The sequence below is a fragment of the Corythoichthys intestinalis genome, chromosome 12 (genome assembly GCF_030265065.1).
Source record: "Corythoichthys intestinalis isolate RoL2023-P3 chromosome 12, ASM3026506v1, whole genome shotgun sequence".
Taxonomy (NCBI): domain Eukaryota; kingdom Metazoa; phylum Chordata; class Actinopteri; order Syngnathiformes; family Syngnathidae; genus Corythoichthys; species Corythoichthys intestinalis.
Window position 1 is genome coordinate 41229897 of NC_080406.1, and position 288358 is coordinate 41518254.

The 288358-nt window shown below is 38.2% G+C and overlaps 1 protein-coding gene across 5 annotated transcripts; it reads right to left on the reverse strand.

Annotated features, from left to right (window-relative positions):
* Positions 1-8856: 8856 nt before the first annotated feature.
* LOC130927216 (ephrin type-A receptor 3-like) lies at positions 8857-173216 on the reverse strand. 5 transcript variants are annotated; one of them, XM_057852878.1, is made up of 18 exons: positions 173019-173216; positions 163526-163590; positions 151851-152511; positions 89522-89677; positions 84092-84451; positions 72328-72452; positions 61594-61756; positions 61355-61460; positions 58572-58636; positions 54879-55004; positions 51522-51707; positions 42071-42132; positions 32151-32360; positions 28147-28296; positions 27848-28041; positions 20697-20843; positions 15687-15808; positions 8857-12756 (listed from the first exon to the last, which is right to left on the reverse strand). In XM_057852878.1, the coding sequence occupies exons 1-17, from the start codon at positions 173110-173112 to the stop codon at positions 15727-15729; spliced, it is 2952 nt and encodes a 983-aa protein (XP_057708861.1). In that variant the 5' UTR covers positions 173113-173216; the 3' UTR covers positions 8857-12756; positions 15687-15726. The 5 variants fall into 5 exon arrangements, with proteins under 5 accessions (XP_057708861.1, XP_057708859.1, XP_057708860.1 ...); XM_057852879.1 differs by lacking the exon at positions 15687-15808 and adding an exon at positions 153163-153198 and having other exon boundaries at positions 8858-12756; positions 173019-173077; XM_057852876.1 differs by lacking the exon at positions 15687-15808 and having other exon boundaries at positions 61355-61457.
* Between the last annotated feature and the right edge of the window lie 115142 nt (positions 173217-288358).

The following is a 288358-nucleotide window of genomic DNA, read 5'->3' on the forward strand; positions in this document are numbered from 1 at the left end:
TGTGTATGTTAGTGTTAGGCGACTGATTGACATTAGCATCGGTTGGGCCCCCACACCCTAAAAAAAAAATTACGAAGTACGGAAGTACTAAAAGGAAAAAAGGGGGTCAACAGAAGGTTTTTTTTAACAGGTTTTTTTTTTTTGCGGCTTTTGATTTCTTTTCAAAAATGCAACTTTGCAAATTATATGAAGAATGAAGCCAAACACTTTGGTAGTGATCCAAATTAGGATATCTTTGCCTAATTATTATCGTTACAGCGAATAATAATTACTAATAACAATACAATTTGCTTTTGAAAGATTTCAAAGTCGGGTGGTGTGGTGGGCAATGGGTTAGCACGTCAGCCTCAAGGATCTGAGATCATGGGTTCAATCCAGGGCTTCATTCTACCTGTGTGGAGGTGCATGTTCTCCCGTGCTTGCGTGGGTTTTCACCAGGTACTCAGGTTTCCTCCTACATTGTAGGCTGATTGAACACTCTGAATTGTCCTGAGGTATGAGTGTGTGCGTGAATGGTTGTTCGTTTCCTTATGCCCTGCGATGGCTGACAACCGATTCAGGCTGTACACCCCCTACTGCCCACAGTTAGCTGGGTTGGCTCCAGCACCCCACGCAACCCTTGTGAACATAAGCGGTTCAAAAAACGAAAGAAATGAAGATTTCAAATCCCAAACAAGTGAGTGGCTAACAAATGATGAGCTGAAATTGTATAGATCTTCAAATATATATTTGCAGTGTCATGTTTATGTGCCTTCTCAGTTCTTTTCTTTCCTTTCCAGCACATTATGCAGCTGGATGGGCGGGGCTGTGCTGCACACCTGTGGCACATTTGGAGCGCTCATTATTTAAGGACTCCTGTCACCGTCTGCGAGTGTCGGACTATTGCATTTGCTTGTTACCTGCTTTGCTTACCGCTGTGTGCTCATCGTCACCCTTGGTGCTTCCCGACATTCTTCGATCGTGTTCTGGTTTGATCTCATTTACCTTTGTGTTTTATTGGGATTTTGTAATTATAATTTTGTACTGTTATATTCACGCCATTTTGGCGTGCTCTCTCAGTTGTATTTTCTTACTCGCGTTTTCTAGCGTGCTCTCTCAGTTGTATTTTCTGACCCGCGTTTTCTAGCGTGCTCTCTGTTGTATTTTCTTACCCGCGTTACTTAGCGTGCTCTCTCAGTTGTATTTTCTTACTCGCGTTACTTTGGCGTGCTCCCTTTGTTCTCGTTTTTTGTAATAAATACTTCTAATTTCAAAGTCTGTGTTTGGATCCATATTGTAACATAACAGAATAGTCCGACCATGGATCCCACAGATTCTGAAAGTACTCGTCGTGTAATCGCCTGTCACGGTCACGTGATCAGCCAGCACGAACAGTCACTGCGTGAACTAGCAAACGCGATCGGCTCGCTAATTACACGAGTAGAAAAGATGACGTCACCTTCACAGTCTTGTGGCATAGTTGACGCTGCGGTGGCGCCCGATCAGCTCCCTCCCTCTTCGATGGGTCCGCCGGCGTCCTTTCGGGAGCCGGTGTTGCCACACCCCCATCGATATGAGGGAGAACCCGGTGCTTGCCGACAATTTTTGCACCAGTGCTCCCTTGTTTTTGACCAACAGCCATACACATTTGCGAGTGATAGCTCCCGTGTAGCATATGCCATGAGTCTCCTCGCCGGTAAAGCTGCTACGTGGGCCATGGCGGTAAGCAACTCTACACCCACGATCCGTCAGTCATACGAGACTTTTAAGACTGAGTTTATGAGGGTTTTTGACCATCCGGTTAAAGGCAAGGAGGCAGGCAGCCGCCTGCTGGATTTTTTTCAAGGCGATCTGTCTGTGGCGGACTACTCCATTCAGTTCCGCATTTTGGCCGCGGAGTGCGGTTATGGCGAAACGGCTCTGTGTGGTATTTTTCGGCGGGGGCTGTCGCCTGCTGTCAAAGATGAGTTGGCGGCCCGGGATGATTCATCGGGTCTGGAGGACCTGATTTCTCTGTCCGTGCTTTTGGACAATCGTCTGAAGGAGCGCGAGAGGGAACGAGCCATGGAGACTCGGGGACGTCGTTGGCCTTCGCCGCGGGGCGGCCCGACAGCGGACCGTGCAGATGGCTTCGTCGAGCCGTCATTTGTCTCCACGCCGACGCGGGGTCCAGGCTCGACAGGAGTGGAGCCTATGCGACTCGGTGGCGGTCGTCTTTCTGCAGCGGAGCGACGGAGACGGATGACAACGGGTTTGTGTCTGTACTGCGGCTTGCCGGGGCACCATGTCGCCGCCTGTGACGCGATCCCTTCAGGTCGCCTCGGATCTTCGGCCGCTGGGGCTCCCCTCGCCCGAGGGGGAACGAGATTCAGGCATGACCGCAGTCCATCGAACGAGTTGCCTCGCGACAAATTAAATGAACCAATACACCCTCGAGGTGATTTGAGACTGCAACTGCCGGGAGAGGTGTCATATAGTGGGATTAATTTTAGGTTTACTGCTTTAGTTGATTCGGGGGCGGATGACTGCTTTATAGACCGAAGTGTTGTTGACGCTCTTAAATGTCCGTTGATAAAACTAGCTCGGCCTAAAAAGGTTTTAGATCTCGATGGGCGACCCCTGGCGGACGTGAGATTTATTACGCCTCCGCTCAAAACAAAGCTTTCCGGTAATCATTTTGAGATCCGTAGTTTTTTAGTGATGCCGTGCAAGTCGGCTCCAGTTGTACTTGGGCTCCCCTGGTTAAAAGTGCATAACCCTAATATTGATTGGGCCAAGACACAAGTAGTGACGTGGAGCTCATTTTGTTATGCGCACTGCTTACGTTCTGCATGTTTACTTCCTGGTCAAACGCAGGCGGCCATCGAGCCGGTCAATTTGGAGAATGTTCCGGCCGAATATCATGACCTCCAGCACGTTTTTAGCGAAGAGCGTGCCAAGACCCTGCCACCGCACCGTCCGTACGACTGTGCAATTGAATTATTGCCTAATGCCGCGTTGCCTAGCTCTAGATTATACCAGGTCTCTAAACCGGAACAAGAGGCAATGAGGGAATACATCTCCTCTTCCTTGGCTGCTGGCCTTATTCGCCCGTCATCTTCTCCTTTGGGGGCGGGGTTTTTCTTCGTCGGCAAAAAAGATGGGGGTCTTAGGCCGTGTATCGACTATCGGGGTCTCAACGAGATCACTATCAAAAATAAATATCCGCTGCCGTTGTTGGATTCGGCTTTTGCTCCGTTGAAATCAGCCACAGTATTCACCAAATTAGACTTGCGCAGCGCTTACCACTTAGTCAGGATTCGTGAGGGAGACGAGTGGAAAACCGCTTTCAAAACCCCGCTCGGGCATTTCGAGTACCTGGTCATGCCTTTCGGCCTAACTAACGCACCTGCTGTTTTTCAGAGCCTCATAAATGATATATTGCGTGACATGCTAAATGTGTTCTGTTTTGTTTATTTAGATGACATTCTGATATTTTCTAGAAGCCTGCAGGAACATCACCAACATGTCCGCATGGTTCTGCAAAGACTACTAGAAAATAAACTGTTTGTCAAAGCTGAAAAGTGTGAGTTCCACCAAGGGTCAATCCAGTTTCTTGGTTTTATTGTGGAAAAAGGGCAGCTACGACCTGACCCAGCTAAAATTAAGGCAGTAGCAGAATGGCCGACTCCCACTTCACGTAAGCAATTACAAAGATTCCTTGGGTTTGCCAATTTTTATAGGCGTTTTATCCAAAATTATAGTATGAGGGCTGAGCCCCTGACCAGGCTGACCTCTAACAAACGCCCCTTTGTGTGGTCTCCAGTGGCAGAGGCCGCATTCGTAAGTCTTAAACGGTCATTCACGAGCTCGCCCGTCCTTGTCCATGCTGACCCAGATCTTCCTTTTGTGGTCGAGGTTGACGCGTCGAGTTCCGGAGTGGGGGCAATCCTGTCCCAGAGGTCTTCAGTCGACCAGAAACTGCACCCCTGTGCCTTCTACTCCCGCCGCCTCACCCCTGCCGAGGCGAATTACGATGTGGGCAACAGGGAGCTGCTCGCTATAGTCCAGGCTTTGCAGGAATGGAGGCACTGGTTGGAGGGCACAGAGGTACCGTTCCAAATACTTACCGACCACAAGAACCTGCAATACCTTCGGGCCGCCAAGCGTCTCAACTCACGCCAGGCCCGTTGGGCATTACTCCTGACGCGATTCAACTACGTGATCACTTACCGTCCAGGTTCAAGAAACGGGAAGCCCGATGCACTTTCAAGGCTTCATGAGCCAGCGGGGGAGGAGCCTTCGGAGGAGCCTGTTGTTCCTGGAAACCTGATAGTCGGCGCGCTACGCTGGGAGGTCGAACGGCTTGTGGAAGAGGCCCTGCAAGGCGTTAAGGTGCCTGGAGGCTGTCCTGCTGGCAGGCTATTTGTTCCGGTTGCTCAGCGTGCAGCAGTGCTGAAGTGGAGTCACACTTCAAAGTTCGCCTGCCACCCGGGTGTGTCCCGCACATTCTTCCTACTTTTCCAAAAATTTTGGTGGCCAGGTATGAGAAAGGACGTCATGGACTATGTTTCTGCTTGCTCCGTCTGCGCTCGGGGCAAGGCAGTCCACCGTGCTCCAGCAGGACTCTTGCGTCCCTTGCCTGTTCCATCTCGCCCTTGGTCCCATGTTGCACTTGACTTCATCACTGGCCTTCCACGCTCCAGGGGTCATTCCGTCATCTTGACAGTGGTGGACAGATTCTCCAAGATGGTACACTTCGTCGCTCTCCCAAAGTTGCCTTCGGCTCTGGAAACCGCTGACTTGCTGGTAACGCACGTGTTTCGGACTCATGGCATCCCGTGTGACCTCGTCTCCGACAGGGGCCCCCAGTTTGTCTCCCGGGTTTGGGCAGCGTTCTGCAAAGCCTTGGGGGCCACGTCAAGTTTGTCTTCTGGTTACCACCCACAGTCCAACGGGCAGACTGAACGGGTCAACCAGGAGCTGGAGGCCGCCCTCCGTTGCGTCTGTCACCTGCACCCAGCTTCCTGGTCTTCACACCTCCCTTGGGTGGAGTACGCTCACAACACCCTCGTTTGCTCAGCCACCGGGAGGTCACCTTTCATGACCGCATATGGGTTCCAGCCGCCGCTATTCCCGTCTCAGGAGGCCGAGGTCGTTGTGCCATCTGTCCAGGTGCACCTGCGGAGAGCCCATAGGGTCTGGAGAGACACTAGGGCGGCACTTGTCCGCACGGCAGCCCGCAACCGTCTGATTGCTGATCGCCATAGGAGACCCGCTCCAGCTTATCGTCCGGGCCAGATGGTCTGGCTGTCGGCGCGGGATTTACGCCTTGCTGGGACTTCTAAGAAGCTAGGCCCTAGATTCGTGGGCCCTTTCGCGGTGGACTTTGTGGTGAACCCTGTCGCAGTCAGGCTGAAGCTTCCCAGCTCGATGAAGATTCACCCCGTTTTCCACGTCTCGCTGCTCAAGCCTGTCTCCACCTGTCCTCTGAACCCTCCGCCAGTGCCTCCTCCTGCTCCTCGCATAGTCGACGGTGGACCAGTGTACACGGTGCGTGTCATTCTCGATTCCAGGAAGAGGGGTAGGGGGGTGCAGTACCTGGTCGACTGGGAAGGTTACGGCCCTGAGGAACGTTCCTGGGTACCCCGCTCCTGGATTCTCGACCCGTCACTTCTGCGGGATTTCCACTCCCTCCATCCGTTGAAACCAGGTGGTCCGCCAGGGGGCGTCCGTTGAGGGGGGGGTTCTGTCATGTTTATGTGCCTTCTCAGTTCTTTTCTTTCCTTTCCAGCACATTATGCAGCTGGATGGGCGGGGCTGTGCTGCACACCTGTGGCACATTTGGAGCGCTCATTATTTAAGGACTCCTGTCACCGTCTGCGAGTGTCGGACTATTGCATTTGCTTGTTACCTGCTTTGCTTACCGCTGTGTGCTCATCGTCACCCTTGGTGCTTCCCGACATTCTTCGATCGTGTTCTGGTTTGATCTCATTTACCTTTGTGTTTTATTGGGATTTTGTAATTATAATTTTGTACTGTTATATTCACGCCATTTTGGCGTGCTCTCTCAGTTGTATTTTCTTACTCGCGTTTTCTAGCGTGCTCTCTCAGTTGTATTTTCTGACCCGCGTTTTCTAGCGTGCTCTCTGTTGTATTTTCTTACCCGCGTTACTTAGCGTGCTCTCTCAGTTGTATTTTCTTACTCGCGTTACTTTGGCGTGCTCCCTTTGTTCTCGTTTTTTGTAATAAATACTTCTAATTTCAAAGTCTGTGTTTGGATCCATATTGTAACATAACATGCAGTTCCCAAGCCGTCCCTTTTCAGGGAACCGAACAAATAAACAAAGGAAGAAAAAGCAGGTTTGTTGAACCTTGAATATTGCATAATCAAAGAGACCAAGACATTTTCAACACTTTAAATACGATCTGTCCAAAGTCCGGCCCGGGGGCCAAATGTGGCCCGCGGTCAAATTTCATCCAGCCCCCAGCCTCTGTCATAAAATCAATTACGTCTGGCGCACACAGACTTAATAAATTGGTCAGCAGTGCTGCAACCAGCATACGAAGTAGCTTACACACTAAATGCTGCTCCTCATTTACCCACTAAAAGACAGCAGCACTCTAAACAACATTGCCCCATGTGACCTTTCCAATTTTCTAAAATGGCGAAAATCAACAACAAAAAAGAAAGTTGACTACGACGGTCAACGCTTCAAGGATAGGTGGAAATTGGACTATTTCTTCACTAAAATACGCAACAACTCGCTCTGCCTCATTTGCAAAGAGACAGTAGCTGTTTTTAAAAAGTTCAATGTGAGGCGATAATACCAAACAAGACACTCTGACATGTACGACAAGATGATAGGGAAGATACGCAGCGAGAAATTTAGAAATCTGGCCCCCTTTGCAAAAAGTTTGGACACCCCTGCTTTAAATTGTTCAATTATTTTTAAGATAACAGACCCATGTTGGAACGGAACAACTGTATGGATTTGTGGGGGGATACGAAATTGAGGTTTTTGCCTGACGTGTATGTATGTGCACATGTATGTGCAGCTGTACCAAGAACACATTATAACGGTGAAATGATGAATGGTACTGGTTAACCTTGGCCCGTGATACTGCAACGTTGCATACAATTGTTCACAAAGTTTTCCAGACTTGGATACAAGTGACATCCAGCACACCTGCCCCATATTTTATTCTCTCTAGCACTATCTCTTCTCAATATTCTTCCTGCCTCTTTCACTTCCACCGTGGTTCTGTTTTTCCCCCCACATCAGCGTGATGGGTTGAGCACCAGGGAGGTTTTATAGATAAAAACAGGACGAAATTGGTGGTGGTGTCAGGCACACTGTGTTCATTGTTTCTTGACATAGAGAGCCCAGGATCCTGTTTTCTATCCTTGTACATCTGCCTTGAAACATCTGGACAGTGTCAACCTTACAACACTTAGCAGACCAACCATTACTCTTTCTCCTCTCGTCCCTTCAGAACTCATAAAAAGGGAAAAAAAAAAAAAATCATCTTTATTAACATATTTCACCGTAGAGGAACCTGGAAGATAAAAGAGAGCGAGAGAGAGAGAGAGAGAGAGAGAGAGAGAGAGAGAGAGAGAGAGAGAGAGAGAGAGAGTGAGAGGGAAAGAGAAAAGAAACTTCATTCTCTGTGATAGGGTTGTTAGGGTTATTACATGGCAGAAGAGTTATTGGGATTAGGGACAGGTGTTCAACTTGGAGCCACAAAAAAGTAACATTTCATAAATAGTGACAATGGAATACATTAGTGATGTTGGACTTCAGATAAGGCCTGACTCACAATCTGTATTCACATCACAAAGGTGAATGAGGTTGTGGTTAGGGCTTTAAAGCTAACCATGCTTTTATATGCCTTACTTCGTTCATGCAGAAAATGGCTTGAGCCTAACTGTTCCCACAAAGACTGTAACATAAATGTCAAAAATGCCTACTACAGATAAGTGTTTGGTAAATAAAATTGACTGAAACTTTTGCTCTAACAGTGTATCAAAGCATATTGTGTATGTATAATCATTAGTAATGTTTGGTGTTTAGTAGTGTAGTGTTTGCACTATACTACAATATTTCTCAAATCCAATACCTTTGATTATCTACACCATAACTCATTTTTTTTGTTGGCGTGTAATAACTTGTAAAGCATTCTTTGATAGTAAACGTTGATTAAATGATTACATTTTATAACTTAATTTACTTAATATTACATACTTGTGGCAAATTCTGTAAACCACTTAATATTTGATGTCATTATCAAATAAAAATTCAATTTGCAACATTGTAATACAATTTCCACAATCAACATATAGCCACATACAGTGGCATGAAAGTATCTGAACCTTTTGAAATTTCTCACATATCTGCAGAAAATCACTATCAAATGTCATCTGATCTTTGACAAAATCACACAGATGTAAAAACAGTGTCTGCTTTAACTAAAACAACCCCAAACATTTATAGGATTGAATATTTTAATGAGGATAGCATGCAAACAATGACAGAAGGGGGGTAAAATAGGTACGTGAACACTCTGCCTAAGGTGACTTAAAGAAACCAATTTTTACCAAAAAAATTAAGTCAGGCGTGTGCCCAATCACTGATGAGTGGTTTAAAGCTGCCCTGCCCATTATAAAATACACACCTGGTAAGAAATGTCTTGATGAGAAGAATTGTCTGATGTGCATCTAGGCTGGCTCAAAAGAGTTGTCTGACGACCTGCAATCAAGGATTGTTGATTTGTATAAAGCTGAGAGAGGATACAAAAGTCTGATGTTCATCAATCGACAATCAGAGAAGTTGTCTACAAATGGGAGACGGCACACTTCTCTCCAAGGAGTGGCCATCCACCAAAGATAACGCCAATAGTTCAGCGCAGAATACTCAGAGAGGTTAAAAAGAACCCTCGAGTATCTGCTAAAAACTTACAGAAATCACTGGCACAGTCCAGTATATCTGCGCACCCATCAACTATATGTAAAACTATGGCCAAGAACGGTGTTCATGGGACAACTCCATGGAGGAAGCCACTGCTGTCTAAAAAAAAACATTGTTGCTTGTGTAATGTTCGCAATAAGGCACTTGGACACTCCACAGAAGTTTTGGCAAAATATGTTGTGGACTGATGAAACCAAAGTTGAATTGTTTGGGAGTAAAACACAACGTCATGTGTGGAGGAAAAATGGAACAGCTCACCAACATGGGGGGTGGAGGGCACATAATATTAAATGTGATGGTTCACTTATTTTTCCCCCTTCTGACATTTTTTGCATACTACATCCTATACTGATTAAAATATGAACACTTATAAATGACACTTATAAATACATTTTAAGTCAGTCATTTTAGTTTTTTCATCAGTGTGATTTTGACGAAGATAGGATCACATTTGATGGTGATTTTATGCAGACATGTTAGAAATTCCAAAAGCTTCAGATACTTTTTCATGCCACTGTATACAGCTTGTTTTGCATACTCAATCCACAACAAACTCATAAAAATGCAGAGAAATACCTTGTGCTCAAACAAAATCCTTAGTTGTATCAATTTTACATATTAAGTCACTTGTTGGATCACAGTCTGACCAATCATCTATATCTAGAATTTGCACACAGAAAGATGTTCAATGCTGGCACCAAGGAGTACTGTATTTTCCACTGTTTGAAATGTTAACACTGCATATTAATCATTCACATGCTTATTGTGAATAGTAAAATTCTTGTCTTTGGCACCGGTAGGAACAATTGTTGGCTGCCAACCCTGAATGTGCAATATACATTCTTTCAACACTTACATTCTCCATGTAATTTATATGGGTTCATTCTCTTTGTGTCAAGTCATGTCCAGTTTATTTACATAGCCCTTAATCAAAAATGAGCCTCAAAGGATTTCACAGGCCCGCAGTTGACAAAGATCAACGACATTCCCTGATCAAGAAAATCCATATCAAGGAGGAAAAAATGTTCAAAATAAACCAAAGAACCACGTCCGCCATCATTACTTTTTTGGAAAATATTTTGAGAATATTTATTATAAAAATATAAATGTTTCCACTACAAATCCTTTTACATTAGTTGACAAGGCCTTCTACGTTTGAACACGTAAACTCTCACACAAACACAAGGATCAGTCTTGAGACAGAAACGAAGTTCTGGATATGGGGTGCATAACAGTATTGCTCTTTCGGATGTCCCAGGTTGATAAAATATGTCAAAAAAAAGCAAAAAACATGTAACAATGACACATAATTTACCGTACGCTTTAAAACAAACTAACAAACGAAGCAACAACAACAAAAGAACATGTGCTGTGTAATGTTAACAAATAAATAATTATGTAATCACAACTGCGTTTTATTGTAGAAAACAAAAACAGGCTGACAAATATAATTCAAAACAAGATAAAGTATAATACAGATGCTTTTTGTCCTTTTTTTTAATTAAAATTGTTGCACAATTTGTAATCTTTTTATACATACAAAAATTTGTACAAAGAAGGATGGCATGTACATATTGCAGGATCTGTTGGGCTAGTTGCTATATCGTTATGATGGTTTACATTATGTACATGCTAATCAGATCACATAGCAGCAACAGCAGCATCCACAGGTAGAACACTGGATTTTCCCATACCATGAACAGAAATGGGTTTTCCCAAAAGCACTCACGTCATCTGTCCATTGGGTAAATTTCATCTCTAGCTAAGCCGATAAATTCCCACGTAAAGGAAAGTGCTCACACATTTGTGTAATAAGTGCATTAAGAGTGCACCTTTGTAAATTGAATGTTTCTAATCTGAAAGTATAGAGTGGTACCAGTTTATATTACTGGTCATATGTGTGATTGACCAGAATCCATGCAGATATACCTCTATTCTGTAGACCATCCAAATCTAAAGGTGCATTCAGAGAATCCCTTTCTGGACATGTGTATTTGGATATCATTTTTGCAGTTCAAAAGAAAACTTCAAACTTTGTATATGGAAACGGTGCTAAATCCTATTCAGTTCAACAAAAACAAGAGTGTTTGCATGGTGATTCCAAAAATGACCCAACCTAACCACGAGGCACTCAACATTTTGCCATTAACGGTTTCTTCACGAAAATAGAAAATGTGTATTTCCTTGGCTGTTAAACATCAACAGTTCATTCAAGAAAATATAATAGTTGTATATTTCCCTTGTTTCTGTTAATCATACTATCATTCATATTTCACCGTCAGTTTCTGTGTTTCTCAACTTAACCTGGGCATACTCTGTAGAGTTTAGTAATTTTGGGTCATTGCTGTTCCATTTTAATCCTATAGATGTCAGTAGTGTGCATTTGAAGTGTTGCTGACTGTTTAAAAGAATAAAAAAGAAGAGGTTTATTTCCAGTCATCGGAATGCTAATGCTAAAAACAAATCTAACAATGATGTAGCTGTTTTTCTCATCATTTGGCCTTTGTGATGTTTTATTCCGTTTATTATTATTTTAAAAATATATATATTATTAATTGAGTCGAGATAAGGTTCAGAAAAGGAATTCATTTTCATTGTTTGCAGTGTATGCCCAGCTTTATTGAGTAAAGAAAGTGAGTGTGATTGCTGATGAAAACTTTTCTTTCACAAAAAAATAAACTCGAGTACAAGTACACCACGAGTAAGAAAACTAATCTGTTGCACAATATGACTATCCGAAGGAGATGTGTGGAAAACCACAACTTCATCTTATACGTCTCATTTCCAACTTTACAGAATCTCACTCTCATCTCTCTTACCGTGTGCCCTCAATTCCCCGCACCGATTCGCACTGTTCACTCCATCTGTTTCTGCTTGTTAGAGGAAAATATAGATCAAATAATGTGTGCATCCTGAGATTTCACACAAAGATTGCTTGCTGGATTGCCGGAACACCACTATAAAGGTACAATATCTGCTTTTATCACATTTAACTTACATTTGTCATATAAAGATTGTGAAGTATGTTATTGCCCCTGTACCTTCAAAGCTTACTGTTCGCTCCACTGTGAGTGTAGCATGGTCATGGCTTCAGAACAATGCAATCTCATATCTGATTTCCACAGTTATTGCTTTTCGTGACAAGTCTACAGAATCCTAAAGATTAGAACTGATTGAGTTAACGTGTAGGTAGTTGTAAAAGAATATCAAGACTTCATTAGTCCATGTTGGGTCCACACCGGATCAGCTGCTGCTGCTGTTTCCCATGAAGTGTCACACAGGGCATTTTGGCTATGCAACCATCATTTCCGCACAGGTCACTGACCAGGTGTAGTGGGAGTAGCCACTAAGCACCCAAGGCTGGCAGTATAATGGAGAGAAACGCCGTCGTCCACTTACACTGGGGCGGAAAGCTTTGGCCTTTGTTCCAACTGCATCCCAGTCCAGCCAACTTGTCTCTATCCCTGGCTAGTTATGTTCGCCTGTGTTAGTTCTCGTGTGCGTCTTTATATCCCAATGTGTCTGTAAGGCATCTCAACTTGAGCGTGGATCAATGGAGGGTTCAAGAGTCGATCAGTTAATGGACTTGCTATTCTGGACTCTTCCCGTTCCATATATGTTTAATTTCCTATCAGTCATCTGCCATCATCACTATGTATACACACTGTGTATTAGCAAGCAATTAGCTCCCAAGCGGTGATCTCCCTCTGTTGGCCACATCTTTTAAACAGGTACTGGTCCGTTCTTGGTGTGAGATTCAAGGGCTTTGAGGCTGCTCACGATCTTCTTTTGTGGTCCTGCAATTGTCACGCCAACCTTTTTCAAATCCCTAGTGAGGAGAAAATGCAAGAGCAGGGAAAGATATAGGGAAGAAGGACGGAGGGGGAGGTCATTTACCAGACACAGTGACGGAGAGGGACATGACAGAGGGACAGATTGGGAGAAAAAGAGATAGAAAGTGTGCATTAGTGATGAAGGATGTGACATCCTTGTGACATTTAATGACATGCTCCCAGCACGGCTCCCTTCACTTTCCCATGCAGCTGCCATTCACACCGGACTGCATTTCCCAGAAGGCCTGTGAGCTGCCACTGCTCTGAATGAGGATATGCCTCTACTCTCCATCACTAATAATCAACAATATAGGCCTGGGGCAATACACTGACAGTTGCAGTTATGACCTGTCAGTGGAAGAAACAATCACATGCAATGGTCTGGTTTCCGACACTGAATTGAATTGGATTCGATCAAACGGGCAGGTAGGGACATGGGGAAAGGAGCACAACTGGTACATGATATATAATTAATCATGCAATTAATGAGTATTAATTTAGGAAGAAATATTATTCGATTAGAGCCACTATTTCACTCCGACTTTAAGTTTGAATCTGCAACTCAAATACAAAGTGGGCTGTGTAATTAGAAACTCATTTAAGATCTCACTAATCTGGTGAGTACATTTAAATACAATATTAGTACAAGCAGATAAATTGCAATCCAAGTGGTGAAATTACAAGATTTTGGTTTTATGCGTTTTTTTTTAGTTTGTTATGTGTAAATCGGTCATTAAGCAGGGCATTGGGTGGGCAAAGCAGCACACTGTAAGATAGACATTGCTTCAATCCGTGCTTTAACACAAAGGGACAGGTTACATGTAATGGAATGTATCTGGTTTGCAGTAAAAACAGACAAACAAACAATACAAATAAAAGACTTGCAGGAACAAGCAGCATTAGTTTGCAAAAAGGAGATGATAGCTTGGTTTCCATCCACACTTTAGAAATATATTTGCATTTATGTACATTTTAAAATATGTACATTTATGGGCAATCGTGCTCACTTTTTAAAATTGCCATATCCAGCAAACATGCATATACAAACCCAGAATAAATGAGTGTTATTTACAGCAGGTTAACATTTTTTTTTCCAATTGAACACATATTAACTCATTATCTGGTGTTGACGTTGATAAACGAACGAGAGTTGCTTTAAAAATGAGCTGTTTTTACATTCACCATGCATTCGCTTAATCAAATTACTACTTTTAGCACTGAAATTAAAGGGAACCACGGATAAAAAGACATGTAGTTCTTAAAAGATAAACGTTAGTACGAGTAATTATATTTTGATATTAAAACCCCTCCTAATGTTTTCATTTTAGTAAATTTTGTAAAATTTTGAATCAATAAATAAACTAGTAGCTCGCCATTGTTGTTGACGTCGCAGGGCTGTGATGTCATAGGGCCACGCTGCCGTACCTCACAGTCACTCGAACTATATAAGGTAATGATTTAAATACACCACAAGGTGTCAATGGTGAGTTTTACATTAATAAGCCATCAAGCGTTTTGTCCCTCGACTGACGCCGTAGCTCCGTTTTTTTTTTTTTTTTTTTTTAGACTAGGTCTATTGTGATTCGCGTTCATTTGAGTGTTATCTCCACAAAACTCCTGAAAATGGCTCCCAGCATCATAGTTTGTGTATTGTGACTAAATATTGCCATCCAGTGTGTTTGTTGAGCTAAAGGAGTTACTAAAATGTTTAAATATAGTTTGACCAAAGTCTGAGTAAGTTTTATGTTTATTTTGCGCTTCTATTTTGATTGTGAATGCCAGATCTCATTGCATTGTTGTGTTAACTGTGTGAGAATATGGCTTAGGTAATACAGATTGAAGCACTTTTCTTCTTGGTGACATTTTTTGAGAGCTATGAGTATTAGTTTTGTAGTATTTTCACAATATGATACTTATGTGTGTTGTGAAAGAGTTGCCGAAGCTTATGCCTATAAACGGCGTGGTCCAAGCTATGAATCTGTATGCCTGTGTCCACTCTCCTTTCTCTCTACCACTGTGGATTAAAGCAACCACAGCATCAGTCAAGGGAAAAAACACACTCATTGGCTTGATCCCTAATTAACGTAAAACTCGCCACTGACACCTTGTTGTGTATTTAAATCACTACCTTAGATAATTAGAGACACTTTTTTTTTTTTTTTTTTAAGAGTGACAGGTGGAATGGCCCTGTGACGTCAACAATGGCACTCTACTAGTTAAAAATGTTTTACAAATTGTTTAAAAACATCAAGAGGGGTTTCAATATCGAATTATAATAAGTTGTACTAACATTTATCTTTTAAAAACTACAAGTCTTTCTGTCCTCGAATCCCTTTAAGAAAACACATCAACCACCTTCCTACTGTTTTAATGGCAAGAAAGTTATTTCATAATTTAACATTCACTGCCATTGATGGCGATAGATGTCCAATCCGTTTTGACTGGGAGGAGCTGGCAGCAATCATTCGATCACTGCCAGACCACCCCCTCAAAATCTCTGCCAATAGCACTGAAACGTTATCAGTCAGTCCAGCCATCCTAGTTTCATGTGATGTTTATTACTCTCAATAGCAGTGAATGAAACTAATCACAGTTATGTGCGTAGTTTCATAATTACATCTCATAATTGTATTTATAGTACAATGCTACTTTACATTTACATTTCGCTAAAAGCTAGCAAATGTAGCTAGCAAATTTTTGCATCAATCACACTCAGTAATGGAAAATGTCTCATGTTGTAAGCTTGTTGTTCAAACATTGTTATAAAATGTACGTGCATGTTTTTTTTATTGGAAGGCTATTTCATTTTGTATTGTGGGATGGAAACTTAGCCATCAAGTTATTACTATTCCCTTAAAACTCAGATATGAAGACCAATCATAACGTTCTGCTCCAGAGGAGGGCCTTGCTGTGCTGCACCACCCACCATCCAGAGTCCGAGGAATCGAAAGGAGAGGAACTGCATGTTAGAGAGTGGTGATCCCCATGGACGGCTCCCATTCTGGGCAAGTTGCTGGTGTGACGTGGACCTCTGTCAGAATCACTCTACTGAGAAACAGCCATGCCCAGCAATGTTAACAAATGGAATCCCAACACGAGTCCCGTCCCGGCTGATATCTTTTTATTGTTTTGTTTGAAGGGCATTTCGACAAACATAAGCTATAATGTGACACCCAAATAATTTAACTAAAAATCTGAAACCACAAACAATTCTTACATTGACATAAAACATCTTAAATGGAAAACTCTACCACTAAAGCTCATCTGTTGCCTTATGAGTTCATGTATGTGTTGTCATTTTTTCTTTACATCAGAAACTTCTTGAATGATCTCATGTGCCACGTGTTACCTCCCCCGCACCTCATTTTAATTAACCAGGCCTGTTTGTTATTTTCTCATCAGTATAGCCAAGAGGAATGATCTCAAAAACAGGACGCATTGCCAAAACAATACGACGATCTACAAATGTATAGACCTAAGGGGTAGGATTACTGTATACTACACCCAGAGATAGGTATCTAAAAAAAATGCTGTCAAATTTAACTTTCTGCTGTGTCTGTGCAGACTTTCCCATGACCCCAGTAAAATAACTCTGTAGGGTATTTTTATTTGGAATAATTAAATGTGACAACAGCACAGTGTGTGCTCTACGGGTGCTGTCTATTAACCTGATAACACATTCTGGATGAGAAGCTAAATTCTACATGAGATGGACATATTATTATTATTTTTTTTTTTTGTATAAAGGGGTAAGAAGTCCATCTCTTATCCGAAGACATGAACTAAAGCAGCGGATAAATTAGAGCTATGATCATTTTCTATGTCCTTGGAGGGTTTAAAGGCTTTTCCAGATTTGCAAAAGAGCACAAAGCATGTGTGGGAAGAAACTTGGAGATAAGGTCATGTCCACATGTTTACAGGTATTTTTCCCCTCTCCATTGTCCAAAAAGATCTATCTAAATGCATGTGATCATAGAAAAAGATTCTCAGGCTGTCAACAATTTTCACTTTTCAGTAGACTATAGAGTTGGGTTATTTCAAGATTATAATCGTTGATTGGGAAAAAAAATGTAGCTCAATTACAGTGATCAGACGTGACTTATTTAATCAATCAAACATAGTGGGAATGCAAATTGACTATAGTATGGCAGATTTTGAGCGATCTTTCAAAAGTCATTTTTTAAATTCCGTTAGCAAAATGCCAATCTAAAGCCCTTTTCACACAAATATCCAGGAAAACTCCTGTGTAAAGTGACGCGGGATTTACTTGTGTCATTGCTTTCACGCATGTAGAGATGTCACGAGAATGACATGGGTTGGACACTTCCACAGACTTGTCCTGTGTTGCCCACTGGTGCTTACTGTGCGGGGAGGGCTGTTGGCGCGATTTTATAACCTGGACATTAAGTCATTTTTGGTAAGCATCGGCTGTCACCAGTGTTGTTAATAACGGCGTTAGAATATAACGGCGCTACTAACGGCGTTATTTTCTTCAGTAGTGAGTAATCTGATTAATCACTTTCCTCATCTTGGCAACGCCATTACCGTTACTGAGGCGGGAAAGGCGTGCGTTACTATGCGTTACGATGTTGGTTGACTAACGCGAGAAAAGTCTGAAAAAGACGGACTCGCGGAGACGAGAGAGCAGAGCAGAAGTAGGAAGGATGCAAGGGAGTGTGACGCCATTGCAAACGCAATGCTACTATGCTTGGTGGCTCCAATAATACCTGACTGTAGCCGATAGCCTACAAACTACGCCCACATAATGCTTCAGTAGATATCACATATATACAGAACTAGATGCAAATGACAGACACGGCGGCATTAGCAATATGTATAATAAAAAACTAGATGCGTTAGTAAACAGCCGCCATCTTAAAGCAGTAGACTTCTCAGGAAGGCTCTGTTGTAGAGAACCTTCCTAGCGAACCTAAGTAACTTTTTATCTAAAATGCTCCTAAATCGGCAAAACTTAACTTAAATGTAAAACTTAAATTTATCTTTAAATGTTTTAAAACGTACAATTGGTGAAAATAGACAGAAGGGAACTAATGCAATAACGGGAGCAATTTCAACAACTTAAACGGTTAATTCACAACATTAAATGACTTCCACACATAGCAAAGGTTACTATCTAGTCATCGCAATATCTGCAATACCCCTGTGTTACCCCTAATTAAGTTTAGGGTAAAGAATTGGGCTAAGGCCAATTGTCCCAAAAACCCTTTAAATTTCACATAGTGTGACCTGTTTTGTTTTTTTTTTAATTGAGAAAAAAAAAAAAATTGAAACTTATCACCAGTTACTTTGCCAAGTAACTAATTACTCTTACATTCAGGTAACTGAGTTACTAATGCAGTTACTTTTTGGGAGAAGTAATTAGTAACTGTAATGAATTACTTTTTTTAAATGAAGATTAACAACACGGGCTGTCACAATGTTGGTCAAATCGTGTTTTGCATTCCCGACGTCTTAACTGCAGCCAATTCAAGCTCACCAAGAATGTATTTAAGCCCAGGCGAGCCAAGAAAAGGGTGTCATGATATTAACTTGCTGGGCACCATTCGACACCACTGCTGCCCTTGTTTTGAAATCCCCTACATTGTGCTGGTATTTAATACGGTGGCTTCTAACCGCTGGAGAGCCAGCCCGAAAGCCACTTTCTTTTGTCTTATCAGCGCTCCGCCTACGGCTTAGTTCAGTATTATTAATCCCTGTCAATCTACTGACGAGGACCCATTGTGTTATTCCCCTGTCCCGCGATCACGTGTATTTTTGTTTGTATTTAATAAACCCCTTGAACGCATCCCTCCATTGTTTTTTGCTTTGAAGTACAACCTTGTTTCCGCAGTAGCAGACCCCAACATTGGCAGCAAAATAAACCACACATTTCCAAAGATGACGATGGACTCTCTTCCTCGGCTCTACGATCCCGTAGCAATTTTATTTTGTTATGTTTTCAGGTTAATTTAGATATTTCCGGCTTGCGATGTTGATAATAGCGATATTTGTTTACTGCTTTTCATCTTACTGGGAAGACAGAGGAAGTGACGATCGGCCCGCCATGATATTTACGTCATCAGCCATCGTGCTGTGACCCCTGTATTTAACACCTGCTTTCACGCACACCGCTTCCCGGGAAAGTCCCGGACATTATACTAAGACGCGACGCGTGAACTGTCTGCGTAATCTCCGTGTCAGTCGACCCTGGAAAGTGGTATCACACATGAGGGCTACCCGTTTAAATCCTGCGATTTTTCCCGGTTTTTCGGCGTGTGTGAAAGGGGCTTTAGATGGACAACACTATTCACGTTATCATCTCTTGGCAGTAAAACAATTGATATTTGCATTAGTAAATGATTTTATTTGTTATATTTTTTCACATTTATTTTATTTCATTGTTTTTGTTAAGTATTATGACATTGTATTTTTGTAATTTTTGGTCTGTTATTTCAAATATTGAAATATCGCCTGAGAAGTGTTGCTGGCTAGTGTATATTTGCATTGCAGAATTAAAAAAAAAACTACTTGTTGAAAACAAAATCAAATACCAAGTTTAAAAATAAATAAATAAATAAATATTGGATGAATTTTTGGTCATATCACCCAGCCCTGTTACAGTTTATATTCTACTTAAGTTAAGAGCAGTAAAATATTGATGAATGCACCAAAATGTACCTTTTTAAACTATAAAATACTCATTTCGGTGTAGATTTGTATTCAAATTAAGTGAATGCTACCTCGTTAAGATTTGTCATGAATTGTATGTGCATTTAATTCCCCAGAATCCACTAAATCAAACAACCAACCCCTCCAAACTGGACATACATTTACACCAGCAGATGAGTCAGCACGCCGCAGCCAAGTATGATTACTGTTTGTCGGAGGTCAGAGCACTGCCAACACTTGTGCTGACTATCAAGGACTAGATTAAGTTTGTACGAATCAATAGAATAATCTATATAGAGCAATGCATAGTCCCAGTCAAGGCTGCTCGTCCTGTAGCCGCGGTGCTGTTGGCCTTGGTTGCAATAGCCTCATCTTTCAGAGGATTAATACTGAAATGATCCAATTTAGTATCTAGCCACAGGGGGAAAAAGTGTAAGGCAATGGGATTTCTTTCGTACAAGATTAGTCTTGTGTGGTGTGTTCTGTCATCCGCGAGTCTGCAGAGTAAGCTTTTTTTATGGGTTGTTGACTAGAGATAACTATTCATTGATTAAACATACGTACTAATAGAAAAGGCATGATAAATATGCAGATATTATTTGTTTTTCTAGTCAAAATTGTTACTTTGGCTTTTTAAAATGGAATTTGTTTGTTATTGAGAAAGTACTTGACCATAAAGGAATAAAAATTCAGTAAGAAAATCCCAAAATGTCTGATCTAGTTTCGTCTCCAAATAACTTTCAGACAATAATTACTTGGGGTTTAATTAGCATTTTTCCACAATCCAGATTTTAGAGAATGCGGCATTTTTGCATACCAATCTGACAAGCATGCCTGCGTTTTCTCTAGTAAAGGCCTCCCTTGCTGCTCTTTTCACTTGTCAAATTTACCCTCTCATTCCATCCATGAATAGTTTCTCTTTTATTCCAATCTCCCCAGTGGAGCTCACAATTCCCCAAGACTGTATCTCCCTCAATCTCGATTTCTGTTTCTTCATTTATCGCTTCTTTTCACGCCCTCACCTTCTACCTTCATAGTCGTACTGGAGCTATCGAGAGCATGGCGAAATGCCTGTCATGATGAGTTAAAATGAGACCTTTAGTAATGGCTCCATAGCTTTTTTAGCTTCTGATGAACAAGAGAGAAGGATTGTGTGTTCTTTATGAAAAGACTTTATAAATTCCCAGTAACGCTTGCCTCACAATTTGGGCCCTGTAAAGGCTGTTGACGTGAATAGGCAGAGTAGCCTTGTGTGTTTGTGTCTTACTCTGTGGAAGACTTGGCCAGGGTATCGCAGGAGCTGTAGCTGACCCCAGAAAAGGCCTCATTGCAGGGCAAGGTCCTCATTCCATCCATCCAGTCCCCCATTGAAGGAACCTCTGAACTACTTCTATCCAACAACAAGTTGGCCGGCCTGTGAAAGAGAGTGGGAGATAGGAAAATGTACTTAAGGATCTTTATATACACAAATAAGTCCAACAGATGTCATTTTTTTGTTCCAAGTTTATCCATTGCATCTTAACAAAGTTCAAAGAGAAGAACGGACTTTATGGGGAAAACAGGGTCTAAGTACAGCAAAGCGCCAATGCTGGAACTTGAACTAAGCTTTCCACGTTCACCGACCATTCCCAATAAAATTGGCAGATCTCCAAGCACACACAAACGGTGCTCTTACAATCAATAATGATCATAAATAGAATGACACTAAGTAGAGCACATAGACCTTTGCCAACGTAAAAATCTATACTTGGATTGGCGTCAAGTTTTTAACGATGATAAATGCCAGCATCATAAACTTGCCAAACATATGTTTTAAGACGAATACAATATTAACTGAGAAATGCCCCGTGTGCTATGTTATACATATTTTGTGATACAAGATACCCATTTCGAGATCAAGTAACAAACTGATAACGTGTGGGGACTTTTTTTCTTTACTCATGCGTATTCTACACAAAAATTTATATTCGAAGCTTGCCTCTTACCTAACAGTTCCAAACAAATACTTCCCTTTTTTCAGACACTAAAAGGAAAAGAACAGTGATACTAAAAGAGTATGCCGTCTCGAGAGTTTTGGCAAGTGTTATGAAACTTCTAACGCACAGTTTTATGCACAATTCCTAATATTTTTGAGAAGCTATCGTGCTTGAACTTTTTGAAAAGCCTTGATTTATAGTTATATGTGGGTAATCATTATGTAAAGCATTGGCTGTTTAACTTTTGAAATATGTCAACTAAACATCATCTACACATATCCACAAGGAATGATTAAGATTCTAGCCAGCAGTATTGATTTGTCAAAAATAAAAAAATGAAATGAAAAAGTAAAAAGCCAAACAGGATGATAAACTGAAAGGACAGAGGAAATGACATCTCAGACAGAGAAAGGAAAACGTGTTTAAGGTTGTGAGTGGGTGGCACATTGACAGAATCTTTGCCTGCCAGATCAGAGGGATGTCAAACAGCGAAGGGCCCAAAGGAACAACTTGGAAGACTGATTTGTGAAAAACATGATCTAGAGTCATACTAGAGCTACACAGAGGTAGATCAGGTCACTTTTAACCAAGTGTTTTATAGAAAAAAATTCAAAAACGTCAAAAAATTAAAACTACTTCTTTGTTTGGACATGTTTGTTCTAAAGGTTTATTGATCATCTCTGTGTATTTGCACTTGTTTCAGCTGTTCTCCTAAGATCTCTTTCCCCCTTTTTCATCTGCTTTCTCCTTGACTTTCCTCTGAGATATAAACTGCGAACGACCTTGTTTTCCCTGCCTTATCATTCTCTTTGTTTGCTCCGTTGTTGCATTTTCACACAAACCCAAGGCAGGATCATGAGTAAAGAAGCAGGGAGAGTTGAGCAAGATGGCAAAGGGAATTTTAAAGCCCCTTGCAGACCTTAACACCGTCAGAGTAAAGAAAATACAAGACAAGTAAAACAACAATTGTTAGACAATAAACATGATGTGCCCTTCACATTTTTATTTTCCTCCCTTCCTCACTATTTGTCATTCTTTTGACCTCCAGATAACCGGAGCTGTGTTACTCTTGTTTTCAGATCTTAAGGGAGGAGATGAGGCAAGGAGAAGAACTTGTGCAGACACATGAGAGCAGGACAGCAGGAGAGCAATTCATCTCTGGCTGTGCGACTGGGACAATTCCCACGAAGTCCCTCAGAGAGGAGAGGTTGATACATAGCGCTGGCGTTGGCCCTTTAAATTGAATTTCTGATCTGCCTCTGTTGGATATGATGGATGTGTTGTAGCGTTAATCAGTACTACTCAGGTGGTCCAGGGGAAGCTATTAACACGAAATACTTCAGGTGTGACATTTTGATTTTATGTCACTCATGCATGCAAGTTTGCTACGCTAAATATTTGATTAATATTATGTGCTATAATTGAAATGGATGTCGACGATGTTTTTACTTAAGAAGCATTGATGTCTTTAATAATGTGACTTTTAATTGAGCCCCGTTGCAATGTATAATAGTTTTGCCTTTGTTTTACATTGCTCTTAACAGAGTCATTTCACAGTTTCATTATTTAGTAAATGATCTATAGCAGTGTTTTTCAACCTTTTCTGTGTCACAGCACGTTGTTACATTGGAAATAATCTCGCTGCACACCACAAACCAAAAATTTTCCAAAATTACTTCCTGTACAGTATATTTAATTTTGAAATAATTTCTCAATATAAATATTGAGTAAGTATAAATTTATACTTACTCAGTGTGAAACTTGAGCCTGTATGGATGAACACAAAGCCAATATCATTGCAGTAATCTTCATCAACAGCTCTTAGTCTCTCTCTGTTTTTATTTTTTATAGCAGTTAGGCTTGAAAAGCACAGAATTGTCAGACCGGGACTTTAGAAATGTCTTTAGTCGCAAGCATCACTGACAATGGCTTTGCAGGCAGGTAGTATTGCCTCTTTTTGGATTCAGCAACAAGTTTAGCAACAAGGTAACTGGCTTTGTGGGCTTTCTCATTTACCTTTGTAGTGTTTCTCAAAAAAGTTGCCTTTTTTTCTCTGTGTTTTCATGGAGGCGAACAAAATAGTCAATCGACTTGGTTTGAAACAAGAGCAAATGCAACTGCTCGCGTCACGTTCAAGAACTGCTCGGATTTTTAGCCATCAGCTACCTTGCTGTCATCAACAATGTGTTGGAATAAAACACAGGGGGAGGATTGACCGTCTCAAATATGGATGAAATGGAAAGGACACTTCTGTGTATATATTGACACTTGACGACTCTAATCAAATGATGTACAGTAGACGTGCTGGGTTCCACATTTTCGCAGACAGCAAGGTAGCTGATGGCTAAAAATCTGAGCAGTTCTTGAACGCGACACGAGCAATACATTGCTCATTTGCACACGATCGCAACCTTCTACCTACTCCTTTCCTACTGCAACTTGTAACGCGTGGTAAGTAGGATGCGTGCATAAAAGTAACAAAAAGGGGAAAAGCTTCGACTTATGCACATTTATTCACAAAAATATAATAATAAATCCACCTTGACCACTCGTCACTCAGGAGCTCAGCGGTTCGCACACACGCATTCGCAGAACTCCCAACATTAAAGTAAGCAGCAACAGAAGAACATAGTCAATGTAAATAAAGCAGCGCCACCACGTGGTGGATGTCGGGAGGAACACCATTTAAGGAGGTGACTGTTACAAACTCTGCCCGATGTAAAAAAAAAACAAAAAACTGCGATATTGGATAACTTCTCACGGCTCACCTGACTATCTCTCATGGCACACTAGTGTGCCGCGGCACACCGGTTGAAAAACAGTGATCTACTGACTTTTTTTTTTTTAAAACATATTATCACAATATTGTCAACTCACTAGGTATTTTCTCTCCATCTTTACTCGTTAGCCCGTTCTACTAATTAGCTCAATCCAGCTACCGCATTGTCTCATCAGTTTATTTTTATTTAGTGCAGTGGTTTCTTTCTTTCTTTCTTTGGGGCCGTTTACATGGTGACGCTGCAACACCAGAGCCCCTTTCACACATATATGAACTCTGGTTAATTCCCGGGATTTAGATGGGTAGCCCTTAGCCCCCAATATCCCGGGTCGACTGACACGGAGATGACACGGAAATTTACCGGATCGTGTCCTAAATTAATGTCGACTTACCCGGGATGGGGCATGTGTGAAAGCAGGCGTTTAATTCCAGGGTCACAGCACGAAGGCTGGTGATGTAAATATCATGGCGGGTCGATCATCACCCGGGCATGTGTGAAAGCAGGCGTTTAATTCCTGGGTCACAGCACGAAGGCTGGTGATGTAAATATCATGGCAGGTCGATCGTCATTTCTCCTTTCTTCGCAGTAAGACGAAAAGTGGTAAACAAACATCGCAATTATCAACTGGAAACATACGGAATTTAATTGCTACTGGATCGTACAGTCAAGTAAGAGACAGTCTATCGTCCATCTTTGTAAATGAGTGGTTTATTTTGCTGCAGATGCCGACCAAAAATGACGTAATGTCCGGGTTATAAAATTCCGCCAGCCACCCTCCCCGCAAAGAGAGCGTCAAGTCGCCAACACTGGTTAAGTCTGAAAGTGTCAAACCTGGGTTATTCCACTTGCTCCGTAACCATATGAATGGAACGCTCTTGTGCCGATGACGTCATCACTCGCACACGTCACTTTGGGTATGCAAAGTCACTGCTACTAACATTCAAAACAGCAAATATGGTGGAAGGTCGGCTTTAATTTACTGTTTTCATATTTTTTTAAAAATACATTTTATCTTGACATTTTTAGGCCTTTTGAAGCACTTTTTTTTTTGCTTGCTTCGAGTGGGCGGGTATGTTGTCTTCCGGGCTAAGGAGGTTGTTGGCAAGGAAGTGCATCTTTGGCTGTCACCTTATAATACTGCACTTCCTCCTTGGGCCTGGCATGAATACTTCATTTTTTTTAAGCAAAATTGTGACATTGTTCAAATGGAGAAGGAACCAAGACGGAACCATGTACCGGTAAATGAAAACATGAAATGTGGCGTATTTTTGGAGCGTCACCATGTAAACTGCTTCTGTTGCATGTCTCTATTTTGAATATTGAACTTTAATGAGTCTGTATTTTTATCCGCGCACACACGATTCCTCACTGTTTTAAAATTATTATCATTATTATTATTTTTAAAGATCAACGCTGCCCTCTTCTGTCTATACATGGATTTTTTTTCCCCCAAAACACCTTACATACATATTTAATTGCCATTATGATTAAATTTATTTAGTTTTAGTTTTATAACTGTATAATGTATGAAACATTAAAAAAACGCTTAACTCTTTGACTGCCATTACTGACAATACACGTCCAATCCATTTAAAGTAGGAGGCCTGGCAGCGAATAAACGTACTGTATGTACATTCATTCATTCACTCACTCCTTTTTAATTCATAGCAGAAGGTTGGAAAGAACCACATGATTGAACGTCTAACATTGTCAATGACATTGAGACAAGAGTTAAAACACATTTCATTAGCTGTTTCATTCACGATTTTGGCATTTCTTATGTAAAATTCCAAATACTACAGCGTCTTGAAAGCTCCCACTGATTGACAAAGTAGTTTGGTACACTAATTAACATAATTTGTAGAGCACAAGAATCCATTATTCAACGTGGCCATTCTGGAATCTCTGGTGCGACTGTACAGCTAGCATGATAGACAGTGCCCTCAAGCCCTGTTTGGACTGTCGTTGGCCCATAATTAGTCTCTGACAGCCAACCTTGACCCACCGACCCTAGAACCTCTCCGTGCAGAGACAGTAAACTCTGACTGGGTCCCACCCCTGAACCCTCCAGATGCTATACTTTGGTCCCAGACTCCATTCTGGGTATGGGTAGGAGGGGGTGCTCCATTAGCCAGCCAGGACAGCTCTGTGACAAACGAGGTGTGCAGAGTTGAGTGCAGCTGCTCCCACTGCGCAACTGCCGCCACACACACGCACACACACACACAAACTTCCCATAAATCAGCACGCTAGACTCTGTCGGCCAGCCGGTGCTCACCCAGTGTTAAAAGCCAATCAGGAAAATTACATGCAAACTCCAAGGGACCTATTTTCACTTTCTTAAGAAATCATTAGTCAATGTTATGAGCTTTGACGTCTCCATAATACCACATGCGGCTGCTGCAGACCCCAATGCCTGTCCTCCTTCCTGCCTAAACTGACAATTGTACAAGGACTGCCCTCTTCCATCATGGACCTCCAGGACAGAATGGTGGGGCCATGAAAGGAACAATGCAGAAAAACTGCAACCAACATTTTTGCTGGTTATTAATAGAAATGCATAATAGGAGTAAATATAGCAAAGAAAGCCGGCTGTAAAGAGCAATCAGGAACCCAGTTTAGTTTGATGTCTAAACACACTTTTCAACCTTCCTTGTCCTTATCGGGAAAAAATGTTGAATTTTTTTATAAGAAGCTTAGTAGGTCATTAGTCCCCTAGGGCTGAGAAATTGCTAACAAACAAAAAAGCATTTACTCTACACCATTAGAGTTCACGTTTAAACTTAAACTAGTAAATGGCATTTCTAGAGAATTTGCATGGGGATGCGTTCCTCTGCTGGTCGCTAAACTTGATTTTGTGGCATTTACGGGACACTTCCTTTTTAGTTGGGGGTATTTATCCCCAACTAATATATTTAGTATTTATTGGGGGTCACTTCCTGATCATTTTGGGGCAATTCATGCTTTTTTTTTTTTTTTTTTTTTTTTTTATGTTAAAAATAATGACCGCCAACAGAGATTTTTTGTAGGTCCATGTGAATATACACTAGTATATATTAACTTTTTGTATGAGTCACTTCCTGTACATTTTAGGGCATTCCTGGGATACTTCCTGTTTATTATGCGTCACTTCCAGATGGGACAATTCGTGGAAGTTTTTTTAGGTAAAAAATAATAAATGCCAAAGGAGATTTTTTTTGCCGGTCCAAGTGAATGGAAACATTTTTGTGGAGCGTTGAATGGCGGCATTAGAAATGAATTGAGTCATTAAAAAAATATATATCGGGGCGCTTTTTTTTTTTTTTTTTTTCTAATTTTGGCATAGTCTTCATTTGGGCTCAAAACTGGCTGACAACTTTTGTGCGCCTTTATTTTTTTAATGTATTGATGTGTGAAATGCTGCATGAGAAAGTATTTTGAGGATTTTACATTTTTTTGCCTTTTTTGGGGCGGTATAAAAACTCGATGTTTTTGGTACAACCATGATCATTAAAATGTCAAAAGCGTTTTTGGAACGTTTTGACTCTGGAAAAGTCCAAACCAGTGGCTGTGCGGCACGACGAAAAAGTGGACAGGAAAAAAAAAAAGAAAACTTCTTTGTGTGGAGCAGGAGAAAACCAAATAAAACAAACATAAATTAAAACGCTTGTGTATATCCTTACCTCGACGTTGTGTTGGCAGTAATTTTAAGACTACCAGGGTTGCGAATGAGTTTATCAAGGATGCTGACTATCTGTTCAAACTTGGGCCGGTTGTTCCTTTCTTTCTGCCAGCAGTCTAGCATCAGCTGGTAAAGTGTAGCAGGGCAGTCCATGGGTGGGGGAAGGCGGTAACCCTCATCTACAGCCTTTATTACCTTCATAGAGAAAGGAAAATGAAAGTATTGATTAAAGCTTGACATTACGTTTGTTTGTTGGCAGTTGAATGTCTTTGTGTCAGCAAAACCCATTTATATACTCACATCTTGATTGGACATCTCCCAGTAAGGCCGTTCTCCATACGACATTACTTCCCAGAGCACGATGCCATAACTCCAAGCATCACTCGATGATGTAAACTTCCTGTAAGCAATTGCCTCTGGTGCTGTCCACCGGATAGGGATCTTTCCTCCCTGAGAGACCAGTAGTAAAGGGAAAAATAAATCAGACTGACAAAGGTTTTTCAACTGAGTTTGCGCCAAAACCATTGGAATATAATAGCTAAGTAAACCTAAAATGGGCAACTATTATAATTAAATTCACGAGGACGTTACAGCTGACTTGTGTCTAGTTGGACTAGCTCGACCGCAAACACACAAAATATTGCACTTGGCCTTCAAGCATCCTACAGGAACTTAAAATGCAATAAATTTGATGATTTGAGGGGTCTGTAAGGGCCAGTCAAGCTCTATCACACGCACATGTGACTCGTTTAACAGTTGAAAGGCTCAAACTTTAATTTATTTATTCTTTAGACTACAGTGTCTACATATTCATTTATTCATCTTCTGAGCTGATTATCGTCTCGAGGGTTGCAGGGTGCTGGAGTCTATCCTGGCTAACTATGGGAAGTAGGCAGGGTACACCTTTAATCGGTTACTTTGTAATTTCAGGGCACAAGGAGACGAAGGACCACTCATAAAGACACTCACACCTAGGGCCAATTTGGATTGATCAATCAGCCTACCATGCATCTTTTTGGGATGTGGGAGGAGAAAACCCACCCAGACATGGTGACAACATGCAAACTCCACACAGGAGGGCCGGAGCCCAGGATCGAACCCTTGATCTTAGAACTGTGATGTGGACATGTTTACCACCTATAACATGTCCAAAATAGTTTTTTTGAATCTATTAGTAGGATTTTATTTTACTTGGTTTACATTTTTATTTCTTTATATAAAATAAAATAATAAAAATACCCCCCCCCCCCCCCCAAAAAAAAAAAAAAAAAAAAAAAAAAAAAAAAAAAAAAAAAAAAAATTGATTGAGTCTTCGGTGTCGCATGTTGACTACAGAAATTTTATTTTAGCAAGAAACATGAAGTCGATGCACATGATTTACTTTCGCGGGCCACATAAAAGACGTAGTGGGCAGAGTCAGGCCCAAGTTTGACACTTATGATAAAGATATACACTAAAGGTAAGATTAGCGGTGAAACCACTGTGGGACCCCAAAGCTGCTGAGTCACATATGTTCAACTTTAAAAGAACATTATAGATTGATTGGATTTCCCACGTTGGCATGTGTTGGTTAGAAAAATAAATGAAACATTTTCCAAAAATAACATATCTTTCAAATGTAATCCAAAATGTCCTGTAACATTTCTTATTGTAGCATCTGCATCATTCGTCATTTTAGCTGAGAAACAGGACAAATGAGGGACATGGAGCTGAGGGGGAAGGCGGAATGCAGCCAAAACTAACAAATGTCATCGGCCAAGTCTAGTCAGTTCATGCATGGTGGTGTGCAGTCACACACACTCTTCTACAACAACACGGACTCCCGGCGCACCAAGGAATCACAGTGAGATGTATATGACAGAAAGAAAAAAAATGGAAAAACTAAATTGCACACACGTGTGCATTATAATATTTGATGGTATGACTTGAGGTGCAGACAGAACCGCAATGCAAACAAACATAATAACTACTCATCTACATGAGGGTGACAATCTGCTTCCATTGTTCAAATTCTATGTACTTTTTTACTGTGTATTACATTGTGCAATTTGTGTCTATATTTTTCTTTTATTTGCTTTGTTCGACACTTCTTTCTGCAGCTAAGTCGGCATTGCAAATATAAATCTGTTCTTAACTCATTCGCTGCTAGTGTTGTTTTCGTCAGTGAAGGCTAGAACGACGATGAGATGATAACGAACTTAAAACGTGTTTTGCGAGACTAAAACATAACGAAACTAATGCCAGTTTTCGTCTGATGAGACGACAACGAGACGAACACAAAAGTTTCCGTCAGATGTTTACAATGTGTGACATTTTATATGTTGTTAGCCTGCATCATAGCAGTGTCTGGTTGTGTCACTCATGTTACGTGTTGCTGCTTTCCGGTCGCCAGGCTTGCACACACGGTAAGATTTGTTTATTTTGGCCAGAGAGAATATGCAATGTTTCTTTAGCCTTTAAAGGTCTGTGCTAAGTGACCATAACACATTAAATGTAACTTTTAGCATTAGCATAGCATTTGTGTTTGAGTTAGCATTCGGCTAATGCTAATGGCAAGCATCCTTTTAAACTCTGGGACTTTTATTTCCATACAGCTTCTGGCGTCCACATGGGTATAACTAATTGAATTCATTGTCCTTATAGATGCTACAATATGTCAATGTTCATTCAAAATAGTTAGAAACCATTGTTTATTTATTTTTGGAATAACATTTTTTACAGACAAAAACATTTTGACTAAACGTCGACTAAAACTAGGCGAAAATAGTGTTGAGTTTTGAGTGTTGAGACGAAGACCATTACATTTTGAGATGACTAAAATATGACTAAGACTAATAGGTATTATTGTCCAAAATACTAAAGACTAAAACGAAAATTATAAGGGCTGCCAAAAACAACACTGTTCACTGCTTTTGACAGTGATCAATGTCAAATTCATTTCAACTAATGGATGGTTGACAGTGAATGATCATGTTTTGGGTGCTCCGACAAAAACAACAGAGCACGACCCCATTACATGTTCGCATTTACATGGTTGTTTTGGTTCCCTCTCTGTTCGAACGATGTCGTATTTCTGCGTGCAGATGATTTAGTATTTATGCCAGGCCCTAGGGGGCAGTACAGTTTTACAAGGCGACAGCCAATGATGCACTTTGTTGACAACAACCTCCTCAAAACAGAAGACAACATAACTGCCATTGCCATTGGTGTCCATTTCAAATGATTGGAAGTCCACAAGTGGCAAACTAATTTCCTCTGAATTTGCATTTTGCAGGTGTTTGATTTTTCGTTTGTTGTTTTTGTGTGTTTTTTTTTTTTTTTTTTTTTTCACCACAGGTTTTCAATCCAGATTTGGATCCGACTGTAAAAAAAAAAAAAAAAAAAAAAAAAAAAAAAAAAAAAGTGAAAATGTAAATAATGAAAAAAAATGCATAATAACCCAGGGGAAATGGAAAAACTGAAAACTGAAAAAAGAAAACGTGACAAAATCACGAAAAAAAAAAAAAAAAAAAAAAAAAAAAAAAAATACCGCACAAACTGCCAAAGATTCTGAAAAACTGAGGAAAACTGAAAAAAAAAAAAAAAACGAAACATAAAAATGAAAAACGGGTTTTGTTACGAGTAGTGGATGTCGAATCCATTAGAAGCGGGAGGGCTGCCACGCTCCCATTTCAAATGGATCACTGTCACTAGCAGCCAATGAGTTAATTACAGTATCTGGATGAATAAAGATGAATAAATAAACTAAAATTGAACATTGAAAATTGTATGGACTACAGTTCTGCATAATTTGCCTAACAAATCAGAAAAATACATTCCGGCGAGAAGCATTGTCAGTTCCTGTAACATGAGTGTTTATTTTCTTTTATCATTCCACATTTCATACTGTATTTCTAAAAGGAAGCCAAATGCCACCCTAGCTGTTTATTTGACAAGCAATCATTTGGTCTGCAAATTGTAGCATATTTAAAAGGGACTGTTTGCACAGTCTAGACTATATTATGCTGTGATGCAAAATAACACAGCTGTAAGTCTGCAGCATGCCAGGCCGGCTGGTACTTTAAGTGGAATGCCAGTCAAATGTTGGCAGAGAATTGATTCTTGTTCCATTATAAATATTAATAAATCCTTCACTTTTTACAGCATACATTATTCATCTCAAATTATGATCTTATTAAATAGCAGGTGGTAAAAATGATGGGTACCTTCAATTCATATTCTACATGAAGTACTCAGAAGAGTAACAAATTCTTCATTCACTAGTTCCTGTCAGAAAGTTTTATGGCACGTGTATTTCAGCTCACCCTTGTGGTGTAAGCCGCCTCGGGGTCATCTTCCAGGACCCTTGACAAGCCGAAGTCTGACACTTTACACACCAGGTTGCTGTTGACTAAGATGTTTCGTGCAGCAAGGTCTCTGTGAACGTAGCCCATGTCTGACAGATACTTCATGCCTGAGGCGATGCCACGCAGCATGCCAACCAACTGAATTCCAGTGAACTGGGCATCGTGCTTCTGAAAAAGAAGAGAAATTAATGTCTTACTCTAAAATTGTTCTTACAGGTAGCACAACGCTGACCTCTCAAGTCATTTGCATGAAACCAAAGCAAAAAAAAAAAAAAAAATGACCACGTCATTGTCATTAATAACCCATTATCATCTCTAATTTAAGTAATAGGATACCATTGACGCAGCTGTATGTCCTAACCATTTTGACTGGGAGAGGCTGGCTGCTGCCAGTCAAAGTAGACTGGATTCCTAACGCTGTCAATGAAAGCTAAAATATTATTGTATTAATTTATTATACTATTATTATTAAAGTATTAATGTGTCCATCCCTAACATGTAAAAGACCATGCACATTTAAACATTGGCTGTTTTGATTGCCACAGTTTAAATGTAATGGACGTCTGTGGTTTTCAATAGCAGGCTCTCCGTTTAAATTATAAAGTAAAACTTTATCGTGATTTGAGGTGATAACTATAGTGTATTTCTGAGTTCATTCATTTTTAAGGTTCTAATTTTGTTTTAATTAACATTTGATTAATTTATGATTTTATTTATTAATAATTGAGACCTACCATCTACATACAATACAGGACAAAAGTTTAGACACACCGTTCAAATCTCATGGCTATTTACATTGTAAATTCTCACTGAAGATAATAATATGAAAGAACACATGTGGAATTACAGTGGGGCAAATAAGTATTTAGTCAAGCACTAATTGTGGTGTGTGGCGTGTCAAATCAGCTGAACAAGAAAGGTTAAAAAATAAAAAAATTTAAAAAAAAATAAACTCTACCCCTTTCACCCCTGGGTACACCCTGAACTGCCAGCCAATTGCAGACAATATACAGTGGGGCAAATAAATATTTAGTCAACCACTAATTGTGCAAGTTCTCCCACTTGAAAATATTAGAGGCCTGTAATTGTCAACATGGATAAACCTCAACCATGAGAGACAGAATGTGGGAGAAAAAAAAAAAATCCCATTGTTTGATTTTTAAAGAATTTATTTGCAAATCGTGGTGGAAAATAAGTATTTGGTCAATATCAAAAGTTAATCTCAATACTTTGTTATGTACCCTATGTTGGCAATAACGGAGGCCAAACGTTTTCTGTAAGTCTTCACAAGCTTTTCACACACTGCTGCTGGTATTTTGGCCCATTCCTCATTGCAGATCTCCTCTAGAGCAGTGATATTTTGGGCTGTTGTTGGGCAACACTGCCTTTCAACTCCCTCCACAGATGTTCTATGGGGCTGAGATCTGGAGACTGGCTAGGCCACTCCAGTACCTTGAAATGCTTCTTAAGAAGCCACTCCTTTGTTGCCCTGGCTGTGTGTTTAGGATCATTGTTATTCTGAAAGACCCAGCCATGTCTCATCTTCAATGCCGTTGCTGTTAGAAGAAGATTTGCACTCAAAATCTCTTGATACATGGCCCCATTCATTCTTTCCTTTAAACAGATCAGTTGTCCTGGTCCCTTTGCAGAAAAACAGCCCCAAAGCATGATGTTTCCACCCCCACGCTTCACAGTGGGTATGGTGTTCTTCGGATGCAATTCAGCATTCTTTCTCCTCCAAACATGAGAACCTGTGTTTCTACCAAAAAGTTCTATTTTGGTTTCATCTGACCATAACACATTCTCCCAGTCCTCTTCTGGATCATCCAAATGCTCTCTAGCAAACCGCAGATGGGCTTGGACGTGTACTGGCTTCAGCAGGGGGACACGTCTGGCAGTGCAGGATTTGAGTCCTTGGCGGTGCATTGTGTTACTGATAGTAGCCTTTGTTACTGTGGTCCCAGCTGTCTGTAGGTCATTCACTAGTGCAGGTCTACAATTTTGTTTCTGGTGTCCTTCGACAGCTCTTTGGTCTTGGCCATTGTGGAGTTTGGCGTGTGACTGACTGAGATTGTGGACAGGTGTCTTTTATACAGATAATGAGTTAAAACAGGTGCCATTAATATAGGTAACGAGTGGAGCCTCGTTAGAAGAAGTTGGACGGCTTTGACAGCCAGAAATCTTGCTTGTTTGTAGGTGACCAAATACTTATTTTCCACTCTACTTTGGGAAATACATTCTTTAAAAATCAAACAATGTGATTTTCTGTTTTTTTCCTCACATTCTGTCTCTCATGGTTGAGGTTTACCAATGTTGACAGTTACAAGCCTCTCTAATCTTTTCAAGTAGGAGAACTTGCACAATTGGTGGTTGACTAAATATGTATTTGCCCCACTGTATGGACTTTGCAATAAAGGTGAAAGCACTAAAAACATGCATACTCATACATATTCAAGCATCTTCAAAGTAGTACGCTTTGCTCTGATTATTTTTTGCACACTTTTGCCATTTTATTGATGAGCTTAAAGAGACAGTCACCTAAAATGTTTTTTGACTTTACAGGTATGCCTTTTCAGGGTTGATTAGTGGAATGTATTGCTTTACCAATGGGGTTGAGGCCTCCATTTGTGTTGCATTGAATGAGGTATGTCCAAACTTTTGGCCTGTACTGTATGTAGACATCTCATTTTGTGTCATGTACGCCACACTGTGATTCCAAATGTTACTATTGTGGCTTAAAGAACACAAAATGTTACATGTCGTCACATGTGCAAGAAGTAATGTTAATTCCCCTCTCCCCCGCCCAATTACCAAAAATAGTCAGTTACCCTCAAGGGTGTGGGTTTGGTCTAAACATTGGTCGGGACGATATAACAGCACAGCCTCCATGTACACTTTTTGCTGGGGCCCGACATTACAGTTTTTCTTAATTGCTTAGGTACATTTCTCAGATCAGAATTGAAATTTTCAAAACTACTTGTTCAATCCTCGCAACATCGTATCACTAGTGCACATCAAAAAAGCAGTTTCTCATTTCATGGGTCTGTATTGAATAGTCTCACCACCCACGACATTTAGTCATTACTTCATTGCATGCATGAACATGTCAGAATATGTCAACATGTGTGTGCTTATTTCTAAATATTATCGTTACTTATTTTACGTAACTTAATTTAACCTGACAAAATTTGTGATAATTTGGGCCAATGTGGGTTTCCACCACTCCAACATAATCAGGGAATGGTTTGCAACCCACAACAGAATAGTAATGGAGTTCCTCCCACTATACTCCAATTTCCTCAATCCCATAGAATAATTTTTCTTCACATGGAGATGGCAAGTGTATGATCGCCAGCCTCACACTCAGATGACTCTTCTGGATGCCAGCATGCAGTCACATCGCAGCAGATGCCTACACAGGCTGGATAAGGCATTCAAGAAGATTCTTTCCACGCTGTATAGTAAAATAGGGCATCCATTGTGACGTGAATGAAAATTTGTGGCCCAACAGGGAGGAATGTCAAGACGTGTAGAAAGAATGGGGGGAAAATCCCGACATGTAGCACTCAAAGTTTAGTTGTGCTGAATGGCTGATGTTCATATTTCTAATTTTGCTTTTGTTTTTTGTTTTTCTTTGTAAAACTCAGTGCTGTCTTTTGCTTTCTAAATCGCAGTGACATGGTCCGTCAAGAAATTGTAAAAACAGTGCAATAATATGACTGTATTAGAAATATCTTTAAATAAATAATGTAGAAAATAAATCAATAAATTTTAATAATTGCAAGTCATCAGCCAATCAAACGTGCGTTTGAGGGGATAAAATGGACATGCACAAAAATGCTAATTCAGCAAGTGAAAAAGGGTAAATGAAAATAATTCACTTAATCAAGGTAGGTTGAATTCTATCCTTACAATCAAATTGACCTATATAACTGATTATATAATGCAAATAAAGTTGCTTATAAGTTGGTGGGGACAATTTGAGCATCCTGAAAGGTTGATAGTGTTATGTCCCTACCGTCCCTGTGCAAACCTATACCCTTGGTTACCCTGTGAAGGGTCATCTTAGGAAGCACTTGTGACAAATTGTTCCAAATCTAAGGTAAAACTCCTACTGTGCTCAACAGAGAACTAAAGAGGTAGCCAGTTACAGTTCACTTTGTGCAATCCAAAAAGTTCTTTATCCTGGTGACTCCTGCTCTTTGTGCATAAAATACAAACATTTAATTCAGAAACAATACAATTTTCAAGGCACACTAAAGTATCGGTACTCCTTGTTGCACCAAAAGTAAAATTGAAGACTTCATACAATAAATTGTGTGACTGGAGGGAATTTTAATGTAAGATTTGTTCTGATTTGCTCTGTTCTAGTTCAACCTGGCAGTGTCAATAAACAGTATAAACAGGGGTGAAAGTGAGCCAGAACGGTCAGGAACGCAGTTCCGGTATAAGACTCAGGGCCAGAACGCAGTTCCGGTATACGGTGCTTTGATTCCGAAAATATGACAACAACTGTCAAAATGCCATGTAAATTTTTATTTTTTTTAAATGCCAAGCTACCAACATCAGATTTACATACACAAGTGTTAAAAACAAGCATAATAAAGTGCTTGTGTAGCGTAACCCGTTTCCACAAATATTTATTGCTGATTTTATTACACGGACGGCATGGAGGTTTCCCCAGCTGCTGCAGTTATCTGAGTCTGACGATGATGAGGCACGTCTATGTGCGAATGCACGCAGCAAAGCAAAACGCCTGGACTCATTTATCCGTTCAATTGGCTGACATACTGACATGTGATCAGCAGAGATGGTTAGCTATGATTGGTTCAAATGTGCATGTTTTCTGGAACAGCAACGAAAAAAAATGCTTGTTGAATTGATGCGACAAAAAAAGGGCAATGCAACATAAAATGGATCAAATGTTTAATAGGACGAAAGAGTTGAGGAGGCTTATTTATCATATTTAGTTTTATTAACTCTGATGGGGAGCTGTCAATGTGCACTTTGGACTTATATTTGTTCATTTCTGTTAGGCTACTTATTCATTTCCTTACGATTTAAAAAAAGTCAATGTTTGCGCGGTCTTCAAAATATATTCCATTTCACTCTGCATTATATAAGTCATTTGTACTTATTTTTCTGAATGCACTGTATGTTACTTATATCTTTATTATTTAAAAAAAAAAAGTAAATGTTTACATTAACTTCAATTTTAATATATATCCTATGTTCTTAAGAAGTTAAAACTGAGATTTGGCATTTAGTATGTGAGGAAATGAGGGAAAATAAAAATTAGGAGATAGAGGTGGATTTTATTGCTGTTTTTGTTAACTTTTATTTTGCAAATCATTGAAAAAATACAATTTTGAATGCAAATCAGTTTTTGTATGCGTTATACAAATAACTGTGCTAAAACAGCTTTCTTTGAATTTCAGTAGTTTAAGAGGTTTGACCCCCCCCCCCCCCCAAAAAAAAAAAAAAAATAAAAAAAAAAAAATGAAATAAATAAATAAATAACATTTCTGGCTCCGTGGCGACCTTCAAGTCGGGGAGTTCCTGCAAGAAATTCTAGCCACTTTCACCCCTGAGGATAAATAGTCAATAAACAGTAAAAGTGTGAACTGAATATTGTCTAGTCTCTTGCAATCAATCTCCTACACACAAAGGCGTAATTTGCTATTTTTATTAAATTGTACGTACACCATCTTCAGCATCAGAACCTTCCACCAGAGTAACTGTTCAATTGAGAGCATCACCAAGCAATTTGACTGTCTTGTCTCTACACAATAAAACAAGGACTTGTCATTCTGACAGCACTGACATGTTCATTGACACAGAAATTTAATTTTGAGCAATAGACAAAGTATTTTGCCCAAAAAAATGGCTTTTGAAGGTTATCCATGTTGTTTTGCTACTTGTGCGACATGTGAGGTTTGAACAAGTAGTTTTTAGAATTTCATTTCTGATCTGAGAAACGTACCAAAGCAATTGAGAAAAACTGTATTAAGACCAAACAGTTTGGGTAAACGGGGATCAGGGCAGTTCGATTTTAACCTTTGTTATCAAAAACTACTAAATAAACATTTTGAAGACTTCCAGAATAAATGTCTGGATTTTAGTAGCAAATTGAAATTGCAATATTTGAACACAAATTATATTAACGTACACAATAAATACACAATTGTTAATAATCTCTTAACCATCCAGGAATTTATATAAATAAACATTTGTCTTAAGACCACTCAACATTGTCTGTCTAAATAAGTAATATAATAGAAAAAAAAAACTTCTCAGTGAGTAGTTAACAAAAATAAATAAAAATGGAGCCTTCCTTCAGGTAAAACACGACTGCTTTTGTCCACAAGCACAGCTAAACGTAACAAAAAATGAAAACTTTTTAACTCGACTTTGAATGAAGTATGATTATCTGAAGAAAATGTCTGCATAGACTAGAAATAATCTTAGATATATCAAGATAATCTCAGCCAAAAAGATTCCTGACCCCTGCTACACGGGTCATTTTAAGAAGGACTTTTGACATATTGTTCCAAATCTAAGGTCAAAATTGACATCCATTAAGTCCCGCTGTGCTCAGCAGAGAACTAAGGAGGAAGCCAGTTACAGTTCACTCAGTGCCATCTAAAAAGTTCTTTATGCTGGTGGCTCCTGCTCTTTGTGTATAAAATACAAACATTTAATTTAGAAACAATACATTTTATAGACACACTAAAGTATCGGGACTTCTTGTTGCACCAAAAGTAAAATTGAAGACTTCATACAACATAGTGTGTGTCTGGTGGGAATTCTGATTTGTAATTTCAGCTGTCACTAATGTTGTCCTGTTGGCTCTGTTCTAGTTCACCCTGGCAGTGTGCGATGAGCTGAGGCCTCTTCAGTTCTTTTACACTTAACTCACCCAACCACATTTTATTGGACTTTTTTTGTGTGTTCCCAGAAAGACAGATTTGTCCAAATTGTCTTTGTATCCTCTCATGAGATTCAGTGGAAATGAAAGTGAGCATGTGTCTCTCTACACAACAATTGCAAAGAGGTATAAAAATAAATAGACAGTATAAATAAACTTTCATTGGTCTGTAATGCCAGAGAAAAGTCTGTAAAATTGTTTATGAGCACTTTCATAGTTCTCTTTCATTTGTTACTGATAGGAGGGGAATACGGGTACCGAGTAAGAAGCAGTTGGTGAGTCACTTTTCAGCATGTTAGTGACTAAAGTGACATTATGTCAGTGGAAATGCGATGTCTTCACATCACATCATTTTTAAGATGAGTATAAAATGAATCATTTTTGTTGTGTTAGTTTGTTTATAAGCATGAATTGACCATCTCATTTTGACAGCAGAAGTTTTTGGCCAGACCACCTGGAATTGTCACTTCAAAAGCCTTCTCGAATCAGACATATGCTATAATGCATAAGCTATGAGTTGGTGTGTGTGTTTGTGTGTGCGCATATGACACATCTACAGAGATGAAGTGCAGGCCTCGGGCAACATGCCAACAAACAGCTACTCCTCCAGGATGAACTATGATGCTGTGCAGACGTGGAAAAGGGCTAAAACATGAGTCTGCATGCTTTGATGTCAATGTTATGACTTGGCTCTCATGCTTTGACTAATTTTAGTGAGGCGGGTCACCTTTTTTTTAAGCAGCACAGACATGGTCAAAATTTTAAAAAAAAATGAAAGCCCCTCCCTACATGATGAATGTGTGTATCTAATGGGTACATAATCTAAAGAGAACTGAATCTGAACCTTAACAGTACAAACCCATTGGAAGTAAATGGACATTGACGATTGCAAGCAAGTGCCATCTGACATATTTATGATGAAATTAAAATGAATGCAAACAGAAATACTCTAGTTATTCACTCCAATAACACTGTACTTTTCTTTTTTTTTTTTCTTAATAGTAATTAACTAATTGCCTGCCATTGACATAATCTTTTTTTAATTAAAAAATGAAAATATAAAAATGAAAAATAGGAAACTATTAGCTCTTATGACTCTCAAAGTTTTTTTTACCATTTATGAAGTTAAATATCTAAACTATTCAAATATAGCATTCAAAAAATACAAAAATACCTACAATATCTGCCTTTAACCTCTGACTTTAAGACTTGTAGGCTCTAATAAACCACAATCTCTTTTACTAAAATATGTTTTTAGAAACACAGAAAATATTGCCACTGATTTAAAGATGTATAATATTTAGTACATGTAAAACATGGCGCCTACGGAGGGCGCCATGTTTTATGGACGCTTGGGGTGATGACATAGATGGTTACTGTTACTCGACGAATACTATTGCCTCAAAATACTTTTTGCATGTCATTCCCTCTCATACTTTTAAGCATTATGTTTTTTGTGGTAGCTGTAAAGCAGGTTGTTGATCTGTTGTCCACATTAGTCATGTAGCATATTTAAACCACCCTTATTTGATATTACTACGTTTAAGTATTTTTCTTCAGGCATCTTTAGTATGTTCTGTCTATATGCATCGAAACAAAACAAGGTGAAAACGCACCGTAGTATTTTGGTTGTCAAATTCACCCCTTGTAGCAGGTTTCGCGGTGTAGCATATTTTGGCAGAACACCGTTTATTTTTCCCTACTCTCGTCTCATCCCGTCTTTCCTGTTCTTTTTTCTTTTGCTGCTCATTTTATCAAATATTGACAGTGCTGTCATGCTCATTAATGTTCCTCTTGCGTTGTAATTGAAAGGGTTGAACAGTTGACATGTTTAAGTTGCTTGACTCATACTCTGGAAGTCCGGCAGCGTAACAATGTGACGTCACTGCCCTGCAATGTCAATAACAATGGCAACCTACTAGTAAAACTAATTTTACAAATTGCATGAAAATGAAAACATCAAGAGGGGTTTCAATACCATATTATTTTAACTTATAATAACGTTATCTTTAAAGACTACAAGTCTTTTTATCCGCGGATCCCTTTGACATTTTGGCCTAATACACTAATGTTTTTTAACTCTTTTCCAGCCACTGAGCACATAAACGTCCAATCCATTTTGACTGGGAGGGTTAGCAGCGATCAGCCCCCTTATTGGATGTCTAGCACCGTCAATGATGGCCAGTGAGTTAAATGAGTGCCCTTTAAAGGGTTAAATGTCATTGTGCAACTAAATATTTTTGTCTTGTTTTTAGCACAATGACAAGGTGGCTATTTCTGGAAAAGGGATAATAAAGACAGAATCACTACTTGTGCATGCTCCCTGAATTAGAAAAGGTAGCTGACTAATGAGCCGTGCCGTAAGCAAAGTCACCGCTGTCTGGAGAGGTTGTGATTGTGGTGCGGTTGTTGTCATTATGCTTTATTATGACACCATGACTGCAATTGTTATCATCGCGCACTGACCATTTGACATCGACTAAAAAAAGGCCTGACTCATAGGAGGTATGGTCACATGACCTTGTTTAAGGTCTCCTCCAGTTCTCAAACTGAGCAGGAAAACACATTTTTATCATCAACTGTAGACACATTTGGATATTTCAGAAGCTATGAACATAAAGTATTTGCTTAACACAGAACTTGCTGAGATTATTCACTTACTTATCATGGGAGTATTTCTTTTTTAACTTCCTAATCTTGATATTTAACATGAGTTCATGCCTGTATATAAACACTTAAAAATATTTATGGCTGAAGGGAGTTACTGCAAAGCATATTAGTAACAAACGCATTCAATCAAAACACCCACAACACTGTAGCTCCATAACACCACAAACGTTTCAATAATTTAATGCTTAAATTGTGGTATTTCCTTTTTTCTTGAGATTTATGACATTAAGAATAATTTAAAGACATGAGGTCATATTTAAGAAATTCCATGGATACTCACCCTTAAAAAGCTGTCCAGTGAGCCATTCTCCATATATTCTGTGACAATCATGACAGGCTTACCTACAAAAGAGATTTGCAATATTTTACAATATAATTTATATTTGTTTACAACACAGCTAAGCTACAGGTGTCAAACTTGCGGTCCTGGCATAAGTTCCCGTGACATAAATGAGCTTGATACTCTTGTGCTAACCAAATTCAAACCATTTAAAGTTTTCAGTTCTCCAAACTTTTGGTAGCTCCAGAAGGTCAACATCTTTGTTTCAAACTGCAGTCAGCATGAGGTTTATTATAAGCAAGGAAAAAACCCACTTTATGCATCTTTAAACCAGTCATCGTTAAACCAACAGGCTTGATGTCAAGACTTGTTGTGTCCCAGATGGCTTTGTTGTCAGTGCTTCACTCTTGACTTGCCATCAGCCATATGCTCCATCTCCATTTTATCCTGATGAATATGCCCCTCCTCCCCAGCCAAATCATGTGTGAACTGTTCTCACATCTGGATTGGATGTGGCACCAGTGATGGAACTGCGTGTTAAATGTAACAAATCTATCATCACCGATGAAAGAAATAACATTCCCATTCCAGTCATGATTGATCACTTTAATCAAATCAAAGCAGGCTGCAACTGAATACATATCAATTACTCTTTGAGGAATATGCCAGCTAGTATTTCATTCTGAATTGTATAAGCCACACAAGTTAGCTGGTTCCAATGTTATAATGTGGTGTTTTCAAATATATATTGTATGTACTTCTCTACGTATCTATCCATCTATCCATCCATCCATCCATCCATCCATCCATCCATCCATCCATCCATCCATCCATCCATCCATCCATCCATCCATCCATCCATCCATCCATCCATCCATCCATCCATCCATCCATCCATCCATCCATCCATCCATCCATCAATGCATGCATGTATATATAAAAATAAATATAATATTATTTTATATAATAAAAATATACACATAAAAATAAGGTTTTTTTTTGTTTATGTTTTTAAAAAAAATTTAAAATTATATTTTGGGGGAAAAAAGGGGGGAAAAAACACATATGATATGTACAGTGCCCTCAATAATTATTGGCACCCCTGGTTAAGATGTGTTTTTTTAGCTTCTAATATTTTCTTTTATTATTTAAAAAATATGGGACCTTAATGGAAAAAAAGAAAAATCCAACCTTCAATACAAGTGCATTTATTCAGTGGGGAAAAAAATCCACATAAAGAAATAATTATTTGACATCAAATAATGTGTGTCTCAATTATTAGCACCCCTGGTGTTAATACGTTGTACAACCCCCTTTTGCCAACAAAACAGCACTTAATCTTCTATAATGTTTCACAAACTTAATTTTGTGTCTGGTGAACCATTTCTGTGTAGATTTGGCCATATGTTTAGGGTCATTGTCTTGCTGAAAGACCCAGTGACGACCCTTCTTCAGCTTTCGGGCAGAGGGCAACATATTTTGATTTAAAATGTCCTGGTATTTCAAAGCATTCATGATGCCATGCACCCTAACAAGATTCCCAGGGCCTTTGGAAGCGAAACAGCCCCACAGCATCACTGACCCACCCCCTTACTTCACAGTGGGTATGAGGTGCTTTACAGCATGCGCATCTTTCGTGGCACGCCAGACCCACTTAGAGTGTTTGTTGCCAAAAAGCTCAATCTCATCTGACCAAAGCACACGGTCATCTAAGTGGGTCTGGCGTGCCACATATATACAGTATATAAAATCATCGGCTCACCCACTCGGGCGGTATGGTCCCTCCTTTCAAGCTCGGGTCCTCTACCAGAGGCCTGGGAGCTTGAAGGTTCTGCGCAGGATCTTAGCTGTCCCTAAGCTTGTGCTCTTCTGAACGGAGGCGTAGGACGTTGTTCCTAGTATCTGTTGGAGCCATGCACCCAGCTTGGGGGTTACTGCCCCTAGTGTCCCGATCACTACTGGCAACACTATTGCCTTCACTCCCCATATTTTCACCAACTCTTCCTTCAACCCTTGATATTTTTCTAGATTTTCTTGTACTTTTTTCTTGATGTTGCTGTCACTCGGGATTGCTACATCTATCACTACTGCTGTCCTCTGATTTTTATCCACCATTTATAGTGGCTGGATAGCTCAGTGGTAATATCGCTGACTTTGATAGAACAATATGTCTACTAGGAGTGGGAACCTCTTGGTACCTCATGATACGATACGATTTGCGATACAAAGCTGACGATAACGATGATCTGACTATATGGCGATACAACAATTATCGATACATTGGTCAGGAAATCATTCTAGTTAATTAGTTGTTCTACAAACAACTAATGAACAGAAAAACAAGCTTCTAGTGTGAATTGGAATTAGTTTATCACTAGTAGAAGTCCAATCCGTTTGAAGTCGTCTATGGCTGTCAGTGACAGTCAATGCCAGGCAATTAGGTAATTTTGGGCCATTTAACGTCTCACTGAAACAAGGTGATGATGCTGGAACTTTTGTTTGGTGCCTTTCCAGTGAGATTTACAAAGATGATTGCCTGAAGAAGACATCAAAATTCCCTCAATCCTTGATTATATGGGGCTGCATGTCAGGCAAAGGCACTGGGGAGATGGCTGTGGTTAAATCTTCAATAAATGCACAAGTTTACATTGAAATTTCAGACAGCTTTCTTGTTTGTTTGTTTTCCATTTTCCAAGATGACAGTGCATACAACAGAGCTAAAACTGTTAAAGCATTCCTTGGAGAAAGACTCAACCAGTCGATGTCATGGCCTGCAAATAGCCCAGATCCCAGAAACGATATCTCAATTCTTGGCAGGAGCATATCGATAACCTTTCGGGATACAAAATATCACGATACATCACCATTTTGATATTTTGTCATGCCCCTAATGTCTATATGCTGCAATAGCAGATTCATGGCTTATTAAGCCCCCGCACTATTTTTAATTTGCCCGTTTTACCCTGGAAAGCCCCGTTTACAGGTGTCGCGCAAACGTTTTTTTTCCAACCCAGCCATAAAATAGAAGCTCAGTAATTATATTTATTATTTGAAATGTCAGTCATTTTTAGCTCAGAATCATTAATTGATGTCTAATATTTAGTTTAAAAAAAAAAAAAAAAAAAAAGACTTTAAAATAATATTCACTTGCATATTTTAAACTTTTAAACAAATTATGTCACAATGAAAAAAATCGGGTTTGCAAAAAGGTCATGGATATCTACCTCATAACTATCGCGTAATTGTATTTTCTTGTTACTGTCGCATTTTGCCCAATATTTTAGATGATAAATAATCGATCCAAACAAACAAAAACTGAAAAAAAAAAAAAAAAAAAAAAAAAAAAAAAAAAACTTTTGAAAGGGTAAATACATGAAAAAGAAAATCTTGACCACTCCTTAATGTCTGCAATTTCTGCATTGCAACCCTTGTTATATGACCATGTGTCACCCATAAAATCCCCCAAAAACCCAGCTGTGGCCATTCACAGCTGTGTCTTGACATTCGGTGATACATGCTACATGGAGTTTTTGGATCGAAAAGAGGTAAGTGCGCGATAATATCTCGTTAAAATCGTGGTGTCTTTAATTATGCTATCTCATGTGCTCACCTACAGGTAGGGTTTTGTTGTTTAAAAAGATTTTGAAGGGCAAATTAGCAAGGGATCACTGTATATATTTAAAAAAAAAAAAAAAAAAAAAAGTCTGTAGCATACAAATTGTACGTAGATATTTACTTGGCACTGACATGCATTGTTTAAATTCTTGTTATAAGCTTACTTTTATAATCATGGTTTATATATCTGTGTTTTAACTCCTACAACATGGTGACGGATGGTTACATTTATTAGAGAACAGTTTTATAGTAACAAAAGTGGAACACACACACACACACACACACATCCAGGTCCCTCCTTTGTGTCTTCAAGGCTCTTCCTTTCCATCATTCTCTCTGTTCGCATTGGCAGAAAAAATAAAGGTCCTACAGCCCCTTCGTTGTGTGTGTGTGCGTGTACAGGGGTGTGCGTGCATGATCATCAAACATGTGCATGAGTGTCTCTGAAAATATGCAGCCAGTTGATCCCCCCAAAACAGCAAGGTAAATGGAGTGTGAAAGTCTCAGGATTAAGAATTAACAGGAGCAGTTTAATAAATCACCCACAACGGTGTGTGTATGTGCGTTTGTGTGTTATGTGCTGAGCAAATAACCCCCAAATTGTGCCTTGCTTCCGGGCTGCTTCAACCCATGCACATATGGTTGGGTTATCCCTCCAAATGTTCACGGTCTCCCACGCAGACATGCCACACACACATGCTTGGGCACACACAGCCCATAAATACACAGAGGTAGAAGAAACGATTTCTATATTGATATATACATTTACATTTTATACTGTCTAGACAACAGGGAGAAGTGACTGTGAATGTTCATGTTTCACTGCGACTAGTGGCAATCCATTTGGAGTGGGAGAGGCCAAATGAACCAAATGAGATACTTACATTTGTGCTTGTGTGGGGATGCACATTTACAGTGATGTGAAAAAATTAGGACACTCAATTAAATAATAAGTTCTTTATGAAGAAATATTCAAATATCAATGCCTGATCTTGTTTTTCTTATCACTTGAAAAAAAAAGTGATTTAATTGCAGGTAAAAAAACAAAACAAAAAAACAACAACATTGTTTTACTCATTAAACCAAATATATCAACAAAAATGCATGTTCTATCTGAGGAAAAAGTTAGGACACCCTACCACCTAATAGGTAGTGTTAACTCCTTTGGCTGAAATAACTTCAGTGAGACACTTTTTGTAGCCATCTAGCAATCTTTGACATCGGTCTGAAGAAAGTTTGCCCCACTCCTCAACGCAAAATGCGTTCAACAGTGAGATGTTTGAGGGGTTTCTTGCATATACAGCCCATTTCAAGTCACCCCAAAGCATCTCAATTGATTAAGATCTGGGCTTTGACTCAACCATTCCAGGACTCTCCATTTCTTTTCAGCCAGTCCTTGGTGGATTTACTGGTATGTTTTGGGTCATTGTCATGTTGCAGGGTCCAGTTTCGCTTGAGCTTTAATTTTTTCACAGCTGATCTCACATGTTTATTAAGCATCCTCTGATACACCATAGAATTAACGGTGGATTCTATGATGGTGAGCTGGCCAGGTCCTGCCGTAGCAAAGCATCCCCATACCACGACTCTTTCAGCTCAATGCTTCACAGTTGGTAGGAGGTTCTTTTCCTGAAATTCTGTTCTGGTGTCCAAATAATTCAATTTTAGATTCATCTGTCCAAAGAACATTATTCCAGAAGTCCTTGTCTTTGTCTACATTCACTCTGGCAAACTTCAGTCTGGCCTTCATGTCCTTGTTGGAGAGCAAAGGTTTCCTCCTTGCACACCTCCCATGAATGTTAAATATGTATCGTCTCTTTCTGAATGTAGAGGCATGCACTTTCACATCAACAGTAGCAAGAGCCTGCTGTAGGTCTCGTGATGGTATCTTAGGGTTTTTGGAGACTTAGCATCTTACGGTCTGCTCTCGGGGTGAACTTGCTTGGACGGCCAGACCTGGGCATGTTGGAAGTTGTTTTGAATTTCCTCCACTTGTAGACAATTTTCCAGACAGTGGAATGGCGGATTTTATATTCTTTTGAGATCTTTTGAAATCCCTTACCAGACTCATAGCATCTAAAATATGTTTTCTGAAGGCCTCAGACAGCTCCTTTGATCTCACCATGCTGTTTTCTCTCACTTCAACAGTCAGTTACTGTTGAAAGTATCCTCCATTGAGGAGTGGGGCAAACTTTCTTCAGACCGATGTCAGAGACTGGTAAATGGCTACAAAAAGCGTCTCACTGAAGTTATTTCAACCAAAGGGGGTAGCACAAGATATTAGGTGGTAGGGTGTCCCAACTTTTTCCTCAGTTAGAATATGCATTATATATATATATATATATATATATATATATATATATATATATATATATATATATATATATATATATATATATATATATATATATATATATATATATATATATTAGGGCTGTCAAACGATTAAAATTTTTAATCGAGTTAATTACAGCTTAAAAATTAATTAATCGTAATTAATCGCAATTCAAACCATCTATAAAATATGCCATATTTTTCTGTAAATTATTGTTGGAATGGAAAGATAAGACAAAAGATGGATATATACATTCAACATACGGTACATAAGGACTATTTGTTTATTATAACAATAAATCAACAAGATGGCATTAACATTATTAACATTCTGTTAAAGCGATCCATGGATAGAAAGACTTGTAGTTCTTAATAGAAAAATGTTGTACAAGTTAGAGAAACTTTATATTAAAACCCCTCTTAATGTTTTCATTTTAATAAATTTTTCAATCAAAAAATAAACTAGTAACCCGCCATTGCTGATGTCAATAATTACAGTACTTACTCAATGCTCATGGATGCCTATAAAATCAGTCGCACCCAAGCGCCAGCAGAGGGCGGCAAAACTCCATAAAACACAACAAGTGAGCGTTTCAGTGTGTACTGTCATTTAAAACTCTCTGAGCGGGGCATCTGCGTTAATTGCGTCAAATATTTTAACGTGATTAATTTAAAAAATTAATTAACGCCCGTTAACGCGATAATTTTGACAGCCCTAGGACTTGGTTTAATGAGTAAAACAATGTTAATTTTTGTTGTTTACCAGCAATTAAGTCACTTTTCTAGAGATAAAGAAAAACAAGATCAAACATTGATATGTGAAAATTTCCTAATAAAGATTTAAGATTTATTTAATGGGGTGTCATAATTTTTTTCAAATGACTGTATGTCTGACTGGCTAAGCTTGGCAGCTTATGTCATACAACATTCATTCACTCAATCATTCATTTTCCATGCCGCTTTCTCCTCATTCTCTACTGAAAGCTAACATAAGCGGTTAACATCGTACAACGCTCTCTGCTAGATTTTAAACGGCCTAAAACTGATTCATCATAAAGCTTCATCATAAAGCGATACCGTAATTTCCCGAATATAACGCGCACTTTTTTCCCCCAAAATCAACTTGTAAACTCATGGTGCGCATTATAAACGGGTACATGGATGGAGACAGAAATATATATGTATTACATATATATATAAACCGATTTTTTTCATTGACACGGCCACGTTGTGTTGAAGAAACGTATGCGGCGACCCGTTGCCGACCATTACGGTACGTGACGTCACCGTTTTGTTTCTGTAATACTTCACTCTAATCGGCCAAATGATTTCGTCTGTGTTAAATTCTGCTTTTTTCACTCTTCATAAAGCACATAATTTACTTTCTTGAACTCATTTGAGTCGACGTTTATTGCAGCTCCGCAATTCGGACCATTACAAATGTAAGTACACACACTTCCTGTGTCCGTCAACTATATCGGTCCCTCGGGAAACTCAAACTCAAATAACAATAGTTCCTTTTACTGTCGTGTTGACAGCTATGAGCTCTCACGGATTTCCGATTTACGTTCTCACTTTCATTTTACCGTATCAATCCATGGAAGAAACATTTATTCTTCATGAGGAAACGAGCAAGTTATACAGCAGCCTTTAAAAGAAAAGTCACATCTGTTTTGTTTTCTCCTAGATTCTGGTAAGTTGGAGAAGTTGTCAAATCATATTATTACCGTAAATATTGTCAGTTTACGGTAATGTTTTGAACTACCAATGTGCTATGCTTGTGCTGTGTTTCACCAGTCAGTAAAATGACATCTCTGTATCTGTATACAAGCTCTGTTTTCTTCTAAAATTAGGGTGCGCGTTATAAACGGGTACAATAATTTTCCCTAGATTTTACAAGTAAATTTGGGGTGCGCATTATACACGGGTGCGCCTTATATTCGGGAAATTACGGTATATACCAAAGCTTATCCACCATTGTAACTTCTAAAGGCTGATTTATGCCTCTTCATAGTGGTGAAGACAGACCTACGCTGTTAACGCAGATCCAATTTACGGCCCCACGCCATAGCCTGACGTGCACCTTCCAAAAATCCTGACTAGACGCGCGTGACGTGAACGTCGAAGGATTGTTATTGGTCCGCTCGGAACGTTGTTTCCGGTTCAGCACAACAACATCACCGTTTTCAAACATTCGCAAACTTCTTCTGTGTCGATTATGCTTTAGCATTTCTATTAATATTTGTTGTTCAATATTGATTAGCTGCAGCTGCAAATACAAACATTCCATCTCCGTTTCCATTACTGTCAATGACCGGAGGAAAACTAAAGACATTTGACAAAACCGTACAAAGAAAAATATACACCCCTCTAGTGGCATGGTGGTGAATTACAGAGCAATGCGTTCCTTTGCGCAACTTCAAATGCGCAATGACAGCATAGGGTCTACACCGTCGCTCCGCCATCACCGGAACACAGAAGCATAAATCAGCTTTAAGTTTACTAAGGCAACTGACAACGTAAAGGACTACCCTGATTAACCCTTTAACTGCCGCTGACGGTGGTAGACATCCAATCCATCATGATTGGAAGGGTTAGAAGCGCGATAACTGCAAGCCCCCCAGTGATATTGGATTGGACGTCTATCGCCTGTTATGGCAGTGAGACCTTATCACTCAATGCCAGCCATTCCAGTTCAAAGTTATTCGATGTCACTGTCATTGCTAGTGAAAATCCATCCCTAACCTTGATCATGTGTCTTTAAACTAATGAACATTTGCATGTTCCTTTTTAGGTTGAGGCCTAGCATTGACTTCATGAGAAAAAAAAAGTATTTTCTGCAAAGTCAAACCATCCATCTGAAATGAATTAAAAAGGGGCACGGAGCCATTTAGACACTGAGATCACACAAGAGAATAAGAGAATTAGAATGAGGGAGATTAAACAAGGGAAAGCAAAAATTGAGGACAATTAAGTGAGGATAGGCTCTTGGTGTTTTAGTCACTATTGCAGTGCTTCTTAACAAGGCTGGTGCCTCGGGGAAAGATAGAAGGCCAGGCATGTTTCTCAGCGACAAAGTTCAGACTCATTATTTTGTTTTTTTGCAGCCATTCCTTTTTAAAGACTCCTTCTGTGCACCGATGATAGTCCTATAAGGAGACCCAGAGGGGAGCAAGCAAGAGATATGGATTTATGCCTGCTAAGGACACAGCTTTGATCACAGTGCATTGATCTGCAGAGATTTACACCACGGCAACTCGATAAAACTGCTGCGATTTTCACTAAAGTGTCAGCCACTTTAGGGCCATTTGTCAAAGACGTTTTCAGATCAAAATCAGTAAAAAGACTCCCACGAGAAGGGATCTGTCATGGAATGTGGATACAAATAATATAGCTGATATTTCCTGCTGCATTGCACTTCATTATTAGATTTAAATGTGAACATTTCAACAAGTAAACTTTGTAAAATAAATCTACACGTCATCGAATAATTTTTACTTACTGCGTGTAACGACACCTTCCAGCCTGATGATGTTGGGGTGGTCAAACTGTCCCATGATTGATGCTTCAGCAAGGAAGTCCCTCCTCTGTTTGTCTGTGTATCCACCTTTTAGAGTCTTGATAGCCACACAGATCTCCTTTTTACTAGGCAGCTTCAGGCGACCGCTGCACACCTCACCAAACTCACCTAAAGGTCATGACAGTTTAAAAACATTTCACAGGTTTAACAAATTACACTTTGCTTGTTCACAATATTGTATGCTGACAGTTGTGATTAAACATATGAAAGTGGATGTGTGCTTATTAGATACATGTGGTCTAATAGTCTTTAGATCAAAGGTGTCAAACTCACGGCCCAGAGGCCAGCTCCGGCCTGCCACATAAGTTGTGTGGCTTGCACATGAAAGTAAATCATGTGATTCATCTCCATGTTTTTACACCAAAACGGAATATAAATACAATTTCTGTAGTCCACAATGAAAAATCAAGAACTCCAGGAATCGGAGAATATTCACTTTTTTCCCAATAGTGTGATAAGTGTTTTTATTGAACAAAAACAAAAAAATATTAAACTGTACGTTCCTTTAATTCGTTTTGACACCTGTGCCTTAGATAAATCCAATAATGCTTAGGGTGAGGTAAAAACAGACAGTTGCGTAGTGATCTAATCTACATCTTGATTAAGGCAAATAAAAAGACTAATTGACAAAATTCCAGTTATTGACACAGCCTTCATTGTGTGTTAGTACAACTGGATGCAAGGTGACTCAATATGCCCTGATTAGAATTCCTTGCTGGTGAGGGGATGCGTGCGTGTTTACTTCATCCTATGCCAGTGTGTGTGTTTTGCACAATATACAGTAAGTGGTGCAGGCAGACTGCATGCCTGAAATGCAACCATCAATGCTGCAGCTGGCTACAGGGATTTGGCCCAGCTTTAGACAAGTGGATCAAGAATGTGTGCTCGACAATGTATATGCATATGGAGCGCATAGTGATGTCAGAGCTGAGACATTTGTAGATCTCGCGCTTCCCTGGCTCACACTATAATTTCCAAGAGCAACTCTGGAACACAGAGCATGGGTCAAAATCTGGACGTGAGGCAATGGGGTCTGGAAGAATTTAGGCCAAAATAATTACAACCTGTCTAAATACCAACATCATGCCTGTTCTTTCCTGCTCTGCTCTGTCCAGCAGTGAAAAGACCAGACAGGGTAAAGGAGCTCTTTTTGTGGTCACCCCCAGAGAGTGGAGATCTCGTTTTAATAAGGCTTGATTAGGGACACTCATTCACTTCCTGTTTTAAGTGGAGCCGGGTATATGACTTTGAAGTGAAAGTCCCATGTCAAAAAACAAACTGAAAAAACTGTGTTCTGTCTTTTAACACACAATCACTAATTTGCAAGAAGATGAAAGTCTGGTTAACCTGACTTAAGATGAAAATTGAAAGGGATACTCTATATGAGAGTTCATTTAAGAATTTGACTTTTTTATGATACATATATTTATAATCTATCAATTATTATGCAAAACACAGAATTACGATGGGTTTTAACAGTGTGTTCAACACATTATAAAACATAATAAGTGCACCATTTCCAATACGATAAAATTTGCTAGCTTCATGTCCCTTTTGTCTTTTACATTTATAAGAGTGGCACATCCCATTTAGGTATGGTGTATAATGCTAAACCTCAAACTGAAATGTAACTATCTGCATGTGTTATATACTTTGGCTTTTTCATGCCACTGCAGCTGTTAAAAGTTTTAAAACAATTTTTGAATAGCTGTCCTCTGAAAGGGTTAAAAAATATATAAATGAATAAAAAAAAGAAATATCTTCGGTAACATATTTTTGGTTATTTTGGGGAATTGCATAAACAAGTCATTACATTAAAATTTTATCAAGAATACAAATTTAAATGACTAAAAACAGTAATAAAAATGGTTATGGCCCCTAATATATATAATGTTATCTTTTTAGTAATGGACTTTTTGCTATTTATATGAAGGAAGAGAAAGCGAGGAAGAAGTCTAATTCGCCATGATATACTTGAAAAAAAAAACAAAAAAGCAATAATAATAATAATATATATACATGTATATTAGGGATGCACCGAAACCGAAAACCAAATATTGGAAGCACTTGACCGAAAAACCGAAAGGCCAAATAATACACATGTACAGTATACAATTTATATATATATAATTTTATTTCGTTACTTTCCAATAATGGCGGGATAAAATATGGTACCTTTTCACAAGTACGCGAACGTCAACCAAAATGTTGTCCGACCATGAGGCTCGAGAAATTTTGTTGAAAAGGTGCAGTTTCTGAAGCCCCTTGGGAGGGTGCATTCCCGGTGACAGTGAGCATTTTCTGGCAAACTCTGAACTCGTATTATAGCAGAGGTGCAGGCGTCGTTGTAGCATTCTGTTCCGTGGACGTCATGGCTAATGAGCCCTTGATAAATGCGCTTTCTTAGAAGTTTGGGACACTCAAAAAATGGGTCTCACGCCTCCATTTGCTATGCTAAATGAGATCTTGATGTACGTTTGTGTGGAACTGTAGTTCACAACAACAAACGATTATTCCATATTCGCCGAAACTAGTAAAGCTCTTTACAAGGCTATTACAATCTGTCATACTCATTAATTAGAAGTCACTGTTTTCTTGTGCAACAAGTGGAATCGATCGAGAGCCAGGCGAGTTTTTGCAGCGACGAAGCCGAGCGAAGTCGCTCTCAGCCGGATAAAACGGCAACTGGCAGTCGGTGTGGAAGTCGCGTAAAAAAAAAAAAGAAAGTGACAAAAAGAGGAGGTGGTCATGCTATAAACGTATTCTACTTAACCACAGCAAATGCACATGTAGGCATTTAAATACTACGTTATTTGTATACTATTTGCTTGATGAAACTCCAAACAACACACGCACAGGCTCAAAAGCACTTTACCTAATTCCTAATCAATGGAAATTTACTTTGTGTGTAGCAGCAATGACGCAAATTTATTTTATTTTCCTTCATTTAATATTTTTTTTTTATCTCTTCGAAACCTCAAAATACTTGAAAACTGCAGACATGTTGGCTGTGAGCCAGTAGTTTTGCTTCTCGTCGTGTTTTGATGATGTCATCACAAAGACGACAACGGTTCTCCACACTTTTGGGCGACAAATTTTTGGTGTTTTAACCGAAAACCGAAAATGCAATTTTAACTATTTTCCGCCAAAAGTTTTCGGTGTCGAATTTCCTGTCACATCTCTAATACATAAATATGCATGTGTGTGTTTGTGTATTAGTATATAATATGGCGTACAGCGTTTTTTTTTTTTTTTGTTTTTTAATCTTTTGGTTCTTACCTGCTCCCACCACTTTATCGATGGCAATGCAGGAAGCATCTAGCTCCTTAGCAAACTCATGCACAGCTTGGCTTGGGTCCTCATAAGTGTGGGGGTCAACGTAGGTCTTAATACCTGGCAGACGCACTAGAACAGGAAAGAGCAGGCCCCAACACATGGTCATTCAAAAGCTGTCACTTGTTGAATAAATACTCACAATGTTTAAACATTTAATCATTGCAGTGATGTGATTTAATCAAAACAAACCACCCAACAGATGATGAGTTGCTTTCTACTTTTACGATGATCTCATCTCCTTTTGTCTCACTGAGTTTGTAACATGTCAGGATACATGAGGATATTCTGCAGAAGCCAGTTAATACACGCTAACATATCTTACAACAGGCTTACAGATGTTCTAAAATGATTATAAGAATGGTACATCTCCAAGTATGTAAATGGAAAACTAAGTTGATCAGTTTAGGGGAAAATCCGGACACAAATAATGTGTTGCTGCTGTTCATTTGTGTTAAATTGTGTCAGCTTGGCTTGAGTAAAGGAGAAAGAGGAAAGAGTTGACAGATAATTGCCAGTTTTTCACATTGCAAAACCTTCCTATTAAATTCAGCATTACCTCAGCGCCCAGTTGTTTTCATTCTTTTGAAATTTTAGTACTTTAACTGGAACCAAAATTCAAGTGTTGCTATAAGACTTACAAAAATGTCAAGAAAGAAAAGAAAACCGTCTTTTAAATTGGACTTCCCTCTTGGATCGTTTACGGTCATAACTTGACCCATATAAATAATTCATGGGTCGAGTTCCTGCTACTGTCTCGGGGTGTTTGGGGGCTCTTACCTTTGAAGGTTAGAGGTTACAGTAAACGAAGGAAAATGCAAACACTATAATTGAAGTATTTTTCAGTGCTTCAGGCAGTGGCAATACTTCTTAACTCAATAGCTGCCGTTGATGGTGTAGACCAGTGCTTCTTAATTATTTTCTGTTACGCCCCCCCAACTCTCTGCTGCCACATTTCTCTCTAAAACTATTATTATAAGTACACCTCTGCATAACATTGTCCTTTTTTTGTATTAAAGGACAAAAAGTAATATAAATCAACTTGGAATAAAGTATAACATTGTTTTGTCTGTAACAGAAAAGAATTAAGGCACATCAATATTCTGGAATAAATAAAAAAGTCACATCCAAACTGTAAAAATACATTCAAGTTACATTTTTTGACCACTTGATACTGAAAAATAAAACGATAAAATCAATCAATATTAATAAATTCAAATTAAACGACAGTGTCATTGGACAGAGGGACAGTTTTTATTTTTGCTGCAGGCAGTATCAGCTTCTTTGCTATGGTGTGGGTTTATTTTGCATTGAGCATGCTAACAGTACATGCTGGTTTACTGCTGTGACATTGACAAAGAGGAAAGATTGTTGGCAATATCCGGCACGTTTTCGCTGAAAAAATAGTCAAGCGGCTTATCAATGTGGTCGGGGTCTAATGTCTTTAAGTGAGGTCTTAATTGATTTGGTTTCACACTGTCCGCAGCAAATATTTTTAGGCACAATAAACAGACTGGTCTTTCCTCATCTCATACTGTATTCTTTGCTGTGTGCTCTTGTTCTGTTCAAAAATCCTTCGCACACTCTAAAAATGAGAGCGCCACTGCCACCTACTGAGTGGGTGTGCAAGTACACTTTATGCCGAAAAAGTATGTTTCCCGGAGGTCACATGCGCCACCCCCGGCATGGCTCAGCACCCCACTATTTGAAAAGTACTGGTGTAGACGAACCAGTGTTGCTCTAAAAATTGACTATTTTTAACATTGACGATACAGTGATGTCGCAATATTACGATTTACATTTACTGAAACACATCAACAAGCTTTCTACTGTCCGAATGTTTTAATGTTACTTCAGAAATTTGCTCCTTGGCTGACATTGACAGTGACACATGTCCAATCCATCAGGACAGAGAGGGTTGGCAGTCATCAATAGCTGCCAACCCTCCCATTTCATAAGGTTGGCCATCTAGCACTTACAATGGCAGTGGAAGCGTTATTAGTAAATATCCTCTCATAGTTTTTACTTATAATTTTTAAAATGTTTTTTTTTTTTTTTTTTTTTTTTTTAAATGTAAGAAATTAAAATAAGTAGTCCTTTTATTTTTTTTTTTATTTTTAATATGTTTAATTTTTTTTTTTTTTTACATAAAAAAGAAAATACCAGTATAAGGTGTTGTTTTTTTTAGTATTTAAAAAAACTAAAAAAAAAAAAAAAAAAAAAAAAAAAAAAAAACAGTAAATGCATGTTAGGTTGTATGATAACGTTATTATTTTGATTAAAAAAAGAAAACATAAAAAAGAGAAAAAAAATATATTTAAATTTTTAATGTTTTTTTTTTTTTACTTATTTATTTAAAAAATGTATAGGGAATACCTGGAAGTATTATGATTTTTTTAATGTTTCATTTTTATTTGAAAATACAATAAAAAGGGGAAAAATTTACATATTCTTACTTGTACTTATATATATATATATATATATATATATATATATATATATATATAAACAACAAAAAACCAAAAAACAAAATAAATATAATACCTATTTTTACTTTTCATTTTTTTAAAACCCTATATTGCCAAATGCATCACATTTGATACAAGCATTTCTGGACGTTTTTGCAGTATAAAACTTTGTTTAAAATCTTATTGTTTTCAATCTCACTTTAGTTATATTTGTTTTACCACGAGAACTGCATGTAATGCTTAATGTATCATGTATGATGCAAATTAGAGTGCATATGCACATGCTGCTTTCAAATTAAAAAAAAAAAAAAAATCTGTTCATTATTTCTGGGGTCAGGCATTATAATGAAATAAAAGCAGCCCCAGTCCAAATGAATTTGACGTCTATTGCCCTCAATGGCACAGAAACATGACCATCAAATGCCAGCCATCCCAATGCAAATAGATTTGATGTCTATCACTTTCAATGACAGTAAATGACTTCATGGTTTTTAAATGGACGATACATATCCTTCCTTTTTATTAGCATGTCTGTTATTTTCCTCTCCATTGGGTTTTAAAAACTAGTTACATCACTGTGAAGCAATGAGAAAACTTAATCATTGAAGAATACAAATGGAAACGAGCTGGCAAGAAAACATGCAATGAGAAGTAATTTATTGTTTATTCCTGAAATGCTGGAGATGTTCACCGTATTATCCACTGAAATGACATAAAGTTATTTCCATTTTCACCAACTGGCATGAAAGATCATCAGGTCCAGGTGTGCTAATTTCATTAATATATATTTTTAAGTATTTATGCCATTCATGTATGATGACAGACTGAATAATAATAAAAAAATACCTTTCCATTACAACCACATTTTATCCTTATTTCAGTATAATGAATTTATGAACTTTTTCTTAGATTTTTGTTTGGCAATGAGATTTTTCAAGTGTACCTTAGCCAAATAATAGTTGAGAAACACTGCATTCCAAAATATAACAAGGTCAAGCGTTGGTAACGTTTCCCATCAAACTATTGTTTGTTTAGAAGTGTGAAAATATTTGAGAAAGAAACATCCACAGGAATGAAACATTCAAGCAATTTATAACGCAACCAGCTAATTGGATGTCAGTGAACTGTAACGTGGAGACAGGAAAGATTGAAGAAGAAAAACAGTACTTACGGTGTCCGTTGCCAAAGTGCAGTCTTTTCTCATCAGGATGTTTTGATTTGCTGTGGCAACAAAACCTGCCAATCCAAATAAAGAAGGTCAGAAGCTGTGCCATGCTCATAAGGCTTCACCCATTGGTCCTCTGTAGAGTGTGTAAGTGCGCGTGCATCTAGTAGTAAGGGTGAGTGCAAAATCCCAACTCTTAAAGGGTACCACTGATAGAAACACATGTAGTTCTTAAAAGATAAATGTTAGTACAAGCTATAATAATTTGACATTAAAACCCCTCCTAATGTTTTCGTTTTAATAACATTTGTAAACTTGTAAAAAACACCAAAAAAAAAAAAATATATATATATATATATACATACATATATATATATATATATATATATATATATATATATATATATATATATATATATATATATATATATATATATATATATAATTAAGTTGTAGCTCGCCATTGTTGGTGATGTTGCATGAATACCCTGCCGTACTTCCACAGTGTCACGCTTTAACTATGTAAGGTAGTGATTTAAATACACTACAAGGTGTCAATGGCGGGTTTTTAGTTAATTAGAGCTCAAGCCAACGAGTCCGTTTTGTCCCTCGACTGACACCTTTTTAGTTTCCTTTTTAGTGCGGGTCCATTGTGCCTTGTGCCTCATTTGCATGTTGTCTTCACAACATACTGTACAAGACTCCTGATAATGGCTCATAGCACCATATTGTGATTAAATATTGCCATCCAGTTTATTTGTTGAGTTAAACAAGTTGCTAAAATGTTTAAATATAGTCTGACCAAAATCTGAGTAAGTTTTATATGTATTTTGCATATCTATTTTGATTGTGAACGCCAGTTCTCTTTGTATTGTTGTTTAACTGTGTGAAAATAGGGCCTCATTAGTACAGATTGAAGCACTTTTCTTTCTGTGAACATCATTTTTTGAGAGATATGCATATTATTTTTGTTGTATTTTCACTACATGATACTTATGTTCGTTGTGAGGGAGTTGCTGAAGCTTATGCCAATAAACGGCACGGTCCGAGCTATGAATGTGAACGTCTTCTTTCTCTGCCTCTTAGATCTCAATGTGCAAAATAAGACATCATTATAATATGTTGGGCAGAAAATTATACGAATAGCCAGCAACCAAACTAAGTTTAATACATTTATTCGTTTTCTGTGTCGCTTATTCACCGGGAAGCAACAAGCATGATGATCAACTGTCTGGACATCTGCTTTTATGTGACAAAAATTAGGTAACAAAAATTAGGTAAGTCATTAGATGGCATGTTTTCGTGTGTTGTGATGCATGGCCCCGGGCTGTCAGCAAAAATAATCAAATTGCCATGTTTCACTGTATACCTTAATCATATGTAAAGCACACGACCGCTCTGGATGCTAACAATCTTCATCATAATATTGGAATACGTTGGATGACACAATAGTTTACCGTGAAGATCTGCAAACAGTTTTTGACATCAAAAACTCTCCTGCTCTCGTCACTAGAGCAGGGGAGTGCTGTCACTAGCGAACTTGACACATGAACAATACTCGTCTCATCTCATCTTTCCTGTTCAGTTTTCTTTTGCTGTCCTTCTCATTAATGTTCCACTCGGTTTAAAATTGGAAGGGCAGAACCGATGACATGTTAATGTAGTTAAAGAAACCGTGGAAACCGGCAGCGTACCCATGTGACGTAAGCAACAATGGGGACCTACTAGTTAAAATATTTTTTAAAAATGTTATTAAAACAAAAACATTAAGAGGGGTTTAAATATCAAATTATTATAACTTGAACTAACATTTTTCTTTTAAGAACTACATCTTTCTATCCGTGGTACCCTTTAAGAACTACAGGAACATCTGAAAACCTATGACTAGAAATTACTTTATCAAGCAGTTATAATTATCAATACATTGTTTGTCCAGGTAGCATGTACATTGGGTATGGAGATAATTATTTATTTGTTTTTCAACAAGATAAAATTTAATCTTTTGTTGGGCAAGTGGCTATTTACGGTAATTAATAACCATCTTGCATCCACATACATGGACATTATCATATTTTGGGTCATTGTAGACCACAAAATTGGTCTACAATTGGCAATGGCATTTGGCAAAAAATTGGCAATGCGCTTAATGCATAAAGGGTTTTATGTCTGGTTGTGCTTAATGACCTCGAACCTATTTTGTTGGAGGATAAGTGTATACTACTACAACAAGGTGCTCAAGACACACATTCATAATTCATCACCTATAAATAAAACAATAAATCAAATAACGAATGAATGTTGAATGTAGAAGCAATCAATTACAATGTGAAAAGATAAACAAGCAAATGACAAATGCAGTCCACTGATGCACCGTCATTCCTAATGAGGTATGCCTTATGAATGAAAATAAACTTGTTCATTGGTGTTGCGCCTTTATAATGAATATTACCGGGTGCTCCTAACAGTCAAAAAATGAGGAATACATTTATCAAATAATAAAATGTTAATTAAAAAAAAAAAAAAAAACAAGTAAAAAATTAATTTAAAAAACAGAAATACACACTGATTATGGCCCCAATAATAGTCGAAAGATGATTTTTCATTTTCATTTTCATTTTGTTAAATGAGTGCCCTATAAAGGGTTCGTTTCTCTAAATGTTTATATGAAAAACAATAGTCAGTTGTTTTCACAAGGATTATTCGGGCTATTTCGCGCATGCCTAATCTACTCGAATCTACAATCCGCCTGTGCCAAAAAGTGTACATAAAGATAATGCAAGTAGACAGACCTGCCAATCAAGACGTAAAGCAGCACAGTGAGCAGGATGATAGCCACTGCCGAGGAAATGGCGATTAAAACAACCTGGCTACTCTCACTAGAGATGGAGAAGGCTGCTGAAAGACACACAGCAAGGTTTTAGTGAGCGCTTCGTTGCCAGAAATACATACAGTACAATACAAAAATTATCTACAAAGTATGGTCAGACATTCTGACATCATACTTTTTTGTATTACGGACACCACTTACAGTCAGGACTTGTCTCAAACTGGAAACTAGGGCTGCTGGCTCCATAACCAGCTGCTGTGCGGGCTCTGATCTGCAGCAGGTAGGCAGTGTTGGGCTTAAGACCATTCAGAGTCACATTACAACCCCGAGCCCGAAGAATTGTGTAGCTGGTCTCCTGCTCCTCCTAACAGACAGAAACAGAGAAATTAAATACATAGCCTTGGGTGTAAATATTAATGAATACAACATGTGCAGTGTGTCATCTGAGAGTGTGGACGGTCATCAGTGCGCGCACCCAAACAATGAAGACAGTTTGACAGCTTTCCTTTATCTGATGAATTATGGCCTCTCTACTTTACGGCTTCTCTCCTGCTGATCGCGGCTGATAAAACAATGCAAGAACACTGAGCTTTCACCTTGCAACCAGATGTGGAATCTTGTATGAAAGATGAAAATCGCACTTTAAATTTAGTTCTATTCCGTGACATTTTTAGATGATAGCATAGATTGACTCGTATATTAACATGTCTATTAAATTGAGGGGCAGGCTTCTTATTTTTCAACATGTTATGACTTTTGGCTTGTCCCATCAAGGAGTCACTATGCTTTTATTAAGTTTTATCATGTACTAAAATGGCAGCACATCGAGCGAGTGGTTAACACGTCCCACTTCTGAGATCAAGGGTTCAATCCCGGGCTTCAGCATTCCTGTATGGCGATTGCATGTTCTCCCTGTGCTTGCTTGTTTTTTTTCCGGGTACTCCACTTTCTTCCTTTATCCCCAAAACATGCATGGTAGGGTGATTGATAAATCCAAATTGGCCCTACATATGAGTTTGTGCGCTGCGATGAGGTGGAAACCGGTTCAGGGTGTACCCTGCCAACTGCACACAGTTAGCTGGGATGGGCCGCAGCACCGCTGTGACCCTCGTGAAGATAAGTGGCTCGGAAAATCATCGAATGAATAAAAGTTAACAAAATGTGTTTAAACTTGTATTTATCCCTCAGTCCAGGTATCATGTGGACAAAAACGTGTTCTTCAAGGTACTATTACCGTGACTGAATATTAACCCATTATAAGGCACTCATTTAACTTCTTTGCTGCCATTGACGGTGCGAGACCTCCAATCCATTTTGAGTCCATTCAAAATGGATTGGCTGTCAAGTGCCGTTAATTGGACTTATAGATGATCACAGTTTAAAGGAATTTGAAATGTATTGTTGTCAATTACAGGAAATGAATTACATCCTGAGTGTTATTCTATAGCCAGAGTGTATTTCGGTTTATGTTCATTTTATTAATCATTTTTAATTAACATTTAACTAATTCATCATCGTATTTATTCATTTAAAATACATAAAAATGTTTTAAAAAAATAAATAAATAATTAATAATAATTGAACGAAATAACATATAAGTGGGTACGAAATGTTAATTTTGCGGCCTACTTGATCCAAAATGTGATGTCACATAAATGAGTAAGTTTTTCTAAATTGCTCAAAAAAATGCCACTTGCCCTGTGAAGGGTTAAAATACACTAGCACAAGTGTTGTTTTTGGCAGCCCTTTTAATTTTCGTCTTAGTCTTACACTTTTGGATGATAATACTTAATAGTCTTAAGTCATATTTTAGTCCTTCCAAAAAGTTTTTTTTTTTTCCTATTTTCATCTAGTTTTAGTCGACACTTACTCAAAATGTTTTCGTCTGCAAAATTCAAGTTTTACTCCAGAAATAAATAACTTAAGGTTTCCAAACTATGCCGAAAGAATATTGACAGACGTGCACATATCGTAGCGTCTACAACAGAGGTGTCCAAACTATTCCACATAGGGCCGCAGTGGGTGCTGGATTTCATTCCTACAAAACAAGACGACATCTTTTCACCAATCTGGTGTTTTATAAGTCTAATCAGTTGATTGCAGTCAGGTGCTGCTGGTTTTAGCACAAACTTCATTGGCTAAACTGTCTGTGCTCGACTGGTAAGAACAAAAACCAGGACCCACAGCGGCCCTTGAGGACAGGTTTGGACATCCATGGTCTACAAGGACAACGTCACCTTGGTGATGATACACACTCAGCAGGAAAACAGTACATTATTTTCAATTCATTAACTCACCAGGATGCCATGAACAGTACGTAAAAAAATGTTGTCAGAGAGTTTAAGAGGATGTTCGCCTTTAGAATTAGCCTAATGTTAACGCGAACTGAAATGCTATGCCAATGCTAGATCACTCAGCACAGACCCTTAAAGGCCAAAGCAAATTCTCTCTTTCCAAGATAAATAAACCAATCTTAATGTGGGTGCTTTAAAACAAGCAAGCCTGGAGACTGGAGAGGACACTGGTGAGTTGGGGGTGGGGGGGTGCAGCACGTCACATGAGTGAAACACCTACACACTGTTACGATGCAGGTTTACTACACATAAAATGCCACACATTGTGAACATGTGGCAAACTTTCGGCGCATTTTCATCTCGTTCTCATCTCGTCAGAAGAAAACTGGCATTTGTCTCGTTATGTGTTAGTCTCCCAAGACCCATTTTTAGCTCATTATTGTCTCGTTATCACCATGAAAATTTGTTTGTCAACAAAATATATTTGTTATAATTGTGGTTGACGAAAACAACACTGACTAGCATATAAATGTTCCAAATTGAGAAACAAACTTTGCTAAAAAGGATGTTCAACATTAGCCACTGTAACATTAGACACACTTTGAAATAACATTTAAATCTGAGAAATCAAAATCACAGATGAACTCTACTGGACTTGACCAACATATAGGTTGTACCTTAATACTTGTTAAAAACCAACATTTCCTAAAGATTAAAACGACATGTTATTTTAATTAAAAAGGTAAATACAACGTACAATGTATTTGGACAACATTCATTTGAATACGAGTAAACAGTACTTGTACCACATTTCTTGAATTTCTTGTTTAGAACAGTCCCTCATGCACCAATAAAATCACTGTATATTGTTTTTAGGACACCACTGATAAAGGTCATGGCTGTAAATGTTTTATTTTTTATTCTATCATTAAGTATTTTCATCAGTAATTTGGGATTTACATTTTGAATGCAGCGCATCCTCATCTACCAAGCTCTAGTAAAATGCCATTTGAAGTAATTACTACTGAGCCATTATAATGATCCCGTATTAAATATTTTGCCTCATGCACTGGTCTCATCTTGAAATTGTCTCATTCTCAGTCTAAGACCAGTTCACTACAAAGAAATAAATAGCTGAAGATGAACTACAGAGATAAAACAAGGTTAACAACCAATAAGGGATTAATTTAACAATCCTGAAAATTAGCCTTGTGTTTCGCAACTAAGGCAAGCACATAAAAATCCAAACCATGTCAAGACAAAGCTGAATCCTCATTCTACATAGTGGTTTATTTACAGGCCCTCATTGTGAAAGGCACAGGGCAATATGAAAGGACTTCACGCACAGTAATGGGGGGATTAGAGTTTTATAGTGCACAAAGCTTTTTAAACTGGTATGTGTGTGAGGAGGTAACTGATACAGCAGGCCTGCATCAGGATAACTCTTCATCGCGACTATAAATCGACTCGCGGCTTGTCACCATTCAATGGTCAGGCCAGCATGGGATCCCTTTTAAAATCACACACAGGTGTGGTAAGATGACCTGTGTGTAAGAGAGCAAAACACAGCGATGGCAAGCTGTGTGATTATGGGCTATCCATGTGTGCCTCTCACCAGAGCACTATGTAGATCACCGCTATAGCCTTAATGCCGCTTTGGCAATCCAAACAAAGCTGAAGAAAATTATTGCCTGCATAAACATACACACAAAAATGCTAAACAGGATTCCTTCCATGTAAAACCAAATAAACACACGAAACTTGTGCATGTGAAGGACTCTGTGCTCAAGAGACTGCATTGATAACACATGCAAGAAGTGCAGTGTTTGGCACTAACGAGTTTCAACAGAATTTGAAAGAAACAAATCACAGAATGCATATCTTAATATACATTTAAATCTGTTGTACAAATAGCTTAAAGACATTAATCAGGGTATCAATTTGGCGTCGTGCGGCCAGCGAAAGTACAATCACGGACATCAACTTCATGTTTTCACCCAAAAAAAAAAAAAAAAAAAAAAAAAATGTGCAAAATTTCCGTAGAATCAGAGAATATTGTTGTTTATGTTTTATTTCTATTTTTACAAACATAACAGTATTTAGAGTTTTTTCCCCTCTGTTTTTTTAATCAAAAAAAGTTCATTTTTTAAACTTTTTTTTCTTTATTAAAAAAAAAAAAAAATAACATTAAAAAAAAAATGTTATTCAGAGACTTAAAAAACTAACCTAATATTTGCAAAGTTTTGCAGTCATTTTTTAAAATGTTTTATTAACTATCCAAATAAAAGACAATCAAAATTATTGTGCTAGCCTTAGTTTACCTGCCGTTGACGGCGCTAGGCTAAATACGTTCATTCGCCCATCCCAGTCAGAATGGATTGGACATCTAGTGCCATCAATAGCAGCCAAATAAGTTCAATATTTATATGGGTTGGCCAACATAAAGGCCCTTGGAAAGAAATCTAACTACAATTAAAACCGCGACAATGATGAGTTTGATACCCCTGACAAAAATGACAAAAATTCATGAAAACAATAATATCAAGTCACACTGGACACAACGGGTACACAAACCAAACAAAGCCACTGTTATTTTCCACACAAAAAAACTAAGCAATTCACAAGTATAACAACCATTTGGCCAGATATGAATCCCTGTCACAATGATGATAAATGTTCTCTTTCAAGGTTTGTGCTACACAAGTTGCATCTTTGGGGTATTCTATTCATAAATCTGCAGAAAGCTTTATCTCTGATAAAGTGCATCTGCTTAAAAGATAGCGATTAAACTATTTCAAGAGTGATCCATCACAGTAGTAGAAACTATCATTAAATGTGCTGATGTGTAATGAGTCTTCATTCCACACTCCCTTTGAACATCATGGACAATTGTGTCCTCCAGGCTAAGAGGAAAAGGACATCCAGATTTTCACCAGCTTGAAGCTGAAAATCTTTGATGATACATTTAGTGTCTTAGTGCTCGTGGCATCTTGGGTAACTTGCACATCTGTGAAAGTACCATTAATGCTGAAAAGCACTTCCAGGTTTCCCAGCAACATGTGCTGCCACCTAGAAAACATCTTTTAATGGCTAGCCCTGCTTATTTCAGCGAATACCACCAAGCCTTTCTGTGGTTCTTTTCAAACTAGTGTCACTATTTGACCATCCTTTCTTCTATTGAAATTGTGCATCATATTGTCACGTCTTGAAATAAACATGTTTTAAAATCAGTTTATTTATGAAAAGTTGTTGATTTAAGTACAATTAGTTAAAAAGAAAAGTTTAATGTATTAGCGTGTAACTTCCCCCTTTGTAGGATTGTAGACCTCAAAATGCTCAAAATCCTCTTTTGGAGCCTTCATAAAGCAAATATTTGGTAATACTTCATAATAACTATCCGTTATAACTAGTTAATACATGTATTGCTCAACTGTTAATAAATGTTTTATTGTTGAATCGTTAAGCGTTTGCTAACAGTTTGTTGTGATGTATGGACATTAAATGCCCCTCATAAATTCAGTTTATTCTGTGTTTAGCAAAAAAAAAAAAAAAGGGGTTTGAACAATACTGTTGCATTTTGTTGTTCTGTGATGCCTCAGTATGTATGTTTCATTAAACAAAATGTTCAACATTTGATCTGTGGTGTTTCTTTGGTAATGTACAGCACACAGAAAGGCCTATGGGCAGATCTATAAGGCATCATTATAAATGCTAAACAAACTGTTAAAAAACACTTAATAAAGCAACAATAAATCATTTATTAACAATTTACTAATGATCTATTAACTAGTTGTAACTGATAGTTATTATAAAGTGTTACCAAATATTTTCTTATTTATTTTTCATTTTTATTTTACATTTAAAAAACACAAAGGAGACAAATTAAATGTTCTATTTTTGTTTTTGATTAAAAAAAAAAAAAAAGGTAGAAACAGGAAATATTATTTTACTTATTATTACTAATATTTTTAAAAGTGCTTTTATTTGTCATTTTTTAATATATATTTCAATTATAAAACAGATAAAATATTTTTGTTTGTTTTTTAATTAGAAAAATGGATAAATAATAAAAAAAATCACAACAATATATATTCTCTTTATCTTTTCATCAAAAAATATTTTATATTTTACAAACTGTAAATACAGTGACGCCTCGTTTGTCGCGGTTAATGCGGACCAGAACCCGCCCCGGTAATTGAGAAACTCCAAAGTAGCACACACACTCCAGAAAATGTTTTTTTTTTTTTGTGTGTGTGTTTGTTCAATGTATTTATTCAGATTTAGCATTGGAAAGATACATAAAAGACATGCTTTTCCCCAAAGTATAATTCCCCCCCAAAAAATATTGTAATAAGTTGTTTTTAAGCACTTCAAATGTAATAATTATGTTAAGTTTTAAACATATTGCAGTCCCACCGAATTATTTTTAAACAATAATATAGTACTGTAGTAGAATAAATGCTTGGCTTTATTAAATGCTTCATTGAGTGAGTCCATCCACTCCACTCCATTGCTCACTTACACACAATGAGTTGCCACAGCAAGTGTTTAACTAGTTAAACAATGATTGCAGCAAGTGGCGCGATTGAAGTTCGTGACTCAGGCAAGATCAGACACAAACATCTGTCAACATTGTTAACTTCAAAAAGAAATTCAAGTGCACGGCCTGACGAACAAAGAGCAGGGAGGGAGGTAACGAGAGTGAGACTACAAGATCGGCTCGGGACAGCTCATCTGTATTTCTTTTTTTTTTGTAATTGAAAAAAAATCTGCGATGGACTGAGGGTGCGAAGTAGCGAGGGATCACTGTACATATTGTAACTATCAATACAGAGAAAAAAAACCAAAACAAACAAAAAAAAAAAACAACTGTAACATTCTCTGCCTAAACTTTAAATTTTATTTTAGCAAGAACATTATCCTATGCACATGATTTACTGGTGCAGGCCACACAAAATTATACTGTGGGCAGTAGATGGTCCCCTGGCCTTGAGTTTGACACCTGTGTCCTAGACAGTCTGTCTGTCTGTTTCATCATCCTTTTTTATTGTGTAGCTTTGTAGTTGTGTCTTTAAAATTTTTGTATGCCCCTATGCGGTCTTTAGCATTGGCATGCAATTTCACCTCAACCAGCCAATCAAAACAGACCAAACCTGGTGTCCTTGTTCGCCCATCTGCATGGAAGAACCCTTTGTCTGAAGTTTAAAATCGCTGGTCGCTGTGGAGAATCCTGTAGAAAGTGTGTTAGCATTTGTGTGCGTGTCCTTATGTGTCCCTAGATGTGACTAACAAGGATTTATGCAAAGGCACTGCGCTATACACCATTTTAAAACCCTCCTTCTCATTCCTTCGTCATCTGGTAATGAATTAGCATTTTGTGGTTTGGTGGTGCGCGCGCAAGTGTGTGTGAATGAAAAAAAACAGTATCAGTCATTAACTTTTCCCCTTGCTGTTTTCCAGCCGTGTATTAGCATCTTAGGTAAGGGTGGCTGAGCAGGGAACGGAGTTTAGAGAGGAGACTGCTTCTGTCTGCCTACTAATCAAGAGATTAGGGGCCAGGGTTGGCACTGAAGCAAGCTGTGATCTGGGAACACACGCATTTTATTCCTTCGCTTTTGCTCACACACATACACACACTGTTCTCACACACAGTGAATCTGCTCGAGTGACTAAACTCGCATCAACGGCTAATTTCACCATCAAATGTCAGCTATGGAGCAGCATTGGTGCTGAAAGCCAGCGTAATTCGTTCTGTGCTAATTTCCCTTACAGAGGAATGAACGACCCCGTTTACAGTCTGCCATAAAACATAAAACTCCATTAAGGAGAGGGGAGGACAAGATGAGAGGCAGAACATGAAATGGAGAAAAAAGGTGGGAATAAGTAAAGGGGAGCGATATATCCAAGTTGGAGTGAAAAGGCAAAGACAAACTTAAGAAAGATAACAAGATGAGGAAAGGTTCCGTGGTAACAAAAGCAGGTGGGGATGGTAAAGAAGTTTGAGACTGATTTTAATTGGCTATCCTTGATAACATCATGCAATTTTCTGAAACACAAGAATCGTTTAAATGTGTATTAATGCTTTACATTAAGATATAATCTTACTTCACTATATTTCCTTATCACATTTAACCTTCATCCTCCTTTCTCGGATACACAAGAAGCTTACTTTTTAGTTGCACTACATAGGTGTTTTTAAGTCCCTTCTGCTTTATTAGGATTAATGATGTTTCTGAAGGACCAGACTCCTTAGAGGGTCCTGTCAAAAACAACACATTTTGCCTAAGCACTTCTAATAGATGAAACAATTTAGTGAGTTCATGTTGTGTGTCTCACATTGTCAAGGGAGGGAGAAGGCGGGGAGTCACTGTCACTCACAAAAACAAACAGTTATCCCCAATTGTTCTGTCAACAAACCAAACACTACTATCCATCCCCATGCTGAACTATACAAGTAGAACATAGCTCCTTCTATGACAATATTCAAATCCAAATTTCTATAGGTACTTTACCATTACAAAAAAAAAAAAAAAAAAAAAATCACAATCATTATCTAACAATATTACAAAAGCATACCATTTTTTTTGTTTTTATGGATCGAATTCATCCTCTTTTGATGCTAATAGGTTTTTTGGCTAACTTACTGATTACTTTTTTTTTTTATCAAAGTAACTAATTACTTTAAAAGTTATTCATCAGTTACTTTTTACCAATTTTCCTCCCTTAACCACCTCAACAAAAGAATGACAACAGAAAAATGTCATCACATGTAATTGACTTCCCAATAATTTAATTTAAAGGGGAAGAACAGAGTTTTTCAAATAAGGGTTGATCTTTAAATTAGCGGAGGTTTAATTAAATGATGGAGTTGATTTCAACCACCATTGACTCATGCTAGCTTAGCCACCCCGGAACCCTGAAACTAATAAATAACTGACAAACTGCATGGAATTTGTTGAAATCAACTCCACCGACAAATTACACCCCGCTTACTCGAAGATTAAGTCTCGTGTCAAAAATTTTGAATTTTGGGTGAGGGATTAGGTTTAACAGCATATCAGTGCCAATATAAAAACAATGGAAATTTGAAATCACAACACACAAATGAATTGCACAGTGCAATAAACACAAAGGTGGGGGCGGGTGCAGATGCGTCCGCACAACCTGGAAGTACGCCGTACACACACGTGGTCAATTTGGCCACAAAATGTGGCGGCGACTAAGCACTTCACACTCAACCGGACTTACAACACATCCTAAAGATGCTTAACGAACATGTCACCTCACGGTATGAATGTGCAACACGAATATGATATAAAAAATGGTCGCCGACATTGCGAAGACGAGCGGGAGCGACGACTACCCGCCGTTGCAATGGCAAACAACGAAACGGCCGCGCATGTACCGGCTCTAACGGAACCTTCCAGAACTCGGCTCGAATATGCATTCGCAAACGTCAGTCCCAAAACACTTAGCTTGTGTGACTCGAGACCAAAATAGGAAGAGTAATGAGCGGTTTTCATGGAAATAAACATTTTCTATTCAAAATGCTCTTCATACGTGACTACATTCTTCATTCTACATACATTATGCGGCAATAACAAAATAGTAATGCACAGACTCTAAGGAAACTAACTTTAATCAGATTACCAGTTTGGAAAAATGAAATAGATTACTCGTTACTGAGGAAGGTACCGTATTTTCGGACTATAAATCGCACCTGAGTATAAGTCACTCTAGCCATAAAATGCCCAACGAAGAAAAAAAAAAAAAAACATATATAAGTCGCACCGGAGTATAAGTCGCATTTTGGGGGGAAATTTATTTGATAAAATCCCACACATAGAACAGATATGTCATCTTGAAAGGCAATTTAAAATAAAAATACAACAGAGAACAACATGCTGAATAACTGTACAGTATGGTAATGTTACATGATGCATGAACAACGAAATGCGAACGTGGCCGGTATGTTAAAGTAACATACAGTAGCTACAAGAGCAACTATAGCATAAAGAACATACACGTTCACCAAACCATCAGTGTCACTCCAAAACACCAAAATAACATGTGAAATTATATAATAATGTGTTAATAATTTCACACATAAGTTGCTCCAGAGTATAAGTCGCACCCCCAGCCAAACTATGTAAAAAACTGCGATTTATAGTCCGAAAAATGCGGTAATCAGATTCCAGAAAATAACGTGTTACTGACAACATTGTTTATTTTCATGGTGAATGGGGCGGGAAGAGGATCTTGTGATTCTGAAGACTCTTGGAAAATTACAAAACATCATAGAAGCTGAAATCTGATTGGTCAGAACCATTGAGCCACAGTCAGGCTATGTGATGAAAATATTAGTATGTTGGAAAAAAATAAATACATGTTCATCAAAATTGTAAACAGTAGTGCTTTTGATAATGTCATAGAGTTGGCTAGCCGAAAAATCTTGGCGCCAGTGCCATACAGAAACTTAAAGTGTTCCAAAATGTCTGTATTACAAAGATGTGTGAGATCTAGCAAATCTTAATACAGTCATACTTCAAAATCCTTTCGCTTCAATTTAAGTTTTTGCTTTAACATTGAAATAACACTTGCACCCAAGTCTAAATCAGGAAACGTAACATATAGAACCAACCTTTTCATAGTATTTGATCTCGTAGTCTAGGATAATGCCATTCGGTCTCTCTGGCTCCAACCAGGACAAGGAAACACTATTCCGTGATGTCTTCTCCTTTTTGATCACTATTACTGGAGAGGGAGCTGGATAAGAAAAACACATAGAAAAAAATTGAGCATGTGAGACTGTGAGATCTCCTATATAGAGGTTCAGTTGAAGTTCAGTTGCTGGTGTTGCATCCTGGCAATTGTCTATGGTTCCTGTTAGGCTAATTCAGTTTTCTGCCCAGTGGGGCCACATAAAAGGATATGGCCTTGGATTGGGGGTTGTATATAGATGATTTATACAAAGTAGCAAATGCAAACAACACGCACACAGTTCTCATGCAAAGGCAGAGACGTACTCACTAGAGAAGAGTGCTTGGATATCATAATTCAGTCTAACTTGTGTATATAACTAACATGTCCCCCTACCTAAACAAATATGTCTCCTACAATCTCTTAAGCATAGTTCATGTTTGCCTGAACACACTATAGGATCATGGGTTTTTGAAGCATCTCATAACTGGGAATAGAAGCTGGCAAGATTTCTCTTTCCAAAGGTTAAATTCTATATGTACGAACTTAAAAGTCATCAATTGGCTGGTGAAAAAGAATTGCAGATAATAATTGTATATACTATACTGTATACATATTCCTGAAGAGATTATTTTTAATCCTGCTCCTCTTCTTTACCACTTGTGTGTTTCTTTGGTCTGTACAAATAAGGCATCACTTAATTGAAATAGGCAAATATATGTGCAGTACTTGTTTGCCGTTGAATGTCTCTACTTCGACTCTTTAAAGGGAAAGTGACTATTTTTGCTAATTCCCTCATACAGAATGTGGACATCATATTTTGGGTAATTTAGGCCACCGTATTAACAGTTGGTATACAAGTTTGTCTCAATTATAATTATAGAACTTATAAAAAATAATTATTTTTTATTAATTATTTTTTTAATTAATTCTTTTAGAACAAACACAATTATAAATTAGTTAAAAAAAAAAAATATATATATATATATATATATATATATATATATATATATATATATATATATATATATATATATATATAGTATAGTATATGTTGGAAAACACAGACAAGGCTGAAAAAGCAGTTTCTGGTCTTGCACCCCTCTTTAAAATAAACTGCTGTATTTTAAGACAAAAGAAATGTTGTGTTTGATAGAACTATATGTTTATATGCTGCCATAGCAGTTTCATGGCGTATTAAGCCCAAAACTATTATAAATTTGTCCATTTTACCCCGGAGACCCCCATTTAAAGACATTGCACAACCACTTTTGTTTCAACCCAGCCATAAAAAGAAGGTAAGTAATTATATTTATTATTCAAACTGTCTATCATTTTTAGCTTGGAATCATTATTGATCTCTAATATTTAGTTTAAAAAAAAAACGACTTTAACATTTTTTACTCGCATATTTTAAACAAATTATGTCACAATGAAAAAAAATGTGTCTGAAATAGGACACGGATATCTACCTCATAACTACCGCTTAATTGTATTTTTTGTTACTGTCGCATTTTCCCTGATATTTTAGATGATAAATAATCACTCCAAATAAAGAAAAATTTGAAATTGAAATTTAAAAAGAAAATCTTGACCACTCCTTGATGTCTGCGTTTTCTGCATCGTGACCCTTTTGATATTACCATGTTTCACCCATAAAGTCCCTAAAATGTCCGGCTCTGGCCATTCAGAGCTGTGTCTTGACAGTCGGTGATACATGCTACATGGAGTTTTTGGATCGAAATAATTTAAGTACGGTATAATATCTCGTTAAAATCATGGTGTCTTTAATTATGCTCTCTCATGCTCTCACCTCGAGTTCTGGTTTAGGGGTTTAATTTTTTTCTTTCTTTTAAATCCCCTCCTGTTCAAACTTTTGCTTCCACCAGAAAATCGAGACTTTAAGCTTTCCAATGATATATCACACATGCCTATAGGACAATTTTGAAATTTGGCCAAATTGGGGGTCTCAAAGGGGACCTTCAAGTCACCTGAGTGTTTTCCGCCATATATACCGTATATTAATAAAATGATAACAACAATTAAAAATGAAAAATAACAGAAAAAAAACTGTGGTCTCAATATCACTCAAAATATTTTTGGGTGTAATTTCATGGTATTTAACTTGTTTCCTGCCATTAACAACAATATATATCTAATTCATTTAAACTGAGAGGACTGAATAAGAATGCATATCTCTCAATGCCATTGGAGGTGCTAAACGTCAGACCCATTTTGACTGGGAGGGTGTGCTTTGAATTACCCTCCCAGTCAAAATGATTTGAACATCAAGTGCCCTTAATGGCAGCAAATCAGTTAAATGAGTGCACTATAAAAAGTTATCAGATACTTGTGGCTTGCTGTACAACATGGAAAAAGATATTGAGACCCTTGGTTATAAAAACAACATAAATCTAGAATAGAAAATAATGTGGAGTAGACTCAACATTAATTTGTCAAAATGTGTGCGAGACCTTATTTTGAATAAAGTGCAAATCCAGAAAACTTTCGAGCTATAATTTTAAAATAATGTGGCTACATTTGATGATTTTTCTGCATTAGTAATTTGAAAAACAATGAATCAGTTTTCTGTATCATTTACTGCAACTTTTTTTTTTAAATTCTGGCTTTACCCTCAAGTTTTCCTGACTAATCATCCAACACAGGATGTTCACATGGTCCAACTCAAAGTAATGTTCTGCCTGCCATCCGTCCTTTTGAGTCGTTCTACTTCACATTCTCATTTCCCTTTTGTTTTTACTGCTCTTTACTGTAATTGCCAGGCGGCTCCAGGGCCCGTTCTCCATCTTAAGCATTGACTTTTAATTTTATTAGACCACAGGAAAAAACAAGTTTGTCTTTGAAATGTTCGAGCTTTGGTTGATTGGTATTGTAAAGCCACAGTGTGGGCCTTTGTGGGCATGGGTGTGTGTTTTTGTCTTCTCATGCATATAGGCCATGTGTATTTCTGGGGGTAGTTTTTTTTTTTTTTTCTCGAACAAATCCAGATGGGGAGAATCTGTTTCCATACCGCTCACTCCTCCTTGCTCCTTTCTTCTGATAGTGGGGTGAAGCCATGCCTTTTATTGGTACTGTGGTTTATGTAATGATTTAGTGTGTGTGAGCAGCTTTAGGGCAACTTCAAGTTCTTGTACTTTCTCTCTTTAGGTGTTTTATCTTTTGCAAAATGCTAAATTTGTTGTCTGTTTCATTTGTTTTAGGTATAACTTTATGACTTAGGCCAGTAATGATTTAAAAACTGGCATGTAGTGCCATTATTAAGTTTTTTAAGTAGCACTTATGGGAATATATGTCATACATAAGGACCATGAGCCAAAGGAACACACTGTAACTCAAAAATACCAAAAGCCTTGAGGTCATTACTTAATAGTAAATTAAGCTTCATATAAAATAAAATACAGAAAAAAATAATTAAACTGAGTATGTATACCACTTTCATTCCCCTTGTAATCATGTAAATATTATATTGTTGATATCCGGCTGAAACCTTCTATGTCCAAATTCATTTTATTCTTGGTTGGTTTTTCACAGTTTCAGCAATAATAGTGTTTTTTTTTTTAGTTTGCTGTAAAGTAATGATTCACCAGGTCACCAGATATGTGTTGTCTTGGTGTAAATTTGATATTGCAAATTTGGATATTTTTGCATTTTCCTTGTTAACTCTTTGATTACCATTGGTGGCACAAGACGTCCAATCCATTTGGAGTGCGAGGGCAGTCAGCAAATGCTCACCAGCTGCCACCCAGTTCAAATTAGTAGTCTACTGGTGAAAAACCAATTTAAAGAGTTTTTAAATATAGTTTAATTTAAGAGGCACCTGATTGGACGTCTATCATCGTCAATGACACTGACATGTAATATAAAAAAAAATGTAATAACATTTAAAAAATGGGTTTAATATACAGGTAGACCCCCGGTTACGAACTAGTTCTGTTCGTACGCTGGCGACATAACCTGAATTTCCGCGCAAATCAGAATTAATCCTTTAAGTACCCCTATATACCCCCTAAATCTCAAAATAATTATCCCAAAACATGTATTATACGTTATTGTACTGTCCTCGCCAAAATCTTGGAGCTAAATCCTAGCTAGTCAGCGACCTAAGCTATAGTCCTTCCCCTCTCTCTCTCGCTGCGCGACTTCTTCGTGGGGGCAGATGGGCTCTTCCTCTTGTTCGCATGTGCGCTCTTCTTTGCGTGCGCAAATATGTTCTTCCTTGTGTGTACACGTGCGAAAGTACTACACTTTCTGCGCCAAATTAAAATCATGCACCACAAATCAAAAGTCAACATTATAATCAAACACACATTTCACCAAAGGGCAGAACAGTCATATTAATAAAATGTAGTAAAAAATAAGATACTGTGAGGTAGAACAATGTACTGTTTACGCTGCTAAAAAAGAAAAAAATAATAAATAAATAAAAAAACTGGATACAAAATGGCATATGAGACTAAAGTCTCTAAAGTCTAAATCACATAACTTGGGTACATCGTAACCCAGGGACTACCTGTATATGTAATATGGAAAATGGTATCGAATATCAAGTATTATTATTATTGAGTGTCGGTATAGAGTTGAAAATTTTAGTATCATGACAACAGTGATGTCAGGCCTTGGTGTTCCAATAAAGGACTATCGTTTCCATCTGATTGGTCACTGCCCTCCTTGTCTAAATTCTACCTGGACTGTACAATAAAAAGTTAAAATATTAAGGTGAAAATGGTTTGTTGCTACAATGTTTAATGTGCATACAGTAGCCCTTTAGTATGTACCTCCACCTTCTCCCTTGATCTAGCCCAGAAGCAATTCAGAGGGATACTACTGGAATAAAATGCTTCAAATGTAGATCACAGACTTCGTCAACATTGCGATGACCATGAGTTGAAGGTCAAAGAGATGAGAAGAGAAAATCTATCTGACAGCACCGCCCGGACACACTGCTACTACCCAGGGAAACACTTAATCCATCTTTTAACAGATTTGGCATCTCTATGTGTGAGTAGATCAGGTAGGGCTGCTGCACCGACATACTTAATCCTTGTAAACTCACAGGGCCAACAGTGAGTGTACAGCTGGAGGCGGCAATATTCTTTAGGCTGGGAAACATACTGTACTGCATGTGGGGGTGTAGTCAGGGGAATTGTGCATTGTCTTCCAGTTTAAAAGTGTGCATCTCTACCTGCCTTATTGTGTAATGATTAGTGTTGATCCAATACCACTTTTTGGCTCTTAATACAGATTCCGACACCTGGCTGTGTGGTATGGGCTAATGCTGATATTCTAATGATACCATGTTTTTTTTTCCTTTTAAAATTAAATTACTGCATACTCACTTGAATGTAAATTAATTACTATCTACCTAATATATCTACTATCTAATTAGTATCTTGGCTTGGCTAGAAACTACTTAACTCATTGTCTGTTATTAAGAGCACGAGAAGGATGATGAATGAACGTTCATTCGCTGCCACCCTCCCACTTCAAATGGATTGGATGTCTACTAGCGATAAACTAATTGATGGAAAGGTGCATCGTGGCCAGAGGAAGATCAAATTTTATGTTTTGCCTCATTGGTTGCAATTTACATTTATTTGGATATGATATTTGATTGCAAAAATATCCATAATTAGTTATTTTTCAATTGTTTTAATGATCACAGGTCACCAGAAACGTGTTGTATCGGCGTAAATTTCAAGTGGGAGGGTTGCAGCCTTCCCACTTCAAATGGATTGGACATCTACTAGTGATAAATTCACTGAAATTCATCGATGAAAGATGATTGAACGCCACGCGATTGGACATCTATTATAATCTTAGGAAGGGCGTACAGCAGTTGGAAACTAGATCGCAAAAAGTACATATTGCACAGCATCAGCATGTTATTTCTTAGTACACACTGATAACGATGACATCATTTTAGTGCCGTATCTGTACCGATACTAGTATCAGTATTGGTGCAATACTAGTAATGATCAACAATGTATACAAAGCTTCATTTCTTTTGATGAAGAATACCATACCTCAAAAGACCCTCTCAGTCAGTCAGTTGAATATGTTGCTGTAAATTTAAGTGGCTCTATCCATTTAAGTCAAATCACATATACAAAAACAAACATACAAAATAATAACATCGATATAGTATGTGCCACTAAACCACATTCTGTCATTTAAAATAGGTCTGGTTTTCATCACCGATAATATAAGACATCTGGCACCCTTCAATGTAATTATTGCAAACATTCAATTAAATGCTTTGTAACTTTATGAGTTCACACAATCTAACTGCTACCACACGATCAAATAGACCCCATGTGTTTGCCTCGTGTGAGTTGCTGTTCGTTTACTATTCCAAAAATGTGCTGCATAAAGTAGTCAATTAAATATTGATTATTCGTAACAATTCTCAAAACATGTTTGTTAGGTAAAATGAAAACCATCATTTGTGTGAGATGAGGGGGGGGGGGGACATACTATATAAGTGCCAATTCTCTTTACTTTCTTGTTTTACTGACATTTGCTGATGATCTTTGGTTTGATATGGCAGTTTTAGGAGTCCATTTTTATTTTAGAGTTTTTCAGAAAATGGAGGACATTTTAAGATGTCAGGCTCCAGTCACTAAACATGATTGGTTTTTAGCATGGTCTTCACTTCTAAATATCAAGCATTTATGATAGTGTGATTATATAGTAATGTGAAATGAACATGGCATTAACCCATTTAAAGGGCAAGAACTATTCATTCATTTTCCATGCCGCTTATTCTCACGAAGGTCGCAGAGGTGCTGGAGCCTAGGGTACACCCTAAAATGGTTGCCAGCCAATCGCAGGGCACAATGTGACAAACAACCATTCACACACACACACTCATTCCACTCAGACAATTTAGAGTGTTCAATCACCCTACCACGCATGTTTTTGGGATGTGGGAGGAAACCGGAGTCCCCAGAGAAAACCCACGCAGGCACAGGGAGAACATGCAAACTCAACACAGGAAGGCCGGAGCCCGGGATTGAACCCTTGATCTCAGAACTGTGAGGCCGATGTGTTAACCACTCACCTAGAACTATTTTTAGTAATTAAAAAAAGGGTGAAAAAAATAACCCCTTAAACACACATATTGTGTAATTAAGCCACAATATATACACTTGGAATACAAGTGTGGCCTACATAACCCAAAATGTGATGCCGACATATGTGGATGCACATAGCAAAACCTATGGAAGGTAGAGGTTATGTGGTTTTGTATATATGTCTGTTAGTTTGCATGTTTGTGTTAATGATGACTAATGGTAATAAAGATATTATTATCAAATTCCAGGATACATTTGTAATATGAAGTGGAGATCATTCAATTTTGAAGTGATGAGATCAAAGGTCACAGAGGTCAGAAAATGAATTTTGCAAGAACTTGATAACAGATTTTTTTAAAAATGTTTTATTTATTTATTTATTTTTTTAATTTATCGGTTTTTAATGAATACATTTTTACAAACAATTATGAACAAAATGATAACAAAAACAAAATTAACAAAATTAAAATGAATAAAAACAGAAATACACTGTGGAAATTGCCCCAAATCAAATTCTAAAGTTGTTTTTTTTCCTTGTTATTAAATAGTATTTATCTCATTGCCTGCCACTGACGGCAATAAACGTCCAATCCATCTTGACTCTCTCAGGCTACATCTACACTAGGACAGATAATTTTCTCCAGAGTATTTTGCCGACTATTTTTATACCTGTCACACTTACATTTAAGGTGCGTTTAAGGCCCCCCCGCTTCTGCAAGGTATGCCTGCATTTACGCAACAATGCATGCCTAGAAAGGAGCAGCCTCATATGTTACATCATCGCCCGCGCGGTTTACCTCTGAACTGGAAACCGGTGGGAAATTTCAAAATGACTACACCTTCTAGACTATCATTATTTTGTTATCACTGTTTTTTTTCGAGAACGAAATTGAACTCATCACGCAGGAGCCAGAGTGAAGGGAGAGCACACTCGGCTTTTAGGAGCAGTCGCCAAGTTGATAAATCTTTAGAAAACAACGAAAACCTGACATTGTTACTTGGGATGTTAGAATTGATGCTCAGTTGCACTCTGACCACTTGGAAAATAACAAATAGAAACCAATAGTGTGGCGCTGCGTATATTTCCTGGAAGCCGCAACCAGGAGTGCTTGTGCATAACGGTGGCGAACCTGGAAGTGGTGACAGTTTTGATTGGCAGAAATGTCATGGAAAGAAACTGACTGCGCCTCTTTGACTGGGGGTACCACATAGGTCACTTTTCCGGGTTTAATTTTCCTCTGCGCATTTTTATATCTTCATGTTCGGTCGGCATTGAGTTGGGAGGGGCCAGCCCCGCAGCTGGCTAATTAGGGACAACACGGGCAACGAGGAGCTCTGTAAAAAACGCTCATCTCTGCGTCATCCGCAATGGGAGGAACACAAATGGGCACTGAATTGAAGCATATGATTGAGACGTAGTTTGAAGTTTCAAGAAAAATGTGTGGAAAAGAAGGTCGTGATCGTCCGCCTCCATTGTTTACGATGCCGTCATGCCGCACTACAAATGGCGACTGCATGACGTCACTTTCTTAGTATCCGATTGTTGTACGGAGACAGCAGTCAATATTAAGCGGCGGTAATATTACCCGCCTACATTATCTGTCTAACAACTAATCCGGATAAGAGGCATACTAGCGTAGCCGACATGCCGTATAGTCCAATTAATTACACGTTTAAGGCCATTATCTGTCCTAGTGTAGACGTAGCCTCAGTCAAATGGAATAGACATCTGGCACCGTCATTGGAAGCCGATAAGTTAAATGGGTGCCCGATAAAGGGTTATATAAAAGGAGTGAAATACTGTCTTGTGTAGCAGTAGCGACGATAACATGTTTAAGTATTTTCCTTTGTGCAGCTGCCACAAGTCATCACTTCAAATGTCATCCAGGTCGTGCTGTAACCAGAAGGGTTGAGTCGAGACAGTGTTCACTCCTCACGCTATTTAGATAGCGTGCAGTTTGTTAAGGCTCCTTTGTGTCTCGTGACTCCTTGCTGTCTCCCTCCTCTGTCCTGCTGCTCCTGACCCAGATATCTATCCTTGTGTGTCATCGCAAAGTAGGAGACAATTGCTGAAGGACGATAGAAAGGTATATACTTTTTGGCACCCGTGATATTTAAAAGAGGCACGCCACACTGCTGCAAAAACACACAACTGTATTTGTTTAGACAGGCCATACTGGAGCCCCTCGGGCTGCTTGGTCAACAAAAGCAATAATACCAACAATAAATATGAGGAATGGACACTATTCTAGGTCCGCAAAAACAAATATGGGCCTGCAACATTTTTAAAATACCCTGAATAAAAGTAGTAGCCACAAATATTAAGCCATTTGTGGTCCGCAGGCATTACTTTATGTTCATGTCTTATAAGAATAAGTGTACCGAATGTGTCTAATAGTTCACATAGAGATCTAATAAGGTGGCCCACCCGCGTATTGTTTGTCTTGTATCCGTAACTAACGTGCAACTACTGAACGGCTGTGTCTGTGTGGTGAATGAGTCTTAATGGTTGTTTCTACTGGGCACCAAGTGGGGACTTCCTGTGTACATCAATAGGAGGGTTGCACCCATTTCCTTCCAAATCGTTTAACACTCATGTCCTCATATGACCCAATGTTTTTACGTGACATTCAGAAAGACATACCACACACACAGAGCGCCACCTGCAACAACAACGTTGATGGTACATGTGGGTGTTTTAGTGGAGTTTAGGGATAGACAGTTGGATCTCTGACCAGAAATTTGGCGGAATATAAGCAAAATAAATCCACATGATAGTCTTTAGCACTGAACAAAATGTTGATAGTAGGGCTGAGTCATCTGGTTAAAAAAAGGATTCACCATTTTTATTTATCATACTCTACAATCTTAATTCTTATCACATTTTTATTCAAACTAGTTTTTTCCCACTGTTTTTTCCCCCCTTTTTTTTAATCTAGAGCACAGTTAAACATTTTATGTCCATATGAAGTAGTTGTTTATAGCGTTAAATAGGGCAAATCATGTTAAATTTCACTAGCGTTTCAATGGTGTGTTTGTTTATTAGCATTAAGCTAGTGGGAGTTCAAAAAACAAAATGTATTATGTGTGCAGTATGTGTAATTTTTGGTGTGTTTAATATTATAGTTTACCTTAACTGGGTTGTAATAAGTTACTTGACAACCATCAATATTAGACTCTTTTTGGGGGACTTTTAGCAATCTGCCAAACTGTAGTGGTACCTCTAGATACGAAGTTAATTAGTTCCAGGACCTTGTTTGTAATTTGAAATGGTCGTATGTCGTGCAGGATTTTCACGTAAGAATACATTATAATTTCATTAATTCGTTACACAGCCCAAAAACCTACACTAAATCCTTAATAAATACTGCTGTTACGATTGCAAATAGCAATTACAAAGAGCAAAACAAATAAATTATGACTAAAAATCAGAATAATAATATAATAATAGTAATGATAATAATAATACTTGTTTTAATGTAACGAATCGGGTTCTAGTGTGGTGGACGTTTTTTGTTGTACCTGAATGCACTGCGCTGCTGACGTGACGGTGAGATAGAGAGTGCGGTTCTATTTTACTTTCTCTTTTAATGTTTTGATGCTGGCGTCAACTGCAGCGGACACTAGGTGTGTTGTGTTGCACAAGTTAATGGAATAAATGATTAGAAACCTGACGAAGCTGACGATTTCTTTGGCGATGTTACCACTATCAGAATTGTCGCCTTAACATAAAAAAGACTGGCGAACGGCGGTCAGAGGAGGAACGTCAAGATCGACATTCTACTGTATTGTCGACTCAGTTCACGGATGCACACACCATGCTCATATTTTGCTATCATTTACATCCTAATTTCAATGGAAAGCGTCACCTTTTCTTTTTTTTTCCCACCTGCACTAACCTTCTTGGAAGCCATGTTGATTTCTCTCGCAAGAAAATCCGCGTCCGTCTCCCGGCAAAACAAAGAAACTGTGGCGCTGTCATACATTGTCATATTTGGAGAATGTCGTCTGATGTAGAAACAAATGGCGAGTCAAATTTTACATCAGATGTCGAAAATATTGTGTGTCGAAGCGATCGTATGTCGAGGCACAATTGTACAGTAAATTTGCGTCTTGATACTCCTGTTAATACTCCCTACATCTCTTCTTTACTCAACCTTCATTACAGACAAGCTTTCAATCAATTGCCTGACTCCCTAAATCCTATGAATACCTCTACAAATGCTGGTGGCCAAATGCCTTCTGAAAGCTATTTTATGTTTCTCTTTTGTAAAATAATTACATTTTTACATTACATTACATTACATTTTTTTTTAGTTATTTAACTTTATTTATTTATTTATTTATTTGTTCATTTACTTCAGTATCATTATTTTCATCAAACCATATAAGTAGTATTATACTTAATGTTCAGTAAGTATATACTATTTTCATTTCTGGAAACACAATAAAGCTTTGTAATATGTTTTTGATAAATATTGAGGCTAGTGTGTGTTAAAAGAGGCAGAGAGACACATTTGGCATGCTCGTGAAATGCAGCACAGCACATGTTGCTGCTGTGGAAACAGAATATTTGACTGGTATTATCTACCATCTGTTGTAGCATCTCACCGGCTTGATTGGTGGTGATGGTGACAGCGGCAAACTGCCTCATCTTGGGCGCCAATGATGAAACTCCATTCTGTGCCTCAATCTCAAACGTGTAGTTGGTGTGAGCTAGTAGATCGCCCACTGTCACAGTAGTGTTTTGTAGACCTTGGGCTCTTGGAAAAAAACGGACGTTGCTCCGGCAGGGCTCGCATCGTGGTGTTCCACCACTGCTTCCGTTAGCTTCACCGGCACGGCATCGTTTGCAGAGGACTGTAAAGGTCAGGTCCCTACGGCCACCTGTGTCTTCAGGCCAGCTCCAGTCGAGGATAACGGAGGTTTCGTTGATGGAGGAGATAACGTTACGAGGAGCTGAGGGAGGGCCTGGTGGTCAGAGAAGAGGACATGAGGTGGAAGTGAGAAGACCAGGAGGTCATTGGATACACAGGATGAGAAAAAGAAACAAAAGTAGTAAGGAAAGTGAAGTCATGAGATGATGGGGAAAAAAGCCGAGCGTCCCAAAGAAAATGGTATTTAATGTTAAATGGCAAATCCACTCACCACCATTTTATGACTGCGATGTAAGCCAATACATCAGCTCAGCAGTTTAGAATTCTACTTTTACAAGGCTTGGATTTTTACAGTTTGTGTTGGCAACAACAGAAAAGGTCATATACTATAATGTTTATTCCTGGTGTAAAAGTAGACCGTGATTTGTATAGCGATGTTTCATATAAAATGATTATTTTGACCCATAGTTTGTCAATTATCATTTTACTGTATTTCATCGTCCCAAGTACTCAATTCAAGTGCAAAAATACTGAGGACATTAAACCCTTTACAGGGCAAGTAACTATTTTGGGTAATCTAAATTTTAAAAAAAATGAAAAATAAAAAAACGGTAACCCTGTAAAAACCTGACGTCCACACATGCGGACATCACATTTTGGCTCATATAAGAACAATATAAATTATGGTAGACAAGTGGGGGCCTACATGACCCAAAATGTGATCTGCACATACTGTATGTGGACGGCAGGTCCTAATTACAATTACGGGTATATTATTTTGTGTTTTAGTTTTCTGCTACTCATTTTTTTCTATTAGTATTTTTTTTTTATTTTTACATCACTTTAGTATTTAAATTTGCCTTAAACGTTCTATACTTTATTATTTTCACAGTTTTTCAATCTCAAATCTGCCTAAATGTTTTTAAAATGATTGTACGGTGACCTTGAGTGCCAGAAAGGCTATAAAAAAAATGCATTATTATTATTTTTTTTTTTTCATTAATAAATATTATTTATATATATTTTAAGTGAACAAAAAAGGTTATAGATTAATAACATTTCAAGTGAATAAAAAATGTTATGGAATAATTACATTTTAATTAAAAAAAAAAATACTAAAGTTAAAATTATATTCTAATTAGGGCCCGAGCACTAGGCGTGCGAAGGCCCTATTGTTTTGCAAAGGATTATTATTATTTTTTTTTTTTTTTTTCAGGGCAAATGAAAACGGCCAATTTGGAGGCCTGAACATGCGCGAAAAGTCACCAGAATTTGCACATACGTGCGGAAAATTGTAAATTTTGATAATTTAACAACGTTGCAAAAAAATGTAACAAAATGGCTCAGTGGCGCCCCCTTGAAATCTTAAAATTGGCATATAACATTAGGGTTTGTCAGCGTAGAGAGAAATTTGGGGAGTCTATACCTTGTCTAAAACTGCTTCAAAAAAGCATTGGCACCCATATTCTAAACCCAACAGGAAATTGGTTATTTTGGATCGAATATGAAATTTTTATCGATTTACAGGGTGCACATTTGAGACCTTTTCGCCGAGGGAGTTAGTTGGATCATCTTCAAAATTGGTGAGACTGTTCAGGAGACATATGAGATCTTAAGTTTCTAAAATGGTGTGTTTTCATTCACGGGTCTGACCTGGGCGTGGTGCCAAAGTCGGCCATTTTTTCGGCAAAACACCAAATTCAGTAAATGGCTAATAATTCCTTGACACAACTTTCAATCTTTTTCATATCTGCCATGTATATGCGGTATCCCAGCCTGAACACGACTGCATTGAAATATTACCCATTAGGCCTAGCGCCCCCTAGTGAGAACAGGAAATGCCTTTTTTTACGAGACAGGTTCCTCCTCCAAGGGAAAAAAATCTGTTGACCTCAAACCTGCATCAGGGGAGCCTTAAGACCTGTGTTCAGGTGCCTGATGAAAAATATTGAGGTTTCGTTGAAGCGGAGGGGTCCAAACATGAAAGTGAAAATGATCGTCAACAATTTGTCTCGCAAAATACTTTGAACAGTCATAACTCAGCAGATATACAACATATCTGCGCCAAACTTCCCATGCTTGTTGAGAGTCATACCCTGAAGGGTCCTGTAGGGGTCATTTGCATCAACTCTACAGTGCCAACTAGTGGCGACAGAAAGGAGTTTTAAAAAAGGCCTTTCCTATTGGGTTTTTTCAACGTAGAGCAATGAAATTTGGGGAGTAGATACCTTATGCCTAACTGCTCAAAAAAGCCTCTTGCACCCATATTCCAAATCCAACAGAAAATCGGGTATTTTGGATCGAATGTGAAATTTCTGTCCATTTCTAGTCCAGTTTACATTTGGAGGCCTGGACATGCACGAAAACTCACCAAATTTTGCACATACATGCGGCTTTGTGTGGATTTCGATAATCTTGCAACGTTACAAAAAAATGTAACAAAATGGCTCAGTGGCGCCCCCTTGAATTTTTCAAAAAGGCGTTTCCTATTAGGTTTTTTTTAACGTAGAGCAATTAAATTTGGGGAGTCGATACCTTGTGCAAAACTGCTCCAAAAAGTCTCTTGCACCCATATTCCAAACCCAACAGGAAATCGGGCATTTTGGATCGAATGTAAAATTTTTATCAATTAACAGGGTGCACATTTGAGACCTTGTCACAGAGGGAATCAGTTGGATCATCTTCAAAATTGGTTAGACAATTCAGGAGACATATGAAATCTAAACTTTTCAAAATGGTGCGTTTTCATTCATGGGTCTGACCTGGGCGTGGTGCCAAAGTCGGCCATTTTTTCGGCAAAATGACAAATTCAGTAAAGGACTAATAGCTCCTTCAATCTTTTTCATATCTGGCATGTATATGCGGCATCCCACCCTTAACACGAGTGCATTGAAATATTACTCATTAGGCCTAGCGCCCCCTAGTGGGAACAGGAAATGCCTTTTTTACGAAACAGGCTCCTCCGCCAAGGAAAAAAAATCTATTCACCTCAAACCTGCATCAGGGGAGCCTTAAGACATGTGTTCAGGTGCCTGATGAAAAATACTGAGGTTTGGTTGAAGCAGAAGGGTCCAACAGGAGAAGTAAAAATGACTGAAGCCATTTCGTCTCACCACAAGTTTTGAACAGTCATAACTTCTACAACATATCTGCGCCAAACATATCGTGCTTGTTGTGTCTGAAGGGTTCCTGTAGGGGTCATTTGCATCAACCCTACAGCGCCAACTAGTGGCAATAGAAAGTCACTCATTTTTTAAAATATATGTCCAGTTCTTTTCAGGTTGGTCATTGTAGTTTCAAGACCTTTTAAAATACTTATTTTACGGCCCATGTCCACATGTCTCTGTCTGTTGCTGTGATGACCCTTTATTCGCTCCTTTTTTGTAGTCCTCTGTCCAATAGGGGTTTTTATCTCTTAGGTGTGTGAATGTAAAGAGGCAACTTTCGCGCATGTTAGGTTCTAATGAGATGATTAGAGAGGACGATCTGCCACCACCCTGACCTGCACACTGTCCGAGTTGCATGACGTCCGAGTTGCGCCAAACTGCGATGGCCCGTTCAGTCCTGCTTGCAGGCCTAGTATTTCTAATGTTTTTTGTTTGTTTGTTTGTTTGTTTGTAGAATATTTAATTTTTGGACAATAAACAACTATTTTGTTTAACAACCAGAGCTAGTGTGGTTTATATGTAATTTTTACAGGCTAAGGAGCTGCATTTCTTTTGTTGTGAATATTCTATTATACAATGTGGACTGTGGAGGCTTATGGTCTTGTGCTGCCTCTTGCAAAATTTGGTGAATGTGGCTTATAGTCAGGAGCACCTTAAAATCCCAAAATCACGGTTTTTACCTCATTGCTCAGATTCATTTAAACTGGAAGGACTGTCAATGCTCATGTTTTACTGCCATTGATGGTGCTGGGCGTCCAATCCGTTTGAAGTGGGAACAAAGAGCTATACATTCAATACCAGCCTGCCAACCTCCCAGTTCAAATGGATTAGATGTCTACAAGTGTTAAACGCATTTCAACTTATAGCAGAAGGCATTCATTCATCTTCTGAACCTATGTTAAATATAGTATTTACTTTGTTATTTTCCTGCTGATTTTATTTTTAAAGTCAAAGCCAACTTGAACAATCCTCAACCATACCTCTTTAAATATTTAATTTTTCTACTTGGATCCATTGTATCACTCTGTCTTTCCCAAAAGAAATTAAATCTGGCCAGCTGACCAGATGGTGTTGAGGTAATAACAGCCTCTCATAACTGTTCCTCTAATTAGGATGCTGTCCATTACTGGAGTGACCATTTGCATCGTCTAGTGTTCAGCTCCGAGACAAATTTGTTTTCTCTTTTTAGTCCTTTTGTAATAAATTAATTCGTAACCAGACATCAGGGACTGGGCTGATTTATGGTTTCATGGGGAGCGGCTTTTGGAAGCTTGTAAGACAAATCTGCAATCAATTTGCATCAGACGAAGACAAACAAAATTATGTCAGCAGTAGAAAGGGGGAATCAAACCGATGAACATTTGTAACTTCAACGATTCGTGAATTAATTACCTCTGCCATAGATGTGGTTTCTTCTCATCAGCTTTTGATTAATAAAGGTCAATATTTTCCAAGAATATTCTCAATAGATTTGGATGGAGTTCACACATAGAAAACACGTACGTAAATAAACAGAACAAAATTTGCCAAAATTGGGTATTATTTTTCTAACTTGAACACAATATGTGTATTTATGAAAATCACACACAAGGTCAGAAGCTGATATGAGAAGCTGAGCTCTGAACTGTAATCCCATCCACTGATATTCATATTTAATTTTTGTATTTGCGGATGGTTTTGTCTCAACAGTGTAGAGTCTGATCCTTTGTTTTCCCAAATTAACACCACAATCATGTTCATTGTACAAATTGGTGAAAAGAAAAACAAGAGTCAGCACACCTGGAAGCATTTAGAGCATTATGGAACACTAAAGTGCATTGACAGTCAAACTAATAGGGGATCATTAGTCCTTCAAAGCAGGGTGAAGACAATTTTTATTGCTAACTGAAAAATCCTCCCACACAAGTTTTTCTCTTATGAGACATTGGGAAGTACCAGTTTATAAAATAATTAAAACCTGCATCCCATAAGAATGACATGCACACATGCTTACTTACGTGTACAGGCCATGGAGGCTTGGTCTCCCTCAGCCCGAAAGTAGTTTTTCTCACATCCACAATGCAATGAACCTTCATGGTGGGCATAGCTATGAGGGGGACATTTGGAACACTCCAGGTTTCCAAGTGCAGACTTGTAGAAGCCGGACTTGCACACTGCGGAGAAGGGAAGGAGACATTAGTGCCTTGCAGAAGGAGCATACCAGCAGCAAGTTAAGAGACTCTGACAGTATCTAGTGTAGTGTAAGTGTAAGCCATGAAAGATGATGGTCACTTATACACATGCAAAAACATACAAATAGGAGCATGCACACTAACATTCATAGGGCACACTTTTAAATACTATGAAAAAAATATCACTATGAAAAAAATATCAATCGCGATACTGTGGAATATTATTAGTGTATTTCTGTTATATTTTGTTTTGTTTATCCTCCGCCAGTAGGTAAAAGCTATGGCAGGCAGAGTTTATGTGTTCGTCTGTTTGTCTGTGTTCAAGATAAAGGAAGAATGAATAAAAGTATTATGAAATGGAAGAGGTGATTATATTTGGGGGTAATGATTTCAAAGATGCTCGAAAAGGAACAGCAAGTATGGAGATGAATTTTACTGATTAGACAGAGGTCTGCTCTCACCTAGTGTTGCTCTATTTCCTTTTAATTTGATTTTTTTAACATTAATTCTATCTTTAAAAAAATATATATATATAAAATCATTATTAATAATGAAAAAATATAATTTCAGTATAATTGAGGAACACTAACAGCAACCACAAGAACCTTAGCAGAACACCCATGGAAAAAAATGACACTGCCCATACTGTACTACTACTGCCTTATCCATCACTGACATCGGCACACCAAGGTCCCTATGCTGCAGTAAATACTCAACTATATTGAATTTAAACTGTGCATGTGTGTGTAGGTCTGTCTGCCAAATGCAGGTTTAAATGACCAAATATGATCCTACAACTAGAATGACAGCCACAATTCTTGCTGACACACCTAGAAAAAAACATCCCCCTAGCCCTTCTAGGATGATACACCAGGAAATTAGACTTGACATCCAGAAGCCTCAACCATTCACAGGAATGAAGCAACAGGATAATCGCTGGCTCAGCAAAAACCTGCAAGGAATACCAACCAGAAATGTAGACAACAGGTAAAATGAATTAATCCAATCATGGTACCGAACTGACCCTTTAGCTCATCCTGTTAGCCATAAATTGACCTTTGACAGAGCACCGATGCTCCAAACAGTTAACCTCTCGATACCAAGGGAAGACTATTTCATTACATTCGCTGGGCAGATGAACACTTGGCTTGAGACCAATTGAATCAGTTGCCATTACTGGACGCATAAACTTCATGTAATGCTATCCGTGTGGATTAGAACCATACTGTAGTTTACAAACTCTATCCACAAGCAAACCTTTGAACAAAGATGGCCATTTTACTTCACAAAAAAAGTGAAATAATTTAGAATGCTGAAAATAATTATTGTATTATAACATTGAATTACAAATGACACGTCTGTATTTGTGCTTAAATAATTAAATTGTGTTCCGATTTGAAACAGACCAGCTTGTTAGCTTTTGCAATTTCTTCTTTCTTCGTTCTTAACCAGGGCTAGGCAATTTATCTTTGGCCCGATCCCTATAATCAGCCATACACATCTATAAACTGTCTAGTTTGTTAGATTTTGAATAGTATTTCAACAATGTTGATGATTTTCAAGTGGTTTATAACACGGCAGCTGATGTCAACTGTGAAGCTCAATACACACATAGACAATTAGACATATTGGACTCTAAAATACAAAACACATTCACTTTCAAGCACCTGCTAACTTAATGCCAATATACAACGGTAGATGCCATTTGATTTTTTTGGGCCAGATCATCTTAACCATTTTGATCATCAGGGATTTATCACAAAAGGAGCCTCCGGAGATTACCACAAGAACTATATTGCACAGTGAGATTCTCATAACACTTTTAGTGCGAGAATTAATATCTCCACATACACTTAAGAAGTTTTCATATGACAGTGGTGATATGTTGGTTTTTCTCAACCACAACTGTCGAAATATTTTCTTAACAGCTGGATTTGGATAATAAAAGTCCCTTTTTAGTGTCTGCCAGGAAAAAAGGGGGATTCTGAAAAAGTGCGATGGCAAAATCAGATTCCACTCAAAGGAGGTAACTCCTCGTTGAGAGGAAAACCAACATGTGTTTCATTGACATTCATCAGTAGCGTGTGCAGGGGTGTGCATGTAGAGCGCGATAGCATATGTGCAGTTAGACAGAAACCCAGCACCTCTTCAACGGACGGAACTCATTTTAAATGGTATGAACCAACCCTGAAAGAGGGTGGGAATAGTTGTTCCACTGGAGAACCGACCACCAGGATGGCCACAGAGCCAAAGATTGATGAGCGTGTGATTGTGTGTGGCTAGAAATAAAAACTGGACCTTAGACTAGTGATGATGTGCCAATACGAAAAAAAAAAAAAATCAATCATGACACGAGCTATTTTATATAATGATATGGATATGTCATGATATTATGCATTTGTAATTATTTGTTAATAAATATACAGCAATTATGACAGCTTTCCCCCGCACCCACTTTATTTTTGAACTGACATTAACCCTTTAACACCGAGGCCTATTTTGGCCAAATTTGCATGCCTTTGATGTTGCCTTTATATTTCAAAGAAAAAAATGTTTACAATGGCCAGGTTGGGTCCCTTTGATGTCCAAACTTGTTTTCTTCACTGACCAATTATAATCATTAATATTTTAGACCTAATAAGACAAAAAAAAAAAAATAATAATAATAACGATAAATGTCAAAATAAGTAATATTGATGTCCCATTGACAACCAAACATGCTTGACAAAACGTTTTGAAGCGTGGTAATATTTATTCAACTTGTTAAGATAAACATTCAACAGAGAAAAAAGATAAAAAATAATTTTACATTTGATAATTCAACAAAAACAGCAGGTATAGTCATAGGTGTTTTTGTCCTTTCTACATACTATGGTCAAAACCAGTTATATACAGGAGACCAAGAGTGCAAAATATACGAAACTATTTATAATAACATCATTGGATACTTTTCCTCTATATGTGCAAAACAGGCCATAAAATGAAAACTATATACATTTTTTTAGTCTTTGATTCTTCAGACGCCTTGGTGGAATTGCCAAGAGCAGTTCCTCTCTGGCTGGAGACACAGGCCCACATTGCATGTCTCACAAATCCAGGCAGCGCTCTTTTGACATGCTAGCTCTCTGCAATTTCGATCTGTGACCACCCTGGAATCTCAAGCTCCAGCATCTCCACAGCCCTCTCCAGGACTTAGGTCACTTGAGGAAGAAGACGAGTACTTATTTTATTGTCACTTCATAGCACATACACAGTATAGCTGTTCCTCATCTTAACACAAAGTGTAGCAGAGTAGTAGTCGTCACAAATGCTGTATAGTACCAATAATGTATATGGATTTCTGCACATGAACATAATAATTTTGTATATACTTTGAAACAGCACTTTGACAATGTGACACTGTTCAAATATGGTTACTAAGCCAACAAGGCACGCATCATACATGTAGTAGATTGCAATGCGCATATTTGCTCATTTACACTCTGTGTATTGTACTGTAAGTAACACACAAAACAAACATATTTTATACATAAAAAATACTGTGAACAAAGTAAAAATGATCTTGAGAAAAGTACAGAGAGAGGTTCAACTACAGAGAAACACTCGGTACCATTTTTCACCAAAAGTTGCTCCTCCCGTTGCGCCATCACTCCCAAACTCTTCGCTGAACCTCTGTGGAGATTTAATTGTTCTCGATGATTGTCTTATGGGTATTTCCTCGCAAAAAAAAAAAAAAATAATACGTGTTGCTCTTCACCATTTTTTTTTTTTGCCACTCTCCTGACTTCTTATTCTGTCTGTCTATTGCGGTAGTGCAAAGGGTCGCATGCATAAATGTGCCAATGCCAGCACGTCAGAGAATAAGGGAGCTGATTCACTGGTTTTCTCGCTGTAGGAGAGTGAGATCACAGCAATTACACCCGTTTGGCTGTCAAGCGGAACCTCTCAGCTTTCAGGATTCATAGAATTTTTTTCCAATAGCACAAATCGTTTAGGACGATTAGGAGTTACGGTAGTTCAAAGTACGCATGCGGACATATGTCACCGGCGACACATCCGTTGTTAAAGGGTTAAACTAACCTGCATCAAATGTTAAATGTACCTATAGTAGTGCTGTAACCTGACCCTATCCAGTATAAACAGAAGCAGCATAGTGGCATTCACATTTTTGCTCAAATGTAAATGCATAGAATACAACGTGACAAGGCTTCAAAGATATCAACGTATCCCGCGACACATTTTGATTGTACATTTTTTACACTGTCCTACATCCAGAGCAGATCTTCTTAACAGAAGATTAATAGCATGTCTTGTAAAATTCAAGAATGTTGTGTAAAAACAGCACATATGACAACAGATGAATCCTCAAATCAATACCGGCAGTGTTAATAGTATGTTTTCGCAGTGAAACGCACGGAACTTGTGCCCTCCTGAGGGCGCATATATCATGGTTTCTCACTGCTCTCGACAAAATGTCGCCTGAAACACAATGCCATCACTCACTTGTGAAGAGCAGCACAGACTCACATGCACACAACGGCAGCTGCCATGTGATATGTCAGTTGTATGGTTGTTATGTGTTCGATCAATAGCTGAGGTCATGGGTTACTCTCATCAATAATTAACATGAGGATGGTGGAACCTTAACTCTTTCATTGCCAATGATGGATGGTCAATCATGACTTTTTTTCAGCCTTCTGCTCTGTACTGAAACGAGTTGATCACTTAAAGACGTCCAATCCATTTGAACTGGGAGCACTGCCAGTTCTAACAGTCTGTGATCAATTATACCCAATTCCAATCCTGATTAACAAATGAAAGTGGAAGGATTTTTAGTTGGCCAATGCATCCTTTGATTTTTCGGCCCTTGGAGAAAAAAAAAGTATGGACACCTCTGCTCTATTGTTACTTTGGCATGTCACAGAGGGGATGTGGGAAACTATCTCTACCCTTGACCCAATGCCCTAAATAGAAGCTGCATTCCAAGTCACCATTGCTTTCCTGATAATAATGACTGAAACATCAGAATCCATTCTGGTGACAAACACCAGTGGAGCAACGCGACAACGATTGATTTCCTTTTTATTTACCAGGTTCAGCTCATTTATCATTCAGTGTACAAAAAAGGGAAAAAAAGCATGACTTCCTCTTCCTATTAATCATATGTATTTTGCCATCAATTTGTATTGAATGTAAGATACAAACATCTACTTTTAAGAAAGTGAAGTATTTTGCCAGGTAAATTTCACAGTAAGCAATTAATGGCCATACAAGGAAATAATCGAACATGTATGTAAGGATGGTCAAATTGACTTCACACAGCCTGCGTGAAATCAATCCCCACTCAATAAGTTCGGATGTGAGCACGTGTGTATGTGTCTATTTCTATATGCCCTGTGAGTGATTGGTGACCAATCGATGGTGTACTTTTAACTTTGGCCCAAAGTCATCTTGTATAGGCTCTAGCTTTCCTTTCAGATAATTTGTGGCATACAATTGACAGAGGGGGTCATGGAAAAATCTATAGAAATTAGATTTTTTTATGGTGGGAATTTTGTCTCACTAGCATACTGTAGCCTATAATTTTACGATTCTATTGATTGTGGATGTTTCACACTGTTCGTGCTTGTTTTTGTTTGCTATGAGGTCACACTAATCTATCCTGTTTCAAACAAATATGTTTTCAGTTGATTACATGCACACTGTTGATACATAGATCAAATCCAACCAAAGTGTGCGTAATTATGTTAATAAAAGCTAATTTTGACAGCTTACTGTATTTTGGTCTATGTTGATTACAACCAGAGGTCATTTTGCAATGACCCTTTGTTGTTTATATCTTCATGCATACACATTGATTTGACTAATGTTCCTTTTGAAATGTAAATGACTCAAATCCACAAAGAGGGGCTTTTTTCTTTTTTTTTTTTTGCTAATGCCATCCTCTTTCCTTTTTTGCCCCGCTTATTCTGTCCAGTTTATATTCTAAATTGTGCATACGTGGGTGTGCTTGTTAAAGTAACTATTTTTTTTTTGAAGGGCAGTAAAGTAGGCCAAAACAAGGAAGCTAGTCCTACAAACCACACACAGGGAGGCATGGATCAACTCCCTGCTGTATCCATCAAGGACGCAATAACCGTTTCATACACAGTCCACACTCCAGAGATTAACCGGGTCAGTGAGGAAATCCAGGACAACCAGCACACAGGAGCAAGTTAACGCTTCTAAACCCACACCCCAACACACGCCTAGTGTATCAGGCGTGGGTATGTGTGAATTGTGTAGAGTGAGACTAACCCTTTAATGCCCTCACACTTGCCCATACACATACTCACACATTCCGTGTTCCCTTCCCTGGAAACAGACATCTTCCAACAAGAAATTTAAAGCCATTTGCCTTCATTCATCCTTCACAAAACTATTGTGCTGCTTTGAACAGCAACAACCATCCTTGTACCACCGAACTCACACAAACACATTAGATGTCGTCATCTCGGTGATTCAGAGCGACACACCCTTTTGTACGAAGATCCGCAAGGGTGACAATAGTAGCCAACAGCAACACATCACAATTTGCAGGCAAATATGAGAATTAAACTTCCCAACGGCTTAATGGCAACTACAGGATCTAGTAGTTCTCAAGATTGGAACAAAGATGCTTGTGAATAATCAACATGAACACAGCACACTAAGAAAATGGTTAAATTCCAGTTTCAATGTTGTTATGCTTAACCATTTATAGGACACGTGATTATTTTTGGTACAGAAATTAAAAAAAAAAAAAAAAAAGTTAACATCATGAAGACCTGCCGTGAACATGATATAACATGTTGTGTCATGAGATCTCCACAAATGTGGTCTAATATATATTTATTATTGTTGTATTTAATCTTATTGTATTTTTGTTCATGTTGTTATATGGACATGTTATGTATGAATACATTTATAAATGAATGAAATAATAATAAAAACAAAATTACAAAGATCAAAATGAATGAAAACAAATGCAATCTAGTGATGGCCCTCAATAACTCATTGCCATTGATAACGATAACGAGAACTGGTTGTGAATGTTCATCATTAGAGGCGGCGAAGGCGCTAGATGTCCAATCTATTTTGACTGCGATTAGATTTGATGTCCACCACCGTCAATGACAACTAATGAGTTTTAGTGGTATGAAAAGGTATCTGAAACTTTTGGAATTTATAACATTTCTGCATAAAATCACCATCAAATGTGATCTGATTTTTGTCAAAATCACACAGACGTAAAAACAGTGTCTGCTTCAACTAAAACGACTTAAACATTCATAGATTTTCATATTCTAATGGGGATAACATGCAAACAATGACAGAAGGAGGAAAGTAAGTAAGGGAACCCTCTGCCAAAGGAGACTTAGACTTGGATTTTTTTTTCAATTTTTACCAAAACAATTTAACTCAGGTGTATGCCCAATCACTGATGAGTGGTTTAAAGCTGCCCTGCCAACTATGAAACTTACACCTGGTAAGAATTGTCTTGATGAGAAGTATTGTCTGACGCGCATCATGGCTCAGTCAAAAGAGCTGTCTGAAGACCTGCGATCAATGATTGTCAAATACAAAATAATAAATGTAATGGTTCACTTACTTATTTTCCCCCTTCTGTCATTTGTTTGCATACTATCCTCATTAAAATATGAAAACCTATGAATTTTTGGGTGGTTTTAGTTAAAGCAGACACTGTTTTTTCATCTGTGTGATTTTGACGAAGATCAGATCACATTTGATGGTGATTTTATGCAGAAATGTGAGAAATTCCAAAAGGTTCAGACATTTTTTCATACCACTGTACACAAATGTCCTGTAAAGGGTTAAAAAGTCTCCCTAGTCCTTATCATCCTTCAGATAATTAGAGGTCCACCTGGCTGCTGACATCTAGTCCCAATGAGGAATAAGCTCCTCTGCCTACACAACTGTAGAAAACTCCAACAGGGAATATCACTTTCATTTTGCGAGCACCTGAGGACGAGTGAAGGACACACACCTGTACAGTATGCACAAAGGCACTCTGACAGACTTCTACACACACTCCTCAGTGAGGGGCCTATGCCATATGCTAAAGATCCCCAAGACTCTCCTTACTTCAGACAGCATGACAGTATTCCCTACAGTGGTACTCTGCACAAACCCGTCTCAAGAAAGGATGTCAGAACCAATGAAAGAATCTAAGCTGTTAGTCACCATAGTGCAGAATGCATTTAGTCATACAGCTGAGAAAAACAAATTGAAAATGATTTATGAATGCTACATATTATAAGCATAATGTTTTGTCAATATGTAGCTACTCTTTCAGATCCAGGTTAATGACAACTTTAATTTGACATGGAGAAATCCAATTTAGACCTCAGTTGTAGCCATGGTTGTTGTTATTTCTTACAAAATCCATAGAATGATGGAGCTAAAAAATTTAGAGTTCTATAGAGATCTTTAATACCCTCCATTTGTGTAAGTATACTCTAGTTTAGACTGTTTGATCCACTCTTGTCCTCAAGATTTTATTTATTTAAAAGCCACAAAACTTGAGGCTAATATTTTACCATCTGGTATGTACTCCAAAAAGAAAATTACAAAACAAAGCAAATGTAAAACAGCTATTCCCAATTGATGTTGTCTGCTCAGTGCTGTTACATTCACTACAGATGCTTTATAAGATATACAATATAAATATCAACAGACTCTGAACAGATCATTTCAATTTCATAAGGATGGCATATCTACAGTATTAAATGGAAAACATTCAAAGGATTGGGACTAGGAAATTAAAGGGCTTGTCATAAATCATTAAAGTTGATAAATTCCATAACATTTTTGTCACAGCAAAAAAAGAAAAAAAAAAAAGTCATTTATTTTTAAATTTGCAATGATTTTATTTTATGATTGAATCAAATAATATACACAGACGTGAAATAAGTTATGAATGACAAAAAGTTCTCGTCAACATACATTACTCCACGTGTATTATTTTGGAAGTGAGGAAGGAGCTTTTTTTATTTGTAATTTCTCCCACCGATATGAGTGAATAATTAATTGTGGCACAAAACAGGAAATGGAAAACTGGAAGCACTGCTTAGCAACAACACCTGGTTGAAAGATCCTCCCAATCCTTAGGGGCCGTTTTCATGGTGACTCTCTGAGAATACGAAAAATGTCAAATTTGCATTCATGTGGTTCCGTCTCCATACGAACAATGTCGCAATTCAGCATGAAAACGATGTAGTATTCATGCCAGGCCCTAGGGGGCAGTGCAAATTTACAAGGCGAAAGCCAATGATGCACTTTGACCCTAACAACCTCCTCAGCCCAGAAGACAACATACCCACCCACTCCAAGCAATGGCATTTTTCTTTTGCTCCAAAAGGCACAAAAATGGAAACATTCAACATATTTAAATTAAAAATATCATAAAAAACAGTCAATTAAAGGTGATGTTCCACCATATTTGCTGTTTTTAATGTTTGGTGGCACCACTGCGAGTGCTGACTTTATCGGCGCGGGACCTTTCTATTTATATGGATGCGGCGCAAGCCCCCTCAAGCCCCCAGAATTGAATCTTTCCACTTTGGAGCCCGGATTCAATGGTTTGCGTCTTCACTTTCTGATTCTGCCAACACCCTATGAAGGCGAGGCCATTCCACAACACAGTCATTGTGTCTTGGTGTCGCCTTGTAAACTGTCCCTTAGTTTCATGGGTAAAATATGTATAGTTCAGCAAAATTTATAGTATATGATTGCACAAACCCAAGTTTTATATCAACGTATCTTTTTTTAATGAAAGATGCTTTTTTTTTTTTTTTTTTTTTTTTTAATAGAATTTTCCAGGTTCTTAGCTGTTAGTCGAGCTAAGGTGTCCACCAGAGTATTCGCTGTACCAAAAAATAATTCACTAGCAAAGGTTTAATGTTGTGTTAAGCTTCCATTTTTGGAAGTCAACTAATAATTAAAATACCTTAATATTAGGGATGTACCGAAAGAAAAATTCTTGGCCGAAACAGAAAGACAGAATAATGCACATGTAAACAATTTTTTTTTTTTTTTTTAATTTATTCATTTCATTATTATTTTAATTAATGCCATTTGCCTTGGACTTTTTTTCCTTCTCGTTCCCGGCGGCAGTGAGCATTTTGTGGCAAACTCTGAATGTGTCTGATAAGATAATTATTAAATGGTTATTAAATATTTGCTTTTACCAATGAAGGCTCACAATAAAGTATTGATTGCTATAACCATATGTTCCATGATTGATAGCAGCAAAGAAACATATTAACGATTGATAACTATAGACATGTTTAGTTCTTGATAAAACTGCCTTCCATAGGTCAATGTCAAGGACAAGTCACAGACATTGGGATCTAAACTGTCTGGGACATTTAAGAAATCATATTGTTGCAATTTCTAACTTGCCAAAGGCTATTGTTTCATGAAATGTATCTGATGTGATAGTTATTAAGATGTTTATTATATAATTGCTCTAATCAACAGCTGCTCGCAACGAAGAAATGCTAATTGCTGCTCGCAATGAAGAAATGCTTTTGATCATTGTGCTCACAAAGAAGGGACGTTTCTCTTGAAGTAGCCTTGAAGACTCTTGCCTTCCCAAGGGCAAGAGGCAACAACAGAGACAGTTTTGCATTGCTGAAATGTGCTGACACACATGTATTAATCCCACCTACATGCATACACATAAGCCAACCAAATTCATAGAGGTGTCGGCCGCTTTGCTCCCCCTTTTAAGGTTGGCACCTCTATTGTTTCTAGGGCCATCCCAAATAAACAGAGAGGTGAAGGAGTTTTTTTAGAACGAGTGCGGAAGCTGTATTTTGTAGTCCAATGTGTAGCTTCCCTCCTTCTCCTTGCAAGCTTTTCAAATTAATCGAGTGCCTTCTCTCCTTATTTTTGGTAATGTTTATAAATGTCCTTCTAAGGATTGTTATTTGAACTTGACAGTGTCCAATAGCAAAAGTGTCGTTGTAGCATTCTGTTCGTGGATGTCACGGCCGATGAAACCTGATGAAATGCGCTTTCTTAGTTTGGGACACTCGAAAAATGGGTCTCACGCCTCCAGTTACTCAGCTAAATGAGTTCTTGATGGACGTTTCTGTGGAACTGTAGTTCACAACAACAACAAATACCACTCCGTTCCACCCAAAACTAGTAAAGCTCTTTCCAAGGCTATTACAATCTCTCATACTCCTTAAAATAAGATTCTCTGTATTCTTGTGCAACAAGTGGTAAACTGCGGACATGTTGGCTGTGAGCCAGTACTATTGCTTCTCACCGTGTTTTGTTTACGTCATCACAAGAGGACTATGGTTCTTCACACTATTCGGTGGTAGACTTTCGGTCTTTAAACCGAAAATAAAATTTTCATTTCATTTAATTTTCGGCTGAAAGTTTTCGGCCACATTTCTATTCATTATTATTAATATTTTTAAACTTGTTGAATCTTCTGCATTAATTATTGTTAACACTTTAAAGTCCCACTGCTGATGAATGTACATGTACAGTGGTACTGCACTTCTACTTACCAATGTCTCTACATACGGAATTTTCCGGTTATGAAAAACCTCACTGGGAAAATATTGCCACTTGTTATGAAAGAAATTTCAGGATATGAAAGGGAAAAATACAGTATGGGCTGCTACTCGCAGCTCCCAAAGTTTACTGAACATAACATGCTTATAGCCTCTCTGCTATTGGCTATTGCCAAGTTTCTTACTGGCATCTAATTGGCTAAGAGGGACCTCTACTGTATGTGTATGTGTGTATCCCAGTGTACTCTTCATCCGCCCCTCGGGCCATGAGGTTTTCCAACAGCTTTACATAACTGTACTCACTTTTATTCTTTCCTCTATTCTTTGTTGTTTACATTATTCACAACTCTCATTTTATGTTTATTGTGCAGTAATGTAATTGTAACATGTATTTGTTACATGTTTTGATGCATTCTTATATGTTATAAAAGATTTATTGCTGAATTTTGGGTGGCTTGGAAAGCATTTGGGCATTTACATGGAAAAGCATCTCTATTTACGATATTTTCAGTTCACGAAACTACTTCCATTTTTTTTTTAATTTTATTTTATTTTTTTGTCTTTTTTGCTAGAGGTACCACTGTATCTGAAAATATAGTTAGCCTTTGTTTTACTGCAAGGCTACTTTAACCATCATGAAAAATTGTAAATTGATTAATTGTTGCAGTAATTTTTTTTTTCTGGAATTGCTAGATTTCTTTTCTGTGTCACTTTTAGGAATTCCAGTGGCAGTTGGCACTTTTCACATTATGAAAAGAAACCTTTAATCTGTTTAAAATGTTATGTCATTGTCTAATTCAACCTAAGTGTGTATCAGTTTCACACTTTCAAACTGAGGTCTGGATAGCCATAAAATAAAGGTGTGTGTGTTTGTGTCCAGTTGGAATGCAGACAGGCAGGTTTGTCAGCTGGTCAGAGCAGAGAAACACTAAATCACTCCACAACTGACACACTGCACCACAGGGTGTACTGCCATGTGTCGGTGCACACAGACAGTGGTAGAGAGCGAACCAGGGACAGCGGTTACTGGGTCACAGAGAGAAGGATAAACCTTTCTATAGATCAGCAAGTTAAACACTCGCCACACTGGAAGACCTACCTCGTAAAAATTAAGTATACATACAAGCATTACAACATGGGTAGGTAACTGGTGAATATTGTATTAATTTTTTTTTTGCTATTGTATGACCTTTTATTATAGGGCAAGTGATCATTTGTTTTGTAAAAAATAAAAAATAAAAAAAACAACCCCATAAACGCCTGCCTTGCACATACGTAGACATCATATTTTCGGTCATGTAGGGCACACTTGCAAACCAAATAATAGAGTTAAAAACAAATGGTTGTCATGGTTGCGTATGACAACATTTATTTTCACCTAAAATTGCAATATATTTTCAGTGGTTTTCTAAAAAATACCTCACAATCACTGGATTGTCATTTTTAGCTGCAAAACCTTGTGTACATGATACACTCATACTTTGTGATAGTGACATATTAGAGCAGGTGAGTGACATCTTGGCACAGTCCTATTACACATCAAGATTCTCACCTTACCTCTGTTCCCAACCCACTACAAAACTCCTGTAACTCATCACCTGTACCTCCAGTTCCACTTCCTTTCCTGCTGCAGCACATTTCATGCACTCAGACATGATAGAAATCGTAAAGTCTTTGTCACTTGCATGTTTTATTTTACAGAACAAATTTGAGTTTCACGCCAACTTTTGAGTGTTTTTTGCGCATACGCTCACAAAAATGCACACCTGCCACAAGTAAATCAAACACACGTGCAAAGGCACAGTACATAAGAGTACAGTCCCACAATCTAGCCAATGCCGATGGATACAAGAATGGGAGGTATTTGCAGGGGTCTTCTCCACCCTCCCTGGACCAAAACTTGGATCGTGCACAAACACAAATCACACTGTCAAAGAATCTTGTGGTGATTCATAAGAGCTCAGCGAAACAACTCCCCAAGGTCCAATTAAGATCCAAAGACTATTCCACTATGATGGACACTCTCGAGCATATTATGCAGATGAAAGAAAGTGAAACATAAAATACAGCTAGTGCCGTTCTTTGTAGCTTTCCCACTTATGCTGGCACGGCTTTCCACCAGGTGCTCTTGTTTCCTTTATAAAACAAACACATTAAGAGAAGGTTGGGCGATGGATACTTAAAATTCCTTGTAGGCCTGAGTGTGAGTGTGAATGGATAGTCTGTCGGTACCTGACAGCCACGTGATTTAGCAGTGACCTGTCCTAAAGTGCTCCGCCTTTTGTACAATGTCATTTGAGATTGCAGCCTGCTGAAAGAGTAATTTGACTCGAAGGAAGGATGGTTGCAACATTCACGGACTGTACACTTTGCATTTCATATGACTATGCCTCATTGTCTTGTACTTTTCAATGTTGATTCCACACAAGTTAGCTTTTGATTGTCATATTGGAAAATAGTGGCCACACAAAAATTACACCCAGAGGGCTTTTTATGACAATTTCTATTATCACCTAAATAGTAAAATATATTGAGTGGGCCTAGAAATGTTTTAATTTACTCGGACAAGACAATATGAGCTAGAGGTCATTTGATGGCTATGAATGACTGAGGCAAAAACACTCCTAACGATGGCAGGGGTGTTAAACTCAACTTTGTCACGGTCCACATGGTAATTATGATTTCCTTCAGAGGGCCATTATGTCTGCTAACTAGGGCAACTAATCGAGATGTAATTCATTATCAAATGAATCGACAATCATTTTGATAGTTGTTTGTTTCGAGACATTTTTTGAATCTCTTGATAGCATTTTCTTTTCAGTATAATTATTTTTGCTTAAATTTTTTCTATAATTTTCTTAATTCTTTGTGTGTGTGTGTGTGTGTGTGTGTGTGTGTGTTTTAATACAAAACAAAAAGGGGAAAAAGTTCTTATTTATTATTTGGTTAATATCATGCATTTTTTAATTATTATTTTAATTTGAATTTATTTCAGTGTTTTATGTTTTTATATTTTAATAAAAATAGGGTAAAAAAAGTAGACATTCTCTTAATTCTATTCTTATTTTTTTTTGCTTTTTAAGAAAAAAAACATCTCTATTCTCTTCCTATTATCTACAAGGGTATCTGAACCTTTTGGAGTTTCTCATATTTCTGCATAAAATCACCATCAAATGTGATCTGATCGTTGTCAAAATCCCACAAATGAAAACAACAGTGTCTGCTGTAACTAAAACCACCCAAACATTTAGAGGTTGTCATATTTTAATGAGGATAGCATGCAAACAATGACGGAAGGGGAAAAAATAAGTAAGTGAACCATTACATTTAATATTTTGCCCCCCCCCCCCCCCCCCCCCATCCCTTTGGCAGCAATAATTTCCTGTTGCTGCAGATAAGTCTGCTGCATCGATCAGGACTAATCTTGGCCCATTCTTCTCTACAAAATTGCTGAAGTTCAGTCAGATTCCTGGGATTTCTGGCATGAATCGCTGTTTTTAGGTCATGCCACAGCATCTCAATGGGTTTCAATTCTGGACTTTGACTTGGCCACTCCAGAACGTGTATTTTGTTCTTCTGAAACCATTCTGAAGTTGATTTAATTCTATGTTTTGGATCATTGTCTTGTTGCAACATCCATCCTCTTTTTAGCTTCAACTGTCTGACAGACAGCCTCAGGTTTTCCTGCAAAACATCCTGATAAACTTTTGAATCCATTCTTCCATTAATGAGTGCTAGTTGTCCAGGCCCTGAGGCTGCAAAACGGCCCCAAATCATGGTGCTCCCTCCACCAATTCAACTTTGATTTCATCAGTCCACAAACTATTTTGCCAAAATGTATTAATATTATTATTATTATTATTAAAAGTTCTGTGGAGTGTCCAAGTGCCTTTTTGCGAACATTAAACTAGCAACAAGGTTTTTTTTAGCCAGCAGTGGCTTCCTCCATGGAGTCCTCCCATGAACACCGTTCTTGGCCATAGTTTTACATGTAGTTGATGTGTGCACAGAGATATTGGACTGTGCCACTCTTTTCTGTAAGTATTCAGCAGACACTGTAGGTTTTTTTTTTTCACCTCTCTGAGTATTCTGTGCTGAACTCTTGGCGTCATCTTTGGTGGACGGCCACTCCTTGGGAGAGAAGCAACAGTGCCAAACTCTCTCCACTTGTAGACAACTTCTCTGACTGTCGATTGATGAACATCCAGACTTTTAGAGATGGTTTGTATCATTTTCCAGCTTTATACAAATGAACAATCCTCGATCGCAGGTCTTCAGACAGCTCTTTTGACCGAGCCCTGATGCACATCAGACAATGCTTCTCATCAGGACAATTCTTACCAGGTGTGTGGTTTATAGTGGGCAGGGCAGCTTTAAACCACTCATCATTGATTAGGCACACACCGGACTTAAATTGTTTGGTAAAAATTGGTATCAATTGCTCTTTAAGTCTCCGTAGGCAGAGGGTTCACTTACTTATTTTTCCCCCTTTTGTCACTGTTGGCATGCTGTCTTCAATAAAATATGAAAACCTATAAATGTTTGGGTGGTTTTAGTTAAAGCAGACACTGTTTTTACATCTGTCTGATTCTAAATAAATATCATTTCACATTGGATGGAGATTTTATGCAGAAATGTGAGAAATTCCAAAAGGTTCAGATACTTTTTCATTCCACTGGATCTATTCTATCTATATTCGATTGTATTTTTTAATCTGTTTTTTACTTTTAATAAAAGTGAAAAACATGTAAATACTATCTGATTAAAGATGGGGAACTACAAATACATTCAAATGTTATTTTGACGAGAAAATCGATAGACATGATTTACTTTTGTAGGTCACACAAAATCATCTGGCAAACCAGATCTGGCACCCGAGCCGCGAGTTTAACAATTGTTATTTATGGTAATTGGATGTTAGTAATGTGCTTCAAATACACTAAGGATGAGGTCAACTTTCTTGTTTATTAGTGCTTTTCATTGACAAACCTGTACATAACATTATGTGTAGTTTCACTTCAGGAAACAACCTATTTGTAATAACCTTGGTTAATCATATTCATGAATTCATTTGCTCGGTCATTAAATTGCTAACTTTTTTCTTTGTAAGTCTGTGTCCTAGGGGTGTGGTGCAGCGGTGGGTTAAGACATATTGAGAAGCGCATGTTCAGCAGAAAGGTTTCTCCACTGCAGCACCCTGCAGTGTAACCAGTAGCGAGTCTACTGAGCCCAAAGTGAAATTGTTGTAATGCCTTAAAAACTGCTTTGAGCACGATCTTAGATTAGTATTGCTATGATCTTCTAACCAGAACGTTGGAGATACACTGTTTGGTACTAAACCATAATGATACACAACTTATGCACGCATGGACACGAGCCCAAACCACTTCTCAGTGTTTGGGCTGCACAAACCTAAGCTGACTCATGTTTTGGAGCTGGTTTGAGCTTTTTAATTGAAATCAGACAGTGGCCGGTCTGCCATAAACGGATTTCTTTGCGCATCCAAGTTAGTGAGATGTAGCTCAACACTGTGTAAAATCCATAATGAAATTAATTCATGTGTTTAAGCAGCTCATGGTATCTAAATACTGTTCAGTCTGGGAACAGCACTACCGTAATTTTCGCACAACTGACTATAAGCCGCCACCCACCAAATTTGACACCAAAACGACATTTGTTCATAAATAAACCACACTGGACTATAAGCCGCTGCTATCCTCACTCTATTATGGGATGTTTACACCAAGATATTAACTGGTAACACTTTATTTGACAGCCACATCATACAACTGTCATAAGACCAAATGAACCACCATGAAGCTTTGAAGCAATTGGCTGCAACGCTTCATTGGCCATTTCTGCTCCCTTGGGGCAGACAGACAACCCCTTGCTGCCACCTGCTGTCAACACTGTTGTTGTCCAACATGCCTCCTATTATGCATTGTAGCGCTACAGATGTAAGTAACAATCAAAATTCATGTTCTGTGCTAATTATTTCTTCAGTTACTGTTCTAGTTGTTTCATTATTGCTAGTTATTGTATTTGGCAACACTTTATTTTGACTGAGGCGCAATAAGACTGCCATAAGACAATTTAATTATGAAATGGTATCATGAGCATTTATGAATGCTTTTAACAGATGTCCTTTAGAGTCATCCGGCAAATAATCTCACTTTTGAATGGAATAAAAAGATCCGCACTGGACATAATTGCTGGACATAATTTGCCGGATGACACTTAATGACATCTGTCATAAGCATTCAGTAATCCCCATGATAGTGTCATGTCATAATTACGATGGTCTTATGACACCGCTGTTAAATAAAGAGTTACCTGTTAACCTAAATGAATCAACAAATAAGCCGCACTGGACTATAAGACGCAGGATTCAAAATGAAGGAAAAAAGTAGTCCGAAAATTACGGCACCATTGGAAAGTTGTCACAAAAACCCTTAGATCAGTTCAGTGCTTTCTGTTCATATAATGGTTCCATTTGGAAACAAAAAATTTTACAAAATCAGCTGTGTCAGATCATCAGAGGTGGGTAGAGTAGCCAAAAATTTTAAGTTGGTAAGATTAGTGTTACTTCAATAACACTACTCAAGTAAAAGTAAAAGTAGCCATCCAAAAAATGTACTCAAGTACAAGTAAAAAATATTTGATGAAAAGAATACTCAAGAAAAGAGTAACATTGTGAGTAACTGCTTACGATGTTAATTTTTTGTTTAAACAAATGATTTTTTTTTTCTCAGCACAAAGTTATCTATATAAACTGTTATTATGATACTGTACAATAACCCATTACATAACCAGAGTAAGCCAAATAAATACAAATTTAAAAATTGAATTCCCGCGAGACAAAAAAAATTACTGAACACAAGTGTCATAAGTCATGTGATTATTGTTGTGATGTCTCATTGCTGAAACTGGTAATGCTACTGTTGGCATCGCTGGCAAAAAAAAAAAAAAAAAGTAAAATCTAATATGTAAAGAGAAAAAATGTAACTAGTGTTAGCCCAAAGTAGCGCAGTAAGAGTAGCGTTTCTTCACAAATCTACTTAATTAAAAGTAAAATGTAGGGCTTAGTAGAACTACTCTTTGAAGTACATTTTTCTCAAAAAATTACTCAAGTAATGTAACGGAGTAAATGTACCACGTTACTACCCACCTCTGATGATCATGTTTAGTTGACAATAATAGACTTCCAATCCATTTTGACTGGGACAGGCTAGCAACGAATGAAGACTAAAACATTTGAGTTGTGTCGACTTGAAATGATGTTTGCAAAACCTACCAGAAGTTATATTTAGAGTATGTAGAAAAACATTGGCTGATTGCATTATAAGACTTTTTTGTGACTCTATAATCTTATTTCTAAGAATTTACAAAATTCACTTCATGTAAAATATATTTTTCTAATCATAATCCTTAATAAAATTAGTTTTGGTGTCTAAAAATCAAGACTAATGTGTTGGTTATTATGGTGAGTAACTCAATATTGCCGAAAAGAACTGCTAATGAAAAGCATGGAGGGAAAAAATGCTTTTACTGGCAGAATGTGAACATCATTCAGTTGCAAAAAGTTCGAATGTTGTAATGGCGGACTCGGCACATTTAGAGAAGATTTCAATACCCTTGCTTATTGTTTCAGTATTATGCAGCTTTAGTTTATGTGGCTTTTGGTCTCAAAACGATCGTCAGTTAGAGTAAGAATACAATTTTTAACCACAAAGCTGGCTCAACGGTCATTCTTTTGCTTTGAGCACACATAAACATGAGAACAATAGTTCCCTCCTTAATTTGGGGCGAGTGACAGGATGAAAAGCGAGAGTGATAGATGGGCAGGGCCTAATCACCTTTAATCAGCTTCTTTCTTAAATGATGACGTATTGCTGCTTTTTACACTTGCAAAATGCAGTGAGAGCAAGGAGAGGGAAGACTGAAAGTCCAAGAAAGAAATGCTGAATGCCCTTTGTGGAGGTTATAAGTAGAGGCAGATGCCCTCTGTCCTGCTGACTGCTTTCATTGCATACATCCGCTTTGTTGGTGTTGCTGATTGACTTAGTAGAAAGCATTGCTTGGCTCACACAGCCACTTTCTCATGTTTCTTTATCAATGACTAAAAGGTAAACAAGGGTGGAACACTAATTTAGTTTTCCATGCAGAACATTTTTTGGGGGGGTTGGGGTGGAGGCTGGCAGATTCAATTCACTATCGACATTTCAAGGAAACCTTACATTTGCATTGCCCTTTATTTCGGCTCTTGGTGCTTGAATACTAAAAAAGTCTATTTTCTGCTAGTTAGAATAAAATGCCTGTACTAATAAATATAGAAAATATAAGCTGTTAATCTTTAAAAACAAGGACAGAACCATAATACATAAAAATTAAAGGTGCGCCGATTGATCACGGGCAAATTCCTAGGTTTTAGGGGGCTCAGATCACGACGAATATATAACCCATCTTTATCACAATGCGTCTAGCATCAGTTAGCCACATTAGCACGCTAGCATTTGGTTGCAGAGATAGGTCATGGTCATCAATGTGAGCGTATAAGTGCACTTGTTGTGTATTTTCATACTTTTGTGAGTGTGGGAGGGAGTCAAATTTGTATTTTGATTCTCTGTGTACTGATTGTTTATTAGAAACCTTTAAATATACTGTATATATTTTTTGGAGAAACACTACATGTGCAGTTTAAAAAAGCATATACTTGATAATGATATTGACAGGACACACACCTTGGACGCTGTGCCACACCTTCAAGTAGGGGGCGGTCCCACACTCCGCTTCAGTCGGTCAAAATTGGTCGCAGTTTTTCTCAAACTATTCTCGGCGATCCAACGCCAGATTTAGGTTGAAAAAGTACAAAAGCTCTACCGCATACAAACAGGAAGGATTGTCTCAGGAATGATTTGTTCGAGAATTCAGGGTAATTATTGTATTTTTCATATCATGCATGCATTTTAGAACATTGTGGAAAAAAATCATTGGGAGAAACTAACCGCTACGGCATTGGCGAATTAATTCGCAATATTTACGTAAAATAAATGCTAACTGCCTGGTTTTTTTGCTTTTAACCAAGAATCGAGACTGTTTTATGTCCATATCCTTATAGAATTCAGGGATTTAAGCATTTATTCACAAGAATTTTCAACATAAAAAGCTCTTTGTGGTGATAAGGCAGCACCACAGTGGCTTAAAGACTAGCAGTGTATTTGACATATTTACGTAAAATAAATTCTAACTGCCCGTTTTATTGTTTGTTTGTTTTTTAGTTTTTTTTTTTTTTTGCTTTTAACCAAGAATCAAGACTGTTTTACGCCCATACCTATAAAGAATTCAGGGATTTAAGCATTTATTCGTAGAATTTTCAATGTGAAAAGCTCTTTGTGTTTCCACTCTGTCAGCTTTGACGGTGGTAGGCCCCCTATTAATCGGCCCTGCGCCCCGTGTCCCGTCAATATATTATGAAGTCTGTGAAAAAAGTTATTTCACTGCTAATGTTTTACGATAAAATAAGATTGATTTGAATATTAAAAGTACATGCTGTTGTTTCTGGGAAAAATCGGGATCAGTAAAAATCGAGATTGGCAGGTCAGGCTTTTCAAAAATCCTAACCCTAATAACGCTGTACTGTATATTACTTTTAAAATGGGGGGGAGATAATAGCCAAGTCACAAGAAATGTTGGAAAAAATTTAAACCCAATAAAATTATCTCTTATTTGGCACCGATTAGACCCGATAATGGCTTGATCTCAATCAACCCACACTGTGCCATCACGTGTCCCCATGTCAATGTGGTTGACACCAAGATGAAGGGTAGCGCTGTCAGGGTGGCCACAGACTGAAGTGTGGGGGGCCTGTCAGGGCGGCTGAGCCCCAAGACAATACCGTTACAGTGGGGATGAAGACCGCATGAATGACCAGAGGAAATCATGGGGCTAGCAGGAATGTCCCCCTGCTGGGCGCACACATGGTATTTCGCTCTACCCAAGGGTGGGTGATAACCTCCACCTAGAACAGTCTGTCATTAAAAACAAATCTGGCAAAGAGTTCTGATTGCAGACAAATACATCATGTTGGCAAACAGTGGAGATGCTCGACTTTATGGTCTTAGCCACATTTCCAGTGAGCACTGCAGTTCAGTTAAATTCTCCATGCGAAGGTTTGGACTAGTAAAAGTGCTAGATGTCAAATCCATTTTAACTGACATAGCTGCCACTGAATTATAATGTTTCAGTGCCATTGACAGAGATAGAAGTCCAATCCAATTTGGCAAAGAGTGAATGGTCGATGTCAGCCCTCTCAGTTAAAATGGATTGGACGTCTCTTGTCGTCAAAGTGAGCCAATGTTATGGTATGAAATAACATTAAAACTGTTTGAACAGTTGGGAGGTTGTTGATATTTTTTCGTAGTTTGAATCTTGAAAGTGGTAATATCCCAAAATTATAGCGTGGACACTGGAAAAAAAAATATTGTAGAACATGTCTGATTTGTCTATCAATGGCAATCAACAAGTAAAGCTTGTAAAGTTTGCTTGACTTGAAAGTTGATACAAATCAATCATTTGACCAACACAGCATCTAAGAGCTGTAAATGGCATCCAAAAAGAAACAAAAGCAGTTAAGTCATGTTCATCCATGTTACCTGTATAGTTTTAGACAATGGAATTAAAATGTACTGCTAAGATCGAAGTTCTGTTGTGTGATGCACAACTGATCCATCATTTGGACTCAATTTCTTAATCTCAATCGAACAAATGACTTCAATATTCTTTTTAATAATGCCTAACTCCGAAACTAACCAAAGTTAGTTATGTTCAGTGACTAACCAGATGGCATTTACACCTGGAAAATTCATCCTCTCATGCTGAGACGCACACAGTAGGAGCTCCCCAGTGCACTTGAGTACTACTCAAAACTCCAGAGGCAACGGGCACATGTTACAGCCTCATAAAGATGATCAAATAGTGTGTGTGTTGCATACTCTGTCCTGTCTGATGCAACTGTTTAATCTCTTTTAATGAACACCTCTACAGCGGAGATTCTGATGTAATAAGAAACACACTACTAGGTCAATGCCTTATTAGAAATGAAAGCGAGATCAAAGCAAAATGATTGTGGCTGTTACAAACTCCAGTTTTTTTTAATTTTTTTTTTTTTTTAACAATTTTTCTCTTAGTAAAGCCACTATCAAACCTAACACCCTGAGCAAAGGCAACCGCATGTCAGCGCTCATGATTTGCATTACATTGCATTTCCACACGGACAAGATAGCTGTGATCGACATACAGAATATGCTTGTAAGCCTCAAATACTGATTGAAGGCCTCTGCTGCTTAATGTTTGAAATATGAGATTTTTTTTCATGTAGATAATGTTCAATCTGCCCCTATACCTTAGAGATTAGATGTAAAATCCAAGCGTGCCAATGCTGTTTTCTTACTGGTCTGACTGTTTCCAACAATCAAAGAGCTCAAAATATAGGACATACCAGAGCAGGGGGCAGGGGTGGGCAGTGTCCACCCACGGACACACTCTGCCCACCCAAAGAAAACCGGATGCAGTACTAACGGCAGTCTGGGCACCGCGTATGGTATCCCATTCATATAGTACTGATGTGTTCTAAGTTTTAACCTTTGCGTTGTTACCTACTCTTTCACCTTAAAAAAAAAAAAAAAATAGAAATGAAATGTTGGCTTTGTTCCTAGGGGGCGCTACACACATTTACGCATATTTGAATTTATTTTTTTTTTTTACATTTACATTTTATGAGTTTATAAGTTTTCACCAGTGTTCACCTGGCTGTTGAGTTTGGTGAGTTTTGAAGCATTCTGAACAGGTCAAGATAGGGCTCAAAGCCTCGGCGGCACAAAGAATGACTGCTAGGGGGCGCTACATAGTGTATTTGGAATTTGTCTTTACACGGTATCAAAGATTGCACCTGTCTTGACCTGCCTGCCGATTTTGGTGCATTTTGAAGCATTCTAAGGGGGTCAAATTGAGCTCAAAGAGACTGCGGAAAAAAGAATAACCATAATAATCAGGGGTGCACATAAGTGGTCCGCATGCGCGCATGCGTACTGGACGTAGACAAACGCGCTGGCCCTCAACGGCTTCCATACGCTTTTGCGTACCGATGGCTGACCACTGTATTTGCGGCGGACACGAGAAAATAACTTCTCAAAATGTCGAAGAGGCAGGCCACACTGAGTAATTACTTCCGTGTTCCCCCACTCCCGTCAAAAGACAGACAGATGACAGAGACGTCACCGGAGCTACCGAAAAAAAGGACTTTTGCTGAAAAGTGGCTACAGGATGTACCATGGCTAGAAGCAAATGATGCTCGCACGGAAATGCGGTACAAAATGTGTCGTGAGAATCCCAATGTCGCCGATAAGAGCAGCGCATTTTATGTAGGGTCAAAGAATTTCAGCCATCCAAACTTTGAAAAGCACGAAAAAAACAGAGCATGTGGCAAATAAGCAAACTATCGATGTCAAACAGGACCCCACTCGCCCTATGGACAAGTGGCGGCGGAATAGGGCGGAATAAAGGTAATGAACAGCAACATGCACTGACAAACGTGTTTTTGCTCGCATTTTACAAACCTAAACATGCAAGTTCAATGAGGTCTTATGAAGAGGACATCCCACTTTTAAAAAGGCTTGGAGTTAATATGGGAGCCGCATAATGCCCTTTATTTTGAATTGATGCTTTTATTTTTATTTCTTTACATTTCATTTCAAAGTAATGGCAATTTTGTTGTGCCAGTTGATGTTAATCAAGCATTAATTGTTAATATAATTAATTAAAGTTAATTGGCTCTAAGTAAAGCTTGTCATAAATTTATCGCATCAGGCGGGTCGGCTCTCAAGCTCAATGAGGACCAAGTCACATCTCCAGGTCCTCCTCTGAGAACCTGGGCGAAAAAATTATGTGCACCTCTGATAATAATAATAAAAATAACTGTAATAATAATAATAAAACCGAGGAACCACAATAGGTTACCTAAAAAAAACAAACAACAATATAAATACAACAACAACAATAACAAACTGTTCAGCTATGGATGTCTTCTGAGTCAAATAAAATTACCGTAAATCAACTTTTATTTGTTTAGACCAAATCACAACAACAGTTATTTCAAGGAGAAAACAAAACATAAAAGGTGCAGTAGCCCTATGCTGGATTTCGACCTACTTGATCATTGTGGCTTTTTATTTTTTTGCCCCCCCTAATGCCCTTATGCCCACCCACACCTGGCATCCTGGAGTCACCACTGGGACATACAGTAAATACAGAAGTATTTATTGAAAGCAAGACTGGGTAAACAAAAGCAGACAAGCACAAAGTACTTCAAATGACTCAAAACAGTAAATACAGAAGTATTTATCGAAAGCAAAAGTGGGTAAACAAAAGCAGACAACCACAAAATACTTCAAATGGCTCAAAACTGATTTTGAAAGACTGTAATGAGAAAGAGTTATCAATATTTCCTGTGTGCAACCATTTTTTTCACTTTCCCCAGTTGTGCAACCACTTGTTTTCACTTTCCCAAGTTGACAGATTTAGAAACCACAATGACAAACAACTCAAGCTGACTTGATTTTTTTTCCCTTAAATTTAACCTGATCTTTTGCCAATTTAGAGGAATGGTGTGATAGCTCATCATTGTTTCCAGATAACAAATATGATGTGGTCATAGGGCAGAACCTGTGAATCCATATTTTTAAACTACCATACTGTTAACCCTTTATTAGGCAAGTGACAATTTTGGTAAGTAAAAGAAAATGGACCCCATATCCACACGGTGTCCAGTGTTCACATATGTGGACATCACATTTTGGGTCATGCCTGCCACAATTTTGATATTTTGTATAATTCATTTAAACTGGGAGGACTGGCTGTGAATACTCTAGTTTCAGTGCCATTGCCTTGATGGGGGCGAATGAATGAACATTTAAGCCTGAGTAATGCTTCTGCGTTGCGGTGACGGTGTAGTGATTATGGCGTCAATGAGCATTCAATAGTTCCCCGGCAAGGAAACGCGTTGCTCTGTAATTCACCGCCAAGCCACTAGAGGGGTGTGACGTTGTGTTTGTACGGTTTGGGGGGACTCTTGTCGACTTCCTCTAGTTTTCTTCCGGTTACACAACAATACCAACGAAGATGAAATGCTTGAATATGGATCTTCAGCTCATCAACATTGAACAACAAATGTTGATCATGCTGTAATGTCCGTAACTATGCACGGGCGATCAGACTGGGGAGCGGTGAAGTAGAGGGAAGCGAGTGGAAAGGTAGCGGTTTCATGTTGCGGCAGCCCGCTATTATTTTGTTGTTTGCTCATTTTAATGTTGCCTCAATAAAGCGGGGAAAGCCAACATTGACTCCTCTCCTACTTCCCCCCATCAGGGTCTATTGAATACAAATGCTGAGGCGCAGGCGACGCAGAACACGGTTGTAGAGGTGGTCTGTCCGATTTCTTTGCCATGTCCTACAACCAGTTAGTGGGAAGCCATAGCAGATTTCTGGCGGCTATGAAACTTCCCAAACTGCGTTGGAAGCCTTGATGGTAAATGCGTTATCATAAGAGCACCGAGGCACTCTAAATCAGTGATGATGTATCAAGTGTGTGAACTGTCTGTAGTTGAAAATTGAACATCAAAACAACTCTTTTGACACCAAAACTATGCTTTATTCTTCATATACTTGAAGCGTAAAATGTAAATGAGTCACAGACTCACAGCAAAAATATATATACAATAAATGATAAAGTGCACCAACCAAAAATACGACATAAAGTGATAAAAAGCTGGGAGTTTTTGGCCGACTGGGTCACAGCTTCGTGTGGCTATTCGCCAACACACACATACTTGTCTCAGAGGTTCTTCTATTTTTTTCTCCTTCCTCCAGCCCCATATTTTCAGCAATCTCCTTCCACGAATTGCTTGCCATTTGGCAATTTTATAATGTCTTGATATGACATTGTAGAGGTTGTCGTACTTGTGCACCTATTTGATGATACTCTCGTCGGCTTGGTCCATTTTTGCATTTAGCACAACTAATGTATGTTTGAAAATGGCGGTGATTTCGCACTGAACCGGAAACAACAATCTGAGCGGACCAATCACAGTCCATTTGCGTCACGTCACCACATGTTGACGTGACGCCCAGTCAAGAATCTGTGGAGGTGCACGACAGGATATGGCGGAGGGTCGTAAATCGGGTCTGCCTTGACAGCGTAGGTCTGCCGCAGAAACATAACTCAGCCTTTATTCGTCCCTCCCAGTGAAAATGGATTGGACGTTGAGCGCCATCAATGGCAGCCAATGAGTTTAAAGGACACAGAGGTGTTCAGGTTTCTCAATGTGAAAAACCTGCCTCGGCTCAATAAAGGTTAGAAAACATCGGAAATACACCATAAATTTGATTGAGTATGTATATGAGAAGGCATACATGCTTAGTTTCCTTCATTCCTAATTACCAGTAAGCATGACTGGGGTTAATTTCCTGCATGATCTTAATTACTGAACAGATGAGTTGTGCTAGGTCCCGAAACATTCTACATATATGAAAACATATTCCAATGTTAACCAGATGTTAAGAATCTACTGCAATTAATCCAAAATGATGTGGTATGCTGAATGGAACTTTACAGACCTCATCATTCCCATGTACTGTAGGCGTCTGCTGTGCCTTCTTCATCGGCGCACCCCCCACCCCACCCTCGCCACTGTTTTCTTGGGCTCAAACATGGTAAGCTAAATGAACGAGGCCACAACCATTAGGAGGAATGGAGACACGCAAGCCATGATTGATGGCATTATTATAGAGTGGCATATCTCACTTTTGGTGATGTTCCAATTTGAATGCTTTAGCACACTAGCGCATAATCAGGCAAAAAGAAACAGATGGAAAACCCTGTAATATATTGATATAAAAACAGAACGATAAGTCCAATTCATGACAAACCACACAACAAATCAGGATTTTCACCCCAGTGCGTTATAAGACTCACAGGTCACATTCAAAAAGAAGAAAATGGCTGGTATACTCCAAGTGTGATTGGCAGATAAGTTGCAAGACGAAATATAATATAAGGTATTTAGGCGTGATATGTGGGCATTGTAATTAACACCTTATTTTCCAAATAATTTAATGCAGTGCAATCAATGAGAAATCAAGCGGCTATGTCTTAATCTCATCTCACCACTGCTAAAACACTCGTAGGTGTATGTGGATGTGTGAGTGCATGTCACTATGCGAGACATTAGCATAGTAAGTACATACAGATGGCAGTCATAGTAACCTTTCAGGACCCATTTACATGTAAATCAATGGATTAATTGCCCAAAGCTCATTAGAGTTAGGATCTCATCAATAACACACATTAGTTACATCTGAGACCTGGAACTCATGATGATCATCATTGTTTTAGTAAATGCCTTTACAGGCTTTAATCCAAATGAGAAATTTAGTGACAAATGTTTTGACCCTTCTAGGGCATTCAATTAATTGATTGGCTGCCATTCACAGCGCTAGACGTCCAATCCATTTCGACTGGAAGAGGTTGGCAGTGAATTATTGCTGCCAGTCCTCCCAGTCAAAGTGTTTCTTTTATTTATTTTGTTATGTTTTGTTTCAAATTACCCAAAGCAGTCACTTTCCCTATTCGATATTATTGCCAAGCAGCCTTTGAGGCAGAAAAAAGGTGATAAATGGCAAATGGCAAATCTAATATAAAGTATGGGAAAAAAAAGCTTTATTTTATATATGTAATTTGTTATAATATAACCATTTAAAGATTTTCCTTCAAAATCCTGTTATAAAAACACGGTGGCATCACCTTCTTGAGCTGAAATTGGACACTTAACGGAAAACTAGCCGAGTGAAAAGAATGAAAAAACTGCTCGCGTGTATCGCATGCGTGGGTCATGCTACCTTCACCTTGACAAATACCTGCTGCCATGTATCTGAACAGTCGGAGATGTGGGGAAATGAATTGGAGGCGGGAAATCTGTGGATGATGAGTCAAGTAATTTTGTTGGACACTGCTGTCTGCCTTTTTCTCCTCTTTCTTTCTTTCATACTGTTCGCTTGCACGTTCGTGTATGCGTGTGCATGTGTGTGCAAAAGAGAAAATATGTGCATAAGTGTGCGTAATTTGGAAGAAATGTCAGCGCTCATCTGAACTGTGTCCCAGAACCTTTAAAGGTTAGATCTTTTGTCCTGGTATAAGTAATGCATAACAATCCATCCACGATGAGCAACCCAGAGTCATACAGAATGATGTTTTTAGGTTGAATCATGCATTTTTGGCTGTACTCTTTCCATGATGACACATAACATTAGTATTTGCAAGTAATTGAAGCTACTTTGGAATAATTACTTTGTTTGCAGGGATATTATTGAACAGTAAACAACAGGGATATACTAAATGCATAAATAGTTACAGTATCTCAGCCAGTTGATGATGGAGATCACCCTGGACTGGTCAGCAGTCAATCGGAGGGCAAATAGAATACAGGTTGTCCCCGGGTTACGAACAAGTTCTGTTCCTACACTGGCGACGTAAATCAAATTTAGAAAAATAACTATCCAAAAAGTCCAAAGTATTGTATTTTTTTCTAACGATGGAGGATACACTGCTCTCTAGTGGCAGCGTTGGGTATGGCTGGACTGTCGCCTTATGACTGAGGCGCAAACTCTCGTCTGACATGGATGAAGGACAGCCGCGCTCTGGTTTGGCCCACATAAGGATGTAAGTTGTTTCAGCTAATATATATATGTGTGTATGCATTTGTTATTAGGTTTACAGCTACAGTTTGTGGAGTTACGTGTGAGCGATTTGCTATGAGAATTGTAAATATTTTAGCATTTGTAGCATTTAAGCTAGGATACATTTGTTAAGCACATTAGGCTAATTTAACCCTTTAACACCTAAGCCTATTTTGGCCGAATTTGCATGCATTTGATGTTGCCTTTATATTTCAAAGAAAGTAATTGTTCACAATGGCCAAGTTGGGTCCCTTTTTTAAGGACACCTTGAACTTCATGTCCAAACTGTTGTTTTCTTCAATGACCAATTATAATCCACATTTTGCACCCAAAAAGACAAAAAATCCCAAAATATTTTTTCAAAATTTGTAATGTTAATGTTCCATTAACAACCAAACATGCTCGACCAACCGTTTTGAAGCTTGATAATATTTATTCTACTTGTTAGGATAAACATTCAATAGAAAAAAATAAGATTGAATAGTTTTATGTTTGACAATTCAACACAAACAGCAAGTATGGTCATAGGTGTTTTGGGCCTTTACACATACTATGGTCAAAACGGGTTATGTACAGTGCAAAATAGTGAGAAAAAAATATATATATATCATCTAACACAAAAAGGGTTTGGAGGATATCTCTTTGTGAAGTTAGGTATTATACCCACCACCTTATCTAAAGTATATACGTACATGCAATCAAGCTTCTCGATTCTCGAAGATTATAGTGAAGAATATATATATATGTATGTATGTATGTATGTATGTATGTATAACATTGAAAAAAAGTATTTTAAAAAATATTGACAAGTAGTTCAGTTCAATTCAAATCTTTCTGGCATACGACCCAATAAAGTTTTTTTTTTTTTTTTTTTTTTTTTGCGAACTCAATAAAGCTTCTGCATGAACAGGTCACAGAGCTGCATCACACACAACGTCACACAGCCTACTCTTTCGCCGTTCGCGCGCTGCTGTCAGCCTGTTACTTTTACTCGCCGAGATGCCGACTCATCCCAGGAAAACAACGACAAATACGGCTCATCTTCTTCCTTGAGTTAATGAAATAATGCATTAGCTTGCGCTAAATTTAGTTTTAGATTCATTCTGCACGTTTCAAAGTCGCTCGCTCAGACCAACCGGCCGTTGCTTGCTTCGCGTGTCTCCTTTTCCTTAGTTGGCGCCTCGCTCGGAAATGTATTAAACGTGTCCACATTCGGTTCGTCCTTCTTGACATCACAATGGCTCTTGGGATATGTAGTCTTTTGTGCTGCTTTCGGTTTTGAAAAAGGATAAGAAATGATGGAAATATGGAGATGGATACATGGTCCATGCAGCGTTTTAATGCATATTTATGAGTGCAATAAAACTATAAAACTCAAATGACATTATCTCCCGTTTTTCTTGGTCAAGTGACTTCAAATAAAAACTGGTGTGGACATCAACTTCCGTACTTTCAAATGAGACCAACCAGCGGCACGTGGGTGACGTAATTACAGCGTGACGAAGCTTCAAAGACGACATGCGTAAACGCGTCGCTGCCGACACGTTCGGTGTTAAAGGGTAAATCTACTAATACTATTTGCATATTGATCAGACTAGATGGACGTTTGAACGCCAATTGTTTTGTGTCAAGTGTTTTATTGTTAAAAGGGTGTCATTTTGAACATAAGTATGCAAATGTGTGTTACAGCTTGAGAAATTGTCAAAAGTGAAGGATGTAAAAAGCTTAAAAAAACCCACAATTGCATTATTTGATGACTGTAAAGCTGAAAAACCATTTAGTGAGGACAAAACACCTCATATTGATAAAGTAAAAAAGTATAAAATAAGTAAAGTAACAAAAAAAAAAAAAAAAAAAAAAAAGATAATGTGAGGTACTGTTTATGTGACTAAAAAAAAATAAAAATGACTGGAGACAAAATGGCGGACGAGACTCCAGCGTCGAAATTGCATAATTCGAGTATGTTGCAACCCGGGGACTACCTGTAATAAAGTATGGACCTACAACCATTAATCAATAACACTGTTTTATCCTTTTTTCATTGTATTTAACGAATTACCCACCATCGTAGATGTCCAATTCATTTAAACTGAGAGGATTGGCTGTAAATGCTCATTTTTCATTCAGTGCTATTGACGGCACTGTATTCACAATCCTTTTTGACTGGTCGGGGCTGGAAGCTATATAATTCGCTGCCAACCTCTCCAAGTCAAAATGGATGCCACAGCCAATGAGGTAAAGAGTGCCCTATAAAAGGTTAAGAATGTGCTGCATGGTCAAAAGTAGGGGGTAAGACACTCACCCAAACATCCACACAGCTGCAGGCCTTTAAGGTCGCCGATGTTCCAGTCGCCATGCTTGGCTGCACTGAGCATGCTCAGTTTTGTTTGGCATTCAGAGCGCAGGGCAGTTAAAGGCCTGGTTGCTGAGGCCTGACCGCTTTTAATCAGCACACACCAACTCACACGCACTTATATGCATACACAGCACTATGAAGCTCGCACGCAAATGACCCACTACCACAGTTGTGCATGCAAACAGCCACACTAGATGGCATGTCATTGCATCTGACACCATTTCTAAGTCAAGCGCTACGGTTGAGGGTAAATGTCACCATTCTACTTCTTGCAAGTGGACAGAGAAGTGCAGACTGTACAATAAACGAGTGTGCAGTGAGCTTTTCCTTTATCAATCAATTTCGGAAGTAGACTCAGGGATGCATGGAAACGTATGGATCATTTAGACACCTTTAAGCATGAGTAAAAATGTTGTGTACTCATGCAAAGGACGCGTTGACTGGAAATGTCGAATACTGTTCACCTTCAGTGGAAAAATGGACTCAATTCTTATTAAATGTACTGTATATTGTCATTGGATATAGGGATGGAAATTCAAATGAATTATATTGATTCTTGATATTATTGCAAGCGTAAACATGTTTCTTTCATTTTACATCTCCTAAAATTTATTAATATTATTATTATAAATGCTTGTAATCCAATCACTCGATTATTCAAACTAATTAATCAATAGATTAATTGATTACTTAAATAATTGATAGTTGCAGCCCTAATATATACTACATACTGTATACCGCTATATGATTGCCTGTTTACTATTATTTATTTTCAAATCTATTGTCCGTTATTTGTGGACCAATCACAATAAAATTTGGTTGGTTCATTCTAGAGATGTATACTCAAGTGTTATGTCGGAGCTATTTCATTGCAAACTCTGTTATCTGTAGTTTAGAGTATAGACGGAGTAGGGCAGCCCTCTTTGTGACAGTCTTCAGCCTGTAGTAGCACACTTGTGCTTGTTGTTCAGGCCTACTTCGTGAGTTTGATTTATATTATTATTATTTTTTTAAATAATGTTGGTCAAAATTCAAAAGCAGTTTCTGCTTTTGATTGTTTGCATTAGCATTGTTTGTCATTATTATTATACATTCATTTTTAAAGGGTACCACGGATAAAAAACATATGTAGTTCTTGAAAGATAAATGTTAGTACGAGTTATAATAATTTGAATTTAAAACCCCTCTTAATGTTTTCGTTTTAACAAAATTTGTAAACTTTTAGATAAAAAAATGACTAGTACCTCGCCATTGTTGTCGACGTCACAGGGCGGTTACATCACATGGCCACGCTGCCATACTTCACATTGTCACTCTTTAACTATGTAAGGTAGTGATTGAAATGCACCACAAGGTGTCAATGGCGAGTTTTATATTAATGAGAGATCAAGCCAATGAGTGCGTTTTGTCCCTCGACTGACGCCGTAATTTTCTGTTTAGTGCGGGTCCATTGTGATTTACGTTCATTTGAGTGTTGTCTTCACAACAAACAAGACTCCTGATAATGGCTCCTATCATCATAGTTTGTATAATGTGAATAAATATTGCCATCCAGTGTATTTGTTGAGCTAAACGAGTTGCTAAAATGTTTAGAGTTTGACCAAAGTCTGAGTAAGTTTTATGTGTATTTTGCGTATCTATTTTGATTGTGAATTTGTTAATGCCAGTTCTCTTTGCATTGTTAACTGTGTGAGATACTGTTGGGCCTCATTAATACGGATTGAAACACTTTTCTTTTTCTGAACATTATTTTTTGAGAGATATGAATATTATTTTTGTTGTATTTTCACTATATGATACTTATGTTTGTTGTGAAGGAGTTGCCGAGGCTTATGCCAATAAAACTGCGGGTCCGAGCTACGAATCTATGTCCACTCTCCTTTCTCTCAGCCTTACACTCCACTGTGGATTAAAGTAACACTACGACATCAGGCAAGGGACAAAACACACTCATTAGCTTGAGCCCTAATTAATTTAAAACTCGCCATTGACACCTTGTAGTGTATTTAAATCACTACCTTACATAATTAAAGCGTAACACAGGTTATTTTATTATTTTTTTAAAGAGTGGAATTCCGGCAGCGTGGCCATGTGACGTCACCACCCTGCAATGTCAGCAACAATGGTGACCTACTAGTTGCAATAATTTTACAAATTTTATTGAAACAAAAACATTACGATGGTTTTAATATCAAATTATTATAACTCGTACTAAGATTTATCTTTTAAGAAGTACATGTCCTTCTATATGTGGTTCCCTTTACAAATAAATTACTTTAAGTTATGTTTGTGAATAGTGCGCATTTTACTTTCTCTAACCTAAGGTATACATTGATATTTCATGCAGCAAAAAGGTTTTACCATAATTAGCTATTCCACCAACAACTAGTAAAGTAAGACATTTAACAGTACTGCCCTCATTTTCAACAAAAGGATGGGTAGATCTTGACATGCAAAATAAAAATTAACAAGACAACTCTTTTTGTTAGTGTTCACTTTACAATACTATATCCTGTTTTTGTGGTTAACATTGCATGTAAACAAAACAAAACACACTTTCAGTGCCATTGACCATTACAGACTTCCAATCATGTGGCTCTGCCATCCTTCTACTGTGAATTTAAATTATTTTGTTACTAGAAGATGTCCAAGTCATTTGGAAACGGTAGGGAATGTTCATTTTCTGCCAGCCATTCTTGTTCAAATGAATTGAAAATCAATCACTGTCAATAATTAAATGTAATTAACATAAGATGTAATTATCAATTCATCTTGCCCACCTTTGTCTCAGCCTGTCCATACTCTCACAATCAAAGATTACAGTAGTAAGTAGTGTCAGGGGTTCTTGTGCCCCTGCTTCTATTAGGGTCCGTTGCCAGTCAGCGATGCTAAACGAGAAAGCTTAACTAAACCCAAATGTTTTCCCTTCACTGAAAAGCCTCTTGTATACAGTACATACAGTAGTAAGAAGAAAGCTGATGTTGACTCATTTCCAGACTGTCAGTTTTCAGTCAACTTGAAGATTTGGCACAAAAGTGAACTGGACCAACAAAACTTGTACATGCAGTTTCACAAGAATACGAGTATCTGAGTGTAGCTCTGTTTTTAATTAATAACCAAAATACCTCACCAACTGGAAGGACAATGTCCACAACACCCTAACTTGTTCTTGCTCCAAATACCACAGGATGTGTGTAAGTATCTGTGTATGTGGGTGTTGAGGAAGCCTTTGTGCAGCGGTAAGCACATCGTCTTCTTGTCCTCACCACCAGTACTTTACTAATGACTTGTATGCAGTATATTGACAGATGTGTCTCTTCCACTTAACTTGTGCATTTATTTTCTCTTGGTCTCTCCCTTTCCCTTGGCTTGATCACACACATAAGTGGTGGAACATGTTGCTTCTTTCAGTTCTAGCGTCAACTTTCCCCTTGTCTTTTTAGAGGTATATTAAAAAAAAAAAAAAAAAAAAAAAAAGTAAAAACAGAAACATGAAATACAACAATTTATCCAACTCAGTTGAGAAATAAAAGTTTTTTTTTTTTTTTACTTTATAAATATTTTTTAAAGATCATAAACGTCAGAAATACAAATTGCCAAGCTGAGGCTTGAATGTGACCAGCAAGTAATATATTTGATATTACACAGCTTCAATTTTAGGTCAAGCTTCAATCTTTTGGACGGCGCATCAATCTCACAGGCTGATCATTGAGAGAAAAAAAAAAGAACAAAGAGATCATTTTAGACCCTAAATTAGGACTCTGCTGACACAAAGAACAGTACGAATAAGTAAGATAAAATGATCAAAATGTCATATTGATGTTAAATTGAGCTTTGTTATGTCTGACAATAGTGAGGAGAGATTGTCCTCAGCTCAATTTGTCACAAACCATAAAATTGGGTACACCTGCACAATCCTTCCTGGTAAGAAATTAAAAGTCATTGTCATCTTTATCACAGAACAATTTTCGATTTAGCATTTGTTTGGTACCCAAATAAGTGCTTATGCAAACCCAGAGAATATGCTACTTGCACAAATTAATTAAGATGGAAGATGAAAAAATAAGATCAAGGTTCATTTTGCAGGTACAGCAACAATTACCTAAGAAATAAGCAACTAAATAGCAAAATGTTTCTTCATTAACTGTTAATTATATTTTTCACATTTTGCATTCAGCAACTCAAACCTTTGTATCCACTAATTCTAACCAATTATATGTAAAATATACAGTACAGGCCAAAACCTTGGACACACCTCATTCAATGCTACACAATTGAAGGTCACAGCTCAATTGATAGAGATAAATTCCACTATTCAACCCCAAAAAGGCATACCTGTTAAGTGAAAAAACATTTTAGGTGACTCTCTTTTGAAGCTCATCAAGAGCATGGCTAGACTGTGCAAAAAAGTAATCAGAACAAAAGGTGGCTACTTTAAATATACTAGAATATTATTCATGTTTTTAGTTATTTCACCCTTTTTTCTAAGTACATGATTTCACATGAGTTCATTCATAGTTTTATTACTTTCAGTGAGAATTTACAATATAAATAGTTATGAAAATAAAACGCACGAATGAGAAGGTGTGTCTAAACCCTTGGCCTGAAACCCTTGGCCTGTACTGTATATTTACAGTGCCTAAAAATTGTAAGTGAAATATTGTTTAATTTTTTTTCCCATTCTAACACAGGTAGTCCCCGGGTTACGACATCCCCAACTTAGTCATTTCTACTTTGCAACGCGTATCTCATCGTCTGTTTCTTCTCCAGTTGTTTTTTTTTTTTTTTTTTCTTTTTAAGTTGCGTAACAGTGTCTCGCCCGCCACCTCTCAGCATTGATAGTAAGTACAGTAGTTTATTTTTCATTTGATTTATTAGGTCTAATTATTCTAAAAAGATGATCCCTACAGTATTTGTTATGCATATCTTGTATTTCATTATACTACAGTATATGTGTGGCCTGCTTTACTTTGTTGCACTCAGACTTGTTTGAGTGCTATTTTGCGTTAGTTTCAAATGTTGGTTTTACATTGGCAAGCGGGGGTGAACGCCAGTTAACATTTCAAGAAAGCAGAGAAACGGTAAACGGTGCAGGCTTGGCGATGCCTCCCCCATTTTAGCTCGCTGTTAGCTTATTGAGCAGTGTTCGTTTTCACCGCCGGACCGGTTCCACTAATAGCTGTCGTTTTACCTATAGAGCCTACCCACCGACGTCATAAAACCACGTGCTCGCTGTATGGTTCCGCCCACTTGTCCGTCATTTTGTCTCTGTATTAGCATTGGTTTCAATTGATCGAGGAATTTAAAATGCATTTCATGGAAGACCCGGTGCTTTCTGATGCCGTAAACTCACTGGATGTGTTGCATAAAAGGCGTTATGTGGAAAAGCTTCGTTCTATACAGTCGCCAGATCCATATTTGATGCCTAAATCGATGATTTTTGACCGGCTGCCTTCGCCGTCTCTGCCTGACCCTGATATTTACAACTATCTTGTCCACACAAAATCAGCCTATTCTCACGAAAGTTTGAAAAACTTTAAGAGCTTGGAGGCTTATAAATGCTATGTTGCTGGTTGGGTGAAACAGGTCCTCGTACACGAAAATTCGGCAGGAATCTTGTGCTCGGAAGGTGAGTTACGAAATTTTCAATTCAAAATCTTTTGTTCTTGCTAACATCCACTGTCAAGTCTAATGTATTTCATGTCATTTGTCAATGGAGCTAGGGCTTTTAATGTTTATATGGTTTAGTGATAGCACTCACTACATACATACGTGTATGTTGTCGGCGATTAGCCTAGCAATGATCTTAATTGTGGTTGTCAGCCCAAAACCCTCTAAATATATATTAAATGCATCTTATCAGATATAAAATGACTACTACATAATCTGTGGTAATTGTTTGGAGCCCAGTTTTCTCGTCGAATTGCAGCAGCCCATCTCGCTCTCTCCTCTCTGTGTCTCTCGGAATCCGGTAGAACTTCAAGTCTCTCCGTCTATCTTCTCTGTTATTGCAACCGACCGCCACACACGCCTTCACCATTTTGATTATTAATGTTAACGAGCAGAAAAACACGTCGTAAATAGGAGGAATGTACGTAGCCGTAACAGGTCAACACGATGTGTTGCCGGACAAGTGGGCGGCACCAGTCAGGAGAGCAGAGTTGTGACGTCACGTGGGTAGGGTCTATAGAATTGCCCAAGATTTTAACCTTATTTCCCTCGGTATTATTGTGCAGCGATTGAGGTATGTTTTTGTAAGCAAATATGTCTCTATTGATTTGCTTTATAGCATTATTGTACGCTCTTTGTCATTATTGTATTTTGTTTTATAATTGTGTGTTCATAGTTTGACGGTGAAAAATTAATAAATGTCAGCTGTAAGATGAACTATGGTGTGATCGGTGTTACCGGAGGAAATTAATTTCTATCCATCAATCTACCATATTTTATTAATATGACCGTAGACTTCATAATATATTGACGGGACATGGGGCGCGGGGCCGATTAAAAGGGGGCCTATCGCCGTCAAAGCTGACAGAGTGGAAACACAGGCAAAGAGCTTTTTACGCTGAAAATTATTGTTAATAAATGCTTAAATCCCTAAATTCTTTATAGATATGGATGTAAAACAGTCTCGATTCCTGGTTGAAAGCAAAAAAAAAAAGGGCAGTTAGAATTTATTTTACGTAAATATGTCGAATGTGCTGCTAGTCTTCAAGACACTGTGGCGCCGCCTTATCACTACAAAGAGCTTTTTATGTTGAAAATTCTTATGAATAAATCCCTGAATTCTTTATAGATATGAACGTAAAACAGTCTTGATTCTTGGTTAAAAGCAAAAAAACGGGCAGTTAGCATTTATTTTACGTAAATATTGTGAAGTAGGACGCCAATGCCGTAGCGGCCATTTACTCCCATTTTACACTCCCATTACACTCATTTCAATATGCATGCATGGTACGAAAAATATAATATTTACCTTGAATCCTCGAACAAATCACTCCTGAAACAATCCTTCCTGTTTGCATGCAGTACAGCTTTCGTACTTTTTCAACTTAAATCCGGGGTTGCGTTGGTTTTAAGAATTACTGCAACCGACTGCGAAGCATTACTCAGCCTTAACTGAAGCTGAGTGTGGGCGTGGCGCAGGGTCTGGCGGAAGTGTCATGTCAATATATTATGAAGTCTATGATATGACGTATAGTATATGATTTTGGATAGTTATTTTGAGATTTAGTGGGCTCTTAAATGGGTTAATTCAGACTCACGTGGAAATTCGTCTTACGTCGCCAGCGTAGGAACGGAACTCATTCTTAACCCGGGGACTACCTGTGTTTAATATCTTGACAAAAGAAAAATCAGCCAAATCTAAAAACAAATTGCTAAAATTCAACAACAGATGTGAATAAAAGTAGGGCTGCCAAATGATTAAAATTTTTAATCGCGTTAATTATAGCTTAAAAATTAATTAATCGTAATTAATCGCAATTCAAACCATCTATAAATATGCCATATTTTTCTGTAAATTATTGTTGGAATGGAAAGATAAGACACAAGATGGATATATACATTCAACATATGGTACATACGTACTGTATTTGTTTTTATAACAATAAATCAACAAGATGGCTTTAACATTATTAACATTCTGTTAAAGCGATCCATGGATAGAAAGACTTGTTGTTCTTAAAAGATAAATGTTAGTACAAGTTATAGAAATTTTATATTAAAACCCCTCTTATTGTTTTCGTTTTAAAAAAATTTGTAAGATTTTCAATCAATAAATAAACTAGTAGCCCGCCATTGTTGATGTCAATAATTACACAATGCTCATGGGAGCTTACGCCCATAAAATCAGTCGCACCCAAGCACCAGCAGATGGCGACAAAACTAAAAAAAACACAAGTAACAAGTTGGCATTGCACTGTGCTGTCATTTTAATCCGTTTGAGCGGGGCATGTGCGTTAATTGCGTGAAATATTTTAACGTGATTAATTTAAAAAAATAATTACCGCCCTTTAACGCGATAATTTTGAAAGCCTTAAATAAAAGTGTTTGACAATAGTCTGAAAAGGTTTACAAATCCTCTTCTGAAGCTTTGTTTCAAGGACACCACAACGGGAGCCATTATCCCCAAAAATTGAGAAAAACATGCAACAGTGAAGCACTTTGCCAGAGTAGCCGGACAACAAAAATTACCACAGGAATACTGCAATGACTCATCCAAGAAGTTACAAAGGAACCCAGGACAACATAAAAAGAAAAAAAAAAAAAACAGCAGAACTCCCATTTAAATTTAATGTCAATGACTTGACAAAACCAAGATTTTTAATAGAAACCTCGACAAAATGACAAGGCGAGAGTTTAACTTTTTGGAAGGTGTGTCTTATTACATTTGTATGACTGTAACACAGAATTTCGGATAAAAACATTATCATGCTCACACAAACAGTCTAACAGTCTAACCTGGCGATGGTACTGTGATGGTTTGGGGCTTTTTAATGCTTCAAGACCTGGACAACATGCTATGATAGATGAAACCTAAATTCTGAAAATTCTGAACGTCCATGAATGGGCCAGTAAAAAGCCTGCCAGACCAAACACTCATACTGTGCACTCCACTTCAACTACCCCTGAATGAAAGCCTTCTATTTACTACAACCAAATGACATGCTGTGACAGTGTGATAGCAAGTGTGTTACATAGTGTGACATCATAAAGAAATGTATTATAACTGTCGGTGTGATTTGGCTAGTAGAAAAAGTATAGCGAGATGAGTAGAACTGTTGTCATTCCTCTTTAATATGGGAAAAAGAGAAATAGAGAGAGCTGAGCAATAGCAATTATTTCCAGTGAAAACAGATGTTGCTTCACTGTTATTGAAGAGTTTGTGGAAATTCTTGTCACGCTTGCCTCTGTGAAAAAGCAGCACAGTGAGATTAGACGGCTGCTGCAAGACAGACATTTATGTGGCTGGAAGCTTCCTTCACAGAATTGCAGCTGTACAGTGACATGATGCTTCTGACAACTACTCACAATGTTGCCATATATGCCTACAGGAACTGTTTAGATAAGTCAGGCACTTGACAGATGCGGCACCCAGATGAATCTGAGGGACAGCATGCTTCACACATGAGGAGTTTTTAGTAATAAGTCTTTTCTACACATTGGCCTCAACAAAGAGTAGAATACACCTGCAATCAAATCCAGCTCAATATGCATTCAAATGTCAATTCAAGACAATAGTGGTGTGGTTTAGAATGATCAGATAGAATACAATTGACGAATAGTAGTTTTTATTAGGCCTGCACAATATATCGGTTGAACATCGCCATTGCAATGTGCGCATGCACAATGGTCCCATCGCAGGACGTGCTTTTTTTTTATTTTTATTTTTTCATTGAATGTAAACTTTTGCTTTTCGTCATAAAAGCAGCAATTGTGCGGAGACATGGCTTCCTGGATCCCTTTTACAGTATATACACCAATCATCATTATTCACAGATAAACCCCCTAAACCTGGATTAAACAGTGTTATATGAATACTAGTCCCAATTGCATATTTTTGTACCTCAGTCTAAGTCCAAGTCACCTTATCTGGTGAATCTGCCAATACCGAGTCCCGATCTGATACCGAAAAAGTTTTTTTTGTTTTTGTTTGTTTGTTTTTCCACAATACTGCTGCAGAGAACAGCCTCTCACTTACGCAATGAATGAGTTGCCACAGCACACTTCAGAATGTGTAGCAAGTTTAACAATGATTAACACATTTGTCCCTTCGATCGTAGAGCTACCGAGGCATTTCTAGCCAGATCAAAGCTACAAACCTGTCAATCATCGTTAACTTTAACTACCAAACACCAGCTGCATTGGTGACCAAGAAAAACAGTTTGGTTCCACTGCTTTTCAGGAAGGAACATGAGAAGCTGTACGAGCATGAAGCAGAAAAACAAACAAAAAAAATTTTTTGGGTAAAAACGCGATGCTATTCACCCGATCCCAAACCTCTAAAAATTGGCGCGGTCGGCCCGATTTCTGATCTAGTGATCGGATTGAGACATATCTAATGAATACAGTGTGGTCATAGTCAGAGGTGTAGCGTCCCATTAGGTATGCGCAGGTAATTGCCTAGGGCCCCCAGCCAGCAGGGGCCCCCAGAGGGCCAATAGATTTAGCACACAAAGATTTAGCACGCTCACCTTCATTGCACTGTAGTAGCTATAAGTATTGGATGTGATTCAATACCATGGTATCATTTAGCAAATTATCTATTTTGTTGACAATCTCAATAGCATTCATGTTTACACAAGCCCAATTAATTTTATATTTGCACGTATGGGTTTAGAATGAGTCATTGAGTATAACTAACAGGATGTCATTTCTGCTATATATATTGTGACGGCATTCACAGGCCACCTCATTATTCATGTGACTGCTTTAAGAAATGGGGATTTTTCCAAGACAGTCTATTAATGGGTCTATCGTATTCCTCGTTGAATACTCTATAAGAAAAATATAACATATATGCATCTAAAATAATCCTAAACGATTTTATTAGCAATTTTAATACCGCTTTTAGCAAGGTTTCTTGGGTATGCGGTATGCCGCTGCGTACGTTCCCATAGCAACCAGTCCTGTTATTGTCCTACGTCACAAGCGCTGCATATTCTGAGAACGAGAATAGGTGTAAACGTAAAGTGCGCATTTCGAGCAGAGGACGGCCACCCCACCTGTTGGGGGATTAATCTGTGAGTCCATGAACGAATGTAAGTATTTCCTCTTCATGCCATAAAGTTCATATGATAAGTTAGAGCCGTTATCAGCGCGACCGTTTCTTGTTTTTCCTGTTACGTCGGCTGGTTGATCCCACTCGTTCCCGCTGCGTCGAGGAGAGCGTTCTTTACATTGTATTCGCATTGCACATTTGCTTTAAGAGGGAAGGTGTTTAGCATCTTAAAATGATGTTGTACATCCATATGAGTGTAAAGTGCTTAGTTTTCGCCGCTTTTATGGCCAAGATGACCGCACGCAGCGCGCACTCGAAAATCCAGCTTTTAAACAGTATGGAGTTTGCATGCAAAATCATTTAGTGGTCTCTTGCGCCACCTGCTGGAGTAGGGGTGTAAATACACTCTATATCCGTCTCACATGTTATTTGACCGTCGTTGAAAGGATTGATACGAAAATCACGAAAATTGCAATAAAATACGTCAGGTGTACAATAAATCCAAATTTATGAATTATAATGGTTACATATTTTGTAATTTCGAGTCACGTGCATTCAAGTTCTTTGGCTACTTAATGCGAAGGTTTAGAAATGACGGCAAAGTTGCATTTGGAACGTCTGCCTGTTTTAAGAACCTAGGAAATATTTAACATTTGGAGTTTTTTTCCCTATGCTTTCTCTTTGATGTAAAAACAAAAACCATCAAAAAATTACATATAATGTAATATTCGGCACAAGGGTTAAAGAAAAAACACCTGAAGAACTATTCACTAGATTGTGCTCTTAACGTCTTTTTTTTAACCACGACTTGGAATGATATTTTTGTATTTGTGTTTTACAACAGATTATTTCGATGTACAAGTATTTTTTTCCGTCTGTGGTTACAAATGACTTTTGTCTCTGAAAACGCGACAAGGGGGAGACAAAACTCGTGAGGTTGTAATTGGTGGTTTTTAACCTGTAGCAAAGAAAAACACCCGTAGAACAAAAAAAAAAAAAAAAAAATACTTGTAAACGAAAAAAAAGACACTTGTAGAATTTGTTTTACATTGTTTTTTTCATGTTTATATCACAACGCAAAGTTTGGAAATACAAGTTGTTGTTGTTTTGTTCTACAAGTTAAAATTAGTCATTTTACAGTTTTTTTTTTTTTTTAATTTTAAAACTAGGTTACGAGTATCTTTTTTGGCTCATAAAACTCAAACAGAATGTGACAAAACTTGTGCACTTGTAATTGGTAATTTTTAACCCATAGTGAAGAAAAAACACCTGCAGAACAAAAAAATATATATACTTGCAAACAGAAAAAAACAACTTGTAGAACAATTTATTCCTTCGAGTTTTTTTTTTTTTCATGTTTATTTTACAACGCAAAATTTGGAAATACAAGCGTTTTTTTAGTTAAAATTGGTCATTTTACAGGGATAATTTTCATTTTACAACCTCACTTCTTTTGGCACTATTCTATCTCCATAATAAGATGTTACATGATTCACTTCTGTGGCAGAATGTTATCCTTATTAAGTAAAAGCAATATAACTTACCAGCTAGTCAGTAGAATACGGTATGTGTAAAGGTATGTGTACTAAGCACAATAATAATAATAATAATCTGAAGTACATTTTGTTTATTAAGGCAAATGTGTGTAAGTAATCAAGGATAGTGTGAAGTGAATGAATAATGCAACTGGGGGTGGGAGGGGCGTGTTATCAGACTTTTAGTCCAACTGTCCCCCTTACTTGCACATGCTCAAAGGGCCCCATGTTGCCTGTTGCCTGGGGCCCCCGGGGACCCTTGCTACGCCTCTGGTCATAGTGAGTCAACCAAAGTCTTCCCAAACTGAGCTGTTCAAGTCTGGTGAAAGTTTAATATCGCAATATATCGCAAACACCCAAAAAAATTGCAATGTTAATTTTTGCCAATACCATTCAGCCCTAGTTTTTATCATTATTATTATTTTTTTTTTTTTATTGTTGTTATTGTAGTTGTTTGGGTGTAGAATTGCACCATATTAAAAGCCATTCAAAACACAATATAATATAATATAGCCAAAATATTATAAGCATATTTTACCTCAGGAACATAATTCATTCAAACTGATATTCATAACATAGCATAAAAATATACAGTGGTACCTCTACATACGAAGTTAATTCGTTCCAGGACCTTGTTTGTAAGTCGAAATGGTCATATGTCGAGCAGGATTTTCCCATAAGAATACAGTGATACCTCAGCTCACGAATATAATTGGTTCCCAGAAAGTGTGTGTAAGGCGAAAAGTTCGTCTTCCGAACATTTATTTCCCATAAGAAACCATTAAAATGAGAATAATCCGTTCCCAAGTCCCCATAAAACATAATTTTCTACTAAATAAGCTGTAAAACTACACAAAAATATACCGTATTTTCTTTAATGTCTTCTTAGGCTTAACACTAGCCTGTGGTGGGGTCTTTTTCGGTCCCATAATAGCAAAAGTACACTCAATATGGTCCAAAATGTCTATCAAACACAAACCACGTCCGCACTCAACGAAAGGGAGGGGACGAACTGGGACGCCGTGAGCGTGTGTCAGCTTCTCGTGGCGCTGTTCGACTGCGTGGTTTGGTTCGTCCGCCGAAAACTAGTTCGTCAGCAGAGACTATATGCTCGCAAATTTAATGTTCTTGAGGCGAAAAGTTCGTGAGCTTAAGCGTTCGTGAGCTGAGGTATCACTGTACATTAAAATTCCATTAATTCGTTCAAAAGCCCAAAAACCGACACTAAATCCTAAATAAATACTGCTGGTACTATTACAAATGGCAATTACACATACTGTACAGTAGCAAAACAATTAATTATAAATAAAAATTGGAATAATATAATAATATTACTACTACTAATAATAATAATTATAATTCCTGTAATAATGTAACGAATCTGGTCCGAATGTGGCGGACATTTTTTGCTGTACCTGAACGCAACGCCCGGCCGACGTGACAGAGAGACGGAGCGGTGAGGTTGAGAGTTTACTTTCACTTTCCATGTTTTCTTGAGAACACCGTTAACTGCGGCGGACAGTAGGCGTTTTGTGTTGAATAAGTTCTGAAATAAATGATGAAAACCTGACAAAGATGGCGATTTCTTTGCAATGTTATCACAATTATAATATTCACCTAAACAAGCGGACGGTAGTCGGAGGAGGACCGTGGAGATGTATTGTTGAGCCAGTTCACGAATGCTCACCCACGCTCATATTTTTCTATAATTTGCATCATCATTTCAATGCGTCACCTTTTTCCTTGTTTTGCTACCTGAACCAACCTTTTTAAAACCTGCGCTGATTTCTGTCACAAGAAAATCCGCCGTGTGTTTGTCTGTGGTGCTGTCATGACGTCGTATTTCGAGCATATCCTCTGATGTAGAAACAAATGGCGAGTCAAATTTTACGTCGGATGTCGAAAAGATAGCGTGTCGAAGCGATCGTATGTCGAGGTACCACTGTTAATGACATATTTCTAGTGTTACAAAAGTTACACTTTCTATATTGTCCATGCCACCACTATGTGTACTCGGTATGAAATAAAAAGTGCATCATCAATTATTTGTGTTAGTTTTACAATTGTAGCGTGTATGGTGACCAATGACATTAATCTGTTTCTCTTTACACAAGTTGTTTTTATTATAATGTTTAATTTTAGGGAACATTTAAAATAAAGAAATGTTGAAACTGATTTACAGTGTAAAAAAGAAGGATATTGCATATTATTACTGTCTGTGAAGAACTCATCTTGGGAAAAGTTCCTTAGTCTTTTTAAGGTAAATCTTCATAAAATATACGGTGCTGGAGAAAACTACTCAACAATTCAGAGAAAATATTATAATTACTGTATACGTTATCATACTGTCCGCTCATTCTCAAACATCACAATAGCAGTTTCAGAAGCAGTCTAAACGACAGACGACTTCTTCTTACTATATATAGGACATTTTCTTCCACATACCCAACCTTCAGTATTTCTTATTCAGCTCGCCCTTGCCTGCACATCAAGCAGTGATGGATTGACTTCTCTGTTACATTTCATGTGTTTCCAAACAACCACAGTGTCAGTAAACACAGTGTTTCCCACAATGTCCATCCTGCTGTCACACTGTAGGGCCACCCACACATTCTGTACATACACATGAAATGCACACACACACACACGCACACACACGCACACACACACACACACACACTAAAATCCATGCCAAGAAAGGTTCCACACCCATCAAATGCATATGTGGTTTGCATGCAAAGATACATACATAAAAATGTTTTTTTTCCCCCTCTTTTTCCTTTAGTGTGGAAAAGACACAAAACCACATGCCTCGAGTCTTTTTGAGCACACGCTTGCACACAAAGATTGACCAGTGTGAAGTGGTGAAGTCAACTGGTCAGGCCTCTTCAACAAATAAATACCCGATCTATCTAGCGATCTATCCTTTATGTGTTTGTTTGTTTGTTTGTTTGCGTGTGCATGTTTGTTTCAGAGTGTTAAGTTGAATTCCTGAGCCTGTGGTTACCAACAGCTTTGAAGTCCCAACATTACTAGGGCCCCAGGGTGGCAGGTTTACCCGTCACCCCCAGCTTGCAATGGAAGGCCCATAAAGAGGAGCGCAACAGGCAATCACGCCACAAATGAACAAGCCCCCCTTGCATCCTTGGCTACGGCCTGCTCATTGGCCCCCGACAAATACTAAACACACAAGTTCAGTTCATCAATGCAATGAACCCTTTTATTGAGAGTGATATGTTCCAGGCCCACCTGTAAAATGTGATGAAGAGAAGTCTCACATAGTTTTAGCCTATACCACATTCTTAACCCTTATACAGTGGGGCAAATAAGTATTTAGTCAACCACCAATTGTGCAAGTTCTCCTACTTGAAAAGATTATAGATGCCTGTAATTGTCAACATGGGTAAACCTCAACCATGAGAGACAGAATGTAAAAAAAAAAAAAAAAAAGAAAAAAACAGAAAATCACATTGTTTGATTTTTAAAGAATTTATTTCCAAATTAAAGTGGAAAATAAGTATTTGGTCACCTACAAACAAGCAAGATTTCTGTCTGTTAAAGAGGTCTAACTTCTTCTAACGAGGTCTAACGAGGCTCCACTCGTTACCTGTATAGATGGCACCTGTTTTAACTCATTATCGTTATAAAAGACACCTGTCCACAATCTCAGTCAGTCACACTCCAAACTCCACTATGGCCAAGACCACAGAGCTGTCGAAAGACACCAGAGACAAAATTGTAGACCTGCACCAGGCTGGGAAGACTGAATCTGCAATAGGTAAAACGCTTGGTGTAAAGAAATCAATTGTGGGAGCAATTATTAGAAAATGGAAGACATACAAGACCACTGATAATCTCCCTCGATCTGGGGCTGCATGCAAGATCTCACCCCGTGGCATCAAAATGATAACAAGAACGGTGACCAAAAATCCCAGAACCACACGGGGGGACCTAGTGAATGGCCTACAGAGAGCTGGGAGCACAGTAACAAAGGCTACTATCAGTAACACAATGCGCCGCCAGGGACTCAAATACTGCACTTCAAGACGTGTCCCTCTGCTGAAGAAAGTACACGTCCAGGCCCTTCTGCGGTTCGCTAGAGAGCATTTGGATGATCCAGAAGAGGACTGGGAGAATGTGTTTTGGTCAGATGAAACCAAAATAGAACTTTTTGGTAGAAACACAGGTTCTCATGTTTGGAGGAGAAAGACTACTGAATTGCATCCGAAGAACACCATACCCACTGTGAAGCATGGGGGTGGACATCATGCTTTGGGGCTGTTTTTCTGCAAAGGGACCAGGATGACTAATATGTGTAAAGGAAAGAATGAATGGGGCCATGTATCGAGAGATTTTGAGTGAAAATCTCCATCCATCAGCAAGGGCATTGAAGATGAGACGTGGCTGGGTCTTTCAGCATGACAATGATCCCAAACACACAGCCAGGGCAAGAAAGGAGTGGCTTCGTAAGAAGCATTTCATGGTCCTGGAGTGGCCGAGCCAGTCTCCAGATCTCAACCCCATAGAAAATCTGTGGAGGGAGTTGAAAGTCCGTGACTATTTTTGCTAATTGACGTTACAATGCAATCCATGATGATAAATGTCAAATCATGTGGCATTTTCTAACCTTTTGATGTGAATTTAAATTAGTTTGTAACTAGTAGACATCCAATCCATCTCTACTATGAGGGATAGCAATCATGGCTACTAATGAACAAATTGATTGGACATTTATTGCTGTTATTGACAGCAAAAATAATAATAACAATAATAATAATAATAGTAAAAAATAAATAATAACATGGCCAACATGCACAGTAAGTTTAAATTATGTATATTTTTATGAATAAATACAATTATAAATTAAAAAAAATGTTAGTAAAAACATAATAAATAAAATTGATATGAATAAAAAAACATAAAACTCATTGTTTGTGACGCACAATTCATTAAGCTGGGAAGACTGGCTGTGACTACTCATTTTTCACTGCCACTGACGACTCTAGATGTACAAGATGTACAATTGCTGCCAACCGCCTAGTCAAGTTAGATGCCTAGTGCCGTCACTGGCAGCCAATGAATTAAATGAAAGAGTTAAATCACATTAAGTCCGATTAAAACCCATTATTAAAACACTTTTCAAATCAGTCCATGTTCTTACACTAGCTCCCAAAGTTCTCCAAAGCCTACTTACTCAAAACTGTTTATTACAGTATATCACTTCCAGTTAAAATGTACTGAAAAATCATAAAACAAAGAGAATAAAGCATTATACTAGGGATGTCCCAATCGCTTATTTTTGCACCAGAGTCCGATTCATCTGATTTTGAGAATCTGCCGATACAGAGTCCCAATTTGCTGATTTTTTATTTTTTTAAACAAAAGTTCCGAATATGTTACTGTCCCACTATGCTGCCTTCATAATGTAAATTATTTTTAAACAAGAAGGAAGTAGAAAAATGCTTGTTTTTGTTAAATGCTTCATTGAGTGACTCCACTCATGCTTTGACACTCATCCCGGTAACACACCAGGCATGTCTACTGCGCTTCAGCGATGCCGGCATGTCAACGCATGAGTGATATTCACCGTCAATTTCCATGGGACGCTATTTACGAACAGAGCGTCTGTGGAGCGGCTCGATCGGTTCACGCGAGGATTGCAAGATTGCGCGAGAGAATTAATAAATTTAATTGTGTAAGCAGGATTTGTGTATTATACTTATTATTTAATTACAGGTGTTTTGGCTCATTTCAATTTATTTTATTTATACAGGCTATTATTCATTTTATTACTTATTTATCTTTTACAAATGTGATGTAGTATTCATTTATATTCCATATTTTAAGTTGTATAATTTTAGTTACTATGTAAAAATTAGTTCCTATGTGTTTTGTTGTGGAAAGAGGGTTCCGTATTGAACACAGGGGTACTGGTGCGCACCGTTCCAAGCAGAATAGATACTGTCCTGCCATGTTGTTTATTATTATAGCAGAGAAGATAGCAGTAAATCAACAACAACAAGTAAATTGTGACCCGATCTACCCACAGCCTCAAGAGATCTGATGGACTCGAAAAGTAAGGGTTACGATTGCATATTATCTTGAAAATTGACCGGATCAACCGCATTTTTACACGAGTGACTTCCGGTCTGCCCAAGCCTACCAAGCAGTATTGACACAGGAGGGTGGCGTCTCGCGTCAAATAATAAACTCTGCTGTTCTTTTCGCGTGCAACGCGTTGAGCCGCTTCTAGGACGCATCTAAAATGCGGCCGGACTGCGACTGGTGTGCATTGGCTGATTGACTTTAACGGCCTCGTTTCACTGCCTTGATGTGGCGGCTACGTTGTTGCACCGTAGATGTGCTTGGTGTACTAGCGGGGTCACGTTGCAGAGAACAGCCTCTCACTTACACAATGAGTTGCCACAGCACACTTATGCAGGTTTAAGGATGATTGATAGATTTGTGCCTTTGATCATGCGCTACCAAGCTTCTCTGGCAAGGTCAAAGCTGCCAACCTGTCAATCATCATTAACGTTAAGTACAAAATGCAAGATGGACAGTCTGGCCGTACTGCTTAGCAGGAAGGAGGGTGAGAGGCCGTGGCGCTGTACAAGCATGAAGCAGAAAAACATAAATATATTTTTTAAATTAAAAACCCGATTCTTTTCACCCAATTCTGATCACGTTATCGGATCGGGACATCCCTACATTTACTGTATATTTAAACACCAAAATGTTGAAGCCATGTAATTGTATCCAACCAAAGTCAGGTAGCTTATTGTTGAGAACTAATAGCTATTATTATAATTAGCATCGATTTTCAGTTAATTATAAAACTAGCATTTTCTGCTTTAACAAACACAGAATATACAGCATTACTCACAGGCACATAGTCTTTGTCTCTGTGGAAGAACTATAATACGCAATAACTGAGCTATAACAGTACATTCTACATTGCAAGGCTGTGCACACTTATCAGCACCCTTGTGTAACTCCGCCAAGGATGAGCATGTGAGTGTGTGTTTTAGTTTAACTGTTTGGCCTGTTCCTTCGTTACCACACACACATGCAGTGGGATCAGTACATGCTCCAGCGGTCAGAATTATTGCTGAGTTGCCTTGCTTAGTCAATCCAGTCTTTGAATTAATGGTGTCTCTAATTAACTACACTCTCTTGTCTCTCTTTTCACTTTTTCCACACTCGCTTCTTCTTTTGCTCCCCCACCCCAGTCACATTTTCCTCCAGGCCGCTGTGTAGTGGAGTGGTATGATTACTGCAGGCCCCTCACCAAGCTATTTAATTAGATTTTTGTATACATCAAGTCAATGGAGGGAAGCTAAAAAACTCAAAACAAGAGAGCTCCACTCCTTTGGAGTGAGGACTATGTGTTAGTGATAATTCACAATATTATACTTTATCTGATATTTAGGGAAAATAACCCTCCATGTTTTCATCGAAGTGCTTGCTTGATGAGCATTAATTGACACTATTTGGAAAGTAGTATCACATTAATACTAGACCTCTAACTGGAGCACTCAGTCCAAACTGTTTCTTTTCTTCTCGACTCTTCTTCTTTTTCTCTTTCTTAGCTCCAAAATGGCTGCATTCCAGGGAGCACCCAGCCAAAAGGCTGCAGTAGAGAAAGCCTTCACGCTAAACTGAAGTGACAGGGGAAGAGAGGACGGATGCAATACAACACTAGCCTCGAACACGACCATGCAAAGTAGAACACTTCATTTACCAAAACAAAAAAACAAAAAAGTGCATATATATGCACTGGACAGCGCAATTTGATGATTTGATGTAAATGTCTGTGTTGAAAATATGTGTGCATTCTGCTGGATGTCTCTGGGTGGTATTAAATAACGCTGCACTCAGCCACAAAGAACAAAGCAGCCCGAATCTGGTCGGCAAACGGTAAAAGACATTATCTCGAGTAAAAGTATCATGTGTAGCTGAGTGCGGCTGGATCAGAGAACAATTGCTCGGTTTAGTCTGGGAAGATATAAATACAAAGGCTACAATACAGAGAGGTAACTATACAGACGCACGCTCATGTGTGAGCAGAGATGACATGTTCTCAAGAGGCGAACGGTTATATAACGGTCAACACAAACAAAGCCAGACTTTCTAGGAGAGTAAGATGGAGCCAATAAATTGATTTTTATAGAAACCAGATCATGGTATCTGGCTGGGAACCTGTGTAGAACTTTTTTTTTTTTTGTTGTCATTTACATACTGCCAATTAATACGAATATCATTGGTATGTGTGTGTTTCAATTATAAGATTAGCCCTTTATAGAGCAAGTGATTATTTTTGGTAGTTACAAAAAAAAAAAAAACATAATTAACAGTTGATACAATGCTGTGTGGCCAACATGACCCAAAAGGGGACATGTTGTAGACCAGTCTAAATTATTTGAACGTCAAGCGCCGTTAATACCAGCTAATGTCTTGAATGAGTGCATTGAAAGGGCTAAGTTGCAGAATTGGTGATGACATTATTAGTGGTGCACACCACAATGGAGAAGAGGAACAGGAAAAAAGAGGGAATTGACAGTACTGTTTCTGTTCATGTAAACATTTTTGAGACATAGAAACAAAAATTGTTGCAACATATAATTCCAATTCAATTATGGAGCTTCTAGGAGAGTAAAATAGAGCCAATAAATGGAATTATATAGAAACCAAACCATAGTATTTGGCTGGGAATCTGTATAATTTTTTTTTCTTTTTTTCATTTACATACTGCTAATTAATACTATTATTATTAGTATATGCGTGTGTGTGTTTTCATTATAAGATTATCCCCTTTATAGAGCAAGTGATTATTTTTGGTAATTACAAAAAAAAAAAAAAAAAAAAAAAAAAACACATAATTAACAGTTGGTACAACGTTGTGTGGCCAACATGACCCAAAAGTTGTAGAGTAGACCAGTCTAAATGATTTGGATGGCAAGCACCATTAATGCCAGCTAATGTCCCGAATAAGTGCCTTGAATTGGCTAAGTTGCAGAATTGGTGGTGGCATTATTAGTGGTCTACACTACAAGGGAGAAGACGAGCAGGAAAAAAGAGGCAATAGACAGTACTGACTGTTTCTGCTCATGTAAACATTTCTGAGACACAGAAACAAAAATTGTCGCAACACATAATTCCAATTCAATTTTGGAGTTTTTGAATGATCTGACGGCTGGCTTAACCAGGGGTGAAAGTTGCTAGAATTTCTTGCCAGAACTCCTTGACATAAAAGGTCATCACTGAGCCAGATTTTTTTGTTTTTTTCGGTGGGGGTGTCAAACCTCCTAAAACCACTACAATGCAAAGAAAACAGCTTTTGGCACAGTTATACCTATACAACACAAAAGGTCTTACACATTATATATATCATTTTTTCAATGATGTGCCCCCAACCCCGACCTCTAATTTTAATAACTTTAGAACATAACTTAAGACATTGGTGGTACATTTAAATTGAAGATAATGTACATTTTTTTTTTTTTTTTTGTAATGATAAAGATATAAATAAGTCACATTAATTACGGTAACAAAAATATGTCCAAATGACTCTTACATTATGTACATCGAAATTGAATATATTCTGAAAATCACACAAGAAAAAATTATAATTAATAAGGAAATAAATAAGTAGCCTAACATGAATGAACTAAAATAAGGAAGATGTTTTGAACCGCCCCATCCGAGCAAATAAAATAAAATAAAATAAAATAAAATAAAATAAAATAAAATAAAATAAAATAAAATAAAATAAAATAAAATAAACCTCTTCCACGCTCTTTCTCTTAAAGATCAACATTTTCCGTTGGCTTGTCCTTTTATATTGCATTAATTCAACAAGTTTTTCATTGCCTCTCTGGTTTTTTTTTCCAATTTTTTTTTTTTTTGTTCCAGAAAACACATATGCGGAAAACACAGACAAGACTGATAAAGCAGTTTCTGCTCTTGCACTTTTCTTTAAAAGAAACTGCTGTATTTTAAGCCAAAACAACTGTTGTGTTTGATAGAACAATATGTCTATATGCTGCCATAGCAGATTCATGGCACATTAAGCCCCCAAACTATTTTTAATATTTCCGTTTTACCCTGGAAACCCCCGTTTAGAGACGTTGCGCAACCACTTTTTTTTTCAACCCAGCCATAAAACGAAGGTAATTAATTATATTTATTATTCAAAATGTGTGTCATTTTTAGCTTAGAATCAGTAATTGATGTCTAATATTTCGTTTAAAAAAAAATACTTTAAATAATTATTCACTCGCATATTTTAAACTTTTAAACAAAGTATTTCACAATGAAAAAAACGGCTTCTGTAAAAAAGTGACGGATATGTACCTCATAACAATCGATTAATTGTAATTTTTTGTTACTGTCACATTTTCTCCGATATGTTAGATGATAAATAATGATCCAAACAAAGAAACAAACAAAAAAAAAACCTTTAAGAGGGTAAATATATGAAAAAGAACATCTCGACCACTCCTTGATGTCTGCGATTTCTGCATTGCGAACCTTGTTATATTACCATGTTTCACCCATAAAATCCCCCCAAAAATCCAGATGTGGCCATTCACAGCTGTGTCTCTACACTCAGTGATACATGCTAAATATAAAAATATAATAAATAGGGTTGGAAACGGATTACACTATACAAGCACTTTGTTAGACCTGTTGTTAACACTTATGTACAAAAATCTAGCGTCAGTAAATTGTTCTCTTTGTGCAGATGCATGTGTGGCAGCCTGGCAGGTTTTTTAACATGGGGATTTAAAAGTTGCCGTAATATTTTCAGGATCAAAGCACCTTTTATGATCATTCCGGCCTCGAATCATTTACCGGTACGGTGTACCAGATAGTTGTGGCCCACTTCCACCCCTGGTCTGAACCCTAGAATAACTGTATTTCAACTCTGTATTTCCATGCATCTGGATAATTTCAGTGTGCAATGTAAAAACTGCCACAATTGTTGAGCAGCAAAAGATTACCAAAAAAAAAAAAAAAACATGACACGGCTTTTACAACTACTGGTACTATTACTACTAATTCAAGCGAGAAAGTAAACTCGGGCTTCTCATCAACATGCGACCAGACAGCTGCTTGCATTTGCAAAGTGCACATACATTTCCGTACACAGACACTCTACTTACAGACATTTCGTTTGCTGTTTTAGGATCAAATTAAGGTCGCAAGAATTTCACACTGATGGTAGACAGGAGTCACTTCACCTGCTGCAGTTTGTTCTAATGACAGATGAAAGACTGATTTAGCTAGATTAAATCTGGCCTCACATTCTCAGCAGAGACTATACTCTAAAAACATACAGTAATCTGACCACCACCGTCACATCCGCTCACACACTGAGACCTAAAGATATTGTCCACTATGATATGGATGATGAAATATCTACAAGTAAATGTACTCACAGCATTCAGCCTCCATGGTAATGCTGTGCCTTTTCTGATAACAGAAGTAAAAGTACCTGCTCACTTTTGATGGCACCACTACAAAACAACCTCATCTCCATAAACAGTTTGCAGTATGGATAGAAATCTGCGCAGATATAAATACAAGATTATCACACGTATACTCTATTGGCGCCCTATAAACACACTTTGTGCCTGTATAAACACAGAAAACTGCTCTAATGTTCTCTCTTGGCACTCGTCTCATCACGCCAGAGGTGTTGTTTAATGGAAGATACTGCATTAATGCAACAGCAGTGATAGAAAACAAAACATGAAATATTCAGCAAATAGCAGTTTGAGTCACAAACACACAAAAACATTCCACACCTCACTCATTAAACCCTGTGATGAAATTCCTTTCAGTTTAATTTTGACCTGAATTCACTTGTGATCTTGCAATAATGTTTGTTTGTGTGTGTAGCGGTAAATATAGCAGGTATATTTAGTTGTGGAAGTATTTGAATAGTGACTGTAAATGGAACTTGGAGTCATTAAAGAAAAATCATGATTGAACAAGACTTTTAAAGAAAATTGAAAAAAGAAAGTTATGTATTTTAAATATCACATAACTGTAGGGTTTCCCTCAGTGCTTTATAAACCTAGTAAGCCCCCAGCCTTTTCTTATTGTGAGACTCTACGTTGTAACTGTAAACCTAGCATTTTTTATTTTTCTTTATTTTCTCCAAAAAAAGGTGGGCTGTCGGTGGGTTTCTCTACTATTTAGTTTTTTTAGTTTTCTGGGCGAGACCCTGAACTGTAAATACTTAAATTAAAATCATGCGCAGTCAATGACTAATTGGCATAATTGGACCATGAAAATCACCAAAATCAGTTTCCCTCCTACAGATGAATTGTGCTCACTCCATTAGTTTCAGTTCTGTTGTTTTTGGTTGTTACTGCTTTCACTGATATTGTCTATGGATAATATATGGCTTACACATATTTGTATTTATCTTTTTTTGGTGTCTGGTCAATCTCCTGCATTGTAAATATGTGTTCAGCTTCTCTGCTCTCAGTCTGTAAGGTGACCTAACCCCATACACTCATCTGTCTGTTAACACAGAGGGTCTGGGCAGCGAGCTGTGCTCTGGGGCCCATGGTGGCTGCACGTGGGGGATGCAGGGACCTGTTGATGCAGCTGTCCCACTCCAGAGTAACATAAGACCTTATTAGAGTCCATTAGAGCACTTTGAATTCAATAAGAGATTGTCCAGTACATCCAAACATTCACACAATTTACAGGGAGGTAGGAAGTGAAAGAGGGTTGATTGGCTCAAGGGGTTGTTGTTGGCAACAATGTTTGCCACCATAATGCATTTTGTATACATTTAAATTCAACAGTGAAGCATCCTTAACATGACAGTAATCTTGCTTTATAAAAAAAAAAAATTCATATTTAAACATTATGTCAGTATTGTAGCAACTCTATTGGAATTATTCCAATGATATTTCAGTCGTCGTAGGTCATAACCCTGATCAGAGGCTGATGCCTTCGCCTGCTCAATGTCTGTTTTCTAAGCATTATCTGAACACGGACAAGTCCAGATATTTCTCATTTATCAGAACAAAACAACCGTACGTTTGTTTCCTCTATCTTTTGACGTTTTGTTTGTACAGGATACCCACATGATAGTGATAAAGCATGAGGACAGAGAGTCTGCCAGAAGTCCACCATCCCAGAAAAGAAGTTCCCTTGGCCCCACCAGCAGGGGTTTAACCCGTGACTTGCTTTGATCTTTAATTAACAATGAGCCTGGATTTCTGGTAAGCAGAAAGTGCATAAACACAGCAGCATTTGCAAGCCAGGAAGATAAAGGGGCTGCAGATAGTCTCTCTTATACGAAAAGAGCATTACAGTCATGGTGGACAACCTAATGCTGAAATGTCTGCTTTGAATACATTAATATTCTGGAGCAGAACATATAGAATGACAGAAACCACTGCTGCCAGCCACATCGAAGACAGATTGGGGTTTTATGGCACATGCTATGTCTGCAAGCACTTTTGGCTTTAATTTAAAAAAATGTAAACACACGCATGAACCACAAAGGAGCATGAATTAAACAAGAAGTTGCCAGAAACCACTCATATGTGTAATTTCAGAGTTTCCAAAAGCATTTTAGGAAAAATAAGTGGTCATATGATGTTTTTCATATACTCTACAGTACAGTTGTCATGCTTTTTCATAACAGGTAAGCTTATATGTTACTATTTCCAGACCGTTTATCCGATTGCAGCTATGTATCCGATTATCTGTGCATTACTATATTTCTGAGTAAAAAAATGTACATTATTTTCTTCCTATTCCTGCATTTGGTAGTGATGTTGCATACCTCCCAAGTCTTTTCTTCAAATAGGGGTGCACAGATCAAAATTTTCTCAGCTATCAAAGATTTTTCAATACATGCCAATTTTTTTATAAAAAACAGCACTGCACCTTTAACATTCCAATCAATCTTTTTCCATTGTGAAACAATGTCAATGGTTTGAATGTGAGCCAAATGTGTGCATTCCCTTAACATATATTACCTGACTGAATTTGATTACAAAGGAAAGACGAGGCCGCAAAAAAATTACCACATAGCGACTTTTCAGAATCTCAATTTAAAAAAAAAAACTGAATGTCAATTGAAATTCCACTCATTCACACATTAACACGGTACAGAACGGCTGATGTTTCAATTGCAAACAGTACTTGGGCTCAGAAAGTATGAAAATATCCTGACCACAAATGTTCGCAACCAAATGCTGTCGTGCTAATGTGGCTAACTCACTGACGTGATTGGTGGACAAGATCAGCTGTATTTATTGTGAACAACTGATCACAGATCCCCCAGAATTTATTAAATTGGCCCGCCAATCATTTGGTGCACCTATAGTTATCACCAATGGACGGAATCATCACATTTCTCTATTTGCTTCCTAGATCCTTGCTCCTGTTTACATGTCAGTGCATTTCACCCATCAGAGACGCAAGAAGCTTGGCAGTTGATTGGGTACAGTTTAAATACTTAGCTGCACTATGACATATTATTTACTCTATGTACTGTAAGTGTTTTATTTTTAGTTAAAAAGGAAAATGCAGCTAATGTTTGACTACATTTTTAAAAAAGCAGATTTTTGAAGAACTCACAGTTCATTTAAATCATTTGATGGAGAATCTTTTCGGAAGGAAAATTGAAAAAAAGCAGCCCCGTCAACAATTTACTTTTACTTCTTCAACCGACTGAAAATAACTCACACACGTTTTCTGCCATGCATGATAATGACGTAAGCAGACCATAGACCAAAATTGGGCAACAGTATAGCTGCAAGCAACATTCAAAGTATCCATACACTTTAGGGTGAAATCGAGTATCTCCAGACTTGACTCATTCATGTCTCCTCGAACACCCACAACCACCACCACAGCTATTTTGTATTTTAACATCCACTCTTCAACCTTTTCCTTTCTTCTTGGTTATCACTTCCATTCTTGGTCTCCTGGTTCAGATCTCCCCAAAGTTAATGATGTGACACAGAGCGGCTTACTATCAAACTATTGCGTGCTGAACACTCCAGCCAAGACCTGGATAACACATCATGCATGAATGGAAAAAAATAAACGTATGACTGCTGATTCATCCACCCTCACTATGGTTTTCTCGGGCTCCTTTCAAGACAATACACACAGGATGCCCATGCATCAGCTTAACTTTTTGAGGGCACTCATTGAACTCATTGGCTGCCATTGACAGCGCTAGACGTCCAAGTCATTTAAAATGGACGTCTAGCGCCGTCAATAACACAGAAAGATGAGCATTCACGGCCAGTCCTCTCAGTTTAAATAAATTGGATGTCTATCGTTGCCGGTGGCAGGCAATGAGTTAAAAATACTGTGCAATTACAAAAAAAATATTGGAACCATAATGAATATTTCTTTGTTTTTTTTTTTTTGTTTTTTTTTTACATTTGAATTGCATACATTTTGTTTTAAATAATATGTTACACTATATACTTAGAATTATATATGCAAATAAAATTATAATAATATGAAAAATATATCTATAAAAATACAATTCAAATTATATATACAATTGTTAAAAATTATGCACACATTTCATTTTGGTCATGGAGGCCATATCTTTTTTATTTTACAGTGGTACCTCTACATTCGAAGTTAATTCATTCCAGGACTTTTTTTGTAAGTTGAAATGGTGGAAGGCAAGCAGGATTTTCTCATAAGAATACATTATAATTCCATTAAAACCTACACTAAATCCTTACTAAATACTGCTGGTACTATTGCAAATAGCAAGTACACAGAGCAAAACAAATATATTATGAATACAAATGGGAGTAATAATAAAATAATCGTAATAAATATAGTAATAATGATAATAAGTATACCTGTAATAATGTAACAAATTGGGTTCTGTTGTGGCAAATCTGTTTTGCGTGGTGTACTTGAACGTGACAGAGTGAGAGATGACTTTTTACTTTCATGTTCAGCTGCGGCGGAGAGAAGGCATGTTTTGTTGCACAAGTTCAGAAATAAATTATTAAAAAACTGACGAAGCTGGCAATGTTTTTGGCGAGGGTTTAGGGTTAACCATTACAATTATAATAATTGTCACCTTAACTTATAAAGACTGGCAAACGGAGGTCAGAGGAGGACCGTCAAGATCGTAGACATTCAACGGCCGTATTGTCCAGCCAGTTCACGGACACGCACACCACGCTCATATTTTTCTATCATTTCCATCTTTATTTCAATGGTAGCCTCACCTTTTTCCTTTTTTCACCACCTGCACTAACATTCTTGGAACCCACTGTTTCTATTTTTATTTTATTTTATTTTATTTATTTTTTTTATTAATTGTTTTCACATTTTATTCATAATTTCTAAGGGTCTAACGGTACATGTAATAGTATTGAACCGTTTCGGTACGTGGTGCTTGGTTCTGACATAATATAACCCTTACTTTTAGAGGCTGTGAGTCGATCGGGTTACAGTTTATTTGTGTAGATTATATTTACTCCGTGTTCTCTACTATAATGAGGACCAACACAGTAGGACAGTATAACCCAGAAACGTCAACAGCGTGACAACGTGGCCGCCGCAAAAACGCAGTCAAATGCGGGCGTTAGAGTCAATCAGCCAATGCACACCATTCGCAGTGTGGCCGCGTGTTAGATGCGTCCCAGAAGCGGCTCAACGCGACGCACGCGAAAAGAACGGCAGAGTTTATTATTTGACACGAGACGCGGCCCTCCTGCGTCAATACTACTACCGGTAGCTAGGATCAGGCCGGAAGTCACTCGTGTAAAAATACGGTGGATCTGGTCGATTTTCAAACTAATACGCAATAGTAACCTACTTTTTGAGTCCATCAGATCTCTCGAGTGGTAGATCGGGGCACAGTTGACTTGTCTTTGTTGATTTACTGCTGTCTTCTCTGCTATAATAATAACCAACACGGTTCCGTGTTCAATACAAAACTCTCCTACCACAACAAAACAAGTAGGAACTGATATTCACATAGGAACTAAAGTTATACAACATAAAATATACAGTATAAATGAACACTACATCACGTTTGTAAAATATAAACACATAATAAAATAAATAATAGCCCATTTAAATAAAATAAATTAAAATGAGCTAAAACACCTGTAATTAAGTAATAAGAATAATACACAGATCCTGCTTACACAATTAAATTTATTAATTTCTGTGTGGCACTTTAACTTGAGAAAATCCACCACTGAAGCTTTTGAAAACCGTTCATAAGAAAAAAAATGTTTGATTTAGGCATTTCATTTGTAAAATGCATGTTAAAATCTTTGTCATTGGGATTGCTTTTCTCTTTAACACAAATCTTATTTTTTCGTCTTTCATTCAGAAAGAAAGCTGACCAATACGCGGGGTCTGAATGGCAAATTGTTGTTGGATTATCTTTAAATACCCGCTACTTTTTGAGCAGAATTGTAGCTTTGTATAGGCTAATGTTCCTATTATTGAAAGCACAAAAGTGTGAAATAAACAACAAACACATTTATGTTTTGCATTTTGTTTTCTTACTGTACCGAAAATGAACCGAACCGTGACCTCAAAACCGAGGTACGTACCAAACCGAGATTTTTGTGTACCGTTACACCCCTAATAATTTCATTTTCTCTCTGCACTGTTTCTATTTGTTGTATTTTTTCTATTAATTGTATATAATTACAATTCATTTTTATCAGTAAATGTTATTATTCATAAAAAATGTATCAAATATCAAAAACCACATTAATGATTGATAATTAAAAATGTATTTAATTGTAACATACCAAATGTCCACATATGTATTTCTTGGAGGCCACACTTGTATACCAAATGTTAATATTGTGGCCTACATGACCCAAAATGTGATACCCATAGCTGCTTGCCCTATAAAGGGTTAAAACAAAGATTCCACATTTTATGCTGCAAAGATTCTGGGCTGACAGATAGAGTGTGAAAGTTGTCACATCAAATCACATCTGCATATTTGGTGCATGTGCAGTGAGTATCATCCAATATTTCAAAGACATAAGGCACTGTGTGATTAAGAAAGGCAGGTTTAAGAATGTGTGAAAGAAAATAAATTGTAGATGGAAAAGTGACAGGCGTAATAAAACAGTCAGCTACAGTAATAAAGCATGCCAGAATAAAAGAACTGTCTTACTTTGGCAGGTGTTGCTCCTTTCTTCATAGCCTGGGTTGCACAGACACTTTCCGATAGGCACAAGCCACTCGCCCTCTGTGCTGCAGTACATTCGTGGGGGCTCCTCCTCTTTCGAGTTATTGACACATAAACCTTTCACCTCAACCAGTGACTTGGAGTCTGTGGGCACTGTGTCTGGAAAGGAGGCCAGATTCTTCACTATGTTTTGGCACTTTTTGAAGTAAACCCTCACAGAGACTAAAGCTACACAGGCACCCACGTCCTGGAATGCCAGGTAGAAGCCCTTCTTGGTCATTGGGCCTACTTCACGCACTTCAGTGTTAAGTTTGAGAATGCGGTCGCCAAGGTCCATTTGAGTGAAACTTTCATCCGCGGCTATGGTGTCAATCTTGGAGAACAGGTGTTCTCGGAAGTGACTGCCTTGGTCGTCATCGGTTTCCAAGTAGAGAAGGTTGAAGGTTTCCTTACATGTACCCAGGACTAATGGAATGGAGTTGCAGTCCCTCAGAGTGAACTTCAATTCGACGTAAATCTTCTGGGCGGACTGACGAGGGATCCAGTTGGTGCGAAGCCAGTTGTTCTGGCTGTATTCCATCACATTGCACACCTGGAAGGTCCTGATGGGTGTGTAATGCTCATCCACGCCACTGATCTCCTCCCACTACAAAAAAAAAGGGAGCAAAGGGAAAGAGGACAGGAGTAGAGAAAGACAAGTAGAAGCAAAAGACAGGAAAGTCGCAGGAGAAAATTTGCAGAACAGGCAGAAAAAGCAAGGGTAGGTAATGTGGGAGCCATAGCAGAAGAAGATCAGGAAAGGGTGACAGTTAAGAGTTAGAGAATGAGAAAGTGCAAGAAAATGAAAGCATCAGAGAAGCAGAAGTAAGGAAAAATAGGGAAGGATAATAGAGAGAAGAAAGAAAGTTATCTCCATTCTATAAGCATTTACTGTGAAGTTATTCAGATTCAGACAATTTCATGCTGAAATCTAAACAATCAAGGGTGAAAAATCCCACTACGAGATCTCTTATGCTAGAACGTTGAACAAATTAGACCATGTCAAGTTCTTGAAATAAAACAGTACACGCATGTTTTGAATAAATGTGATTGGTTAGTGTGTGTGTGTGTGTGTGTGGGGGGGGGGGGGTTCTCGGATCTCGTATTGTTTTTTTCACCCTTATTACTAACTGTTGATCTACTAGTGAGGACTGCAGTCTTTGGCTATCTACGTCATTGTAATGCTACTGATAGAAACGTGCGGTAACTACTACGAAAATAAAGAAGCTAGAAAGTATGGAGAGAGTTCAGTGTATACCAGGAACGTTCATGGCTATCTTACATTTTCCCTCCACTGGAAGAAAGCGATGAGAGAGGAAAGGAGACAAGAAAGTGGGGTCATTCCTTTTGAATTCAACACAGTGGGAAGGCTCGTTGATCATGCGCTTTGACTTCGCAGTTCAGGAAAATCAACAGTAAATCAGAGTGACGATGAATGGGCAAACACCTGAAACACTGGGTTCATTGTGGTTAAAGTGACATACATTTGAATGATTGGGTCTAAATGAATGCTTTGTTCTCTTTTGGTGAAATAAAAAGGAATGGGTGCATAGATGAGCAGTACTTTTAAGTGAGAAAGACAGAGACAGTCTTTATAAGTGGTAACAGAATTTACGGCACTTTGGGACAAGTGTTACTTGAAACTTAAACCCTTCCGGATGCTTACTGTATGTTCATTCATATATAGCTCAAGTGACATATTTTAAGGCCCATGGTGGGTACGCAGCAGGTGCTTTCAAGCATGGAGATAACATGAGGAGATACAAATGTTTCTACTCTCTATTACAAATTGAGTTGGAAATGTGTGTTTGCCAATCATATGCCTGAGTGTTCAAGGACCTCTCGAGCATAAGGATGGCCACTTGCTTTTCATCTTTCAGAAAAAGCCTGGAGGACTGACGAGGGGAAGCTGGCTCAAGAGCGGGGAGATGGAAGGAGGAGAGAGCACCATAAGCTTCACAAAAAAAAAAAAGAAAAAAAAAATGGCCCTTGAAATTCCTTTGGTGTTTATTCTCCAGTGTCATAGTTTCAGAGTATCGCCTCGTTCATAAAGGTAGTCCTTGCTCTCTCAGGGTGTAACAATAACAGGCAAAAGTGGACATACTTGAGTGTGCTGGCAAAAGAGAGGAGGCATTTCAGTAGTCTGCTGTAGTTTGCTGTTTGCTGTAGTCTTTTGTTTGTTTGTTTTACAAAGTCGTAATGTAAATGAATCAATATTCACCAAGCACACAAAACACAAACATTTTATGGTTTTATGTGTCTTCTCAAATATTTAATCCATCTAATAAAGTTTGTCTTTAGAGTTTGTAACCTAACAATGACTTAAAAAAGAATCAGTAGAAGGTTGGGCTGAGCGGAATAAACTGACACTGCGATTTTTGGGGGGTTTGCGATACATTGCGATATATATTAAAAGTAGAATAATTTTCACCAGATTTGAATAGGTCTGTATGGGAAGACTTGGTTGATCACTATGACCACATTGTGTTCATTATAGATGTCACGATTCAATCACATGTTCGTAAATTGGGCCAATCGCGCCATTTTTTAGAGGATACGACTCAGATCAAAAGGATCTTGTTTTTAATTTAGAAAATATGTTTTTCTGCTTTATGTTTGTACAGCCTCTCATGCTCACTCCTGAAAAGCAGTGCGGCCAAACTGTTTTTCTTGGTCACCAGTGCAGCTGGTATTTGGTACTTAAAGTTAGCGATGATTGACAGGTTTGTAGCTTTGATCTGGCCAGAGATGCCTAGGTAGCTCCATGATCAAAGGCACAGATGTGTTAATCGTTAAGATAGGTACACAATCTGAAGTGTGCTGTGGGAACTTATTTGTTGTGTAAGTGAGAGGCTGTTCTCGGCAGCGAGAGCGTCAAAGCAAAAAAAAAAATCATCAGTTATCAGATCAGGACTCGGTATCGGCAGAGTTTCATGTTCAGGTGACTTGGACTCAGGTGCAGAAATATGCGATCGCGACATCCCACGTATTATAACACCGTTTAATCCAGGAAAAGGAGGTTTATCTGTTAATGATGAAGATGTCTTTTATGAAAAAAATGTTTACATAAAAATTATATATATATTATTATATAATATTATATTACAATAACATTAAATTTACATTAAAAAAACAACAACAACAAAACAATTACACATCCTGCGAATGGACTATTGCGCATGCGCACATTGCGATGGCGATGTTCAAACGATATATTGTGCATGTCTAGTAGCAGGCCACTTATATTCATTTACCTCAAGTACACTTTAGTTTATAACTTATACTTTTTTAGGTTTAAAAAAAATCAAAATAATAAGCTTCAGCTTGCCTCATCTGAATGGTAAATTCTAGAGTGGACTTTTGAGTGATTGCACAGTCACCCACAGTTTTTGTTATTATTGCTGTTTAAAATTAACTACAGTTTGCTGCTTACATACGAGACATCCACTGTTTGTCATTAAGAGACATTCCTAATTGTTCAATTGCTTGACAAGTGTGTATGACTACATAACCATTGTTCAATTAACTACTGTAAATTGCTTTTTTTCATGAGCGTTACAGTACAATCAAAGAAAATATATAATCATTTTTCTTACTAACACTTTGTTATTAACAAAAGAGATGTTGCTTGAAGGTGTGAGTGGAACCAATTGCCATCTTATTATCACTGTATCAGAGTAAGAATAGTATCAACCCACTAACAAAGATGTTTAATTATAATTTGAGACATAGAATGGAGTTACATGAGAACAATACCACACTTCTTAAAATTGTTATAAAAGACAGAGAATACTTAACTCATTGCCTGCCATTAACAAAAATAGATGTCCAATTCATTTAAACTGTGAGGACCAGCTGTGAAGGCTCAACTTCAATGCCTTTTGTGAATTAAATTAGTTTGTCACTAGTAGATGCCCAATCCATTTGAAACAATTTGAACAGTCTAGCGCCCTAGATGACAGCCGCTGAGGTAATTAAAGGGCAAATATTTTCCTCATCAGACAGCCAAAATACTGTACATGAAAAGATTAAAGCTTCAACTCCAACTGTGTATAGGAGACGCTTGTTTCCCAAACATAATTAAAAGCAACAAGCGGACAAGTCTTTTGTTTATCACCGAACGTTGTGAAACATCCCTCCCATTGGCTCCTAATTGACATATAACAACACTAGGACTCTACACTGGTGCTTGTGACCTCTGACCCTTGCCCCCAATGGTTGCAGCTGGGCCACTGTTTGGTGTGATCTTGTCCCAGACTTCTCTGATCTTTGCTGTAGGTTTAGCGACTTAAGGGACAGTAAAATGAGAGTGCAGTAACATGAGCCGTTAAAGAAATTACAACTATGGCAACAGGCACGTCTCAGCAGTTCACCCGTTCAATCGCTTCAAAGAAAGGTCAATGAGAGTTAACGGGCCAGTATATAGACCACTATAGGGTAAGAATGCTTTTAGACCTAGACTTTAGAAAACAAGACAGAAAGTGAGCATCCTTTATGGACTTAACAGTAATGATTGAAACCACTCCAGTAATTGTAACCATTGCGATTCCACATTAATAATACAATTATATGCTTGAAAATTCAACATATGAATAATATACATGTGCCAGGGTTTCACCTGGTGGTAGAGAAGCCCACTGGTCGCCCACCATATTTTTGAGAAAAATAAAGAAATCTTAACTCATTGACTGCCAGTATAGTATACACCACATATGTGCTGTGGTAGTTAGTCAAACATTATTTATTTATTTATTTTAATTATTGATGGTTATAGACTTTCCAATTCATGTTGACAAAGTGAGGCTAGCAGCGATTATTCGCTGCTGACCCTCGCAAATAAAAAGAATTGAATGTCTATCATTGTCCATGGCAGTCAATTAATTGAATTGACAGGAATTTCGAAATTATGACTTTTGTTATGAGTCATTTATTACCAATACTTAAACATAGAGTTTTAGAAAATATCAGTCTTGAAACATAGTTGTAACAAGCAAACAAAAATACAATGCGATTTCAATGCAATGGCAGAGAGGTTTGTTCACATATCGACCATACTGTATTGCCATTTCGCTTTCAATCATATCACTAAATGTGGTTTAATTATGGTCGAAATATGCACATTTTTTTTTTTTTTTTTTTTAATAATTTCTTTTGTAGCATTGATTTGGTCTGGCTGGGTTGAGGTCAAGACAAGCCAAGCGACCCGTCAGGCTTATAAAGTACTGTTGGGAAGCCATGCACACTTGTTTTAAACATGAAATATACTAATGGTGCTACCCGAGGCGTTAATGGTTTGTGCACTCAATATTCTTTCCTCCACAGTCGGATACGACTGTCCACAGCAAGCGTGGAGCCATCTTAGACTATGGCCTCTGCAGGGGTCACTAGGGTCGCAGACACGACAACTGCTGCATATCAGTCAAAGGGCATTTCTTCGGCCGCTGTTATCCAAAAGGAGTGCACATTTCAGGAATGTTCTTGTATTTCCTGCTTATCGCAAAAATACATGAATAAATAAATAAAAACAGTTTCACATAGCCAACTGAGTTTGGATGATTTTTAAGCAAGGAAAGATGTGAAATTGTTTAATGTTCACATCACAGCTGAGCTGGTGTAAATAAAAATGTGCCAGTGTCAATTTAATCAAGTTTGTGTACCAGTTGTAATTATTACCGTCTGTAACTTGTATGATGTGATGGGAAAAGGCACTTTTTGGCAGTCTTGTGGAGCTGTGGACACTCTTACAAGGACATCTTTTTTAAGCAGTCACTTAAATCTTTTATACTAATGCCAACCTTCTAAACAGCTTGCAGAGGAGAGACTATTCAGAGGAAAACTGACAGGAGTTTAGAATGTGTTTCCTGATTTAAGTAAATATGAATATTTAAAGCATAACAACCAGTGTTGTTAATAACGGCGTTAGAATATAACGGCGTTACTAACAGCGTTATTTTCTTTAGTAGTGAGTAATCTAATTAATTACTTTTCTCATCTTGGCAACGCCATTACCATTACTGAGGTGGGAAAGGCGTGTGTTACTATGTTGGTTGAATGACACGAGAAAAATCTGAGAAAGACGGACTCACGGAGACGAGAGAGCAGAGCAGGAATGGGGAGGAGGCAAAGGAGGGTGACGCCGCTGCAAACGCGATGCTTATATGCTAGGTGGCTCCAATGATACCTGACTGTAGCCGATAGCCTACAAACTACGCCCACATGATGCTAGAAAGAAATCACATATATACAGAACTAGATGCAAATAACAGACACGGCTGTATTAGCAACATGTATAATAAAGAACTAGATGCGTTAGTAAACAGCGGCCATCTTAAAGCAGTAGACTTCTCCGGAAGGCTCTGTTGTAGAGAACCTTCCTAGCGAGCCTAAGTAACTTTTCATCTAAAATGCTCCTAAATCGGCAACATTTTGACTTAAATCTATCTTTAAATGATGAAATAGTTTTAAAACTTACACATGTCAAAAGTAGACAGAATTGAACTAATGCAATAACTGGAGCAATTTTAACAACTTTAACGGTTGATTCACAACATTTAATGACTTCCACACATAGCAAAGGTTACTATCTAGTTATCGCCATATCCGAAATACCCCTGTGTCAAATTAAGTTTATGGTAAAGAATTGGGCTAGGGCCAATTGTCCCAAAAAACCCTTAAAATTTTACATAGTGTGTCCTGTTTTTTTTTTTTTTTTTAGGAAAAAAACAAAAAACAAAACATGAAAATTATCACCAGTTACTCTGCCAAGTAACTAATTACTCCTACATTCAGGTAACTGAGTTACTAATGCAATTACTTTTTGGGAGAAGTAATTTGTAACTGTAATTAATTACTTTTTTAAAGTAAGATTAACAACACTGGTAACAACACGTGTATACTGCGGGGAATACTTTCCAGCCTACCTAGGAGAAAAACTGATATCTAGAGACCAATAAATAACATAGTTTTACCCCTATTACATATTTTAAATACATTTTACATCTAAAAATATTCACACTCACATACATTTGAGGCTGAATCAATCAATTCTTTCTGCAAAATAGTGAGCAATGTGTACCAATGCATTATCACGGGCCGCTTTGAAATCACACAGTGTTTGCCGTAGCGGCAGTGCTTTCTAATCCTGGCGGTCTGCCAGTGATTTCTTGCACCTCCTTTCAGTGTTACTAAGAACTTTACAGCTGAAAACCCAATAACGACAACTTGTGGTTAATATGTAAAAATCTATGCCATCACTCTGCCATTGCACTGAATTGCACTGTATTTTTGGTTTGTTAGCCAAAACTATTTCAAGACCGTAAGTTTTTGCAAGACTATGTTTAAGTATTGTTATTAAATGGCTTATAAAAACACACAAGTCATAATTTTAAAATTTATGCCATTCATTTATTTAAATATTTTTGTATTCATTTATTAATTTATTTTTCCAAAACATCGAGACCCATCGATGGGCTTCCCTCCCAGCAGTTTTTGTTTTCTGGAGGAAACCACATTGTTTCAAAATTTTATTCAAAAACTTCAAGTTTTTCTAAAGTTTAAGTTGCCATGATTTTGCAAACTAGTTGGCCAATGCCACAATGTAGTTGTATTCTCAATTGACTTCAATGGAAAAATAGACTTAACTTTGTGTATACCCATTAATTCTATTTGCATGTCGAGAGAGTGTCTGGGGTGTTGGTTTGTTGCTGAAGAATGCTTTCAGAGCACTCAAGAATGTAATCTGTAACTCTCTTTAGTCTTGTGGAAGGCTAAGCTCCCAGGACACTGCTCAGCCATCAGCCTGCCTCCCAAACAGATAAGAGTATATCTGGATCACACACATTGGCATATACTAACACACAGACACTCATCATTTCAGCCTGCCTACACAATGAACATCCTGGGAGGGTGAACTCTTTAATTTGCTCTGACCGGAGCGTGTTGTGTCTCAGTGGACCAATAGCCACTGCCTTTCCATCAATGTGAAGGAGCGTGCGTGTGTGTCAGGGCTCGGTGCCACATTATGAGAAATCATTTGTGCGCAGCAGTGTCCCAGGGCAGGCTGCTTATCGGAGCAAGTCACTAGATGACGTGAGTAATTACAGATGATTCACCTTGAGGACTTCATCATCAGCATTCTTTTCAGTCTGTCTCTCATCCTGTCTTTTCTCTTCTGCCTTTTTTGTCCCTCCTATTGATCAATCCCTGTTTTTTTTATCTTTTTTTTTTTTTTGATCCAGCAGCAATAGTATAGCACCTTTTTATCATTTTGATAGTTTTGTAACATTCTACAGACGTAATACAGCTTGTATTAAGATATTTGTACTTTGCGCAAGTATTGCTTTCAGATATGGAAATTCAATATTGAGATATGTTTGTTCTGCCACACTTTTTGAGTGAGGACACAGGAGGTAAAATAATTAGTAATTATGTAATGTTGATTTGCACCTTCTTCCAGTCAAAATGGATTGGACGGCCAGCAATGGGAGCGAAAAAGTTAGTAATATATTATGTATGCCGAAAACGCAGACATGGCTGAAAAAGCAGTTCCTGCTCTTGCACCACTCTTTAAAATAAACTGCTGTATTTTAAGTCGAAAGAACTGTTGTGTTTGATGGAAAAATATGTCTATTGCTGCCATAGCAGTTTCATGACACATTATGCCTCGTAACTATTTTTAATTTGTCCATTTTACCCTGGAGACCCCTGTTTACAGATACCGCACAACCGTTTTTGTTTCAACCAAGCCATAAAAAGAAGTAATTATATTTATTCTTCGAAAATGTCTATCATTTTTAGTTTAATACCATAAATTGATGTCTGATATTTAGTTTAAAAAAAAAACAAAAAACGAATGAATTAATAACAACACTTAATAAAAACAAAAATAATTAAAATCAAAATGAATAAATACAGAAATATACTCTGATTATGGACTCCAATAATACTATAAGGTTGTTTTAGGGGAATTTCATAGCATTCAAATTATTGTGGCAATAGGGGTCCAATCAACTGAACTGGGAGTTCAAACGGACTGGATGCCTACTAATGACAAAATTTAAATTCACTTCAGAAGCATAAAAGCCACATAATTGGACGTCTCATTGTTATTGGTACTGAAAGAGTAAAACTAGGAGGACTGGCTGGGAATGCTTATGTTTAAGTGCCAATGAGTGCCTTATAAAGGGATAAGAGGTTTTCAAATTTACAGCAGTCTTTAAATACCTAATTTGCCCGAAATTTTTCAGTTCTTTTTACAGTTTGCTCAGAAAATTGCAAATGTTTTCAGGCTAAGTACATTTTTAATAAAAACTTGATAAATAACTTATTTTGATGTGCCAGTTATATATGCAATTAAGGAAAAACTTCTGGCAGCTCATCTGAGCAATTCAGAATCATTTTAAGTCTCAGCCAAAAAGTGCACTGAATCAGGAAAAATAAGAAAACGTGCATTTTTGAGTGTGTGTGTGCACAAGCCGGCCCCGGGGCACAGTAGTCTACCAGTTAGACAAATAAACTGAGCTACAACCAGACTTTGTAGTGGAGAATGGCTGACAGATGAGCCAGCAGAACCCCCCCACCCACCACCACCCAAAAAAAAAAGTTGGAGCGCAAATTCATGTTAAGCAATACACCAAAGTGTGAAATTTGCATAATGCAATCGTAACACTTTTGTTGTGGTTTTAAAAAAAAATGGTTTTCTTTGGATGCATGCAATCATAACTTGGGCATCTCAGCTTTCTCGTGTACAATTGCAGATGTTTTGACAACGTGTGGCAGTGTTTAGTATTAGAGGTGGGAATATTGGGGCATCTAACTATTTGATTACGATTACGATTCAGAGGCTATGATTCAATTATAAATCGAGTATTGATGCCCCGCCCAGCTATTTGCTGCTTTTAATGCTTTGCACATTAGTTACAAAAATTGTTCAAAAATCCTCTCAGGCTTAAATAAACTACTATTTCAGTATCAAGGTAACAGTTCAAAACAGTAAATAAAATACTCAAGTCCCCATTCTGTATCAGCAGCTTTAAACTACATAAAATTAATTTAATGTTTTGAATGAACCGCTACAGTTGTTAAAATTGCTCCTATTATTTCATAATTTCCCTTCTGTCTGCTTTCGATATGTGAAAGTTTTAAAACTGTTTCATCATTTAAAGATAGATTCAAGTCAAGATTTTGCTGATTTAGGAGTATTTTAGAGTTAATTGGGTTCGCTCGGAAGGCTCGCTACAACAGCCTTCCAGAGAAGTCTACCACTTTAAGATGGCTGTTTACTAACGCCGGTGAGTCTTTCATTTCGCATCTAGTTTTCTATACACGTGCTAACGCCGCCGAGTCTGTCATTTCACATCCAATTCTATACTGTATACATGTGATATCTACCGTAGCATTATGCGAGTGTAGTTTGTAGCGGCTGTCGGCCGCAGTCAGGTATTATTGTTTTTTTATTTAGCGGCATGAGTTGAGCATGGTGTTTACTCTCAGTCCGTTCCTCATTGCGTCCGAAGACCACGCTAACTGAGTTTTATGTGTTATGTTTTCCACTTTACTTGACATATTTCAACAATTGGAATTTGGATGTTTGTGATTTGTTCTCGAATCTTCCATGGCCAAATCGCGAATAATCTAACAATCGAAAATTTTGCACACCTCTATTTAGCATAAGAGATGAAGTAGAATTAGTGTACTTCAGATAATTTCAACAAAGTAACATTTATTATTCTCATTTCTTTTTTTATTTTATTTTTGACGGGTGAATTACACTCGTCAACAAAAAATGTGTTGCATCAATGCAAACACTTTTTCTTATGTGATTTGGGGATGCTGAATCCAAAATCTGAGCTTTACTCTAAATCTAGTTTTTTTTTTTTTTTTTTTTTTTTTTTTTTCTGTTTTTTTGTTTGTTTGTTTTGTTTTTGAAAAATCAAGATTCAAAGTATTTTCATGCAATGTAAAATTTTGCTAAATTATATTTCTAACAGTTCATGTATTTAACGATGGACATTTGGTTTTAAATGGAAGTTGGAAAACATGTTTTTAAATTAGTGCACTGTAGGTAAAATTAGGTCTACTATCAGAATTATTTATGGAATATCCTACAATAACTGAAAATGGATTATTTGCTATAACCATAACAATTCAATTACAATGTTTTCATAAAACAGGGATAAAATATCAGGTCAATTTCCTTATTGTACCAAAAAGAGGTTAAGCTTATTGGAAATTCCAGCATGGACGCTTTTGTCTCAACAAACCCAAATCCCTTAATACCATAATCTTTCTTTTAACGCACGCACACACAAATAAACACCAATATAAACATTTTCTCTTAAGCATCTCAACCATATGGCGAGCCCTGAATGTTTAACCTTTAACCTGTGAGAAGGAGAATAGACCAAAATGTCAAAAGAAAAGTGGGTTAAGCTACACTTGGCTTATATGTCTAGCAATACAAAGTGAGAAAGGGCCTGTCGACAATGGGACAAAAATAAAAACAAATGTAGTCTGTGTGCTAGCGAAACTTACATGAAAAATTGTGACAGCGAAAATAACAGTAGCTTCCAAACGTCAGAAGGCTCACATATCTAAGCTAACTCCAGATGGAGGATACTCACCCCATGTGATGGGTAGGAAATCCATCCTAACTCTCCTTGGCTTGCTTTAGAATCTAACAGGTTCACTGTCAGGGGGGAAAGAGAGAAAACAAAGAACATATGAGTGTCTAGTCCTTGTTAGCCCCAATTAGCCCTTATCTAATCCCACAGGAGAGATCCCCGACCTCAAGCACTCCAGTGCTGATCATGCCACTGTTTACTCAGCTGCCACACAATACACATATTCTACGCTAGGCAACAGTAAAGGCAGAGTTCGTCAGGTCGTGTGGAGCATACAAGCCGAAGTTGCTAGGCACAGATAGCAGAAAAGAAAACGTGCCGACGGAAAAAAGAAAATGGTCATTTTCACTGATGTGAGTGTCAGGCCTGTTTTGCCTTTTGACAACCCCTGAGATTATTATAGATTTTGATGAGAATAGCAGCATGATTGTAGTTACTTTACTATTGCTAGATTCGGAAAGGATTACAGCAAAAAAAAAAAAAAAAAAAAAAAAAAAGCTCTTTCAATGACTTGACTACCATTGACAGCGATAGCCATCCTATCAACTTTGAGTGAAAGAGGCTGCACGCTAATGATCGCTGCCTCTCTTACCCTCCCAGTCATTTTTTTTTTTCATGATGTTTTGCCCGTACTAATCCGATGTAAAATAATAATAATAATAATAAGTAACCAGTATTATCTCGTATATCATTTTTCTTTTGGTTTACAAAATGAACTGTGTCGCAACAGACTTTCTCTGCCAAGTTATTAAGAAAAAATACAATAGTATGTCAAATAAATCTCCAATTGTTTAAAATGGAAAGCCACAATACGACTCAGTTTTACAAACGAAACATTAAAAAAAAAAAAAAAAAAAAAAAAAGAATAAATACATAAATAAATAATTTTTAAAAAGCTTCAAAAATGCTGTTGCTAAATTTTTAGTCTGGCACCAGTGTACACGATGTATTATATTTTTGGTATTAAAGTAAGCCTTACCTCCTAAAGAAATGTTCTGTTTACAACTATAACACAATGCCATTTTACTACTAATGGTTTCTAAAGAACAGTAGGATCACACAGCGGACATGTTTGCCCAGTGGTCTGATTTACAGCAGCCGTAAAGCGTGGTGGTGCTGTAAACACACAACAGTACTGGATCGGATCCGATCTTGTGATGACACTTAGTATCGAATCAAGACAACACTAGTTTAAAGAAATAAAAACAAGTTGTCAACTTAATTTATGTTGTCATGAATAATATAGGAAAATCTGTACTTTGTGGCGTAAAACAAATAAATTGCCATAGCCACTCACAGCACATAGTAAGGCTGCAAATAAATATTATTATTAATAATCTATTAATGTGTAGGTTTGTACAGTATTTGAAAATGGTTATCAATTTAATATCAGTGGTCAACAAAAAAATCGTTGGATAAATGCAAACACTTTTCGGAAATTTGGAGGTGCTAAATCCAAGTCTGACCTTTTTTTCCTTCTAAAATCTAATTATTTTTCAAATCAAGATTTACATTTGTAACAAAAAGTAACACTATGTCGCTAAATAATACCTGTTATGTCATGTTTTTGACAACTGCAGACACAGCAATATAGGGGCAACGTGACGTGCTGTATTGCACTGAAGCCAAAATGCTCCAATTTGTGAGAATGATGACAGTGATTCAGAAAACTGTATATAACGATGCAAAGGACTGGAAATTTAAAGTCAAAATCAAATCAAATGTATTTGTATAGCCCTTTACAAAAACTTGAGCGGTCCTCAAAGTGCTTTATAACAAAGAAAAATATAGTACATAGTGAGCAGAAGTACAATTCAATAAAATTGAGAGAAAAATAAAAATAAATTATGTGGCGCACTAAAAGTCATTATGACGCACTAAAAGTCATTTCAACAAATAAAACAAAATTAAACAGGTAAAATTGAAACACAATAAAACCCTAAAAAACAATCTATCTGGTCAGGAAGAAAAACTACGGTAGTTTAAAAAAGTGGGTCTTGGTATTGATTGAAAATAGAAAGTTTATGAAGAATGTGTCTAAAATACCACTAAAATAAGAAAATCAAAAATGATGATTGCATGTAAATTAAAGAACGTTTGAACTGATGACACAATTGATATTAACGATCACATTGTATAAATCATTATTAAAACTCATCCAACAGAAAATGATAAAAACAATTTTGGCTAGTGAAAGGGCATAGGTTTGGTCTCAACATTGGTAGAGACTATATAACAGCATAACCTGCATGTACACTTTATGCTGGGGAGGGGACATTAATAAAACCAAACAGATTGGGTGAACAGGAACAGGGGTACATTTCTCAAGAATATGAACCTAATTAATTAATAGGCTAAATGTTAAATGCAAAAAAAATCTGTATTGACTTATACTAACTTTATTGTGTATTGGTTCTGGTGATATACCGTTTAATTCAAACCTAATTTTGAAAACTGCAGGTTAGCAAGTTTACACAGTTTAATGTTATGCTAACTGTGATGCAGGGCGGACGTTCAGTAGCAAAATTAGTGGTGTGTTCCCCACCTCAACAACATTGATGTCTTTTTACATTATTTACAGTGGCTGCTGCTGGCCGAAAAAAAAAGAAAAACAACTTCTAATATCCTTCCTCTTCGAAGGAGGTGGAGGAGGAGGCATGACATTATTCAGTCGTAGCTGTACATGTCTGTGTGGGGTGGGGTTGGGGGGGTCCAAGTCATCAGCCATTCAAACGTGCGTTTGAGGGGGAAAAAAATGGACCGGCACATTCAGCAAGGGAAAAGGGGGAAACATAAGTCTGAACACAATGAAAATAATTCACTTAATAATGGTAGGGTCAATTTCATCGTTACAACATATTGGCAGACAATCTAAATGACCTATATAACTGAACACTTTATATAATGCAAATAAGGTTGCTTAAAAGTTGGTGGGGACAATTTGAGCATCCTGAAAAGTTGGTAGTGTTATGTCCCTAGTGTAACCAGTGAGTCATTTGATAGTCAAAAAGCCGTTAAATTATCAATTATTTTTTAGTAAAAGTATGGAATGCAAAAAAAAAAAAAAGTAAAAAAAAAGACATGTAGACAATATGTCTATATGCTGCCTAACTATTTTTAATTTGTCCATTTTACCCAGGAGACCCCCGTTTACAGACACCGTGGAACCGCTTTTGTTTCAACCCAGCCATAAAAATAAGTAATTATATTTATTATTCAAAATGTCTACTATTTTTAGCTTAGAATTATTACTTGATGTCTAATATTTAGTTTAAAAAAATAAATGACTTTATAAAATTAATAATTCGCATATTTTAAGCCTTTAAACAAATTACGTCACAATAAAAAAATAGTGTCTTTAAATAGGTCACGGATATCTACCTTATAACTATTGCTTAATTATATTTTTTTTTTGTTATTGTCGCATTTTCCCCGATATTTTAGATGATAAATAATTGATCCAGACAGCAAAATTGAAAAAAAACCTTTGAAAGGGTAAATATTTGAAAAAGAAAATCTCGACCACTCCTTGATGTGTGTGATTTCTGCATTACAATCCCGGTGATATTACTGTGTTTCACCCATAAAATCCCCCAAAAGTCCGGCTCCATTCACACTCGGTGAGACATGCTTCATGGAGTTTTGGGATTGAAACAAGGTAGGTACGCGATAATATCTCGTTAAACTAATGGTGTCTATAATTATGCTCTCTCATCCTCTCACCTCGAGTACGGATTTATTTATTTATTTATTTATTTATTTATTTATTTTTAAATGCCCTCCTGTTTTTCTTCCCCCAGAAAATTGAGATTTTAAGCTTTCCTATGATGTATCAGACATGCAGATAAGACAAATTGGAAATTTAATTGGGGGTCTCAGAGTGGCACGTCAAGTCACCTGAGTGTTTTCCGCCACAGTACATTCAGAATGTTTATAGCAAGGTTCTGTTCATCAAAAAAAAAAAAAAGGGAGAAGAAAAAAGTTAATACAAAAAGTTAAAAACACTTACTGCCACAATTAAGAAATGAACTTTTTTTTTTTTTTTTTTAATTACAAACACATTTTTCCAAAGTGTATAAGTTCATTCAGTAGTCTCTTTTCCCAGAAAGACACTCAACTTGACAAAACATATGTGGGAAAAACTAGTGTGGTCAAATTACAGCTCCCAATTTTGATTCAGATTATTCATCCCAGGTTGACGGTGAGATGTGACGAGCAGTTTCTTGGCTGGAAAACACTCAGCACTGTCAGCACTATTGGCATAGTGGGGGGATCAAACTTGACTGCAGACCAATTTTCATTTGCAGTGATTATGTAGCAAGCATTTTATTTCTAATTTGTATTTACACAAATGGAAAAATGTTCCAGTGAGCCAAGGAAAGAAATTTGCATTGACGTAGTGTTTTCTCAAGTTTCTCAGACACGTCTTGAATAAAGGAGACAATCTGATCGAAATGCTGTTTCAGGGATGTGCATTTTGAAATGCGTTGGCTCGAGGCATCCCGACAAACCTGACAATTTCTATACACAAGCTGTCAACACAGTGTGCCATGTAATTTTCTTCTCAGTATTGCTGAGATGCAGGAAAAACCAGTGGAAAGCAGTCATGTCCAAGCGTTGTGCCCGAAAGCTTTTGAGCAAATTATTTGAATAAAAGTATGCATAAAATTGCCCTTTACTTTCAGTTTGATCATAGGGAATTAACAAAATTCACTACTGTGTATTATTTTTTTTATATTTATTCAAGTTTTTCATGATAAAATAATAACGGTTTGAGAAGTACAGCAAGGAAATAAGCAAGTAAAATTAGGAAAATAAATATTTGGCCCTTCGTCAGTCCAAACGAGTGAGATTCTAATACAGACTGAACTATTTCTCATGAATATATTCTTCCCATAATTTCATGACTGCAACCCGTTGAAAATATGGCAAAAATAGGACATTTTTGCTCCAAGATGCGTTTTCAGCACAGCATGTACGCCATGTTGGTGATGTGCTGCTGCCAAACAAAATTTTGTGGGGGTGTCTCGGTGAGTGCTTTAACTTGAACTCAAGGAGCTCATTTTGCTGCATTAACAAGTTACTAAAGTTCCACTAAAATTTGAAAATGAATTTGCTGGATGAATGAAGACGTCTATATGAAATGAAATATTATACTTTGGCTTAAGATGGTACAGTTTTCGCCATGTTTAACTGTCTATTTCAACACAGAAGATTCACCCTACACAAGCAGCTTTATCAAGGACAACCCTCGAAATTCATCTTGTGATTTAGCGTGTACCATCTATTTCAAACCCGAATTCTGGTCTACCAAAACTATAGCCTTCTTGGGCTGACCAGCCAGAAGAGTGGCAACAGACACATTCCTATTAGAGTCTAATGAAGCTATCTGTTCTTGTCAGATAATAGCAGCTTAGCATCCAGGGCCATTGCTTCCAATTTACATTTCTCAATGAGGCGAACCCACCACTCAAATTGAGCCGAGCGAGGGAATTTGAGAGCAGAAAATTAAACAGCTCTTATATCGCGTGGGGGAAAAAAAGCTCCATCCAGCTGCACTCGGCCGAGAATTCATCACCAATACTCACACGCGTATAAACACTCAATTGGAGCAGAGTTCTGGAAAAATACACACGTTCACACTAAAGTCCTCATCAAAGTGCCTCCACTTGAAAACATGTTGGTTCATATTATACGCGTATAGTCCAAGTGCAAAATATACCAAACAACTAAAAAGACACAAAGACCAAGAGAAACTAGCAGACACGAAGAGACGCCTGACCCCCTGGTTCATGTACACACACTTAGCATGCTAGCATCATGCAGCATAGCTCATGCTCCATGAGGGAGTGCCTTTGACTGGGATATGTTAATGTTTTTAGAAAAGGAAATCAGGCTGTACATTTAAAGCCTTGCAAAAAGATAACATTTAAATATCTCCATTGATAACACTTGTTGAGAAGCAAACATTTTAACTCGTGTGTGTGTACATTGTCAATTTAATGAGCTTAACATTTTTGGTATGCCAATCATGAAAATGCCTTACATTATTTGCAATAAAATAATAAATGCAACTATTGGCGGTCTCAGATCAGAATATATTGTAAAAAAATCAAAAATATATTAGTTTGCCTGGGCTCACTGAAATCTAGCGAAGAGTTATTTAATAATTTATTTCATGAATGTGTTTCTAAATGTTCTACATTTAACAAATTTTGAAACTTGTTTTGAGCTTTTTCTGTCTTTTATACTTATATTTTCCTTCGCTCATTGGCTTCCATTGACGCGGCGATAGATGTCCAATCTTGAACTGGGAGCGCTGGCAGCGAATGAACGACAACCCTCCCAGTTCAAATGAATTGGACACCTTCTAGTGACAAACTAATTTAAATTCACAGCAGAATAATGAATAGAGCCACGTAATTTGACGTATACCATCGAAGGCACTGAAAGAGTTAAAAACAATAAAAATAAAAATAAAGAAATATTCTGAGATTTAAATATTAGACCATATTACCTAGACCTATGCAATAGAATAGAATAGAATAGAAATAACAAAGCCCTTTGACATACAGTATACAGTAGAGAATGCCATCTATATGACATGTGCATGTGAAGGTGGGCAGGCTGCAGTGCAGGCATAGCAAGGCGACTTGTGTCTGTGTTAAAGGATGAAGTGTTCACCTCCCATTATGAATAATTCAAGTGCAGAGTCGCTCTGTCTGATGTTACTGCTGCGTGCCCAACCCCTCTGGCCCCATTCTTCTTTTCTTTCTCTTTTCTTTTATAGTCACACGCCCTATACTTATCATATACCTATGCGTTTAGAAAAATATATACATACACGCAGCATATGCACTACATAGCTGTGGTTATCCACAAATGGACCAATCTTGTATCCAAGTCCGATGCTCAATGCTGTTCCTTCTCAGTGTCCACTCCAGCTCAGTGATTGGTTGTCACACATGAGGTTGCGTGCGTTTTGGGGTGGCATATGTTTGAAAGAGGTGGGTGTTTTAGCTCGTTTTCAGCTTCTCTTAAAAAGGTACAATCGCTCATAAATCTTGAACTTTCCCAGCGGGGCTCTTCCGCGGGGCTTGCGGGGCCAATGCGCCCCACGGGCCGCCTGAAAAACCGGCATCATGAGAACCATCGGAAGGGCCAGATTCACATCAGAATTCGAAATACTTGTTGTATCCAATTCATACAACGTTCAAGGAACCATTTTAGGCAAAATACTGTACAGCACTATTCTCTAAGTTATTATAACGCATTTCAAAGAATCAAATAAGAGCTGCATAAAATAGTTTTATTCATTTAATCTGTAAAATTGAAGCAAATCGAAGTAAATACATATTTTTAAAACAATTAGATATTGTTGTAATGCAAAACGTTAGGTTTTCGTGCACAGAATTCCATAGACAAAAAGTTTTGTATGTATTCTCAAATTTAAAAAGTTCTTAAAATTAAAATTTCCATAGTGCTTATGAACTTGGGGAAAAGTTGCAACTTTACTTTTTCTTTAAATTACAATTAGCTTTCTCTTTAAATTACAAGCTTCAATACTCTCCTGTTAACTTGGAGGAAAAAAGACAAGTGAAACATGTTACCATGAACTATTTTCTCAACAAACAGTAATTGGATTTAATTGTTGCGCGAAAAAAATACATTCCAAGTGTTTATCTAGTCTGAACTCTTTGTCTCAGTGGACGTGTGTGTCAGTGGGAAAAGAAAAAAGATAATTTGGCTTTTTTTTTCGTATACTTTCCTCCTTTTTTCTGGTTCATTTGAAACACACACATACACGCACACCCACGCCATGCAATGCGCGGTTGAAAAATCCACACACGCACTACAACACATCAAACACGCACACAAATAGTATTATTTTGACCATTGTTGCTAGGTCTCTGGGGGGCGTCTTGATTCATTCAACTTTATCTTGGAGTTAAAAGTGGATAAAAAATTTAAATCATTACATTGCTGATTTTTTAAATTCAGTTTTAAACTTTTTTTTTTTTTTTTTACTCGAGCAGATAACATTGTATATAAAAAGTTATTTCAAAGTATACAAATTTAATTCAGGCCAAAATGGAAAAAGGGAAAAACTAAGTTCCTTATCTGAATTTTAAAGCTAAAATTTCAAAAGCTATTTAAATTCTATTTTTTCTCTAATCAAACTGTCTAAACTCATCACAAAACATAAAAATTCCCGTTTCTCCCACCCTTCTGCATGGCTGATGCTGTCACACATGGATTGGGGCAGCATTCAAACTTTTTAAACTCTTAAGAAAGTCCGTTCAGCTTTCCGATCCAAAATATTCCTAAACATATTTACTGAGGCGTTTAGGCATTTAAAAATTACATTACAGACGGACTCACTGCTTTCAATAACCCCCATAAAACAATTGTTAACTAATTGATGTCAAATACACTAAATTGCGTAAACAGACAAAACATAACATCATTAGGTTGATCAAAGTGAATACAGTTAATATGTTTCCCCAATCATGCAAAAAAGACAATATGACACGGTTAAATGCAAATTTATGCACTTCAACCCTCGCAGACATTTAGTGACTCATCCAGCATGCATGCGCACTCGTCTCCCTGTTTTGATCTCTATGCAAAGTACACTCTGGCGTTCACTATGGATTAAAATAGGAAATTTACAGTTTATGCACAAAGAATGACATTTGCAACTTTCACTTATTTGCAGTTTCGCGTGTTTAAACAGGTGACCTTACGTCCAGGAGACCACGCTTCTCAATCTATCGCCTTTTACAAACCCCCCACACACTGTCCAATAGAGACAAATATGAGGCAACATAGAAGTGACTCATTTAAAGTCATAAATACCGTTATGTGTTTCGGGTGCTGAGTACCAACGAATTTGGAACGTTTTCTAACTTTATACGTTTGTGTAGTAAAAACCTCAACCCAAAAATGAACACTTTAGGCGATGCAGGTCAAACCATTAGGAACCCAGATTTCCTCGTATACACACGTGTAGCCGTATATTGTTTATTGTTTGGGAATAGGAGTGACTGGTGTCCAAATTGGGACTTTGACGGCTCATTGGACAGAACAGATCAGCGAACCGTGTAGTTTCTTTTGAGCCTTTTTTCCACCTCGGTTTAAATCTGCGATGTTTTAGCGACATGTTTGGTAGTCATTCCGCCCATTCTCCCCCATTCAAACACTTAATCCTTATTTGAGCTATAATCCGAAATTACAGAAGTCTTATCTGGAACGCATGTCTTTTGTCTTGTTTCACTGTCTACAATGTGACAGTAAGGGGTGTAGATGCTTCTTTACTAACATTCCATGCTGCATATTTACATCATCTGTACTATAATCGCGCTTTTGCTTGAATTCCAATCATCTGGACAAATCAAACACAAGCGCAAAACACCGGCCGATGAAGCGAAGCACGCTCGCGCACACTCAAGAGCACATGCCGGACAACAAAAAGAAAGGAGACTTTGCTTACCTTCATTTGGAGGGTAGACGATCGTAAAAACTGGAAGCAAGAGGGAGAGTAAAAGATGTAAAGTGAAAAAATGTGATCGCGAATTGCAATCCATGGCGGCGCATCAGAGGTGCATAACTCCATGAAGCCACTGACTGGTCTGAGAGCTTCTTCTTTGCGCGAGGCTCTCTCCCACTCTACGAGTTCAGGCGCTTTTCCGCTGGGTCCTACAGAGTCTGCAATGAGTAGGAGTGAGCAAGAGAGAGAGGAAAATACTGTCCAACTTCACCACCGGGACAGTGGGGTCTGCAATCTTCACAAGAATTTATTTTAAGCAAATATATTTGATTAAAAAATATTATTGACACTAAAACAACCAAAATACAGGTAATGATGCATTTATGACATGACTATTAAATGTGCTAAATACAGTCCAATGCTGATTAATAAGAAGAAAAAGCTTGGAAAACTATTTCATTCACCAACTGACCAAAGATAAGCAATGAAGCAAAGGAATATGATATGCCGAGATAGAATAAAATGTTTTCGATTTACAACATTTCCGCTTTCTTCTGAATTTGTGAAAACAAAAACACCTCTTTATTTGTAGCGGTGCATTTGATGTAAAGTCAATGACTGAAGGGTTCTTTGGTACACTATACTGAGACACAAATTTGGCTGCTTATGTTCCCGCCGGCGCTGTTTCACAAGCCCTACAGATGGCAGTAATGTACGTTTAAAAAATGTCAACAGACAAATAAAAACTGAAGAAAAAGAGGTGTGGCTACATTAAATGTCGAGCACACAGAATGACAATTCAGCCAAACCTTGGTTCGTCCATTTGAGCGTTTTCTTGACTCCATCCGTTTTCTGCTCTAATGTTTCCAATTCAAAATAAATAGGATTAATCTGTTTAAGCCCGACAACAAAGTTATACAGTGTTTTTATGTGCTTGAAAATATTTATTGTGTGCTTTAGGAACTGTGAAGCATTGTGGAATGTGGTGGCCATTTTGGGCTTGTTATATCGATGATGAATTTAAACAACGCTGTGTAGTGTAGGGTGACCAAACGTCCTCTTTTGCCCGGACATGTCCACTTTTTACATCCTGTCCATGGCACCCGGCAGGGTTTTTTTTAATTCATGAAAATGTCCGGTTTTCATTATCTTTCAAGGAACCAATTAGCATGTGTTGAAATTGACTGACACTTTACACAGAATGCTACGGTACTGCGCTGCCTGTGATGTGTTCCCAGAGAGCCTGCTCAGTTGTTAAGACTTTTATTAAGATCAATAGGTATATATCTTTATTGTACTTCAGATACCAATTTGCACATGCGTGCGCAGTCATAAACTGGTTTTATCATGGCGTCATTCCCAAACCAACCTTGGTCACGCCAGGAGCTTACAGGCTATATACTAGTATACTTGCTAAATTTTTCTTTCAACAACTGTTGACATCTGTTGGAGCTTTGTACTGGTATGATCTGTAAATCCTGTTTGGTGTCGCATCATTGCGCTGCCGATGATTCTAAACTTTTATAGCGATGTTTGATTTTTGCCTCGGCTACAAGGTGCTCTCTAATAGTGTAGTTGTCAGTGAGCTGAGTCGCGCTAGGCATTATTGGAAATGTAATTTTGAACTGCGTCTGGAAACATGCTGGTTGAATTGTTTGTCAGTTTATTTCGGTTATTGTTTGCGTGCAAACAGTGAATGAGGATAATAATTGAATGGTAATAACAATTTGTCAACGACAATTGTATTGATAGTAATTTTTAAAAAATGTTTAGCAGTCACATAGCCTACCGCGTGTGTGTATTGACTGGACTACACTTCCATGGAGCTGCATTATATTCATAAAATATTTAGCTATCAGTTAATGAAGAACTTCTGTGTAATGATGACATTCAAGACTGATTATATGGAGGTTGATTTCTGTCTTTATTACCCCCCCCCCCAAAAAAAAAAAAAAAAAAAAAAAAAAAAACAACAACAACAACTAAAAAGAGTATAAATAAAACTGAATTTTCCTATCCAGACAGAGGAGGCATACCGAGGAGAGTGTCCTCTTTTTTGGATATAAAAATAGGGTCACCCTAGTGTAGTTACACATTCAACAATGGCCTGTTAAAATTCATAGAAGGATTCTTTTATGGTTAAAAAAAACACATGATGCTAAAAATGTACTGGACTGTCTCAGAAAATTAGAATACACAATATTCTAATTTTCTGAGACAGTCCTGTATATTGTTCTATGTAAAGGACGTCAGCCAAGGTCGGCCCCCCACATTTTTACCACGCCAAATCTGGTCCCCTTTGCAAAAAGTTTGGACACCCCTGCTTTAAATGGTGGATTAATGTACAGGACTGTCTCAGAAAATTAGAATATTGTGTATTCTAATTTTCTGAGACAGTCCAGTATATGCACCACGTGAAAATGTTATCTCGGTTCTAATTGTGGTTTTTGATTGTTTTTGCTGTGTGTTTTTATGTGGATACACAAAACACCCTTGATCAAAAGTGTGTTGTGTACAACACCCCACTACTGTGAAAACATGGGTCCCCTCAAGAATATTTTGAAGTGTCTATTGGAATGTGAGCAAAATAATAAACAATGAAAACATCAAAATGGCTGAAAAAAACAAAAACTTGAACTTCTAAATAACAAACCAAAGAAGCCGAAAGAAAAGGTGCCAGCCAGTATTCCTGACCACATTACATGACACTTTTCTTCTTGAGTTCAAATGTTTAAATTTAAATTGATTGGGCAGAAAATGGGCAACATAAACATTGGTCGTGAATTGATTGATTTAGACTTCAAGCAATAAACATAATACGCTAAAGATTTTGCACAAACCCCGAAAGTTTGTGATGCTGTGGTTTTGTATGATTTGTCTTAGTGCTAATTCTTCCGACGGCTTTACAACGCATACTTGCTTTTAAAAACGGTGCTTTGTATAAGGGATATTTAAACGTTTCTGTGGCTACTTTTTTTGTAAATTCAATGTGGAGGGTCGTACCAAACTGATGGTAGAAAGGATACATCCAATTTACGACTGGAGGCGAAATCTTTGGGCATTGAGGGATATTATATCCTACTGTGTGCATGTTTCTGTGAGGGCCATTAGGGGCCCCTGACACCACTAGACTTGATCCACAGCAAAAGCCTGCACTGACAGTCTAACGTCAGTGTCCGTGCTGAGACACCAGCTGTTGTGGTGGGGGGTTGAAGGCTGTAAAGGCATTTGACGTATGGCGAAAGTTAGAGGAGACAGCAGCCAACAACAGAGCTACTCGGTCGGATTCTTGGAAACGGCTTCTGAATTTAAATGATTTTATTTCTTGGTCTACATCTCACGCATTGTCACAAAGCTAGACACCGACAAAAATTTAAATGACTACAAACATATTCCAAGTTATCTAGTGCTTGTGATTTTTCACACAACAGCTGCTCTTTGAAGTCATACTTATGTCATGTGTATGTTAATTAAATTCTTTACATTTTTGGAGTGGGCTTAAATGGATGGGGTATGAAACGAAAAATTGAACTTTTCTGTATATATGTCAAATTCCCTGTTTTACCGGTGTATTCTATATACTGGACTGTCTCAGAAAATTAGAATACACAATATTCTAATTTTCTGAGACAGTCCTGTATATTGTTCTATGTAAAGGACGTCAGCCAAGGTCGGCCCCCCACATTTTTACCACGCCAAATCTGGTCCCCTTTGCAAAAAGTTTGGACACCCCTGCTTTAAATGGTGGATTAATGTACAGGACTGTCTCAGAAAATTAGAATATTGTGTATTCTAATTTTCTGAGACAGTCCAGTACAGTTTACTGAATATGCGTATGTATGCTATTAGGGGCTCCTCACATTACATTTCTTTTTCAGTGAGGGCCTGGTTTGCCTTTCCTGATGGTGTGACTCTGCTAACAGTGGGCTTCACCGCATTTACAGTTGAATCCCTGTTTTCAACAGCATGTCAAGACTCATTTTGACTCATATTACTATGACAGATGGGGAACCTATGTTTGTTTCCACTTTGGAATCGTGACTGAAACTTTCGCCATAGATGGTTTGTTTTTTTACAGAGTACTTACAGTCTATACAATATATGTACAAGTTACAGTATATGGACTATATAGGGTTAACATATCAAGAATAAAGTACTAGACTGGCTTCTTTCAAAATCTATCCTGTTGAGTGATTCAACCAGGAGTAATGCTAAAGTATAGCTTTGGTATGTGAATATATAGAAAACTGAATTTGAATGTCAGCATTCATTTTACATTATCCCAGTTATTTACTATTTAAAATGCTAAATGTCAGTGTAAAAATGCACTGTGGTTGACATCTAATTCCTGGGGTTTGGCTGTTTGGATTAAAATTTATCTCCTTGGGGTCATGTCACGGGGTTGCTCCATGCCTGTTGAGCTTGTGCTGAGCTAAATCATGTGCTAGCCTAAAGTAGTGTTAGCTGGTCTTTCCTGAATTAGCTTGCTCTCGATAATCAGTGCAATGTTGAATGTTAAGTACACACCATGGGTTTACTCAAAACAATTGAGGATTTCTTTGACTCAAAGGTACGGACACTCCAATGTGGTGTTTCAGTATACAACCTGTAATTCAGAAAAATCTAAACCTGAGCAGACTGTCAGGACAAATTTGAGGCTGACAAAAATATATATTTTCACACAAATACTGTATATTATTGGTGCAATGAAATTATAGTAATTTTTTTAATGATATAAATGTGTTAAAATATACAGTTCTTTTATATAATTATTTTGGGAATGATTGGATTTCATGACTGTTGTTTGTTTTATAGGTGGACCCCCCCCCCCCCCCATATACACAGGTGAAGAAGGCTGCTGAGTAGTTAGAAATGATGGTCTAGAAAGGCAACACATGCTCAAGGCTTTGCAGAATGAGGTCCTGGTTTTAAAAGTACCTCCTAAACCCCCCCCCCCCCCCCCCCCCATTTCAACCTTGCCCCTCGTCCAAAATTAGCTAGATGAAATACACAGTACTCCAGTTTGCTGTGGCCAATAGCAAGGATAGGCAATAAAGACAATAGTTTATGTAGTTATTTTTTAATTAGCAATTTGTACAAAACTGAAATACATACTGGACTGTCTCAGAAAATTAGAATACACAATATTCTAATTTTCTGAGACAGTCCTGTATATTGTTCTATGTAAAGGACGTCAGCCAAGGTCGGCCCCCCACATTTTTACCACGCCAAATCTGGTCCCCTTTGCAAAAAGTTTGGACACCCCTGCTTTAAATGGTGGATTAATGTACAGGACTGTCTCAGAAAATTAGAATATTGTGTATTCTAATTTTCTGAGACAGTCCAGTACATGCATTTCTGAAGTTTTAAAGTAATTCTAGGAGAACATCAGACGGATGGCAAAATGTAAACTTAATACTGAATGTTGGTACCTTTTTGTTTGGAATATGCATGTTCTCACTCTGCTCACATGGATTTTCTCAATGTTAAAAAAACACTTGCGTCTCTCAACCCCTTGCTGGGAAAAGATGCAGCTCACCCATGACCATGAACAGGAAATGCATCACAAGATTGATGGGTGGATACAAGATGTATGGATTCAATAATCTTCGGATTCCATCATTTTCTTGGAATCACACAGTCTAAAGTAAAATGGCAACCACACAGATCTGCCATTTCATTCGGTCTGATGAGCTCAATTTTCTCCACCCTTTCTCCACAAATACTGGCCATTCTTGAACTTCTGCCAGTGGAACAATCCAGTATGAAATGGAAGCAAATATTGATTCAGAGCCACGATGTAAATCCTGATGTATCTAGACTCGGCTATAGAGAGCTTCAAAAGGCTTTGAAGCTGCCAAGGCTTGACAGTGTTACACAGTAACACACCAACAAACAAAGATGGGCTGGCTGGTTTTCCTGCTTGCTGTCAGTACCTTCTTCCTCCCTGTGGTTCTCGGGCAGCACATTCTTTCATACTCCCAGCATACTGAGGGGGCAGAGGCAAACAGGCCGCTGGCATGGAACACAATCCCACTATACCAAACATCTCACTAGTGACGCTTTCATGGCTTTCCCATTGCCAATACTGTCCTTTCATTTTTCATTTCTTTTTTTTGTTTGTTTTGTTTTTACTGAAGTCCATTGAAATCTAGGTTCCAGCTTTTGATGACCTCACTCTTCAGTGAAAGTACATTTTACTATAGATATGGATATACAGTACAGTACATGCATGTGCCACTTCATCAGTGCTTCTCAATTATTTTCTGTTACGCCCCCACCAACTTTCTGCTGCCACTGTAAATAGTACTATTGTCTATAAAATCATTATAAGAACACATCTGCATAACATTGTGTCCTTGTTGACAGTAAAAAAGCAATATACAGTGCCTTGCAAAAGTATTCGGCCCACTTGAACCCTTGCAACCTTTCGCCACATTTCAGGCTTCAAACATAAAGATATAACATTTTAATTTTTTTGTCAAGAATCAACAACAAGTGGGACACAATCGTGAAGTGGAACAAAATTTATTGGATAATTTAAACTTTTTTAACAAATAAAAAACTGAAAAGTGGGGCGTGCAATATTATTCGGCCCCCTTGCGTTAATACTTTGTAGCACCACCTTTTGCTCCAATTACAGCTGCAAGTCGCTTGGGGTATGTTTCTATCAGTTTTGCACATCGAGAGACTGACATTCTTGCCCATTCTTCCTTGCAAAACAGCTCGAGCTCAGTGAGGTTGGATGGAGAGTGTTTGTGAACAGCAGTCTTCAGCTCTTTCCACAGATTCTCGATTGGATTCAGGTCTGGACTTTGACTTGGCCATTCTAACACCTGGATACATTTATTTTTGAACCATTCCATTGTAGATTTGGCTTTATTTTTTGGATCATTGTCCTGTTGGAAGATAAATCTCCGTCCCAGTCTCAGGTCTTGTGCAGATACCAACAGGTTTTCTTCCAGAATGTTCCTGTATTTGGCTGCATCCATCTTCCCGTCAATTTTAACCATCTTCCCTGTCCCTGCTGAAGAAAAGCAGGCCCAAACCATGATGCTGCCACCACCATGTTTGACAGTGGGGATGGTGTGTTCAGGGTGATGAGCTGTGTTGCTTTTACGCCAAACATATCGTTTTGCATTGTGGCCAAAAAGTTCAATTTTGGTTTCATCTGACCAGAGCACCTTCTTCCACATGTTTGGTGTGTCTCCCAGGTGGCTTGTGGCAAACTTTAAACGAGCCTTTTTATGGATATCTTTGAGAAATGGCTTTCTTCTTGCCACTCTTCCATAAAGGCCAGATTTGTGCAGTGTACGACTGATTGTTATCCTATGGACAGACTCTCCCACCTCAGCTGTAGATGTCTGCAGTTCATCCAGAGTGATCATGGGCCTCTTGGCTGCGTCTCTGATCAGCTTTCTCCTTGTTTGAGAAGAAAGTTTGGAAAGACGGCCGGGTCTTGGTAGATTTGCAGTGGTCTGATGCTCCTTCCATTTCAATATGATGGCTTGCACAGTGCTCCTTGAGATGTTTAAAGCTTGGGAGATCTTTTTGTATCTAAATCCGGCTTTAAACTTCTCCAAAACAGTATCTCGGACCTGCCTGGTGTGTTCCTTGGTTTTCATAATGCTCTCTGCACTTTAAACAGAACCCTGAGACTATCACAGAGCAGGTGCATTTATACGGAGACCTGATTACACACAGGTGGATTCTATTTATCATCATCGGTCATTTAGGACAACATTGGATCATTCAGAGATCCTCACTGAACTTCTGGAGTGAGTTTGCTACACTGAAAGTAAAGGGGCCGAATAATATTGCACGCCCCACTTTTCAGTTTTTTATTTGTTAAAAAAGTTTAAATTATCCAATAAATGTTGTTCCACTTCACGATTGTGTCCCACTTGTTGTTGATTCTTGACAAAAAAATTAAATTTCATATCCTGCCTGAAATGTGGCGAAAGGTTGCAAGATTCAAGGGGGCCGAATACTTTTGCAAGGCACTGTACATCAACTTAAAATAAAGTATAACTTTGTTAACATTGTTTTTGTTTGTAACAGAAAAGACAAAGCGGATCAGTTTGCCTTATTTAAAAAATAAAGTCACATTTAAACTGTAAACATACACTAAAGGTAGATTTTTTTTACTGTTTGATACTGAAAAATAACATTTATTAAAATAAATAAATGATAGACAAGTTTCCGAGGTATTTCCACTTTACTTCCTTATGTCTGCAAGCAACTTCCGTTTTAAAATGTCTCCATCCAAAACAACAGTAGTGCTGGAGTAACATTACTCATCAAAATCCCTTAAAAAAAGACCATTTGGAAATATTACATCCATCTCCCATCATCACGACAGGGGAGGACAACATGTTCATGAAGGCAGATGTGGAAGCAAGCTTGTGCCGTCACAAAGACTGCGTGTTTCTGTTGCCATAATGCTGTTGTGTTATGGAAGGTATGTTCTTCCTATCCCTGCATTTTCATGTGTCCGGTGCTCAAAAAATACTAAAGCTAAAATCTTGCGCATGAAACGACTTGTTGCCTTTGATATTGTTATTACGATGATGATTGTAATTATGATGATCTTTAATATTATTTACTACAATACTGTATCTGCTGCTAGCCTGTTGCTAATCAATATGTGTAGGATGGCACAAATATGTCAAAGCATAAATGCAAGTTTTACAAGTTTTTGTTCATTTGTTTACAGGTGGAAAATGCTGTTAGGCAAGGGAAGATAAGATGATGTGCCTCATAGCAACAATTACTGTACGTTAATGGACATGGGGGGCGGCCGACAGGCTGGGGCTGGTAGCACTGGCTTGCCTCGCAGCGGACTGTCAGCTCGATCCTGAGATCCAACTACGAGCTTTTAAACAGCAGCAACTTTAAGATACTCTATTGCAGTGTTTTTCAACCTTTTCTGAGTCACGGCAAGTTTTTACATTAGAAAAAATCTCGCGGCACATCACAGACCAAAAATGTTCCAAAATTACTTTCTGTACAGTATATTTAATTATAAAATAATTTTTCAATATTTATACTTACTCAGTGTGAAACTTGAGCCTGTTTAGATGAAGACAAAGCCGGTATCCTGGCAGGAATCTTCGTCAACAGCTCTCAGCCTCTCTGTTTTTATCTTTTTATAGCAATTAGGCTTGAAAAGCACAGAATTATCAGACGGGAGACATTAGCAATGTCTTTAACCGCATCAGAGCCGAGCATCTCACTTACAATGGCTTTGCAGGCAGGTAGTACTATGGTCTCTGCCACAGTATGGGACTTTTTGGATTTTTTTTTTGGAAGGTGGCTGATGGCTAGAAATCCGACCAGTTATTGAACGCGACAACAGCAATACCTCGCTCATCTACACACGACCACAACTTTATACCTACTCCTTCCTTCCTACTGCAACTCTGCCCGACAATGTAAAAAAAAAAAAAAAAAAGCAATATTGGATCATTTCTTGCGGCACACCTGACAATCTTTCATGGCACGCTAGTGTGCCGCGGCACATCGGTTGAAAAACACTGCTCTATTGGAGCTGGAATTACCGAGGACACAGTGAGAAAGCCCGTCTGTTGGCCGCCAATGCTCTGCGTAATGTTGGGTCAAAGTTTGGCGAGGCTCTCAAGCCCCTCCAGAGCTCTGCTGTCTGATAACACATTTTCGTATGCTATTTTTTCAAATAATTTTATCAACTGTGATTTATTGCACATGCACCAATCATTTTAAATAAAACAAAAAATGGAATCATGTTGTCCAAATGTTTTATTGCGATTAACATCTGCAATAAAAAATAATTACATAGTATTTTTGTTTATATGTACATCCCTTGTAGTATTTCCTTGCAGCAACAAAATCCGTGTCAGCCCTTCTGCATTCAGCAAATTTAATATAATTGGTAATTTCACCTCATTATGGTTACTCAAGTGGCCGGCGTATCAATCTATACCTCACATCAACTCAGGCTAACAGGTTGTTATAATTGTGTCCACGAATAATCAACGAAGTGATAAGAACAGTCATACAATCTCATCTACGTCGTGCTGAATCCATTTTTGGATATTCCGTGGGTTCCTCTGGCTTGAATTTGTAATTTTACCATTGTCAACACACTGCTCACTTAAACCGCAATTTATGTTGTTCTTTCTAAACCGGAAGTCTGGAGCAGACATTTTCCACGAAGGCGCCGCCCATATTTCGCTCAGGAAACCTGTCTACAATAATAATATAATAAATTGATTAGCAACATTAATTCAGAGCACAATAGGCCAAACAAACTACCAAAAACACAAAAATTAATAAACAAAACCGACAGTGTCATTGGACAGAGGGACAGTTTTTATTTTTTCAGCACTTGTATCGTCCAGCATGACCGAGACCATGTCTAATGCTGCAGGCAGTATCAACTTTTTTGCTATAGTTTTTTTTCTTTCTTTGTTCTGAGCAACTTGGTATGCCACTTTATATTACCCCTTTCCCACTGGCCAAAAAACCCATGTCAACCCGCTAACAATCGGCTTTTGGTGGCAGTGGGAAAGGTGCAGCGACCCGCCTCGACCTGTGTCAATCAACCCGCCAAGCGACCCGCGTTAAAATCACCTCGGCTCTGATTGCCATGCAGTGTGAAAGCAAAACCCCGGGTCAACAGTGAACACCCTAATCTACGTGGTGACGTAGGCTAGTACGTGATGCATCATAACAAAAAACAAAAACCATGTGCTCTAGCCCGGATCCACATACGGCGAACAGTCGGTGTAGCAGCGTTAGCAATAGCCATAACAGACGAAAGGTTCTTCTCCTCCTCCTGTGACGTACACGACTCCTTTCAATTTCAAACCAAAATTTACGTCGCCTACGTTGCCTCAGCACAAGCACAGTGTTGATCCTTTGCTGCATTTCGACCATTTTGCGGGCAGTAAAACGCATGAAAACAGAGAACACAAACGGAAAGGAGGCTTCCATGTTGCGTTGTATTGTTAACTTCCTTGAGCCGAATGAATTCGGTCGCACTTGTCGAAGCGCATCTTAGCGTGGTGATGTCACGCACATTACACACGGCTGAGGAGGGGTGGGGGTTAGACGGGTGAAAAAAAAAAAAAAAGACACGGCTTTTTTCGTCAATGGGAAAGGTGCCAAATGCCAATTGCTAGTGGGATGCATCGGCTTGGAAAAACTTGCATTGACCCACTAGTTTCAGTGGGAAAGGGGTATTAGATGCTAACAGTGCTGGCTCGTTTACTGATGAAGCATTCACAAAGCAGGATGATTGTTGACAATATTTGGCATATTTTTGCTGATAAAAAAATCAAGCGGCTTATTGATTGGGGTCTAATTTCTTGAAGTGACATCTTAATTAATTCGGCTTCAAGCTGTCCGCTGGCAACATTTTTAGACACAGTGACTAAACCTACCAATCTTTCCTTGTCTCCCACTGCATTAAAAGTGAAGCCAAACGATACAGACACTTTGTCATATATCCTCGTCTTAGATTTCGGGAGACATCTCCCACATCCCTGTCAAATATTTTTTCATGGTGTTGCTGAAGGGTTTGTTCAATCCACTTCATATCTCCTGCTCTTTGCTGTTTGCTCGTTTGGTGCAAAAATACTACACACTCTGAGAATGAGAGAGCCACTGCCACCCAGTAAGTGAATGTGCAATTACACTTTTTTTCTTGTACGGCAAAAATGTATGTTCCTCGAGGTCACGTGTTCCCATTTCCGGCATCGTCCCACTATTTAAGAAGAACTGCAATACTTAGTGTGATTATGGATTGTAAAGTAAATCAGACTCTCCGGAATATTCAGCACTGCCTGACCTCACAGTTCAAACGGATTGGACGTCTAACATCCTTAATGGCAGCCAATGAGTTAAAAAACAAAACAAAAACAAAAAAACAGACATACACATTTTACTATTTTTGTGTTGAACTTTTCATCAAAGCAGGACAAACAAATTACGACAGAATACACCTGGAAGCTGCCATGTGTATTGCAGACAATAGAACTTATTTCCCTTGAGACGTTCCACGGTATAATCAAGTGTCAAAGCAGTAAAAGTTGGTGCCTTTTATTGAAATAGCTGCTCCCCAACAGAACTGTTACCGCAGGGCATTCAAATTTCAGTATCATATGAGGTACATATTATTTTCTTATCTTGGAAGCGTGTGTTTAATATACTGTCATTTTCACAAATGAACCAAAAGCCCCTCTGGTTGTAGCACTTATTAATTGGTTTACGCTTCATGTGGCACATTCTGCTTAAAGACTAACCTGCCATACACAGACCTAGGCTTTTGTCCAAAAACAAACAATTCACTGTTCCTACGTGCAGTTACCTTCATGCCAATCATATGGAGCGGAGGGAAGTGGCCGGGGGGAAAAACAAGACAATGTCACCGTTATGGGAAAGTTGGTTACTGTTTAAGGATTATTTTTTACAATATGGGAAATGTTAACAAGCTTTCCACTGCAAAACAGGTAAAGCGCTATGGCTTACATTTGTATTTTATGGGCCCTCTGGGGATATGCATTCAAGAGTTTCAAAAGAGAAGACAAAGGTATTATTTGCACCACCATTTGTTAGTTGGTTTGGGTTGTTTTAGTTAAGTTTTTCAATCCATCATTATTATTTCAGAATGTTTTATAAAGTAGTGGCATATGCTTTTTATTGTGAATTTAGATTGTGGTCGGTGCCACAGTCAATTGAAGTCACACCCTATTAACCCTCAAGCGTTAATTCTTTATGACATGACATTTTAATTTCATTTATGTATTTATTTATTTGCCTGTAGTTAGCTGGGAGGCTCTAGCACCCCTGTAACCCTCGTGAGGATAAGTGGCAAAAAAAAAAAAAAAAAAAAAAAAAAAAACGTGTGACGAAACAAAAGTAACGAACAAGACCGAAGGAATAAACTTTTAGATCGTTTTTTTTTTTTTTTTTTTTTTTTTTTTTTTTTTTTTTTTTTTGTCCTGGGCAGTGTTGTTAATCTTACTTAAAAAAAGTAATTAATTACAGTTACAAATTACTTCTCCCAAAAAGTAATTGAGTTAGTAACTCAGTTAATTAGTTACTTGGCAAAGTAACTGCTGTTGCTTTTCATGGGTTTTTTTTTCCATTCCAAAAAAGGAAACAGGCCACACTATGTGAAGTTCAAAGGGTTTTTGGGACAATTTCCCCAAATTATTTACCCTAAACTTAACTAGACACAGGGTATTGTGGATATCGCGATAACTAGATAGTAACCTTTGCTATGTTTGGAAGTCATTTAATGCTGTGAATCAACTGTTAAAGTTGTTAAAGTTGATCCCGTTATTTCATTAGTTCCCTTCTGTCTACTTTCGACATGTGAAAGTTTTAAAACGGTTTTATCATTTAAAGATAGAGTCAAATCAAGATTTTGCCGATTTAGGAGTATTTTAGATATAAAGTTACTTAGGTTCGTTAGGAAAGTTTTCTACAAGAGAGCCTCCCTGAGAAGTCTACTGCTTTAAGATGGCGGCTGTTTACTAACGCCGGCGAGTCTATCATTTCGCATGTACTTCTCTATACGTGTGCCAACGCCGCCAAGTCTGTCATTTCATTTCGCATCTAGTTCTATATACGTACATGTGATATCTACCGTAGCATCATGTGAGCGTAGTTTGTAGGCTGTTGGCTACAGTCAGGTATTATTGGAGCCACCTAGCATCACGTTTGCAACGGCGTAACAACTCCCTTCCCTCCTCCCCGCTCCCGCTCTGCTCTCTCCGTGAGTCCGTGTCTCTCGCTTCGTTCAACCAACGTAGTAATGCATAGTAACGCACAACTTTACATCCACAATAATGGTAACAGCGTTGCAAAGATGAGAAAAGTAATCAATTATATTACTCACTACTGAAAAAAATAACACCATTAGTAACGTCGCTATACTCTAATGCCGTAATTAACAACACTGGTCCTGGGAAGTTGCAGGAAGAAAGGCAAATAAGCAGTTACAAATGCTCTCTCCTCTCCATTCCTGTCTCCTAATTCAATATGACTTTTAAGCTACACACAGCGTGCCAATGTTAAATTAAATATTATTGAATCATTACTTAGACACACTTGATAGAAAATACCAAGCAAATGATCTAGGCATTTGGGGATCATCAGTCAGTTTGATAATATCGGTTTGCATGCCGGGATATGTTTAAATGGTTTTCAGTCATCGCGAACTGTCAACTCTGTTGCCACGCTGCCGCGCAGACTTTGAAGTGAAATATTTAGGGCAAAAGTACCCCAATTACACAGATGATGGAGGGTAGGCCCTACAGTACTGTGTCTTTGTGTGCATGTGCATTTATGCATGTCCATAAAGTATGTGTGTGAGTCTATGGGATACACCATTCTTATTCAGACCTACCTACAGCTATAGAGGAAAACACACATTACCATTCACATATTTTTCTTTGCATTAAAGACTCTGCATGCTGACTTTAAAAAGTATTTTTAGCACATTATAGGGCAAGTGACTATATTTGATCTTTTTTTTTTTTTAAATACAACAACTCTGTAAACAGCTGCCATTTGCGAGGACATCATTTTGGGTCAGGTAGGCCACAATATTAACGTTTGCGGGCTGCCCTACAGGGCACCAAATGTAATGTCCATAGGCTATATGACACGGCCAGGTAACAGTTAAAACTATCCTTGCTGCCAATCTTCCCAGTGAAAACGGATTGGACATCAAGCGTGGAACTGACATGTTAACCTCTGGGATAAAAAGGACGGCACTGGAGCCAGGAAACACTCTAAGTACTTACTAAACACACTTGTTGCCTGCTTTACCCTTAAGCTATTAATGGGCAGTCCCTTATCCATTAATCATAGCTGTTACCTGAGCAACATACTGTTGCGCAGCCATGCAAGGAAAACGCAGCTGAAGCATCAAGTGACTCCAAACACTAAGTTTAAATGCCCAACTACTTAAAATATTACGCTGATATGATTATCTCAACACCTACCCATGTAATTGTGCTCTTTAGACCTCCACAACATGTTTTCATTAGCGGTGCAGGGTTGATTTATTTGTGAATGACAAATGTGAGTGTGATTACACTTAGATTTATGTGCTCTGCAGATGAATAAACATGTGAGAAAGTGTTAAAAGAACTAATACTGACTATTGTTTAAGAAACTGGATAGGGAACAGAGGACAATGTTAAATAAACATTCTAATAGTAATGTACTTTTTCTTCACATGTAAACCTTTCCCTCTGGTCTTGCCTGTGGAGCTATGAATAGTTACACACAGCTATTAAAAGCCAAAGCAATGGGTGTGCCATACCTACAGTATTTGGCATCTGGCCTTATGGAAAACATTTTTTTGAAAATGTGTAGGATGTACTATATAACATATGACGGCAATTACCAGGACTTGAAAATTTGTAGTAAATATATTCTATTTAGAAAGGGAAGACAAACTGTAAAGCATAAGCTAAAACAACAATTCAGGACAATTGAACAAGAGTGAAAAGAACAAATTACATCTACTCTAGTAACTGTAACTATAGTTTGTCGTGTAACTTGTACTTATTTATTTATTTATTCATTAAGTTTTATCTTTTCATAATTCATTAATTTAATGTTTACTTCAGTAAATGTTGTTCGTATTATCAAAACATAAGTAAAAAATAAATAAATAAAAAAAAAAAGGTAAATTACAATTTTAATATATCTGTCTTAAAATAGTGATTGTGAGGAGTTTCAAGTTAGTTACACGTTAGTGCGTCTAATATTGGGAAACAAATTATATGGCTGCTACAGAGGGACAAAATTTTGCTAATTAGCATGGCTAACATAATTTACACATCACATTAAGAGAAGTACTCAATCTTTACGAAAAAATGGCTGCTGTAACTAGTGTTGCATCGATACCATTTTTTGCCCTGATACCGAAACCTAGCTGTGCAGCTGCTTACGTTTGTGAAAAAGGAAAAACACTAAAGGGAATCCAGTAGAAATTTTTATTGCATACCGAGTATCTGTGACAAATAATAGTTATAATTTAATAATAATTGATCACAGAATCCTGTCTATATCATACACTTCTCCTCATACACATTTTATGTTTATATTTATTTAGATTTAATACTTTATACTTGCAAGTTACTTTTGAGATTTTAACTTATCCTTTCATTGTACAACTGTAAAATGACAAAAAAAGGCTATTCTATTCTATTCTATTCTATTCTATTCTATTCTATTCTATTCTATTCTAAGTGGGGGCGCACTTGCACTTGCTCACGCGAAGAAGAGCACGCTTACACGCCAGAAGAAAATGCGCAGATACAAAGCATCCGAGCAAGTGAGTGAGCTAGTGAGAAAGGAAAACACAGTTGCGAGCCTATGGGCATTTTTGATGCTTGTGAAATATCGCCTGTATATATCGTCTTTTTTATTGTTGTTGTGTGTTTCCACTCGCGATCAGACACTTAAAGCCAGATGTGTTGTTGTTTGGATGATCTTTTGGGAGTTTAGCTCGCTGTACGCTCCCAAATGACGATGCTGGACATCGGGATGATTCTTTTACTTTATTTTGCAGTTGATCCTAACGTTATCACTTGACGAATTAAACTACAAAATAGAAATGAAACAATCAACTTTGTCCTCAGTAACAAACATGTTCACAACCACGCAAATCCGCGATGATTAGCTGCTAATACCGTTATGACATTCACAAACGGTTAGTATGCGTTCACTAGCCTCCGCACATCATCCAAACAACTACACAACTGGCTTTAAGTGTCTGATCACGAATGAAAACACACAACAACAAGACATAAGACTATACACACAGGCGTTTCCTCTGTAGATAGCATCCGAGCGAGTAAGCGAGCTGGTGAGAGAGGACAATACAGCTGCGAGCCTATGTGCATTTTTGATGCTTGTAAAATATCTACAGAGGCAACACCTGTATGTATCGTATGACGTTAGGATCAACAGCAAAATAAAGCCAAAAAATCATACCGATGTCCTGCATCGTCTTTTGGGAGTTTAGCTCGCTGTATAGCCAGGCCTGAGCTGTAGCGTCTTGATGAGGACAGTACAGCTGCGTTCAAGTGATGCCAGTAAATGGTATCGGCACCCTATTTGTTGGTACTCTTCGATACAGATACCACTATTTCGGGCCGGATCGGCGTTGCCTGGCACAGCCAGACTATTCTCCCTGTATTTTTCAAACACTGTGAGAAATAGTCTGGGACCCAACCCATTAACGGCCTCTCGAGCAAGGTACAAAATCAATCGTCCAATCAGATTTGTTTATTTGCGTGACGTGTTCTTAACGAGTAACGTCACTCTTGCGCGCCGAAAGTCGTGTCTACAACAACACGGATGGCGAACGGGAGAGCCGAGAATATGTTCCAATCAGTGGTAAAACCAGTTTTAGATTACCAAAACCACATCGAAACAAGTCATTGACAACAGTCAACATGGTTCACGCTAGCCATGTTGAATAAACTTCTCCATTCTCCGCTCACACTAATTACTTGTCTCTTTAACCCTTTAACACTGAACGTGTCGGCAGCGACGCGTTTACGCGTATCGTCTTTGAAGCTTCGTCACGCTGTAATTACGTAACCCACGTGCCGCTGGTTGGTCTCATTTGAAAGTGCAGAAGTTGATGTCTACACCAGTTTTTATTTGAAGTCAATCGACCAAGAAAAACGGGAGATAATGTCATTTGAATTTTATATTTTTATTGCACTCATAAATATGCATTAAAACGCTGCATGGACCATGTATCTATCTCCATATTTCCATTATATCTTGTCTTTTTTCAAAACCGAAAGCAGCAGAAAAGACTACATATCCCAACAGCCGTTGTGATGTCAAGAAGGACGAACCGAATGTGATCATTTTAATAAATTTCCGACGAACCGAATTTGATCATTTTTAATAAATTTCCGAGCGAGGTGCCAACTAATGAAAAGGAGGCATGCCAAGCAAGCAATGGCCGGTTGGTTTGAGCGAGCGACTTTGAAACGTGCAGAATGAATCTAAAACTACATTTAGCGCAAGCTAATGCATTATTTCATTAACTCAAGGAAGAAGATGAGCCGTGTTTGTCGTTGTTTTCTTTGGATGAGTCGCCGTCTCGGCGAGTAGAAGTGACAGCAACGCGCAAACGGCGAAAGCGTAGGCTGTGTGACGTGTGTGACGCAGCTCCGTGACCTGTTCAAGAAGAAGCTTTATTGAGTGCGCAAAAAAAAAAAAAAAAAAAAAACTTTATTGGGTCGCATGCCTGAAAAAAATTGAAGTGAATTCAACTACTTGCCAATATTTTTGAAAATATATTTTTTTCAATGTTATTTATATTTTTTCTTCACTATAATCTTTTCAATTTTATGTAGATGTGTGTTCGAGAAGCTTGATTGCATGTACGTATATACTTTTGATAAGGTGATGTGTACAACACCTAACTTCACAAAGAGATATCCTCCAAACCCTTTTTGTGTTAGATGATATATATAATCTTTTTTCTCACTATTTTGCACTGTATATAACCTGTTTTAACCATAATATGTGTAAAGGCCAAAAACGCCTATGACCATACCTGCTTTAATTGTCAAACATAAAACTATTCAATCTTATTTTTTTTCTATTGAATGTTTATCTTAACAAGTTGAATAAATATTATCAAGCTTCAAAATGGTTGGTCGAGCATGTTTGGTTGTCAATGGGACATCAACATTACACATTTTGAAAAAAGATTTTGGGATTTTTTTTACTTTTTGGGTCCAAAATGTGGATTATAATTGGTCAGTGAAGAAAACAACAGTTTGGACATGAAGTTCAAGTTGTCCTGAAAAAAGGGACCCAACTTGGCCATTGTAAACATTTTTTTCTTTGAAATATAAAGGCAACATCAAATGCATGCAAATTCGGCCAAAATAGGCTTAGGTGTTAAAGGGTTAACAATGTCACGTCTGCCCGTCGCTGATTGGTCCACTCCGCTGTCTGTTTGCTGTGGCTTGCTCCGCCCTCGGAATTTGATCCGCCGGACGGTCGCCAGACTCAATCGCTGGAACAGTGGTGAGTCTGGTATATCAGGCAAGGATCGGCGCCCCTTGACGATACTGGTATCGGTGCAGCATTAACCGTAACTATTGTGCTCATTTTATAAGTGGTTTCTATCATGTCTGATAATGTGTCTTTCCATTTTTTTTAAGTGGTTCAAAAAGTTTTTTATACAAAAAAAAATGTTGCCCCCCTCTCACACAACCCCACACTCAAAGTATTACTTTTACCTTGAGTAAAATTGGCTACTTTTTTTTTTTGGAGTTGATTTTTACACCCCCAGTACTTTTACTTTTACTTGAGAAAAATTTCGTCAATTTAATAGGAGACAAAGCTAACAGTCCATCACTTTTAAGATTTTAATATCTCACCATTCTCAGATTGCCAATTAGAGATCACTAAGATTTACTTTATTTGTAGCAGTGAAATTAATTTAGTTTTGGTTAAAAAATCATTTGAATACAATTGTTGTGGATTGTGTGAATTTACGGCAATTGGTTGGCAACCAATTCAGGGTAAACCCTGCTTACTGCCCATAGTTAACTGGGATAGGCTTCAGCACCCCGGCGAATCTCGTGAGGATTAGCGGCTCGAAAAATGAATAGTTAAATGAATATGTGAATTTATCACAAAATTTATCAGAGAAAAATATAGGGGCGTTAAAAAAAATACGCCACGCAATTCTCATATCGATTCAAAATCCATCCGTATTGAACCTTACTCGTGTGTTTTTGGTAGAAAATAACAATTAAGTGGCTGCAATTTTACCCCCGTCCAGTAGTTGGCAGCACGCAGCAGCATTGTCTATCAGTCTGCTGAAGTAACAACAACATTAAACTAATCCGGGTAAAGTTTTGTGCACGTCGCTCTCTAGTGGTGGGTCAGACTAGTCCTTTTAAAAGTCTGAAATTTGGGCTCAATTTGGCTAGAATGCAAAAAGGGAGTCATGGAGTATTTAGAATCCTGCATTTAAGCAGGTTTGCACTAAAAAAGATAAAAATGACCACGGGGGGTCACGTGACCAAGATGGATGCTTAGCAGAGAGGCTCCGTCACACCTCCAACATTACTAACAAAAACCCTTTTTAAACTGCCATCATTTTTTGAAACTGATACGCGCAAAGGTTATGTCGCAAAAACCAGCTTTGAAAGAGTGTGAAATCTTCACCCGGAGTCGAAAGATCACCCCGGCTACTCTCCCGACGAGTAGCGATAGCATGGCTAAAGCTAACACAGCCATGCCGGAAGCTACAAGCAACACGGAGATATCGACCAGTATGGACGCGATTTTGTTTGAACTCCGGTCCATGCGGGGTGAATTTGGAGGAAGACTTGATGGAATTGATCAAGGGTTGACCAAAATAACAACTGCACTCACTGCTCTGGAAGGTAAGCTGACGGCTACTAAACAGGAAGTCGCCGCTAATGCGAGCCGCATTGAACAAGCAGAGGTACGCATTGCCACGAGTGAATCCGCACAAGAGGAGATGGATAAACAATTGAAACAAGCTTTTAAGCGAATTGTGCATCTGGAAGAAAAAACAGAGGACCTCGAGAACCGGGGAAGAAGAAAAAACCTTCGTATCTTTGGACTACGGGAAGGATCCGAAGCAGGTCGGCCACTAATTGATTTCATCGCCGAAATGCTGCCTAAATGGCTAAACCTTCCAACTCAAAAGACGTTCACACTCGACCGGGTTCATCGTACACTTGCGGCAGTGAGACCAGGCCAAAATAGAGCTGTTCTTGTCCGCTTCTTGAAATTCCAAGACAAAGAGCTCGTATTTCGTGAGGCGAGAAAGCTCAAAATCACGCACGAAGGACAACAACTGACCTTCTCCCAGGACTTCTGCGCCGAGACTGTCCGTTTCAGGAAAGGATTTCAACCAGTTATCCAAAAGCTTATTGAGATTGAAGTATTTCGTGGATTTAGATACAACCCATGCCAGCTCAGAGTTGTCCACCATGGAAAGCTCCGGTTTTTCTCTACACCACAGGAAGCCGAGGAATTTTACAAACAATTTCTTTTGACAAGAGAGGATGGATCTTCGTGAAGACTGAGAAGATGGATGCGTGTGATTGTTGAGTCGAACCAACGCATTCAAATGAATGCACATAACAGGTGACTCTAAATTTGGCAGTATAGACTTGCTCTGTATACACCTTTCTCTTTTCTTCTTCTAAGCAGTTATGTTTGAGAGATTTTTCTATTTTCTTTACCGACAAGGGTTGAAATGCATAAAAATTAGGAGGCTGTACGGAAACCATTTTGTTGTAATCTGGAGAGGGCCACGTTGATTAGCTGCTCCCCAGTTTTGTGGATCAGCATCCCTATACTTTATTATCTCACTTTGGGTGGGCTTTGTATTCCACTGGATGGAATGCAGGGGTTGGGCAAGGGATTGTTTCTTTTTTGTTATATGTTAAGTTGGTGTGAGAGTGTGGATGAATGTGTAAACTTGCAAAAAAAAAAAAAAAAAAAATCCCTATATTATTTCTTCTTCTATGTAAATTAAACATTTTATGGACAGAATAAGCCAAGAAAATAATTTCAATGTAATAATAACTAGTTGGAATGTCAGGGGCATAAGAAAATTAACAAAATTAAAGAAAATATTGAACAGAATAAAAGACATTAAATCAAAAATGGTTTTTATACAAGAGTCTCATTTAACAACATCAGATATTCAAATATTAACAAAAAGATGGCCAGGTCAGGTGTTTCATGCTCCCTTTACTAGTCAAGCTAGAGGGGTAATCACCTTGATTCATAAATCAATACCATTTCAAAAATCTAAACTTATTGTTGATCCAGGGGGAAGATACATTATTGTTCAAGGGACAATCAATTCACAAAAAATAAATCTTGTCAATCTATATGGCCCTAATGAAGATTCCCCATCTTTCTTTGATAAGCTTTTTCTGACAGTTTCTGCTCTTGATGGAAAATATATTGTGGGGGGAGATTTTAACTGCACTCTCAACCCAGTACTAGACCGGTCCACTGAAAATGATCACACACATATAAAATCTAGAAAGTTATTACAAAATTATATGCATGACCTTGCATTACAAGACATATGGAGGGCTAAAAACACAACTATCAGACAATATTCATGTTTTTCAAGTAGCTTTAAAAGTCATTCGCGTATCGATTATTTTTTAATATCTAATACACTACAAAAAAATGTGGAAGAATGTTGGTATAATAGTATTGTGATAAGTGATCATGCACCTGTATCAATAAAAATACAACTGGGCAATACCGACACAAAGTCAAATAGGTGGAGATTTCAAACCTATTTATTAAAAGATAAATCGTTTATCAAGAATATTGAAAAATCCATTGAAACCTATTTTGAACATAATAAAGAAGAAACTTCTGCTAATATTAGATGGGAAGCTTTTAAAGCATACATTAGAGGGGAGATCATTAGCTATACAAGCTCTCTTAATAAAAAAATAAACCAACAGATGAGATCTTTAGAAAATGAAATAAAGACATTGGAAACTGAACTATACAAAAGTAATGACCGCACTAAATTACACAGTTTAACTATTTTAAGAGCCAAATATGACAAAATCTCAACAGATAAAGTGGCAAAACAACTAATGTGGACAAAACAAGCATTTTATGATCAAGGTGAAAAAGCAGGCAAACTGTTAGCCTGGAGAATTAAAAAACAACAAGCTGATAGAGCCATACTAAGTATAAAATCAGAAAACAACCACATTACAAATGATCCCCTTGAAATAAACGAAAAATTTAGAGAATTCCTCAAGAAACTATATACATCAGAATGCATGGCAAATGATGGTCTTCAAAATACATTCCTTGATAAATTACAATTTCAACCATTATCAGAGGATGACAAAAAAATACTTGACAGCCCACTGTCAAGAAATGAAATTTTGGAAGCTATTGGTAATCTGAACAGTGGGAGAACACCGGGGCCAGACGGAATACCGATAGAGTTCTATAAAACATTTAAAAATAAGTTGACCCAGCCACTGCTGGACATGTACAACGAATCATTCAGAACAGGGACTCTTCCAGATACATTGAGATTAGCCACAATTACATTGATTTTAAAACCAAACAAGCCACAAATGGAATGTGCCTCATATAGAGGAATTAGTTTAATGGGATGTGATATGAAGATATTATGTAAAGTATTTGCTAGAAGATTAGAAAAATATATTCCAAAATTGATATTGGATGACCAACAAGGCTTTGTTCAAAAACGACAAAGCTATCATAATATTAGGCGAGTGCTGAACATAATGCATGAGAAACAAAATGCTAAGGATACAGCAATGTTAGCAGTGGATGCATGTCAAGCATTTGATAGGATAGAGTGGAATTATCTTCTAAAACTTCTTCCAAGATACGGACTAGGGGAAAAAATCGTAAAATGGATCAAGTTACTATATACAAACCCTGCTGCTCAAGTCCTAACTAACACCAATATATCCAAACCATTCATTTTGCAACGTTCAACTAGACAAGGCTGCCCTCTGTCCCCTATTTTGTTTATTCTGGCGATGGAACCATTGGCTATGGCAGTAAGAACACATCCTGGAATATCAGGTATCGCTCTAGGAGGAATAAATCATGTAATATCTCTATTCGCAGATGACATAATATTTTTTCTGTCTGAATTGAAAAATACTATCCCAACCCTGGTTAATTTATTGGAGGACTTTGGTACCTTTACAGGATACAGAATCAATAATAATAAATCAATGCTCATGTTCCTGAACGAAGAAGAACAAAGAAACCCCCCAATAAATACCCAATTTACAATTGCAACAAATGGCTTTAAATATCTGGGTATTAGGATTACTCCAAACTTGAACAAATTTATCGAGTCAAATTATCACCCTCTGGTGGATGAAACTACCGAAATGTTAAATCGCTGGTCAACTTTACCCATCTCTATGGTGGGACGGATTAATACAATAAAGATGTCAATACTACCCAAATTTTTATATTATTTCCAAACAATTCCTTTGTCATTACCACAGAGCTTCTTCGACAATATGAATAAGATATTTAGAAATTTTATCTGGGATAAGAGAAAAGCAAGACTTCGACTCAAATTACTTTACTTACCTTATGAAAGAGGAGGCCTGCAACTCCCAAACCTTAGATGGTACTATATGGCTGCTCAATTAACATCAGCTACCCACTACTTTAACACAGACTCTCCCCCCTCATGGGTAAAGATTGAACAGCAATCAATATCAACAAACATACCAATCCACAGTTATCTTTATTCTGCAAACCTGAAAAAACTAAAAAAAGACACAAAAAATCCCTTTCTAAATAATACGATAGTTAACTGGCACAAGGCGCACAATCTCGTTGATAGCCCTATAACAATATCTTGTTTCTCTCCTTTGCAGAATAATGATAATTTTCCACCCGGGAGAATGGATGGAGGCTTTAAATTATGGAAAATTAAGGGTATTGAAACAGTTGGAGACTTATATGAAAATGGAATATTGCTTACATTTAGTTCTCTATGTGAAAAATATCAAATCCCCTCAAGACATTTTTTCAAATATTTGCAAGTAAGAAATTTCATTTACACAAACTTCGGAGATGCCACACATTCTCCCAATCTATCACCGATCGAGGAAATAACACACAAGCAACCAAAAAATGGTCTATTGTCAAAGATCTATAATTTACTTATTATTAACTGTAAAGAGTCATCAGTTGACAAATTGAATGCTTGGAGAAATGACCTGAAAGAAAATATTGCTGAGAGTGATTGGAATGAAGCCTGTTTGAGAGCTCAAAAAAATACAATAAATACTAGGTTAAAACTGATTCAATACAAATGGTTAACAAGAATGTACATAACTCCTGAAATACTACACCACATGTCTGGTAACATTCCCGATACATGCTCTAAATGTAACGACTGTAAAGGTACGCTCTTACACTGTGTGTGGGAATGTGCTAAAATTCAGAACTTTTGGAAAGATATCACTAAGTGTTTATCAGTTGTATTTAAATGTAATGTACCTACTTCGGCCAAACTTTGTGTTTTGGGGATTTATCCAACGGATGTATTAATAACCCAAAACCTGAGAAAATTGTTAGACTTTGGGTTACTGCATGCACGAAGAGTGGTTGCCCTAAACTGGAAGAACATGGAACCTCCCTCGCTAAGACAATGGATTAAGGAACTTTCGGAAAACATAGGAATGGAAAGACTGACCTACATCGCTCAAGGAAAACAAAAAGAATTTGAAAAACTATGGGACATATACATGTACATTGTATTAACAGTCTGAGATCTTAGAATGTAATTACGTCTTCTACATACAGATATATTTTTCATTTTGTCTTTGCAAGCTGTGTGAATGTCTGTGTGAATGTGTATTATTTTTCTCTTTATTTTATTTTTATTTATTTAATTGGGTTGTAATATATGACCTCCTCGTGGTCATCTTGTTTTGAATTATCAGTTCTTGTCCTTTTTTTTTTTGAAAAATAATAAAAAATGCTGTCTATAAAAAAGATAAAATATAATGAAAGTCATATGTTGTTCAAACATAAAACAAAAACCTTTTTACTTGAGTGCTGGATGAGGTTGCAGGAATAAATTGAAATAAATGTACATAAATCCATTTTAATTTTTTTTTAAGCGATATATCTCATTAATTGTCTTCAAGTGCAGTATCGGGATTAATCGGGATCGATTCTAATCCATACATGTGAATCATGATACGAATCGTATCGCCAGATGTGAAGCAATACACACCCATACTAAAAAGACACCATATCTAAGCTGTGAGTGTCCCTTGTCACTTGTTCATTCAGAATAGTTTGTTGAAGCTCTTTCCAATATGCTTGCAAGCGAATATGCTAATTTAAAACCCACAGAAAAATAGGTAAACATTTGTCTTATAGTTCAGTGTTTATAAGTCAAACATCACTTGACAAAAGCTTTCAACTCATGGGACATCACAGCTTCACATTGATGCCATGTCTAGACACTATACATAATGGGTGGTCTTTACAGGTTCAGGCTTTACTCCAAAAATATGAGTTCAATGCACGTTTTGAAAAGTTTAACTCTTTCACTGGCATTGACGATGATGGACATGTCATCATGTGGCTTTTAATCTCTGTGCTGTGAATTTAAATCAGTTCATCGCTAGACATCAAATCCATTTGAAGTGGGAGATGGCAGTGAATGAATGAATGAATGAATGAATGAATGAATGAATTCAAACTGATTGGAAGTCATTAATCAATTAGACATCAAAGCTTTTTTGGTTTATAGTGTGCTTTCGGAGCCTGGCAATAAACTACAAACATGAGATGTACTGACGTGCATTTTTCAGTTGATAATGGTGGACTAATGACTTCTATCAACCTCTAAAACGCATAATGGTCCCTTCACATTTTTTCCCTCAATTTTTGAAACACAAACGGACACAGAAAGCTAAAAGCATGCTTCCATCACATTCAGTTAAAACGGGGCAGTTACAAGCCTTTTCAGTCATCACGTCTTTCATGTGAGGAATGTCTGTCTCATACTCTTCCTGTCTTGTTTGAGAGTTATTAAATGGAGAGAGGGATTAACTGTCGGCAAAGACTAGCATTAGAAGTTTTGATCTTTTGTATTGCTGTTTGGCCTTTGTAGCTATTACAGGTTTTTTGAAAATATGCGTTTCATGGTTAAAAAGTAAATACATGTAATACCTTTGACAGTCTTTAATCAACATTTTCAATCTCATCTCTCTCACTCTGCTGGCTGGAATTATCCTGTGCGTAGGGAGATTACCTCCATTAGTCTTCATTAGCATATTAACTAACAATCTCTTTGCTAGCGCCAGTGTGGGAAACTGCTGTAATGCCATATATCTTTAAACTAAATCACTGAAGAAATCTATAGAGCGCTGCATGTGTGTGGGATTCCAGAGGTGAACTTCACCTTGACTCTTATGCCGCTTACTGTACTGTTATCTTGTGTGCGCACATTGTATGTGAAAACGCAGAGGAAACAATTCTCATCGGATGGCCAGCTGCCTCTGCATCATACTAGGAATAATTCTGACATCAAGGTACTGCGATATCAGCATTGACTCTACAATCTAGGACAGTATTTTAGCTAATTATCTTCATATTAGAGGAAAAGCTATATATTCTTGTTTACCAGAGCAAGAGTGTTAGATGTAAGAAATGTATTTACAACAAATATCCACACTATTCCTGTCTAGCGAAACTTTTGGATAAAACCACATCATCTACTAGTACTGAAATAGTTGGCGCACGTGACCTCGGGGAACATACTTTTTTTGCCGTACTAAAATAAAGTGTAATTGCACATCCACTCAGTGGGTTGCAGTGGCACGCTCATTTTCAGAGTGTGCAAAGTATTTCTGAACCAAACGAGCACCCAGCAAAGAGAACTGGAGATATGAAGAGCTAAGACGAGGAAATATCAGGGAACGTATGGGCCCTGAAGTGTAAAATGCAAAAAAAAAAAAACACAACGGCAAATCATAAACACACAACAGCAAATTAAAGAACACAACGGCATCACATCACGGAACAAAAAAAAAAAAACAAAAAAACAACGGCAAATCACATAACAAAAAATAAATAAATAAATAAAAAAAACAACGCCAAATTAAAAAACACAATGGCTAATCACATTACAAAAAACAAATAAAAAAAACAAAACACCAAATCACCACATAAAAAAAAAAAAACATTTTTAAAGATAACGACTAATCAAAAACCAACACACCAATAGGAAAGTCGTGCTGACACACATATGGGCGCCAGCATATTTTATTTCATACGTACATATGTCCCAAATAAAAATACTCAAAGCGGTTGAAGAAGTATGGATGGATTTATAGCGGAAGCCACTTAAGTCTTTTGTAATACTTATTTTCAAATACCACACCAGACAAAGAATAAGTTCCTAGTTTATTAGTTCCTACCGTTGACGGTAGATTGGTCCACTCAGCAATGAGTGTACTTTTTGACTGGTACCTACCTCTTCCGGTTCCTTAATGAAATTTCATTTTAAGATTTGTTGTGGTGTTTTTTGATTTTTTTTTTTTTTTTTATTGTTATGTGATTTTCCGTTGTATGTTTAAATTTGTTATTTTGTTATTTTATTTGCTGTTGTGTTTTTTGATTTACCGTTGTGTTTTGCACTTCATGCCACCGTAAAGAGCAGTCTATTTACTTCATCTAAAAATGTTTGCAGCGGACAGCAAGAAGCCAAATCAATTAAGAAGTCACTTAAAGACATTAGACCCCAATCCCATTAATAAGCCGCTTGATTGTTTTTCGGTGAAAATGTGCCGAATATTGCCAACAATTGTCCCACTTTGTCAGTGTTACATCGGTAAACCAGCGAGCACTGTCAGCTTGCTCAGTAAAAAAAAAAAAAAAATCCTATACCATAGCAAAGTAACAAACACTGCCTGCAGCAAAAATAAAAATTGTCCCGCAGTCCAATGACAATGTGGTTTTTGTTCTATTATTTTTTGTTTTTTCAATCAAATTGTTTGGCATATAGTCCTCATTAGTTATTTTTTTCTGATCATTTTGAATGTGTTATTATTTATTGATTTTACTACATTGTATTTTTCAGTATCTAATGGTCAAAAAATGTACTTTGAGTGTATTTTTGGATGTGACTTTTTTTTTTTTATTCAGGCAAATTGATGCGCTTTAAGTCTTTTCTGTTACAAACATAACAATGTTAATAAACTTATACTTCATTTTAAGTTGATCTATATTACTTTATTTTCTTTAATATAAAAAGGACATAATGTTATACAGAGGTGTACTTATTATAATAATAATAATTTCAAAAACAAATTTGACTAATTACAGTGACGGCAGAGAGTTGGGCGGGCGACATTTACGTCTTCCCTTGGGGGGGGGGCATAACAGAAACTAATTGAGAAGCACTGAACTAGGGTTACAGCTAAAATACCCCTTTTTGCATACATCACCTGCCAATGAGGAGATGTTTGATCCTTTCTAATAAATACTTTACTGCAATAGACTGAGTGAAATTATGGAGTGTATATTCATCATGAAATAGTGCAACTGGCAGCTGAAATGTGGCTAATTGCAAGGCACAAACAAACACAAATATTCCAGCTACTGTGCCCAATTAGGGGATATTTTTGCAACACTTTGTTGCAGTTCTGTGTTTGATAAGGTGCCAACATAGAGATGGAGCAGAACAAGTAGAGTTCAGAGAGTTCAAGTTGGGAATTTGGCGTTGGAATTTTCTGGTAATAAATTGTCAACATACATTGGTACAGTTGAAATAGTGCCTATATGAATTCAATAATTATCTGGACCATATTTACAGTGCACCAGTTACACAGTGCGTCTCAATAATACTATAACTTATTGCCATTATCCCCATTATTAAAACCTCTTTAACCGACGCAATGAAATCAGAATGACAGCTGTCCTGTGGCTGTATTAGATGACATGGCAGTGCATTTAAAGTTTAACATTACGTATTACTGCTGACACATAAGAAACATAACTTAATCAAATGGAAACATTCAGTCAAAAATTCTTGTTTGATCATTATAGATGTATGCAAACAATATGTTCAAGTGGCCTCAGGGGGCTGAGCTTGCGTGTAAACCCAACAAACATACACACGCTTGCTTGTTGGACTGTCTAAACTCTAAAACATTGTGACACAAGCCCAGTGGCACAATTTCTCTGACACACACGCTTAGCATCACACCATCTTTTACCTCTAAATGACCGATTTAATTTTTTTTCCAATTGACTTCTCAGTTTTAAGTGTTGCAGCAAACATTGGTACTTTGCTTAAAACATTTCAGTCAGTGAAGAACATTGGTAAAAACAAATCTAAAATGTACAATGCTGAAACACCATCTCGATTCTGCACAAAAAATGGGGCTAAAAAGTATCGTTGCCTTTCTCAAGTGATTATTTCAGGTCAGTGGAGTGTCTAACTAGGCATGGCACTCACATGTAAAGACACTTTACCCCTTTGCTAAGTTTAGCTTATCAGTCACTGTAAAAGAAAAGAAAAAAAAAAAAAAGCGATGAAACTGTACAAACTGCAATGTAATTGACAAACAAACTTTTCTCATTTACAGTGTGTTGTTAAAATTATGTATGCACATTTGAATGGATGCAAAAGAAATTTAAAATGGTATCCAAAACATTTAACAAATGACCGCCGAAACAAAAGAAAATCATACAGGAACAAAGGACAGCAAATTAATATGTTCAAGCAAACTGACAAGTATTAACTCCAGTTGAGTAATTCTTGGTTAGAAATATAGTATTAACTGCAAAGTTTTCTGACTAGAATCTTAAAACATGTCCATTGAACAGACAGCTGTTGATGGAGTATGTATGTATTACAGTGTACCAGAAAAAGTGAGTACACCCCTCACATTTCTACTGATATTTAAGTATATATGTTCATGGGACAACACATACAAAATGACACTTTGAAACAATGAAAAGTAGTCTGTGTGCAGCTTATATAATGATTAATTTATTTTCCCCTCAAAATAACTCAAAATATAGCCAGTAATAGCTAAACCCCAAGCAACAATAGTGAGTATACCCCTTAGAAACTACGTGCATCCCTAAATGTCCAAATTGAGTACTGTTTGTCATTTTCATTTTCCCTCCAAAATGTCATGTGACTCATTACAGGAGTGCTGTCAGCATTGCTGCAGAGATTGAAGCGGTGGGGGGACAGCCTGTAAGTGCTCAGACCATACGCTGCACTCTACATCAAATTGGTGTGCATGGCTTTCACCCCAGGAGGAAGCCTCTTCTGAAGACGGTACACAAGAAAGACCACAAACAGTTTGCTGAAGACATGGTCTGATGAGACGGGCGGGCTTTCTTGCACTAATAGGCTGACCCCCCCCCCCCCCCCCCCCCCCTTCAATCTCTGCAGCAATGCTGACAGCACTCCTGTAACAAGTTACATGACATTTTGGAGGGAAAATGACAAGCAGTACTTATTTTGGACATTTAGGGATGTACGTATTTACTAAGGAGTGTACTCACTTTTGTTGCCAGGGGTTTAGATATTAATGGCTATATTTTGAGTTATTTTGAGGGGAAAATAAACTGGCTCTATTATATAAGCCACACACAGACCACTTTTCATCGTGTCAAAGTGTCATTTTGTCAGTATTGTACAGTGATATTCTTAAATATCTGCAGAAATGCAAGGGGTGTACTCACTTTTGTGAAACACTGTATGTGTCAAATTTGGTAGTGTGGGGGACTCGCTAAATGTACGGTACTTTCCACTGGTCTGGATGCATACTGCAAAATTGAATTCATATTTAGTTTTTCCTTATGTTTCGCTCTCTGTCAAACTTTTGTCTTTGTTTACTTCTGATCCTTATATCTGCTTCAACCTATTTAGGCAGCAAACTAAATTTACCTCCTGCTGTTTGGCCCACATCGTGAAATTAGGAATTATTCATGATCAAAACATGATTTACTATGCCTGTTCCTAGCTTGGATGTAAGGTTTGAATGCTGTTGTAGAAAGTGTCACCCTATTTTCTCAGATAGAAAAAATAATAATAACAATTAGCTAAAACCCAATGTAGCCGACTTATCACCATTTGCTCTTCCATATACAGTGGGGCAAATAAGTATTTAGTCAACCACTAATTGTGCAAGTTCTCCCATTTGAAAATATTAGCGAGGCCTGTAATTGTCAACATGGGTAAACCTCAACCATGAGAGACAGAATGTGGAAGAAAAACCCAGAAAATCACATTGTTTGATTTTTAAAGAATTTCTTTGCAAATCCAGGACCTCTAAATGCTTCTTACAAAGCCACTCTTTTGTTGCCCTGGCTGTGTGTTTGGGATCATTGTCATGCTGAAAGACCCAGCCACGTCTCATCTTCAATGCCCTTGGTGATGGAAGGAGATTTTCACTCAAAATCTCTCCATATATGGCCCCATTCATTCTTTCCTTTACACAGATCAGTCGTCCTGGTCCCTTTGCAGAAAAACAGCCCCAAAGCATGATGTTTCCACCCCCATGCTTCACAGTGCATGTGGTGTTCTTCGGATGCAATTCAGTGTTCTTTCTCCTCCAAACACGAGAACCTGTGTTTCTACCAAAAAGTTCTATTTTGGTTTCATCTGACCAAAACATATTCTCCCAGTCCTCTTCTGGATCATCCAAATGCTCTCTAGCGAACCGCAGACGGGCCTGGACGTGTACTTTCTTCAGCAGGGGGAAACGTCTGGCAGTCCAGGATTTGAGTCCCTGGCGGCGCATTGTGTTACTGATAGTAGCCTTTGTTACAGTGGTCCCAGCTCTCTGTATGTCATTCACTAGGTCCCCATGTGTGGTTCTGGGATTTTTGTTCTCCGTTCTTGTTATCAATTTTACGCCATGGGTTGAGATCTTGCATGGAGCCCCAAATCGAGGGAGATTATCAGTGGTCTTGTATGTCTTCCATTTTCTAATAATTGCTCCCACAGTTGATTTCTTGACACCAAGCGTTTTACCTATTGCAGATTCAGTCTTCCCAGCCTGGTGCAGGTCTATAATTTTGTCTCTGGTGTCCGTTGACAGCTCTTTGGTCTTGGCCATAGTGGAGTTTGGAGTGTGACTGACTGAGATTGTGGACAGGTGTCTTTTATACCGATAATGAGTTAAAACAGGTGCCATTAATACAGGTAACGAGTGGAGCTTCATTAGACCTCGTTAGAAGAAGTTAGACCTCTTTGAAAGCGAGAAATCTTGCTTGTTTGTAGGTGACCAAATACTAATTTTCCACTCTAATTTGGAAAATTAAACAATGTGATTTTCTATTTTTTTCTCCACATTCTGTCTCTCATGGTTGAGGTTTATCCATGTTGACAATTACAGGCCTCACTAATATTTTCAAGTGGGAGAACTTGCACAATTAGTAGTTGACTAAATACTTACTTGCCCCACTGTATGTCTATATCCTGTTCAGGGAGCTGGAGCTTTATCCAGTTGACTTCAGGAAAAAGGCAAACAAATGAGTAGGTGAGCATTCGTAACCATAAATGGCTTAATTGTTGCTGTTATTCTTTTGATTTGATTTTATAAGTCTCAAACTAGCGCAAGCATATAAACAGTAAGTTCAATTTTAAACAGATAGTGATGGTATGTCCTACTTGATGGTGACAGTGGTGTATATTACAGCCACTGAGACAGGTTAAAATAAACAGTAGGAAAATATAACAGACGGAAGGATAACAGCGAGACTTGGACCTTAAATGAGTGTGATTTAAGGTGCCACACTGTCTGCTGGAGTACACCAGGAAATTGTTCATTTTTAGTAGCTGGGATTTACCCAAGCAGTAAATCAATAAGACACATCACCATAACTGAATGACATGAATGAAAATATTTCTTTCACTTGACCATTTCTATCTTTCTCTTCAGCATCACTCCCTCACTTTTGGATACTTAAGAGCCAGCCTAGGCCTGCCAGGTCAAAGAATTCAGCTGCATGTCAGACATTTCACTCTGACACACTATCTCTCCCTTTTCTTCTTCTCTGCCAGCCTATACTCCTCATTCTCTCACGCAAGGTTTCCCTCTTTTGTCATGCCAGACATTGCATCCTACAGTCCGTTTCTTTCATCTCTTAAAGGAGGATACTTGAGCAATATATTACATTGCTAATCATACAACGCAGCATAATACTGTTTGTAACAACTGTCATAGGACGGATGGGATGTGATTTAAGGATACAGGTTTATTGGCTGTCTTTTACTGGCCTTGTGAAAAGGTAAACAGGCATAGAAATAAGATAGTAAATGTTGCACAGTGAAAATGAAATACATTTTTGGCGTAGGATTTTTTTTTCAAGGCCAACATTGATCTGATATTTCTTTAAATCCGTGATTTTCATCATGATTAGATTATATCATAGCAACTACTGCAAACTATTCATCAGGAATCTGCTCTGATTTATTTTGGATTACACTTGCTGAAGGCTTCAATTGCATATGTCGAGACTAACAAATGAGGTGTTTTTCATTAACATAGTGCATTTAGCATGATTTATTGGAGTCCTTTTGGTGATGTATGCAAAACAGAAAGATGCAATGCCAGGAATACAGAATGAAATTGCACAAGACCCCCCCCCCCCCCCCAACCTCTCTACTATCATTTCTTAAATTCTGTTTGATTTTTGGCAATCGTGTTACTTTTCAAAACACTCCCCAGATAGCAGATAGACGTTGAAATGATGTTAAATCAACATTCTACTGTCAATCTTATATCGTTGAATCAACGTTGACACCCAATGTAGATTTGTCATCTCTTTTGCACCCTTTGACTAATGTTGTCCCAACGCTGCAAACCTTACAAAATCTAAACGTCATTTCGATCATTAATAATATTGTAACAACGCTAAATCAGTGTTATGTTTTACTTCATTTTCAACAATGATCCTATTAATGTTTTTAAACATGACAATATTTAGAGGTCGTACTTTATTTACAGGCAGAAGAAACAGCTAGGCCGACTAATAAAATATACATCAACGATAAAAAAAAAATCAATTAGATTAATAATGAATAAATAACAAAATAAAAACTTGGCTAGATTTCAAAGTTATTTTTAATTGAACCAAAACAATAGAAAACGTCATTAACTCTCAGTAAAGTTATTTCAAACTTAAGCCTCCTCCTCAGTCTGACGAGCTTTGTTGCGAACTCTGCCACCAGCGCGGTCTGGGACATAATGTAGCCACTTTTGCACAACAGCAGCAAATGCATATTGTGATGCGGACATCCCTATCTGTCTATTCAGTGAATCTGAAAAATACAAACAAAACGGCATTCACACTTAATTCATATCAAGGAATGCAAGCAGGTGTCATGGGTTAATTTAACATACTTCAGTATTTTGTGGTTTTTGTGGTGAAGAGAGTTTCTCAACCAATTCCAAACCAAATTAGGGCTACATAGGGGAACGGAGCTAGCAAGTTAGCTAGCTACGATCGAAAAATGACTGCACTGTCTTTGTGTTCAATAAATTAATGTAGACAAGGCTCGATTGTGTCATATCTAGTGGTTTTAGCGCTTTAATTGGAAAAAGAATTACGTTTGCCTGAACTAAGTTCTACTTAGCTAACGTCCAGGCTAAATAGGTATTTGCTTGTATGCCATTCAGAGCAAATGCACAGCTTCTTACAAATTTGGAAACTGTCAGGTTGTGTCAGGCAAGCCGTTTTATGTACAACTTGACAAACGTGGTTTATTCTACCATAAGACATCATTGCTGATAAAGGCTCTGAAGAGAGGCAACAGGCTTACCTTTAAATAAGGCTATCCTTAAATGAGGCGTTTCCAGTGGAGTTCGTTATAGGTGATACACTGTCTTCCAGCTCAACTACGAACACACCTATTTTTTGACCATACCTCCCGCTTATCCATAATTTGATGACTTTTCAATCATATTCCCTGGTCAATCAAAAATCAACTATTTGTCAACATTATTTCATCAACTATAAAACAAGTCAACCCAACAATTGTCTGACACAGCATAGAACAATGTTGTTTCAAAGTCACTGTCAGGTGTCATCGGTGCAATGTTGATTCAACATTGTTTATTGTCGAAAATTTCAATGTAAACTATACTGATGATTTTGATGGAGAATCAACATTTATTCAACGTCGGTCTGCTATCTGGGTCACACACACCAATGGAACATCGTGGATCTCCGGTTAGATAAAAGTTATGATTAATTTCTGAATAAAATCACATTTAACAATCAATGACATGTCAATGTTAACATAGGATGACCAAATATAAGTCACGTCACGTGTCAACTGGTTGACAGGGACACATCAACAGTACATCCTCTGATTATGACACTTGTGTACACATTGTGACTATTTTTTGAGTCTATAGAGTAAATGTTTATCATGAGAAGCGGATGATGAACAATGACTTACAGTGGAATCAGATGAACACAGATTTATTGACATTGAAAACATTTACATGGTGTTTTAGCTGAACTTTTATTAAAGTTGTGTATCATTTCCCTTTTTTTTTCTTATTATTAATAATTTGTTTTGCTGAGCACTGTTTTATCAACTTTAGGCATGATTACATGTCAATTTGTTTCAAATGAATATTTTGAACTACAATTGCGACAGCACCTTCATTAAGGGCTTTTTGTTATGTGAAAAACATCATCTCAAAAAGTTGAACTTCTAGATTAAAAACATTTAATCAAAATATCTTAGACGGTATGATCCTGTAAAATGTAGAAATTAAAGTATTATTCATGACTTTGTGGCAAATTCCTATAGGCTCTGCTCAAGTATGTTAGTTGCCAGTATGGTTTTACCTCATTCTAAGATCCACAGTTAACACAAATCCCAACCTGGTAGAGTTACCTTAATGTACACACTGAAACTGAAATAATGCTTTTTATTTTTGTTCTGTATCTGATTGATCAACATTTGCTCTAATAAATCTCAAAACATTGCTATCTGTTGTTTTTCACCACGATGCAGTATTCTCCTGGAGCTCTAACAATTAATCAGTTAGAGAATACACTCATTTTTTGTGAGACCAGGGAACCTGACTTGACCCTGTGAGGCCTCATTTACTTTGCAGTAGGGGGCACACAGCCATTGGGGCGAAAAGGTTTTTAAAAATGCATTTTTCCAGTATTAATTGGGGTTAGGCAAGGTAGCAAGCTGACTGGAAATTCTGAAAAATGACAAAACTGTCCTAAAAGTATAAAGGTAGATGGTAGTCATGTAATGCGTTGTCTGGGTTGGTAATGTCAGTTGGGTTTATCATTCTAGTGAATGAATTATCCATACACACATTTGTCTTCTTCTATAAGCAGAGTTACACATTACACATTTGTTGTATAGAAATTAAATAATTTTTAATAATATATAAGTGTTATTCAAATAGAGTCTGCTGTGTAATACTTAATAATCCAACATCTTTATCTTTCTCGGTATGACTGGGCCAATTGCAAGTGACGTGCTCCTCTTGTGTTGGCGCCACAAGAGATGTTAGCAAGTAAGGTAGTCCTTTGATCCGCATATAGATCCTTCATCCCTTCAGCAAGCTTATATTGTTGGATACCACCTTGTCCTTGATTTATGAAAACTCAAAATTCAGTTTGCTATTTCAGTTGCTAAATTGTGTGGTCCCCATTGACCCCTTTTCCACTTAAAAAAAAATGAGCGTGCTCAATCGGTGCTGGTGCTCAAGCTTTGTTGATTCATTTTGTGTGCTTCCCAAACACCAGTTGGCTTTCCATGTGCAAAGGATCCAAACTGGCGCCACGTCATGCATCACCATAATACGTCAGTGTGTCAATAAGTAAACCATAATGGCGGCTACAAGTCCGTCGGAAATGCAACCGAGATGAAGAAATGAAGAAGGAAGCCCACAACAATAATGGAGAAGCTGATTTGAGAGCCCCGGTGCTAGCCAGTGCAGCCAGTGGATCCCAAGTCTATTGACCGCTCAAAGCCAGCAGCAGCCATGTCTTGCCACATCTTTTTAAAAATCAGCTTTGTGTGCGAGGCTCCCAAGAGTTTTCGTCGGACCTCTTCAGAAGACCACAGTGCCAAAAAACACTGGGTCTCCTCCTCTGACCACTGCTGCTTGGGTTTAAGGTCCGTTATGCTCAAGGGGATTCGGTATGAAATTGACACGTTTTTACCTCCAGAATAACCCAGCCTTCAGCTGGCTCTCGTCTGGCCCAGCAATGAATTGGTGCCTGCTGAGCACCCAGCTAGTGCTTGTGCTTGGGTGGTTGAAACAGAAAGACCTTAAAAAGATCTCACCCAAGCACTGGCCCGGAACTAGCCCCAGTCTGGGACCCGTGGAAAATGGGCCATTGAGACATCTCTGAATGATCAAGACACATGGAAATGCACAGTTCAAATAAACTGCCCTTTGTGATATGACATGACTCCTTCTTGTGACTGGTTGCAAATATTTCTTTAGATTATTCTGATACTCCCATTTGGCAGTAATGAAGAGATAAAACATTGCTCTCATTTTTGTTATGGGCATTTCACAACTTTGCAAAAATGGAGATGTTTACTCTGCCATGGTTCAGTCTACTATTTTATGTGCTATGCTGTCTGCGGAGTTTATGGATTTGCACTTGATTTTCAGACATGGGAATGAAACACACAAAATCATCCATCCCAATTCGTTTCAAGTTTATAACTAACATTACATGTGCTAACTTGTTCTCTTTGGATTCACTTTACTCTTCCCAAAACACATGTTGGGCAAATACAAATTTGGCCGTGCCTAGTTAGTAAATCAGGATTCCACATCTGTTTTGGGTGAGTAATTAAGTTTATGCCCATTTTTGCAAACCTGTTGGAAATCATGACATTGCTGTCATCACCATGGCAGGGCTATCTATGAAAAAAAAAAATTAAAACAGGTGGTAGATGGATCGTCGCTTTTGCCCACCTTTCCACATGAAACTGCTAGACTTACTCACAGTATAGAAGGTGATTCAGCAGTTCATGCTATTGCTGCAAAATCAGCACATGCTGAGCATCAACAGCTTCCACTGTACTGCCAGCAAAGAATGTGCTTGCCGCAGTTTTCGATCCTCGCCAGAAATGCTCACACACAGTCACTATCTGTAAGATTTAGTTATAATGTCAAGAGAAAGTGTTCATCTGGCTACTCTTGTAAAGACTGTTTGTGGATGTGTTTTCCATGGACAAAAATTGGAGTTGAGATGTTGCAATTGTACTTTGGCCCTGGCCGTTCATGCATTCCGATCGAGAAGTTATTTTGACTCTTGAAATGGGTGTGGGAGTGCTGCTCTTAGACACATTGGTATTTGGCTAGGGGAAAAAAGGCTAATCTTCTGGTATTATTTCCCACTCTAACTTTAGTGTCCTTGTCTAGCTGCCTAAACAAAACATGCAAGTTCAAGCATGTTTTGGATCTGGACATGTTGACGACAGCTGTCTTCTGTCTATGCAAGTCACTGGCACAGCAAATTACTGGGTACTGACACAGTCATGATAACAACCACCAACCATCTTGGTTGCGGTGAATGATCACAACACACACATGCATAGACACTCACTATGGCGGTGAAGTTACTTAGTCTTCATAAAACAGTCATGTTTGCTTAAGAAACCACAGCAAAAAAATATATATATACATACAAAGAGCATAGGCAAAAATGTTCAAACATTCCAAGAATACAAACATTTGGAAACACCAATGTACCGGTATCATGTTTTTCTACCATTGACATTCTTTATATATATTCTTTCATATGTTTGTTTATTGGAGTTGCAAGATAAAAAGAAAAGTAAATATGCCATTGAAATGGTAATGAACCCAAATTCTGAAGATCCTATAGCCTGTAAATTAATTCAGTATGTCATGCTTTTAACCTTCAGTCACAAGTGGGCTGTGGCCCATTGCTCAGATGGGACACCATGAATTGGTCGCCCGTAAGTATTGTCTGCACATTCAAGAATTTTATTGCTATCCCAACCGGAATCTCCACCACTAAAGTTCTTAAGACTCAGCCATTACACAGTAGGAGGACAATGATGTCTTCCCTGGAGGTTGTCCGGGGCTAAATTGGAAATGAAGTGAGGAGTTCTGTGTCCTGTGTGAAGTCCAGGGCCCCGAAGAACCCTGCGGTCTCCGGTCCCCTCATTAGCAAACCGGCCTACATGTTTTCATTTGCAAGCAGACTGCAGGAGGTCAATTGCTGCTAAATTACCAGCACTGGCTGGGAAAACAGCATGCAGATAATTAGTTCACTCTGCCTGTCCACACAATTAGGTTTCCTGAAAAACAGTCCAGGAGTACCACTGTTGCAATTAGTCCAGCATTTGTGTCAATATGTAGCTCCGTACCCAAGAGGCAACAAATAGAATTTCACTTTTTATTTATGAATGAATACATGTGTTTGACTGAAACCCAGAGGTGCAACACTGTGAAAAAATTTTTTGGGCATGAATGTGTCTCACTAAAACGGCAGACACATTTGGCTAGCATACATTAATATCTAACCTGTCAGATGGACTGTAAAAAAAAAAAGCTTAGAATGTTAGAGTCTGTATGTGGATTTAAATACATGATATGACATTCAATACATTAACTGAGTATTAAAGCGGTTCTTTTTAAAATCCCGATGTCTTTTTGAGGGGTTTCATTTTTTTCCTTTTTCTTTTCTGGAAGGAGGTAGCCACGTGTAAACAACACGATGGGCTCTCTAAGCCCCTTTGTTATCACCAAGCACCAGTTTTAATCTATAGGGAAAATACAAAGTAATATTTGGGTTGTGGACACAAAGATGCAAACACAGTTATCTCCATCTTATGCATGTGTCCAGAGGCAAACTGCTTAGGATTTAATGCAATGACCACACAAACAAGCCAACCAACTGGAAACCTCATCAGCACATGTGCACTTATTACTTGAATAAGTGTGCAAATGTACTCAGTGGAGGGATTTGTGGATGTAGACGCGAAACACACATATAGTACATATAAAACACATATTGTTATTCTATTCTGTTATCTTCACTCGTTTCTGCTATCTCCACCAAACAGGCCTCCAGTGACCCAGTGGGTCAAAGAAGAGCAGGTATCTTCCCCCACATTGACCTTTAAGGCTTGCAAGAGAGAATCCCAAGGATACTGACTTTGGGGGGAACAAAAAACATTCACATCAAAATGTAAAATGCAATTTTGACCTGAGGGAAATTGAAAAAAAAAAATGGCTTTCACATACTTACATTAAAACATATGGAGTAGACGTAGAGTGTTATTGGCATCCATGACCAGAGTGTATTTTGTTATTCATTTTAATTTTATTTACTCTATGGTTGCCATTGACGGCAGTACACATCCAAGGGCTGGAAGAGATCATTCGATTGATGTTAAAATGGATTGGACGTCCATTGCCGTCAATGGGCTCTTTCAATATCAATGTCCTTCTTTCACGAACTACAAGAACACATATCTTGTACCCTGGGCTGGCAATAATTGAGTTACTATTGTTTTTGTTTTTTAAATAACATTTTAAATATTTATCAGTGTATATAACATTTTTAAAAAATATATAAATACAATTATTCATGATAATTAAAGAATACAGAGGTACCTCTACATACGAAGTTAATTCGTTCCAGGACCTTGTGTGTAAGTAGAAATGGTTGTATGCCGAGCAGGACTTTTCCTATAATAATACATTATAATTCCATTAATTCGTTCCACAGCCCGAAAACCAATACTAAATCCTTAATAAATGCTGCTGGTACTATTGCAAATAGCAATTACACAGGGCAAAACAAATGCATTATGAATAAAAATCATAATAATAATATAATAACAGTAATAATAATAATAATAATACCTGTAATAATTTAAGAATCGGGTTCTAATGTGGCGGAAGTGTTTTGCGTGGTGTACATGAATGCACCACGTGGCTGACTTGACAGAGTGAGAGAGGGACTTTTTACTTTCACTTTGTTCACCTGTGGCGGACTGTAGGCGTGTTGTGTTGCACAAGTTCTGAAATAAATTACTAAAACCCTGACGAAGCTGGCGATTTTTGGCGATGTTACCACAATAATAATTGTCACCTTAATTTATAAAGACTAGCGAACGGAGGTCGGAGGAGGACCGTCAAGATCGTAGACATTCTACGGCCGTGTTGTCGAGCCAGTTCATGGACGTACGCATTACGCTTATATTCTTGTATCTTTTCCATCTTCATTTCAAAGTTAAACCTCACCTTTTTCCTTTTTTCACCACAAGAACTAAAATTCCTGGAACCCATTTTGATTTCTCTCACAAGAAAATACGCCTTGCGTCTGTCTTGTGGGAAAACAAAGAAGCTGCGGCACTGTCATAAATCGTCGTGTTTCGATCATGTCGTCGGATGTAGAAACAAATGGAGAGTCAAATTTTACGTCGGATGTCTACGTATAACCGACGTAATAACTGGGAATACAAAACTCATGTGGCACAATTTGTTGATTGTAACTGAAAATCTATCCAATAATATACGTTGGCATATACAGTACTCAATTATTTAGAAGTCGCTGTGTGTTGCATTGTTTAGACTTTGGAAACGGGACCAATGAAAATTTGCTGTAGTGGCCCAGTTTGTTGCGCCACGTTTTTTTTTTTTTTTTCATAGTATATATTTAGAGAGGTCTAATGCGCATTTGACATTTCCATAACGATGTCGTTACCTAGGGTGGTACATGAGGTCTACCAAAAAAACCAACAAAAAAAAAAAAGGGGGGGGGCAATATATAAACAAAGTTTATAGCTCCCAGCCCCTTGGCAGCAATCCAACTAAATGAATGAAATGAATACAAAACTCTTGGTGATAACATTTCAACCTTCAGATTTTCCACTACAGAAAGCCAGACGTACTAACAGCCTTCAGGTGTAGGCCTTCCTTTCAGAGAGCTTGCAGAGAAAACTGAGTAGTCTGTGAACACGGTTTCCTCTGCCATCAAAGGTCCAGTGGAAAGTGGAGGAAACTAGCAGGAAGAGGTCTGTCAGATCGAAAGCCACAACATAATCACAGGACGACTTTCTGACAGTCGACCCACAGGCCAACAACTTCAAGCAGCTTAAGAATCAGTTTTGACTCTGAAGGAAAGACTTGGCTGCAAACTGGGTTTGCCAGGGCAGCAGGAATGATATTGATAAAATGCCTATTAAGACAAAGAAACTTGTCTGGGCTACGAAGAAAGAGACCTTCTGTATGTTAGACTTAAATAAAAGATCAACTTTACTGTTGTTGTCTAAATGTAAATTCAGAGAGGCAACGAAATCCATGGCCACGCTAAATGTCTGTATTTGTTCAAGAAATTGTGCACTTAGTGTAGTTTCATCTTTTATCTGAATACGTTTGACAATATAATAACCTATTGTTTGTGGAGGATTACAGTATAATTACCCCATTAACAGCACATTTTAGTGTCCAATAACTTTTTATAACAATGAAAAATGATGCCGCTACGATTTTTATGCAGCTACTATTTTGAACCAAAAATGGTCTCATTAAAAAAACAAATCTTTTTTGTCCTTATTTAAAAATAAATAAACACTGGTTGAAGGGATCCAAGTATAGAAAGAGATGTAGTTCTTAGAACATAAATGCTAGTACGAGTTATACTAATCTGATATTAAAACCCCTCTTCATGTTTTTGTTTTAATAAAATTTGTAAAATTATTTAAACTACTGTGTCATTAAGCCTGAGTTATGCTCCTGCATTGCGGTGACGGCGAAGTGACTACGGCGTCAATGAGCATTCGATAGTTCTGCGGTGAGGGAACGCGTTGCTCTGTAATTCATCGCCAAGCCACTAGAGGGGTGTGCCGTTATGTTTGTACGGTTTTGGGGCATGCTTGTTGACTTCCTCTAGTCTAGTTTAACGGAGAATAAACAATGCAATATGGAAAGCTTGAAAGTAAATATTCAGCTCATCAACATTGAATAAATGTTGATCATACAAATGTTGAGGCGCAAGCGATGCGGTTTCGAGGCGGTCTGGCCGACTTTTGATGCCGTACAGAGAGTTCTAGCCTCGGGTGGAAACTAGGGTTGCCACCTTTCAGAAATAAGAAATACGGGACGCTCCCCTCGCGCCCAAAGTTGTACAGGCAGAGAAAAAAAGGGACATCCCAAAACTCCTAAAATGCATAGAAATGTATTTATTAATTTATATTCCGTATTAGTTCAATACGGAACGCAACATTTAATTCCCAATTTCGGATTGTTCCTTATTTTAAGGGACAGGTGGCAACCCTAGTTGAAACCAGCAAGCTGTGGCGGCTAGCTTCAAACTGGCGTCAACACTGCGTCCAGCGTTTTTTCCGAGGTGTGCAAAGCCCTCCAGCCAGATTTGTATGCCGTGTCCTACAACCAGCCAGTAGGAAGCCATAGCAGATTTCTGGCGGCTTTGGAACTTCCCAAACTGCGTCTGAAGCCTTGACGTTAACGTTATCATAAAAGCACCGAGCCACTGGAAAATTAAACATCCAAACAACTCTTTTGACACCAAACTTGTGCTTTATTCTTCATATACTTGAAGTGTGACACGTAAATAAGTCACAGACTCACAGCAAACGTATGTACACAATAAATGATGAAGTGCACCAACCAAAAATACGACATTAAGTGATAAAAAGCTGGCAGTTTTTGGCCGACTGGGTCACCGCTTTGTGTGGCCATTCGATTCCGAACACGCACACACTTGTCTCAGTGGTCCTTCCATTTTTTTATTCAATCACTGGCTGACCTTCAGCTCCGTATTTTCAACAATCTCCTCCCACGAATTGCTTGCCATTTGACAATCTTCATAATGTCTTGATGAGACATTGTATAAATTGTCGTACTTGCTCTCCGTTGATACTCTCGTCGGCTTGGTCCATTTTTGCGTGTATCAAAATCATGTTTGATAATGGCGGTGATTTTGCGCTGAACCGGAAACAACAGTCTGAGCAGACCAGTCACAGTCCATTTCTGCCACATCACACGCGTCGACGTGACGCTAGGGTTAAAAAATTCAGTAGGAGCACGTCAGGCTATGGTGCAGGGTCTCAAAATCGGGTCTTCCTTGACGGCGCAGGTCTGACGAGGAAGCTTAACTCGGCCTTTAATGTTGTTGACGTTGCAGGGCGGTGACGTCACATGGGCTCGCTGCCGGACTTCCAAAGTTTCACTCGTGAACTACATAAACAGGTCGTCGGTTTTTCCCTTTCAATTTGAACCTGAATGTAATATTAAAGAAAAGGATAGCCCCGTCGATGTATCACAAAACGAGCAGCAAAAGCAAAATGAAAATCAAAAATGGGATGAGAGGAGTAGCTTACATGATTCAAGTTCGCTAGTGACAGCTAGCACTCCTGCTCTAGTGACGGAGCAGGAGAGTGAAAAAATGTCTGCAGATCTTCACGGTAAACTATTGCGTGATCCAACTTATTCCAGTATCATTGTAACATCTACAAAGTGTCACCCACTTAATAAAGTTGCAATTCTTTATTTTGGGAAATTATGCAACACACGGCCTCTGTGTGCCGCACCTCCGTAAGTCACGTGGTGCATTCAGGAAGGTAAGCAAATACCCCCACTATAGTATACCCCGATTCGTTACATTACATACATTACATTGTCGTGTGGATGGCATTAGTACACACACACACACAGCAGTTTGATTATTTTTTTGCATCACCTTACATTTTTTTGTCAAGTAAATGTGCTGTCCACGTCGTCGCTGATCATACTGCTTGTGTCTCAGTTTATCAGATGTTGCTCCCGAGAGTCCGGAAGCTTGCTTCAAAACGAATGAATAAATGTTTTAAACTTAGTTTGATTGCTGGCTTTTCGCATAATTTTCTGCCCAACAGGTTACGATGACGCCTTATTTTGCACATTGAGATCTAAGAGGACTGTCGTGTACTTTATTTGTACTTAAAGCACGTGAGACACATTGTGAGCAAACGTGATTCTCTTTTCCTCTCAGCACTGGTGCTGCAATAAGGGAGCGTTCCAGACCACACACTTTTGGCAACAATCAAGAAACACCACAATGACAATGTTATTTTTTTCTTCATTGATAGTTATGAGTATTGTTTATCGATCTATTAGCTGCAATCAGTATCTCAAGTCCTCAGATGAAAAGCAACAAATGGTCCGCGAATGCGGAAGCGAGGCTTGACCACAAATTAGACAACAAATGCTAAGGGGTTGCTTACAATGGTTTATTGAACACACACAAACAAACACGCGATCGCGAAACAGGAGACGACAGAAAAAAAACAGAGGGAAAACCGCGGTGAGAAGCCGTAAAAGTAAGGCGAAAAAAAATAGTGAACTCAAATAACTGCACATAGTAGAGGATTCAAATAACCAGGGTAGCAGGAATATGAAAAAACCCAGGCAAAGTCGCTTATTTACCGGGAAGCAAGCTTCCGGTGTTGTGCCGAAAAATAGCCGCCCCACGTGAAATGTCCCCCCGACGTGAACGCTTATATATAACTCTTTATTGAGTTTTCATTTCATTTCATTTCATTTCATTTCATTTCATTTCATTTCATTTCATTTATTTTATTTATTTATTTATTTATTTGCCCACACGTCACTCGTACAAACAGCTTTTTCTTACCAATCGATGGACATGGAAACGATTCTCTTGTACCGTGAATATGTATTAGTATTTTACTCTGCTTAAACTAATAAATGTCATACCTGTGTGATTGTCATTGGGATATGGTCGTTAAAACCTGTAGACTAATACATTTCTGTTCAAAGATGGTTATGTGGCCCAGTCCACCATTTGTTACTAAAATACAGTACTAGTATTTTGTGTAATTTATTTATTTAAAACTGATTTTACAGTCGTAAATCCATGACTATAATGCGTCCATGAAAACATTTGATGTTTTCACCTAAATAAAGCGTTATAAATCAGCGTTCCCGTCAGGGGGGACATTTCACGCGGGGTGGCTATTTTTCGGCACAACACCGGACTCTCGGGAGCAACATCTCATAAACAGAACAGGATGTTCATCGACGTGGACAGCGCATTTACGTACAAAAATAAAGTAAATAATAATCAAAATAATCAAACCGCTGTGTGGATGCTAACTATCTCCATAATAATATTGGAATAAGTTGGATCACACAATTGTTTACTGTGAAGATCAGCAAACATTTTTTCACATCACTCTCCTGCTCCGTCACTAGAGCAGGAGTACTAGCTGTCACTAGTGAACTTGACACATGTAAACTACTCCTCTAATCCCATTTTTGATGTTCATTTTGCTTTTGCTGCTCGTTTTATGAAATATCAAACAGGGCTATCCTTCTCATTAACGTTCGGATTCAAATTTGAAGGGCAGAACCGACGACATGTTTATGTAGTTCACGAGTGACACTGTGGAAGTCCGGCAGTGAGCCCATGTGACGTCACCGCCCTGCGACGTCAACAACACTAATGGCGACGTAGTAGTTAAAATTTGTTTACACATTTTATTGAAACGAAAACATTAAGATATTATATTATATACAGGGGTGCACATATTTTTTTTGCCCAGGTTCTCAGAGGAGGACCTGGAGATGTGACTTGGTCCTCATTGAGCTTGAGACCCGACCCGCCTGATGCGATAAATTTATGACAAGCTTTACTTAGAGCCAATTAACTTTAATTAATTATATTAACAATTAATGCTTGATTAACATCAACTGGCACAACAAAATTGCCATTACTTTGAAGTGAAATATAAAGAAATAAAAAGCACCAATTCAAAATAAAGGGCATTATGCGGCTCCCACATTAACTCCAACCCTTTTTAAAAGTGGGATGTCCTCCTCATAAGACCTTATTGAACGTGCATGTTTAGCTTTGTAAAATGCGAGCAAAAACACGTTTGTCAGTGCATGTCGTTGTTCATTACCTTTATTCCGCCACTTGTTCATAGGGCGAGCGGGGTCCTGTTTGACATCGATAGTTTGCTTAATTGCTACATACTCTCTGTTTTTTTCGTGCTTTTCAAAGTTTGGATGGCTGAAATTCTCTGACCCTACATAAAATGCGCTGCTCTTATCGGCGACATTGGGATTCTCACAGCACATTTTGTACAACATTTCCGTGCGAGCATCATTTGCTTCTAGCCATGGTACCTCCTACTTTTCAGCAAAAGTCCTTTTTTTCGGTAGCTCCGGTGACGTCTCTGTCGTCTGTCTGTCTTTTGACGGGGGTGGGGGAACACGGAAGTAATGACTCAGTGTGGCCTGCCTCTTTGACATTTTGAGAAGTTATTTTCTCGTGTCCGCCGCAAATACGGTGGTCAGCCATCGGTACGCAAAAGCGTATGGAAGTCGTTGAGGGCCAGCGCGTTTGTCGACGTCCGGTACGCATGCGTGCATGCGGACCACTTATGTGCACCCCTGATTATATATATTATATCACATATTATTTATTAAGATTAATATCAAATTATTATAATATATATACAGTATATACTGCATATTATATCATACTAACATTTATTTTTTAAGAACTACATGTCTTTTTATCCAAGGTTCCCTTTAACAACAGCTGCCTCCTGAAATCAATGGTTTCAGGTGCATTGGACGCAGTGACTTTTATCCCTAATGTGAAATTTGTTGGGCATCATTGGTCAAACCTCCTCACTAACTCGGATTGGCATCTAGTTAATCCATCTATTGTTATTCATTAGCTGTGTCGGTTATTGTGGGTTCATCCATGACCTTTGACTCCTCTGTCATGATGCATTAGCTCATTGAGTCAGATTCAGACATCATCTGCCCCACCTCTAAGGGTCAAGGTCATTAAGGGGCATCTTAATTCTAATTACAGATTAAGGTTTTGTTTAAAAAAAAAAAAATCCCACAATTAATTTGCAAAAAAAAATGTATTTTCTGGAATGAGCACATTTTGGCCATCTTGCTGATAGAATTCAGCTTCCATACCCCCATGGAGATACTTTAGCAAAATGAGTGTAATTGTGAAACATTTCCCAGGACCAATTAGTAAAATATTTTCATCCTTTCATCAGGGAGCTTCACCCTGTTTCCCTCAACTATTTGCAATTCCACTGCCTTTATCTGATGTCTGTGGATGTGAATGGTGGCTATAACTCAGAGAGATGGAGGCAGAACGAGAGAGAGAGAAAGCAAGAGAGAGAAGAAAAAGACCCAGCCTGTGCATGAATAGTAAAGTGAAATACACACCTGATGTTCAGAAAACCATTTGGCTTTTGAATTAAGCTGATAGAAATGGAATTTATAATGAGGTTATATTTAGAGCTTAATAACATGACTGACCAGAGTAATGAAAAAGTAAAAGTGGATATTCATTACCAGCTGTATTATGATTTATTCAAACTGCTCAAAATCAAATCGTTTTTTTCTCTCAGACAAAGGGTGTTCTTCGTATCAGGTCTTTTCCAGTTGACCATTCGCAGAGTTTCCTGTGTTACAGTGAGAAAGTTACATAGAGAGGGCAGAGCAATGAATCGGGAAGCATATTTGAGCTAAAAAAAAACTGGTGGAAAAAAACAAAGATTACTTTTGGAAGTGCATTCTAAAACATGAATGATCAAATAGAATGTCAATTTTGTTTTTTGTGTATTCTGTGTATATCTCCCAAATGTTGATTATAGATGTTTAACGTGCCTGTGACAGGATTAAAAAAAAAAGTCTTAAATAGCATTATTATGTGAATTAAAATCATATTTTGAGACGATTCGACTATTTACAATAATTCGGCAAAGTGCAGACGACAAGAATTTAGTCTTTTAATCTTCCGTTTAGCCCCGCCTGTCATTATAGCGCTCTATCATCCCCAGCTGGAGGATGACGTCAGCAGGGTCACGCTTTCAGCTGATTTAGAATTCAGCCCATTGAGGGGGAAGTGTTAGAACAAGGAAAATGCGACAGAGCAGCAAAATGTAATCATTGTTTCAATCTCTCTGGTCCAATATTTTTACAGGATATTATTTTTATCTAAGAATTTTTCTCCAATTGCTAAATAAATGGTATGGTCATGACTAATTACAGTCTTGTGCTAAATGGAGTATGAAGTATCAAAAATGCATTTATTCAGTACGTCAGGGCAAAATTACTGCGTAATGGTAAAAATTGCTGAAAACTCCCGAACGTTTTTTTATGCCACCGGTGTTTGTCCAGCTATTGTCATTTCCCCGCCCCGGCTTTGAAGACGGAGGAAAGAGCGTAAACAAAACAGGAGAGGTGACAGCTAGCCGACATGCTAACCCGAACCGAGCGGCTTTTCCAAGTATTTTTCACGCCTTTCGAAAATGAAAAATCATACAAAACTACCCCGACTCATGTCACACATGACGGCAGCGTTGATTGTCTTCACTGATCGGCCAGCCCCCGGCGGTGAGCAAGTTTCGGCTTGTCGTTCCCCTGCTGCGGGCGGGAGTTCTAGTTTTCGGGGAAGCAGCTGGAGAATGACCGCCAAGCGGCTGTTCCAATCTTTTTTGCCTTTTGAAAATGAATAATCACACAAAACTACCCCGACTCATGTCACACACGGCGGCGAGGGTGACAGCCTTCACTGATCGGCCATCCCCGGTGAGCAAGTTAGGGCTCGTCGTTCTGCTACACCCCGGCGGGCAGGCAGTGCTTGTTGCCGGGGAGAGAAGGGGAAACTCCGAAAATGTAAGCAAAACAGGAGGAATATTATGACCCACAAAATGCAAGCCACCTCCTTATTAAAACGTTTGCCATGATCCCAGTATTCGACATAATATAAAACACGAAGCTTACTCACTTCCTTGTCCGTTCAATGGTCCCTCGGTTGTCGGACTTGTTTTGGCCATCGCGGTGAACAAGGATCTTTTGGAAATCCAAAAAGCCTCACACTACTCTCCCCGGTGTAGCAACAAAATCCTGCAGCACGTTGGGCTGGTGTGATGCAAAAAATAAATTAATCTGCAAAATTAGCTGATACCGCAGTCCTTCTACATGCTAGAGTGTATCACAAAAGTGAGTACACCCAATGCATTTCTGCAGATTTTTAAGTATATCTTTTAATGGGACAACATTGACAAAATGACACTTTGACACAATGAAAAGTAGTCTGTGTGCAGCTTATATAATAGGAGTAATAATAAGAGTAATTTTCCCATCAAAATAACTCAAAATATAGTCATTAATATGTATAAATAAATATATATATAAAAGTGAGTACACCCCTTAGTAAATACGTGCATCCCTAAATATCCAAATTGAGTACTGCTTGTCATGTTCCATCCAAAATGTCGTGTGACTTGTTACAGGAGTGCTGTCAGCGTTGCTGCAGAGATTGAAGAGGTGGTGGTGGGTTGGGGTGGGGTGGGGGGGTCATTCCCACCACCATGCTTTACTGTAGGCATTGACACACTTATCTTTGTACTCCTCACCTGGTCGCCGCCACACATGCTTGAGACCATCGCAACCAAACAAATCTTATAATAATAATAATCTTCGTCTCATCAGACCATAGGACATGGTTCCAGTAATCCATGTGCTTTGTTGACATGTCTTCAGCAAACTGTTTGCGGGCTTTCTTGTGTACTATCTTCAGAAATGGCTTCCTCCAGGGGTGACAGCCATGCACACCAATTTGATGTAGAGAACGGTGTATGGTCTGAGCACTAACAGGCTGACCCCCCACCCCCACCTCTGCAATCTCTGCATGACATTTTGGAGGGAAAATGACAAGAAATAATCAATTTGGACATTTAGGGATGTTCGTAGTTTCTAAGGGGTGTACTCACGTTTGTTGCCAGGGGTTAAGATATTAATGGCTATATTTTGAGTTATTTTGAGGGGAAAAATAAATTAACTCTTATTATATAAGCTGCATACTACTTTTCATTGTGTCAAAGTTTCATTTTGTCAGTGTTGTCCCATGACAAGAGATACTTAAATATCTGCAGAAATGCGAGGGGTGTACTCACTTTTGTGATACACTGTATATAGTAACGACTGTTTTGTGAATATAATTTCTACCGCTGACGTCACATTCGCCTTCTTCCTCAACCCAAGACTGGAGCCTAAATCACTCACTTTTATGGCGCGGGATTAAAAAAAAATTGAATACATAAATCGATCGCTTCCACACAAATCCAATCAGTCAATTTCATTCAGGAGCATAAAATGCCGTGTGTAATATGAAAGAAACATGTTTTTTGGTACAGGCACTTTAATCATGGTTCATTTTATCCTTCTACTACGCAGTGAAATGAGTGTCATTAAATGACGTACAATTTTATTTTAAGTGGAGGTGCTGGCAGTGAATGAACATTCATTCATTTGTACAGTCAAAGGAATCCAATGACTTAATGTAGAATATGGTCTTCCATTGCTGCAGTCAATGTGACCAATAGTTCAAGTTGACTTCCGCTATATTTCTGTTTGACACCAGAAACACAAAGAGCCTGGCTCTTTTTTTTGTGTTTTATTTTTACTTGCATTGAACAGTAGTAAATCTATGTCCATTGCCTACCGGTAATTGGTTTGTTTTAATTTTCATTATGATATAAATGCATGCATAAATCCTGAATTGTTTTGAGAAAATCAAATTTTGTATCAGCTTGCCCACTTATGCCAAGTTCTCTGTGAAATAAGGTTGTTAATGGCATTGACCCTTATATGCTTGCTGCCACAGCAATACTTCATTTAAGATGTGCACTTTGCAAGGTAAACAGAGTTTTAAGGGATCTTAAATGAGGTAATCCCACCGCGGCCCCCTGTAGCTCCAGGCTGGGTTTTGAATACGAAAACTGTTACACACCCTCTTTTATGTTAATCTGCTCCTCCGGCTTCAAAATAAGAACCACATGTCTGCAAGAAGTGCTTCAGAGTGCACTGACAGACTGGTCTTTCATTGAGTGGATGTTGTGTGTCCTGGCAGGGACACCAACTTATTCAAAGGGAGCAGTAGTAACTGGAATTAAGTAGATTTTTTTATTGATCCAGAAGGAAATTCTGGAATAATGAGAAAGCTGCAAACTAGATTTCGGTAGACTTGGTATTGCAAAGATTATGTGATCAGATGTCATAAACGTTGCCAAGAGCCTGAAAGTAAAGCCATACTCAAATGTGGCTGCTCACTAGCTGTGACGTAAATATGTGAGTCATTGTTTAGTGGATGAAGAAAGAACAAAACTGAGGGATATGGTGTAAGCGAACTGAAAAGTCAAATATTATGCTCCATGCAGATGACTGTTTGCAACACTGCCCACAAAAGCATTTCCTGATATGACTCAATGTGTCCCAAACACATTTGGGCTAAATTGAGGCAATATTAAGGCTTTATTGTCTCAGTTATATAACAAGAACAAATATTATCACGAGGCTCATTTGGTTCGTGCATTTAGCTCTACTTTCAACCAACCCACTCAATAGAAGGTACATGGGCAAAACGTCCACCATTCAACAAAGAAACGTCAACATGTCAGTCGCTATTTCAACAAAGTTTTAAAAAATATGTTACTTCCTGGTTGTGTGCCAGCCAAATGTGAATATCGGGAAGCAGTCAAATTGATCTAAAGCTGTTGAGGTCATGTGTTGATACAGCAAATTGGTGTTGTTTTTAAAATGTAATTTAATTGGGCAATTCTCAAAAGTGGTGGTGCTACTGCCAGTCCTCTATAACCACCAACATATGACAAAATCATGTTGATCTATGTCAGTAGATCAGTAAGAACTAGAGTAGACCAGTCTGTATGCAGGCTCACTAAAATTAATATCTTACTGATACTTAACTCTTTAAAGGGCACTTATTCAAAAGATTCGCTGCCGTTGACAGCGCTAGACGTCCGATGCATTTTGACTGGGAGATGCTGGCAGCGCCCCAAGTCAATGAATGGGCATCTAGTGCCAGCAATGGCATCGAAAGCTGAGCATTCAGAGCCAAACCTCCCTGTTTAAATGAATTGGACATCACTGTCAGGTAATGGATGTGTTTGGGGCCATAACAAATGTTCTTAATCTTACTTTAATAAAGTAATCCGTTACAGTTACAAATTACTTCTCCCAAAATGTATTTGGGTAACTCAGTTACCACATTGTAAGAGTATTTAGTTACACAGCAAAGTAATTACTATCACTTTTCATGTTCTACACGTTATTACATTGTACATTTTATAAAATCTTTCACATCAAATATGTTTATATTAACTGACTGAATTGAATTGATATTTTCATTCCAAGAAAAAAAAAAGTAGGTCAAACTTTTTTCTTTTTTTTTTAATTTCACCTCCAGTATATGAGTAAAACGGTATACAAACTTTAACTTTCAAATGCTGTGAGAAAAACCCTTTTTGTTTTTCCTGTTGTACTTAACCCGCACCGAACCATGACCTCCGTACCGAGGTACGTTCTGAACCGTGACTTGTGTGTACCCTCACACTCCTAATACATATATATTTTTCAATATGTTGGTGAGGTTCTGAATCTCCTGTCTCTCCTGTTATTCCTCTAGTTATTTTGTTTAAAAACATCACACAAGGTTCATGGATAGTCATTCAAGAAAAGTTTAAAGCAAGTTTCTATTTTTGGTAATTTAAAAAAAAAAAAAAAAAAAAAAAAGCTTCTACAACGCCAACTTGGTGATGATAATGCACACTCAGCAGGAAAACAGCACATTATTTTTAATTAATTGTACCCACCTGGACGCCACGAACTGTATGTAAAAAAATAAAAAAATAAGTTGCCCAAGAGTTTAAGATGAGGCTCGCCACGCTAAATGCTATTGCTAAAGAGAACGCGAGTGCTATGCTAACGCTCCAAGCCACCTAGCCAATCATCATCGTGTTTGCAGGAGCGTCATCACCCTTTCCCTCTCTTGCTCTACCCAGGCATCTGTGACAAAATCAGACATCTCACATTTCATTCAACCAAATTGTAGTAACGCGCCCCTTCACATCCTCAGTAACGGTAACTACTGAAAAAAAAATAACGCCGTTAGAAACGCCACTATACTCTAACGCTGTGATTAACAACACTGGCCATAACCAGAGTAAATTTCTGTTTTTATTTTCATTTTGAATAATTTTGTTTTATTAACATTATATTAATTTATATTTTTATTTATTCATAAATATTTTATTAAAATATTTTTTATTTGTTAAATTTATATGAAATTATTGATTCCTAATTAGAAAAAAAAAGAAATATAACTGAAATTGAGACCTAATGTCCTGCATGTGGACATCACACTCCTGTAGACCACATTTGTACACTAAAATGTTAAGCTCGTTGCCTACTTGACTCAAAATGTGATGTCCACGTATGTGGGCGCCAGGTCTACACAGGGTTATTATTATTCTTTTAAGTACCAAAAATAGGCACACGAGGTTATTATTATTCTTTTAAGTACCAAAAATTGTCAATTGCCCTATAAAGCGGCAAAGTAAATGCCACTACAGTATATCTTAAAGAGATGCGAGTCTGCTTCCTGTCGACTCCAGAGGCCCTTTAGCAAGGCAGCAAAACTCCACACACACAGCTGAAAAGCACAACTTCTTTGTGAAATCAATCACTTTGACATCTCTCAAGTCATACAGAAAGTTTATATTTTAATTTCTTTCAACCACAAGAATAAACAACTTAAATTTGTCAAGTTTGTATGGAAAAAAACTGTTTGCAAATATATTTGTCACAATTGACTTCAAACAGTAACTTATCTAAAAAAAATAAATAAATAAATTCTGGTTTTAAAATACTACTGCTCGTTTACAAAACACTTAATGGCCTTGGACCAAAATACATGCTTGATTTGTTGGATCCTATGAAGCATCTAGACCCCTAAGGTCATCTGGAACCGCTCTCCTGCATGTTCCAAGAACAAGAACCAAGCAGGGTGAGGCAGCATTTAGTTATTATGCTCCTCACCTCTGGAACAAGTTACCTGAAAGCCTGAAATGTGCTCAAACTTTTAGCTCCTTTAAATAAGGGCTAAAAACGCTTTTGCTTATCACAGGATTTCCATAAATCTCAATAGATTTCAAATTTCAAGCCATTTGCTTTTTATTCATTTTATGTATAATTGTATTTCCTGTTTCAATTGTCTTTAACTTTCTTTTGATTTAATGTGATTTTTATGAATCATTTTATCTCTGTTCGTGGATCTTCATGTGATGTGAAGCATCTTCAACACTAGTCTAATATCATGTCATTCATTCATTCAGTACCTGTACCATTTTTCCTCAGGAGGGTCATGGGGTGCTGGGATCTATCCCAGCTTACTATGGGTAGGCTGTGTACACCCTGAACCATTTGGTAGCCTATCACTGGCACATATAAAGACAGATACCATTCATAAAGTAGATGTGTTTCTCATGGACTCTTAAATGTTTACAAACAACCTAGCATGCGTTTGTTTGAAGCGAGGAATGAAACTGTAGTATCTAGAGAAAACCCACAAAGGCATGGGGAGAACATACAAACTCAACAAATGAAGGCTCGAGCCCAGGACTGAACGCTCATTGCAGAACTTTGAGGCAGATGTGCTACCCAGTCAATGGCCATGCCACCTAATGTCATGCAACCAAAGTAAAAAAAATATATATATATATATATATTGAGTATATCTAATCTTTAAACCTCCAAAGCAAACATTTAATTTTTGTAAGCCTTTCTAGAACATAATTTCTTGAATAATGAAATTGATGCTATTGTAGTCTATTTAACTTTTTCCTCACACATTGTAATATTGATGGGCCAACAACTTACTTGCTCTGTGAGGAAATGAACAATCTGCTCATTTGGCAGAGATTTATCAGCATGGAGCAGCATGCTTTGTTTACACCTTTATCTTGAATGTTATGAGTGCCACTGATAAGGGAAGGAATTGTGTTTACATCCCCAATCGGAGAACGGGAAATATAAAACAGAAAGCTGAAATTAGAGCAAACACAACTACCATTTAATTTTTGTTACTTAACAGGTCTAAATTAAACCACCACAGTTTATTTTATGGCAATAAAGCAAGTTTATTACTAGTCAAACTTGATTACAAAAACATTAGGGTCAGCTTTAGGAAGAGACATTTGGTTTTGGTTAATTTACTACTTAGTACAGCTTTTCTTTTCCCCTCTGAGCACTTTCAAGTAGTTATCCAGCATTTTACTACTGCTTATCATGCTTATCATGGTCGAGAGCCTGTTTTAGCTGGTGTTTGGTTGAAATGTTTACAACAGATCATCATGGTGATCAGTGTTATCCCAATATTTCGACTAATAATAGGCATCAAAACAATGCGACAGCAAGTTGTTTTTATTACCAAAAACAAATATCAAACGATCGTGAGTGAGCCCCTTTTGAAACCCATTTCCCTTTTTAGCTTTGCATCATTTTAAAATATAGTTTTTTTGTTTTTTTTTAAAGGACAGTTGCCTTTAGTTAATAAACTCCTCCCTCTTCTTGGCCGTTTCCTCTCAATCACACTTCGTCTCTCCAAGCTGTTCTTGTGGCAATGCAGTTCTTTCTTCTGCTCAATTTATCGATTTTCCGTCAAGTTGCTCGTTAAGATGTACCCCTGTTTAACTATCTCTAAGCTCTTAGATGTGTTATTGTGATTAAATCCATAGTGCTTTTTACTATGTTGACAGCCCATTCTCTAAGTTATCCGTCTTCTGCTGGAAAACAAAGTGAAATTCACTTGGTGTAATTGAAAGATCCTCTGGAAGTGCTCCGGGGTTTTTACTGTAGAATGTGTCTCCATTTGCAACTCACGACTGCTAAACTATTTCCTTTACGCCATCTGTTACATCTAATAAATATGCAAAAAATCATCTACCGTAAATACATTCTGTGGCAGCAAACATATTGGTCATTACAGCTATTGCTTACCATATTGATACACTTTTGCAATTTTGTAATGCTAGTCATAACAATTCTTCATGTCCTTTTTCTGTACTATAGAATTGTTTAACAGGCTTTATTCAGTTTTGATTCACTACTTAGGTGACTTTTTGGTATCCTTCCTCTACCCCCACGAATGTCTGTTGCAAATTAAGGAAGACGTTTGGCCAACAAAAGTAAACTCTTAAAATATACTGTACTGTATGTTATGTATATATATACACATACATATATATATGAATATAAAGTAAAAAGTAATTACTGTACTTGATTTTTTTTTCAGTAAACTGGATTTGGACTGTTAAATAGTCTGACCTCAGAATCTTAAATAATCTAGATTTAAATACATGTATTGCTAATTAATCCAAGCGGGAGTCAAATGTGAGTTACTTCAATGACAATTGAGGCTAAACTCATGCAACTGAATGCAACATTTCAAGTTCACACAATTTAATATTTCAAGTTCAGTTTACTCAGAAATTTTTGTGTTGCCTTCAAACCTGTTCAAGTTAAAACGACTTATTTAATCATGTTAACAGTGAATAAACTACGTCCACTTAAAATCTTAACTTGATTAGCATGACTGAAGTTTCCTTTTTTACAGTGTATAATGAATTTCTTCACAGGTAATCTTGTTCCGACCGTTAAAATAACAATAGAAACCAACCTGTGACGTTAACATTTCTAGTAACAAATAGACTATTGAGACATATATCACATGTTAACCACTCACAACACGCACAATCAATCAAAAGTGTTGTCACAGATTACTTAAAAAACTAATTTTACTGATTACACCTCAAAAAAGTAATGTCGTTACTTTACTGATTACTTTATTGTCAAAGTAACTAAGTTACTTTAAAAGTAATTTATTGGTTACTTTTTAACAATGTTTCTCCCTTTTCTGCCTCAACATAAGAATGACAACAGAAAAATGTCATCGCATGTAATTGATTATATGATAATTGAATTTAAAGGGGAAGATTAGAATTTTTCACATAAGGCTTAATCTTCAAATTAGTGGGAGTTTTAGTCGACGGAGTTGATTTCAACCACCATTGACTCGTGTTAGCTTAGCCACTCCGGAGTTCTGAAACTAAAAAATAACTGACAAACCGGATGGAATTTGTTGAAATCAACTCCACCGACTAATAAACCCCGCTAACTCGAAGATTAACCCTAATGTAAAAAAATCTGAACTTCGGTTTAGAGCAGGGGTTGGCAATTAATTCCACAAAGGGCCGCAGTGGGTGCGGGTTTTTGTTCATACCCATCACGAGGACAGCCTTTCACCAATCTGGTTTCTTACAAGTGCAATCAGTTGATTGCAGTCAGGTGCTCCTTGTTTCCACTGAAACCTCATTGGTTATACTGTGTGTGCTGAATCAGTTGGAACAAAGACCAGGACCCACTGCGGCCCTCGAGGACCGGTTTGCCCATCCCTGGTTTAGAGGTTAGGGCATATCAGTGCCAATGTAAAACAATGCAAATTGACTGCACAATAATCAACAGCACACAAATGAATTGCACAGTGCAATTAACACAAAGGTGGGGGCATGCACGAATGTGCGCGCACAACCCAGAAGTACGAAGCACACACGAGCGGTCAATTTGGCCACAAATTGTGACGGCAACTAAGCACTTCACACTCACTCAGACTTACAATACATCCCAAAGATGCTAAACGAAGATGTCACCTCAGGACATAAATGTGCAACAAGAATATTATGTAAAGAATGCTCCAAAACGGCTGCACATTTAGCGGTTCCAACTGTCACTGGAACCCTCCAGAATGAAGCGCACGTGCATTCATGGACGCACACAGATCAACATTCCCTTGCACATCTCAACAGGTGGCTGCACTCGGCTCGAATGTGCACCCGCGATTCTCACGCCTTTCTCAGTCCCAAGTTAGCGCGTGTGACTTGAGACCAAAACAGGAACTATGAGTGGTTACCATGAAAACGAACGCGTAGTGGGGACCAACTTTCTAACATTTTCTATTCAAAATGCTCTTCGTACATGACTACAATATTCTTCATTCTACATACATTATGAGGCAATAACAAAATAAAAATGCACAAACACAAAGGAAACTAACTCTAATCAGATTACCGGTTTGGAAAAATGAACACATTAAATTGCTCGTAACTTAAAGAAAGTAATCAGATTACAATAAGTAACGCTTTAGTGACAACACTGTCAATCAATTAGTGTTAATGCACAACTTTGCACCCGCTATTTCAGATCTTAATAAATGAAGCTCCAAGCAGGCAGTATACATATGTGAACCATTTCATAGATGGGGGAATGGGAAATATCTACCATTCCAAACCACAATCTAGTATAGTTTCCAGCAGATTAATTCAAGGAGAAATAAAAACAAAACTGCTACCCTTGCTAATTGGGTCATATTTCATTTCGCACACAAGGCTGACCTAATGATAATGAAACACATGCAAGACTGTAATGTTTTGACTGTAACCTAGTCCTGTAAGTGCCAGAAAAGAGCTATTTAGTTAAATGTGCTCCAAAGTAACTTTGCTTAAAATAAATCATATCACTTCTTAATTCTGTTTAATAATGTATGGGAAGGTTGCAGTTCAATCGAGAGTGTTTATTCACTCAGTTTCTGCCCATCAGGTATATCTGTATTTACACAGTGTGCATTTGTATGTGTTTTAAAAGTGCGACAGCCTGGGCAGTGGATTAACACAGAGGGTGTCACTGAATGGCTTATTGTTAGTTTTCCTTCCTAATGCCCGCATTTACCTTGTTGAGCCCATAATTTCCAGAACCCACATGCACACACTTACACAGAAACCCACCTGCATGAGAATGGTAGCAAGCTAAGGCAAGTTTATTAGTCTAAGGAAGGACAAGGTAATTTGCAATACTTTGAATGAACCATTAAGTCGGGAGAGAAAGAGGAACACTTGAGAATGACATCTATGAGAATAACTTTTAACTCTTTAGAAGGCATCCATTTAACTACCGTAATTTCCCGAATATAACGCACTTTTTTCCCCCAAAAAATCAACTTGTAAAATCATGGTGCGCATTATAAACGGGTACAGTACGTGGATGGAGACAGAAATATATATATATATATATATTACACATATATATAAACCGATTTTTTTTATTGACACGGCCACGTTGTGTTGAAGAAACGTTGCCGACCATTACGGTAGTACGTGACGTCACCATTTTGTTTCGGTAATACTTCACTCTAATCGGCAGAATGATTTTGTCTGTGTTAAATTCAGCTTTTTTCACTCTTCATAAAGCACAGTATTTAGTTTCTTGAACTCATTTGAGTCAACGTTTATTGCAGCTCCGCACCTCGGACCATAACAAACAGAAGCACACACCTGTGTCCATCAACTATATCTGTCCCTCGGGAAACTCAAACCCAAATAACAATAGTTCCTATTGTTACTGTCGTGTTGACAACGATGAGCTCTCACGGATTTCCGACTTACGTTCTCACTTTCATTTTACTGTATCAATCCGTGGAAGAAACATTTATTCATCAAGAAACGAGCATGTTATACAGCAGCCTTTAAAAGAAAAGTCACATTTGTTTTGTTTTCTCGTAGATTCTGGTAAGTTGGAGAAGTTATCAAATCATATTATTACACTAAGTATTGCCAGTTTATGGTAATGTTTTGAACTACCAATGTGCTATGCTTGTGCTGTGTTTCACCAGTCAGTAAAATGACATTTCTGTATCTGTACACGAGCTCTGTTTTCTTGTATTCTTCTATTTATTGGTGCTAAAATTAGGGTGCGCGTTATAAACGGGTACAATAATTTTCCTAGATTTTACAAATAAATTTGGGGTGCGCATTATACAGGGGTGCACCTTATATTCGGGAAATTACAGTAGTTGCCATCCATTGACACAATACACGACCAATCTAATTTGACTGGAAGAGGCTACCCATGAATGATCGCTGCCAACCCTCCCAGATAAAATGGATTGGATGCCTAGCGCTGTCAGTGGCACTGACAAATGTGCATTCACAGCCAGACCTCCCAGTTTAAATGAATTGGAATTCATTTGCGTTTTTTTCAAATACCCCCAGTACCGTAATTTTTGGGCTATAAGGTGCACCTGACTATAAGCCGCCACAAATTTGACACGAAAATGGCCTCTGTTCATAGATAAGCCCCACTGGACTATAAGCCGCAGCTGTCCTCTCTGTATTATGGGATATTTACACCAAAAGATTTTAACCAATAACACTTTTTTCGACAGCGGCATCATAAAACCAAATGATCTACCATGAAGCTTTTAACCATTTGGCTGCAAAGCTTCAATTTTCAAGAAGCTTCATTTGGCCATCACTGCTCCCTTGGGGGAGACCGTCAACCTCCTGCTGTCAACACTGTTGTCGTCCAAAATACCTCCTAGCATGCATTGCAGCGCTACAGATATGAATAGTATTTAAAATGTATGTTCTGTGCGAATTATTTCTTCTAAAAAGTAGTGGCTTGTAGTACAAAAATTACAGTAATTCACAAAGCTAAATTTTTACAATAAAAATCGTGGGACGGAAATGCCAAAGTGATTAAAAATACAATGAAAGAACCCTCAGATATCACTGAAAGGTTTTGATACTTACATGAGTTGGCTTTTCCAGATGTTTTGATATTAAAATATATATTGCAAGAGTGCAATAGAATCAAATTTATACGCCCAAAGAAATGATGTACTCAGTCAGATGATCACTTCCTCACATGCAAAAGGATTTGAGCATCCATCTTCCTTCAGTAAAATCTTACGGGATGAGACTTCACGACATTCATTAGGCTTTTTCCGAAAAACAGCCTTCAAATGGAAACATGCTTAAATCGCAATTATACCGCAATTATACCATTTGCCAACATTTTTGAAATTTTGCACGTACAATATTTTGTGGACATACTGGAATGAAAATGCCGCTAATGGTAGGTAATGACTTAACTACTATGAAATTCCCAAACAATCAACTAAAGTGATATTGGGGGCCATAACCAGAGGATCATATATCTGTTTTAATTCAAATTTATTTTACTGATTTTGTTTGTGATTATATTGTATTAATGAAAATTAATTTTAAAAAAAATAATAATATAGTAATAAATGATCATATATAAATCATGCACTTGCCCTATAAGACTTGGAAGACTAGGATTTCTGCTATACCTATAAAGCCTAGACCAGAGTCTTTTGGCAATGACGTACCAAGGTGATGACTCTTCTGACTACATTAAGCCTTCTTAGTTGAATAAATGTTAAGTAAGTATTATCTGACTACAACTGGCTACAATGTTTCTCCTTTGATCAACAAATTGCTCAATTGCTCCATTCAAAACCACAGAAAAAACTGACCCAAATTAAAGAACTGTGTGTAGAGTTTTGAAATGTGTGTTTAAAAACTACAATTTGAGTGTAAAGAAGGAACTGGGTATGTAGTTTAGCAAAACTGATACAGGGGGATGGTGCATGAGTTACAGGTTGTGGCCATCATGTCTCTAATACAAGAAAAATTGGAAAAAAACCTGTGAAACAGACTGAATTTTTGTGATGAAGGTGGGGGGGGGGGGGGGGGGAGTAGTGGCCTGCCTTGAACAGTTGCTTTGAACGCAAAAAGAATGAGTGAGTGCTTATTGCCAGTCCTACTCATAATACAAGTCTTAGCACGATGGTGTTATGTACTGTATCTGCAATATTACCTGTATCAGTTGAAGGAATCTGACCTTTTAGCCAGATTGTCGGAATCACGGCAGCCGAACCGCCGGAACCACGCTAGCGCAATTCCAACCACCCGGGCTGCGGAATACCGACAACCCGGCCAAAACGCCAAACTCCACACATTCGCCTTAGTTTTAACCCTTTCTATTGACTTAATTCTAAATGCTGGAAAAAGCCTTTGAAACACAAGTTGACAATAAATTCCAAGTCGTCCGCAATTATACCGCAGAGAGAGACCCAGGTGAGGAGGAAAACTGGATCCAGGGTCACCATAGTACAAGTCAACAAAAGATTCATGAGAAAAATGACAATGATAAGTTAAACATTAATTCTTTTAACACCAGAAGTCCCAGAGTCTGGTGAGGCAGGCTGGGGTCCGGAATAACGGTGTTTTTGGGCGTTGTTTAGGTTTATTCTCTGTGTGGATTGGGCAGGAGGGTTTCGGGCGTTACTGTTGTCAGGGCAATGAGAGTTGAGGATTTTGCCACCTCAGCGCCATGTGAGTGCTGAGTGTCAACTTTTCAGTTGCTGGTTCCTCTTTATCAGATGTTCCTTGTGGCAAGACAAAATGTCCCGCCATTTGTTCTGGACTGTCCAGAAGAGCTTATAGCGGGATTTTATGGTGCAGACGTTAGAGTAGAGGTTAGATTTTGTGCCCGAACCCGAACCCGACCCGAATGTCGGGTCGGGTCGGGCCCACAATTTAAGCATTCACGTTCGGGTCAGGTCGGGTCGGGCCGCCATGCCGGACTAATAAATTATTTAAAAAAAAAAAAAACAAAAACAAAAATGGAGAGCATGCTCTCTGTATTGCGCTTTTGCTTGTGCGTGTGCACGAACGCCGTGGCGCCGGCCGCTTTTTCTTCTTGTCCTCCCGCTGCACTGCCGAGGCGCCGCCCTCTCCTGTTCCCTCTCCTTGTCAGAGAGGCGCGTCCATGTGAAAACAATATCCCACACACTCAGAAATATGTTTAACAAACTTTCCCAGCGTTATTTCGTTGTGTGAATGCTTTGATAATTCTCAAAAAAATATGTAGATTATTTAAACATTAAGAAAACTTGCCTTTTTTTCTGCCAACTCGAAGAAATGAAAATAAATTGCTGCTGCTGCGTTTTTTCCGCGTCACTCAAAAAAATAAATAAATAAATACATTTAAAAAATGGAGAGCAGGCTCTCTGTATTGCGCTTTTGCTTGTGCGTGTGCACGAACGCCGTGGCGCCGGCCGCTTTTTCTTCTTGTCCTCCCGCTGCACGGCCGAGGCGCCGCCCTCTCCTGTTCCCTCTCCTTGTCAGAGAGGCGCGTCCATGTGAGAACAATATCCCACACACTCAGAAATATGTTTAACAAACTTTCCCAGCGTTATTTCGTTGTGTGAATGCTTTGATAATTCTAAAAAAAATATGTAGATTATTTAAACATTAAGAAAACTTGCGTTTTTTTTCTGCCAACTCGAAGAAATGAAAATAAATTGCTGCTGCTGCGTTTTTTCCGCGTCACTCAAAAAAAAAAAAAAAAAAATCGGGTTTTTCGGGCTCGGGCCTGCAAATCTAGTTAAGTGATCGAGCTCGGGCCGGGTCGGGCCTCAATACCAGCGGGCCGTGTCGGGTCGGGCTGGATTTTTTAGGCCCGAACTAGGCTCTAGCAGACGTGGCTTGTAGATGTCTTGTCTATCACCTCATTCTCAGCGTCAATCTTGCTTGGTCAGCTGCATGCATGAGGCGTGCGTTGGGCTTCCGTGTTCAGAAGGTGTCCTGTATCTGTTCTGCCCTTATCTGCCCGTTGTCTTGGTGCTGCAAATTTTAATCATTTCAATCAAGTCCAACTGTTCATAATATCAAATATAGTCTGCTTGGTTTTCTTAAATTATGATTTAAATGCTGTTTATTTTATATTGTGTGTGTCAGAGCAATACGGTCAAACAGTAAGCACAAGAAAAGATACTATTCCCTGATTGATTATATTAAGTGGGTCAAAGTAATACAAACAGTAAATATGAGAAAAGATACAATCCCCTTATTATCTAATTCTGGCCCCCACCCAGACCCGTGCCGCCCATAAGGCAATTTAAGCAACCGCCTAAGGGCGCACCAGCGTCCAAAAAGGCATCAAGAAAAATATTCAAATAATATTTGATTAAAGCAGTATTCAAAAAATTATACAAAACAATAAAACAAAAGAACAACAAAACCGCTCATAATGTCTTTGAATAATAATGAAATCATTTTTCTAGTGTGCCTTCTGCCCGTTTCACTTTTTCCTGTGATGTGATAATTTCACCACGGACCCTAGTCTCACCACCAAGCAGACCAGCGAGCTACCTGAAGGTGCTATTTTTAGCCTCCACAATTGAGCGACGTTACGGTGACAAGTCAACTTCATTGAAAGACAAAAGCCCTTCGGGTCAGAAGAAGAAGAAAGAAGACAGCAAAGACGTGAAAAAAAACAGAGGTTTGTTGTGATGATTTTGTTCAACAGCATAAGCACGTAGACTTAGTGCAACTGCAAGCTAGCGGTTATTTACATAGAGCTTATATGACTTAGTGCTAAAGCAAAATTATACTGTATCATTAGCCAGGCTGTTGTTTTAGAAATATTTTCAGTATTTAGCCAGCTGTGGATTAGTTTCTGTTAAATTTACTCCCCTCTCCAATTTTAGAGAAAATTGGACAAAGTGTATGGAAGACTAAAATTGTCTTGCTTATTTTCATGTGATGTGAACCACTTTTACCTTGTGTTAAATTGTGCTTTTCAAAAAAATGTTCCTTGCCTAAAAGTGCCAATGTTAATTAGATAAATACACCATTAAATATGGAATTAATAATTTCAAAGTTCTGTGGTATTGGGGACTAAAAGTGTCACTGATTTAAATGCAAACATTTGTTATTAAATGTGTCATTAATTCATTAAAATGGCAATCGCATTAATGTAAAACATATTCAATTTATTATTATTTTTTGCTATCATATATTATTTCATTCATTATTATTGGATAGTCCTGTGTAGTTGCCGTGCTTCAAAAATTTATTTTCTTTTAACTACGCCCATCAAAGATAATGGCCGGATCCAATAGACAGGTACAGTAAGCTGCAAGAATTTAGGCGCTATTTTGGTTATGTCATGCTGGTTTCACAATCAACAGCTATATGACTAATATAATGTAAAATTCCACTTTCTTCTCTTTGCAGATGCTCTTCTGAAATATTTTCTTTCTACCTCTGTACATCCTATACCATCTTTTACAGAGAACTTATCCACATCAGCACCAAGTCCAAGGCCACCAAGTCCAGGAAAGAAGTGCACCTGCCAAAACAACTGTCATATGAAAGTGCAATAGATGATTTTGCATCAGTGAAGACAAGGTGAGTAAGGTTATAAATCATGGTGAAAAAAAAAGTTGCATTTTAAAGTGTTCTGTGTGTCTTTATATAGGTTTGTGTGGGTGGGTGTTAATCATATTGTAATAACAATTGTAATTTATTTGATGCATTTGTTTTTTAAGTGTTTTCATTGGTGCTTTTGAATAGTTATTACAGCATTTTTCTTTTAATTCCTGATAACGTGCTTTTTCAGTGTGAGTGTTTAAATATATGTGTGTGTGTGGGGGGGGGGGGGGGGCAATAAAATTGTTGCCTAGGGCACCAAATTGATCAAGAACGGCCATGCCCCCACCACACACACGTATACACCTTCTGCCTCCACATACAGTAAATTTAGTCGCCTTTCACACATTTATCTGACCTCACAAACATAACATACTTGCCACTTGCCACCACCACTAAGTCTTATCATGAAATGAAAAATGGGTGGTGATCTTTCCTAAAAGTGTCAAAGTCATTGAGCGTGTATTTTGTTATATCACTTCCATTTTTCATTCATGTTCATGAATGTAGTTCTAGGCACCACGTATAAAGCACTGCAACCTTGAAAGCCGCATGCCATCTAGAATATTTGGGTTTTATCCAAAGAACCTCCACCTAAACAGCTTTTGTGCATATTCAGGGGCATGTTATAGCTATATACAGTGGGGAGAACAAGTATTTGATACACTGCCGATTTTGCTAGTTTTCCCACTTGCAAAGCATGTAGAGGTCTGTAATTTGTATCATAAGTTCTCTTCAACTGTGAGGGACGGACTCTAATACAAAAAAAACAGAAAATCACGTTGTATGATTTTTAAATAATAAATTTGCATTTAATTGCATGAAATAAGTATTTGATACATCACAAAAATCAAACTTAATATTTGGTACAGAAACCTTTGTTTGCTATTACAGATACCAAATGTTTCCTGTAGTCCTTGACAAGCTTTGCACACACTGCACCAGGGATTTTGGCCAACTCCTCCATGAAGATCTTCTCCAGAGCCTTCAGGTTTCGGGGCTGCTGCCGGGCAACACGGACTTTCAGCTCCCTCCATAAGTTTTCAATCGGGTTCAGATCTGGTGACTGGCTAGGCCACTCCAGGGCCTTAAGATGCTTCTTACGGATCCACTCTTTAGTTGCCTTGGCTGTGTGCTTTGGGTCGTTGTCATGCTGGAAGACCCAGCCACGACCCATCTTCAGGGCTCTCACTGAAAGAAGGAGGTTGTCAGCCAAGATCTGGCGATACATAGCCCCATCCATCCTCCCCTCAATACGGTGCAGTCGTCCTGTACCCTTGGCAGAGAAGCAGCCCCAAAAAATGATGTTTCCTCCTCCATGTTTCACGGTTGGGATGGTGTTCTTGGGGTTGTACTCATCCTTCTTTTTCCTCCAAACACGACAAGCCGAGTTTAGACCAAAAAGTTCAATTTTGGTCTCATCCGACCACATGACCTTCTCCCATTGCTCCTCTGGATCATCCAGATGGTCAGTGGCAAACTTCAGACGTGTCTGGACATGCACTGGCTTCAGCAGCGGGACCTTGCGTGCGCTGTAGGATTTTAATCCATGACGGCGTAATGTGTTTCCGATGGTTTTCTTCGAGACTGTGGTTCCAGCTCTCTTCAGGTCATTGACCAGGTCCTGCCGTGTAGTTCTGGGCTGATCCCTCACCTTCCTCATGATCAGTGATGCACCACGAGGTGAGATCTTGCATGGAGCCCCAGAACGAGGCAGATTGACCTTCAGCTTGAACTTCTTCCATTTTCTAATAATCGCTCCAACAGTTGTTATCTTCTCACCTAGCTGCTTGCTTATTTTCCTGTAGCCCATCCCTTGTGCAGGTCTATTATTTTATCCCTGATGTCCTTGCACAGCTCTTTGGTCTTGGCCATTGTGGAGAGGTTGGAGTTTGTTTGTTTGAGCATGTGAACAGGTGTCTTTTATACAGGTAACAAGTTAAAACAGGTGCAGTTACTTCCGGTAATGAGTGGAGAACATGAGGGGTTCTTAAAAAAGAACTAAGAGCCGAAATATTTACTAGTTGGTAATGTATCAAATGCTTATTTCATGCAGTTAAATACAAATTTATCATTTGAAAATTATACAATGTGATTTTCTCGATTTTTGTATTAGATTCCGTCCCTCACAGTTGAAGAGAACTTATGATACAAATTACAGACCTCTACATGGCTTGCAAGTGGGAAAACCAGCAAAATCGGCAGTGTATCAAATACTTGTTCTCCCCACTGTATGTTATAGAGACTAAATAATACATAAATTTATCATTTATCCATTTGCGACCAACATTGCAATCAAATCTCCGACCAAACAAATTTGGCATAAAGTTTTGCGTGGCTTTTGACTTGCAATCAAAGTACATCTGTCTCACAATGTCTGGGCAATGATTCCAGCCGTACAACTGGGTAGAGACACCCTGAGGATATCATTATAACGCTTGTGGAAGCATTTATGAACAACATACTTCACTTGTTTGCTTGGGTCATTTTAATAATGTCAAGACTTTGATGGCTTTGATTGATGTAACGACTTTGATAGATTTGATTCAGTCATCATTTCCTGAGGACTGAATTGCACAACAAAAGTTTTTTTTAAAATGAGTCAGTCTTATTTATCAAAAGCCAATGTTCACAGCTGCAGTGGACTATTGGCTATTAGAATTTCTCGAAATTGTTGTCCTCCAGGTTGACTATGTAGTAAAACTCTAGGGTTTCTAGAGTTAAAGGGTGACAATGTGGACTTCACAAATAGATTGGATCAAACTGTTTGAGGGAAGAAATTCCAAAAGTACCACCAGAATGAGGCTTTTCGTCTATCACAGTGGCTCCACAAAAATGTTCTTTTCACTTAACAAAAACAGGTCCCAACACCAATGGCTGTGCCTACTAAACAGTTAAAATGGCTCCTGCAAGTAAGCTAGGTTCTGTATTTCCCCATCGGAAGCCCTTTTGCATACACAAGAGCCCCAAACTCCCATTAACCATGCAAATCCAATGTGAGTGGTGGTTGTCTCAATGAAAGAAAGCTGGTCCTAACTAGCATCCAGCTCACTCTGCTGCTCTGTTTTTTTTTTTTTTTTTTTTGTTATCAATTCCATAAATCTGCTCATCTCTAACATCATGGGTGTACATGAGGAAGATTTGCCCCCAAAGCCACCATGACTAACTGCTAACATATATCTGTTAGTTTGGTCAACCATAACATACTGTTTAGATGACTCAACTCCAGGTGCTGTTATGCCACTGCAGACTGAGAAACAAGAAATGGGAATTTGGTGAATATGCACTTAACAATACCACACACACATACACACACATGCACACAATGAAAGCACACTCATGCTGCCTACCAAATCGTTGGATTTGCATCTCATTTTCGTGTGTGTGTGTGTCGGGGTGCACTGGTTTTAGTGTGTGGGATTTTTTTTACATACTTCTGTGAATACCTTGGTGTCACACAAAGGCTCTCTTGCTCTCTGCAAACGCTTCCACCATTGCAATAGGGAGCAGATTTAGATGCGCAGTGACAGCTTAATAAACTGGATGTCTTTGGGTGCCTCCATCTGCAAGGGGAGGTGTCTTGGTGAGATGCTCAAGATCCATCAATAGGAGGAGGATCTTGCTCTGGTGGAACTACTGGCTGCACAATGACCGCAGCGGCTGACCTACAAAACGCTGGTCAAGTTAGGGCCTTATGTTTTAGTGCTGAAAGGGAGGAGAGGTCTGATTAGTGGGTTAGGAAGAGTTCAGTGGCTCTGTAAAGCTCTGGAAGACCTGCTAACTGCAGATTTGAATAGGCCTGCTGGTATGGTAAACAATCTGAATGGCAACCCAAAGCAAGGGGAGTGTGGAAATAGCTCAAGGTGGGAGGGGAAACACTTGTTCGGGTTCAGGGAACCCTCACAGGCGGAATGTAAGGGGCACGGGCTCAGATTCAAAGCCCAACTCAGGCTGTCGGTCAACATCTCTGCAAAGATTGCCAAAACACTGTGATTTTGTTATCCTAATCAGGAGAGGACATGTTGTCGGTTTGTCTGTAAAACTGAATGGTCGTTTGAATTCCATATCCTTTTTAAGTACATTATTTTAATCATAATCATTATATTTATCATTATTTCACATGATAAATTATTAACATGCTAATTAAAACAAATAATACAACTGAAATAATAAAAAATACACTTGTTATAGCACCAAATAACACAAAAGTTTATTAATTTTCTTCTTATTTTACTTATTTTTTTTGTCACATTGAGCTGTTTGTCAATGATCTCATTTCAACGCGTGGGCGGAGTTTCCCTGGACGCAGATGCTTCCAATGCTCATCAGCTGCATATTTAAACGCAGGCAACGCAAGCGAGGGTGGCGAGGTATTAATTTGCTGATCGCCATTCGACGCTTGTACTTTCGAGGCTCCTTGTATTTGCTAGCTTGTTTGTCAGCTGCTTTTTGTTTTGTGATTCCTCTACCTTGTGCAAGTATTGAGTGAGTTCATTTTTTGTTATCTTTTTGGCTTTCTGTCCACTACTTAGTCTAGTGTTATTTGATCCCATGCAGTTGGCCTCTTGTCACAGACCCTTTTTGTTATTCCCCCTTTTCCACGATCGCATGTTTGTTTTGTTTGAATTAACAAACCCTTTTACACATCCCCTCAATTGTTGTCTGCTCTTGGGTCCAATCTTGTATTCCGCAGCCGCGGACCGTAACCTTTTTAATTAAGAGTATTTAACAAATTGCCTGCCACTGACAACGCTAGATGTCCAATTAATTTGAACTAAGAGGAAATGGCAGGGAATGCCCATGTTTTATTGCCACTGATGGCACTAGAGTACAATCCATATATTTTCTGGGAGAGATTGACAACCATCAGTGGCAACCAATGAGTTATATGAGTGCATAGTAAAGGGTTAATCATAGCCCAGAAAAAAATGACAAGTGGAGAAGTTTGCCTGCCACTGACAACGCTAGATGCCCAATTAATTTGAACTAAGAGGAAATGGAAGGGAATGCCCATGTTTTAGTGCCACTGACGGCACTAGAGTACAATCCATATGTTTTCTGGGAGAGATTGACAACCAATGAGTTAAATGAGTGCATGATAAAGGGTTAATCATAGCCCACAAAAAAATGAAAAGTGGAGAAGTTTGCCTGCCACTGACAACGCTAGATGCCCAATTAATTTGAACTAAGAGGAAATGGCAGGGAATGCCCATGTTTTAGTGCCACTGACGGCACTAGAGTACAATCCATATTTTTTCTGGGAGATATTGACAACCATCTGTGGCAACCAATGAGTTAAATGAGTGCATAATAAAGGGTTAATCATAGCCCCCAAAAAAATGACAAGTGGAGAAGTTTTTCTGCAGATATGATGAATTTACTGTACTATACGAAAAGATTACAGCTTTTTTCTTTAAAAAAAAAAAAAGGAATTTTCTCAGTCAATTGCAAACAGTCACATGGTTGCAGCTGCCCTGTTCGTTTTCTTTACTGCACTACCTTTCCCCTTTAGCGAATAATATAAGTGATCATTCACTGCAGTCTAAACAGTGTTGCTTCATCCGTGCTGTTTTATATCCCCTCTAACCATTTTACCAGATCCTCTTTTCCCCTCCAAGAGCCATTCTTTGAGTTCAGTGCTAGTCCTCTGAGCTCAATCACTGCGCTGTGCTCCGGTGTCCAGCAATTATGCTAATGCACAGCGGCGTCCCTGTATGTTTAGCCACAGGCTAGAGGTAACGGACCATTGCCTATTCATCTGCTTAACCCCAATCTAATGCCCCATTAGTACCACAATGCTATAGTTTGAATGCTAAGGGGGTACTTCTTTTTCCCAAAGTCACCTCGTAATGCTCAGTTCCTGAGTAACAATATTTTCTTTTAAAAAAGGTCTTTGTTTCTTGTGTGTTCCCCAAGAATGTTAATATTATACTGAAATTAATATGAGGTTTTGGGGTTATCAAAATGTAGGATGTCATTGTTGTACAGTCACGAGCAAACATATTGATGGACTCTGGGGATGAAAAATCACAGACTTTTTACGAAATACATTTTTTGGCTTATCTCCGAACTTCTGTTGCAGGTGAGCTACGTGTCTTATTTGGAACAACTCAAAACACTCAGATATCAAATAGCATGTCCTAGTTGAAATGAACAGAAATGTCTTTAAGCCTATGCAACTGCAAACTTATATTAAGAAATGTCGCAAACTAAATTGTTGCATGTCATATAAACATTCAATAATAAGACGAATATATAAAAATTCAGTTTTTGTTCTCATGAGTCAGGCTTTAATATCCATTAAAATTGTTTTTTTTTTGGGCGTGTGCCCATTTTAGCCAAGGAAACATTGCACAAAGGGTTGTAACTTAACGTTGCTTTTTTTTTTTTTTTTTTTTACTTCAAATGATAGTATTAAGCTAGGTCTGGCTTGTAAGTGTTCAATAAATGCACAAACTTCATTTAAAAAAAAAAATACAAAAAATCAGACAAACTGGTAAACTGGGATCAGCATAAAGTAGCTTGAAGCACCGTGGCTTCTCTTTGGAAGAACCTATTCTGGTTATGAAGTTTTTTTTTTTTACAACCATTTAGCCAGCATAACTGAATTTTTTCTCGTTAGCCAAAGATATACCTGAAGATAAACCTCCAGTAATAGAATGACTACTTGACTACAGTATGCAGTACATTTCTTAATTTTGAGCAAAGGTTAGGTGATATAGCTTCCACAAGATTCCACTGATGCAGTTTGGAAACATACCAATCTGAGAAAATGTCTTAAGTCTTCAGGGAGTCTGACGTGGTCATCCTTCAATGAAACGGTCAGGGTTTGTTTTCACTTAATATCCTTGAATGCTACCTAACACTGTGACAACAATCGTGTGACGCTCTGGAACTTTTATCCAAAGTTCGTCATTATTCGCGTTCTCCAGATATTCTCATTTTGAGAAACACTTGGCTCATTTAATAAAAATGACTAGGATCTTTGTTTGCTCCAATAACAGAAAAGCCTGGTAATTGGCTTCAGCATATTAGAAGCTCTCAACTACAAAATAAATCAGGCCATCTAACGTAATAACCAAATGAACTGAGCATTGTGTTATTTGTAATGAACTACACAAAATATGACATTGCTATCATTTAGAAACTTCTTCTTCAATTTCTTTTACCGTGTTCCCACAAGTCTGATTTTCCCAGAAGAGTAAAGAAATTGAACTTTGTCCCATGAAAGAGCAGCCTAAGCTTGTATTTATTGTCTGTTTTGTTTAAGAACAGAAAACACTAAACCTTGTTTATTTAGGGGCTGCTACTGCGACATCAGCTTAGGTCTTTAGGAACTTCAATTCCTGCTTCTTTACTGCACCTGCAGCTGCAACCTCCATCTCCTGACAGGATGCATTTTATTTGCTGTATCCCACTGGATCGTTAAGCCTTGTATCAGCTTCAAGTTTTGCAAGATGGAGAGGTGAAGGAATTATCTGTATTTTTTGCAAATCCACCTACCATGCCGGGTTGTGCAATTTACATGGCCTTTTTTCTTTAGGGTTCATTGGGGTAAAGCTGAAATCATTCGAGTGAGTGTAGGTGTTTGTGCATACTTGCTAACGTGATTATTTAGTATAGCATACGCAAGGTTGTGGTGGGGGGGGGAGGGGCAATATGATTGTAAGTCTTCGCTCTGTGTATGCAAAAATACCACCTTGTCAAATGAAAAGCCCAGCGAAGGCGAAGAGACAAGACAATCCTTTTTGGTTTGTGCTTGGAAACAGACCCAAAGACCCACACGCAAAGAAGCCAAGGCACACTTTAGTCATTGAAACATTGTTTGACTGTCTAGACACAATGCAAATACAGTGGTATGAAAAAGTATCTGAACCTTTTAGAATTTCTCACATTTCTGCTTAAAATCACCATCAGATGTGATCTGATCTTTGTCAAAATCACACAGATGAAAAAACAGTGTCTGCTTTAACGAAAACCACCCAAAAATGTGTTTTCATGTTTTAATGAGAATAGTACGCAAACAATGACAGAAGGGGGAAAAATAAGTGACCTCGGGGAACATGCTTTTTTTTTTTTTTTTTTTGCCGTACTAGATAGAATAAAGTGTACTTGCACATCCACTCCGTGGGTGGCAGTGGCGCTCTCATTTTCAAAGTGCGTGCAGTATTTTTGAAGTAAGCAAGAGCACACGGAAGAGACTCATGCAGAGCTGGACTCACGCAGCGACCCACTGTCTTCTTCGGTTCTCACGTGTCCGGCCGAGAAGTGCCGTTTTCGGCTTGGGATCGTCACGACCACCGCCCTCACCTACGGTTCTCCCTCGGCCGCCGAGAATGCGCTTTTTTCGGGCCGTTTGCCTTTGACTTTTAATATAGTAGGAAATGAGGAAAGACCACTGTTTACTGAGTCTAAAAATGATTATAGCGGAGAAGCCAAATCAGTTAAGACGCCACTTAAAGACATTAGACCTCAATCTCATTGATAAGCCGCTTGATTGTTTTTCAGCGAAAATGTGCCGAATATTGCCAATTGTCACAATCGTCCCGCTTTGTCAGTGTTATATCAGTAAACCAGTGAGCACTGTGGTGAATCAGCGAAAATAAAAACTTTCCTTCTGTCCAAAGACTCCCCCCCCCCCTCCCCCCCATTCAGTTTTGTTTTTTTTCGGTCAAATTTTTTGGCATGTTGTCCTGAAGAGTAAATGTTTCTAATCAATTTGAATTTGTTATTATTTACTGATTTTATTACATTTTCTTTTTCAGTATCAAATGGTCAAAAATGTACCTTGAGTGTATTTTTACAGTTTGGATGTGACTTTTTTTTTTTTTTTTTAACTTCAGGCAAATTGATGCGCGTTAAGTCTTTTCTGTTACAAGCAACACAATGTTAAAAAAGTTATACTTTATTATAAGTTGATCTATGTTACTTTTTTTCTTTAATAGACAAAAAAGGACACAATGTTAGGCTGAGGCGTACTTATAATAGTAATATAGACGAATGATACTATTTACAGTGGCGGCAGAGAGTTGGGGGGGGCGCGAAACATTTACGTCTTCCTTGGGGGGGCGTAACAGAAAATAATTGAGAAGCACTGCATTAATGAATGCAATTTCTCTGTTTTTACATCTGTGTGATTTTGACAAAAATCAGATCACATTTGATGGTGATTTTATGCAGACATGTGAGACATTCCAAAGGATTCAGATATTTTTTCATACCACTATGTATACTGTAAGTCAACACTCCATATGACAAGTGACTCAAATCACCTAATAGCTTTTCACATAATTAATTTCTAATTTAATTCAACGACCTTCTCTAAATTTAAATTACATGTTTTATCCACAGGTAAGACACAGTATTTTACAAGATTTCAAAAGACCAGTTTAAAAAATACTTGGCAGCAGTGTGGAAACATTCTGTCTCTTTGCAGTTTTCCGTTTTGCCCGCCAAAATATATGCTTTGTTTATAGGAGCAGCTTAAATATACAGTCATCAATTAGCCACTTCAGACTTCCATATCCCCCGGCTTCCTCCTTCAGTGGGATATTGTGTGTGTACACGCACACACATTGTGAGAGTTTAGGCTAACGCAAGCATAAATGCATCTCTTCGCAAGGACAAAGGTGTTGTTACTGACCATTCCCTGTCCTAGTCAGAGGGGAAAAATGAATATTACCACTTGTCAAAACACCCTTGAGGAAGACACGATATGGGTGTATTTCAGTTTAAACGTGAAACATTTGACCTACCTCTGTGACTCCCAGTCTATTCAGAATATGTATCAAATTGTCCAGCTCTTTTCAATAAGAATCACTTTGTTAGTGTCACTATATACTTATTTAGTTAGATACAGAATATTATATTTAATCAATGATCACAAAGCATTGTGATGTGTATATACTTTGTATACTATAAAACTGTTTGAGTGTTCAAATAAAGCTCCCCTTCATCCGTGCAGTTGAATAAATGAATACCACCTGCCACTATCCATCTATTCTCTTTATTGCTTATCCTGCTCAGGGTCACGGGAAGCTGGAGCTTATGCCAATTTACTACAGTCGAAAAGCAGACTACACTCTAGACTGATCGCCACTCAATCACAGGGCACATACATGGGCAGACAACTATTCAGTCTCGCATTCATGATGTCATAACAACCGAATCAGGCGAGTGTATCACTATGCCGTCACTGACTCAACCACCAGCCACTTTATGAAGAAATATAGCAGTTTGCAATCATCCGTCAACAGGGATTGACTTAAAATAAGGGTGAAAAAAATCAATGGATTTTGTTAATGGAACACTCTTCAGTGAAACGCACATCAAAGTGTTGAGCTAAATACCGGCCTGTGTGTATGCGCTGGAATGTTGTGGCATCTAAAGGGATTCATGAAGAGACAAAGTAAGATTTATGCAGAAAACACACAACGGTTGGTAGCAATTTGCATCTGTAGAACACAATTCAAAGTGAATCATGTCTACAGTGCCAGCACATACCGCCCCCCAGCCAATATAAAGAGCACAACACAGAGAAGCAAAGACAACATTTGTCTTTCTCTCTTTCTCTACCTCCATTTGTTCCTGCCCACCCTCATTCTTGAATGGGACTACTACAAGTGTCGTGGTGACAGGTGGGAACTATCCATCACTCACGATTGTTCGGCGCAAAGCCACCCAGTTTACAACACTGCTAGAATGCGGGTGGGCTAAACAGTCAGCGCAATTAGCCTTGTACTTGTGAAAGGATCACAAATTTGTCCAAACAGAGGTGAGTTTACATGTCATGCACCACTCTGACTCCTACAATCTTGCTTAATTTTTACTTGGTAACCTCATAGTCACAAGTCATCTTGGAAACTACCCCACATTCTCCAGCAGTATACACTGCTGGCCAAAAGTATTGGCACCCCTGCAATTCTGTCAGATAATGCTCAATTTCTCCCAGAAAATGATTGAAATTACAAATGCTTTAGTAGCAATATCTTCTTTTTTTTTTGCTTGCAATAATAAAACAAACGAGAATGGGAAATAAAAATTAAATCATTATCAGTTTACACAAAACTCCAAAAACGGGCCAGACAACAGCATTGGCACCCTTTGAAAAATCATGTGATGCTTCTCTAATTTGTGTAACCTGTGGCACATAACAGCGGGTGACAATAACGAAATCACACTTGCAGCTAGTTAAAATGGATTAAAGTTGACTCAATCTCCATCCTGTGTCCTTGTGTGTACCACATTGAGCCTGGAGAAAATAAAGAAGACCAAAGAACTGTCTGACGCCTTGAGAAGCAAAATTGTGAGAAAGCATGGGCAATCTAAAGGCTACAAGTACATCTCCAAAGACCTGTACGTTCCTGTGTCTACCATACACAGTGTCATCTATATGTGTAAAGCGCATGGCACTGTGGCTAACTTTCCTAGATGTGGACGTAAAACAAAATTTGACAAGAGATTTCAACGCAAGAATATGCGGATGGTGGATGAAGAACCTCGACTAACATCTAAACAAGTTTAAGCTGTCCTGCATTCCGAGGGTATAACAGTGTCAACCCATACTATCCGTCGGCGTCTGAATGAAAAGGGACTCTATGGTAGGATACCCAGGAAGACTCCACTTCTGACCCACAGACATAAAAAAGTCAGGCTGGAGTTTGCTGAAACCTACCTGAGAAAGCCAAAAACGTTTTGGAAAAATGTTCTCTGGTCAGATGAGACAAGTGTAAAGCTTTTTGGGAAAAGGCATGCACATATATTTTACAGGAAAAAAACGAGGCCTTCAAAGAAAAGAACACGGTCCCCACAGTCAAACATGGCGGAGGTGCCCTGATGTTTTGGGGTTGCTTTGCTGTCACTGGAACTGGACTGCTTGATCGTATGCATGGCATTCTGAAGTCTGAATACTACCAAAAAAATGGTATCATAATGTAGGGTCCAGTATGAAAAAGCTGGGTCTCCTTCAAAGGTCATGGGTCTTCCAGCAGGACAATGACCCAAAACACACTCCAAAAAGCACTAGACAATAGTTTGAGAGAAAGCACTGGATACTTCTAAAGTGGCCAGCAATGAGTCCAGACCTGAATCCCATAGAACACCTTTAGAGATCTGAAAATGGCAGTTTGGAGAAGGCACCCAGGAAACATGGAGCAGTTGGCCAAAGAAGAATGGTCTAAAATTCCAGCAGAGCATTGCAAGAAACTTATTGATGGATACCGGAAGCGGTTGTTCGCAGTTATTTTCTCTAAAGGTTGTGATACCAAGTATTAGGCTGAGGGTGTCAATACTTTTGTCTGGCCCATTTTTGGAGTTTTGTGTAAAATGATAATGATTTTTAATTTTTTTTTTCATTCTCTTTTGTGTTTTTTTCATTGCAAGACACAAAATAAAGATGCAAAATAAATGAAGATATTACTAGGGTTAGGGTAGGAGCATTTGTAATTATAATCATTTTCTGGGACAAATTGATCCATATCTGACAGAATTGCAGGTGTGCCAATACTTTTGGCCAGCAGTGTATGCTTAACACGGTAGGACGATGGAAAATATCATGGGAAATAGCTAAACATTGATCTCTTCTCTTCTGTTATGTCATTTGGCATATTAATAAAACCTTCATAGCAACAACTTTGTTGATTGCACAATTTTAATGGAAGTCAATGAAGGTGTAGACACAACAGATAATTGGAGATGACACTCTAATTTAGTCAGTTCATGCCACACCCAAAACTCCAATTGATTAAGTTAGAAACGTAAAATGAAATGCCTGTGACTGCTATGAACAAGCTGTAGTGTTTGTATAATTTAGAGAATTTTCTGTTTGAATTCATTGTCGTAAGAAAAATGAATGGATTGATAATTGATTGACGGACGGACGGACGGACGGACGGATGGATGGACGGACGGTAGATATTCCAGTGCCAAGGAGACATTGAACTTTGCAACAGCTACGGTCAATTGTGTCAACAAATACAGTCTTTGATGCCAAGAAAAGAATGCGGAGGATGTGGTCTTTGTGGTGTGATTACAACTTAGTAATGAGGAAAATCCCACAGATCAAGGTGGCAATACATCTAGATCACAGTGGAAAAGATAATCAACTAATAAAACGTTAATGAAATTCTTCAGTTGCAGTGGTTGAAGGGGGATCGGATGGATGTTGAGGTCAGCAAGAAAAAAAGAACTGTATTATGTATGAGCTGTCAAAAATTGCTCACATTTACATAGGTACACAATTTTCAGTATGTCACGTTGGCTGCCTTCATTTACCTTGTTTATAAAGTGTGGCATTTTGTCCAGCTCATCTTTCTTTTGTTTGTGTGTATTTAGCAGTCAAGAATGAAAAGATTTTCTGGGTACAACAAGGACAACAGCGTAGTCTTGTAAAGTGAAACACAAAACATTTTGTGAAGGTGGTCGGCCTCCGGTTTGTTTGTATTTCAAACAAACATTGTCACCGCCATGAAAAAATAGAATTTTAACATTTAATCCATTAACTCAATCACTGCCTTAAACTGCCATTTAAGATAACAGATGTCCAGTCCAATCTGACTGATTGCTGTCATCCCTCCGAGTCAAACTGGATTGGATGTCTATCAATGGCCAATGAGTTAATTTTGCAACGGTATGCTTGATGAATTGCATGAATAAACTATGATTTTGTTTTTTTCTTTAAAGTGCATGCTTTCCCATGGATGCATTTAAAATACTTCAAATGAGTTATTTTTTTTCTTCATCCATGCTACTAATTGTGCTTCTTCTCACACTCAAATTAAAGAGCAAGGAAATCCAAATACTTCTTTTTGCAGATGTAAATGAGGTCATAAGAAAGAATGAACACTTGGTTCAATTTTACATTTTTTTTTTTCTTTTCTAATAGTGTGTTGGATCAGCTGTATGTTCCACCATTTTTCTTCTTCACTCTGACTTTCATTTGCATAATTAGTGTGCCATGATTGTGCAATTGTTATATACAGTGACACCTCTACATAAAAAGTTAATTCGTTCCCGGACCTTGTTTGTAAGTCGAAATGGTCGTATGTCGAGCAGGATTTTCCCATAAGAATACCTTATAATTCCATTAATTCGTTCCACTGCCTGAAAAACTACAGTAAATCCTTCAAACATACTGCTGGTACTATTACAAATGGCAATTACTCTAATATTATAGTAATAATAATAAATCCTGTGATAATGTAACGAATCGGGTTCTAATGTGGCGGACTTTTTTGCTGTGCCTGAACGCACCGCGCGGCTGACGTTACTGTGAGAGTACAGTTCTATTTTACTTTCTCTTTTAATGTTTTGTTTCTGGCGTCAACTGCAGCGGACAGTAGGCGTGTTGTGTTGCACAAGTTGATGGAATAAATCATTAGAAACCTGACGAAGCTGGCGATTTCTTTGACAATGTTACCACAATAATAATAGTCACCTTAACTTGTAAAGACTGGTGAACGGAGGCCGGAGGAGGACTGTCGAGATATACATTCTACGGCCGTGTTGTCGAGCCAGTTCACGGACGTGCACACCATGCTCATATTTTTCAAAGGTAAGCGTCAGGTTTTCCTTTTTTCAGCACCTTTACTAACCTTTTTGGAACCACTTCTACGAAACAAAGAAACTGCGGCGCTGTCATAAATCGTCCTATTTCGAGCATGTAGTCGGATGTACAAATAAATAGCGAGTCAAATTTTACGTCGGATGTCGAAAATATCGTGTGGCGAAGCGATTGTATGTTGAGGTACCACTGTATTTTGAATTTATATTATGAATTTGTATATAGTATAATATTTATCATACCGCCGGAACACTCTGCAATAGGAGTGATTGATTATTCCTCCTTGTTCATAGTCACATAATGTTTACAAAGGTATTCATACCCAGATATTTGTCAGCAGGCTTCACCTTCAATCCTTCTTTCTGCTCTCTATTCAATTCTCAGCTGGCAAAGATGGGAACAATTCAGGTTCTTACTTCTAGGGAGGTGAACCTGTACAAAGAAACAAGCGTCACTAAGCTTCTCTCTGGAGACTATGACAAAGGATTGGAAGGCAATGAGTGTATTAATTCTACATTTTCAAAATCAACTATAATCCTGGTCCACATGCATTTGCACACAAAATACAATCCCAATAGGTTTTTCTAATAAAACAGGATAGACTGGTCAATTACTGCTGTTCTTTGCCCTTGAGCGATCAGAAATCAGATTGGCCACGTCTGATTTAGATGAGGTACATTCATGAAATGGCTTTTGTTCATGACTAGGGAAAAAAAGCATTTACGAAGCAGGTGCTGTATCAAATGACAGATTGCAACATGGGGACCTGCACCACATCAGCACTTTGATTATAAAGCTCATCTGCACATAAGCCTTATAAGGTTTCTGACCTCAATATGGTCACAAATGGTTGCACAGCTGCACATATGCTCATCACAGTCCCTCAAGGTTTGGGGATTTGACACAAATTACCTGTCATTTCCAGTTATTTTCTATTTGTTAACCATCTGAACGTTGGGCTTTATCAACCACGGATAGATATAGACTGTACACGCTTGTGCCTCGGTCTAAGTGTTGTACCAGAAGAGACAGTTAGGCCCCAGAGTCATCGATTCGGCACAGACAGACCTGACCTTCTTATATCTTACAAGCCAACCAAATCAGCACGGCGGCTCCACTGATCTTGGACACACAATCTCTCTCCCATACACACACACAATCCATCGATCACCTCTCTCAAGATGACAGATATATTGACAGTTATCAGCACTGAAGTAAAGATAGCATAGATAGCTTCTGAAAAGCAAATCCTTTATTACTGGCATTGTCTTTGTGGTATTTAGAATCATGACAAATGACGACAAGTGAAAACATGAGAGGCAGTGGCCTAAAGTTTGTCACTAAATCTTCCTATTACCACCTAAAAATATGTTAAGACTTAAGGGGCTTCTGTCTAATCAAGACATGGAAAAACGTATGCATGCATTCATTTCAGTAGATTGGACTACTGAAAGTTGGGCGGTGCCATCTTTGACATTTTCTGCTACGGACTTCTGTATTAGACAGAACACTATGAATTGTGGTTGAAGTAGACAAAGTTTTAAACTGCCAAATCAAACCAGAGGAACCCACGGAATCTCCAAAAATGGATTCAGGATGACGTAGATGAGACTCCGGGACTTTATGTTCTGTCCTTGGTTGTGTGAACTCCTGGAAGCGCCTATATACAGCATATGCTTGGAAATGGAATTTTTGAACAGCGTCCAGCTTCAAAGTGCCAGTGTGGACCTACATCGCCATACGCCTTAAATCGAAACTAGCAACAGATTAATTTGGCTCGCATCTTTAACCATAAAAGATTTCATTGTATGTTCTCATCAATTCGTTGATTGTTCATTGACAAAATTCTAACAATCTGCTCAGCCAGTGTTAACATGGGTTGTAGATTTATACGCCGTACACTTGAGCGACCAAAATGAGGCGAAATTACAAATAATAATACATTCGCCGAATGCAGAAGGGCTGACACGGATTTTGTTGTTACAATTTAGGATAATTTTCATCTAGTTTGGTTATAGTTATGGCATTATGAGCTCAACGCAAATGTACATATAAACACAAATAGTTTCTTTTTTGTTGCAGATATTGATCTCAATAAAACTTTTGGACAACATGATTCCATTTCTTGCTTTATTTAAAACAATTGGTGCGTGTGCAAAACAGTTCATTCATTCATTCAATAAATCACAATTTATAAAATTATTAGAAAAATATCAACGAAGGTGGAGCATATATCGAGCCTTCCATCATCAAAGTGGAATACACGTGGTCACGGCCCTGGCCATGTAATTATTGTTTTTTGAAACTCTTCAGTCAGCTGATCGTCGCCTCTGCCAGCTGGCTGCCTCTCCTCCCAGCGTGACGTAATCTGATCGACGCCGGATGGACAGACGACGTCTCAGCCACGAAAAAGGGTGCCAAGCTTGAAAAGTCAGAAGCTGTCAACTGACAGCTGAGGTCGCATTTGACAGCATTCGTGCCGCGGTCCTCCTCGCCAGCTGTTTGCTCGCCATTCACTCCTGTGTGCTTTGATCACTAGTTTGATACACTCCTGCTTTTTCAGTGAGGTCTTTTGTGTTTATTCATTATTGGATCGTTTTTGTTCACCACTGTAAATAAGAGCACTAAAGCAGTAGGGGTAAGCTGCCATTTCTGTTCAACCCGTTTTCTCCTGTTTTGTTTAGTGTAAGAAGCTAGGTTAGTGGTTGTCTTTTCTTTGTTCTTTTTCACAATCAGGGTTTAGTTAGCAGGTGGAGTTTAAGTGTAGATTCCTTTTGTTTGTTGTTTTGGCCTGGTCTTACCCTGAAGCCGCGCTTCATCCACATTTTGTATATATTGTTCATTGTGAGTTTGACTGTGTAAATAAATTTGTGCCACTTGTGAACTTATGTGGCTCGTTTTATGTTACTCCCTTAGCGAGCCGTCCGTGGGACGTAACAACGTACTCTAAATATATGTCCATCAACGTAAGTGTTGTTGTGAGGCACATCAAGTTGTCTTCCCTTGCCTAACAGTGTTTTCCACCTGTAAATAAACAAACAAAAAACATGTAACACTTGAATTTATGCATTGAGGGTAAAAAGCAGTGTATGACTTGCTGTAGATGAGTGGTTTTTTTTCCCATGTCTTTATCGTTGAAGCTAATGCAAAGCTAATGATGTCTCAGATGTGACGCAACACACAGAATTGTAGTGAAATGGAACATACGTTAATTGTACCTGGCATTGTTTTGTGGCGGCACTGTCTTGGTTCCCCATCTGCCTTCATGAACACAAAATCACAATATTCATGTATAAGGACACATTCAAATGGATGTTTCGGAGGTTTTCATGTCCCTGATTGCGTTTCTATCCACTGCCATTAAATCAATAAAATAAAAAACTATTTTGGTTGTGGCAACTCTTAGCCATTTCTTCAAGTTGTCCTCTAATGTCGTGATGATGGCAGATGCGACATTTCCAAATTGTCTTTTCTGAGGGATTTTGATGAGTAATGCCACTCCAGCTCCACTGTTGTTTTGGTTAGATAAAGTGTAAAACGAAAGTTGCGAGTCGAAATGCGGAAGTAAAGCCGAAGTGCCTTAGAAACTTTTCTATAGGTCAATTAAAAAAAACAGTCAGGAAGCTGCAGCTAGTACAGGTTGCTGCTGCTAGAGTCCTTACAAATACAAGGAAACTGGACCATATTACACCGGTTACAAAATTGTTACACTGACTTCCAGTGAGTCAAAGGATAGGCAATAAAATACTACTGCTTGTCTACAAAACACTTAATGGCCCTGGACCAAAATACATGTTTGATTTGTTTGAATCCTATGAAGCACCTAGGCCCCTAAGGTCTTCTGGAACTGGCCTGCTGTATGTTCGAAGAACAAGAACCACGCAGGGTGAGGCAGCACTTAGTTACTATGCTCCTCACCTCTGGAACAAGTTACCAAAAGGTCTGAAGTGTGCTCAAACTGTGCTCCTTTAAACATGGGCTAAAAGCATCATTGTTTACCACAGCATATTCATGACTGTCTATACTGTTTATTACAAATTTAATTTTTTTTTTTGTTTTGTTTTTGTTTTTTTTGTTTTGTTTTGTTTTATTTATAGTTCCAATTACCTTTTAATTCTCTTGATGATTTAATGTGAGTTTTCTGTACGATTTTATTTCCTGTTTCAGTTATCTTTAGATAATGAAATTATTTTTTTTTTCTTTTGTAATTGGTGTTTCTTGGGCCCACCGCACAGCCCAAACTGTTTCACCGACTAGCACCGTTTGAATATCAAAATGACCAGAATTATTGCATGATGCAGGGAGTTTTTGAATGACCGCCCAAAACTTTCCGTACGCCCGTAAACGCGGCTTAAAAATAAATAATTAGATAACATTTTTCAAAATGTATTTAGTACTACAATTTTTGACCAAATCGCATAATTTACTCATAAAAAAATCCAGGACGGTAATGGGCATAGAAGTTGCATACAGAATTTGCAAAAAACTTACGGTTCCCCCAAAAATTCGTCCAAAACTGTCCCATTCATTTCTAATGGGATGCCATTGACAGCCATGTACGTCCAAATTTCCCATTCATTTTCAATGGCAGGAAAACATAGGTCCCTGTGATTTTTTAACATCTACCATGACAGCCCATTGACATTCAACTGGCGCCCAATTAAGTCGATGCCATTGACAGCCATGCACATCCACGCCATTGATGGCCATGTACGTCCAAATTTCCCAATCATCTCCAATGGCAGAAAAACCTGTGTGGTTGTTATTTTTTACCAAAAACCTAACATTACACTGATATAAACAAGACGTGTTCCTGAAATGTCCCCAAATCAACAGGAAGTGACCTGATGTGAATAGGACGTGCCCAAAAATCTCCCCAAATAATCAGAAAGTGACCTGATATCAACAGGTTTTGTCACCGAAATGTCCCCAAATTAACAATAGGTGACCTGATAGATCTATATCTACCACAGCAAAGCCCCATAGTAATTTCACCAGAAATTGCTGTTTCTAGTTGTTTTTAACTTTCTTTTTGATTTAATTGGATTTTTACGAATCATTTTATCTCTGCTTGTGGATCTTCATGTGATGTAAAGAACTTTAAAATGCCTTGTGTTGAACTGTGCTATAGAAATAAATTTGTCCTGCCTTGCCTTTTAGTTCTAGAACATAACAAGGGACCTGAATGGAGACATGGTGGATAAACCATCAAACTAAGAAATAAGGGGGAAAGATGTTAGATGTCAGACTGTATATCCCTTTTTTTGTACATTCCAAACAAGGTTTTGGGTTACAGACAGAGACTCTCAGACTGGCTTATTGATCATCCTGAGAGATATACATCTGAAAGGGAATGTACTACTGTATAACTAACAGTAAACCACTATGTGAGCTGAACTCATATACTTAAAGAAAAAAAGGTATCATTTATACCCTTATTGATTGAATTATATGAAGTGTTTATGTCACAAGCAGAAAAAAAGCCTCTCAGACACCATATGGTGTGAATCTGAGTGTGGAGGAGTGTCCATCCCCACACTGTGATTGACTGGTGACTATGAAAGGCTGAAATACATCATGTTCTCCATATGAAAGAGGTTACAGCAGCACTTGCCCTTAATGTACTGTGAAGACATGTTGCATTGGAGCAGTGTTATAAGGTTCAAACGAATATCGTTCAACAAAACAGCCTTTCAATTAACTTTGTAATGAGATGTCTCAAGTACATGTCAGTAGAATGCATGCAATAAGCTCTTGAATTCAACAAAGAATGAAGCGTTTCATACACAGCATAATTAAACTCATTGAATGAAAACTCACACTTTATATCGGTTGTGTAACAGTTTTCAAAGTACAAGCTGTTACAAAAGGGCTTCGGAAACAATTTAGCAGATAAAATTGTTTTTGTTACATAAAAAGCAACCAAGTACCTTTCCTTCAGATCCTCTAATCATCAGTGTTTTTATTGCTTGTTATCCATCCCAAACACAGACATTCCACAAGGATAAAGGACTGAGACGCTTGAAACCAGGCAACAGGAGGTCTCCATTTGAACATTTCAAGGTGACTTAAGCCTCCAACATGGTTGCTTTCCCATGAAGGGGCCTTCGTGTCTCCACTCAGATCTTGTTGCCTTTTTGCTCCCAATTTGTCCCAATTTGCCGGAATTGTTTGAACTAACTCAAGTGTTCTACGAGTGCTTTTTTTTTTTTTTTTTTTTTTTTTTTTTTCACTATGCTTGAGCATCTGCTGTGAAAATGTGAATGATCAATATCCGCAGTTTTCCATTTTTTCAATTCATTTTTTTTCTATTCTTCTAACAACTTGTATTATAATTTGGTCAATGTCAGCAAAGTCAACAGTCTGTGTCCGTGTCATTTATTTTACCCTGGAGCTGTCTTCTTAACCTTTAAGGGTTAACCTTGAGGTGGTATCATACTTCAGCCAACCAAGCAAAGACAGACAAGACAAAAACCATTCATCAAAATGTAATAGTTGTCAATACCGTTTTAATCCTGTTAATGTACTTCCATCCACCTTGTTTTTGGCATTGCCAAGTGAACATTAAATGCAGTCAACAAAAAGAGAGTACTTGGACATGCATTCCTGTGTTGAAACCCCATCAGAACTGTGCAAATATGCTCCATGTGGTAGGAATGATCAACTTATGAGAGGTCACTGTTTGCCTGCTATCACCCTGTTTGGACAGGACTCTAACAATCACATTGATCTCAGCCTCACCAAGACAGTTAAATAAGCGTCCTGCCAGACTGAGCAGCAAGTCACATTTGTTCGGTATTACCTCTTCATGCAGAGATTCCCCATTCCATGCTGTCCAAATATTTAGGTGAGCTTTAAGATAATGGCTGATTTCAAACAACATGCTGGTCTGAGTTGAAATGTGTGTATTTTATTTAGTAGTAGCAGTATTGACCAGAGATCGCAAAAAGGCTAATGCTGACATCATGCTAGAGTCAAATGGAGTATTTCCGATGTGTTTTTACTTAGCCAGCTAATGTGAACATGATGGACTACATAATAATTTGTATCCATTGTAATTGATACAGTAGTTGACATTGTTTTTAAACATTCTATGCATAGTAAATGTAATATTATGAACTAATTATTATTACCACCCCCTAAATTAGATTTAGGATTTGCTGCAAAAACATTTTTACTCCGTCTTTTCTCATAATATTTGCCTTATTTAACTCATTTATGTTTATGTTGTGTCTAGTATTCTAATAATATGCATCTTGGTATTAATTAGAAGAATAAGAAAATGTATCAATTTTATTAAAAACTAATTTTCGCTGCCTTCCCCTCCCAGTTAAAATGGATTAAACATCCATCCCTGTCAATAGCAGTCAATGAGTTGAGATTAATGGAAAGACATGTAGTTCTTAAAAGATAAATGTTAGTAAGATTAATACTAATTTGATATTAAAACTTCTCTTAATGTTTTTGTTTTAATAGAATTTGTAAAATTATATTAACTACTGCGTCGCCATTGTTCTTGATGTCGCGGGGCGGTGACATCACATGAACACGCTGCCGGTCTTCCACAATGTCACTCTTTAACTACATACACATGTCGTCGGTCCTGCCCTTCCAATTTGAACCCAAGCGGAATATTAATGAGAAGGACATCCCTGTTGATATTTCACAAAACGAGCAGCAAAAGCTAAATGAACACGAAAGATGGGATGAGAGGAGTAGCATACATGTGTCAAGTTCGCTAGTGACAGATAGCACTCTGCTGCTTTAGCGACGGAGCAGGAGAGTGTTTGATGTCAAAATTTTTTTGCAGATCTTCATGGTAAACTATTGCAGGATCCAACTTATTCCAATATTATTATGCCGATAGTTAGCATCCAGAGCTGTTGCGTGCTTTACATATGACGGCAGCTCCAGATGCTAACTATCTCCATATATAAACTGAGAACACAGGCAGGATGATCATCGACGTCGAGAGCACTTTTACGTGACAAAAATAAGGTAAGCCATCATTAGACGTCTCAGTAGAGGCAAACTATCAACATTTTTCTGTGATGCAAAAAGTAATCAAACTGATGTGTTTCACTGTATACCCTAATCATATGTAAAGCACACTACAGCTCTGGATGCTAACTTTATCCATAATAATATTGGAATAAGTTGGATCACACAATAGTTTACCGTGACGATCTACAAACATTTTTTGAAATCAAACACTCTCCTGCTCCTTCATTAGAGCAGGAGAGTGCTAGCTGTCACTTGCAAACTTGACACATTTATGCTACTCCTCTCATCCAGTTTTTTGTGTTCATTTAGCTTTTGCCGCTCACTTTGGGAAATATCAAAAGGGCTGTCCTTCTCATTAATAGTCCGCTCAGGTTCAAATTGGAAGGGCAGAACCAACGACATGTTCATGTAGTTAAAGAGTGACACTGTGGAAGCCCGGCAGCGTGTCCATGTGAAGTCACTGCCCTGCGACATCAACAACAATGGCGACCTACTGGTTATTTTTTTCGTTCAAAATTTTACAAATTATATTAAAACGAAAACATTAAGAGGTGTATTATTATCAAATTATTATAACTTATACTAACATTTATCTTTTAAGAATTACATGTCTTTCTGTCCATGGATCCCTTTAATATTTACCAAAGTTTTATGTTGTTTTCTAAACATTGTATTAGAAAACATTGTTTATACTTTTCTTTACCGTGTAACATGGTTTGTTTGTTGTGCCCTTAGGCTCACTAAAAAACATACATTAAAAATCGCTAACTAATAAGCACTAAAAATTTTAATTAGTTTCATGGGGAGATGATTGTATTGAGAGAATGTTAATTAATGTATTTATGTATATACAATACTCTGTTGCTTCCATGAAGCAAGCTGAATCACTTACATGATCATAATTTTGTATGCAGAAAATTTTATTTAGTTGCCATGTGCGACAAAAAATTCGAGCAGCTGGAGGAAATCGCAATAAAAGCAATAAGGGTGTGATTTGCTCAAAGAAATATAACGATGATAGAATAATCATGACTGTCATTGTAATTCTTTCATCACCAAAATAGTAAAATAGGTATTTCAAAGACCACACTTTGCCTGGGCGACACCGTTTTATAAACACCAACATGACATCTCTGCTGCGGCTAAGGAATAGCACTCTTTAGACAAAATGCTTATGGAGCATTTGGGATTCTGACAGCTTCAAAAACCTTCCAGCAAGCTCTCTCTCGTTCTCTCCAGACAAGACAAAGACATGATTTATTTTGTTCTTGATATTCAGACTTGATTTGCGTGCTTGTATGAGATGTGTGTGGTGGGTTTGTCTGTCTAGTGTCTGCCAATGTTTGTCCTCCATCACTGCCAAGGCATTACCATGATGTCAGCCAAGGTATTGGAAGTAAAATCTAATAAATCTATTTCAGTGTTTTCATCCAGAGGGGGAAAAATGAGGTTACAAGGCTTTGTGGAAATATTTGGGTGTCCTTAATCAACTGTAGCCTTGTCAAGCTTGTCATTCTCAGCCTTGAAAATGTTCATTGATATTAACAATAACTAACATCATGACATGGCTTTTTATGTGTAGATGGAAACACCCTATGGCAAATATAGTAAGAAGGTGGAATGTAGCTATTTGTGTCTTGGAGAAGGCAGGAATCACTAATTTAAATGTGTTCAGACATCCTCAAGTCCCTTCAAGCAATTAGGCCTTTTCATGTTTGTATAATGCATATGCATGGACTGGCGCAATCATAAACAGATACCCAACTGTACCTACTGTATTGCTGAAAAAGTTGTATCCCAAAAGGCTCGAGGATATGCACCAGTTTGTTCACGCCTCATGTGTCCTCTGAATGATGAGCAAACACAGTGACACTGGTGTGAATGCATGTCATCTCTGGGCCCCGAGTCTGCGAACGTTGACGTCTGCCAGCATCATCAAAATCAGAGCAGATCCCTCAAGACAATCTGGACGCAATAGTAGTGAATAACCCTCCTGTAAACCCGCCCTCTTCCCTCATCTGAACAAGGAATAATATGATGCCGGATTAATTTTTTGTTCCACTCTCTAAGCTATGAAGGAGAAGAAAAAAATGCTTAGTGTCCAAAAATAATGAAACTTTCATGACACTTCCTTATCGGCCAAAATTAAGAGGGGGGGGGGGGGGGGGGGGAATCATATTATCTTCAAAAAGGGTTTAAATGCCTGCCCGCTGGTTTGCTCCCCACCTCAAGCTGTATGGGGAATATCAACAGAGAGACAGTAATTCGCTGAAGCGCTTAATATTCAGTTCTCAGCTATGTAATATGCAAATTTATGGGGGTCATTCAGAAGTCATACTGAAAAAAACCCCTCAAACTTCATTTAAGAGGCAGTTTGAGAATTTTCCCAAGAAAATCGGTCAGTTATGGATCAGGTTGATTAGAAGTCAATGACAGTTTCCTTCAAAGGGCACATGGGTCCCTACTGTCTTGACACAAGAGGACTGTGCACATTTAATAGGCCCATACCTGAATATACCTCACAACTACTAAATTAACACTTCTGTATCTACAACCCCTAGCAAAAAGCATGGAATCACCAGTCTCGGACGAGCACTCACTCAGACATTTTATCATGTAGAACAAACTCAGATAAAAAGCTTGAAAAAATAATGAATTAGTTCAAAAGTGCAACTCGTTAGCATTCAGAAACACTGATAGAAATTAATACAAACATTATGGTGGTCAGTAAATGTTAATTTTATAGAGCAAGTGCAGGGAAATATATATGGAATCACTCCATTTTGAGGAAAAAAATGTGGAATCATGAGAAACAAACAAAGAAATAACAATCAAAACATCTTTACTATTTAGTAGCACCACCTCTGGCTTTTATGACAGCTTGCAGTCTCTGAGGCTTGGATGAGTATTCTTCATCAATTTGGTGCCAACTCTCTTCTATTGCAGATCATCTTTGCAGGTCGGAGACTTGCTGTGGACCATTTTTGTGTTTCAATTTCCACCACAGGTTATCAATAGGGTTGAGATCTGGGCTATTTGTAGGCCATGACATTGACTGGATGAGTCTTTCTCCAAGGAATGCTTTTACAGTTTTAGCTCTGTGGCATGATGCATTGTCATCTTGGAAAATGACAAACATGTTTTCAATTGAAGGGATAGGAGAGCTGTCTGAATTTTCAATGTAAACTTGTGCATGTATTGAAGATTTAACCACAGCCATCTCCCCAGTGCCTTTGCCTGACATGCAGCCCCAAATCAAGGACTGAGGGAATGTTGATGTCTTCTTCAGGCAGTCATCTTTGTAAATCTCACTGGAACAGCACCAAACAAAAGTGCCAGCATCATCACCTTGTCTAATGCAGATTCTTGACTCTTGACACCTTGTCCAATGCAGATTCTTGACAAGGTGTTGTGTTATGTTGGCATTAATAAATGGCATGAAAAAGAAGTGTTTGCCATTATTGCTTTAAATAAACTTAATTTGCAATATAAACACATTAAAGTATGATACATTGAACAAAATGGACCCCAAATTTAATACTGAAAATGGTTTTGATTCATATCTGGCCCAGAGTGGGTAACATGTGTTCCATATCCGGGCCATACATTAATGTATTGTCTGCTACTTTTGACCAGTTCTGGCCCAAAACTATGCTGTGCAAGTGAATCCATACTGAGTTTGGGCCATTGTTCAAAAAGACACTTGGGCGGGTGCCGGTCCGGGGCCGCGGCCCTTCCCCGGCCGGCCGGGGTGGGGTGGGGTTGGGGTGGGGGCCGGGGGGTGTATGCGGCAGCCATGGTTCCCTCCCAGGTCTGCCCGGCCGGAGCTGCGTCTCCCTGTACCGGGTGCCGGGGAGGTGCCCTCTGGTGCCATACCGCGCGCCCCTCTTGGCCCGGGGGTGGGTTGTGGGGGGTGCGCTTCCCTCCCCTTGGTCTGTTTCCGGCCCTGTCCGCCTCCCTAGGCCGCGGCGGCCGCGGCTGCCCCCCGGCCGGCGGGGTCGTTGGCGGGGCCTCTTGGGGCCCGCGGGGCCTAGGGTGAGGCTTGCTGTCCCTTGCCGGTGGGGTGGACGCCCCCTGGTCGCCGGCGCTTGGTGTGGCGCCTGCTCGGGGTGCGGGGTGGGTGCTCGGTGGGTGGGAGGGGGGTGGCGGTCGCGGAGGCGCCGTGGGTGGTCTGGGGCGGGGATTGATCGGGGCCCTGACGCTTCTTCCGCCCTGGGGCCGGTGGTTCTGGTGGACGGGGCACGCCCGCGGGAGCCTGTCTCTTAACTCACGCACTTCTCACTTCGGCACTGTAAATATTTTTCACCCTGGCACTTATATGCTCATACATTTCTCCGGGGAGAGTTGGGACGGGGCTTTACAGTCCCAGCCCGACTCCCCCTTGTTTTTAATGCACCACACACCAAGGTTGTGGGATGGTTGGGACCTGTTGGGGGGGGGGGGAGCCTCACGGCTGCCTCCTCACCACAGGCCCCGCCATCCCTGCACCTTTTTAAAATGCACCACACACATCATACTCCACAGGAGAGCTCCGGCAAAGGGCGGTGGGACGGGCGGCTGGGCAGAAACTCCATGCTGCGGTCCCACTGCCCCAAGCCAAGCTCTCCTATTTTAATGCATACATTGCACTACCCTCCCCTCACACCCCCATCACGGTGCTGGGTGATGGCTGCCAGTCGGGAACCTGGCAGCCACAGTAATAGGGTGGTAGGTGGGTCCCACACTTTTTCTATATGGCGTGGCTCCCGGGGTGTGGCCTCACCTCTGCCTCGGCTGCCGGCCGCGGGAGTGGGTTGGGGGGTCGGGTCTCCGATCTTGCATCGCCCCGTGGCAGTTCCTGGGCGTTCTCCTGCCTCCGCCTTCCCCTCTCTTCTCTGGCTGGGCATCCGCCCTGCGCTCCGTCGCGGGTCGCTGGCTGGGCGTCGGTGTATCAGCGGGGTGTCGCCTGCACCGGCGGGGGTCCCTGCCTTGCCTGGGGCTTGGTGGGCCGCTGGGGCTCCCGTGGCGTGCCGTGCCGGTTGGGGGGCTGTGGCTGTGGCTCGTGGCCCGGGTGGGCGGGCGGGGGTGGGTGTAGGCGTGGGGTTGGTGATGCGTCCCCTCCTGCCATCCCTGAAGGCCGGTTGATGGGCGCGCGGGTGGCCCGGGGGACCACCCTGGGTCCCGGGGGGGGGGGGCGGTGGCTCCTTTGCTGGGCGGTGGGAGGAGGGATGGGCTGCGCATGGCCCCCCCGCCCTCCCCGGGCTGGCTGGGTGGGGGCCGTGGCCCTGGGTTGGCGCCCGCGCGGTTTCTCCGCCCGTCTGCGTGGCTGTTGCGCGCCCGGTGGGGCTTGCGTGCAGCTGGATGTGGTAGGGCATGCTCGGGTTGGGGGTTCCGGTGCCGGGATTGGCGATGCGGCGGCGTTGGGTTGGTCGCCAACGGGCTTACACTCATAAGAGATTCACACGATTACTGGGTTCTAGATCACAGAACTGATTTGCGTACACTCTACCCCTTTCAATCACTTAGCTTATAGTCTTATAGACACCCCCACCCCCATTCTCCTCTTTCACTGGCCAATAGGCCCCCACATGGTGTAAACCGGAAATACATCTCGCTGACGATAGCACCAGCATATTAGTAACTAGTTTAGATGTTCAATGTATTTCTTATTGTTGTTTGTGTATGTGTTTCTTTTCTTTCTTCTCTTGTATTTCTTTTCTTCTGTCCCCCCATAATCCCTTCCTGTTCGCTGCTTTGTCATAATAAAAAGGTATTTTGAATGATCACAATGGGAGTATGTCAGACTCTCAATGTGAAACATTAAAACTGTTCAGAATCCGGGCACTTAGACTTCCATTCTCTGTGTCAAACAGCTGAACAGGACAGGTTTAAAAAAAAAAAAAAAAAAAAAAAAAAAAAAAGACACTTGGGCGGATCAGTTTTACGAAGTTGGGCCGGAATTTGCCGTACATCTGGCCCATGTCCGCGCCAGTTATATTTTGCTAGACATACAACAACAGTAGACTTCCACTCAGTGCTGTTTGCTATTTGCAATCATGTTGCGCTTATTGACATTCGCGTTTTTATCTTTTGGACAGCAGTTGGAATTTTCAAATTGTCTGACACTTCCTGGCGACCGTAAAAAGCACACATAATGGCTGTATTCGAATTCCAGTTGAACAAATATCAAAATCTGTACATGTATCATTGATTCATTTATAGATTTGTTCATTTGTAGAGACTACACAAAACCAATGGATACATGATCAGTCACACTTTTTTGATCTATGTCAACATACAGTAAATCCATGCAATTGCATGTTTCTTATGCCTGTTGTATAAAATCCCACCTCCCCACCAAGCTGTCAGCGACCGAAATGCAATTATATGCCGGCTTTGTACGTGTGATCTGTGGCCTATTAAAAAGGATAGGCCTGTTAGATCCTCTAGTGCCTCTGCGAATGGGATATTGATCTATCTCCATTGGCTCCAGATGTGTCATTGTGTTGTGGCTGCACGCTTTACAAAATCTATTCTGATATCGCATGTCCGGTAACAACCTGGGATTGTTGTACCGACTCTGGCCCGGCTTTTGCTGAAAAAGCAGCAATGAAGGCCCTGCTAATCACCACCAAAGCGGAAAAGTTAACCATTTAAAGATGGACGGGACTGATAGAGAGATCATGAAGCTATTAACCTCCAAACAAGCTGCTGAGAGCCCAGCAGATGGCAGGGCTGATGGCAAGCATGCTGCCAGACTTAGTTGGGAGCAGAGCAGAATGCCAGCACAGTTAGGGCAATTTGAGTTAGCACAGTGTGTGTGCAAAGATGGCAAATAAACTGTGTAAACATTTCATTGTTAGTTTTTAAATTCCCTTTATGATGAACAAATGAATCAGTATCCCAAATCACCAATTTACAATACATAGCTTTAACTCATTCCCTGCCATTGACAGTGATAGACATCAAATCCATTTTGACTGGGAGGGCTAGAACAGATGATAACTGCCAGCCCTTTTATTCAAAATAAATTGGATGTCTATCATCTTCAACGGCAGCCAATGAGTTAGTTTATGAAATAACATTAAAGTTATTACAACAGTTGCAAGGTTGTTGACAGTGTTGTTAATAACGGCGTTATAATATAGCGGCGTTACTAACGGCATTATTTTCTTCAGTAGTGAGTGATCTAATTAATTACTTTCTCTCATATTGGCAACGCCGTTACCGTTACTGAGGCGGGAAAGGCGTGCGTTACTATGTTGGCTGACTGACGCGAGAAAACTTTGAGAAAGACGGACTCACGGAGACGAGAGAGCAGAGCAGGAGTGTGGAAGAGGCAAGGGAGGGTGACGCTGTTGCAAACGTAATGCTACTATGCTAGGTGACTCCAATAATACCTGACTGTAGCCGATAGCCTACAAACTACGCCCACATGATGCTTCGGTAGATATCACATATATACAGAACTAGATGCAAATGACAGACACGGCTGCATTAGCAACATATATAATAAAGAACTAGATGTGTTAGTAAACAGCCGCCATCAGTAGACCTCTCAGGAAGGCTATGTTGTAGAGAACCTTCCTAGCGAACCTAGGTAACTTTTTATCTAAAATGCTCATAAATTGGCAAAATCTTGATTTAATTATATCTTTAAATGATGAAATAGTTTTAAAACTTACACATGTCGAAAGTAGACAGAAGGGAACTAATGCAATAACGGGAGCAATTTTAACAACTTTAACGGTTGATTCACAACATTAAATGACTTCCACACATAGCAAAGGTTACTATCTAGTTATCGCAATATCCTCAATAGCCCTGTGTCTAGTTAAATTTAGGGTAAAGAAAAACCTTTAAACTTCACATTGTGTGACCTATTTTTTTCTTCTTTTTTTTTTGAGAAAAAAAAAAATGAAAATTATCACAAGTTACTTTGCCAAGTAACTAATTACTCTTACATTCAGGTAACTGAGTTACTAACGCAATTACTTTTTGGGAGAAGTAATTTGTAACTGTAATTCATTACCTTTTTAAAGTAAGATTAACAACACTGGTTGTTGATCTGTTTCCTTAGTTTTAATTTTATAAATGGTAATAGTATGCCAAAGTACTGCGTGGTCATTGTAAAACACTTCATTTTTAAAGCAGTTCTGGTTTGTATCACCATCAATGGTATCACCCCAAAGGGGACATTTTTGTACGATTTTTGGACGTCAGGGCTCACTGTTTGTTATGACTCATAAATACAGAATACTACCACGATTTCTATTATTATTGCAAACATGGCTTCTGTATTATCAAACCAAGGCTTTGCATGGATCCAAACAGAAAACAACCAATGAATAAAATTAGAATTAATATACTTACCCCCTGAGTCAACAAGTCTTTCGTAGGAGTGAGAAGTTATGTGCTAGTTTTTTATTTAGAGAACAGGAACAATAAGTGAAAAGTTTATCAAGCACTATTTCTCATACCATAAATAGCAAAGGCCTCTATTATGCTGATGAAAATGTGTTGTAAAATTCTATTTAGCAAAGAGTTTTTGTTCGTAATTCCATATTCTTCTGTAACCATGCACAGGACTCCAGCATACAATTGTAACATTAACACTTTTTCATTGTACTTGCTCAGCAAAGAACATTGTGCGAGACGTCCCTTTGATGTAGTCAGATTTTGTAAAGTAGCATTGAGTGACAACAAATGGAAATTATGGGGAAAAAAATCAATAAAAACAGTGAATTAACAATGAATAATGGCTTGAATATGTTTAATGACAATGAGAGTCTAATGTCACACGGTCACATTTTGCCATCTATGCATGAATCATCCGTGGCCTCAGACTGACTATCCTGCTAAATTTGGACAGCTGTATTCTTGGGGTTGACAGCTATTCATCTACAGCATTCCGACATGACTTGGCTGGAATTTTCTAATGCATCCAAGATTTAAGAATAAACCCAAGTGGAAATTCTATCATGCACACAAGGTTAGAGAGGATTTATTTTGAAGAACAGCATTGTGAGTCATCTTAAATCCTTATTTGACTTGTTAGTACTATTGTCTTTTTGAACAATCAATGTGTCACAATGGTAGATTCTTGTTCTGCAGGGGATGAATTTAGAAGGGTGAAAGAAGAAGCCAGGTAAAGGGAAAGTTTAGTGGGAGAAAGTGAAGGGGTCAAAGTCAAATCACTTTCAATTTTCGATGAATGTTGCCCCTTTGACAGCACAATTGTTTTATTGATTTGGACGCAATGATTCATACATTGACTGGGCTGACGTGACTTGAGCCTTTTGTTCCTCTTGGGTTTTACAGGCCATTGACGAATGTTTATCATTTAACTCATGTTTGTGGTTGTTTGTTCGAGATTTCTGCAGTTGAGCTTACTCTTGGACATTTTCGCCTCAACACTTATACTCCAGCTATTCCTGAGGCTATTCCTTTCCTTTTGCCCTCGCGAGTTCCATTTCAGGGCTTGCTGGGTGATTTATGGCAGGTTTTCTGAGGTTATAACCAATTGAGATTTCCTTTCTCTTTCAAATTTATAAGAATATGTGATCCTGACTTGTTCCTTTCCACAGGTCCACCACCAGATATTTAGTATTAACCAGTGACGTGTGGTCAGGGGAGGCAGGGGAGGCAGAGCCTCACCTGTCATCATGACAAAAAAAATAATTATAACATCAAATTTATATTAATATTTGTCCACTAATAATATTTGTCCACTGATCTTTATGTATGAACAAAAAACTAATGACTACACATGCTGGCTGTCAGCCGTCATTCCAGGGCGATTATATTTTGATTTCCAAAAAGAAGACACAAATAACAGACATAAATAATCCCCGTTTAGATTTATTTTCAAAGTTTATTTGGATCAATAGCATTCACTTTTAGTGCATGTCACACACATGTATGGGCAGTTTGCCCCGACTCTCGGCCTTGAGAGCACTCTTGAAATATTGCTCATATAGAGCAGAGAGGAAACGGATCATTCTCAGGCTTATACTCAACCATTTTTAATTTTTTTGTGACTGTTGCCAAGCCAGACCCTTCCCCAAAAGCCGTGTTCAAGGCGAGCTAGGCGCTAACAGACAGCTACACCACTACCGTAGCGCGCTGTCTGTCTCGCTCTTTGATGACATAATTGCTGCATGAATTCCAACTTGGGAGACTTACCAGTTCAGACCGCCGCGACATTCTGGAAAAATGTGGCCCAGATCGGATTTATACCACATACGGAAGAGACCCAGATCGGATTTGAAATGGTCCACTTCTATGCGACTTGTCTCATTTAGACCATCAAGTTAATGCCTCACTCGAGACGGAAAAACATGAAAAAATCGGATTCGTGCATTAAGACCTTTAGTAGGAACCTAGCCTCTGTCTGTCTTTCGTTGTCACTTTCAATGTCTATCATCATGAGGCAAATTAATCCCTGAGCTTGTACCGTCCTCTTCATCGCACAGCAGACCCGTTTTTCAAAACCCGTTGGTGATGGTGGATTTTTTTCACACTGCTCTACGCTGTCAGGGTCCACAGGCTGAGTTGTGCAAAAGTTGCTCTTCGCATGCGTCCAGTTTTGATAAACGATCTCTCGCCGCTGGTCATCCAAGCCTTCCATTCAACTCGGAGTGCCACTTTAACTCTTTATTGCCAAATGTATCACATTTGCTACACCTTAAATTTCATGATTTTGAGACTAATTCAGAATTTTGACATTTCTTTTTGAAAAAAAAAATGATGGATGCAAGTCAACACATGCATCTGTAGGTTCCATGAGAAAAAAAAACAACAGGATTTGCAAGGGTTGTAGACATTAGAGCGCTTATTACACGTGTTCATTTTGACTTTTCTTTTTACAAATTTGAAAAAAAGGTTTCATTAGGACCTTATTTTTCAAATTTTGGGATTCCCTGATAATTGCTTCATGTTGCTGGTATTTAAGGGTTAAATGCACGATTCACACTAATGTCAAGTTGCAAGGGCATTTCTTCTAGTATTTTCCATGATGTGGGTCTGCTGCTAATTTTAGTCATGCACAAAGATGAGGGTCTGCTACTTTTATTGATGCACAAAGCACAAAGTTAAATTACCGGTAATAGTGCAAACTAGCGTCTTCCTCGACGCGTCTCACTTTTAGGTTTTATGCTCCAGCGCCCCTGGCGGCCGTTACAAAAATCGATATATTGGCCGCATCATTGCACACGCCGCAGGATTCAAAAATGGGGAAAAAAAGAAGCGGCTTGTAGTCCAGAAAATACGGTAAGTATGTTGGAAATGTGTTTGTTCTCTCACAACTAGTGATCATAACAAACAAACATTAGTGACAGAGAAAAAGCGAGAAAATTTCAGCCCAAGGAATGGAACTCACATACCGGTACTTCAAAATACACCTTTCATCAGCCTTTAGTAGATGCTCCTTGGCAAATTGTATTTGCTCTTTAAATTGTGGAGCACATTCACTCACCAATCTTGGACGAGTCTTCACATATGTATGCAAACTGTCACATTTTTGTACTACTTGCGAGATCATTCAGCACGTAAAGCCTCACTATTTGGGTGGCCACATTTTAAATTGAGACTTCAATTCTAATCTCTGAAAAACACATTTCTAGAATGCACAACATGTCAATTGTGTTACCAGATAAGCCTCATAATCTTCTTTTCATTTTGTAGTCTGTATCACACAAATCTGCTAATTGCAGTTAAGTACTTGATTGGTCTGCATGTACTGTATCTGTAGTTGAATGAACTATTCTTCCAGTGTCTGCTTACTCCGCCTTTTTATTTCAAACTAGGAAATTGGATGCTGAGTCAATGCAAACAAAGAAAAGAATGGCATACCAACCAGTCAACATTCAATATTTTCCCTTTTCAGTATCACTGTTAAAATTGTGAACCAGCTACGGCTTTATGCAGTTATGAAATATTCTAAAGATATGAATACTAACCATTTTAATTTAACATATATTTCTTCCAAAAATTCAAGAACAGTATGTATCTAGCAGTATTCAGGCAGTTATGGCACCACACTTGCACAGAAAAAGCACACAAATAGCGTGTGCAAAGGTAATAGTATATAATGAGTTTGGGGTCCAGCACGCAAGGGTCATTGTCAAGGGATTGTGGCAAGCAAATATGATATTGACTTTCGCAAAGAGATTAAGACTGAGGAAGAGTGGGCGTGAGAGATAAAGCAAGCTGGCGGCAGCAGATGAGTTTGCTTGAACTTTGAGGTTAATCTTAAAAGGCAAATACAAACCACTGGAGGGTGATTAGAAAAAGACATGCAGGAAGGAGATGCTTGCCTCATTGTTATGTTACAATCACAAAATAGGTCTCAGCTGATTTTTGTGCAATAGACAATCGGTGTTGCATAAAGTATAATATTAAATCATTGCCCTCCAGTCAAATTGGATTGTGCATCTATCACCGTCAATGGCAGTTAGACATGATCACTAAATGCCAGCAATCTCAGTTGAAATGGAATTCATCTCTTATCCAAAGGTGGGTGGGCACGTGTTACATTTACTCCGTTAGAAAATGTACTAAGAGTAATTTTACCACGCCATACTTTTTACTTTTACTTGAGTAGATTTGTGAAGAAACACTACTCTTACTCTGCTACTTTGGGCTGCACTAGAGTCACCCACCCAGTCTCACCAATCAAACGCAGGCAATAATCACATGACTCCATTATACCAATTAGAGGTAACAATACACTTACATCACCACACACTAGCTTGCGGTCGGGTCTTATGATCACGTCGGTGTGCTAACATCACAACATTTGATGTCTTTAAAGCACCGTAAAAAAAAAAAAAAAAAAAAGCATTTCATATTTGCCATCAAAAATAAAAGTTTTAGTTTCATGTTGGAAAATACGTTTATCCACAAGAGGAAAGTCATGCTTTCGGGAGGAGCGATTTTCATTAGTGTTGTTCCGATCATGTTTTTTTTGCTCCCGATCAGATCCTGATCGTTTTAGTTTGAGTATCTGCCGATCCCGATATTTCCCAATCCGATTGTTTTTTTTGTTTTTTTTGCTCCCAATTCAATTCCAATCATTCCCGATAATTTTTCCCGATCATATACATTTTGGCAATGCATTAAGAAAAAAATGAATAAAACTCGGACGAATATATACATTCAACATACAGTACATAAGTACTGTATTTGTTTATTATGACAATAAATCCTCAAGATGGCATTTACATTATTAACATTCTTTCTGTGAAAGGGATTCACGGATAGAAAGACTTGTAATTCTTAAAGGATAAATGTGACTTTGTATATTGTGACTAAATATTGCCATCTAGTGTATTTGTTGAGCTTTCAGTAAATGATACTCCAGCCATTTAACTTCTGCCCAAATGCATCATGGGAAGTGCAACCATGACTGTGCGTAGGGGCACCAATTGATATATCTTCTCTGCGTTGGGAAAGAACATAGGGTGTTAAGAAAATGATCAACTACTACCTTTCTTTCCTACATTGCCTCCCACGTTATTTTTAATTGCTGAGAGAGGTATTGTAAGGCTTTGGCCAAAATTCTCTCTACTCACTGTACGCTGCCTTTTAGCGTTACCTATAGGTAAAACGGTATCTTTATAGATTGAATGCGACAATGCGTGAGTGGGTCGTGCAGCGCATGCGTTAATTATTTAACGTGATTAATTAAAAAAAAAAAAATTACTGCCGATAACGCAATAAATTTGATAGCCCTACTTTAAGCCAAAACTACTCTGGATGAGTGTAAGACATTTTGTCTGTAACGTTAAATACAATTAGCAAACGATTTAAATAATATATATATATATATATATATATATATATATATGTATATATGTATATTCAAAAAAGGCATGTCCGATATTTTTTTGCCGATTCCGATACTTTAATAATGACGTGATCGGATCCGATCAATCGGCATCCCAATCGATCGGGATATCTTTAATTTTCATTTCTATTTTTTCAGTCAGAATTCAATTTTTCTGCCGGTGGTGGAATGTGGCGAAGTAAAAGTATTTTGCTACTAAATTCAAGTACATTTTTTGTGTATATGTACTTTTTTTTTGTAGAAATATGAAGTGGTACTTTTACTTCACTACATTTTATAGCACATATCTATACTTTTCCTCCAAAACTTTTCAAATAGTCGCCTACATTACATGTTCCTTCCCCCAATCCCCCCATCATGATTTGATAGTTTCGTTTTCATGCCTCCAGCGCAATCGATAAGCCACGTACAACTGTGAGAGCAGCGCACCTTCAGATGGGTGCTGCATATTCTTGTACAGTAGGTGGCGGTACGCACCTGATAGTTGCTTGGAATCTGCCCTTAAACTAAGTTTTGGAGTTATTGAGCTTGTTCAGCTTGTCAATTGTATTGTTTGTTTTTGTTTTGTTTTTTTTCCATTCAGCACAGTTTTATATAAAACGGAGCAAAATTTTCTGGCTCTTTCTTTGAATATTGACTCAGATCTCTGAGTGTATATATGCATATATTGTATTTAACTTAATTTAAAAAAAAAAAAAAAAAAAAAAAAAAAAAAAAAAAAAGTGAGTACTTCATCCACCAATGGATTCTGGCAATTTTGGTCTAATGTGGTCATCTAATAGATTATAGAAAAAAAAAAATAACAGTTCATATAAATGACTTTGTGCTGAGAAAAAAATATGCTAATGTTTTGAAAATAAATAAGACTTTACAACGAATTACTCAGTACTTGAGTAATTTTTCATCAAATACTTTTTCACTTGTATTTGACAAACTTTTTTGAATGACTACTTTTCCTTGTACAGTACTTTTGTAATATTTTGAAGTAACGCTATTTTTACCAGAGTACAATTTTTGGTTACTCTACCCACCTCGGGTCTTATCGTTGTCTATGGCAGTGCATTATTTAGATAACAAGTGGATCAGAAATGTTTATTTTTCCACTTCGGTCAATTTTATGTACAGATGCTGCACATACAGTATATGAACTTATCCAAAAATGTTGATTTGCTTTAAATCAGCAAAATTACTAAATAAGCAAAACATAAAATACTCAGCCGTATATGGTGTTGTCTTTGAGCTGCATAAAAAGGATAACAAGTTTTGAGGTAGTTTCTAGTTCACAGCTTGTGAGTGCTGTGCAGCAGGATGTGTTTGATTGCTCTTTCTCTGTTTATGCTTGTTATATAACACTGGCCTGATTACTGTTTTATCCCTGAGTATGACTGACATGAAACAAATAGACTATGCTGCACCATCATATTTATGTAACTTAGACATATCCTTTGTAATTGAGATCAGGATATGACTTTGACACGTGTTACTGTTAAAATGAGTATTTCATTCAGGTTAATAAGAGTTAAAACGAGTCTGATTATCTGATGCCACCAATTTTGACTTTGAAATGCATACTGCTGTTATCATACATGTTATTAATGAATGCAGTGACCAGTCATTAGGCAAGAAAAAACAAATTCAGCACAACAAATAATATTTTTCGTGCTTACATTTCCCTATTTATTCAACACTTCCCTTAATTGCTGTTTTTGTATTTTCAATTTCTGCCGTCTTACTTCATCTTTCCCCTTCAGGTCGTATTCCTTTTCATCTTTTTCCTCAGTTTTGCCACTTTTGCCTGCAGTCAAATGTGGGCTGTAGCTCAAAGATAGACCGGCATAGTGCTCCAAGAGTTCGTGCATTTACCTCATGGCAAGAAGGTCCTGAGTTTGATTCTGGCCTGGGGCCAGGAGGGAGAATGATGTTTTCATTGATCTAAACTGTGTGTGTGTTCCTTTATGTGAAAGACTAAGAAAAATGTTGGTCCAAAAAAATTTGGTTATAAACATGTATTTAATAAATATTACTAAATGCTACTTGTGACAACTGCCTTGTCTATTTACTGTAAAATAGCATCATATCAACATACTATTAGATTGCTCTTTGAATACCTACATGATGACTTGACAGGGAACTGTGCCACGTATTCTCACATTTTATAATTGCTCCCTACTTGCCTTTAATTAAAATACATAATCCCATTAACACACAGAAATAGGATTAATACCGCCTCTGACTCCAGCTGCTTCTCTGTGATGAGTGTGCATGCGGGAGCGTGTGAGAGGTCTATTGAGAACTCAAACATGTCTAGTCCCTTGACTTCCAGATATCAGCAGCACCAGAGCCTTGATGTGGGTGAGAGGCCGAGAGCATGGGAGATAGTAAAGGACACAGACACAGGGAGAACAAATGACTTGTAGAACAGGACAGGTATATACATAGACAATATGGCACTGTTTAAAGTGTCTGAATGTTTCACCACTTGCGTCAGCTATTATCACTTTAAATTTCAGTAGTCTTTGTTACGGTGGCCCTGAAGTGCAAAACACAACAGCAAATCAAAAAACACAACGCCAAATTAAAAAACACAACTGCAAATCACAAAACAAAAAAACAAATTAAAAAACAAAACGCCAAATTAAAAAACACAACTGCAAATCACAAAACAAAAAAACAAATTAAAAAACAAAACGCCAAATTAAAAAACACAACTGCAAATCACAAAACAAAAAAACAAATTAAAAAACAAAACGCCAAATTAAAAAACACAACTGCAAATCACAAAACAAAAAAAACAAATTAAAAAACAAAACGCCAAATTAAAAAACACAACTGCAAATCACAAAACAAAATAACAAATTAAAAAACAAAACGCCAAATTAAAAAACACAACTGCAAATCACAAAACAAACTAACATTAAGAAAAACACAACGACATTTCAAGTACCGGAAAAGGTAGGGACCAGTCAAAATGTTAACTCATCGCTGATTGGACGAATCCACCGGAAAGCGTAGAACTGATGAACAAGAAAGTTTCTCCGCTTCTGGCGTGGAATTTCAAAATGAGCCTTACCGAAGATGCGAACATGGCTGTCGCTATAAAAGAATATTTTTTTTCGGGGCATAGTATGAAGTCCTATCGGTTCTTGTCTCGTGACGTTTCTGGCGCAATGCATTGTGGGTTTTCGTGTATTGCAGAACAACAACAAGCCCGCGACGTGATCCTTTGCTAGGCATCCATTCTGCGTGGTAATCGTTGAAAATGGTACACTCGTGTTGTGTGAAAGACTGCCATTCTAGGTCCCATGATAGCAACGAATGCAAAAAGGATGGGATAGGTTTTTTTTTTTAGCATTCCCGCCTGGAAGAGAAGATATGGAACTCAGATGAGTTGACCAAGAGGCTTCGAATGGTTGCAGCGGTGAGAAGAAAGGCCATCACTTTTTATTCATCAACTGAAAACATGTCGGTCTGTTCCCTACATTTCCATAAAGGTAAGTAACTGGAAGTGTTAATGTTCTTCGGATGCTGATACTGACTGCATTTAAACGCTTATGGCGTGTGGTTGTGTTGTTTACTTTGGCTAACCACGCTAGTGTCTAAGAGAGGCTAACTGTAGCCCTACTGGCTAACTGTGCATAAGCAACAGGCGTTCACCGTATGGTACTAGTACACAAAAAACAGTTCAAAGGTAACAAAGTAAGGGTAGTAATGAAGATGTAACAGCACACAATGAATGATTATAAGTATGGGAGATGTGTTAGAAAAAAATGCAATATTTACCTCCCGCTTAGGCTACTGATATGCTTGACCAAGCACTCTGTGGAGGAGACTACAGATCTACTAAATCACCAGAAGAATCTTCTGCTTGTTTGTTATGCCTAATGATCAGTTAAACTTAAAAAAAAAAAAAAAAAGTCTGTTGCATACAAATCAGTGCCATATGATGTCAGGTCCCACCAGTTTAGACACACTACAAAGCTTTAAAATCCATTTTAAGTTACTAATGTTAACCTGTTGTATGACTGATATGACTTTTATAATTTCAGGAAAACCAGCATATGAAATAAATGAGGCAGACCCTGACTGGGCACCATCCTTACGCCTGTGACACACGTGTTCAGCCCACCAACGTGGACCGCTCTTCTAGGCGAAGTAGGCGTGAGAAATTGAGGATGGAGGAAGACGTTGGTGAGCTACAGGAGGAGCCGTCAGCGCCCTTTAGATGCTCCCTCTGACCTTCATGCGCCTGCGTTTGGACCTGCCTACACTACACATTGCACACATATTCCATGTTTCCCGTAAGACTGTGTATTGAGTGTTCAGTGGCATGGTGCCCTTTTTACATGCTAACTTGAGACGAGCAATTGTTTGGCCCAACAGAGAAACACTCTATAAAACAATGCCTCATGAGTTTGTTGAGTCCTTCAGACGCAGAGTTGCAGTGATTATTGAGTTTTTTGAAATTTTTACAGCGAAACCATCAAATCTTAAGGCGTGTGCGCAAATGTTTTCTAATTACAAGCATAACTACACCATGAAATACCTAAGTGGAATCACACCAAAGGGGGGGATTTTTTTGATGTCAAAAGGTTGGGGTGGTCGCACAAGTGACAAACATATCACCTTGAACAGTGCTTTTTTTAATAACCTTTTGCCCGGGGACATTGTCTTGACTGACAGAGGCTTTGATATTCAAGAACATGTGGGTATGTTATGTGCAGAGGTCAAACTCCCTGCTTTCACAAACGGTCGCTGTCAGTTAGCTGGTAGAGATGTGGAGGAGACCAGGAATATAGCACATTTGAGGATCCATGTTGAACAGGTAATTGGTAATCTTTGCCAGAAGTATCCAAGATCCAACAGGAACTATACCTATTAACTTGGTTCTGCCATGTGACGGCGAAGATTGCACATTGTTGGATAAGATTGTTTATGTATACGGTGCCCTTACAAACCTTTGCCCAACTGTTGTGTAGTTTGTACTGTTATACCATTTACTATGCTAACCGTTTCAGCCTTTCAAACTTAGCTGTTATTGATATTTTGTATTTTGTTGTGACTTGATTGTATTTAATAAAACATTGTCATCTTGAATCCTATTCTTTGTAAGTACAGCATGTGTCAATACTGTATTATATATATATATATATACACACACGCATAATAATGTTTATACAAAGGACAACAGTTAACCATTTTGGCCAGGTACTTTTAATGTTGCCAAATTGTCAATTAAAACAAATCACAAACTACCAACCACCACTAACTTAAGTGGAGCACAGAGAGCAGAACCAACACGTCTTTATCTGTTTCATGCGGTGTAGACCACAGGTTAAATAATAATGGGGCAGATCTCATTATCACACGCAACCATGTCATCTTTGGTCTCCAGACCACAGCAGAGGCACCATAACTGACAAATACCGATCTCCCGATTTCGATGTGATATTCGCGTGGCTGCTTACCCGCAAAATTGTCAACAAAACAAACGTGACCGGGGCGGATGTAATCCAGGTCACTGAGATACACGAAAGATGGCGGCTCAGGTGGTCGTGATGACGTAGGTGACAACAACCGATTATATTAATTGCGTCACGGGTCTTTGTGCCATCCCAATGAGAATGCGAACAGACCTCGAACGGAAAATGGGACAATCGCAATTAACTCAATGCCATTGACGACGCTAGATGTCAAATCTATTGAAATGGGAGGGTTAGCAAAGGAATGGATGTTCATTCTGTCACCCCACCTATTTTAAATGTATTGTATGTCTGCTGGTGATATTTAAATTCACAGCTGAAGTTTGAAAAGAGCCACGTGGTCTAGCGTCGTCAATGGCATTGAGTTAATTGTTACTTTAAAATTTTCATAGGATGTTTCTCAAAACGTAATACAAAAAACATTGTAAATACAGTACATTAAAAATACCCAAATCCAGGTGAATTCTGGATTCCAAAGTCCATGTTTTGCTTGAAGACACCATATATGTCTTAAAATAAAGCTGACAATGTATTGGCACAAGTGTTGGCGAGTGGAACGTGAGTGTCAAGAACTCGATGCGTGGACGGGCTGGTGGAAATGCTGCTATCCCTGTAGTGAACATCAGAACTTCTTCCAGGGAAACGGCTGCAACTTTCTCTGAAATAAGAATGGCAACAGTGCAGTAGATCATTTGATTGGCATGCATTACGCAATGCTTTCATTCCCAAAATAAAAATATATAATTAGGACATGTCAAGGAAATCTTATTAAGGCCTGGTATCCGAATGAATAATGTTAGCTTTCTCCGGTAAACGTATGTATCGTTTTACAGAGGTAAAGAAAGTCATACTGCAATGTTTTACTTACTCGAAGGACGTTCTGCGTCATTGACATTAGAAACTTCTCGAAGCCTCTTGTCACAGCCGCTGCAAAAATTAGGTGAAGATTCCACCAACTGCTTTCCACAGGTCTGGCAATACATTATACTTCAAGAATTCAGTTGTGTTTTACGTATTTTTGGCCAAATGTTGAACCAAAAGCGAGAAGTAACTATCCCTGCTGGTCGGCGCCGTCTTGCAGTCGAGTCTTCCGTCTGGAGCGTACTGTTTCCGGTGGATTCGTCTAATCAGCGATGAATTAACATTTTGACTGGTCCCTACCTTTTCCGGTACTTGAAATGTCGTTGTGTTTTTCTTAATGTTATTTTTTTTTGTGATTTGCAGTTGTGTTTTTTAATTTGGCGTTTTGTTTTTTAATTTGTTTTTTTGTTTTGTGATTTGCAGTTGTGTTTTTTAATTTGGCGTTTTGTTTTTTAATTTGTTTTTTTGTTTTGTGATTTGCAGTTGTGTTTTTTAATTTGGCGTTTTGTTTTTTAATTTGTTTTTTTGTTTTGTGATTTGCAGTTGTGTTTTTTAATTTGGCGTTTTGTTTTTTAATTTGTTTTTTTGTTTTGTGATTTGCAGTTGTGTTTTTTAATTTGGCGTTTTGTTTTTTAATTTGTTTTTTTGTTTTGTGATTTGCAGTTGTGTTTTTTAATTTGGCGTTTTGTTTTTTAATTTGTTTTTTTGTTTTTTGATTTGCAGTTGTGTTTTTTAATTTGGCGTTGTGTTTTTTGATTTGCCGTTGTGTTTTGCACTTCAGGGCCACCGTACTTTGTAGTTCCTTAAATTGAATTAGACTCTACTTGGTAACATAAGTCGGTAATAAAAATTTAATTATTTCAAAAAGTTCCCAATAGATTATAACATAACTAACATAATTAGTTATCACTCAGCACATACTGGTGAAGTATATACAGTTGGGCAAATAAGTATTTAGTCAACCACCAAAAGTTCTCCTACTTGAAAAGATTAGAGAGGCTTGTAATTGTCAACATGGGTAGACCTCAACCATGAGAGACAGAATTTAGAAAAAAAAAACAAAAAAAAAAAAACAAACGGAAAATCACATTGTTTGATTTTTAGAGAATTTATTTCCAAATTAGAGTGGAAAATAATTATTTGGTCACCTTCAAACAAGCAAGATTTCTGGCTGTCAAAGAGGTCTAACTTCTTCTAACGAGGTCTAACGAGGCTCCACTCGTTACCTGTATTAATGGCACCTGTTTTATCTCATTATCGGTGTAAAAGACACCTGTCCATAACCTCAGTCAGTCACACTCCAAACTCCACTATGGCCATGACCAAAGATCTGTCGAAGGACACCAGAGACAAAATTGTAGACCTGCACCAGGCTGGAAAGACTGACACTGCAATAGGTAAAACACTTGGTGTAAAGAAATCAACTGTGGGAGCAATTATTAGAAAATGGAAGACATACAAGACCACTGATAATCTCCCTCGATCTGGGGCTCCATGCAAGATCTCACCCCGTGGTGTCAAAATGATAACAAGAATGGTGAGCAAAACAACCCAGAACCACACGGGGAGACCTAGTGAATGACCTACAGAGAGCTGGGACCACAGTAACAAAGGCTACTATCAGTAGCACAATGCACCACCAGGGACTCAAATCCTGCACTGCCAGATGTGTCCCCCTGCTGAAGCCAGTACACGTCCAGGCCTGTCCGTGGTTCACTAGAGAGCATTTGGATGATCCAGAAGAGGACTGGGAGAATGTGTTATGGTCAGATGAAACCAAAATAGAACTTTTTGGTAGAAACACAGGTTCTCGTGTTTGGAGGAAAAAGAATACTGAATTGCATCAGAAGCACACCATACCCACTGTGAAGCATGTGGGTGGAAATATCATGCTTTGGGGCAGTTTTTCTGCAAAGGGACCAGGATGACTGATCTGTGTAAAGGAAAGAATGAATGGGGCAATGTATCGAGTAAAAATCTCCTTCCATCAGCAAGGGCATTGAAGATGAGATGTGGCTGGGTCTTTCAGCATGACAATGATCCCAAACACACAGCCAGGGCAACAAAGGAGTGGCTTCGTAAGAAGCATTTCAAGGTCCTGGAGTGGCCTAGCCAGTCTCCAGATCTCAACCCCATAGAAAATCTGTGGAGGGAGTTGAAAGTCCGTGTGGCCCAACGGCACCCCCAAAACATCACTGCTCTAGAGGAGATCTGCATGGAGGAATGGGCCAAAATACTAGCAACAGTCTGTGAAAAGCTTGTGAAGAGTTAGAGAAAACGTTTGGCCTCTGTTATTGCCAACAAAGGGTACATGACAAAATATTGAGATTAACTTTTGGTATTGACCAAATACTTATTTTTCACCATGATTTGCAAATAATTTTTTAAAAATTCAAACAATGTGATTTTCTGTTTTTTTTTTTTTTTTTTTTTTTTTTCCACTTTCTGTCTCTCACGGTTGAGGTTTACCCATGTTGAGAATTACAGACCTCTCTAATATTTTCCAGTGGGAGAACTTGCACAATTAGTGGCTGACTAAATACCACTGTACATAGTTACTGTTAGTGCCAGATGTGCGATTACATGGTAAAAAGTAGTATTCTGATTCATTAATGGTCAGGTGATTTGTCTTTACACAGGGTTCCCCACTACACATCACTAACATTGCTTGCTCTCACCCTATCCTATGATACCCCTATCTGACCTAGAATCCCTTTTCCTATCTTTTTGGTTATTAGGTGTGTCGCCATGGTAAAAGTAGCCATTAGAGCTTGTAATGCTACTTACAACCAGCTAGCATACTAGTAGATATCAATCAAGTCTTTGCATAACTATTCCCTGTACGTTCTTTCTTTATCTGTGTCCCCCTAAACTATCTTAAGTCCATCTACATTTGCTGAATAAACAATGCAATATGAACAACCACAAAAGAAATACAACAAACTTCTCGGGGGAACATTGAAACTTTTTCATTCTTTAACCCTTGAACAACTGAGCCTATTTTGTCCGAATTTGAATGCCTTTGATGTTGACTTTATATTTCAAAGAAAAAAATGTTCATAATGATTGGGTCCCTTTTTTCAGGACACAATAACCTTCATGTCCAAACTGTTGTTTTCTTCTCTGACCAATAATAATGAACATTTTGGACCCAAAAAGACAAAAAAAAATCCCAAAATCTTTTGTCAAAATTTGTAATATTGATGTCCCATTGACAACCAAACATGCTCGACGAACTGTTTTGAAGCTTGATGATATTTATTCAACTTGTTAGGATAAACATTCAGAAGAAAAAAAAAAAAAAAAAGAATAGTTTTATATTTGGTAATTCAACAGAAACAGCAGGTATTGTCATTGGCATTTTTAGCCTTTACACATACTATGGTCAAAACAGGTTATACACAGTGGACCAAGTCTGCAAAATAGTGAATATATATATTAGTGGTGTCAAACGATTAAAATTTTTAATCGAGTTAATTACAGCTTAAAAATTAATTTCTCGTAATTAATCGCAATTAATCACAATTCAAACTATCTATAAAATATGCCATATTTTTCTGTAAATTATCGTTGGAATGGAAAGATGAGACACAAGATGGATATATACATTCAACATATGGTACATAAGTACTGTATTTGTTTATTATAACAATAAATCAACAAGATGGCATTACCATTATTAACATTCTGTTAAAGCGATCCATGGATGGAAAGACTTGTAGTGCTTAAAAGATCAATGTTAGTACAAGTTATAGAAATTTTATATTCAAACCCCATTTAATGTTTTCGTTTTAATAAAATTTGTAAAATTTTCAATCAAAAACTAAACTAGTAGCCCGCCATTGTTGATGGCAATAATTACTTAAACAATGCTCATGGGTGCTGAAGCATATAAAATCAGTCGCACCCAAGCACCAGCAGAGGGCGACAAAACTCCGAAAAACACAACACGTACACATTTCACTGTGCTGTCATTACAATGTTTGAGCGGGGCATATGCGTTAATTGTGTCAAATATTTTTACGTGATTAATTAATCTCACACAAAAAGGGTTTGGAGGATATCTCTTTGTAAGGTTAGGTATTGCAACCATCACCTTATCAAAAGTATATACATACAATCAAGCTTCTCGGACACAAACATATACAAATTGAAAAGAATGATAGTGAAAAAAAAAATCAAATATAACATTGAAAAAAAGTATTTTCAAAAATATTGACAACAAACTAGTAAACTTTCAAAGTCGCTTGTGCCATCCAACCGACTGTCACTTGCTACCTCGTCTCCCTCTTCTTAGGTGGCGCCACGCTTGGCAATTCATAAAAAATGCTCATAATATGTCCGTCCTTCGTGACCTCACAGTGGCTCCTGGGATATGTCTTTCGTGGTGTTTTCGGTTTTGAAAAAGGACAAGAAATGATGGAAATATGGACATCAACACATGGTCCATGCAGAATATTAATGTTTATTTATAAGGGCAATAAAACTATATAACTCAAATGACATTAACTCCCATTTTACTTGGTCGATTGACAAGTAAAAGCGTCGACCTCAACTTCCGCACTTTCAAATGAGACCAACCGATGGTGCGTGGGTGACGTAATTACAGCATGACGAGGCTTCAAAGATGATATGTGTAGACATGTCGCCGCCAACACGTCCGGTGTGAAAAGGTTAAAGACACTAAGATTAAGTATTTTCAGTGTCTAAGCAGTTGAACAGGACAGGTGACAAAAAGAAAATGACACTTTAATTTAATGTGAATCCACCCCAGCCAGTCACAGTAAAGACAATAAACACATCCTTTTCTGCCTATTATAGCACAGAGTAAAAGTGGTTTACCACAAAGGTTGCACATCACAAAGTTAGGTCCAAATGTTGCTTTGGGCATTTCTGGGTGTCTGTATTTGGCTTGTTTCCACCTCTCTCTATTGACTAAAGCATTGATTCAATATCTGGAGTTGGTTGTAAGATGCAACCTGTAGAGAACTGCTATTCAGGAATGGTTGAATGTACTTTATATAAAAATTCACATATCATACAAGATGATCACCATCGATTTTAAGTACCGGTAGTCCCTAGGTTATGAACGAGTTCCGTTCCTACGTTGGCGACGGAACCAGAATTTTTAGCATAAGACGGAATTACCATTTAAATACACCTAAATATCCTCCAATTTCAAAATAACTATCCAAAAACATATAAATATATAAATATATATATAACACAGACAGACAGACAGATACAGAAACTAGGGTGACCACTTCTTTAAGGTCAAAATGGAAGACATATTTAGAAAAAAAATCATACATCAAACTTGTATTCTGGTTTTCATCAACAATAAAGTTTTGTATGGTTTATGGATCATATTTGTGTAATTGAATAGTAAAAAAATATCAATTAAAAGGTCAAACATTTTTGGACTAATTATTTAGTTTACAGTTCAGTGTTTTCAAATTTCAAAGTGCCCAAAAACAAATCTTAGTTTGAATCAGTGTTCTTCCAAAATATACTACACAGCGAAACGTTCTACCGAGTGCGTTTGCGCACGCATGCGCACATCAGTTAAAGAACAAATGTGAAGTACGGTTAGCCAACCATGTTTTTGAATATAACATCAATGGCTAAACAATTGTAAGCATATTTTCGTTATTTTTTTTTAAAGCAACCCTTCCAGATTCTTTGTTTAACCCATAGCAACGCCCTTGACAACGAAAATGCTTTTCTTCGACAATCTTCGGAAATATTCGGAAATTATGTCACACCGAGAAATGCGAGGGAAGTCTGCAATACACGCAGTATTGTTGCATTGCTTCTCAGTAAGATGCCACGGCGGTGTGTGGCGATGTATTGTTCTCAATCTAAAGAAAAGTTGTACGAGTGGCTGAAGGATAGCAGGGCACGTAAATGGACATCTTTTGCGAATTAATTTCACGCCATCATCGAGTCGTGTTCTCTGCTACAAAGACTTCGAAGATGCCTGCTGCC

Excerpts from the sequence above, each read along its gene's own strand:
- LOC130927216 (XM_057852875.1), bottom strand. The coding sequence starts at position 173,112 with ATGGATTGCAATTCGCGATCACATTTTTTCACTTTACATCTTTTACTC. Across the intron at positions 163,591-173,018 it reads CGTCTACCCTCCAAATGAAG|TGAACCTGTTAGATTCTAAA; the intron begins GTAAGCAAAGTC and ends CCCCCCTGACAG. Across the intron at positions 84,452-89,521 it reads AGCCTCCATGGCCTGTACAC|GCCCTCCCTCAGCTCCTCGT; the intron begins GTAAGTAAGCAT and ends TCTGACCACCAG.